The sequence below is a fragment of the Somniosus microcephalus genome, chromosome 16 (genome assembly GCF_052327205.1).
Source record: "Somniosus microcephalus isolate GS21.2 chromosome 16, FLI_Smic_1.0, whole genome shotgun sequence".
Classification (NCBI taxonomy): domain Eukaryota; kingdom Metazoa; phylum Chordata; class Chondrichthyes; order Squaliformes; family Somniosidae; genus Somniosus; species Somniosus microcephalus.
Genome location: NC_141002.1, coordinates 82,287,315 through 82,575,672, shown reverse-complemented (window position 1 = coordinate 82,575,672; position 288,358 = coordinate 82,287,315). Strand labels below are relative to the sequence as shown.

General features: G+C 43.9%; 3 protein-coding genes and 1 long non-coding RNA gene across 14 annotated transcripts in view; 2 read left to right on the top strand and 2 right to left on the bottom strand.

Annotated features, from left to right (window-relative positions):
• The first annotated feature begins 52,256 nt into the window (after positions 1-52,256).
• Positions 52,257-195,851, top strand: cnot2 (CCR4-NOT transcription complex, subunit 2). Of its 9 annotated transcripts, none has more exons than XM_086009344.1 (19): positions 52,329-52,362; positions 54,210-54,329; positions 55,097-55,255; positions 118,987-119,106; positions 139,225-139,294; positions 139,875-140,022; positions 142,204-142,386; positions 145,478-145,557; positions 146,724-146,849; positions 167,266-167,331; positions 171,431-171,547; positions 172,313-172,437; positions 174,199-174,319; positions 174,443-174,599; positions 179,274-179,335; positions 179,451-179,500; positions 188,766-188,866; positions 189,064-189,208; positions 194,706-195,851. In XM_086009344.1, exons 4-19 carry the CDS (start codon positions 118,999-119,001, stop codon positions 194,790-194,792), a joined length of 1,746 nt encoding a protein of 581 aa, XP_085865470.1. In that variant the 5' UTR covers positions 52,329-52,362; positions 54,210-54,329; positions 55,097-55,255; positions 118,987-118,998; the 3' UTR covers positions 194,793-195,851. The 9 variants fall into 9 exon arrangements, with proteins under 9 accessions (XP_085865473.1, XP_085865472.1, XP_085865478.1 ...); XM_086009345.1 differs by lacking the exon at positions 52,329-52,362 and adding an exon at positions 52,404-52,491; XM_086009346.1 differs by lacking the exon at positions 54,210-54,329 and having other exon boundaries at positions 52,270-52,362.
• LOC147106336 (uncharacterized) lies at positions 172,475-201,010 on the bottom strand. Its single transcript, XR_015081431.1, has 3 exons — positions 200,635-201,010; positions 179,966-180,650; positions 172,475-172,696 (listed from the first exon to the last, which is right to left on the bottom strand). It is a non-coding gene; the product is annotated as an uncharacterized LOC147106336 (long non-coding RNA).
• A 3,667-nt stretch (positions 201,011-204,677) lies between these two features.
• On the top strand, positions 204,678-225,066 carry LOC147106335 (calcium-activated potassium channel subunit beta-4-like). Its single transcript, XM_086009354.1, has 3 exons — positions 204,678-206,055; positions 222,189-222,316; positions 224,405-225,066. Exons 1-3 carry the CDS (start codon positions 205,720-205,722, stop codon positions 224,571-224,573), a joined length of 633 nt encoding a protein of 210 aa, XP_085865480.1. The 5' UTR covers positions 204,678-205,719; the 3' UTR covers positions 224,574-225,066.
• Positions 225,067-282,100: 57,034 nt separating this feature from the next.
• ptprb (protein tyrosine phosphatase receptor type b) overlaps positions 282,101-288,358 on the bottom strand; it is a 121,908-nt gene continuing 115,650 nt past the window's right edge. For all 3 annotated transcript variants that reach the window (XM_086009343.1, XM_086009341.1, XM_086009342.1), the window contains one exon: positions 282,101-283,916. In XM_086009343.1, coding sequence (XP_085865469.1) covers positions 283,894-283,916 — 23 coding nt within the window. In that variant the 3' untranslated portion in view covers positions 282,101-283,893. The remainder of the gene's footprint in view (positions 283,917-288,358) is intronic.

The window sequence follows — 288,358 nt, the reverse complement described above, 5'->3', positions numbered from 1 at the left end:
TGGGGTGGCTATGTTAATAAAGGAAGGAATCAGTGTAATATAGAGAAATGATATTGGGTCAAAAGATCAGGATAATGAAACAGTTTGGGTGGAGGTAAGGAATAATAAGGGGAAAAAAACACTAGTGGGCGTAGTCTATAGGCCTCCGAACAGTTGCAACTCTGTTGGATGGAGTATCAATCAGGAAATAGTTGAGGCTTGTAATAAGGGAACATCTATAATTATGGGGGATTTTAACTATCATATTAATTGGACAAATCAAATTGGGCACGGCTGCCTTGAGGATGAGTTCATTGAGTGTATTAGGGATGGGTTTCTTGAGCAGTATGTAACTGAACTGACCAGGGGGCAAGCAACCTTAGATCTGGTCCTGTGTAACGAGACAGGATTAATTAAAAATGTCCTAGTAAAGGATCCCCTTGGAATGAGTGACCATAACATGGTTGAATTCCATATTCAATTAGAGGGTGAGAAGGTTGGATCTCAAACAAGCGTGCTAAGCTTGAATAAAGGAGACTATGAAGGTATGAGAGCGGAATTGAGTAGAGTGGATTGGGAAAATAGATTAAAGGATCAGACGATACATGATCAGTGGTGTACATTTAAGGAGTTATTTTATAACTTGGAAAAAAAAAATATTCCACTGAGAAGAAAAGGGTGTAAAAGAAAAGACAGCCATCCGTGGCTAAGTAAAGAAATTAAGGATAGTATTCGACTAAAAACAAGGGCATATAAGATCGCCAAATCTAGTGGGAGGACAGAGGATTGGGAAAACTTTAAAAGACAGCAAAAAATAACAAAAAGATTGATTAAGAAAGGGAAGATAGATTATGAAAGTAAATTAGGAAAATAGTTACATAAAAAGAAAAAGGGTGGCTAAAGTAAATGTTGGTCCCTTAGAGGATGAGACCGGGAAATTAATGGTGGAAAATATGGAGATGGCAAAAACACTGAATGAATATTTTACATAGATACATAGATACATAGAAGATAGGAGCAGGAGTAGGCCATTCGGCCCTTCGTGCCTGCTCCGCCATTCGATGAGATCATGGCTGATCCTTTAATTCAGTATCCCGTCCCCGCCTTCTCTCCGTAACCCTTAACCCCTTTTGCCCGTAGAAATATATCTAATTCCCTCTTAAATATATTTAATGAGCTGGCGTACACTGCCCTCTGTGGCAATGAGTTCCACAGGTTCACCACTCTCTGAGTGAAGAAATTCCCCCTCATCTCTGTCCTAAATGGTTTAGCCCTTATCCTTAAATTATGTCCTCTAGTTCTGTTCTCACCCGCCAAGGGAAACATTCCTTCTGCATCCAGTCTGTCTAGACCTGTCAGAATTTTATACACTTCTATGAGGTCCCCTCTCAATCTTCTAAACTCCAGTGTGTACATCCCTAAACTACATAGTCTCTCCTCATAGGTCATTCCCGCCATTCCTGGTATCAGCCTGGTGAATCGCCGCTGCACCCCCTCCATGGCAAGAACATCCTTCCTCAGATGAGGCGACCAAAACTGTACACAGTACTCGAGGTGTGGTCTCACCAGTGCCCTGTACAGCTGCAGCAAGGTATCCCTGTTCCTGTATTCTAACCCTTTTGCTATGAAGGCCAGCATACCGTTTGCCTTCTTGACCGCCTGTTGCACCTGCATGCTCGCCTTCAGTGACTGGTGTACAAGAACACCCAGGTCTCTCTGTACTTCCCCCTCTCCCAATCTATTGCCATTTAAATAATAATTTGCCCTCCCGTTCCTGCACCCAAGGTGGATAACTTCGCACTTGTCCACATTATAGTGCATCTGCCATTTATCCGCCCAATCGCCCAGTCTGTCCAAATCGCTCTGGAGCTTCCTGGTCTCTTCCTCTGAGCCCACCCCCCCTCCTAGTTTAGTGTCGTCTGCAAATTTGGAAATGCTGCATCCGACTCCCTGATCCAGGTCATTAATGTAAATTGTGAACAGCTGGGGGCCCAGGACAGATCCCTGTGGTACCCCACTTGTTACTGCCTGCCATTCAGAAAATGAGCCGTTTATTCCAACTCTCTGTTTTCTATCTGACAGCCAGTTCCCTATCCACGCCAAAACTTTCCCCTTTATCCCATGAGCCTCAATTTTCCATGCTAATCTTTTATGTGGGACCTTATCGAAGGCCTTTTGGAAGTCCAGGTACACCACATCTACTGGCTCTCCCCCATCTATTCTACCAGTTACTCCCTCAAAAAATTCCAATAGATTAGTCAAGCACGATTTACCCTTTGTAAATCCATGTTGACTCTGTCCTATCCTGTCCCCATTTGCTAAGTGCTCCGCTATTTCATCCTTAATGATGGACTCCAGCATTTTGCCCACAACTGATGTAAGGCTTACAGGTCTGTAATTACCTGCTTTTTCCCTACCCCCCTTTTTGAATAGTGGGGTAACGTTAGCTACCCTCCAATCCATCGGCACTGTTCCCGAGTCTAATGAATTCTGAAAAATCATCCTTAGTGCATCCGCTATCTCTAGGGCCACCTCCTTCAGTACCCTAGGATGCATGTTATCAGGCCCTGGGGATTTGTCCACCTTCAATCCCTTTAGCTTCCTTAACACCATATCCTTAGAGATATTGATTTGCGTCAGTTCCTCCTTTGCCAATGTCCCTATTTTTCCCGATATCCCAGGGAGGTTTTTTGTGTCTTCCTTCGTAAAGACTGACCCAAAGTATGCATTTAGTTGATCTGCCATTTCCTTATTTCCCATTATATATTCCCCCGTATCTGACTGCAATGGACCAACTTTGGTTTTCACCAGTCTTTTCCTTTTGATATATTTATAAAAGCTTTTGGAGTTAGTTTTTATATTTTCCGCCAGCTTGTTTTCGTAAGCTATTTTGCCCCTCTTGATCATGCCCTTTGCCCTCCTTTGCTCTATCTTAAACTGTTCCCAATCTTCCGCTCTGGCGCTTTTTTTGGCTATTTTATACGCCCTATCTTTGGATTTTATGCTGTCTCTAATTTCCCCTGTTATCCACGGTTGAGTCACCTTTTTAGATTTCCTTTTATGCCAGATTGGTATAAACAATTTTTGCAATTTTGTCATTCTATCTTTAAATGTTTGCCATTGTTTATCTACCTCCAGTCCTCCCAGGAACGTTGTCCAATCAGACCTACTCAGTTCCCGTCTCATGGCATCATAATTCCCCTTGTTTAAATTCAGGACCTTAGTCTCTGAGTCAATTTCTTCGCTCTCCATTTCGAGTGAGAAATCGATCATGTTATGATCGCTCTGACCCAAGGGTCCCCGTACAACAAGATTACTGATTAGTCCCTTCTCATTGCACAGTACCCAGTCCAATATAGCCTGTTCCCGAGTTGGTTCCTCGACATATTGATCCAGATAACCATCCCTTAAACACTCATTTTGTATCAGTCTTTACAGTAGAGGACACTAAGAATATCCCAACACTGGACAAACAGGGGGCTATAGGGGGGAAGGAGCTAAACACGATCAAAGTCACTAAGGAAGTGGTACTTGGTAAAATAATGGGACTCAAGGCAGATAAATCACCTGGACCTGATGGCTTACATCCTAGGGTCTTGAGGGAAGTGGCGGTAGGGATTGTGGATGCATTGGTAATAATTTTCCAATACTTCCTGGAGTCAGCAAAGGTCCCGACAGACTGGAAAACTGCTAATGTAACACCCTTATTTAAAAAGGGAAGTAGACAGAAGGCTGGAAACTATAGACCGGTTAGCCTAACATCTGTGGTAGGTAAAATTTTGGAGTCCATTATTAAGGAGACAGTAACAGGACATTTGGATAATCATAATTTAATAGGACAAAGTCAGCATGGTTTTATGAAGGGGAAGTCATGTTTGACAAATTTGCTGGAGTTCTTTGAGGAAGTAACATATAGGGTGGATAAAGGGGAACCAGTGGACGTAGTGTATTTAGACTTCCAAAAGGCATTTGACAAGGTGCCACACAAAAGATTATTGCTTAAGATAAAAAATCACGGGATTGGGGGTAATATTCTGGCATGGATAGAGGATTGGCTATCTAACAGAAGGCAGAGAGTTGGGATAAATGGTTCATTCTCAGACTGGCAATCAGTAACTAGTGGTGTTCCGCAGGGGTCAGTGCTGGGTCCCCAACTCTTTACAATCTATATTAACGATTTGGAGGAGGGGACCGAGTGTAACATATCAAAGTTTGCAGATGATACTAAGATGGGAGGGAAAGTAGTGAGTGAGGAGGACATAAAAAACCTGCAAGGGGACATAGACAGGCTAAGTAAGTGGGCAGAGATTTGGCAGATGGAATACAATACTGGAAAGTGTGAGGTTATGCACTTTGGCAGGAAAAATCGTAGAGCAAGTTATTATCTTAATGGCAAGAAACTGGAAAGTACTGAAGTACAAAGGGATCTGGGGGTCCTGGTGCACGAAACTCAAAAGGTTAGTATGCAGGTGCAGCAAGTGATTAAGAAGGCCAATGGAATGTTGGCTTTCATTGCTAGGGGGATAGAATATAAAAATAGGGAGGTATTGCTTCAGTTGTACAAGGTATTGGTGAGACCGCACCTGGAATACTGCATACAGTTTTGGTGTCCATACTTAAGAAAAGACATACTTGCTCTCGAGTCAGTACAAAGAAGGTTCACTCGGTTAATCCCGGGGATGAGGGGATGGACATATGAAGAGAGGTTGAGTAGATTGGGACTCTACTCATTGGAGTTCAGAAGAATGAGAGGTGATCTTATTGAAACATATAAGATTGTGAAGGTGTTGGATCGGGTGGATGCGGGGAGGATGTTCCCGATGATGGGTGAAACTAGAACTAGGGGGCATAGTCTTCGAATAAGGGGCTGCTCTTTCAAAACTGAGATGAGGAGGAACTACTTCACTCAGAGGGTGGTAGGTCCATGGAATATGCTGCCCCAAAAAGCTGTAGAAGCTACATCATTACATAAATTTAAAACAGAAATAGACAGTTTCCTAGAAGTAAAGGGAATTAAGGGTTACAGGGAGCGGGCAGGAATTTGGACATGAGTCTAGGTTCGGATCGGACATGGCCCTGTGGGTAGCGGAGCGGGCCCAGGGGCGTGTAGCCTGATCCTGCTCCTATTTCGTGTGTCTAATTCTGTTCGATTCAGGAGATGGTTCTGTGATAGTAGATCACGGTGGCATAGTGGTTAGCACTGTTGCCTCACAGCTCCAGGGACCCGGGTTCGAATCCGGCCTCGGGTGACTGTCTGTGTGGAGTTTGCACATTCTCCCCGTGTTTGCGTGGGTTTCCTCCGGGTGCTCCGGTTTCCTCCCACAGTCCAAAGATGTGCAGGTTAGGTTGTATTGGCTATGATAAAATTGACCCTTAGTGTTAGGGGGATTAAATACGTGGGGTTACGGGGATAGGGTGGGATATGTGTTGGTGTAGGGGTTACGGGGATCGGGGGTGGGATATGTGTCGGTGCAGGCTCGATGGGCCGAAATGGCCTCTATCTGCACTGTGAGGTTTCTGTGATTTCTGTGATTTGCGGTTAGGATCAGATCAGTCATGATCTTATTGAATGGCGGAGCAGGCTCGAGGGGCCGATTGGCCTACTCCTCCTATTTCTTATGTTCTTATGTTACCTTTCAAAAATCTGTCTATCTCCACCTTAAATATATTCAATGACCCAGCCTCCACAGCTCTCTGGGGAAGAGAATTCCAAAGATTCACGACCCTCTGAGAGAAGAAATTCTTCCTCATTTCCCATTTAAAAGGGTGCCCCCTTAATCTGAAATTATGTCCCCTGGTTCTAGATTCCCCCACGAGGGGAAACATCCTCCCTGCATCTACCCTGTCAAGCCCCTTCAGAATCTTATATGTTTCAATAAGATCCCCTCTCATTCTTCTAAACTCCAATGAGTGTAGGCCCAAAATGCTCACGTTTTCTTCATAAGACAACCCCATCATCTCTGGAATCAACCTCGTGAACCTTCTCTGAACTGCCTCCAATGCAAGTATATCCTTCCTTAAATAAGGAGACCAAAACTGTATGCAGTACTCCAGGTGTGGTCTCACCAACGCCCTGTACAGTTGTAAGAGGACTTCCCTACTTTTATACTCCATTCCCTTTGCAAAAAAGGCCAACATTCCATTTGCCTTCCTAATTACTTGCTGTACCTGCATGCTAACTTTTTGTGATTCATATACAAGGACCCCCAGATCCCTCTGTACCTCAGCATTTTGTAATCTCTCCCCATTTAAATAATAATTTGCTTTTTTATTAATCCTACCACAGTGGATAACCTCGCATTTTCCCATATTAAACTCCATCTGCCAGATTTTTGCCCACTCTCTTAGCCTATCTATATCCCTTTGGAGATTCTTTGTGTCCTCCACACAATTTGATTTCCCACCTATCTTTGTATCATCAGCAAATTTGGCTACATTACACTCGGTCCCTTCATCCAAGTCATTAATATAGATTGTAAATAGTTGAAACCCCAGCACTGATCCCTGCGGCACCCTGCTAGTTATAGTTTGCCAACCTGAAAATCACCTAGTTATCCCGACTCTCTGTTTTCTGTTAGTTAGCCAATCCTCTATCCATGCTAATGTATTACTCCCAACCCCGTGAACTCTTATCTTGTTTAGTAACCTTTTATGTGGCACCTTATCGAATGCCTTCTGGAAATCCAAATACACGACATCTACTGGTTCCCCTTTATCCACCCTGCTCGTTACATCCTCAAAGAATTCCAGCAAATTTGTCAAACATGATTTCCCTTTCATAAAACCATGCTGACTCTGCTTGACTATATTATGATTTTCTAAATGTCCTGCTACCACATCCTTAATGATGGACTGCAGCATTTTCCCAATGATAGATGTTAGGATAACTAGTCGATAGTTGCCTGCTTTCTATCTCCCTCCTTTCTTAAATAGGGGCGTTACATTTGCGGTTTTCCAGTCCGCTGGGACCTCTCCAGAATCCAGGGAATTTTGGTAGATTACAACCAATGCATCCACTATCTCTGCAGCCACCTCTTTTAAGACTCTAGGATGCAGGTCATCGGGTCCAGGGGACTGGTCCACCTTTAGTCCCATTAGTTTGCCTTGTACTTTCTCTCTAGTGATAGTGATTGTTTTAAGTTCCCCCCCCCCCCGACCCCAATAGCCCCTTGATTATCCATTATTGGGATACTTTTAGTGTCTTCTACCGTGAAGACCGATACAAAATATTTGTTCAAAGTCTCTGCCATTTCCCTGTTTCCCATTATTAATTCCCCAGACTCCTCCTCTAGGGGACAAACATTTACTTTAGCTACTCTCGTCCTTGTTATATACCTGTAGAAGCTCTTACTGTCTGTTTTTATATTTCTTGCTAGCTTACTCTCATAAGCTATCTCCTCTCTCTTTATAATTTTTTTAGTCGTCCTTTGCTGGTTTTTAAAAATTTCCCAATCCTCTGGCCTTTCACTATTCTTCGCAACATTGTATGCTTTTGTTTTCAATTTGATACCATCCTTTACTTCCTTAGTTAGCCACGGATGGTTCATCCTTCTCATAGTCTTTCTTTCTCACTGGAATATATCTTTGCTGAGAGTTATGAAATATCTCCTTAAATGTTTGCCACTGCTTTTCTACAGTCTTACCCTGTAATATATTTTCCCAGTCCACTTTAACCAAGGCTGCCTTCATACCTTTGTAATGACCTTTGTTTAAATTCAGGACACGAGTTTGAGTCCTAGCTTTCTCACCGTCAAACTGAATTTGAAATTCTACCATGCTATGATCACTCTTCCCAAGAGGATCCTTCACTTCAAGATCATTAATTAATCCAGCATCATTACACATTACCAGATCTAAAATAGTCTTCTCCCTGGTTGGTTCCACAACATATTGTTCCAAGAAACCATCCCGTATACACTTTAAGAACTCTTCCTCAAGTCTACCTTTGCCAATTTGCTTTGTCTAATCAATATTAAGATTAAGCATGCAGGTGCAGCAGGCGGTTAAGAAGGCAAATGGTATGTTGGCCTTTGTAGCAAGAGGGTTCGAGTACAGGAACAAGAATGTCTTGCTACAGTTGTACAGGGCCTTGGTGAGACCACACCTTGAGTATTGTGTGCAGTTTTGGTCGCTTTACCTGAGGAAGGACGTTCTTGCCATGGAGGGAGTGCAGCGAAGATTCACCAGGCTGATACCTGGGATGGCAGGAATGATGTATGAGGAGAGATTGTGTCGATTGGGCTTATACTCACTGGAGTTTAGAAGATTGAGAGGGGATCTCATCGAAACCTATAAAATTCTGTCAGGCCTGGACAGACTAGATGCAGGAAGGATGTTTCTGATGGCCGGGGAGTCCAGAACCAGGGGTCATAGTCTAAGGATAAGGGGTAAGCCATTTAGGACTGAAATGAGGAGGAATTTCTTCACCCAGAGAGTGGTGAACCTGTGGAATTCTCTGCCACAGAGGGCGGTGGAGGCCAGTTCATTAAATATATTCAAGAAAGAGTTGGATATATTTCTTAAGGCTAAAGGGATCAAGGGATATGGGGAGAAGGCAGGGACAGGGTACTGAATTTGGATGATCAGCCATGATCTCATTGAATGGTGGAGCAGGCTCGAAGGGTCGAATGGCCTACTCCTGCTCCTATCTTCTATGTTTCTATGTAAAATCTCCCATGATTATAGTCGTACCTTTCTTACAAGCCTCTATTATTTCTTGATTTATACTCTGTCCTACAGTGTGGCTACTGTTTGGGGGCCTGTAGACCACTCCCACCAGTGACTTCTTACCCTTATTATTTCTTATCTCCACCCAAACTGATTCTACATCTTGATCTTCTAGGTCAATATCATTTCTCATTACTGCACTGATCTCATCCCTTCTTAACAGAGCTACACCACCTCCTTTTCCTTTCTGCCTATCCTTACGAAATGGCAAATACCCCTGAATATTCAGTTCCCAGCCTTGGTCACCTTGCAACCACATCTCTGTAATAGCTATCAGATGATACCCATTTATTTCTATTTGTGCTGTCAACTCATCTATCTTGTTACAAATGCTGTGTGCATTCAGATATAGAGCTTTTAATGTTTTTTTTACCATTTTTCCCTACTCTGACCCCTCTTTCTGATGCACTGTTATGTGTATATGCTCTGTCCCTTCCTGTCACACTCTGGTTATCATTACCCCTATCGCTACCCTGCACTTTTGCCTTCTCATTTTTCTTTGACTTTTTAAATTTCCGCTCAGCATATACCTCCCCCCCCACTATTTAGTTTAAAGCCCTATCTGCAGCCCTAGTTATTCGATTCGTCAGGACAATGGTCCCAGCCTGGTTCAAATGAAGCCCATCCCGCCGGAACAGCTCCCTCTTATCCCAGTACTAGTGCCACTGCCCCAGGAATCGAAACCCACTTCTCCCACTGCAATCTTTGAGCCACTCGTTCATCTCTCTGATCTTATTTACCCTATGCCAATTTTGCATGTGGCTCAGGTAGTAATCCAGAGATTATTACCTTTGTGGTTCTGCTTTTTAATTTAGCCCCTAGAATTGCAGCACAAAATCTGAATGCTGCAGTGGAAGCTCAGACTGAAGTCATGCAAGCTCAGCTTGCTGCCTTCGTGGCTGGGTTTACCAGTGTGGAAAGGAGCCTGCAGGGTGTCACGGCATTCCAGCAATCTGTTCTCCATCAGATGGCTTGGAAGGCTGAAGCGCCACGCCTGGGGAGTGGCAGTGGCTCCATGGAGGATGAACCTGCTGTCCTCTCTCAGGATGACAGCATTTGTCCTCCCACCACTGCCCTTACTGTTGCCTGTCAGCCAGCCAGCCCAGACTGCAGCTGCTCATGCTGAGGTGGTGCAGTACAAAGCCGGGCCTTCTAGGCCCAGAGCTGCTCGAGCTCGTTCTGCAAGGCCATCTGAAGTCTTCCCCACTCAGAGTCAGCAACCTTCCACCATCAATGCTGCAATCACTGGGGTAGCACTAGGACAGGCAAAGGCACACTGAAGACAGGCACTAAGGGAATGCACAAGGGTGATTAGTTGACTTTATTAGGTTATATTGGATGGATTGATGGATAAAGTTGGATTGGAATGTTTCTTTTGTGGCTTTTATTTCAGCATAGTGGCCAAGAGGACTCTGTGATGGTCAGTAACAGAGGGAAGGTAAGGTGTGGGACTATTGTTGATTGGGAGATTGGGGTTGCATTCACTCATACCGCAGTTGGGTGAGTCAATCACAGACAGCCCGGGCAGAAAGGGGCTGCCTGGGTTGCCTCCTCCCTTTTGCATCCTCCTCTTCAGCTGCCTCCTCCTCCTCCTTCTCCTCAGCTGGTCGCTATATGCCTGGTGGAAAGGGCTGTGCCCTCACGATGGCAAGGTTATGGAGCATGCAGCAGACCATGAAGAATCTTGAGATGTGTTCTGGTGAGTACTGCAGGGCTCCTCCTGAGCGGTCCAGGCAGCATAAGTGTTGTATAATGATGCCAATGGTCTGCTCGATCAGATTCCGTGTAGCAGCATGGCTCTCATTATATGCATGCTGCCCACGTGTGGTTGGGTTGCGGAGCGGAGTCACGAGCCAGGTGGTCAGTGGATAGCCCTTGTCGCCCAGTAGCCACCTTCTGGTTTGTCATGGTAGCTCAAAGACTGAGGGAAAAATGGACTGGCGCAGAATAAAAGCACCATGACTGCTGCCAGGGTAGCGGGCATTCACCATTATGATAGAAACATAGAAGATAGGAGCAGGAGTAGGCCATTCGGCCCCTCGAGCCTATTCCGCCATTTAATGAGATCATGGCTGATCATCCAAATTCAGTACCTTGTCCCTGCTTTCTCCCCATATCCCTTGATCCCTTTAGCCTTAAGAAATATATCTAACTCCTTCTTGAATATATTTAATGAATTGGCATCAACTGCCTTCTGTGGTAGAGAATTCCACAGCTTCACCACTCTCTGGGTGAAGAAATTCCTTCTCATCTCTGTCCTAAATGGCTTACCCCTTATCCTTAGACTGTGACCCCGGTTCTGGACTCCCCTGCCATCAGGAACATCCTTCCTGCATCTAGTCTGTCTAGTCCTGTTAGAATTTTATAAGTTTCAATGAGATCCCCTCTCATTCTTCTAAACTCCAGCGAGTATAAGCCCAATCAACCCAATCTCTCCTCATACGTCATTCCTGCCATCCCAGGTATCAGTCTGGTGAATCTTCGCTGCACTCCCTCCATGGCAAGAACATTCTTCCTCAGATAAGGCGACCAAAACTGTACACAATACTCAAGGTGTGGTCTCACCAAGGCCCTGTACAACTGCAGCAAGACATCCTTGCTCCTGTACTTGAATCCTCTCACTATGAATGCCAACATACCACATGCCTTCTTAACTGCCTGCTGCACCTGCATGCTTATCTTCAGCGACTGGTGCACAAGGACACCCAGGTCTCATTGCACTTCCCCTTTTCCCAATCTATTGCCGTTCAGATAATAATCTGTCTTCCTGTTTTTGCCACCGAAGTGGATAACCTCACATTTATCCACATTATACTGCATTTGCCATGCATTTGCCCAATCACCCAACCTGTCCAAATCATACTGGAGTTTCTCTGCATCCTCCTCACAGCACACACACCCACCCAGCTTTGTGTCATCTGCAAACTTGGAGATATTACATCTAGTTCCCTCGTCTAGATCATTTATATATATTGTGAATAGCTGGGGTCCTTGCACTGATCCCTGCGGTACCCCACTAGTCACTGCCTGCCACTCAGAAAAAGACCCGTTTATTCCAACTTTTTGCTTCCTGTCTGCCAACCAGTTCTCTATCCAAGACAATACCTTACCCAGAGTCCCGTGTGCTTTAACTTTGCACGCTAATCTATTATGCGGGACCTTATCGAAAGCCTTCTGAAAGTCTAAATACACCACATCCACTGGTTCTCCCTTATCTATTCTACCAGTTACATCCTCAAAAAATTCCAGTAGATTAGTCAAGCATGATTTACCTTTTGTAAATCCATGCTGACTTTGTCATATCCTGTCACTGTTTTGCAAGTGCTCTGCTATTACATCTTTTATAATGGACTCTAGCATTTTCCCCACTACCGATGTCAGGCTTACCGGTCTATAATTCCCCGTTTTCTCTCTACCACCCTTTTTAAATAGTGGGGTTACATTAGCTATCCTCCAATCCATGGGAACTGTTCCAGAGTCTATAGAATTTTGGAAGATGACCAGCAATGCATCTACTATTTCTAGGGCCAATTCCTTAAGTACCCTAGGATGTATATTATCAAGCCCTGGGGATTTATTGGCCTTCAATCCCGTCAATTTCCCTAACACCATTTCCCTACAAATACTGATTTCATTCAGTTCCTCCCTCTCATTAGACCCTATGTTCCCCGACATCTCTGGGAGATTATTTGTGTCCTCCTTTGTGAAGACCGAACCAAAGTATGTATTTAATTGGTCAGCCATTTCTTTGTTCCCCATTATAAATTCCCCTGATTCCGACAGCAAGGGACCAATCATTTTCTCTTCACATATCTATAGAAGCTTTTACAGTCAGTTTTTATGTTCCCTGCAAGCTTACTCTCATAATCTATTTTCCCCCTCTTAATTAATCCCTTTGTCCTCCTTTGCTGAATCCTAAACTGCTCCAAATCCTCAGGTTTGCTGCTTTTTCTGGCCAATTTATATGTCCTCTCCTTGGATCTTATGCTATCCCTAATTTCCATTGTTAGCCACAGTTGAGTCAGATTTTTTGTTTTATTTTTATGCCAAAAAGAGATGAACAAATTCTGTAGTTCATCCATGCGATCTTTAAATGTTTGCCATTGCCTATCCATTGTCAACCCTTTAAGTAACATTCACCAATCCATCCTAGCCAACTTGTGCCTCATACCATCATAGTTTCCTTTATTTAAATTCAGGACCCTAGTCTCTGAGTCAACTACTTCACTCTCCATTTTAATGAAGAATTCTATCATATTATGATCGCTCCTCCCCAAGGAGCCTTGCACAACAAGATTGCTAATTAATCCTTTCTCATTGCATAATACCCAGTCTGAGATGGCCTGATCTCTAGTTGGTTCCTCGACATATTGGTCCAGGAAACCATCCCGTATACACTCTAGGAATTCCTCCTCCACAGTATTGTTACTAATTTGGTTAACCCAATCTATATGTAGATTAAAGTCACCCATGATAACTGCTGTGCCCTGATTTCCCGTGCTGTGCTTGGTCGCACACTAACTGCACATTCAGCGAGTGGTAACCTTTGCAGTTGCGTTGCATCTCTTCATTTAGATGCGGTGCCTGCAAAGCCACGTGCGTGCAGTCAATGGCACCCTGCATCATCGGGAGCTTGCTATGCTTGCAAAGCCAATTGCGTGCTCCTCCTGCTTCTCTCTGATCAGAGACAAGACAATGAATTCCCCTCTCCTGGCATAAAGAGCGTCTGTCACCTCTGTTATGCAGCAGTGAACGACAAACTGGGAGATGTTACAGGTATCGCCTGCTCCAGCCTGGAAGGATCCTAATGCGAAGAAATTCAGGGCCGTGGTCACCTTCACAGCCACTGGCACCAGTGTCCTTGCCCTGGTGTGATGCTGCAGGTTGCAAGAGGTGGCAGAGTTCTGTGAGCACCTCCTTCATAAAGCACAGATGCCTCACACACTATTCCTGGTTCAGGTTATGGTAAGAGAATTGCTTACGGAAGACCCTAGGTGGGTAAAGCCTCCTGCTGAGAGCCCTTCTCCCCCTCCCCCTTCTTTGATTCCTCCTTCTCCCTCTTCTTCGCTGCCTCTGCTCCATCTCCCTGTCATTCTGAAGGCCAAGGGGGATGACAACTAGAGCACCCATGACTGGAAGCAAGTGGTCTGACCAGAACCTTTGAAGTCAGAAGCAAGGCTTTCTCCACTTGCAGCACCACTCCCCGTCACCTCACCAACTTTAAACAACTCTAGAAAGCTCTAAACACTTCTCCAAACTTACACAGAGCCGGTAGAAATGAATCAGCAAATGACCTGAGAGTGGTTGATGATCTCTTTAAGTATCGCTGGTAGGTGGTCCTTGTAGCTGCTGAACACGTGTTCAACTGTGCAAGGTTAACACAGGGCGTTATTTCCAGCGTTGAGGACAAAAATGGCAATGCTAACGTCAAATCAGCGTTGCACGCTGATTGATGTCACGATTTGCCTACTCTACGTACTTTTGGTGCACGCTCCCAGCGCCGTTGCTAACGCCCTCACCAATATGGTGTCCACCGTGGCTTGCACCAGAATTGTGCACACACAGATTGTACGCCATTTTTGACACAAAACGGCACTACGCAATCACATTTTTAGCCCATAATTTAAAAAAAATTGGAGTCTATTTGACAAGGATAATTTAAACCCAGTTACTATAAATATATTGAATATGCCTATATATTTGTTAAAACTGGAAGTAGTGAAAATATGGAATCTGTTTTACTGCTGAGCATTTCTTTTCAATTTTTACTCCCATGTGCTGGATCCTCTAGGACAAGACTACAAGCCCCAGCAAGCTTTAACTGATGCAAACTACAGCTCCCAGCATGGCTTGTACTGCAGGGTCCTCCATGTTAAATTCAAGATGTCTTGCACGTGATGAAGACTGAACAGCCCATTCACGCTGAAAAAAGATTTACGGTGATGAAGACTCAGTCAAGTGCCCATGGTTTAACACGTAGCAAATGTGCTGATGATTCACAGACTGTTTTAGACCACCAGAAGCTTTGGGTCATTATTAACCTTTTATTTATTCAGTTTGCTGCAAAATATACCAGTGATTAGATATTAAAAATTGCAGGGGGTTGTTTAGGAATTAGGAAGTCACCTCGAAATTAGGATGAGTTGGAAGATCTGATTATGTTTGGTGAAATAAAAATTACTTGTACATCCAATTATTAAGTAATAAATGTGAAAAGAAAATATATTAGAAAAGGATAAAGGTTTTTATATTTTTATTGTGTAAATCTTTTCAAAAATAAACATATTAAAAGGATGTATTGTTACCATATACAAGAGGTTTTGTTTTGGGCAGATTAAGTTCCTGGAACAACCACTGTAAAAAAAAAAAATCTAGTTCAAAGGCTACCATAGTGGCTGCTTGTACAAGTGCTGCAGCAGTGAATCCTACAGGACCAATATTGCTGTCCTCCCTCTGCTTGGGTGCAAGTTAGACAGAGTGCATCTGAGCTGTGCTCCTCCTGACTGGATTGAACCTGCCGGTATTTGTGGATTTAGGTCATTACCCTAAGCCTGACGTACCCAGGCGAAGGCCTGCCCCTTGCACTTGGAAAGGAGGAAGGAAATCCGACCAATGCTGCAGGCATTCTTGGAATTTCATTCTTCTATGCATATATAAAGTTGTAAATCAGTTTACCATGGAGTTTGCTGTCTGGACCTCATTAATTCCCCCAATTACAAGATGTTTTAGCATTTCATATCCTTATAACTACTGACTTTTTTCTAAAAATTGAAAGACTCGAGACAGTTTGCAAAGTTTCAGGCTGTTTTGCTTTTGCTCCCAGTTGTAGCATTACTGGTTTGCTGTTTTGTTACTTTCACCTGGACCATATATACCCACTTGCCAACTAACTTGCTAACATCTTGATAGTGAGTGTGCATTTACACTGCAAGTTGATGTTGGTACAATACAAAAATTGCAAAAGTGCTGTAATGTCCGTGTGTAATTGAGACACGGACTGCAGAAGTTGGTTATAACAGGTGTTTACTGAATGGAGACAAAACTGGAACTACTATACAAAGTTACTGCACAGGCTTATATACAGGGGTGGTCACTACTGGTACTGCAGTATATAGTTCCTTCTTCAAGGTACATACACTACAATTCCTCCCCTTTTAGCTAAACAGTACATAACATTCGATTAATAATTAAATAACATATTTACAATTACAGTTGCTATATACATTAGCTGAAGTTAATCAATTATAAATTCAGTCTTTGAGGAGGCTTCCTGATTCTGTCCGGATAACGCCTCTTTGGGGTATCAGGTTCTTCTGGCAAAGTTGATTCGGGATCAACGTCGTTGTTTGGTTCGTCTGCTTCCAATATCACCGATTCTGAGGTAGATGCAATTGGTACTTCGGTTTCATCACCAGGTGCATAGGATCGTGGTGTAGATTTGACGTTTTCCAGTGACTCTAGAATCTGGTCAGCATGGCGTCTTACAATGCTCTCTCCAATGTCCACGGTATACATTAGAGGTCCTTGCCGTGTGCAGATCGTTCCTGGCTGCCATTTCTCTGTGCGGTAGTCCCGGGCCAAAACTGGTTGACCTATCTTGAAACTCCTGGTTGGCCTTTCATTCATATTCTGAAGCTGCCTGTTCTTCACATCTCTTCTGATGTTTGGCTTAACCAAATCCAAGCAGCATCTTAGTCTTCGATTGAAGAACATCATGGCTGGAGTTTGGTTGGTAACCGCATGTGTCGCATTCCGGTAGGCAAACAAGAAGTTATCCACCTTGTGTTGTAGGGGTATGTCGTCATTACACATTGCCTTGATAGCCTTCTTGAATGTTTGAACGAACCTCTCAGCCAATCCATTGGTGGCTGGATGATATGGGGCGGATGTGTAATGCTTAACACCATTGTTCTTTAAGAACCTCCGGAACTCTTCAGACACAAACTGTGGTCCATTGTCGGAGCAAATCTGTTCAGGCAGCCCATTTCTGGCGAATATGTTTCGTAAGACTGAGATAGTTTTTTCTGTGGTGGTTGAGGACATTTTTATTACCTCTGGCCACTTTGTGCATCCACCGCAATTAAAAACATCGAGACCATAAATGGACCAGCAAAATCAATGTGTACCCGTTGCCATGGAGATGAGGGCCACTCCCATGGATGTAGAGGGGCTTGTGGTGGGGCGTTTTGAACCTCCTGGCATCCTGTACAGCTCTTGGTCATCTCTTCGATTTCTCTATCGATTCCCGGCCACCGCACAAATGCTCTGGCTAAGTTCTTCATTTTTACCCCTCCCAGATGACCCTCATGAAGCTCATTGAGCACTCTATCCTTCAATTTGGGTGGAATTACTATCCTTCAATTTGGGTGGAATTACTACTCTGGATCCAAACATCAAGGTTCCTCGGCACACTGACAGCTGTTCTCTTCTCAGTGAGAATGCTGGCAACAGTGGTTCGCCATGTGCTGGCCATCCCTTCACCGTTAAATCATAGACCCTGGAGAGTGTCGGGTCATTTCGTGTTTCCTTTTCTGTGTTTGCATTCGTCACAGGTAGACATTCGACTATGGTCGAGTGGAATATCTCCACAGGATCCACTGCAGGTGCTTCTTCCACCATCGGCAACGGTAGGCGCGACAATCCATCAGCATTCCCATGCTGTTTAGTTCCTTTGTACTCTATGTCATATTGGTGTGCCCTAGGAAAAGGGACCACCTCTGTAGCCGTTGTGCTGTCATTATCGGGACGCCCTTCTTAGGGTTGAAAATGGAGACAAGAGGTTGATGATCAGTTAGTAGAGTAAATTTCTGTCCGTGCAGGTAGTGATTGAACTTCTTCACCCCCCACACCAGGCTGAGGGCCTCTCTGTCAATCTGGGCGTAGTTACGCTCGGCTGAAGTTAACGAGCGTGACGCAAAAGCTATCGGCCTCTCTGAACCATCAAGGAATTTATGTGACAGTACCGTTCCAACGCCGTAGGGAGACGCATCACATGCCAGTTTTATCGGTAGTGATGGGTTGTAGTGAGCCAATACTTCTCTTGAAGTGATCAGGCCTTCACACTTCTGAAAGGCCCGCTTACATTCATCGCTCCATTTCCATGCTACTCCAGTTTGTAGCAGGGCGTTCAGTGGGTGTAGAATTGTGGACAAATTCGGCAAAAACTTATGGTAGTAATTCACCAATCCGAGGAATGACCTCAGTTGCGACACATTTTCAGGCGCTGGAGCCTTAACTACCGCTTCAATTTTGTCAGGGGACTTATGTAACCCCTCTTCATCAATCACGTGGCCACAATACGATATTTGTTTCTTAAAAAACTCGCACTTGGGGCGATTGGCTCGTAGCCCATGTTCTCTTAGTCTAATGAGCACCTGCTCTAGGTTGGCAAGGTGTTCACTGTTATTTTCACCTGTCACTAGGATGTCGTCCAAGTAACACTGAGTCCCCGGAATCCCTTGCAGGACTTGTTCCATCGCTCTTTGCCATATAGCCGGAGCTGATGCTACTCCGAATACCAGTCGATTATACTGGTAAAGACCTTTGTGAGTGTTTATCGTGAGATATTTCCTAGAGGATTCTTCAACCTCCATCTGCAAATATGCTTGCGCTAGGTCAATTTTTGTAAAACGTTTCCCTCCAGGTAGTGAGGCGAAAATATCTTCTACCCTCGGAAGAGGATACTGTACTGTGTGAAGGACTGGGTTCACAGTCACCTTGAAGTCCCCACAGATGCGAACCTTCCTTGGCTCCTCAGACTTATTGTTTAATGTTTTCTTCATGACAGGAACGATGGGTGTCGCCCACTCGCTCCAGTCTACCTTAGATAACACGCCTGCATTCTCCAGATTCTCCAGCTCTGCCTCGATGGCTGGGCGAATTGCATACGGTACCGGTCTTGCTTTGAAAAACTTGGGAATTGCATTCTCTTCTATTTTTATCGAGGCAGTTACGCCTTTAAGAGTTCCCAGTCCTTGTTGAAATACCTCTTTAGCGTTAGCTAAGATTTTTTGACAATCATCCAGGTGTGACGTCGTCATCCTTTTTACCAGCCACAGTCAGTGCCTGAATGGAGTGCCAGTCTAAACTTATCTTTCTGATCCATTCACGTCCCAATAACGGTGGTCCACCATCTTGAAGTATGTACAGATACAATTTCTGTATTTCCTTGCTGTTGTATTCGACAGACACCTTATTTTCCCTCTGGGGTATACTTTCTGCCCCATATATGTCTTCAAGACAATGGATGTGTCTTTCAAGGGTATGTGTGAGAATAGCCGCTCGTAGTCTCGTCGATTCATGACGGTCAGGGCTGATCCTGTATCCAATTCCATTTTGACTTGGGACCCTGCTATCGTGAGGGTGACCCAAATGGTTCGGTGATCCTCTTTTGCGATTACGTTGTGTAGTTTGAGACAGCTTAGTCTCTTGTTCCCGGATTCACTATCGCTCTTTTGGTCTTCGGAACTACTATCCGTCATCTTTTGTACTATCCGTCATCTTTTGTACTTTCCTGTACTTTTCCTTAGTAGTCTTTTTGTTGTCGTTAGTCTTCTTCCCGGACCTGCAAACTTGTGCAATGTGTCCCATCTTTCCGCATTGCCTGCATGTTTTGTCCTTGAACCAGCAGTCCTTCTGGCCATGGGTTGTTCTGCCGCAGCGATAACATTTTTCAAATCCCCATGTCATTTCATGGGTGCCGTATTCCTGTGGCTTTTGCTGTATTTCCGCAGCTCCCCTTGCTGCTGCTTCGTATGATACTGCCACGCTAAAAGCCTTATCTAGCGTCAGCTCTTTCTCTGAGGGTAACCTCTTCTGGGTTCCTTCACTCAGGAGTCCACAGACAAATTTGTCCCGTAGGGTATCTGCCAGTCCTGCTCCGAACTGGCAGTGCTTTGATAGCTTGCGTAGTTCCGTAAGGTAATCAGCATTGCTCTCATCTTTATGCTGATTTCTCTTGTGGAATTTAAATCTTTCTGCTATCAGCAGCGGTGTAGGATTTAGGTGTTCCTGTAGGATATCAACAATTTCGTTAAAACTCTTCTCCATCGGTTTGACTGGAGTGATCAGGTTCCGCAATAGGCCGTACATTCTTGCGCCCATTAAGTTTAGTAGTACCGATGCCTTTTTCTCATCGGCTACTTCATTTGCCTTGCAATATACTTCGACTCTTTCCACATGCGTGGTCCAGTCTTCTATTTCATTATCGAAGGCAGTGATATTGCCAGTCTTCGGCATCTTGGAGATCTAAGATGGCGCCTCCCGCGCTTTGCCTTCTTCCCCGATTGAACAAAATGGTGCCTCCCGCGCTTTGCCTTCTTCCCCGATTGAACAAAATGGCGCCTCCCGCGCTTTTCCTTCTTCCCCGCTGGATTAAGATGGCGCCTCTCGCGCTTTCTGTCTTTTCCGCTGCTGCCAATGCTGTTGCTGGCGTTTTTATGCCTTGATGGCGACGCCCTATGGTCTTCGCGCGCTTCCCCCCACGCTGCTGCCAACGCCACTCTCCGCGGTCCCCGTGGCAAACTGCAGCTCCTCGTGGCTTTCTGCGCTTCTAATTTCTTTTTCTTTTATTTTAATTACTGTTCCCGTCGTCAGAGCAGACCCTATGGGACACTTTCCTCCCTCTTCTCGGGTCTGTACGCTGCCCGGCTTCATAGCACCGGCCGCGCCCTGTGTGCTCCACCCTCTCTCTCCTCTTCCCGACAACGCTGCTCGGCCCCGTTGAAAAGCCACCCGATCGAGCTCTAGCCCGCCGCAGCCCAGGAAGGATCAGTGTACTACCTGCCACCAGCCCGATTAGCTGGAACACCATAGACTGGAGAACCAAGCCCAGCTCTCGACAGCCTCTCCTGCAAATCTTCGAATTCGATGAATCAGAGGGCGGTTGCCCACGGTCGACGCCCGTTTCTTCTGTTTTTTTTTGCTTTTTGGATTTCTTCCTTCTGGCTTCGACCTCTAATAACTTCGCTTCAGGGATGGATCCCCGTGAGGTGGTGCAGAACTGTAGGTAAGTTCGGATCTGTTCGTCGCCAATGTAATGTCCGTGTGTAATTGAGACACGGACTGCAGAAGTTGGTTATAACAGGTGTTTACTGAATGGAGACAAAACTGGAACTACTATACAAAGTTAGTACACAGGCTTATATACAGGGGTGGTCACTACTGGTACTGCAGTATACAGGGGCTGCAGAATATAGTTCCTTCTTCAAGGTACATACACTACAAGTGCGATTTGCGATGAGTCCAGGTCCGACCAGGAGCAGGGAGTCTCGCGAGATATGTTTGACACCGCACGGAGTGTGAATGCAGTGCAGGGTCAAACCTGGTAGGCCCCTCCTGGGCACTTTTTACATCTACTGTATTTGATCTTAATGTAAATGTTTAGAGAGCAGGGACTCGCCCTTCGACACTGTCCAAACACTTAGGCCACAAATTTGCCGGTGCTCAGAGGGCGAGTTTGGAGGCGGGTCAGAGGTTAAAGTGTTATGATTGACAGCGGGTAAGAAACCCGCTGTCAACCCGCCTCCACGCGAGTCTCCCAGGTGTCGAGTCTGTCAGCAAAGAACTGACCAGACACTAAGCAGCGGGGGAACAATTGAGCTCATTAAATGGCTTGTTAAGAGCCAATTTAATACTATTTGAGGCTTCCTTCCAATTTTACGTTCTCTCCCATGGGTTACCCGCTGCTTGGCGTGAGTTGAGTCTGCTCTGATGTATCTGATAAGCTGACAGCTGCAGAAGTGGTGTAAAGGATGCCATGTTGCAGATGGTCAGTTTCAGAGCGCAGAAACTTTTGGTTACTTCATTTGTAATACATATAGAGATTTCTTTAGCTTGCAAGTGTTTAGAGGCAACTATATGTCCCGTGCCACCTCATTGGAACAACCTCTCTCACCATTGATAGATCACTTCTGTCATCTCACCTGCAGCTGCCATTTATTGCGGCAACATCGGTGGCCTTGAAAAACATCTGACCTTAGAGCTCTAAATCCTTCCACGATCAGCCCCAACACCAGTATCACCAAGCACACCAACTTTCTCCCGCCATCACCTGATTCTGCACAGGACACAGGGCATCAGCCCCTGACAACATTGCTGCCTGGGAGGCCAGCAATGGCATCACCGTGGCCAGATTTACATCACTTGACGCTGTAAACCCTGGCTGCCACATGATGCGTCAGGTTGACACCATCCCACACCAGCACCGTAAAGCATTCCTTTAATGTCCAAGCCATTCCATGCACTCATCACTATAGTGGGGGGAGGGGGGGCAGGTGGGGGAGGGGGAGGCGGAGGCGGGGACAGTTATGTCTCAACATTCAAAGGAACTCAGTAAGACACTTCTCAAGGTGCACTCAGATCTGTCCAATAAGGGGCAGTGTTGGAAAAATAGATTTCACTGTAAGACAACACCTTACCAGAAACTTCACATGGGCATTGGCTAAACATCTCAAGTGCCTACCCTTGTGTGTTGTTAGTTGGTATGCTTGCAGTAGGATGAGGGTGAGTGTGAGGGGTGGCTAGTGAGATGGGGAAGTGATAAAGTAGATAGAGAGGGTTGGGTGGAGGTGCAAGGTAAGTTGGTGTGAGTAAGAATGTGCAGGAGTAGGGTAGGGAAGGCAGAGTGATGGGGATGTGATGAGTGGCACAGCAGGGTGAGTTTGTGGCTTTGCAGTAACGTTTCGTGATCCACTGAGATCATTCTAAAGTTGGTGCCACTGCAGCCAGGGACTCCTGACGACATCCCTGCTTTTGCCCTCCTGTGCAATGTGCAACCAGGCTGTGTTGGTGTCCTGGGGAAGTCTCTTACGCCCTTGAAAGGGAAGAGTGCTGTGACTCCCTCCATGAGCATACTGAGGGAGTCATTGGAGAGCCTGGGTGCAAGCATTCACCTCTGTGCACTGCTCGTCAGTGTTTGCAGCACCTCAATGCTGTCAAACACTGACAGAACAACTGTCAAACTCAATGTGACCATGGTCCCTTTAAGGAAACTGGCCGATGACGCGTCATCAAATGACGTCATCGGACCCGCTTCCCGTTAAGTGGCCAGGAAGCCCGCAGGGCGGGCTTAACAAGACCAATCAAGGGAAAATCCCTTTGACAGAGTGGCTGCAACCCGGAAACCAGCTCTCCCACCACCATTCCGCCTCCACTGGGGAATTTGCGGCCTTAAACTTTTCATTGTTGGGAGATAGCTCTACACATGCATGTATCTTTCCTGGAGAGGATGATTAGGAGCCAAGATATGTAAACATGGTACTGCCTGACTGGAACCACAAAAAGTGTACCCTTAGACACAAACAGAATGTACAATTAGACGCGAATGGACATAGAATGGGAAAGGCAGGTGAATTCCTAATCTCCAGGACCAGCAAATAGACATGTATATTGCATTTCTTTTTGGAAAAAAGGTCCCTAGAAAGACCTCCTCTGCTTTGAGATCTTAGACCATGTGTAGAGTAATTCCTATATAAATACAGCACTAACGTGTCAACTATGGAACAGCTTAGCTACAGTTATATGGCAATACTGATCTGAGAATACAGTGCTCAACACAGCTGGAAGACAGGGATTATGCCACGGATTGTGAATCACATGCTGTCCACCAAGACAAGAGTTCTGTTGTACGTGCTTAGACACATGCCCAGAACTTCACTCCACCTGTAGCTATAGTTTAATGTTAGGACAGTGTTGTGTATGTACCTTTAAGAGAATAACTGGTCTCAGACTGCAGTACCGGCAGTGACCACCCCTGTATAAAAGGCGCTAGTAAGCCTCTGTAGTTTCAGTTTCCCGATTGACTCCTTTCAGTAAAGGCTTGTTTTGTTCAACTCCTGCTGTCCGTGTCTCAATCATACACGGACATAATACTGGCGACGAGCAGATACGAACTTACCTACAGTCTGCACCACCTCCTGGGATCCATTCCTGAAGCGAAGTGAGCAGAGGTCGAGGCCAGAAGGAAGAAAGAAGCAGTAGAAACGGGCGTCGACCATGGGCATCCGCCCCTGAGTTAGTGGAGCTGAAGATTGCTGGAGAAGCTGTCAAAAGCGGGGCCTGGTTCCTGTCGACGGTGCTTCAGCTAATCGGGCTGGTGGCAGGTAGTACACTGATCCTTCCTGGGCTGCGGCGGTCGCGAACTCGAGCGGGTGGCTTGCAACGGGGCTGAGCAGCGTTGTCGGGAAGAGGAGAGAGAGAGGGTGGAGCACACAGGGCGCGGCCGGTGCTACGAAGCCGGGCTGCATACAGACCCGAGAAGAGGGAGGCAAGAGTCCCACAGGGTTGTTCCACGACGGGAAAATAATAAAAAAAGAAATATTAAACGCGCAGGAAACCGCGGAAAGCAGCGCTAGCAACAGCGGGGAAGAAGGCAAAGCGCGGGAGGCGCCATCTTAAATTGGGGAAGAAGGCAAAGCGCGGGAGGCGCCATTTTAGATTTTCAAGATGCCGAAGACTGGCTGTATCACTGCCTTTGATAATACAATAGAGGACTGGACCACGTATGTGGAAAGAGTCGAGGTATATTGCGAGGCAAACGAAATAGCCGATGAGAAAAAGGCATCGGTATTGCTAAACTTAATGGGCGCTAGAACGTACGGCCTATTGCGGGACCTGATTACTCCAGCCAAACCGAAGGCGAAGAGTTTTAACGAAATTGTTGCTGTCCTACAGGAACACCTAAACCCTGCACCGCTGTTGATAGCAGAAAGATTTAAATTCCACAGGAGAACTCAGCATAAAGATGAGAGCAATGCTGAGTACCTTACGGAACTACGCAAGCTATCAAAGCACTGCCAGTTCGGAGCAGGACTGGCAGATACCCTACGGGACAAATTTGTCTGTGGACTCCTGAGTGAAGGAACACAGAAGAAGTTACTCTCAGAGAAAGAGCTGACGCTAGATAAGGCTTTTAGCGTGGCAGTATCGTACGAAGCAGCAGCCAGGGGAGCTGCGGAAATACAACAAAAGCCACAGGAATACGGCACCCACAAAATGACACGGGGATTTGCAAAATGACCAGAAGGACTGCTGGTCCAAGGACAAAATATGCAGGCAATGCGGAAAGATGGGACACATTGCATGAGTTTGCAGGTCTGGGAAGAAGACCAGCGACAACAAAAAGGCTACTAAGGAACCATACAAGGAAGTACAAAAGATGACGGACAGTAGTTCCGAAGACCAGATGAGCGATAGTGAATCCAGGAACAGGAGACTAAGCTGTCTCAAACTTCACAATGTAATCGCAAAAGAGGATCACCGAACCATTTGGGTCACCCTCATGATAGCAGGGTCCCAAGTTAAAATGGAATTGGATACAGGATCAGCGCTAACCGTCATGAATCGACGAGACTACGAGCGGCTATTCTCACACATACCCTTGAGAGAGACATCCATCATCTTGACGACGTATACGGGGCAAAAAGTATACCCCAGAGGAAAAATAAGGGTGCCTGTCGAATACAACGGCAAGAAAATACGGAAATTGTATCTGTACATACTGCAAAATGGTGGACCACCGTTATTGGGATGTGAATGGATCAGGAAGATAAGCTTAAATTGGCACTCCATTCATGCAATGACGGTGGATGGTAAAAAAGATGAAGACGTCACTCCTGGACGATTGTCAACAATCTTAGCTAACGCCAAAGAGGTATTTCAACAAGAACTGGGCACTCTTAAAGGCGTAACCGCCTTGATAAAAATAGAAGAGAATGCAATTCCCAAGTTTTTCAAAGCAAGACCGGTACCATATGCAATTCGCCCAGCCGTCGAGGCAGAGCTGGAGAATCTGGAGAAGGCAGGCGTGTTGTCTAAGGTCGACTGGAGCGAGTGGGCGACACCCATCGTTCCTGTCATGAAGAAAACGTTAAGCAATAAGTCTGAGGAGCCAAGGAAGGTTCGCATCTGTGGGGATTTCAAGGTGACGGTGAACCCAGTCCTTCACACAGTACAATATCCTCTTCCAAGGATAGAAGACATCTTCGCCTCACTATCTGGAGGGAAGCGTTTTACAAAAATTGACCTAGCACAAGCATATTTGCAGATGGAGGTTGAAGAATCCTCTAGGAAGTATCTCACGATAAACACTCACAAAGGTCTTTACCAGTATCATCGATTGGTTTTCGGAGTAGCATCGGCTCCGGCGATATGGCAAAGAGCAATGGAAAAGTCCTGCAAGGGATTCCGGGGACTCAGTGTTACTTGGACGACATCCTTGTGACAGTTGAAGATGACAGTGAACACCTTAACAACCTAGAACAGGTGCTCACTAGACTACGGGAACATGGGCTACGAGCCAACCGCCCCAAGTGCGAGTTTTTTAAGAAACAGATATCGTATTGTGGCCACGTGATTGATGAAGAGGGGTTACATAAATCCCCTGACAAAATTGAAGCGGTTGTTAAGGCCCCAGTGCCTGAAAATGTGTCGCAACTGAGGTCATTCCTCGGATTGGTGAATTACTACCATAAGTTTTTGCCGAATTTGTCGACAATTCATGCGCTATCAATTACTCATAAAAGACTGAGAGTTAAGAGAGTAACTAAAGGCTTTTATTAACAAAAGAATGAAGGTCTGCCTCGAGTGGTCGACCGGTCCAGAATACAAAGGGCTGGGGAGCAGCCACCTTTATACTAGGACTTGTGGGAGGAGTCAGCCGAGGCATGTCCAGGCATGTACACAGTGGAATACAAACAGTGGTTTACCACATTCACCCCTTGTTTAAAATTGAGTCCGGCGGGGTGAAGTGTATTAAAAGTTAGTGTATTGGAGTCTCTCCGGAGGTCTTGTCTGCCGCTGTGATCGGCGCGGCGACGGCATGGGTAGTGGAGCTTCCGGCGTCGAGGCCTGCGTAGGCTGTGGCACAGGCGTGTCGTCCTCGTAGATGTCGAGCGGGTCGCGGGGCCCAGGCCTGCCATCTGCTGGGGCTGGATATCGGATCATGGGGGGGGGGGTGGTAGTGAGTAGTGGGTTACTGCGGCCCCCGAGGGTGCAAGGTCTCTTATGGAGACTGTGTCCTCCCGCCCGTCCGGGTATGCAATGTAAGCATACTGGGGGTTGGCGTGGAGGAGGTCGACCCTCTCGACCAGGGGGTCCGTTTTATGGGTCCTCACGTGTCTTCTCAGTAGGACCGGCCCTGGGGACGTCAGCCATGGCGGTAGCGATGTCCCCGATGTGGACTTCCTTGGGAAGACAAACATTTTCTCATGAGGGGTGGTGTTAGTGGCAGTGCAGAGCAGTGACCGAATAGAGTGGAGCACATCGGGGAGCACATCCTGCCAGCGGGAGGTTGGAAGGCCCCTAGACTTTAAGGCTAGCAGGGCGGCCTTCCAAACTGTCGCATTTTCTCTTTCCACCTGTCCGTTCCCCCGGGGGTTGTAACTGGTGGTCCTGCTTGTGGCAATACCCCTAGTTAGCAGGTACTGACGGAGTTCGTCGCTCATAAACGATGAGCCCCGGTCGCTATGGATATAGCTGGGGAAACCGAACAGGGTGAAGAGGTCGTTCAGACATTTAATGACCGTGGCACTGGTCATGTCCGGGCAGGGGATGGCGAACGGGAAACGGGAGTACTCATCAATAATATTGAGGAAGTACACATTGCGGTCGGAGGAGGGGAGAGGCCCTTTAAAATCAACGCTCAGGCGCTCGAAGGGGCGAGTGGCTTTTATCAGGTGGGCCCTGTCTGGTCTATAAAAGTGCGGTTTGCACTCAGCGCAGACTTGGCAGTTCCTGGTCATGGTCCTGACCTCCTCAATAGAGTAAGGCAGGTTGCGGGCCTTGATGAAGTGGAAGAACCTGGTGACCCCCGGGTGGCAGAGGTCATTGTGGAGGGCCCGCAGTCTATCGATCTGCGCGCTGGCGCAGGTGCCACGCGATAGCGCATCCGGGGGTTCATTGAGCTTCCCGGGCCGGTACAAGATCTCGTAATTGTAGGTGGAAAGTTCGATTCTCCACCTCAAGATCTTGTCATTTTTGATTTTGCCCCTCTGCTTGTTGTTAAACATGAAAGCAACTGAACGCTGGTCAGTGAGCAGGGTAAATCGTTTTCCGGCCAGGTAGTGCCTCCAATGACGCACAGCCTCCACAATCGCCTGGGCCGCCTTCTCAACAGCGGAGTGTCTGGTCTCCGGGCCTTGGAGGGTTCGTGAAAAGAAGGCCACGGGTCTCCCCGCCTGATTGAGGGTAGCGGCCAGGGCAAAGTCGGACGCGTCGCTTTCCACCTGGAAGGGGATGGATTCGTCCACTGCGTGCATGGTGGCTTTGGCAATGTCCTCCTTGATACGGTGGAAGGCTAAGCGGGCCTCTGCCGTCAAGGGAAAAGAGGTGGACTTGATCAGCGGATGGGCCTTGTCCGCATAGTAGGGGACCCACTGGGCGTAATAGGAGAAAAACCCTAGGCACCTCTTCAGGGCCTTGAGGCAGTGGGGCAGTGGGAGTTCCATAAGGGGACGCATCCGGTCGGGGTCGGGGCCGATGACTCTGTGTTCCACAACACAGCCAAGGATGGCGAGGCGGTTTGTGCGGAATATGCACTTCTCCTTGTTATATGTCAGGTTCAGGAGTTGGGCGGTGCGGAGGAATTTTTCGAGGTTTGCGTCATGGTCCTGCAAGTCACGGCCGCAGATGGTCACATTGTCCAGATATGGGAAAGTGGCCTGCAACGCATTTTGATCTACCATCCGGTCCATCTCCCTTTGGAAGACGGAGACCCCGTTGGTGACGCCAAAGGGAACCCTAAGGAAGTGATAGAGGCGGCCGTTTGCCTCAAAGGCAGTATACTGGCGGTCCTCAGGGCGGATAGGGAGCTGGTGGTACGCTGATTTCAGGTCAATGGTCGAGAAGACGCGGTACTGCGCGATCTGGTTGACCATATCAGCTATGCGGGGGAGTGGGTAGGCGTCCAGCGGGGTGTAGCGATTTATTGTCTGGCTGTAGTCGATGACCAGGCGCTGCTTCTCGCCGGTCTTAACGACCACAACCTGGGCTCGCCAGGGGCTGGTGCTGCCCTCAATAATCCCTTCCTTCAGGAGCCGCTCCACTTCGGTTTTAATGAAAACCCTGTCCCCGGCACTGTATCGCCTGCTCTTTGTGGCGATGGGCTTACAGTCGGGGGTGAGGTTAGCAAACAGTGGGGGGGGGTGACTCTGAGTGTGAAGAGGTTGCACCTGGTGCGCGGCGGGTAATTTGGAAGCTGCTGGCTGCGGACTGTGAGTGGGGGGAGGGGTCCACCGTACGCTATCGTAACACTTTTAAGGTGGCACTGAAAATCTAACCCCAGCAGGACGGCAGCGCAGAGGTCGGGCAGGACCAGAAGTTTAAAATGATCGTACACAGTCCCGTCTACTACGAGTGTCACCACGCAGTAGCCGCCGATGTCCGCCGACTGGGACTCGGAGGCCATAGAAATCCGCTGGTGCGCAGGCAGGACTGGGAGAGAGCAACGCCGCACCGTGTCGGGGTGGATGAAGCTCTCCGTGCTCCCAGAGTCAAAAAGGCAGATTGTATCGTGACCATTTACCTTAATGTCCATTGTGGAACTGGCCAGCTGGTGCGGTCTCGCTTGGTCCAGTGTAACGGATGCCAGCGTAGGGGTCGGTGTGTCGCTGCGGGTATCAGATGAGGCGGTGTTGGGGGCCTGCTGCGTTCCGGCTGTCGTCCAAGATGGCGGCGTCCATGATCCCCATGTGGCTGGAGGCGTCCAAAATGGCTGCTGTACCGGTGGTTCGCACATGGCCGGGGAGGCCCAAGATGGCGGCCCGCATGGCCCACACGCGGCGCTGCTGGGGTTCGGGGTGGCTTTGGCCCTGCAGACGCTAGCGTAGTGTCCCTTCTTCCCGCAGCCCGAGCAGATCGCGTTTTTCGCCGGGCAGCGCGCTCTGGGGTGTTTTGCCTGGCCACAGAAGTAGCATTTCTGGCCTTGGGGCACTGCTGTCTGGCCTTGGGACACTGCTGCGGTAGTTGGGCCGTTGCTGGGGTGTGGCTGGGGTGGCACGGCGCTATGAGGCGGTCCTACCGTGTCCCAGGCTGTCATTCCCCGCGGCGTCCACAGTGCAGAGGAGTAGGCATCCATGCCCCGGTAGGCTGCATCCAATGATAGTGCGAGTTCAGAGGCCTTGTTGAGGTCGAGGTCACTCTGCTCCAACAGTCGCTGTCAGGTGTAATTGGATCTGTGGCCCGCTACAAAAGCGTCCCGGATAAGTTCCTCTGTGTACACGGCGGCCTTTATATCCTTACAACCACAGGCCCGGCCAAGCACAGACAGTGCCTGAAGGTATTCCACGGTCGATTCCCCAGGTTGTTGTTTACGACTCCCCAGAAGGTGCCTGGCGTACACTTCGTTCACTGGGCGCATGTACTGGTCCTTGAGGAGCTTGATAGCGTCCACGTACGAGGTGGCGTCTTGGATGACCGAGTACACTCGGTGGTTCACTTTGGAGGTCAGGACATCCAGTTTGTCCTCGTCCGATTTGATTGCTGCGGAGGCGGTCAGGAATTTTTTGAAACACTTAAGCCAGTGAGTAAACTTGGTGGATGAGTCCGCCGCCCGATGATCTAAGTCCAGGCATGCTGGTGTGAGGATCTTCTCCATTATAAAATTTTGTTAATAAAATTGATGCACTATCAATTACTCATAAAAGACTGAGAGTTAAGAGAGTAACTAAAGGCTTTTATTAACAAAAGAATGAAGGTCTGCCTCGAGTGGTCGACCGGTCCAGAATACAAAGGGCTGGGGAGCAGTCACCTTTATACTAGGACTTGTGGGAGGAGTCAGCCGAGGCATGTCCAGGCATGTACACAGTGGAATACAAACAGTGGTTTACCACAATCATCGACTGGTTTTCGGAGTAGCATCGGCTCCGGCGATATGGCAAAGAGCGATGGAAAAGTCCTGCAAGGGATTCCGGGGACTCAGTGTTACTTGGACGACATCCTTGTGACAGTTGAAGATGACAGTGAGCACCTTAACAACCTAGAACAGGTGCTCACTAGACTACGGGAACATGGGCTACGAGCCAACCGCCCCAAGTGCGAGTTTTTTAAGAAACAGATATCGTATTGTGGCCACGTGATTGATGAAGAGGGGTTACATAAATCCCCTGACAAAATTGAAGCGGTTGTTAAGGCCCCAGCGCCTGAAAATGTGTCGCAACTGAGGTCATTCCTCGGATTGGTGAATTACTACCATAAGTTTTTGCCGAATTTGTCGACAATTCTGCACCCACTGAACGCCCTACTACGAACGGGAGTAGCATGGAAATGGAGCAATGACTGTAAGCGGGCCTTTCAGAAGAGTAAGGACTTAATCACTTCAAGAGAAGTATTGGCTCACTACAACCCAGCACTGCCGATCAGACTGGCGTGTGATGCGTCTCCCTACGGCATTGGGGCGGTACTGTCACATAAATTCCTTGATGGTTTAGAGAGGCCGATAGCTTTTGCGTCACGCTCGTTAACTTCTGCCGAGCGTAACTACGCCCAGATTGACAGAGAGGCCCTCAGCCTAGTGTGGGGGGTGAAGAAGTTCAATCACTATCTGCACGGTCAAAAATTTACTCTGCTAACCGATCATCAACCTCGTCTCCATTTTCAACCCTCAGAAGGGCGTACCGATAATGACAGCGCAACGGCTGCAGAGGTGGTCCCTTTTCCTAGGGGCACACCAATATGACATCGAGTACAAAGGAACTAAACAGCATGGGAATGCTGATGGATTGTCGCGCCTACCGTTGCCGACGGTGGAAGAAGAAGACCTTGCAGTGGATCCAATGGAGTTATTCCAGTCGACCATAGTCGAATGTCTTCCTGTGACGAATGCAAACATAGAAAAGGAAACACGGAATGACCCGACACTATCACGGGTCTATGATTTAACGGTGAAGGGATGGCCAGCACATGGCGAACCACTGCTGCCAGCATTCTCGCCGAGAACAGCTGTCAGTGTGCAGAGGAACCTTGATGTGTGGATCCAGAGTAGTAATTCCACCTAAGTTGACGGAGAGAGTGCTCAATGAGCTTCATGAGGGTCATCTGGGTGGGGTAAAAATGAAGAGCTTAGCCAGAGCGTTTGTGTGGTGGCCGGGAATCGATAGAGAAATCGAAGAGATGACCAAGAGCTGTGCAGGATGCCAGAAGGTCCAAAACGCCCCATCACAAGCTCCTCTACATCCATGGGAGTGGCCCTCATCTCCATGGCAAAGAGTGCACATTGATTTTGCTGGTCCCTTCATGGACTCGATGTTTTTAATTGCGGTGGATGCATATTCAAAGTGGCCAGAGGTAATAAAAATGCCCTCAACCACCACAGAAAAAACTATCACAGTTTTACGAACCATATTCGCCAGGAATGGGCTGCCTGAACAGATTTGCTCTGACAATGGACCACAGTTTGTGTCTGAAGAGTTCCGGAGGTTCTTAAAGAACAATGGTGTTAAGCATTACACATCTGCCCCATATCATCCAGCCACTAATGGATTGGCCGAGAGGTTTGTTCAAACATTCAAGAAGGCTATCAAGGCAATGTGTAATGAAGATATACCCCTACAACACAAGATGGACAACTTCTTGTTTGCCTACCGGAATGCGACACATGCGGTTACGAACCAAACTCCAGCCATGATGTTCTTCAATCGAAGACTACGATGCCGCTTGGATTTGGTTAAGCCTAACGTCCGAAGAGATGTGGAGAACAGGCAGTTTCAGAATATGAATGAAAGGCCGACCAGGAGTTTTAAGATAGGTCAACCAGTTTTGGCCCGGGACTACCGCACTGAGAAATGGCAGCCAGGAACGATTTGTACACGGCAAGGACCTCTCGTGTATACCGTGGACGTTGGAGAGAGCATTGTAAGACGCCATGCTGACCAGATTCTAGAGTCACTGGAAAACGTCAACTCCACACCACGATCTGATACACCTGGCAATGAAATCGACGTACCAATTGCAGCTACCGCAGAATCGGTGATATTGGAAGCAGATGAACCAAACAACGACATTGATCCCGACTCAACCTTGCCAGAAGAACCTGATACCCCAAAGAGGCGTTATCCAGACAGAATCAGGAAGCCTCCTCAAAGACTGAACTTATAATTGCTTAAACTCAACCAATGTATCTAGCAACCATAATTGTGATTGTAATTAGTTATCATTTAGTTGTTAAATGAATGTTATGCACTGTTTATCTAAAAGGGGAGGAATTGTTGTGTATGTACCTTTAAGAGAATAACTGGTCTCAGACTGCAGTACCGGCAGTGACCACCCCTGTATAAAAGGCGCTAGTAAGCCTCTGTAGTTTCAGTTTCCCGATTGACTCCTTTCAGTAAAGACTTGTTTTGTTCAACTCCTGCTGTCCGTGTCTCAATCATACACGGACATAATAGACAGCATGGTTAGGAGCATCTGTTTTCTCAGAATATCGAAAAGATTTAGTTCAACACCTGCTGAGTATTTTCGGCATTTTCTGTTTTTATTCTAAAAGGATTTAGTACTGCGTTTATAAAATGCTGAGAGATCCAACACATTGCCCCAGCCCTTTTAAACCTGTCGTCACGCTGGACTGGAATTATGCTCTACCTGTATGAAGGTCAAGTGGTGTGAAATGGCCTCTGGGAGGGGAAGTTAGCTTGGCTTTATTGCATTTCAGAATCAGAACAAAACAAGCCAGGATGGTCTTCAATACAGGTAATTGTGTTAATTAATGTCATACAGAGAAAGCTAATTTAATTTAATTTAATTCAATTATAGCATGAAGCTAATCTGTTGAAGTAGTACATTTTGTACTCTCAAGATCAATTTGCATTTTCCACATTAAGGATCTCAAGATTTATATCTTGATTTCAAAGTTGCATAATCACAATTTTAAATTTATTTCAAAAATATTGATTTCAAAAAAGTGAAGAGCTTGTTAATTTGAAGAAAAAAGTTTTTTAAAACTCATTTTATTTACGGATCAGTTAATTGTGGCTGTACATCAGGAACATGGATGAGGGATCTGATTAAGGAAAGGGAGTGTTTATGGGGGAAGATTTCTGTTGTTTGCTGTATACAGTGAAATTGTTACTGCATGAACATGTTCACAATTTTGTTAGAAGTAATGGACAGTGGAAAATTCCCCCCAATGTATCTAAGAAACAACCTTAATTTGTGCACAAGCACTTTTTTCCCTCAGTCAGTTACTAACCCAATGTAAAGTTCACAGTTTTTCCATTGGTATGAAATCTCCCATTAATAAAATATAAAAATTGCAATAAGAAAAGATTTAACTATTTGACTCAGGTAGAATTTCTTGGTTTTAACACCTTATGATTGAGGGTTTTTTGGATTAAATAGTTAGAAATACTTATTTACATTAATTATAAAAAGATTCGAAGAACAAGATTGGTCTGAATTTAGGTGTTAATGGGTATGCTTCTTGAAAAGCATGACAAGAGATTATCCATTCCAATATTCAACCTGTTCAATGTCAGACCTTGAGAGTTGAATTATAGGGGTTTAATGTAGAACAATAGCAGTTCTGCCACAAGATCATGATCATTCAAAGGAAACATGTATATAGTAAAAGGGTAGTCAAAGGAAAAGTGGGGCTGATTAGGGACCACAAAGGAGATTTTCTTGTGCAGGCAGAGGGCATGGCTGAGGTACTAAGTGAGTACTTTGCATCTGTCTTCAATAGAGAAGAGGATGCTGCTAATGTAGCAGTAAAGGAGGAGGTAGTAATGATATTGGATAGGATAATAATAGATAAAGAGGAGGTACTTAAAAGGTTGGCAATACTTAAAGTACTAATTCATTTTGTCCCAGATTTTTGTCTCTAAAAGTTCCTCCACCGCCAACGCTAGGCAGTACGAAAACAGCTACAAAAATCTATAAGAATAAAACCGGACGGGTCACCCGGCATCGACATAGTCACCAGATTTGGACATGACAAAGGAGCACCCTGCAAAGTCCTCCTCACTAACATCTGGCAAGTTGGGAGAGCTATCCCACAGACTAGTCAAGCAACAGCCTAACATAGTCATACTCTCAGAATCATATCTTTTAGCCAATGTCTCAGATTCTTCCATTACCATACCTGGGTATGTCCTGTCCCACCGGCAGAATAGACCCACCAGAAGTGGCAACATAGTGGTATGCAGGCGGGAGACAGTGGCCCTGAGAATCCTCAACATTGACTCTGGTCCCCATGAAGTCTCATAGCATCAGGTCAAACATGGGCAAGGAAACCTCTTGCTGATCACCACCTACCGCCCTCCCTCAGCTGAAGAATCAGTGCTCCTCCATGTTGACCGCTTGGAAGAAGCACTGAGGGTAAGAAGGGCACAGAATGTACTCTGGGTGGGGGACTTCAATGTCCATCACCAAGAGTGGCTTGATAGCACCACAACTGAATGAGCTGGCCGAGTCCTGAAGGACATAGCTGCCAGACTGGGCCTGCGACAGCTGGTGAGGGAACCAACATGAGGGAAAAACCTACCTGACCTCGTCCTCACCAATCTACTTGTCGCAGATGTATCTGTCCATGACAGTATTGGTATTAGTGACCACCACACAGTCCTTGTGGAGACAAAGTCCCGTCTTCACACTGAGGGCACCCTCCATCGTGTTGTGTGGTACTAACACCGTGCCAAATGGGATAGATTCAGAACAGACCTAGCAGCTCAAAACTGGGCATCCATGAGGTGCTGTGGGCCATCAGCACCAGCAGAATTGTATACCACCACAATCTGTAACCTCATGGCCCAGCATATTCCTCACTCTACCATTACCATTAAGCCAGGGAACCAACCCTGGTTCAATGAGGAGTGTAGAAGAGCATGCCAGGAGCAGCACCAGGTGTACCTACAAATGAGGGGCCAACCTGGTGAAACTACAACACAAGACTACATGCATGCTAAACAGTGGACGCAGCATGCTATAGACAGAGATAAGTGATCCCACAATCAATGGATTGGACCAAATCTCTGCAGTCCTGCCACATCCATGTGTGAATGGTGATGGACAATTAAATAACTAACGGGAGGAGGAGGCTCCATGAACATCCCCATCCTTAATGATGGTGGAGTCCAGCAAGTGAGTGCAAAAGACAAGGCTGAAGCGTTTGCAACAATCTTCAGCCAGACGTGCCGAGTGGATGATCCATATCGGCCTTCCACTGAGGTCTCCACCATTACAGAAGCCAGTCTTTAGTCAATTCGATTCACTCCATGTGATATCAAGAAACGGCTGAGCGTACTAGATACAGCAAAGACTATGGGCCCCAACAACATCCCAGCTGTAGTGCTGAAGACTTGTGCTCCAGAACTAACCACACCTCTAGCCAAGCTGTTCCAGTACAGCTACAACACTGGCATCAACCCAGAAAGTGGAAAATTGCCCAGGTATGTCCTGTCCAGAAAAAGGACAAATCCAATCCGGCCAATTACCGCCCCGTCAGTCTACTCTCAATTATCAGCAAAATGATGGAGGGTGTCATCGACAGTGCTATCAAATGGCACTTACTCACCAATAACTTGCTCATTGATGCTCAGTTTTGTAGTGTATGTACCTTTAAGAGGAACTATGTTTTTGAAGCCCCTGTATACTGTAGTACCAGTAGTGACCACTCGGGTATATAAGCCTGTGAAGCGTCTTGTGTTGTTAGTTCACCTCCAGACTTTGTTCAGTAAACACTTGTTAAATCAACTCCTGCATTCCGTGTCTCCATTAACACACGGATCTAACAAGTTTGGGTTCCACCAGGACCACTTGACTCAGGAACTCATTACAGCCTTGGTCCAAACATGGACAAAAGAGCTGAATTACAGAGGTGAGGTGAGAGTGACTGCCCTTGACATCAAGGCAGTATTTGGCTGAGCGTGGCCCAAAGGAGCTCTAGTAAAATTGAAGTCAATGGGAATCAGGGGGAAAACTCCACTGGCTGGAGTCATATCTAGCACAAAAGAAGATGGTTGTGGTGATGGGCCAGGGATTCCCAGGTGTCAGTGGGGATGTTGCACTTTTTCAAAGAGGCTTTGAGGGTGTCCTTGAAGCGTTTCCTCTGCCCACCTTGGGCTCTCTTGCCGTGTCAGAGCTCCGAGTAGAGCGCTTGTTTTGGGAGTCTCGTATTGGGCATGTGTCTGCTTTCCACACCAGCTATCTTCATGGTTTTTTTCACCATTGTGCCAAACTTGGGCAACTTGCACTTTGGACCCATGTTTACTAGGAATTGGGTTGAGATTGGCCAAACTACTCTCAAGTTGGACTTTTGCAGCCATAAGAGGGCAAATTTCATCATATCAGTCTGACTTGAATTCACATCCAGAAGTCAATGTTGAGAAAGAGCCAGCCCACGTAAACTTCAGGATCATTATCAAACACACTATAGGCATCTTGAAGCAACATTTCAGATATCTATACAGATTGGGGACATCTTACAACCTAGTCCCACCAGAGTCTCAAAGATTATCCTAGTCTACTGCAAACTTAATAAGTTTGCCACTCAGAGAGGCCTGCAAAGGGAAAAAATGGAAGAGGAAGAAGCCCATCTGCAGCCAATAGCAGAGTAAAACACTGACGCTCAGCCAAAAGATATCCCTTTTGAAGTACTGTTGCAGATAGCAAGAGCCTTATGCAGGCTCTCACAGAGTAGATCTTCAGCTAAGTGCCACCTGCCCAGTACACTAACTATCCTCTCTATATGTTCACACAATGCAGTGGCCCAAAACACCATCAACAACATTGATCTCTGTACTATGGATTCCAACCCTTTGATTTGCTAATATCTAATTCTACAATCTCTGAAGAAAGGGACACAGTTGAAATAAAATGCAACCAAATTTAATTCATCCTCTGCAAACTATCCAAATCCCTTAGGGTGAATCTCCTCGAAGAAGGCTCACCATGATGCAGGGCAACTAATGATGAGCAAGACATGTGGCCTACCAGTGTTGCTCACATCCCAAGAACAAATAAAATGTCAATGTGTCGGTGCCTGCTTCAGAAGCAGTGAGTAAAGTGGGGTGCTTTGAGGTACTGGATTCTTGGGCACTACGTCTTGGGTGGGATTTGAATGCAGAAACAGAAAAAGAACATATGTTAAAATGCTGGCTGCAAGGTATGTTTTCAAACAGAGGTTATATAGCAGATGATGTGTGCCATGAAAAAACAACAGAAAATGCTGGAAAAACTCAGCAGGTCAGGCAACATCCGTGGAGAGAAATTTGAGTTGACGTTTCGGGTCGAAACTCGGTTGATTCCGGAGATGAGGGGGTTGACGTATGAGGAAAGGTTGAGTAGGTTGGGGCTCTACTCATTGGAGTTCAGAAGAATGAGAGGCGATCTTATCGAAACATATAAGATTGTGAGGGGGCTTGATCGGGTGGATGCGGTGAGGATATTTCCACTGATGGGTGAGACTAGAACTAGGGGGCATAATCTAAGAATAAGGGGCTGCCCTTTCAAAACTGAGATGAGGAGAAACTTCTTCACTCAGAGGGTAGTAAATCTATGGAATTTGCTACCCCAGAGAGCTGTGGAAGCTGCAACATTAAATAAATTTAAAACGGAGATAGACAGTTTCCTAGCAGATAAGGGAATTAGGGGTTATGGGGAGAGGGCAGGGAAGTGGACGTGAGTCTAGATTCGGATCAGCCATGATCCTATTGAATGGCGGAGCAGGCCCGAGGGGCCGTATGGCCTACTCCTGCTCCTACTTCTTATGTTCTTATGTTCTGTTGTTATTTCGGAATTCCAGCATCCGCAGTATTTTGCTATCGTGCCAATATGTGTCATGGTGGTGTGCTGAAACGTATGTGGGAGGAAAAAGAATGGTAGCAGCCACAAGCTTCAGGAAAGCCTTCAGCTTTAACCTGGTCCGTTCCCTCTATATTCTCAAGCCATAGGAAGTTGAACATGGTGTGTACAAATTGACTCATGATCTAAAATTAGGGGGGGCCCTGCTCCTTTTTTTGCTTCCAATGGCTGAGTAAAACACTGATGATCAGCCAAAAGATATCCCTGTTGAAGTACTATTGCAGCTAGCAAGAACCCTAGGCAGGCTTGTTATGCACATCCTGGCCCTGCAACCAGAATAGTTTTGAGGAGTTAAAAGTTTAAAGAGTGCATAGAGTGAAACCCAAGTATGCATCTACATCCCACCTTCTGTGTTAGTAAATGAACATGCCTCACGTAGGCAGGTTGTTTTGGAGGTTGCTTCCTGGGCTCATCTTTCCAAATTTTAATGCAAGGAGTTCCAGTTTTAAGACTTTAATAGATTCCACTTTTTTCTCATCTGTGTGTCATGTACGTTGTCTGTTTGACACAGCACCTGCTCCTGCCAAGCAGACCATAAGCTGCTCCTGTGGGAGGGTGCACTGAGTCTCACTAGATGGCAACCCTCCTTTGCTGCACTTCCTGCAGAAAGATTTCCAAGGCAGCATCAGAAAATTCAAATGTGTTGTAGGCCAGCCATTTCCAGTTTCTGTAAAGCAACGATGCAGCTGCACCCTTTAAAAGCTGCAATTGTGAATTCTCACCTCTGCAGACAGTGGCAGGCTCCGTCCAGGTCAGACACTCACTGTGAATGCATAATGAGGCCAACTTTAGGAAACCCTGTGAGGTTGACCCATATCTGACATTGACGAGTGCTACTTTCGCTCCAGGACTGGAAAATTCAGACTGAGGCTTAAAAGCTGAAGTTTCTCCAATCTTTTCTTATTAAAGAATCTGTTGTGTATGTACCTTTAAGAGAATAACTGGTCTCAGACTGCAGTACCGGCAGTGACCACCCCTGTATAAAAGGCGCTAGAGAGCCTCTGTTGGTTAGATTCGTTTATGCCTTTCAACAGTAAAGACTTGTTTGTTTCTCTCCTGCTAGTCCGTGTCTCAATCATTCATGGACTTAACACTGGCGACGAGTTAGAAACAAACTTACCTGCAACTCAGCAGCAGCTCCGACGACGTGTTGAAGGTCGGAGCCAGAAAAAAAAAAATAGGCCATTGAAACTCGAGAAACGGGTGTCGACCGTCAATCATCGATTTCAAAACTCGCAGGAGAGACTGTCCAGAGCCAGGCTGCGTTCCTCGGTCCGTGGTTTCCCAGCTAATCGGGCTGGTGGCAGGTAGTGCTCTGATCCTTCCTGGGCTGCAACGGGGCCGGGCAGCGAGTCGGGAAGCAAGGAGAGAGAGGGTGGAGCATACAGGGCGCGGCCGGTGTTTCGAAGCTGGGCGGCGTTCGGACCTCAGAAGAGGGAGGGAAGTGTCCCAGAGGGTCCGCTCCACGACGGGAAAATAATAAAAGAAAAAGAATACGCGCAACAAACCGTGGAAAGCAGCGCTAACAACAGCGGGGAAGAAGGAAAAGTGCGGGAGGCGCCATTTTGTTAAATTGGAGAAGAAGGCAAAGCGCGGGAGGTGCCATTTTAGATTTGCAAGATGCCGAAGACTGGCTGTATCACTGCTTTTGATAATACATTAGAGGACTGGACCACGTATGTGGAAAGAGTCGAGGTATATTTCGAGGCAAATGAAATAGCGGAGGGGAAAAAGGCATCAATATTGCTAAACGTAATGGGCGCTAGAACGTACGGCCTATTGCGGGATCTGATTACTCCAGCCAAACCGAAGGCGAAGAGTTTTAACGAAATTGTTGCTGTTCTACAGGAGCACTTAAACCCTGCACCGCTGTTGATAGCAGAAAGATTTAAATTCCACAGGAGAACTCAGCACAAAGATGAGAGCAATGCGGAGTATCTTATGGAACTATGCAAGCTATCAAAGCACTGCCAGTTCGGAGCAGGACTGGCAGATACCCTACGGGACAAATTTGTCTGTGGACTCCTGAGTGAAGGAACACAGAAGAAGTTACTCGCAGAAAAAGAGCTGACGCTAGATAAGGCTTTCAGCGTGGCAGTATCGTATGAAGCAGCAGCCAGGGGAGCTGCAGAAATTCAACAAAAACCACAGGAATACGGCACCCACAAAATGACACGGGGATTTGCAAAATGTTATCGCTGCGGCAGAACTAACCATGACCAGAAGAACTGCTGGTCCAAAGACAAAATATGCAGACAATGCGGGAAGATTGGACACATTGCACGAGTTTGTAGGTCTGGGAAGAAGAACAGCGACAACAAAAAGGCTACTAAGGAACCGTACAAGAAAGTACAAAAGATGACGGACAGTAGTTCCGAAGACCAGATGAGCGATAGTGAATCCGAGAACAGGAGATTAAGCTGTCTCAAACTTCACAATGTAATCGCAAAAGAGGATCACCGAACCATTTGGGTCACCCTCATGATAGCAGGGTCCCAAGTTAAAATGGAATTGGATACAGGATCAGCGCTAACCGTCATGAATCGACGAGACTATGAGCGGCTGTTTTCACACATACCCTTGAGAGAGACATCCATCGTCTTGACGACGTATACGGGGCAAAAAGTATACCCCAAAGGAAAAATAAGGGTGCCTGTCGAATACAATGGCAAGAAAATACGGAAATTGTATCTCTACATACTGCCAAATGGTGGACCACCGTTATTGGGACGGGAATGGATCAGGAAGATAAATTTAGATTGGCATTCCATTCATGCAATGACGGTGGACGGTAAAAAAGATGAAGACGTCACTCCTGGACGATTGTCAACAATCTTAGCTAACGCCAAAGAGGTATCTCAACAAGAACTGGGCACGCTTAAAGGCGTAACCGCCTCGTTAAAAATTGAAGAGAATGCAGTTCCCAAGTTTTTCAAAGCGAGACCGGTACCATATGCAATTCGTCCAGGCGTCGAGGCAGAGCTGGAGAATCTGGAGAAGGTGGGCGTGTTGTCTAAGGTCGACTGGAGCGAGTGGGCGACACCCATCGTTCCTGTCATGAAGAAAACGTTAAGCAATAAGTCCGGAGAGCCAAGGAAGATTCGCATCTGTGGGGATTTCAAGGTGACGGTGAACCCTGTCCTTCACACAGTACAATATCCTCTTCCAAGGATAGAAGACATCTTCGCCTCACTGTCTGGAGGGAAGCGTTTTACAAAAATTGACCTAGCACAAGCATATTTGCAGATGGAGGTTGAAGAGCCCTCTAGGAAGTATCTCATGATAAACACTCACAAAGGTCTTTACCAGTATCATCGATTGGTATTCGGAGTAGCATCGGCTCCGGCGATATGGCAAAGAGCGATGGAACAAGTCCTGCAAGGGATTCCGGGGACGCAGTGTTACTTGGACGACATCCTTGTAACAGGTGAAGATGACAGTGAACACCTTAACAACCTAGAACAGGTGCTCACTAGACTATGGGAACATGGGCTGCGAGCCAACCGCCCCAAGTGCGAATTTTTTAAGAAACAGATATCGTATTGTGGCCACGTGATTGATGAAGAGGGGTTACATAAGTCCCCTGACAAAATTGAAGCGGTTGTTAAGGCCCCAGCGCCTGAAAATGTGTCGCAACTGAGGTCATTCCTCGGGTTGGTGAATTACTATCATAAGTTTTTGCCGAATTTGTCGACAATTCTGCATCCACTGAACGCCCTGCTACGAACAGGGGTAGCATGGAAATGGAGCGATGATTGTAAACGTGCTTTTCAGAAGATTAAGGACTTAATCACTTCGAAGGAAGTATTGGCTCACTACAACCCAGCACTGCCAATCAGGCTGGCGTGTGATGCATCTCCCTACGGCATTGGGGCGGTACTGTCACATAAATTCCTTGATGGTTTGGAGAGGCCGATAGCTTTTGCGTCACGCTCGTTAACTTCTGCCGAGCGTAACTACGCCCAGATTGACAGAGAGGTCCTCAGCCTAGTGTGGGGGGTGAAGAAGTTCAATCACTATCTGCACGGTCAAAAATTTACTCTACTAACCGATCATCAACCTCTTGTCTCCATTTTCAACCCTCAGAAGGGCGTACCGATAATGACAGCACAACGGCTGCAGAGATGGTCCCTTTTCCTAGGGGCACACCAATATGACATCGAGTACAGGGGAACTAAACAGCATGGAAATGCTGATGGATTGTCACGTCTACCGTTGCCGACGGTGGAAGAAGAAGACCTTGCAGTGGATCCAATGGAGTTATTCTACTCGACCATAGTCGAATGTCTCCCTGTGACGAATGCAAACATAGAAAAGGAAACACGGAATGACCCGACACTATCACAGGTCTATGATTTAACGGTGAAGGGATGGCCAGCACATGGCGAACCACTGCTGCCAGCATTTTCGCCAAGAAGAGAACAGCTGTCAGTGTGCAGAGGAACCTTGATGTGTGGATCCAGAGTAGTAATTCCACCTAAGTTGACGGATAGAGTGCTCAATGAGCTTCATGAGGGTCATCTGGGTGGGGTAAAAATGAAGACCTTAGCCAGATCGTTTGTGTGGTGGCCGGGAATCGATAGAGAAATTGAAGAGATGACCAAGAGCTGTGCAGGATGCCAGGAGGTCCAAAACGCCCCACCACAAGCTCCTCTGCATCCATGGGAGTGGCCCTCATCTCCATGGCAAAGGGTGCACATTTATTTTGCTGGTCCCTTCATGGACTCGATGTTTTTAATTGCGGTGGATGCACAAAGTGGCCAGAGGTAATAAAAATGTCCTCAACCACCACGGAAAAAACTATCACAGTTTTACGAACCATATTCACCAGGAATGGGCTGCCTGAACAGATTTGCTCTGACAATGGACCACAGTTTGTGTCTGAAGAGTTCCGGAGGTTCTTAAAGAACAATGGTGTTCAGCATTACACATCTGCCCCATATCATCCAGCCACTAATGGATTGGCCGAGAGGTTTGTCCAAACATTCAAGAAGGCTATCAAGGCAATGTGTAATGAAGATATACCCCTACAACACAAGGTGGACAACTTCTTGTTTGCCTACCGGAATGCGACACATGCGGTTACCAACCAAACTCCAGCCATGATGTTCTTCAATCGAAGACTACGATGCTGCTTGGATTTGGTTAAGCCAAACGTCCGAAGAGATGTGGAGAACAGGCAGTTTCAGAATATGAATGAAAGGCCAACCAGGAGTTTTAAGATAGGTCAACCAGTTTTGGCCCGGGACTACCGCACTGAGAAATGGCAGCCAGGAACGATTTGTACACGACAAGGACCTCTCATGTATACCGTGGACGTTGGGGAGAGCATTGTAAAACGCTATGCTGACCAGATTCTAGAGTCACTGGAAAACGTCAACTCCACACCACGATCTGATACACCTGGTAATGAAATCGACGTTCCAATTGCAGCTACCACAGAACCGGTAATATTGGAAGCAGATGAACCAAACGACATTGATTCCGACTCAACATTGCCAGAAGAACCTGATACTCCAAAGAGGCGTTATCCAGACAGAATCAGGAAGCCTCCTGAAAGACTGAACTTATAATTGCTTAAACTTAACCAATGTATCTAGCAACAGTAATTGTGATTGTAATTCGTTATCATTAGTTGTTAAATGAATGTTATGTACTGTTTATCTAAAAGGGGAGGAATTGTTGTGTATGTACCTTTAAGAGGATAACTGGTCTCAGACTGCAGTACCGGCAGTGACCACCCCTGTATAAAAGGCGCTAGAGAGCCTCTGTTGGTTAGATTCGTTTATGCCTTTCAACAGTAAAGACTTGTTTGTTTCTCTCCTGCTAGTCCATGTCTCAATCATTCACGGACTTAACAGAATCCTCAAGCACTGGGCCTCGGCCCCAGCCTGAATTGATGTTCATGTAGGGCGGGACTTCTGAAAACCATGGAGATGCCCTGCTGATCCCAGCTGTATTTCTGGCTCCAAGATCATCTATATGTGGGAAACAGGCTCCCCGGCCTCCACGAGGAAGTTGCAGCAGTCTGAGGGTGGAGACTTGCTGTGGCAGGCATTGGGGGGCTGCTGCAGCAAGAGAAATAGGCAGCAGTGAGTTGTCTATTAAAAAAGACAAACTTGTCTCCCAGTAAATTTTTCATTTGGATGGCCACCATCTGAGAGAATCTGCACGGACCGTTTCACTTTTTGCCTCGAGGCTTCTTCTGCTGACCTTTGAACACTGGGGCCTAACAGATAGGAAACATAGTGCAGGCCATGTTTCCTTCATTTGCATAGATACATAGAAGATAGGAGCAGGAGTAGGCCATTCGGCCCCTCCAGCCTGTTCTGCCATTTAATGAGATCATGGCTGATCATCCAAATTCAGTACCGTTCCTGCTTTCTCCCCATAACCTTTGCTCCCTTTAGCCTTAAGAAATATATCTAACTCCTTCTTGAATATATTTAATGAATTGGCCTCAACTGCCTTCTGTGGTAGAGAATTCCACAGGTTCACCACTCTCTGGGTGAAGAAATTCCTCCTCATCTCAGTCCTAAATGACTTACCCCTTATCCTTAGACTGTGACCCCTGGTTCTGGACTCCCCATCGGGAACATCCTTCCTGCATCTAGTCTGTCTAGTCCTGTTAGAATTTTATAAGTTTCAATGAGATCCCCTCTCATTCTTCTAAACTCTAGCGAATATAAGCCTAATCGACCCAATCTCTCCTCATACGTCATTCCTGCCATCCCAGGTATCAGTCTGGTGAATCTTCACTGCACTCTCTCCATGGCAAGAACATCCTTCCTCAGATAAGGTGACCAAAACTGCACACAATACTCAAGGTGTGGTCTCACCAAGGCCCTGTACAACTGCAGCAAGACATCCTTGCCCCTGTACTCGAATCCTCTTGCTATGAAGGCCAACATACCATTTGCCTTCTTAGCCGCCTGCTGCACCTGCATGCTTACCTTCAGTGACTGGTGCACAAGGTCACCCAGGTCTCGTTGCACTTCCCCTTTTCCCAATCTATTGCCGTTCAGATAATAATCTGTCTTCCTGTTTTTGCCACCGAAGTGGATAACCTCGCATTTATCCACATTATACTGCATTTGCCATGCATCTGCCCAATCACCCAACCTGTCCAAATCATACTGAACATCATGTAGTTACCATGCTTCCGCATACATGGATGGGAGTATTGTCCCCTGATGGGAATGGCTCCCTGAAATGTCGGGGAGGTAGAGGCATGGCAGAATGTCCCAAGTGGTTTTCCACATCTATGTGCCCCAGATCTGCAAAATAACTGGGGGGAAGGGGGAATACAGTAAGCCTTGGCTTAGGAATCTTCTCTTCGGCTTCTCTTCTCTTAGGCTCCAGGTCTTGCATGCCTTCCTCTTGCTCTTGGTGAACAGAACCCCCACCCCATCAGTCTTACACAGTTTCAGTTATTACTCTTGCAGAACACAATGCTAAAGTTATTTGGACAAGTGGGGGAGGGGACATTGTGTAGGGTTTTAGTAGAAATTTCAACTTTGGTCAGTTGTAGAGATTGATGGATCAGACCTTTAGGATTTAAAAAAAATTGGTAAGCTAAAAGGGTAAGGTTCTTGGCCTAGGTTGAAGTCTTCAGAAGTTAGCTTAACGTAGAAGTGAGGAAAAGTTTGAAGAAAATGAAAATCCGTAAATGAGTAGTGGATTGATTTCAAACTCCATTTATACAGGGTTTCAACAGTTGTGACAATTTGAAGATGTTATTTGTATAATAGTATAGGTAAGTGCAAGTTGTCAGATGAAGTTAGAAGACGATGAGCAGTAAAAAAAAGAGACTGAGACATTTACCAGCTAATTGCAAAAGAAGATAGAAATGTTTTGATATATCATTTAAAGTCCTACCAGATCAAAGAGGTTGTATGTTTTTATATTTATGCCATCCAAGATATAGAATTAAACAAGAAGAGAATGATTGATATCTGTTAATTCCCTATGTAAACTAAAACTGGCATAATTTTGCTAAGCTCAGAGCTGAATATTATTGATGTGCTATGTTAAATTGAACTCGGCTTAGGGTAGGATTCTGTAATTCTGTACTGAATTATGCTATTAAATTGAACAGTTAATGATGTGATATTGTAATTCCTAAACCAATTATGTAAACCACTCAGTGGTTCAAGAAGGCCCACCACCACCTTCTTAGGGCAATAAATGCGGCCTTGCCAGTGACGCATCCTGAGAATGAATTTTAAAAAACAGTATTCTAATAGTGGCCTAACCAATGACTTACAAAACATTATCATTATTTCTTTACTCTTGTATTCTGTGCCCATATTTATAAAACCTATTGAGCATTTTATGCCAAGGGGTACGATAGCATAATGATTTTGTTACTGGGCTAATAATCCAGAAAATGGGAGTTCAAATCTCATCACAGCAGTTTAAGAATTTGAACAGTTACAAAATGTTAAAATTAAAAAGCTGGTATTAATATAAAAGTGACCATGCAGCTATCGATTGTCATTAAAAACTCAACTGGTTCACTCATGTTCTGTCAGGGATGTCCTTACTTATATTTGTCTCCAGTACCAAACCAATGTGGTTGACTCTTAATTGCCCTCTGAGATGGCCTAGCAACTAGAGAGGGGCAATAAATGCCAGCCTTGCCAGCGATGCCCGCATTACTTACATTAAGTCTCAACTGTAAACTGCTCAGCTTTTGTTGTTTATGACTTCATTGGAAATATCTCAATGAATCTTGTAACACTGCAAGGATATTGAGATACAATCTACTTGTAGTTCGCTGCAGATTCTTTCTTTGAAAACATGCAGCAATTACTTTTTTTAAAATTCGTTTACGGGATCTGGGTGCACTGTCAAGGCTAGCATTTATTGCCCATCCTTAATTGCCCTCGAGAAGGTGGTGGTGAGCAACCTTCTTGAACTGCTCCATGTGGTGAAGGTATTTCCACAGTGCTGTTATACTTCTTTGTAGCGGTTTGGTACAACTGGCTTACTAGGCCACACAGGGCAGTTAAGAGTCAACCACATTGGTCTGGAGTCACATATAGGCCAGACCAGGTAAGGACGGCAGATTTCCTTCCCTAAAGGACATTAGTGAACCAGTAGTTTCATGGTCACCATTATTGACACTAGCTTTTTACTCCAGATTTATTTAATTAACTGAATTTAAATTCCCCTGCTGCCATGGTGGGATTTGAACTCACGTCTCTGGATCATTAGTCCAGGCCTCTGGATTACTAGCCCAGTGACATAACCACTATGCTACCGTACCCATAAGAACGAAGCAGTTCTTTTGTTTAAGCTTTGTATAGGTTCCTTTAATTCAGTCACTAGTTATAAGGGGTTTAATAAAAAGGAACCAGCAGTAATCAGAATCCTCTCCCAAGCTTAACTTGATACAAATGTTGCAAGTTTCAGTGGTTGTCTGTAACGCTAGAGGGAAACGCCAAGCTACTTTCGAACACAGACTGTGTGATTTGTTAATTCTGTATATGACAGTCAGTCAGTCATTTTGAATGTGGTTGGCAATTATTCTAATCCCGGAAGTCCTGGTAACTGTTTTCAGGGATATTTAAAGGAGCTCGAATTGCAGAGAGATAGGGCCAGATTTTGCTGTCAAGATAATGGTGAGGCTAATGCTGCTCGCCATTATTTATGTGCAAATGGCACAGCAACTTCAGGCGAGGGGCAGATGTGAGGTTAAACTCGGATATCTACAAGTTGCTGTCCGAGTTGCTGTCCGCTGTTAGCTTTGCGAAAACAGCATTTTACTATCTGCCTTATCATTGAAATGCATTAAATGCTGTGAAGTTGCTGTATTTGCGCAATAGATATGAACTAAACTCGCCACAGAAAGTCAAGTGTTCTGATTACAAGCGTAAGTACCCTTTTAATGATGTGATAATTGTTCATTACTGCCTATCAACGTTAATGGCACTGAAGATGAACTATTACAAGTTATTAATTGTTGCTGGAGATTTTAAAAATGTAAAATTTTTAAATAATTTTTTTTTTTTACTTTTCCTGTCTCGTTTTTCTCTCTCTTAATCCAATCTTTCTTTCCCTCTCTTTATTTCTCTTCCTGTGCCTGATTTGACATTGAATTCACTCATTCTAATTTACAATTCCTTCTCAGTCCTTGTGCTGTTAATTTCACAATTCTTCAATCTGATTGGTTAAGGAGATACGCAGTTGGTTGCCCGGTTTCCTTTGCTGCAACGTTATTAGCTTGCACTTTTGGCAACTTGGCATAAAAAAACTTTTAAAGCTTAAATGTGCAAGGGCAAGTCCAACTAATGGCGGACGCTGTTAGATGCCCTGCTACAACACAATTTGGCCCATAGTTGAGGCTAGCACAGCTCCTCCAGTGGTAAGAAATACAAGAAAAGAAACACTGTGCATATAAAAGTTACTAACAAAAGTATAGTTAAGCATTTAGGTCTGTTCCTATATTTTTCTTTTGAGAAGCTAGATAGCAGGATGTCTACTGTGAACACAAATTATTGTTATAGCTAATTTGGGAGTACTTGACGCTTACACTAAACACCCAAAATAGGAAAACGTTCCACTTCTCAATGTCAACATCCCTCACCTTGATGAGTGCAACAAAAATGAGCAAAAAAATGGAAAATAAAGCATGATTTAGAACCACAGAATCTTACAGCACAGGAGGCGACCATTCAGGCCACCGTGTCAATACCGGCTCTTTGAAAAAGATGTCCAATTTAGTCCCTAATCCCAACTTTGACCCCATAACCCTGAAAATGAGCCCTCTTCAAGTACATGTCCAATTGCCTTTTTAAAGTTCCTATGGAATCTGTTTCAACCACCCATTCAAGTAGTGTGTTCCAGATCTTAGCAACACTGAAAAAGTTTCTCCTCATTTCCCCTCTAGTTCTTTTGCCAATTATTTTATATCTATGACCTCTGGTTACTGACCCATTTGCCAGAGTAAACAGTTTCTCCCTACTTGCTCTGTCAACACCTCTCATAATTTTGAATACCTCGATTAGGTCTTCCCTTAATCTTAGCTGGTCTAAGGAGAACAATCCCAGTTTCTGCAATCTCTCCACATTACTGAAGTCCCTCATCCCTGGTATCATTCTGGTAAACCTCCTTTGTAGCCTCTCCGATGCCTTGACGTGATTCCTAAAGAGTGGTGCCCAAAATTGTACACAATAGTCCTGCTGAGGCTTAACCAATGATTTCTAAACATTTAGCATAACTTCCTTGTTTTTGTATTCAATACCTCTATTTAAAAAACCAGTGTAAAGTTACAAAAAGAAAGACTTGTATTTATCTAGCGCCTTTCACGACCACCGGACATCCCAAAGCGCTTTACAGCCAGTTAAGTACTTTTGGAGTGCAGTCACTGTTGTAATGTAGGAAACGCGGCAGCCAATTTGCACACAGCAAGCTCCCACAAACAGCAATGTGATAATGACCAGATAATCTGTTTTTGTTATGTTGGTTGAGGGATAAATATTGGCCAGGAGACCGGGGATTACGCCTCTGCTCTTCTTCGAAATAGTGTAATAGGATCTTTTACGTTCACCTGAGCGAGCAGACGGGGCCTCGGATTAACATCTCATCTGAAAGATGGCACCATCCAACAGTGCAGCACTCCCTCAGTATGCGTTGGAGTATTGGCCTAGATTTTTGTGCTCAAGTCTCTAGAGTGGGACGTGAACCCACAACCTTCTACACTCAGACGTGGGTGCTACCAACTGAGCCACTGGCTAACCAAGAGCAAATTTACAATGCACATCACAATATTAACAGATAGAAGGAACCAGATTTGAAAGTTGTAATCATATTGTTTTGTATTCAGATTTTGGAGTTGATAGTGTTCCTAAGCTACTGAACCTCTGTTCTTGTTTATGCTGTTATCTGAAACTTAAGATTCAATTACAGTTTTGTAATCATTGCCTCCATCTATAATTGTATATATATCTACCAGTACCTACAATTACTATTATTCGGATCTCATAAGAAATGGTATTGCAGTCAGAAGCTGCTTATCTGAACACCATTTATTGATGGTTTACCAAACTTTTTGACCTTTGCAGCATGCTGTGCATATGAAATTCTTTAATTGTACGAAGTAATAGTTTCTGAGTTCAATGAATATTATCAGATGAAGCTTATCCAAATTATTCATTTATTTGAATAGGGTATTTGCGTAAATGCAGTTTATTGTTACAGTATCAGTTACATTATGATGTGCATCTTCACAGCTGAAATCACTGTATTATCTTGACATCCATGTCATTTTCAAAATATATTTTAAAATTACTAAATAACAATGCTGCCAAAAAATGGTAAGCAATTGTCACCAAATTAAATAGCAATAGGTAAAGATACATTGCAGATATTTTAAAGAGTAAAAAACATAACTGGCAGTACAGTAATCGACTCTTTGGATTCTGATTATGTTGAAAACAATTCTTACAATTTATGACATCATCACAATTCCTCTATTACCAATTTGTACCTAGCTGTAGCTATCTGTTATATAATATTTATTACATCAAGAAGCAAAATAGAATTACAGTTAGACATTAAGATAAATTATCACACCAGCATCAATACATTTTAAAGACTAACACCAATATAAACCTGATAGATCCAACTAATAAATTCTACTATGAAACAAATAGCAAATCATTTCTTCAAAGATAAAATGTATATTATTTTGGAATTTTCAGTATCAAGTGTCAGCTGTGGCTCAGTTGGTAGCACACTTACCTTTGAGTCAGAAGGTTGTGGGTTCAAGTCCCACCCCAGGGACTTGAGCACATAATGCTAGGCTGACACTCCAGTGTGGTGCTGCCTTTCGGATGAGATGTCTACTCTCTCAAGTGGATGTAAAAGATCCCATAGCACTATTTCGAAGAGCAGGGGAATTATCCCAAGTGCCCTGGCCAATATTTATCGCTCAACATTGTTAGATCCATGATTCTGAGAGTATGATGTTTTTCAATAACCACACGGATGCTGTAACTGAACAATCAACAGGTATTTACTGGAGTAGGGTAATCTCAAGACTGGGGTACAGAGGCATGCTCAAGGCTTATATACAGGTGTGGTCACTGCCGGTACTATACAGTATACAGGAGCTGTAAAAGTAGTTCTCTCTTAAAGGTATATACACTACAAACATAACAAAAACAGATTTATCTGGTCATTATCACATTGCTGTTTGTGGGACCTTGCTGTGTGCAAATCAGCTGCCGCCTTTCCCACATTGTAACAGTGACTCCACTTGAAAAGTACTATTATTGGCTGTAAAGCACTTTGAGACGTCCGGTGGTTGTGAAAGGCGCTATATAAATGCAAGTCTTTCTTTCTATTATATACCCAAGCAACCAACGACAATCAATTTCATCAAAAATAAATAATAGATGGAAACAGATTTTCATACCAGTTAAAAGCTCTATGGTAATTACGTATATTTCGGTTGTGTGGGGTGGGGAAGAGTTTGAGGCAGAGATAGAGATATAATAATTATACACACGGTTGATTTATCAGTTACAGGCCACACATCCTCTCTTCTAAACAAGTGCAGTGTACCGGTATTAGGCTGTGTTGTCAAAGCCCTGAGAGGAGAGAAAGCCGCATAAAAACGAACGTTCCCCCCCGCCCCCCTCAAAAAAATGATAATTTAGAAACCAAACAAAACGTCCTCCTCGCTGCCAGCCGGCCTCTGAGCGTCGAGGGTTATTTTTTTTTCTGTTGTTGTGGTTTCTCGCCCGGTGCCGGTTTCCAGAGGAGGGAGGCCAAAGGTCATAGGGTAAAGGGCAGCACCCAGCATCCCCGGTGCAATACACAGCCATCTTGGAGTTATTTTAGGAGATAATTCATGCGGTAAGTTTTAACGTTTTCTTTCTCTGTTTCTCGCTCGGAGCGCCCCGAGCTCCGTCCCTTTGAGCGTCGGCGACAACTTTTTCGATGAAAGATGTCGGCGGGCGCGGCGGCGGGGAGTGCGGGGCGACGGTGTGTGGATGTTGGGCGGCTGCTGTGCTGTTTTTTTTTTGTCTGGGCTCTGACTGAGTCTCTCTCTCTCTCTCCCTCTCTCTCTCTCCTTCTCTCTCTCTCTCCCCCTCTGCTTTAATCGAGTAACGTAAAAAAAAGCGAACAGGCCCAAACTCAGCAGTGAGGAGCCAGGGAGCAGAGTAAGATCCCGACCCCGCACACGCACCGGGCCTGCACCGACTTTCGCCCTCCTCACACTTTAGATCATCTTCATCTTCGAGATACATTTTACACCACCACGAGAGCCGTGCTGTGTGGCTGGCGTTTCCGCAGTTCTAACTACAATTTCCCATTGGCTCTGTGCTGCAATTTCAGAAATTCTTCATTCCCCATGATTATGTCTGTTTCTGGTTCAGTGCATGCATTTCTTTTTTCCAAACAGTAAGATGTAATGTTTATTTATTTTTTGGATGCAACTTGTTTATTGTAAGTTGCTCGTGGAAGTTGGATTCATATTTTGTTTCAAACATAGTTTTGTTCCACGCTCACTGCATTGTTGTAGAAAGTTCTTCAGGTCCATACACAATGTGGGACATGGCGATCATCTCCGAATTGTGTTACACAGCCAAGGGCAAGTGACATATTCTACAAAATGTAGCTGGCGATTTGGGTTTTGTTTCAGTGGCTACTAATACTTACAATCGCACGTCACAAATCCTTTACTGCTAAACTACTTATGATGGAAAGAGCTGAACATCTGGGACTCTGTAATCAATTTTATTATTCCAAATAATATTTTGTTGCCAATAGATTTTACTGTATGGAATTTTAAAGTGTAAGACTTTATCACTTTTAGATTTTCAATTTATAAAGCTATCAAATTTCAGTATTATGCAAAAACTATTCATCTATGCATGCATAATTTTGTATTTAGGCAGAGATTTACTTTAAAATGAGTATACATTGTTGAAAATTATTTGAGGGATATGGATTGTCATGACATGGAATGTCAATCAATGTTGAACTACATTATGGTGTTTCTAGTATGGCATAAATGATTGGTTTAAAGAAAGAAAGAATAAATTAATCTTTTATGTAAACTATAAACAACTTAAAACAAAATTCAGATATGGCTGTGTAGCTTTTCAGAGTAATTGGATATGTGAACGGGTCCAGATCTTAATTGAAAATTGATATTAATGTGATCAAGGCAGTAGTTATGAGCAGAGTAGTGTATGGTAATTTGCTTTATAAATTGTACTTTCAACATCAGTAACACTACTGGTACAAGATGTAGGTTTCAAATCATACAAACCTGTGTTGCTAACTCCGCTAAACAAATAGAACTTGCGGCTTTTCTGTTTGATGGCTTTATGCTCAGGCATTTTGGTAGTGCTAGGTGAGGAGATATTTTATTAACCTGAAACAGTTTTCAGAGTTGTATGTGTATATATAGTCAAAAGTCTATAATGTTGGTATAGTAAGTGGGCATTCTCACATTTGAGATTGTAGTACTATAGTGCTGGTCATTTTTTGTGCTTGAAGGAGTTTTGCGACTGTCTTTCAGTTGTGCGAGAATGCCTGCTTACCAGTACAGTACTTCATATAGCCAATACAGTTTTGTTAGGGACACTGTTATAAAAATAATTGCATTTGCATGACTTAAGGTTTCTGATGCTGTCAAATGTTTTTCTTAATAGTGCTTTAATATTCTTAGTCTTGTTTTTTTTCCCCTCCAGAAAATGAAAGAGGTTGCTCAAAAGTAGTGTACTGTTGCTAATGGCTAATTGTATTGGCCGAAGAAATGCCGCTTAATTGAATTGTGGTTGTCACTAGGATTTCAGTAAAGCAGCATATGGGTTTGTGAACATTTTGGATTTTGTGCACGTGATTTGAAAAACACCCAGCACTACACTTAGATTCTGTCCTTTCAAGCTTGGGTTGCGTCTGGAGGGAACACTTTGAGATGGGCCATCCAGTGCTTGGATCTGCTCCACCCTTGAGTTTAGTACAGGTCCATTACTGGTGGTGGCAGTGCGAGGACCAATTTGAAGTGCTTGATTAATTAAGAATATTGCACAAAATTAAAACATATTGGCTTAAGAGTGTTTTTTTCCTAAAACATATTCCTGATGCGCTAAGTAATAAAGCCTAGGGGTTAATGGGAGCTTTACAGTAAAATGTTAGACACGTTAACCAACAGAGTATTCTGGGATCTCACATCAGGGGGGAAAAAATCATTTAGCCTTTAAATGAATGACCAGAGAGTGAAAATTCCTTGATTCTTCAAGCTTCCTAAGCACTTTATTAGAATCATTGAGATAATGATTAGGATTTTTTTTTAAAGAGGATGAGAAAAGGCTAGACCGGATCCCATTTATTCCTGTTTCATTGTTCACTAGCATTGAAGAATGGGGCACGTTCTCAATGACTTTGATTTTACATTAAAGAGTGTAATACTGGGCAAGACAAAAGTTTGTTAATGACTTAATGTTTGCTTTGCTTGATTTTTAATAATATATCAAAAGGTTTGATTGCCTCCGTAGTAGTAATTCTTTTGAAGATAATAACTGGTAAGATAACTATTTTGTTTTTTTCACTGTGACACTTTCTTCTTTTTTTAAAGTGAAGAATGGCATCTTCATCCTTATTCTTGCTCAAATATTGTAGACCAACCCACAGGCGTACCAGTCTTTCATGACTTCTTAAGACGTACTTTCATGGCAAGTGGTTGACTTGGAGTCACTAGAGTCTGAATTAACCAACTTCACCTCTCCTTGGAAAGGTTTGAATCAGAATTCATATGATGTTGCAGATGTAGTGACATATACATATTGTTGTACATTAAATTATGGGAAATGTATTTCTGCACTGCAGTTGGCTAAACGTGTTGTCAAACTGTTGGTATACTCACCTAAAAAGTTGAATTGGAATTGCTGATGGTGTCCTCCATTTTTTAGACCTTCATGCAGATGCTGATTCTGACAATAGACATCAAACTGAGCTCGTGTCGCATTAAGTAAAGATAGTCTTTCAGTAATGGTGTATTCAGTATTAAAAAAGACTTGGGCTTATGTCTGTGTTCCTGCCGGGTTGTAAAATCTCTTTGCTTGTACTATCGCAGGCGTCTGAGGCAAAATGTGACCCAGCTCCCATCTGCCAGCCCACAGACTGGTACAGTATGCTGCTTCATACAGCAATTTGTTCTCTTAACTTCGATTAGCTGCATTGTGGTGACCAGCTGAAGAATTCTTTTTTTTAAAACGTGGAAAAGTTATACTGCCAATGTGTAAGTGCCATATGCAGGGACAGTGTATTTTCAATTTATTTTTAACATTATAGAGTTATTTAGCCAGTTTCAGTGCAGCAACCAATGTAAGTAAGGAGGAAAGCTATTGTGCCAGTTGGTGGCATGGCAGAAGCCCTTGGGGGACATGTTGGCTATTTTGCTAGGAACACTGGATTCAGGAGCAAAGTCCATGTGTCAGTTTAGTGGCCAACACTGAGTTAGTTCCGGTGAGTTTGAGGTGGGCCTTGACCATTTCCAATTTTTGGTGGAGTTTGGAAGTTTAGTGAAATTCAGAATGTTTAGTATTCTGCAGAGATCTGAAGATTGGCAGAATCGGCATAGAAAATGTGACATCTGTTTTTAGAATCTTAAATTGGGATGTTATATTGGGTTAATTTGTTGGTAGGGTATTATTGCCCTTGCCTTATTTTATCATTAATTATGAACTTGAAGCCTTCATGCATTGGGCCACTCACTGCTTGGCTTCACCTTGTATTACTCTGTCTCACTTTAATTTTCCCCGCAAGTATAAAATAATGATCCCTACCTAACACCATTGTGGTAGCACCATCACCTCAAGAAATGCAGCAGTTCAAGGAGAAGGCCCATCACCACCTTCTAATGGAAGCTGGGGATGGGCACTAAATGCAGCCTTGCCAGCTTTGCCCACATCGAGAACACAAATTTTAAAAAAAACACTCGCTCCATGGCAAGAGTTTCAGTACAATAAAAGGTTAGGTATACAACTTTTAAAATTGCACCAAATGTGTGCCTATTGTTTTGGATTAGCAGACTACCATTCTAAGAGCAAAGCTTAGTAAATTCTGGGGCGACTTACATGTTGACCACACAATTCACAGGAAGTACTTCAACTGAAGTCTAAACAGAGAACAAAGGACTTCTGTGTGATTGAATAAAATTTACACGGTACTGACCATTTTCTTGATTGTTCTAAATAAATTAAACTGGCAAACTGTGCTTGTAATCCTTGCTTCAGTTTAGAGGTAGACTTATTGTATTCTGTAGTCAGTCAATGATAACCTAGAAAAAGTGAACTTTATTGTAGTAGAGCAGATAGGGGCTGCTATTTCATTGTCCTGCTGGAACAGATCAGAGAAAGCTTGTTTGTTGAAAGTAACCTGCAAAAACCAGCGTCCCTTTTGAGTCGAGTACAACTCAAAGGTTTCATCTGAACTTGATTACTAGTTTGAAAACATTTTTGAAAGACAGACCGTGCATTTATATAGTGCCTTATGTCTCCATGCACTTAACATACAATAAATTACTTTGAAGTGCACTTACTTTTAAGTAAGCAAATGCACCAGCCATTTTGCACACAGCTCCCATAAATCGCAATGGACAGGTAATCTGTCTTTCTTTGGTGGTGGATGTTGAGGGAGGAATGTTAGCCAGGGCAGCAGGATTATCCTTTTTCTTAAACCAAATCTTGCATCTTGGGCTTGGCCATGTTGTTGTTGTTGTTCTTCTTCTTCTGCATCTGAGAGAAGTACTTCCTACTTCTCCCAGAGGTCAGAAGAGTACAGAGGTCTTCGATTCTAGATTGTACCAAAAATTATAATTGCCGACATAGCTGCAATGCACAAGACTACTGATCCAAGCCACATTCAGAGAGAGCAAATTGAAAACTTCCTGTTTACTTGCATGAAGGTTTAGATGCTAAACTAAATTAAGTTTTTTGTACACTTGCCAAGCTCTGACTTGTGTAAGGTACAGTGTTAACTTGCTTTTATGAAATTGAGAACCGTCTGATTGCTTTAAACTTTAAGCCTAGGTTCAGTAACTTAAAGTAATCATGCAGTCACCATACAACCCACAATCATATTACCCATTTAGACACCTGTCTGGTTCATAAGAAAAACAGCCATTGGGTTTTGGGCCTGCTCTTTTCACACCACACGTACAATTTGTTTCACTGTGGCTTCTATCTATTTAATCTTATGAGGGAAAATGCTGAAAGTTTCTTCCTGCCCTTCTAAGGTAAATCAAGTAAAGTACCTTTTTATCCTTGTATCCCACATGATAGGTCTTTGGTTGCTTTCCTTAACATGACATTAGGACCCATCATGTTCCACACATCTCTGTCTGTACTTGTCTTTTATAACTCGCAATCTAAACAGGTGGTTCATCCAACTGTTTGTTAAAAGTCTGGACATGGCACAAGCTGCTGGCTCTAATGATTTATTGCACGCATGTTTACTACCTTGTGGAAGAAGAAAGTTCCTAATCTGAAGCATTGTTAGTGGCTTGTTAATTTTGTGCATGTGCCCTCTGGTTCTGCTTTCAGTTAGATATGCGCTTGTATTTGCATTATTTGACTTATTTTAAAAAAATACCTAGATCATGCCTTCTCAATATTTTCTCCAATGAAAACAAACATTTTCATAGAACATTTTATTTCTCCTGCTGCTTCACCCTTCAATGTATTTAGTTTTGGGCTAGTTTCATCTAAGGTAAAGTAAAGTTGGAGTTGTTTTATGTTTAATTCAAATCAACTACTAACTACATGAGAAACAATTAAAATACACTTGTGGCCCTCAATGGCTTTTTCCAGTTACTTTGTACCATTACTGATACCTAAATTAAATCTATAATTATTTCCTTGGGAATTGTTTTGACATTTAACATTCCCTTAGAAAAGATAAGACACAGTTGAATAAGGGGGCAATTTGATTTCTGGGATATTTGGATTGTGCAGAGTAGTGTCTTTAGTCACTGCTGCAATTCAGGGCTTAAGTTTGAAAGTTAACCGCTGGCAAGTGCTGAGCAGTTAGTCTAATTTGCCAACTATAATAAAGTTTGATGCCAGGAGCTTGGTAGTAGCACAGATAGAGTTTGTTCAACATTAAATTTAAATATTCTCAGTCCCTCATAGTTTAAAATCAAATCAACTATATGCACTTGCTATGTATGTTTGCACACCTGTCTAATATTGTGATCATTTCATCATCCGTCAACATAAAAATAGTTAATGATGTCTGATAAAGCAAGAATGTCAATCTCTAATTTCAAAAGGTTCAGAACCACTGCCAAAATAAATTGCGTTTCAGGTATTTGAATTTCTATACATTCATTCAGAAATACACTAGGTGTGCAATAAAATACTATGCTAGTTTTCATTTTAGTATTACATTTCTCTTGTTAATGTATTACGGGCAGTTGCGAAGGTCCAGAGACTAAAGGATAAATTTATGAATTCAAGCTCCTGGAGCTGAGCTTTGCCCACACGCAGCACCCATCAGGAATTTGGGTGCGAACAGCAGTGGGCATTACAGGATTTTGTATTTATTAATTCATAATTTGTCAAATTTACCCTTGAGGATTCCTGGAACCACTTTTACTAAAATTATGGCTTGGCCTCTCCTTTAACTATTTTTGCACTTAGCAAATTAATAATATATAATTTGTGTCTGGCGAGCTGGTGCATTTACTAATTATTATGGTTAAAAAAAAACTCAAATGTTCCGTCAGTGAAAATTGCAAAGGAAACTTCCAAAATGTAATTGTGTTTTTTCGTGCTAACTACATACATTGTTCTTCATTGTCTTCCAACATGTAACAAAAACCAATGCTGTTATGATAAAGGCAGAAGGTGTGTGTTTAGATAGATGAGTAAGTTTTCAGTGAAATCTACTGTTAAAATGTTAACGTGGGGACATAAACCTGTTATGACCACCATATGTGGTAAGTTTCAAATCCCGAGTGATTCCACAGCAGTCAAGAGTCTCAGATTCTTGCTATCCATCGTATTTTCTAGGAAGAGTAGCAAGGCTACTTATTGGAAGTGTGTGTTGGAATATATGATAGCCTGTTGCAATTCAGGTCAGTTTTAATCTTCTATTGAGACTCCCATTAAAATTCTAGTAGGCTAATGCTCAAAAACTTTTAGCGTCTGAGGTAAAACATTACATTGTTTCTGCAGTGTTCAATGTTTTGAAACTACCTTCAGGACAAATGTATCTTTTTTACTCCAGTATCAATGTTAGGTTCACATTGTACTGATTTCAGTTAGTTGCTGAATAGCTCATAAGACTTCCACAGATAACTCAGTCGAGTGTTTAGTATGCATGCAGGAAAAATGTAGACCATTAGAGACTGTGTCCAAAGTTTATAATTTTATGAAGATTAAGTAGAAAATAGTTTTGGATTGAAGGTATATTTCTTGAATTTAGTCATTTGTTTCCCCCTTCTCCTCCCCTCAGTCTTTTTATAAATTTGTTTTAATTTACATGTTTTGGTGCATCATAACATTTAGAATTTTTACAGCAAACCATTGCTGTCCTTGAATTTCCAGCAAGTGTCTACAGCAGCACTAAGTTTGGATCACATGGCAAGTAGGTCATGTCAAAGTAGTATGATACAGCACAGAAGGAGGCCGTTTAGCCCATCGTGCCTGTGTCGGCTCTTTGCTAGAGCTACCCAATTAGTCTTTGACTTTGATGGCGTCAAATCACTCTGATGTACTTGTCTTCACAAAGTTACAGGAAACTTTGTGATATCCAGCACCGATGGGACCGGCGTGTTGCCGATCTATCAAAACTGCCGGACATACAAAGTTAATGTTGAAGCATACGGAGGTTTTCATCTCCGTATCTGACAACAAACACTGTTGCTTAGCAACAGCTTCTAAAGAGTCGGCTGCAGCTGCAAGCGTCTCTAGCTGAAGTTGTTGCTATAGCTACAGATCTTGCAGTGCCTGACTGGGGGGGAAAAAAAGAACAAGATCTAAAAAAACTTACAGAAAACGGCTCCTGATTTTTGCTGTTCGATCGAGTATTCCGGACATACAACCTCCGGATAAACCAAAGTTTCCTGTACTTGAGTTTGATAGCCACTGAGTCTTCAAAGTCATTGCTATATGCATTGTTAGAATAGTAAGGTTTGTGGAGAGTAGATTATACTTTTTGGAAAAGATTAAAGTATATTGGGACGTAGTTGTTGTCTGCACTGTTCGCACAAGTATTGGGCAGGATTTTGCTCTCAACTGCGAATGAACGGCGCCAGCTGTTCATTACGCTTGCATTTGCCTACAGACCTATGGGCTTTTTGCACTGGAGCTTACTGTAATTGGAGAGCCATTTCAGCACAGCTCCCTCTACAGAGGATCTGGGACCTGTGTGAACAGGGAAAGCAACTGTGTATTTCCTTAACCAATCAGATTGAAGAATTGTTAAGGACAACTCAGAGTCTGACCCAGAAAATGAAACAGAGAGGGAGGGAACGATGGGATTAAGAGAGATGAAAGAGACAGTGTAAAAAAAAAAATCATTTTTAAAGTTTTATTTTGTTAAATCTCCAGCAGTAATTAAAATCTGAAGGAATGAGACTACACTTGTAAAAGTTAATTTTCAGTGTCAGAGAGGTGGTTTTGCTGTAATTAAGACTTTTCACAGCGTATAAAAATTTACTTAAACTGGGATGGACATGCCCTGACTCTTTCTGGTGAGTTTATTTATTTATTTTTTAATTCATTGATGGGATGTGGGCGTCGCTGGCTAGGCCTGCATTTAGTGCCCATCCCTAATTGCCCTTGAGAAGATGGTGGTGAGCCGCCTTCTCGAACCGCTGCAGTCCATATGGTGTAGGTACGCCCACAATGCTGTTAGGAAGGGAGTTCCAGGATTTTGGCCCAGCGACAGTGAAGGAACGGCGATACAGGTCCAAGTCAGGATGGTGTGTGGCTTGGAGGGGAACTTGTAGGTGGTGATGTTCCCATGCGTCTGCTGCCCTTGTCCTTCTAAGTGGTAGAGGTCGCGGGTTTGGAAGGTGCTGTTGAAGGAGCTTTGGCGAGTTGCTGCAGTGCATCTTGTAGATGGTACACACTGCAGCCACAGTGCGCCGGTGGTGGAGGGAGTGAATGTTGAAGGTGGTGGATGGAGTGCCAATCAAGCGGGCTGCTTTATCCTGAATGGTGTTGAGCTTCTTGAGTGTTGTTGGAGCTGCACTCATCCAGGCAAGTGGAGAGTATTCCATCACACTCCTGACTTGTGCCTTGTAGATGGTGGAAAGGCTTTGGGGAGTCAGGAGGTGAGACACTCGCTGCAGAATTGCCAGCCTCTGGCCTGCTCTTGTAGCCACAATATTTATATGGCTGGTCCAGTTCAGTTTCTGATCAATGGTAACCCCCAGGATGTTGATAGTGGGGGATTCAGCGATGGTAATGCCATTGAATGTCAAGGGGAGATGGTTAGAGTCTCGCTTGTTGGAGATGGTCATTGCCTGGCACTTGTGTGGTGCGACTGTTACTTGCCACTTGTCAGCCCAAGTCTGAATGTTGTCCAGGTCTTGCTGCATATGGACACGGACTGCGTCAGTATCTGACGAGTCTCGAATGGTGCTGAACAGTGTGCAATCATCAGCGAACATCCCCACTTCTGACCTTATGATGGAGGGAAGGTCATTGATGAAACAGCTGAAGATGGTTGGGCCTAGGACACTGCCCTGAGGAACTCCTGCAGTGATGTCATGTGATTGAGATGAATGACCTCCAACAACCACAGCCAACTTCCTTTGTGCTAGGTATGATTACAACCAATGGAGAGTTTTCCCCTTGATTCCCATTGACTTCAGTTTTGCTAGGGCTCCTTGATGCCACACTCGATCAAATGCTGCCTTGATGTCAAGGGCAGTCACTCTCACCTCACCTCTTGAGCTAAGTACAGCAACTTCACACCGTTCAATGTATTTCAGTGCCGGCGAGATACCTTTGTAGCGCAGCTTCTGGACGAGCAGGGTGTCTCAGACAGCAACTTCCTGATTTCCACGTTTAACCGCGTATGTGTGGTCACCGGAAGTTGCTGTTCGATTTACACTTTAATAACGGCGAGCTCTGTTAGCTTCGCCGTTATTTCTACAGCAAAATCCTGCCCATTATGTCTAGTGGTTGAACAAGTATTGTAGGTTACTTACATGAAGAAATATCTCTGTTGGAATACAAACATTGTAATCAAGTTACAATCAGTGTGTCAAGCATTGATTATAGTACAGGTAGACTACCCTTTATCCGGACTTCCGAAAACCGAAACCCTCTAAAAACCGAAGGTTTTTTCGTTCAGCGTAAGTCGTGCGTACGACTTACGCTGAACGAAAAAACCTTCGGTTTTTAGAGGGTTCCGGTTGCGGAAGTTCGGATAAAGGGTAAGTCGTGCGCACGACCCCCCGCCGACCCCGCCAGCCCCGACAACCGCCGACCCCCCCCCCCCCCCCCCCCCCGCGGACCCCGACAACCGCCGACCCCCCTGCCGGCCCCGACAACCGCCGACCCCGCCAGCCCTGACAACCGCCGACCCCCCCGCGGACCCCGCCGGCCCCGACAACCGCCGACCCCCCCGCGGACCCCGCCGGCCCCGACAACCGCCAGTCCCGACAACCGCCGACCCCCCCCCCCCCCCGCCGGCCCCGACAACCGCCGAGCCCGACTGACTTACGCTGAGCGTCAGCGTAAGTCGTGCGCACGACCCCCCGCCGACCCACCTTCCGAAATCCGAAATTCTCCTTTATCCGAAACTCGGCTGGTCCCGAGGTTTTCGGATAAAGGATAGTCTACCTGTATAGCATATAGTTTGGACACAAGAGTCTACTCTTAATTTGAAGTTACCGTTTGAATGATCTGATTCATATTTTTATGGACATATTTCCAGTTTGTTATGGGTTATTTGTTGCTTAATTTGAATGATTGAATTTTCGGGAGTAGTCTGTAATTGATCAAAAAATTGAATCCAGTTGTGTTTCCCTTTTCTCCCACCCTCTCAAATCAACGGATATTATGCCCTTTGTTACATAAACATGATTTTAAAATTTGCATTTGTACATGGACGGTTCTAAAATGTTGAATAAAAGTGTGTGCACCATTAAGCATAGGGAAGTTCATTAAGTACTGGACAGCCTGCTAAAGCATAGATTTTCAAATTGAAGCCCAGGAAGTTATCAGATTTCAGTTCATCAGTCATCAGGTTTATTTCTTTTTCTATATTTGCTAACATAACAGCTTGTTATTTCTGTTGCTGAATACTAATCAATATATTTTCTGTAACAATGGGACTGTTTTTCTATGGGCAGCTGACACTCGAGAGTCATTCAGAAGTTAGGATAGGGTCTCCCGGAGTGTGCCAGTTCTTGCAGCAGGTCCCCCCACACAGAGAAGTTTGAAAACAACTGCTCTAAAGAATGTACGGTCTACGTAAAGTAGATAATTATTGGAAATCACACACTACTAGTTGAAGTACAATTACATATTTCAACTGGCAAAATAACTTCAAATGGCATGTTTGATGTCTATGATGGTTAGCACAATCCTAGTTAACTTATTCCTTGTAGAGATAATGTCATGTGACAATTCCCCCCCTCTATTATTGCTGGTTATATCTCACTACCCAATTGGGCTTGATCAGTTTTCCTTACTGAAATTGCAGTTTAGGCCTAAATTATGGAGGGATAAGAATATGATCGTAAAGTGTATTTTTTTAAAATAAAAGACTTTAACGTCTGCTTGGAGCAAATGTATGCAATAAGTGTAAGGTTACATTTACACTACAGCTATAACATCAATGCAGAGAGTTTTTGCTCCACATCAGTGCCAAGTTGTACAAATCCAGAGTCCAATGGGATCTTAACTTTGGATTTACACCACAACTATAGCATTTGTGCGGAGCAAATCTGTTTCACGTCAATGCTACAGTTACAGGGTTCTTGCAGCCTACGTTGTGTTAAAATCCAACAAATACTCTGATAAAACAATACTGCAGCGCTATATGTATTCAGAAGGTTATATTTTCAGGGGAAATTAATTTCATATCAGTTGTGTGAATTTTTATTAATGAATACCATATGAATATTTTTTAATGCATGAGTTATCATCAACAATGACGAGTTGCATTTATATTGGGATTTAAATGTAGAAAAATGTCCCAAGCTAATTCACCAGAGGTGTAAGGGGAAGAATATTGAATGTGTACCAAAGAAGGAGATAGTAAGAGGTGGGTTTTAAAGGAGGAGAGGGATGTGCAGAGGTGGAGGGGTTTAGGCAGGGAGTTGGAGTGTAAGGTCTCGGCTGTTGAAGGCATAGTCACCAGTGATAGGGCTAAGGGAGAGGGGATGCACCAGAGGTTGGAGTCAGGAATGGAGAATTCTGAGGAAAGAGATTGTAGGGCTAGAGGAAGATAGAAATGAGAGGCAATGCCATGATGAACGTTTTAAAGTTGAGACATGCTGGCACCAGAAGCCAATGTAGATCACTGGGGACAGGGGGGATGGGAGGGTGGGATTTGATGAGGTGATAGGATACAGACAACAGAGCTTTGGATGAACTGCAGTTTACGGAGGGTGGAGGAGCATTGGATTAGTTGAGTCTGGAGGAACCCGAGGCGTTAGTTATTTTGGCGTCAGATGGCTGAGGCAGGAGCAGGGCCGGATGAAGTCATGGAGGTGGATGTGGCAGGGTTTGTGATGGAAAGGGTATTGGGCTGGAAGCTCAGCTTGGGGTCGACTAGGATTCCTAGATTGGGAATAGTCTAGTCAGTGGGTGGGGAGGGGCTTGGAGTCGTTGGCAAGGGTTCAGAAAAAGAGATAGTCAACAAACTGCAACTTTTTTCTTTGGGAGACCAGGGATGGTCTCTAATCAGTTATGAAGAGTCATTATTAACATTAACTTTTTAAGTTTTATTTCATTTTCTGTTCAAGCATGTAGTTGTGATATAATAAGGGGAATTAGGTTGGAGGCACTCCTATTTCTGACAGTGTTGGGCATCTAAATTAACTTACATGATGTTGAAATGCCCAAATTAAGGAAGTACCCTGGGTCAATCTGTGGTCCCATTGAGTGAGGCTCTGCACTGAGAACCTTGTCCTGTAGACTTTGCTCAAATATAGAAACATAGAAAAATAGGAGCAGGAGTAGGCCATTCGGCCCTTTGAACCTGCTCCGCCATTCAATACGATCATGGCTGATCCTCTATCTCAATACCATATTCCCGCTCTCTCACCATTTTCATCTCTTCATAGATTTTTTTTTCGTGGACTTTCAGAATGAGCAAATCATTAAAAACAGATTGAGAAGTACTGATCAGGAGCAGTGGGACAGCTATGGGGAAATAAAAATGCTAATTTCAAAGGGAGTAGTGCAAAATTTGAATAAGGATCCAATAGTGATTGAGTCAATGTTCACATTTTTTTGTGGTCCTTTTCTGTACTATTTTCCATGAAAGGTTAGGCACTAGGTTAACGTCATTCATCAAATGGTGCTTGACTAATTTAGAATGCAGAAGTCTATTCAATGGAATGTAGTCACTTTCTGCAGCTAGGTTCATTTCTGTTTGTGGAAAAATTACTCCCGTTCCAGGCATTGATTGAATTAAAGATTGGTTTGGCCCATTACATAAAATTCCTGCTACAGAATGATTTGAATTTTCCTTTTTCAAATGGTTTACTGATATTTCAGATATTTAGCTAATGTGTATGTATTTAAAAGCATTATACAGTAAACTCTTGTTTAAACGGCACTTAATCATCCGGAATACTTTAATAACCGGCAAAATAGATGACCGGTAATCTTGCCGAATCCATCCAGCACTCGTTTTGCTGAGTCCGAGTCTCCCGCGGTGGCCGAGTCAGTCAGTGGTTTTTATTTTTGTTTGTGTTAAAAATTGCCTTGGTAGGTATACCTCTCTGTTACCCAGAATTTTTCATCAACCGGCACCATCCTGGTCCCATAGGTGCCAGATACGAAAGAGTTTACTGTACATCACCTTGGTAGCATTGTTGCTTCTGAAGCAGAATGCTGTGGTTTCAAGTCTCACTCCAGGGCTGAGCTAACACTTCAACATGGGACTGAAGGAATGCTGCATTGTTGGAAGAGACATTAAACTGAGGACTTACCTAGACATTTGAAGATCGAGTGGTATTTTTTGAAGAAGAGTAGATTCTTCTCCAGTGTCCTGCCCAATGCAAAACACCACAAGAACAGATATTCGTACTCGTTACTGAGCAGCTTTTGCTTCCTTTTCTTTTGACCAAGTATAATAATGAGAAGAATTCAAAGGACCTGTTTCAGAAATAGTTTGCTGCTCTTGTTTTGCTTCAAGGAATTGTATATTTCTCCAACAGTAGTCCTGATCCATTGGAAGATCAATTAAGAATTTGTACAATCCACAATTAATACTGTTAATTTGCGTTTACGCAGTTGTGCAAAATGAATTTGAACGAGCAAAGGTCTCAGTATTTCAGTCATGGTGTCTGGTGTCAGTTATTGAGGATGAAGTTTATGAACAAGGAGGTCATTGTAGGAACCTGATGATGCTTAATGGCTGCATGTGATGCTGTTGGGTATTTTTTTTATATAACACTTAAAAATAATCCGTTGTGTTACTTGCGCCTCAGTACAGGTTGAGCGTCCTGAATCTGGCAACCTCGGGACTGAGGCCGAGCCGGTTTTCGTGTTTTTCTGGACTTCGGAACGTGTTTCTCATGTCCGAAGTCCGGAAATATCGCAACCTGGGCTCGGGCGTATCCGGACTTCGGACATCAGAAACACGTTCCGGGTCCGGAAATGCCTGGGCCGCTCCACGTAGTGCTGACTCGTTTCTCCGTCCCTCCCCTTCTGTTAGAGGGGAGGGACGCTGCGAGCTCTGCAGAGCATCCGATGGCCCACACTCGGCCACCAGGGCGGCATGGTGCCGTGGCCGCAGCCTGGCGGAAACACTTAGTGGAGCTGTGCAGATTAAGGAGGATAAAACACAACACTAACGTTTTATTGCATCACTCGCATTTTTCATAGGATTTTTCAAAAAAAAAGACAACAAAAGTTCATGGCTTTTTGAAGTACAGGCTGAGCGTCCAAAATCCGGAGTTCCGGATTCCAGAACATTTTACAGATTCCGGACGACCCTGCCACCAATTGTCCTGGATTCCGGAACTCTGGATTTTGGACGCTCAACCTGTAATGTCTTCCCTGCTATCAAAGTTGCAATAAGATTTTGTATAAGAAAATGTTTGGAGCCAAAATAGACAAAAATCCATTTAAGCCAGAAATATTTTGTCAGGTGTAAAACTGAATGGCCTTCCGTTACTTTAGACGTACCAAATTGAATCACAGTGTATTCATGCAACTCTTAGGCTATTCTGTGCGATTAATCAAAATAATCTTTTATTTACAATAATAGTGTCATAGCAACACCATAAGTATTGGGCAGCATCACAGTGGATGCTATAACAGATTGTGAATCTTTGATCAACGGACAAGAACGGACTGAAGCAAAAAGTGTCTGGACCTTTTGCTCCTGTCAGTGGTATTTCAAGATTGACTAATGACATTGTGAAGTTGGGTGATTACGCACTATTGATGTAATTGCAGTAGACTATTTTTGCACCAACTACTACTCAGATTTATGTTGTGCCTTCTACGTAGAAAATGCCAGAAGGTGCTTCATAGAGGAGAAACTGATGTCAAGTAATAAAAAAAATTGGAGTGTTGACCGAAAGCACAGCAGGCCAGCGTCAGAAGACTGTAGAGCATGGGCTGGAATGTAGGGTTGGTGGAGGGTGCAGAGGTTGAGCGAGTCTATGAAGGGATTGTGAATAGATGTTAGCAAGAATGAATGGGTAAGTGGGACGGGGCAGATCAGGATGTGGGTGGTGGAATTTGTATGGGATGGAGCTCCGGAGGCTGGCAGGGAGAGTGTTGTTATGCTCAGATCTTCAGGCAACACAATAATGGATAGGGGTTTCAGTAGCAGCGAAGTAAAGATGAAGGTGGGCACTATTGATGGAATAAGCAGTCTTCATGATGGATCGGGTATGGGACTTGAAACTGAGTTGAGGATTGAACAGGACAACACCGTAGTATGCCATCTGGTTCAGCCCGAGTGAGTGGGGGCTGGGTTCAACAGTAAAGGAATGGAGGTTTTGGTGAGCGCTGAAAGACATGACTTTTTGTTTACCCAGTGTTCAACTGGAGGAAGTTCTGGCTTATCCGTAACTTGATGTTGGACAAATAGTCTGACTAACAATAAACAACGATACCTCTTAAGTGGGTAGTTCAGCATGATTTAAAAAAAAAAGAAAATGTCGCTGCATCACCAGCACTATTGAGTAGGAAAAACATGTAGAAAGTAAGCAGCTGTAGTGATTCAATCAAGTAGGTAACTCAATAGTTACCTGAAGGAAAACCGTGACTAGTTTCTACTTTTCATGAGGTCTAGTTGTTTTCATTTTAAACTTCTACACCCTGCCCGCCCTCCACTCCCAATGTCCGCTGCACTGTGTTCCCCAGCTCGGTGTTGGACCGTGCTAAACATCACAACAGAGTGTCCGTGTCCATCGCCATGGGAGATCAGCTACTGTATTTAAAAGTTTATAAAACAAAAATACATTTTTGAATACTGTATATTTTCTGTTCTAGATCTTTACTCTTGTGTTACGGTATTCCTAATGTTAAACATTTCAGAAGAAAATGTGACTTATGGGTGAGAGTAAAGAAACTGGAGCTGCCTGTTTACAGATCTACTGAGCCTTCAAGTTTACTTGGAACATTTCAGAAAATAATTTTCCCTTCCTCTAACTTCTAAGAATTTGTGTACTTTTAAGAAGGAATGAGAGCAAATAAAAATATTTCCTCTCTTATTAACTTGATATGAATATTTCATTGTGGATCTTTTGGTTGGACAGAAAATGGCGAATTGAGAAAGTGAGCACTCGATGAGTACCCGTGCTGTACCAACCGGTTAACATTTTCTAGTTGACATTTAAAAAAAAAAATGAAATGCTGGAATCCAGAGTACAATAATAATTGATTTTAACAGTTAATTGCAAACGAATGGTATACCAAATCTAAGGTGATAACATTGAGAATTTGCAGCTGTTTGCTGATCGTATTCACATTGTGCCCATCTGTCTGTCATTTCATTTTTTAAATCATGTATTCTTGAGACTGAAAAAAATGATACCATTTCATATTGAATCCAGAACTTGTACTCCCAGTTGTACAGCATTTGACAGTTCAATACTTAGAAAACCAAGAAAAATACTATGTCATGTTCTATCGTGGTTTACCTGGAGTAGTGGAATGCTATGACAGTCTAGCTTTGAACAGCCTAAGGATTCTAATTTTACTAACCGTTGAAATCTTATTGTACCTATATCAGAGCCACAGAAGTTTATATAGCACTAAAGGAGCCCATTCAGCCCATTGTGTCTATGCCGGTTCTTGGCTAGAGCAATCCAAAACTAATCCTCTTGTCCTGTGCACTCTCAATAATCCTGTATCTTCCTCTGCTTGAAATATTCACCTTTCCTTTTAAAACTCTGTACCCCTGCTCCTGACTTTTTCCCCCTGTCCATATGGGCTAAACCAGAAGGTATACAACTGAGTTTCAACCCTGTGCCTCAGCTACTGCCTCTGGCAAAGCATTCCACACTCCAACAATTTGTTGTGTAAAGAAAGTTCTCCTAATCTTTCGGTAGTTATTTTAAATTCATGACCCCTTATACTGACTCCCATACCAGAGAAAATAGTTTTTCACTATACACTCTATCAAAACCCTTCATAATTAAAAAAAAAAACCTCTGTTATGTTTCCTCTTGGCTGTCTCTGCTCCAGTACAAATAGATATAATATCTCAAGTCTCTCCTCATAAATTTTGTTACATATCACTGGTGATTACTGTGTGCACTTTATAGTTTGAATGTGCTTTTTATAATGAGGCACCCAAAACTGAACACAGTATACTTTAGCTGTGGCTCTTTTATTCTATGCTCCATTTATAAAACCCAAAATGCAATAGGCTATTTTATAGCGCTACCTTCCTTAATTTGCACTTTCAAGGAATTATATATTTGCAGCCAACAGTCTCCCTCTTCCCCAACCCCTTCAGCACCTTTCCTTTCAGAGTATACTCCCATTCCTTGTTTTTCCTCCCAAAATGTATTAAGAACATAAGAAGTAGGAGCAGGAGTAGGCCATACGGCCCCTTGGGCCTGCTCCGCCATTCAATAGGATCATGGCTGATCCGAACTTAGACTCACGTCCACTTCCCTGCCCTCTCCCCGTAACCCCTAATTCCCTTATCTGCTAGGAAACTGTCTATCTCCATTTTACATTTATTTAATGTTGCAGCTTCCACCGCTCTCTGGGGTAGCAAATTCCATAGATTTACTACCCTCTGAATGAAGAAGTTTCTCCTCCTCTCAGTTTTGAAAGGGCAGCCCCTTATTCTTAGATTATGCCCCCTAGTTCTAGTCTCGCCCATCAGTGGAAACATCCTCACCGCATCCACCCGATCAAGCCCCCTCACAATCTTATATGTTTCGATAAGATCGCCTCTCATTCTTCTGAACTCCAATGAGTAGAGTCCCAACCTACTCAACCTTTCCTCATACGTCAACCCCCTCATCTCTGGAATCAACCGAGTGAACCTTCTCTGAACCGCCTCGAGAGCAAGTGTATCTTTTCTTAAATATGGAAACCAAAACTGCACACAGTATTCCAGGTATGGCCTCACCAATACCCTGTATAACTGCAGCAAGACTTCCCTGTTTTTATACTCCATCCCCCTTGCAATAAAAGCCAAGATTCCATTGGCCTTCCTGATCACCTGCTGCACCTGCATACTAACTTTTTGTGTTTCATGCCTTACACTTCTCTGCATTAAATTGCATCTGCCCCCTGTCTACCCATTAGGCTAACCTTCTGTCTATTTGAAGTCTTGTACGGTTCACCTTGCTGTTTGCCAAACCTACTTTTGTGACATGGGCAAATTTTGATATTGTCCTCCCCGCACCCTTGTCCAAATGATGAACCTTTAGTAAGGACAAAAATGGCCAAACACTCACCCCCTGGGTAAACCTCTTCCAATCCTTTTTGAATGCAAGCAACACCCATAACCCTAATTCTTTGTTTCTTGTCAATCAACTAACTTTCTATTCATGCTGCTATATGTCCTCTATACTGTACATTAGAATTTTTTTTAACAAGCCTTGTGTGAGACATTTTATCGAATGCCTTTTGAAAATGCATAGGGACTACATGTACTGTATTCCTTTTATCCAATCTTTTTCGGTGCCAAAAAACATGATCAAACATGACTTGCCTTAAAGAAATCCAGACTTGCTGTTCTTGATTGTCTGTCTCAACAATTTTAAAAGGTCACTGATTTTGACTTGAATTATGGATTCTAAAAATGTGCCTATAATTGATGTTCGAATAACTGGCCTGTAGTTACCCAGTATATCCTTTTATCCCCTCTTGAACAGAGGGATTACATTATACCTTCTAGTGCCCTGGCGCAATTTGTATATTTATGGAGGATTGAAAAGTTGTGGTCAGAGCCTCTGCTGCCTCTTCTCTGACTTCCTGCAACCGCCTTGGCTATACGCCATCAGGACCCAATAACTTACAAACCTTTACTTCTATTTTTGTCAGAACCAATTCCTTTTCTACAATTATCTCTAATAGTTGTTCCACATTATTCTCCAGTACATCCATATTTTCACATCCAGTATTTAAAAAAAATCAAATAATTGATCCAAACATTCATTTAATATCTTTGCCATATCTTCATCCACCCCAAGATTACCCCTTCATGCTTTAACAATTCTTTTACTTTTTATATGCTTGGCATCCAATAGGGCACTGAAGATGTGAACAGCCTGGTTGAGCCTGCAGTGGCTGGGGGAGGAGGGAGGGGCAGGGATTGAATTGGTGGCGAGGGTAAGGAGGTTATGGTGGGGACTGAAGATGGTGGCTTTGGCTTTTCCAGTGTTTTAACTGGGGGAAATTGCAGCTCATCCAAGACTGGATGTTGGACAAGCAGTCTGACAACACGGGTCGCGAGAGGTAGAGCTGGGTGTCACAGTTTACATGTGGAACCTGACCCCATGCCTGCAGATGTTGTCATGGGACAGCATGTGGATGAGGAAGAGAAGAGAATCAAGCATAGTTCCTTGGGGGACTCTGGAGGTAACAGCATAGGGTTGGGAAGAGAAGCAATTGCTGGGGATGCTCTGGCTGCGATTGGACAGGTAAATGGCCTGGAGTGGAACTGAGTAAGCACAGTCCCACTGAGCTGGACAACAGAGGAGTGTTGTTGGAAGAGGATGGTGTGGTTGATCGTGTCAAATTGCAGGTTTTGCTGGGGACAAAGGCATCAAAGGTGAAGTGAGGGAGGGGTTGAGTAAGTCGACATCTGCAAAACTATCTCGGCGAATGGCAGGACCAAAGCCTTGGCACTTGGGAGTTCGAAAGTAACTTGGAAGAGTTTTTCCAGGGATTGATGCAAAAGAAGTGGGGTTCAACGCAGGTAGGGGAAATGTGGTGGTGAGGGATACAATGTGGTGGTCAGAGATGGCCTTGTTAACGATCAAGAAGACCATGGGAGTAGAGAGGCCACGAGAGATGGTACGGACAAGGGGATGGTTGTGAATATGGATAAAATTGTTTAAATTGAACTCATCATTTGATGCACCTCTCTTTGTCTTTATAGGACAGATCTGGTTTGTAATGTTATATCCTGTATTTGAGGGTTTTAGCCATTGTCCTATTTGCTAACTGCTATCCATTTAATTTGGGCCAATTCAGTTATTTTACTGATGATTACCATTTTCTGGTGCAACATCCTTATTTTATGTATCCTTTTTAATTTCACATTGAACCTAACTATGTTGTGGCTGCTATTTCTCAATTCTTCTACTTTCACATAAATTGTTTGCCCAATTTTCCAGAACTAAAATCAGGAAGTGCTTCTTTCCATGGACTAGGAACAGACTGGTCTAGGAAGCCGTCTTGCTCCCCACTTCGACCGCTTATGTTACCTTTATCTCAGTCTACCTTGGAATAGTTAACATCACCCAATATTATTGCCCCCTTCTTGCTTATCTCTCTAAACTGCATGTAGATCTCCCCTTCTATTCCATCTCCATTGTTTTTTGGCTTTTAATCCACACTGTGAATTGTAATATTTTCCTTCCTTCCTTGCTCTTGCTCTTGTCCAACAGGTTTGAGGCTCTTACTTCCTGTGAGGATGAGAACGGGGACTGCGGGGAGGATGAGCAACCCGGCCACAGCACTGTGGAGCGGGGGGCCATTCAAGTGGGGGGAGATAAAAGAAATGTTGTAGTGGTAGGGGATAGTATCGTTAGGGGCATAGATAGAGTTCTTTGCAGCCGAGAGCGAGAGTCCTGAAGGCTGTGTTGCCTGCCCGGTGCCAGGGTTAAGGACATCTCCTCTGGGCTGGAGAGAAACTTGGAGTGGGAGGGGAAGGACCCAGTTGTCGTGGTCCATGTTGGTACCAACGACATAGATAGGACAAGGAAAGAGGTTCTGCTGAGGGAGTTTGAGCAGCTAGGGGCCAAATTAAAAAGCAGAACCACAAGGGTAATAATCTCTGGATTACTACCTGAGCCACGTGCAAATTTGGCTAGGGTAAATAAAATTAGAGAGTTAAATGCGTGGCTCAAAGACTGGTGTGGGAGAAATGGGTTTTGCTTCCTGGGACACTGGCATCAGTACTGGGACAGGAGAGAGCTGTTCCGTTGGGACGGACTTCACTTGGCCAGTGCTGGGACTAGAATCCTGGCGAATCGAATAACTAGGGCTGTAGAGAGGGCTTTAAACTAATTAGTGGGGGGGAGGTTTTAAGAGAGCAAACAATAAAAATGACAGCGGAGAAGGCAATAGAGCAAGGTAGCAGTGGGGGAATTAAAAACCAGAGCGTGTCAGGAAGGGACAGAATGTATATAATGATCAAGGTAAAGTAGTAAAAGGGGTAAAAGCAGGAATAAATTGTCAGAAAACATATTTGAAAGTTCTTTATCTGAATGCATGCAGCATTCGTAACAAAATAGACGAGTTGATGGTACAAATAACTACACATGGGTATGATCTGGTGGCCATTACAGAAACATGGCTGCAAGATAATCATGACTGGGAACTAAACATACAAGGGTATTTGACAATTAGGAAGGACAGACAGGAAGGAAAGGGAGGTGGGGTTGCTATGTTAATCAAGGATGGAATCACTACAATAGTCAGAAATGATATTGGGTCAAAGGATCAGGATAGTGAAACAGTTTGGGTGGAGATAAGGAATAATAAGGGGAAAAAGTCACTAGTGGGCGTAGTCTATAGGCCTCCTAACAGTTGCAACTCTGTTGGTCGGAGTATAAATCAGGAAATAGTTGGGGCTTGTAATAAGGGAACAGCTATAATCATGGGGGATTTTAACTTTCATATTGACTGGACTAATCAAATTGGGCATGGCAGCCTTGAAGAAGAGTTCATAGAGTGTATTAGGGACGGGTTCCTTGAGCAGTATGTAACTGAACCAACCAGGGGGCAGGCAATCTTAGATCTGGTCCTGTGTAATGAGACAGGATTAATAAAAAAATGTCCTAGTAAAGAATCCCCTTGGAATGAGTGACCATAATATGGTTGAATTCCAAATTCAGTTTGAGGATGAGAGTGTTGGATCTCAAACCAGCGTACTGAGCTTAAATAAAGGAGACTATGAAGGTATGAGAGTTGAATTGACTAAAGTGGACTGGGAAAACAGATTAAAGTGTAAGACGGTACAAGAGCAGTAGTCTACATTCAAGGAGATATTTCACATCTTTCAAGATAAATATATTCCACTGAGGAAAAAGGGGAATAAAAGAAAAGACAGCCATCCGTGGCTTAATAAAGTAATAAAGGATAGTATCCGACTGAAAACAAGGGCATATAAAGTAGCCAAATCTAGTGGGAGGATAGAAGATTGGGAAGCATTTAAAAGCCAGCAAACACTAACTAAAAGATTAATTAAGAAAGGGAAGATAGATTATGAAAGTAAACTAGCAAAAAATATAAAAACAGATACAGGTAGACTACCCTTTATCCGGACTTCTGAAAACCGAAACCCTCTAAAAACCGAAGGTTTTTTCGTTCAGCGTAAGTCGTGCGTATGACTTGCGCTGAACGAAAAAACCTTCGGTTTTTAGAGGGTTCCGGTTGCGGAAGTTCGGATAAAGGGTAAGTCGTGCGCACGACCCCCCGCCGACCCCGCCAGCCCCGACAACCGCGGACCCCCCCCCCCCCCCCCCCGCGGACCCCGCCAGCCCCGACAACCGTCGACCCCCCCGCCAGCCCCGACAACCGCCGACCCCGCCAGCCCCGACAACCGCCGACCCCCCCCCCCCCCCCCCCCGCGGACCCCGACAACCGCCGACCCCGACAACCGCCGCCAGCCCCGACAACCGCCAACCCCCCCCCCCCCCCCCGCGTACCCCGCCGGCCCCGACCCCCGCCGACCCCGACTGACTTACGCTGAGCGTCAGCGTATGTCGTGCGCACGACCCCCCCCGCGGACCCCCGCCGACCCACCTTCCGAAATCCGAAATTCCCCTTTATCCGAAACTCGGCTGGTCCCGAGGTTTTCGGATAAAGGATAGTCTACCTGTAGCAAGAGTTTCTACAGCTATATAAAAAGAAAAAGGGTGGCTAAAGTGAACGTTGGTCCCTTAGAGGATGGGACCGGGAAACTAGTGGTGGGGAACATGGAGATGGCAAAGACGCTGAACAAATATTTTGTATCAGTCTTTACAGTAGAGGACAATAAAAATATCCCAACACTGGACAAACAGGGGGCAATGGGGGGGGAGGAGCTAAACACGATTAAAATCACTAAGGAGATGGTACTCAGTAAAATAATGGGACTTAAGGCAGATAAATCCCCCGGACCTGATGGCCTACATCCTAGGGTCTTGAGAGAAGTGGCGGTAGGGATTGTGGATGCATTGGTGATTATTTTCCAGAACTCCCTGGACTCAGGAAAGGTCCCGGCAGATTGGAAAACTGCTAATGTAACACCCTTATTTAAGAAGGGAAGTAGACAAAAAGCTGGAAACTATAGACCAGTTAGCCTAACATCTGTGGTTGGCAAAATGTTGGAGTCCATTATTAAGGAAACAGTAACAGAGCATTTGGATAAACATAATTTAATAGGACAGAGTCAGTATGGTTTTATTAAGGGGAAGTCATGTTTGACAAATTTGCTCGAATTCTTTGAGGATGTAACATACAGGGTGGATAAAGGGGAACCAGTGGATGTAGTGTATTTGGACTTCCAAAAGGCATTTGACAAGGTTCCACACAAAATATTACTGCACAAGATAAGAAATCACGGGATTGGGGGTAATATACTGGCATGGGTGGAAGATTGGCTATCTAACAGAAAACAAAGAGTTGGGATAAATGGTTCATTCTCGGGCTGGCAGTCAGTAACTAGTGGTGTTCTGCAGGGGTCAGTGCTGGGACCCCAACTCTTTACAATCTATATTAACGATTTGGAGGAAGGGACCGAGTGCAACATATCCAAGTTTGCCGACGATACAAAGATGGGAGGGAAAGCAGTGAGTGAGGAGGACATAAAAAACCTGCAAAAGGACATAGACAGGCTAAGTGAGTGGGCAGAGATTTGGCAGATGCAATATAATGTTGGAAAGTGTGAGGTTATGCACTTTGGCAGAAAAAATCAAAGAGCAAGTTATTATCTAAAAGGAGAGAAACTGCAAAGTGCTACAGTACAAAGGGACCTGGGGGTTCCTGGTGCATGAAACACAAAAAGTTAGTATGCAGGTGCAGCAGGTGATCAGGAAGGCCAATGGAATCTTGGCTTTTATTGCGAGGGGGATGGAGTATAAAAACAGGGAAGTCTTGCTGCAGTTATACAGGGTATTGGTGAGGCCACACCTGGAATACTATGTGCAGTTTTGGTTTCCATATTTAAGAAAAGATATACTTGCTCTCGAGGCGGTTCAGAGAAGGTTCACTCGGTTGATTCCAGAGATGAGGGGGTTGACGTATGAGGAAAGGCTGAGTAGGTTGGGCCTCTACTCATTGGAGTTCAGAAGAATGAGAGGCGATCTTATCGAATCATATAAGATTGTGAGGGGGCTTGATCGGGTGGATGCGGTGAGGATGTTTCCACTGATGGGTGAGACTAGAACTAGGGGGCATAATCTAAGAATAAGGGGCTGCCCTTTCAAAACTGAGATGAGGAGAAACTTCTTCACTCAGAGGGTAGTAAATCTATGGAATTTGCTACCCCAGAGAGCTGCGGAAGCTGCAACATTAAATAAATTTAAAATGGAGATAGACAGTTTCCTAGCAGATAAGGGAATTAGGGGTTACGGGGAGAGGGCAGGGAAGTGGACGTGAGTCTAGATTCGGATCAACCATGATCCTATTGAATGGCAGAGCAGGCCCGAGGGGCCGTATGGCCTACTCCTGCTCCTACTTCTTATGTTCTTAACTCTCTCCATATTGATTTCTTGTTAGTGCAACTCCATAGAACTTCGTAATGTTATAGCACTGTGATGGAATCCCTTATTAATACTTTCTACTTCTTAAGTCCTTTCTTTACCCACTCTTTGTCTCTCCTGAAAATGTTATAACCTGGAATATTAAATTCCCATCCCTGTCCAAACTTAAACCTTCTCTCCATTATAGCTTCTGTGTAATACCCCTTCATAGTTATTAATACTTCTACTGCCCAGTTTTGTATTAAACACTTTATGAATTCACATACATACCACTCAACCTTGACCAATTTATTTTGGAAGAAGTAACCTATTTTTTTTCCTCTCGTAACCTGGCTTCTTCTACAACAGTATTCACCACCTCAGAGCCTTCCTGCCTTTTATATCTTCCTACCTTTTTACCTTTCTTAAGTAACTTTTTCTTACTATTTATTTCATAAACATTCTGCTTCTACTCCAACAGCTTAATTATTAATCCCGCTCTGTCTCACTAGTCTTGAGCACAGACTTTCCCCACCTGCTGAATATATTAATTTAAATCTTCCTCCACTGCTCTCTTTACCCTTTGCACAACAATATTAATGCTTTTTTGGTTCAGCTGAAGGGTGTCACGTTGGTATAATTTTCCCTTTTTCTGGAACTGGTTTCAATGCCACAAGAATGGAAACCCTTTCTGCAGCCACACGGTAACGTGCCTAATCCTCCTCTCTTGGACCTGTCCAACGCACAGCACAGGAAGCAACATGGAGATTGCAATCCATGAGGTCTTATTTTTCAATCTAGTGCCCAACTCCTTAAACTTCTTCTGCAAAATCAATGTCATTTGGTTCTTCAACCAAATTCAATTTTGACCTCAATGCTGTGGATATCATGAAGTGAAGAGATCTTCAATACAGGTGACTTTGTGTCTATGATTTACATAGCATGTCCCACATAAAAGTCTTGGTGCATTCAATGGTGGAAGAGTGGTTCTGAGACTTCTTTTTGTGATTAGGGAAAAGAGACCAAAGACAAGGTTGAAGAGCTAGAATTTTAGTGGACTCTTGAAGACTGGGAGAAGGGCAAGAAGACAGAGAGATTTAGAGAGAAAGTTTCAGAGCAGTGTCACTATAGCTGAAAGATTGATGGAACAGAGGTGTGAAGGAAAGTTAGTAATCTAGATTCAACAGAACAAGTTTTTGGGCTGGAACCTTATTATTGAAGAAGATTCCTGAAGAAATTGTGGCTCACATTCCCATCACCACCATGCTTCATCAGCAAAGGAGCTATTGGAGTGTGGCAGTGATGGGTATGTGGGCTGCGAAGCTCAGGATTAGCTGAGGTTTGTAAAGGATGGAACAGGAAGGCTGGTAAGAAGAGCATTAGCAAAATTGATCCTCAAGGTGATTAAGGAGTGGATGACGGTTTTAACAGCAGTGAGGATGAGGTAGAGGCATTGGTGAGCAGTCAGTGAGTAGAATTGACTGAATCAGCCAGAGATTTGCACTTGGCTGATCAGCTGTAAGAAATTTCAATCCTCAAGAATTTGATGTCAGATAGGCAGTCGGGATAGTACAGCAACACCTTGAGTTGTGGTGGCAGCAGAGAGGTAGGTGTCGTCGTCATAAGCGATTGTGTCTGCGTACTTTTCACGGAGAGAGATGGACTTTGAGCAGGAAGAGTGAATGTGGTGGGTGGGGAAATGTTTTTAAGTGACACTTGAAAACAAGGAGAGGTTGCAAGGGGGGGTAACACCAAAACATGTAGCTGGCAGGGTGATCTTCGTGAGAGGGGAGAAACACCGTTGGTGGGTGGGTTTCAGTAGGCCAAGGATGTCAACATGCTTGTCCACGATGACTTTGTGAATGGAAAGGGCCTTGTTGGGAGTTTTGCAGGGCAATATGGACAGAATACTGTCAGATACTGATTGTGAGCTTTCACATACTTCTGAGATCCCCAGAGAATATTGGGAGGTGCAGAGAGGGATGGAAAGGAGATTGATAAAGCTGACCCCACAAAAGCACAGCAGGCAGAGTAAGAATCGAGAAAGGACAATGATGCAGCTTGGAAGAGGTTGCTTGACGAGAGACAGTGGCATGTGTAGCGGAGGATGCCCAGTGCAGTTGAGCTAGGTACCTGGTGGTGGGAGGGGTCAAGAACTTTTAAATTTGGATAGCCAATTGTGCTCGGGCCCAGTTTAGCACAGTCAGCAGCTGTCCCCCATTAATGTGTTTTAAATGCAAACTTAAAAACACACCCACCAGTATGAAACTTTCCATTTCCTACATCATGCAACCTTGTGGTTTCTCAAAATGAGACTGCCAATTTGTGTTGAGCTTTATGCTGTGGGCTTACATCAACAAAGAACTGGGTTGAAGATGCCCAGGCTCATTACACTGAGGATTCTTGCAGCCAATAGAGCGAGGCGACTTTCATCATGCTTATCTGAGCTGGATTTCAACCAGGTTTCAGAAGGGAAAAGGACTATATGCAAGTCTATTGTGCTACCTGGTTTCTCCAATGAGTAAATTTAACCATAATTTTCTGGAAATTGTGGCAGGATTTTTTTTGTCACCAGTAATAATAACTAGTTAGTTTAAAATATAAGGCCAGAACATTATTTCTGTATTTGTTGCTTAATTGTAGACGAACTTGGAAAGAGTCACAGTACAAATGTTAAGCAGTTGACTTAACATACATTGTTTCTATGCTAAGGTTGATGAAACAAAATGATCACCAGTGATACTGATGCGATTCTTTTGCACACTATGGTTCGGTAATTCTGTGTGGTCATCAACATTCAATTTTTAAACAAAAATATTAAAACAATGTTGGTCTTTTAGTTTCTTTATGTTAGTAAGGGGTACTACTGATTGAAATTAGTTGGTAGGGTGGAATTCAGGTTGATGTTTGGAACAGGAATGTGGTTTCCTGTAGAATCAATATTAATCTATAATAACTGATTTTAGCTGGCTTGTAAGTCTTGCATGCTGCTACTGCTTTTTTCAGGGGTACTGTTTAACTTTATTCCAATTTAGTTGGCATGTTCCAATGAGAAATAGCTAAAAAGGGTGACTAAGACCTTGCATCATATTGCACTTAATTGCTTAAGTTCTTCTCTTTTGGGGGATGGGTGGTGGGGGAGGAGGAGAACAGGACGCATTACTAGTTTCATCCAAGTTAATCCCAGAATATAGATATTGTAGTTCCAGTTCGTTCCCTTCAAAATAAAACACATTTTTGGTTAATCTGGAAATTTTTGAGTAACATATTTTCTAAAACTATTGCTGTGCTACATCTCTAGATTGTTTGAGGGGAAAGGAAGTAACTGAAGCTCTAACCTGTAAGCCTTAGAATACCACCAAACTTCAGATTATTAGAGTATGTTTTGAGGGATGCCTTCAGATAATGTGGGGAAAAACAAGATTACCGATGCTTTTTTAGCAGTCCATGTGTGCATGCACTGTTTTTATTGGGAATCTCAATAATTGGACTACATTTGGCAAAGTGGGTATGAGGTGATGGGTACGCTTGAAGATAAACTGATGTCTTGCTGACTCCTGTGGAGAGAAGTTGTTTGTCTGTGTACTTGGTGCTGCACGTGTGGTCAAAGGTATGGCCGATACGCAGGGTACAATGTAGCAAGGTGCAGAATTAAGGCTGTAGGACAGTAGCTACCAAAGCCACTGGTCCTCGCACATACTCAAAATTAAAATATGCAATTGCTGTTCTTTTAGTTTTTCAGATTTGTTAAATCAAGACTGCGCATGAAGCTTCTCGCATGTAGGCGTTCAGTACATTGACCATGTGTTAGTGGAAGTCACTAGCCCTTCAGACCAGTTGTCCTCCCGCAGGTAAATTGGTCTACTGTACAGATAAAAAGAGAAAACAAATATAAATGCTGGTACATTGGTAAATTTGCAATGCATGTTGAAAAAGGGGTTCTTTACTGGCTGTACAGATCCTGCTAAGCTGTCCAAAATCAGGGTTGTGTATTAAAGTGAATTAATCCCAGTACAGTATTAGTTTAGAGAACCCTTGTTGGTATGTCCTGTTTTGCATATTCAACCAGTTGATCTCTGTTACTGTTGGTCATGGGCAGAAAAAGTTTTTGGGTCTCTCTTGCTGTTGCTTCTCTGTTTATGTCTCGCGCTCTAGTTCACTGTTGGTCTTCCACTCCGCTGTGTCTTTCTGGCTATGGCAAGCTAGCTATCTGCCTATGACTCCTTTTGTCATTCTTTCTGTTTACTTCTTTATGTAAAGACATTTTTACATTACAACATGCAGCAGACGACAAACACATGGCTCTTTCACCACTGGCTCCCTTTGGAAATGTACAACATCTAACCTACTTTCTTCTGACAGCAAGAGACCCCTTGATCTACAGTTGGAACAACCTCTTGTGCTGATCTGCTTAACACCCTGAGCTGGTACAGTGCATCTGTGAGTTTGCTTCATGACGCACAACAGTATTGTGATGTGAGCATGCTTATGGTTGGGGCCACTTCAGCATAATCTTGTCAGCATGGCAGAATAAAGGGATAATGACTAGTCCTAGCCCCTTTTAGGGTTACCCCGGATCAAGCGTATTCCTCAGACGTTCACTTTCAACTAAAGTTTGAGTTAGCCGAATCCTAAAGATGCTTAATTGGGTCTAAAGGTCCAGACTCTCTCTTCCTAAAGGAAAGGAACAACCTGAAAATGTTACCATCCTCCAGATAGCACTTTTAATAAGTTTAGCTAGACTGTAATGTTCCGGATATTATGAGGGTCCGGAAAATGCCCCCAGAATTCTGCAACTCCTCACCAAAGAGTGCTCAGAGATTGAGTTTGTGAGTTTGATACAGAAGTATTATGTGAGACAATTCTAAAAATATATAGATTTATTAAAGAACCAACATATAATTTACAGTTGGTGAGTCAATTGCAACATTAACAGTTCCAAAAAAAGAAAGCTTACAATTCTATTATCAGAGAACCTACTCTCAAATCTTAACTTTGCTACAGTTTTACAGTTCTTAGTTTTATTCAGGATATCCACCAAAATCAAATACAGTACCTTTGATCCCCGAGGTACAAAGAGTTGGAGACTTAAAGTGCTGGCTCTGAAGCCAAGAATCGCTTTGCTCCTTTAAGCGAGTCTACTATCCCATTTGAGAGTTCAATATTTATACCCTTTTCCAGTGGTATTTCCTTAAGGTTTTCTGCTGATGTAAACTAATTATCTCGTCATTTTTCTGCTGACCCCTGCAATTCTTAGTCACCTCAGCTGGTAGCACTACAGAACCATGTCTCTCTCCTAGGTGTTCTAAGTTTATCATAAAAAACAGTGTAACAGCAGGTGCACTTTACTTGGTATCATTTTTATGAAGGCAGATGTTTGTTACTTTTATGTGCTGCTTTACGAGGTGTAAATTGGAACACCTTATACAGGGTGAACTATTGTCTTCTTCCCAAAGGTTCAGACTGTCAGGAGCCTTTAACCTTCTGTTTCAAAAAGGTTATTGATTCAGTGTCAACAACTCATCTTATCTCAATAGCCAGAATGCTATCACAGCTTTTTCATAGTTAGGTTTCTAGATTTCCAGACCCAGTTTGTCATGTTTTAATAAGGCCAAAATTCTTTCATAGAATGGTGTAATTTTCTGAATAGGTTATATGGCTTATTCCTTCACAAGAAAACATGTCTAATTATCAAACTGCTTTCCACACTAAATGAATTTCACATACAGTGGAGCTTTCTGGGCTGTGTCATATCTGATGAAGTGACCAGCCTGGGGCTCTCTGACCAAGGCAAATGTATTTTTCCCACACTTTGTTTCTGCCACCTAAGATTAGCAGCTGTTGGAGATGAATGAAACGGCTGCAGACACACTATTGCAGGACATTAGTTTCTAGTTCACAGAAGCAGCACACAAATTATTCATCAGATTCACTTGCACAATGCTGTGTTCTATAGCATTTGTTTAATTTTCTATTATATCCATAAATAGTGAAGCCAGTGCCCAATGGACCTATATGGAAATGGGAATAAAGCTGCAAGAGAGAGTTGTACACTGAGTTAGTTTTTTTTCTTGGACTAGAGTGAAAAAAGGTCATCTAAAATGCCTTAAGTCACTCCTTTGTCTTTTCTGTATGCCTGTCAGAAATGTTTCTTTACTGATTTTGTTATTTTTTTTTTATATTTATGACCTTAAAAGTTCAGACCATGCAGTAAAATGGCAGTCACCATGTCCCAAGTGGGTACAGGGGCTACGGGGAGAGAGATAAGGATCCACCTGGGAAAGGAGAGACCTTGTGAGAGCTACTGTAATACATGAAACTGTGCAAGTTTTGTCTCACTCAGAAGAGCAAAAGATTGATGGAAAATGTGTATATTTGACCCAAAGTGCTCGAGGCCAATAAAGATTTTGGGCTACAATACTTTGATGTATGGACTTTTGTTCTGCCTTTCCTTTTTGCTAATCAGCTTCTAACAAATGGTAACTTGCTTTTAGGATAGGCAGTTTAAGCAACAGCAAAATAAAGCAAGTATACCAGTAGGCCATTAAAGGATCTGCTCATTTGGATCCCACAGAAGATGAGGTGATGGTATTTAAGCCTATGACAAGAAGTGGGATCGGAGTGGGTACTCAAGGAATGTGCTGATCAGCTGGCTGATGTCTTCACCGCCATCTTCAATCTGTCATTGGCCCAGGCAGTAGTCCCTACATGCTTCAAGACTGCTACCATTATTCCTGTGCCAAAACAAATAGCTGTGACGTGCCTGAACGACTATCGACCTGTCGCACTCACACCCATCGTAATGAAGTGTTTCGAGAGACTGGTCCTGGCTCACATCAAAGCCAGTGTTCCTGCCTCTCTTGACCAACACCAGTTTGCCTATCGTGCAAACAGATCAACGGAGGCTGCAATCACAACTGCTCTACACTCGGCACTGAATCACTTAGATGGTAAAGAGACCTACATCAGAATGCTGTTCATAGACTACAGCTCAGCATTCAACACTATCGTCCCCAACAAGCTGGCCACCAAACTCTTGGCCTGAACACTTCCCTCTGCAACTGGACCCTGGACTTCCTAACAAACAGACCCCAGTCTGTCAAATTAGGTAACCACACCTCCCCCCCCCCCCCCCCCCCCCCCCCCCCCAGCCCCTGACCCTGAACACGGGGGCCCCACAAGGATGTGTGCTGAGCCCCCTCTACTCCCTCTTCACCCACGACTGTGTGGCTGTTCATGGTTCCAACACCATCATCAAGTTTGCGGATGATACCACGGTAGTAGGCCAGATCACCAACAACGATGAGTCAGCCTACAGGGAGGAGGTCCAGCATCTCGTGAAGTGGTGCGCCGATAACAACCTGGCCCTGAACGTCAAGAAAACCAAAGAAATCATTGTGGACTTCAGGAAGTCTAAAGGCGGAAGTCACACCCCCATCCACATCAATGGGGCTGTGGTAGAAAGGGTGGACAGCTTTAAGTTCCTCGGAGTCCACATCACTGAAGACCTCTCCTGGTCCCTCAATACCTCCTCTCTGGTGAAGAAGGCCCAGCAGCGCCTATATTTCCTAAGGAGGCTGAAGGGATGTAACCTGTCACCCCTGATCCCCTCTAACTTTTACCACTGCACAATAGAGAGCATCCTGACGAACTGTATCACAGTATGGTATGGCAGCTGTAGCTACTATGACCGGAAAGCCCTGCAGCGGGTAGTCAAAACTGCCCAATGCATTACCGGCACCCGGCTACCGACCATAGAGCACATATACCAGAAACGCTGTTTACGAAGGTCACGGTCCATCATCAAAGACCCTACCCACCCCAGCCACAGTCTGTTCGCCCTCCTGCCATCTGGGAGACGCTACAGATGCATTCGCACCCGTACGACCAGATTTAGGAACAGCTTCTTTCCCAGGGCTGTCATCCTACTGAACTCCACAAATAAACTCTAAAGCCTGCACATCTGCCAATGCACTTTATTATGGTTATGCTTATGTTAATGTATTACAAGCCAAATGTATGTTGAATGTTTAAATGTCTTAATCTAAATGTACACTCTCGGGAGCCGCAAGCCTACATTTCGTTGTACTGCACTTGTGCACTAACAATGACAATAAAAGTTGATTTGATTTGAGATTGCGCAGCGGTGGTGATACTAATGGTTGATGACTCATTGGGACAGCGGTGGTGCCAGTAACTGTTAGAAGACATGAGCCCAAAGAGTGGTAATAGAAGTGAAAATAACTGCCTGAAATTTAGGGCTGAAACCAGAGATTGAACAGTGGCAGCAGGAGTTACTGACAAGTGATAACCTGTAGAGACAGAGTGGCAGTGCTAGTAACGGTGACGATTGGTTGAGACTCGCGGCTGGAGGAGGACACTAAGAAGCAGTTGTGGTGTTTGGTTACTGTGATAATCAGTAACCTACTGAGTTAGTGGGTCCCATGAGGGAGGCCTTGCTGCACAGCTTCAGTTTGAAGAGCTGCGAATCTGGTCAGTCCTATTCTGTCCCAGCCCAGCTCCCAAAAGTGCAGTACTCTCTATGTCGAGTGTGCTGCAAGGTCCCTTCTCTGTAGTTTGCTTTCTTTCTGTTCATTAATCTCCATCTCTAGTTCGATCTTGCTGATTATGTCATATGATAAGTAAAAGGTGGAAAAGCAGCTTCTGCTTCCACTCTGAGCAATAACCCTGCTACTTTTAGAGGTTGGTGTTTGTGATTGTATCGATACATTTTATCAATCAATGCATATAGATGAATCTGCTAATTCAATTTAGAGTTCACATTTTGTTTTATTATGAGAGTGAGCTCATATAGAAGAAGGCTGGCATCGAGGTTGTGCATGTGTAGGAATCTGATATGCAATAGACCTCGTCTGTTTTGTACATTGTTTGTAAGCAGGGACCTAAAAAAAATCAACATTCCAAGGTCCCGTTGAATTATGCAAGCTACACAAATGAATCCGGTGGCTGGCCACAAGGGTGGTTTATGGAGGCAAAAGTTGTTGGAGGTATTGGAAGACGGGATTGTTGAATGACCAATATGGCCACTCAAAGGACATAGATATCTATTTTCAGGAATTTGATTGGTTACTGGATGTTAATTGGTTGTTTTTTTTATTGAATGGAGCAATTATTTGTTTTCTCTCCATGGTTAATGACTTTTGATTGGTTGAATTCATCTGTTCGCCAAGACACAATTAGCCTGCTTTGCATCCTGTGGATTTTACCAAGCTCTCTGTGATATTCCACCCTGTGGACATGCATGATATGGTTAACTATTTTAATTACATAGATGTGTAATGTAGTTGGATATCAGGTGCCAAACCATAATTCAACCCTGGGTACTCTTATGTAACGTGGACCAAGGCAATCCACTAAGTAGTTTGTTAATCTGAATTGAATGTGAATGTATGCACCAAGCCTAAATTGGAATGATGCCATGAAAACACTTGCATGGCATTTTCCATGAGCTTTCTATTTGCAACCCTTTCTCATTGTATTTGTACCTCCTTGAAGTATATATGTGTCTAGTTTAAAAAAATCCTTCTTTAAGTTAATTTCTTTTAAAAGCGATTTATCATTAATGTTCATTCAAATTAAGGATGTCAGTTCTGAAGAATTCGAATGTTTTTGCACTCTTGCCACTCAAGACCAAGAGGCTACATATAGTATGGGCTAACTGCACAGCAGGTTAGTGACTGCTTTAAGCTGCTCAAGGATACTACGGCCTAGAAATTCAGCGCCCCGCTGGCCATATTTGGTTGCTGCCGCCTCCCCCGCGCCGGCCGCAAACAGCGACTGGTACACGGGGCCTACCTGTGCCGGTAGTGGGGCGAGTTAAGGTGGAGGTGCGGCCGGCCGCTTTTTCGGCGGCCGCCTGCCCGCACCTCCTTCCCCGGCCTCCTACACACCCCCGCGGCATTGCCGGCTGTTTCCAGAGAGCCCGGCACTTCTCCTTGGTGCCGGGCTCATTTGCCGGCACTCGCGAGCGGGGATCGCGCTGTTGCAGGCACCTCCCCCTTAAGAGTGAGAGGAAGGCCTGCAGTACCGCAGGCTGCCGTGCCGCAGCGGGTGGCGCTGCGGCACTTTACACGCCGATATTCAGTTTCAGTGCCCCAAGCGGGGCGCCGAAACCCTTGTTTAGCGGCCGGCTTCCACTTGGGGCGCTGAAACTGAATTTCCCGCTGGCGCAAGTGGCTCCGCGTGCAGCGGTAATTCCGGCGCCCAGGCGAGCTGGGCGCCCCTAACTGAATTTCTAGCCCTACATGTTTGACCCTAAATGCCAGCCAAGATAGAGCAGACTTTTATCCCACTTTTCTTATCTACATTTTAATTCTGATTCCAGAGATGAGATTATGCTAGCCAGCTGTGCGACCTGTGTTCTCTTCCCTCCCTCCCTCCCAACTCCTCTTTCATTTCCCTATATAGCGTGGTTTGTTGGAATGTCACTTAATGGTTTGTTAGATTTTAAAGCTGTGTGACCCAGCTGTTCTCTTTTTTCCAAAATGCCCAGTTGTAAACATTTATATTTTTTATTTGGATTGTGATTTCATAATTTAAAATGTACTATATTTGCTACTATAAAACTTAAATCATCTTTGTGGGCATAAAAAGGACCACTTGTTTCTGTCCAACTACAGCCTACAATCATTGCTTGAGAGGGAGAGTGTGCAGAAAAGAGTCACAAGACTGATCCCAAGTAATAGAAGTCTTTGAGTCAAGACTGAAAACATTTGGTCTCACAGACACCTCCCTTCAAAACTGAAAAAATGATCATCTAGAAATATATAAAATAGCAAATGGTATGCAAAAAGGTAAATTCGGAAACTTACATAAAATGAAATTGTGAGAGGAAGACAAGGTGCCATAATTAGTAAAAGGCAAATTTAGGACTAATGGGATATCTTCACACGTAGACAATCCACACATTGACTGGACTCCTGGTTGTAGTATAGGTGGTGAAAGCCCTGAAATCAATGAAGAACCAATTGGAAGCTGCAATGGGGGAATGGGTGGGGTTGGAGGAGACTTCAGGATGATTCTGGATGAATGAACTATGATGAGCCATCCTTAATCTTTTTAACTTTTGCAAATGGGCTTTGTGCCTGAAACCCTCATGCCACTTCAGTAATTGAAAAATGTTTCATTTTTTTACCAGACTTCAGTGGATAGCTAAGCTCCAGTTGTTAAGACACTGATTTATTAGTTTAAGAAAAATAGCATGGCTGGTATGTGTGTTACTGTGGTTTACAGCAGTAACCAGAGCATTGAACTGAATTTGCATTGTGACAGAGTTTAGAACCACTGTAGTAGAAAATGCACATCTAAAAATAGCACATATACGTTATACTGAAAGCACTAGTAAACCACGTTTGTGGTTTTTTTTAAAAGGGGAAAGAAAAGTAAAATGGCTAGTATTGTGGGTGGATTGTAATGACTTATAGGAAAAGTGCATTGCAGTAAAGTATGAAACTATTTGGCAGAAAAGCCTCTCGTATAATCTGCCTCTTTAAATTTGTGTAGTGCTCACATGTTCAAATGTGGTTAGGCCATGGCATTTGTTGCATTCATGGTTACTCCTAATTACAGGAAACTTTCTGGTATCCGGCACTGACTGGACCGAGCTGGTGCCGTTAGATCAAAACTGCCGTATAAACCAGCGCTAATGTTAAAACATACAGAGCTTTTCAGGTCCGTGTGAATCAACAAACCCTGTTGCTTAGCAACAGCTTCAAAACAGTCGGCTGCAACTGCAAGCGTCTCTAGCTGAAGCTGTTGCTTAGCTACAGACCTTGCAGAGCCTGACTGGGGAAAAAAAAAGCAATGAGAAGTAGAAAAACTTATAGAAAACGGCTCCTGAATTTTGCCGGTAGATAGAGCTTTCCGGACTTTTACCCTCTGGTTAAACGAAAGTTTCCTGTATCTATAGAAACATAGAAGATAGGAGCAGGAGTAGGCCATTCGGCCCTTCGAGCCTGCTCCGCCATTCAATGAGATCATGGCTATTTTTCCAACTGACATCTGTGTAGAATATGCAGGGTCTGGTGCTAGCACAAAATATTATAGATAAAAAGGATCCCAATACCAGTGTTATGGGGTAGGAACACTATAAAGGCTGATGTCATTCCAGTGTGTTCACTTTTTACACATAGGACTCTTTGGAATATTTTAAACGGCAATACTTCCAAAAAAAAACCAATCCCCTACAGAAGTAATAACACAAGTACTTGTCACAGATATTTGACCTGAAGCATGCTGCCTCTATAACCAGTTTGGACTTGTTGGGCTTGTGCAGATTTAAAACACTTATTATACCACCCAACAAACTTCATAATTAAATAATCTGTTGACTTTTTCTGACCAGAACTGAATATTAAACATTAAAATGACATGAAAAGTACCGTTTCCTGGTTAAATGTGTGCTCTGTTGTAATGTGCTAGTAGTAGTCATTCCTAGATTGCTTGGATTATTGTACTTTTTGCATTAATTACACATTACGTAAACCCTGAATGCACATTCAATTTTTAAAATATAATTGTCATCAAGTCTACTTTGCAGATGATTGGAGTATGACTGGGTTGATGAGATTTTGCATTAATTGACCATTTAGATTTTTGTTTGATCTGTTGCAACTCATTAGCAGGGCTGTAATTGCAAGTATATTGTGCTGTGCCACGAAATCGAGAAGCAAGTTATAGGCATTTCTATTAACACGTAAAGGGATGCTGTGTTCTACAAATTTGTTTGCTTCATTTCTGTTGAGATCAAAGTGATTAATACACCATTTCTCAGTGTTTATAAATGGTGCGTGGTGACCTTGTTTCGCTAAGATTTGAGATGGTGTATTAGGACTGTCCTTTCATCTCTGGGATCTTGGTTCTGACCCAACCTGATGAGTTAACTGAATTGTCCACTAGCTGAATGGTCTCACATTATAAAGCTCTTTTTGTATGATATGGAAATTATGTCCATAATGTAAAGTGCGACATGAAAACCAAAAAATAGAGCCACCGAATTTCAATGTGGTCTGTTTGAATATCCACTTGTGTAGCAATATGTCAGTGATTCATGAACATGGGTTCCAGTGTAACACCTGGACTTGGTGACTAGAATTGAGGCTTTAGACAAATGGCAACTGTGCTGTCGGGTAGATATGTATATATTGCTATGTTAGAGGGACTGCATACACACAACACTTAAGTTTTCCCTGGAACAGGTATGTGCACCATGTATAGTGCTGTATGTGTGTATCTATGTACATGGAATGATCTATGCTTTGCAGAAGATGAATCACCTGATATTAATTTGCAGTAGACCTGTGATGGCAGATTAGTTCAGCATAAATGTCATGCTGGAACATTAGTGGGGGATACTTTTCTGGACTGTTTTGGGGTCAGTATAGAAGAGGATCTTAATATTTCATCTGACCCATGCAACATCTGACATAAGCATGCTTGTTGCTGACACTAGGTAAAAATGTGTGTTTTTTGTTGCACGTTTTCAGTTGTTTATCCTTCCCTCTGTACTCAATCAAGCTTTACTTGTGGAGCTGGGCTGGGTGGTGTAGGCTCACTCCCTAAGTGACGTCAAAATGCTATTGGTTTGACAACTCGCTGCTAACATCGCATTTAATTGTACGTTTTTATCCTCGTGCCTTGGCCCTAACATCCACATAGATCTGTTGGTTCCACCAAAAGCAGCAGCTTGCTATTGGGGTAGAGGTGAAAGGCAGCAGAGGCTGATTACACTTAAATAATGGCACAGTGCGTTAATACACTGGGTGGTTTCTATAGGTTAGGTGTTTAAAATACTAAGAAACTGCAGCACATTCTCGCTTGTATTACAAAATGAAAGTTCTTTTGCAGTTTCTATAAAAGAAATCATAAGTTGCATTCATAATCAGCGATAGTCTCGTTATTGGAGCCGTTTTATTTGTTTTCAGAAAGTTAAGGATTGTATGAATGCAGAACTGATGCTCTCTCTGCTTGTTTAGTGTTTAAACTTCCCGGCCTAGAAATTCATCTCGGGCGGTGGCACAAAACAGGCGATATTGGATTGGCCGCTCGTTCTACACAGCGCCTGATATTCCGTTACATTGACCACAGTGGAACTGAATATCGGGTGCTGCGTATAACAGGCAACCGATCTGATACCGCCCGTTTCGTGCCGCCGCCCGAGACAAATTTTAGGACCTTGTCTTTGTGGAACACTTCGATGTAGATCGTAGAGCTTCGCAAACAGTATCAAAATAACTTGTATTCATCAACTGGCATTGGGCATCGCCATGGGGCGTTTGCTAGTACATCATCAACTGTTGTAGTTCTCTACGATGCACATGTGTCTATAGCTCTGTATTAATTATGAGCGTTCAATTCTGAGTGCCCTTTTTGACAAAAGTGTTTTGAGGGTATTGCAAAATATATAGGATTCAGGTAGGTGAAGTTTAACTTGTAATATTTTTTAATCAATATTTTCCTATCAATATTTTCATGAGTTGTAAAGCTCCGAATGATTGAAATCAAATTGTAGGCACTCACTGTTTAACCCCCCCCCCCCCATCAATTTGGGAGAATTGTATTTGGGTTCGAAGAAGGGATTTTGCCCATTTCATAAACTAATGTGTTGAATTTTTCAAAACATAACAAACTTCTTTCAACGAGTGTTTGTAGGTGTGTTTGGTGCAGAATATTCACAATATGGAAAGGAGAATGTGTAGCGAGTGCAATGTAAATTGTGTGTGCAGTAATGAATGCAACACATTTTTTAAATGTTTGTGAATTTATAATCATCAGGGTGAGGGATGCTGATGCTGTTATATTTTCCACTTGGTGTTAGGAGCAAGCGCTTCTAGGTCAAGCATAGTAAGGGTTAGATGTAAAGTAATTTTCTCTGCCCAATCCCAACAACATGCCTTTACCCAGTTTCTGAAGAGCATCCCTTGTTGCATCAATGTAATAGTTGCCTAACTTACAGTTACCAATCTTTCTTTCATAAAGCACTGCTAAAGTAAGGACCAGTGATAAAACCCTTAAGTCTTTCCCCTGCCCCAGAAAAAATTGTTCTGTAATCCCTGATTTTCCTAGTTCCTACCTGATCACTACATGCTTTGGGCAGAAGTTCCTGATCTTGTAATAGCTTTGACAGATCAGGAATTCCTGCATCAGTTGGAGCTCGAAGCAAACAGGAGGGAGAGAATCGGAAAGAGTGTTAGTATTTACTGTGGTAAGTGGAGAGTGTCAGCGTGTATGGATGGGGTACTTAAGTTAAAGAAGGGTGCATCTGTGAAATATGGAAAATCCTGTAATTTCTCCCAAGAAATTAGGGAAAATCTCTGCAGTTTTTGCCACAATCTGATAGTTTTCCAGTGGCTCTGCTTAAGGCCTGTCTGAAAGGGGCCTGCCACTTTACCAACATTAAATGCTGAATGGTCTGTTTCATGCTTTAGAATCATAAGAGAACTGGATCGAGACTGCCAAAACTAATTTTTTCACCATGGTCCTTTATTTGCAGTGAGGTGAGTTCCCCCGCAAAAAAGGAAAATGGGAAGGTGAATCAATCCAGGTTACTCTGGCGCAGTTCTTGGACATTTGTTGCTAAGTAACATTGGCAGACTTCTTGTTCTAGGCCTGGTCTACTCTCTGGGTGAAACGTGTTGAATACCACCGTTCTTGGGATTGCAGTCTCTGAACCAATGACTTGGAAATTGGGACCTGGATTTTGTTTTACCTATGGCAATTCTAGACCAGTAACTCCACCGTTTTAATAGTGCTCTTTCATTTCTGAATAAAAATCTTCTCCAACTAATTAATGCAGTCTATTTTATTGGACTGACTGAGAGAAATTAATCCAGCTAGGTTCGATGAATTTTGGAAATTGTGTGGAGAAGCCTCCTAAATTCTTAATATTTCATAAAGCACTTGTAACTTCTCTCTCTCGTAACCTCCCAATCCTATACAGTGATTTTTCGAGTAGGAGCAGCATAGCGATTTCTTCTGCAAAACAATTATTTGTTTTTAAATTTGAATTGCTGACGTGATAGCCAAGCTGCAACATCTGACCAAAATGGAATAGTTTTTAAAAAAATACTCATTTTAATGTCTATCGTCTTGTCGGGTTTATAATTAGCCCAGGTGTGCTACTAATCCAATCACATTTATTTTGAGTGCTAGCTATACCATTATTAAAATATTATACTTTACAAAAACGTCCTAACTTTGTATTTTTACTCTGCTGATATGATGAACTCCAGTGAATAGGGAATATAACCAGTCAACAGCATTCAAAGCCGTAGAGTGCAAACCTCTTTTTTTGTCCCTTGCTACTAAACCACATTATTGTTGCTTTTACATTGCAGGAGGTTACATGATGTTAGATGTCCCTATTTATTTCTCTCCAGGTTGTACCTCATTGTATAAATGACCCAAACTACCCACCAAGTTGGGTTAATGCCACCATTTTCTGTAAAGTAAATGTGGGAGGTGGTCTCCTGCATTTTCACACGAGTTACACTTGGGTCTCTGCATGCCAGCATGCCCTCAGTTGATAAGTTAAAAGCTAGAGGCTGGCGCATGGAGGTTGCTTTCCCTGAACAGTGAAAATAGGCAGTGAAGAATGCCTTATACTTGCTCACTTGTGATTTTTTCCTGCCTCTAGGCTGAGTATTTTCTTTCCACTGTATAACTGACTGCCATTATCTGTTATGAGCAACTTTGCATTCATAGCAGTTTCTGCAAACCTGTAATATTAAGGTATTCTGCTGCATCAATTTAAAACCTAGCACCTACCTGCATGCTAACTAATCCAAGCAAATCCTATTAAATAAGGATGAATAGAGCCATACAGGCCATCTAGTACAGTAATCTGTTTTGTATTTTAAATATGCAAACTGTCAGAGTAGTTATAATTGTTGTTGAAAAAAATGTTGTGGTATGTGGCAATTTCCTTACTAAGAGAAACTGCTTTTTTTTTAAGTAAACATCCTCCATCATTCATTTTTTTCCTTTACAATTTTTCTTTTACTTGCATTAAAAAGCAAAACATGTGGAACCTGGCCCCATGTCTTCGGACGATGTTGCCAAGGGGCATGTGATCACATGACCTAACAAGTAGTTCTACTGTGATTTAACTGAGTAGTACAAAAGAATATCATAGCTTCTATGTTTTTTTTTTAACGCTGTCGTGCTACACCATGTGAAGTGAAACTGCAGCTTAAGCAGCCACCCTAGGAACAGCTGTATGCAATTGGCAGTTTCTAGATGTACGGTGCTGCTTCTGCTCTGTTACAAATTGCATTGTAGAAGGAAAAGCTAAAAATGGAAATCTAATGGTATTATTTTAATGTGGGTTTCTAATTTCCTAATAGCTTATTTCCCTCCCCTCCACTTGGCTCAATCATGTTGCACTTTTCTTCACCCTTTGCACATCTTATGATTTGGTGACCAAAACTGAACACAGCTACAAAAATACATGCATTTAGTAGGGTGCAGAGCAGAGTTCCCATTCCATTAGTTTCTGTTTGAGAATTATTTAATTTAACTACCCTGATGCAACCACCTAGAGTCATAGTTATACAGCACAGAAAGAGGCCCATCGTGTCCGCGCCAGCTTGAATTTAAATTCCCCGGCTGCCTGTGGTGGGATTTGAACTCACGTCTCCAGATTATTAATCTAGGTCTCTGGATTACTAGTCCAGTAACATAACCTCTATGCTACCGTACCCGCTAACCATTTTTTTCAGGAGGTAGGGAAGAGAGGATGATCTTGTGAATGTTACATTGTTGTAGTGAGACCTGTCTCGCCTCCGCACCTTTTGATAGTCATGCAATACAGACTAAATCGCTGCTTGTAGCCAGCTGCAGTCTGCCCCAGTAACAGGTGATCAGTGTGTTCTATTGACCAGTTCTTTGTGTAACAGTACTGAAGCATAGCTGTTGCTGGGCATAGGTATTTGTTGGTGGATAAAATATCGACTCCATATTTGAACAAAATAATGGTTAACTACAGTACTGTTTGCAATGTTTTGTGCTTCATCTCTTAGTATTGGGGCAGAGATGTTTGAGATTGTGTGGAGTATCAGTGCTGTTTTGAACATTGCGGTTGTCATTGGGTTATGACCATATGTGGGCTACAGTAATTGTTGAATTTTTATGTTGGTGTTATTGCTTGACTGAATTGTAGCATCTGGAATGTTCTGTATGAAGCCTGCGCCAAATCATTATTTGGCCATTTAAAATGATGGGGCCTGTGGGAATGTAGAGTACTTTAAGTGAAATATTAAATATGTAGAATGTCAGTATAAAGTATTGGGATAACTTTTTAAGATACTTGTAGATTTTTTTTTTTTTAGTGAGTAATTGTGACACTGGAGCAAAGAGCATTGCGAACCTCCTGGCGGAGGTAGTCTCGCTCTGCCTCACTTGGGTCTCGACGCCTAGTTTATACTTCCAAGTTTAGCATCCATATAAAGTCGAAACCGCTTTACACCGATGCCAAACTAGTATGTGTGCACTGTTAAATCCTCTAGAATCTGTTGCCTTCCCAGTAGTGTGTAACTCACTGTGTGGGGAGTGCACCTGCCTTCTACTACCCTGTCCGACAACGTCTTGGTACAGCAATGTGCTGTGCTACTTGTTGTACGAAGCACTTTTTATTATCTGACTTTACAGGTAATTTTTCACCCACTGCTTGCTCTTTTCATTTTTTAAATTTGTCATTCATTCTCCTTTCAAAATCAGTCCGTCAATCCTACCTTTTCTCTGATTAGTTTGAATATAGAAATGCAGCAATAGTCGTTAACGAACCTCTCAACTGCTAATTCTTGAGTGAGGCTTTCACAGGCTAACCAGATTCTGTGCAGTCTTGCTGGCTGTGCAGTCCTGTTTTAAACAGTTTATGTAAAATTAGTGGAAACTTGCTGCTACGCTTTCGAGCAAAAAGTGTGCTCGAATCTGTAATAGCAGTGCTTAAACCCAAATGTGCCTACACATTCACAGATATAGACACATTTGGGTGCACACACTGGCTCAATGGACTCATTCATGTTTTCCATGAGGTGTTAAATTTCAGATTACATTTTTGTAGTTGGCAATGCTGCAATTTTCAGGCTCTTGTCAGATATTTCTCTCGGGCATAGTGTCGAGGGCCATTGTTCTCGGTTAGCCCTTGCTTCCTAAGAACTGAAGCGTGACCGTACGTGCACATACTATCTGATATTGTAGTATTGCCCAAGGTTGAATGGAACACCCTTGTTACTGTAATTTGCTTACTGGAAATCATAAGCACTTTTGTGTTTGGATGATGGAAGAATAATCACTATCTGACCGTGTGACTGGGGCTATAGTCTATGAATTTGGTTTATTAAAAGTTAAAATAATAGTGAAAGATCAACAGATTCCACTAGATTACAACATTTTAGCTTGAAGTTTCTTGGTTTGCAAATAATGAAAAAAGACAAACTTTTTACTAACTATCTTAATGACCATGAACCTAGATCAGTTTATGAAGCACCAGATTTCTTCTTCTTCTTAGGCAGTCCCTCGGAACCAAGGATGACTTGCTTCCACATTAAAAATGAGTTTGCAGGTGACTGATGAGTCCAATGCGGGACCTACAGTCTCTGTCACAGGTGGGGCAGACGGTGGTTGAGGGGACGGGTGGGTGGGGTGCTTGGGTTGACGTGCGCTCCTTGCGCTGCCTGCGCTTGGCTTCCGCTTGCTCCCGGCGAAGGTGTTCAGCGCCTTCCCGGATGCTTCTCCTCCACTTTGTGCGGTCTTGGGCCAGGGATTCCCAGGTGTCGGTGGGGATGTTACACTTTTTCAAGGAGGCTTTGAGGGTGTCCTTGAAGCGTTTCCTCTGCCCACCTGGGGCTCTCTTGCCGTGCCGGAGCTCCGAATACAGCGTTTGTTTTGGGAGTCTCTTATCGGGCATGCGGACAATATGACCCGTCCATCGGAGCTGATTGAGCGTGGTCAGAGCTTCGATTTATACTTCAGATTATGGCTTCACAGGCTTCCTTCTACATGGGCTGTAGATCAAGAACTGCTGAAATGGCAAAACAAAAGTGGCAAGGAGCTGTCCATCAGTTCATTCCCCCAGAGACAAACAATAACGGCTTGCGCCTTTAACGCAGTAAAATGTCTTAAGGCATTTAATCAACGGATATCAAAAGATATCTTTCACAATTAAATATAATTGTCAATGCAGTCGGGTTCAAATAAGGCAGGTCTCCGAATCTGTCTCCAACTATCCACCTCCTTTTCAAGATGAAGCCAAGCTGTCCGCGCCTGATGAGATTAGAAGGGTGAATACATTCACTGCTAAACAGCTACACAGGGTGACAAAATAACCTGACAGACTTAGTAGATGGATAACTATGCAGATTGTTGTCGGAAAGTGCTGTGGAGAAGCATTGGCATGAACAACTTTATAATGAAAATGCTAGTGTACTAATTTATACTTTTTGTCTCGATGCAACAGACAATAGTCAGGTTGACTTTAAGGGAAAATACATTGGCTTCAATGAGTTTGCAGGTTCAAGATGGAGTGTGCTTTTTTAAGAAACTATTTTAACTTGAAAACTGTGAAAAAGGAGGAAAAATAAACTACAGACAAAAAAACTCGATTTTTGCCACAGGCACTCTGTTGAAATTGTTACTTGCTTACCAAAACTTACCAGTTATAATCTGAGTAACTTTAAAATTTAGTGAAGCAGTAACCAAGGTTTTATCTCTTGAAATTATCGCGTTTTTGTAACTTTTAAAATTCAACTGTATTAAAATCGATACCATTTTTCTATTTGAAAAAAGTTAAGAACGCATTGCAAAGATTGGTGCAATATCCAAAGGCAGTGTTTAATGTTACTGTTTTAAAATGATTCTACTTGTCATGTAATGTGCCTTTTTGCATTTTACATGGTGAGCATGCTGCAGTTGACATCTCGTATCTCATATTAATGATCTAGACGAGGGAACTAGATGTAATATCTCCAAGTTTGCAGACGACACAAAGTGGGGTGGGCGTGTGTGCTGTGAGGAGGATACAGAGAAACTCCAGTATGATTTGGACAGGTTGGGTGATTGGGCAGATGCATGGCAGATGCAGTATAATGTGGATAAATGCGAGGTTATCCACTTCGGTGGCAAAAACAGGAAGGCAGATTATTATTTGAATGGCAATAGATTGGGAGAAGGGGAAGTGCAACGAGACCTGGGTGTCCTTGTGCACCAGTCGCTGAAGGTAAGCATGCAGGTGCAGCAGGCGGTTAAGAAGGCAAATGGTATGTTGGCCTTCATAGCGAGAGGATTCGAGTACAGGAGCAAGGATGTCTTGCTGCAGTTGGTGAGACCACACCGTGAGTATTGTGTGCAGTTTTGGTCGCCTTATCTGAGGAAGGATGTTCTTGCCATGGAGGGAGTGCAGCGAAGATTCACCAGACTGATACCTGGGATGGCAGGAATGACGTATGAAGAGAGATTGGGTCGATTGGGCTTATATTCGCTAGCGTTTAGAAGAATGAGAGGGGATCTCATTGAAACGTATAAAATTCTAACAGGACTAGACAGACTAGATGCAGGAAGGATGTTCCCGATGGCGGGGGAGTCCAGAACCAGGGGTCACACTCTGTGGATAAGGGGTAAGCCATTTAGGACTGAGATGAGGAGGAATTTCTTCACCCAGAGAGTGGTGAACCTGTGGAATTCTCTACCACAGAAGGCAGTTGAGGCCAACTTATTAAATATATTCAAGAAGGAGTTAGATATATTTCTTAAGGCTAAAGGGATCAAGGGATATATGGGGAGAAAGCAGGGACAGGGTACTGAATTTGGATAATCAGCCAGGATCTCATTAAATGGCGGAACAGCCTCGAGGGGCTGAATGGCCTATTCCTGCTCCTATCTTCTATGTTTCTATGTATCTGAAATAGGTAAACTCAGGTTTGCAAATACTGAGGAGTTGCAACAGAAGCAAATTAAAATGTTTAATTTTTGAACTGTTTAAGACTAAAATCAATAACAAAAGAGTGAAGGAATTAAATGTTTACCTTATTTATGGAAGCATTTATTCAGACCAACCGCCCACTCTGCAAGCTTGCTAGTCCAACATTACATTCCTTAGCAAGAGAGAAACTTGAACAGTGAAGTAATCCCAAATATTCGTATTTAGATGTGACGATCTATCTAAAGCTTATGCGTAGCACAAATAAAGGAAAAGGAATTCTGAATAACCCATGTCAATCATTTGTATTGAGATCACAGTGAGGGATTACTACATCTTACCAAGCCTAGAAGTAGATTCTATCAATTGGAAGACTGTTGGATAGTTTTGGAGACTGCGCTGAAGTCCTTTTTTCATTACCTGTAATGATGAGATATTTTGTTCATTGGTCAAGGCAGCGATGTGTCACGGAATACCTTGAGGAGGACCAGGAGTTTTTTTGCTGTCACTCTACCCTTGGAATCAGTGCATTATTAATCTGTCATCTTCAGATGACACATTTACACATTGAACTAAATAATTTTGTACCAAAAGCGATGCAATGATTATTTGAATCAAAGCAACTTTGAAGTTCGTGATCAGATATTTGACATGGCTGGTTGGGGGCACATCTGTGCAGATGAAATTGCGCACCTTTCAACAAATGAAGCTTTACACAAAATATGCTAATGTATGTGAAAACCTGAAGGGAATTTGTTTTTCTAGTCTGTGTACATTTTGTTCAAAACACATAATAATATCCAGAATTTTGTGGTCAGAGGCGAGCGGACGAACGGCGTTCGCTGTTCATTACGCTTACAGCTGCCACAGACTTTTCGTGGCCTTTTGAGCAGCAACTTGCGGTCATCGGGAGTCTGATACAGCGCGGTGTCCTCTACAGGGGACCTGGAACATGTTTGAATAGGGCAAGCAGCAGCGTGTCTCTTCAACCAATCAGATTAAAGAATCTTTGCTGAGGCACGCAGAGTCTGAGCCAGGAAGTGTAAGTTCGAGTAGTTAATTCAATGCCAAATCATGTACAGAAAGTGAAATAAAGAAAGATGGGGTTGAGAGAGCGATCAGAAACAGAAAGAAAAAGTTTTTTTTTAAGTTTTTTTTTCATTTAAAAAAAATCTCCTGCAATAATTAAAATCTGAAGGAATGAGACTCCACACTTGTAAAAGTAAATTTTCAGGGAGGTTGTTTGGCAGTAATTAAGACTCGTCACCAACGTTCCTGCTAAGCTGCGCGACCGCGTGCGTGGGACCAGCTTTTCAAATGTGAAATTACGCACATACGCAAAACTTTGGGCCACATAGCCCGTTCAATGGACCGCGCACCCAAAAAAAATTAGTGGGAACATTGCTTATCATGCCGTTAAAAATCTACTTGCACTTGAACGGACAAGCCCATACTTTTTCTGGCGTGTTTAGTAGGTATCTAGTGGGTAAGTACTGTAACTTCACACCCTTCATGTGTTTTAATGCTGAATCTCACAGCGAGATACCGGTATAGCGAAGCTTGTGCAGGAACAGGGCAAATCGGACAGCAACTTCCTGATTTCCACGTTTAACTGAGCCAGTGATAATTGTCTTGAGCTGTCTATCCATTGCAACTGCAAGCCAACCATCACTCGGAAGAAAATCCCCGAATTTATCACCTAGTGTAAGTTAGAGTAGTTAATTCAATGCCAAATCATGTACAGAAAGTGAAATAGAGAGGGAAAGAAAGATGGGATTGAGAGAGCGATCAGAAACTAGGCAGTTTTACTTCAGAGAACTTCTAATTCCTGAACGCTGCTCAGTAAGATTTGTTAAGTTTTAATGTAGTTGAGCTTATGCTGTACAGTTTTAAGTTTACAGTTAATCTAGTTCATATACTTTTAAATTGATTACTTTTGTATATAGTTGTAAATGGTCTTGATGTAATTTCTCCTGCGGTACTTTCAAGATGGAAATGCCTCTTGTCGAGCTTTTTTGTGAACTCTCACATAACGGATGAATTTTTATCCGAAATCCTGGAGGGGTGGGGTGAGGGCGGGGGAACGACAAGAACCAGCCCTGGTAAAGAGAAAGCGGACCCCTTCACATGCCAGCCCTGCCATTTTGGATTTTTGCCAGAATTGCTGCAGTATGTTCAGCAAGAATTCCCTCCTCCAGTCCTTCCTCTGCCAGCACATTTTGACCTAATTTTCTTGCCGATAACAGGTGCAATGTAAATTGCAAACTTGCTACAGCTTCGACATCTTCTGCACTTCACCATGGATGACCTTGGCTTGCGTGTAATGCCACCCTTAACTCTCATTTTTTCCCCTGCTTGAGTTCGAGATACTCTTCAGCGGTTGCCTTTATACCCCACAAGAAAATATTTGTATCAATGCTGCTCTTTTGAAAGATTACCATAGCGGTGTATTTATAGTGCACTGTCCACCTTGCTGCAGTTTTTTAACCTGTGGAGGATAATATGTCATTATTTGCTTTTTAAAAAAAAAAAATTCTCCATTTAAAAAAAAAAAAAATGGAATTCTGTCCATGAAGATCATGTGCCTGAGCCACTGTTTCATGCATACTGTGACATGGTGCAATTTTATGGCAATGGTGCAAGTGCACTGAACCGTGAACATATTTAGTGGGCCAAATGAGGATGGTGTACTTCTGTTGGCAGATCATTAAACCCAACAAACGGTAGGCCTCTGCCGTCAGTTTTGTGGAGGTCAGAAAGTATATATTTGCAATTGCCAACACCTGCAAAATACCAGCATATTGGGAGTTGCAAATATCTGAATAAAGTAAATGCACTGTTATTTCTTAGATTTTACATTAGCCAAAGGAAGAATGTCTTAATCAGTTAGATGTGACTGGTACCTTTTTGTTGTCTGCGGGCTCATCATGTCCTTTTATAGCTTGTGCCTCTATTTTCAAATTAATAGTGACATTTGGACATAAACTACCATTTAAAATTAAAACAAAGCATTGCCAATGTCACAGCTTCTCTTGTCATCATTTAAGAAGTACAAATTACAAGTCTTAGGCACAGAGTTAACAACATTAAAAATCCTCCAAAAAAGTATGGGCCAAGATTGTTAACTTTGTTCTTGGAAGAGTCCTTTAATCCTGATGCTGTTTGATGCTCTCCTATTGGAGTCTAGACAGAATGTCTATTTAGGTAGATCAGTAAAAGAACTGAAGACACCCTCTCACTTTTATATATTTTGACGGATGCTGCTACTTGGGTAATGTGGCGGCTTTTTGGTGCCCCAACTTGAGCTACACCAGAGAAGGCTCACAACTAATTGCTTCTGCATAGAGTAGACCACGAAGGGTGCATTTTATACTACAACTATAGAAATGGTTTTGCTCCACACCTATGCTGCAATTATAGTATAAGTGCCACCTGAATCTGAGGTTGGGTCCTGACCTGACACTGCAGCGAAGTGGAGGAGGGAGTCTCATTGCTTCACTTGGAATCGGTTTGTACCTTGACACCTGATTTACACTAAAGTTTGGCTTCAGTGAGAAAGGACATTCATGCCTTAGAGGCGGTGCAACGAAAGTTCACTAGATTGATGCCTGGGATGAGAGGGCTCTCTTATGAGGAGAGGTTGAGTAAGTAGATTGAGCCTATACTCTGGAGTTTAGAAGAATGAGGGGTGATCTCATTGAAACATATAAGACTCTGAGGGGAATTGACAGGGTAGATGCTGAAGAGTCTAGAGCTAGGGGCCATAGTCTCAGGATAAGGGGTCAAACATTTAAGACTGAGATGAGGAGGAATTTCTTCACTCAGAGGGTTGTGAATCTGTGGAATTCTCTATCCCAAAGGGCTGTGGATGCTGAATCGTTGAGTATATTCAAGGCTGAGATAGATAGATTTTTGGACTCTAGGGGAATTAAGGGATATGGGGTTCGGGCGGAAAGTGGAGTTGAGGTCGAAGATCAGCCATGATCTTATTGAATGGCGGAGCAGGCTCGAAGGGCCGTATGGCCTACTCTTGCTCCTAATTCTTTATGTTCATACCACTTTATACAGATGCTAAATTTGTAGTGTGAATCCACTCTAGGTATTGTTTGGCGGCTGTGCCTTCAGCCACCTAGGCCTAGGCTCCCTACACTCCTCTGCCTCGCCACCTTCCCTTTCCTCTTTTAAGACCCTCCTTATAACCCATCTCTTTTGCCAAGCCCACTTGGTCTCTCCTCCTTTGGCTCGGCATCCTTTTTTAATTACTGTGCTATAGGATGTTTTTTCTGTTAAAGGCACTACATAAATGCAAGTTTTTGTTTGTATTGAGTTTTGGACTTCTCGGTTGATTTAATTGAATATACCAAAATGAGGTTCCATTCATTGAATTCTCTTTCAAATCTAATCTGTGTATCTTCCTGTGATTTAAGATGGCACTGATTATATTTGATCTTTTTGTTTTTGTCGGTTATCTCGGTGATCTGCTTGGTTTGGTCATTGAGACTTCCCTTAAGTAGATACTGTTGGCTAAATTGACAGTTCCTCTGAAGGCACTGGCCTGGAATTTGTGGTTGTAATGACTGTGAAACTGTCAGAGTACGCTGTCATTACTGTGTAAAACTGATGGCAAGTTCTGGCATCTGCACGTGCGTAGTTAAACATGGAATTCCGGAAGTTGCTGACAGTGTTACCCAGCTCCTCTACAGGGTGCGCTGTTGCAGTCTTCACAGATGCAATCAACACAGAATCGGTGAATTGACGTGAACTTCAACTTTTTACACACTATTCTCGCTGTAAAAACCATTGAAAATGTTACGCCTTGTTGAATGAGGTGTAACTGAGTTTTTAATGGTGTACCACATCATAATTAATGCTGACAATCTCTCTGGCCCTGAAAATCTAATTTTACAAGTGTGGAATCTCATTCCCTCAGAAGAACATTTTAAAAATTCCATGATTTTTTAAATAATAAAAACTTTTTTAATTTTAAAGTTTGTTTGATATTTCAGCTTTTACCTTAATCCCATGTGTATGTCCCAATCTTTATTTCGCTTTCTGTACAATGATTAAAATGTGAATAATAATCCGTGCTTTTTACTTCCTGCTTTGCTGTCTGAGAATTCGTCAATCTGATAGGCTGATCAGCCTTCCTAATGACTTCACTGTTGCAGGACACCACAGATCCCCTATAGATGGCACCAGATTCAAAGTCCCATCGGAATAGAGGAAATCAATGCTCTCGAGCCCGCTAAATCTTGGTGGGCAGCTTTTTTCGAGGTCAGCGGCGAGTGTCATCCCTTCGCCGCTGACCGCAATATCCGGGCCATTGTGTAAAATTTGCATTCAGAATATGTCTCCGGATATATTATTAAAAGTTTCTGACCCTAGCTGATTTCAGTAGGTACATACCATTGTTGTATTATTTCATTCACCAAATTAAAAAGCCATGGTCAATTGGCCTTTTCACAGGTCTATTTGACACTGCAAAGCAGCTATTAAGCAAACCTCATGATAGATTACACAGGCTTCTGCTGTCCTGTGGTGTGGCTCTCCTAGCTTGGTTTAGTTTTTAAAGTGTATTCTGGACATCCACCAGGAATAATGTTCAGATACTACCAATTTTAGAAGAGTAGTGCAGTTATCAGCATTGCCATTATTAGCTCTACCGTTAAATAATTTGTCCTTTTCATATTCCTTTTTTTTTACCAGTTGATAATCATTCATTGTGATGAAACCTTCCCTGCATCTACTGTACACATTTCCCCTCTTGCACATTATTATTGACAAGTTGCTGAAATATTAAAGTGGGTTCAAATTTGGTTTGGGTTGGAGTTTGCTATTTATATACTGTATACCCAAAGAGTTAACATAGAATCAAATTAAATCAATATTTAAAGTTTTCCCATTTGGTCTATATGGAAGGAGCACTACTTCTCGATGAGAGACTTTGAGGTATGTTTTTGCACTAGTAGAAATGGCCTTGTTTCTGGGAAGATCTGTTAAAGACATTGGATTTTCAATTAAGAACTTGTTTTATAGTAATGTTTTGTATGGAGCCAGCAATGCACCAAGATGCACCTAGTGAAGTGTTCTAAGGATCCTCTGAAGGCACGGCAGTAGTAAATCTAAACCAGCACTACTGGCCACGACTTTGTTGTGACAGTGGTTTCACAATGCACGCATACTCTTGGTGTGCATTTCATCAGCAAGTGGGATTTAAAGCACTTAATTAAACCTTTTGTATTGTAGAACTGCTTCAAGTGGTCCAGGTGAACTCCTTAGCGTTGTCACTAGTATCTAGGTTTTTTTTAGCTTTTATACTGAATGCTTCAAGTGTGAATCCTTATTGGATTTTGTTCATGGGGTCTCCTGAGTTTGATTTTACTCCCCTTCAGTTGGTATTGCTTATTAATCCTTTTTTCTCTCCCATGCACAGTTGGTTCCTGGTTCAGTTTTATATCTGGTTTGACTACAAGAGAGGCATCTGGTGACCGATAGCTTCTTGCAAGGCCAGAGGAGAGCTTCCTCTTTTTATTTCACTGCTTCCCATCGGCTACAGATGACTATGTAGTCATGTCTGCTTCACAGCAGAGAACTGTTTCTAAAGATTATTTTAAATTTCCCTTTCTCTTCACTAGAAGGAGCTGACGTTTTGGGAAATAGTTCCACAGGCACTGACAGTGCTGTGGTACCTTGTCCAAATCCACATATGCGCCTAGATTGGGATTGTTGCCAGGCTATTCACCTTGAGGGGGCAGGGGGCATCTCAGCTGATCACGTTCACGCCCAGCATGCATGCGCACATGCACGCACACTTGTTTTTTTTTGTCCAACTATTACTAATTGAGCTATGTTTTGTCTGCCTTGCCTTACCTGCCGCATTCCTCTCTTGTGATGCGAATGGCGTTTGGAAGGTGGTTCAGTAATACTTTTTTTGTTAAAAAGAGAAATTTGTTGTTACAGTTTTTACTGCAGTTTACTAACAGTGACCTTCTAAAGTCTGTTCATTTTTTGCTGTATCAGCGATATGTGCCATTTTTGTAATAGATAATTGGTTAGATTTGAAGTACAAAATTACTTACAACTGAAATTTCATCTTGGATTTTCTATCTCAGTAAACTACTCACTAAATTTCTTCTTTATCAATTCATATTTCAGCCTTGTATACAGCACTTTTTGTAAAAACATTTGTCTTGGTAACAGTTTACATATTTAGTGCGAACTGCTTTTGTCTTTAAACATTTTGTCCTTTTTAAATGAAAGGAAGTTGTGTATGTCAGATAGTGTTAGATTTGCTATCTCGCATTATCTAAGCACTGAAGCAATCCAGTGTCTCCTTCTACATTGCACAATCATATAAAACAACAGTAATATCAGAAGTGGATCTGCCTGACCGGCAGAGTGGTCATGGTTAATGGTAATTAGGTCATGTTGTTCAATTTTCTATAATTATTTGTCCCGCATCAGAAAATTAATAAAATGATGGTACGGTATCTGAACGCAAATAGCAATCTGATGCAAATAAGTACATTAGGAACCTATGGCATATATCACATATTCTTCTCATAATTCCTGAGTGTCAATCTGCAACGAAGTTCTTCATTGCATGCTAATTCTGTAGCAGTTTATAAATGTATTGCAAAATTAATTTATTGTCAATACATAAGTACTGTACCAACAATTAATGAATTACAATCTTGCATGCATGCGAATGATCTGATGGCTGTGCTCGCATATTTACACTATAGATTTTTCAAAAATGGACTCCAACTAATGGAGATTTTTTTTGGTCTGTCCAAGATTATAACAGCCAAACTTTGTTCGAGATTTGTGTCACTCCTCAATGAAAATTACACGCATAAAGAAAAGCTGCAGTTTACCAGCTGGTCACACAGAGAACTGCTCCAACTTGAAAGAAATTCACTCCACTTTTATTTGTTTTTTTTAAATGAGCAATGGTATAGAATGTTGCATGCTAAAATAAAGCATGGTATTGTGAAAAATACTATTGCTGTCATTATGCTGTCCAACATCTTTAAGTTTAAATGTTGATTGGTATTCGGAGTTTAAAAAAAAGATATATATATATATATATATATATATATATATATATATACACTTCTGAAACTCTTCAGTTAATATGTAACAGGGTTGGTACTAGACCTGCTTCCACAGCTCAGGCAGCACAGCTCTGAATCAACCAATTGTAGATATGAAAGAGTGGTTCAGGTCAAAATGGCCTCGTTGTGTAAAAATCTTGTTCTCTATTTAAGAGGCAATTCCTTTTCCTGCCACCTCATCATGTCAAAAAGTGCTGTATGTATTCTCTGATTATAGTGCTGATACCCTTTTGAATGTTTCATTTCATATGTGAACTTGCTTATAAAATAAAACTGAGTGTTCTGTTGTCCTTGGTGCTTTCCAGTATCACAGCAACAAAAAGCACGGACAAGGGCAGCCTTTCTTGCACTTGGTTTTAGAACACGCCTTTTAGAACAGACCTCGAAGGAGATTGGAGCTGTACATGAAGGAACCGTAAATCAGACATTGCTGCTCCTTCTCCCACAAACCCGTTGATCATTAAAATGAACATTTAACAGATCTGCATTCTGGTGCGATGACTTTTAATTATTTTGTACTTTCCAGTTCACTGTAATAGCAGGAGAAGGTAACCTTTTTAGCGCTATATTCATAATGATGATTCTAAAACACCAGATGGGTCCTTTTAAAAGATTAGTTGGAAAGAACGATAATAGAGGATCAAGAAATAGGTGGGTTATTTAGTTGGGAAGAGAGATTATAGGGGATTAGGAAATGGCAGGTGGGTTTAGTAGATTTTGCACATCAGTTTTCACAAATGAAGGTTATAGTCAAATTTGAGACTCAAACCATTTTGGTTCAACAATCTACAAGGACAATTTGCACATATACAGTGCTGTTAATGTAAAGGTCCCAGAGCCATAGAAAATGGACACCCAGTAGTAGAAGAGTTACTGGAGGTAACTAAAGGCACGGTCAAAGGAGGTAGGTCTCAAGACGATTTTGAAGGTAGAAACAGAGGTAGCAAGGTGGAAGAGTATAGGGAGAAAGTTCATGTGTACTGCCTGAATGGTTCTAGGTTATGCTGTGGATTGTGGAACAAAGGCAGGGAGAGCATGCTAAGAAGGCCAGAGTTAGAAGAGCAGAACGTGCACTGTTGTGCATAGGGTTGTAGGGATAAGGTGGTCTTTGTGATGGAGACGTTTATGGGTTGGATGCTCAACTTGAGGCCAGATAGGACCATGGTGGCAAACACTCTGGTTCAACCTGAGAGTGGGTGGGGACTGGGATGGAATCAGTGGCAAGGGGGCCGAAGACAGTGGCTTTAGTCTTCCCAATGTTTAACTGGAAGAAATTGCCAAGATTGGATGTCAGATGTGCAGTGGAGGGGTTGAGAGAATTAGACATGTTAAGGCGAGCATGCAATGGGATATACATTGGAATTTTAAGGGAGTGACAGAGATGGGTGAGGTTCTGGTAAATCTTTTTAGAAGCTGCACCTGAAAATAGGAGGAAAGAAAATATTCATTCAAGGGGGGCAAAAAGGAGCAGGACGTGAAGCTGTGAAGTATAGAACAATTATCCCAACATGTGTAGTAGGGAAAATACTTAAGCATTGCACACCATGCACATCTAAAATGAGCAAAGGCCATACAAAATAGTCAGCATGGATTTAGAAGCACCAGCTCAGTACTCATTCATTTTGAATTCTTTCAGAAGGTAACTGAACCAGTGATTCAGTGGATATAGTTCACTTAGATTATAAAATTCTAACGGGACTAGACAGACTAGATGCAGTAAGAACATAAGTAGGAGGAGCAGGAGTAGGCCAATCGGCCCCTCGAGCCTGCTCCACCATTCAATAAGATCATGGCTGATCTGATCCTAACCTCAAATCTACTATCACTCTACAACCCACCCGAACCCATGTGACCTCCTGGGAGAGGCGAAAAACCAGATTAAAAAACCCAATGGCCAATTTGGGAGAAAAAATCTGGGAAATTCCTCTCCGACCCATCTAGGCGATCGAAACTTGTTCAGGAGATCACTCTGTCCCTATATTTTCTACAGTACTTACCTTCTGTAAAAGGTGATCTCCACCCCAGCCAGAAACAGGAATAGAACCAACTCCTGAAATCTAACACAGAATTAGAACACAAGAAATAGGAGCAGAACCAGGCTGCACGGCCCCTGGGCCCACTCCGCTACCCACGGGGCCATGACCGTTCCGAACCTAGACTCATGTCCAATTTCCTGCCCGCTCCCCGTAACCCTTAATTCCCTTTACTTCTAGGAAACTGTCTATTTCGGTTTTAAATTTATTTAATGATGTAGCTTCCACAGCTTTCTGGGGCAGCAAATTCCACAGACCTACCACCCTCTGAGTGAAGAAGTTTCTCCTCATCTCAGTTTTGAAAGAGCAGCCCCTTATTCTAAGATTATGCCCCCTAGTTCTAGTTTCACCCATCATTGGGAACATCCTCACCGCATCCACCCGATCAAGCCCCTTCACAATCTTATGTTTCAATAAGATCGCCTCTCATTCTTCTGAACTCCAATGAGTAGAGTCCCAATCTACTCAACCTCTCCTCATATGTCCACCCCCTCATCCCCGGGATTAACCGAGTGAACCTTCTTTGTACTGACTCGAGAGCAAGTATGTCTTTTCTTAAGTATGGACACCAAAACTGTATGCAGTATTCCAGGTGCAGTCTCACCAATACCTTGTACAACTGCAACAATACCTCCCTGTTTTTATATTCTATTCCCCTAGCAATAAAAGCCAACATTCCATTGACCTTCTTGATCACTTGCTGCACCTGCATACTAACTTTTTGAGTTTCGTGCACCAGGACCCCCAGATCCCTTTGTACTTCAGTACTTTCCAGTTTCTTGCCATTAAGATAATAACTTGCTCTACGATTTTTCCTGCCAAAGTGCATAACCTCACACTTTCCAGTATTGTATTCCATCTGCCAAATCTCTGCCCACTTACTTAGCCTGTCTATGTCCCTTTGCAGGTTTTTTATGTCCTCCTCACTCACTACTTTCCCTCCCATGATCCCGATGGTGGGAGAGTCCAGAACCAGGGGTCACAGTCTAAGGATAAGGGGTAAGCCATTTAGGACAGAGATGAGGAGGAATTTCTTCACCCAGAAAGTGGTGAACCTGTGGAATTCTCTACCACAGAAGGCAGTTGAGGGCAATTCATTAAATATATTCAAGAAGGAGTTAGATATATTTCTTAAGGCTAAAGGGATCAAGGGATATGGAGAGAAGGCAGGGACAGGGTACTGAGTTTGGACAATCAGCCATGATCTCATTGAATGGCGGAGCAGGCTCGAGGGGCCGAATGGCCTACTCCTGCTCCTATCTTCTATGTTTCTATATTTGTAAAAGCACCTGTTAAAAGTTTTTGCATTTGTGCTTGGCCCCAGTTGTTCACTAGTTATAGGTGATGTGGAGAATAGTACTACTTGTAATATAACATTAGCTGAGGCCAGGTGCCAAATTTAAGGGACGATAGCTTTCAAAAAATCTTGACCTATTGAGCAGATTAGCTAGAAATTGACAGATGGCTGTTAATGTGGATAGATGTAAGTTAATGCATGTTTGCAGAGGAAATGCCAAGCATGCATTTCTTCAGCCCACCAAGGCCACCATTTTAAATGTGATTGAGTCGAGCAGCCTCAGCTGTGCTTTCCTGTCCACCTGCATCCTGACCCAGTTTATTAAGCAGTGTGAAGCAGAGCCCTGTGCAATACTGTTATTGTTGAATCTGTTATTGTAGCAGTCAAGCGATGTGATGAAGGGAGCCAGGACCAATTGAATGAGGGAGTCAATTCTTAAAACAAAAATGTAAAAGTTGTTCATATTCCTTGGGTGCAACATACATTGTAATGAATACAATACACTAAGACAACATACAATTAATTTAAAAGATACATAGTGTATCAGTTTATTTTTAAACAAGCTCAGTTTCCGCTCTTAAAGTTTCACACTAAATGGATTAGTCTTAATGTTTCTATGTAATTGGTCTATTTTGTATTCAACCCTACCAGAAAGGAAGTCACTGTCCTTTTAATCGACTATGGATGGTAGTGACAGAAAAACCATTACTGTCCTTTTCTGTGAATTATTTTTGCTGCTTTATGATAAAGTACCCTCAGCAAATATTGAATGTTGCAGTGACCATTAGTTGGCTGCTGGGGCCAGGGAGTCGCCTGGCTGTCTTAAGATGTGGCTAAATTTTTGGTCTCTAATTTTCTTCTAAAATTTGAATCCGAGCAATCCTGCAATCTCATTTCTGAGAGCAGAAATTAATTGCCATGAAAATGTAGGAAGAATCCCAGGATGATAATGACAACAGGGTAAAATTGGATAGTGTGTAGCTGTGGATGTTGAGCTGTCCTTGTTATGATTAACCTGCCTTATTTTGCAATCTTCAGTATTTTTCTATCACTGGGATATGAACTAGTTTTTATTAGTAGGAGAATGGGAACCCCCCCAAAAAAAAAAGTACACATTTTTCTATTATAGCCACTGACGCCATCCCTCTCCCTAAAATCTGTCTGAGGCTGAACCACACTGTTTGCAACCTTGGTGTCATATTTGACCCTGAAATGAGCTTTCGACCACATATCCACAGCATAACAAAGACCTCCTATTTCCACCTCCGTAACATCGCTCATCTCTGCCCTTGCCTCAGCTCATCCGCTGCTGAAACCCTCATCCATGCCTTTGTTACCTCTAGACTTGACTATTCCAATGCACTCCTGGCTGGCCTCCCACATTCTACCCTACGTAAACTTGAGGTCCTCCAAAACTCAGCTGTCCGTGTCCTAACTCGTACCAAGTCCCCTTTGCCCATCACCCCTGTGCTCACTGACCTACATTGGCTCCCAGTTAAACATCGCCTCGATTTCAAAATTCTCATCCTTGTTTTCAAATCCCTCCGTGGCCTCGCCCCTCCCTATCTCTATAATCTCCTCCAGCCTCACAAACCGCCCCCCCCCCCCCCCCCCCCGAGATATCTGCGTTCCTCTAATTCCGCCCCCTTGAGCATCCCTGATTATAATCACTGAACCATTGGTGGCTGTGCCTTCTGTTGCCTAGGCCCTAAGCTCTGGAATTCCCTGCCTAAACCTCTCCGTCTCACTACCTCTCCTCCTTTAAGATGCTCCTTAAAACCTACCTCTTTGACCAAGCTTTTGATCACCTGCCCTAATTTCTCCTTATGTGGCTCGGTGTCATTTTTTTTTGTCTTGTAATACTCCTGTGCAGCACCTTGGGACGTTTTACTATGTTAAAGGCACTATATAAATACCAGTTGTTGTTGTTATAGTATACGTTAGCTGTGCAGAGTGTTACACCAGAATTATATCTGTTCCAGCTACCTTGAAAACAGTTAATGCTTTGGATGGCAGTGGTATTAGTGGTTGTCTCCAACAGAGATGACACCCAAGAGGTTTTGTAGTTCCACTGACTGTTACGTTGCTCATGTTTAATTGAAGACACTCCTTTTTCTTTGAATGCCAAGCTGTAGCACAAAAGGGAAAATGCATCTAGGGAGCCAGGCCACAGCTGAAGCATTGTGCCTGTGTCAAAAGACCTGCTTGAAGAGCTCTAGGATGACCAAAGAAAGCTGAGCCACTCTTCTTTGGAAAGCTGCTTTGTAATGTGCACTCATCTTACTCCTTGGTATAGCACAAAGAAATTCCATAAACTGAATTGTCCTATTGTTTTCCCACAAGTATTATCTGGTGAGAATTTAAGGGTTCTGAGCCTTGCTGAAGATTGGATGGTGTATCAACCAATTTGAGTTCAGAATATTTGGCTATCTCTTCAAACATAGTCACCTCTTTATCCTTGCTCCGCCAATCAATCTTCATTTTAATGCCCACAGCGGTGAGACATTGAATATGGTATTGGTACAAAACCCAGGATGCATTCGGTATAGTTCACGAAATGACCTGAAAAACGAATTATAGAATCATAGAATGGTTACAGCATGGAAGAAGGCCATTCGGCCCGTCGAGCCTGTGCTGACTCTCGGCTAGTCCCACTCCCCTGCCCTTACCCCGTAGCCCTGCAAATTTTTTTCCTTCAGATACTTATCCAACTCCCTTTTCAAAGATAAGATTGAGTCTGCCTCCGCCACCCTTTCAGGCAGTGCATTCCAGATCTTAACCGCTCGCTGCGTAAAAAAGTTTTTTCTTCCGTCGCCTTTGGTTCTTTTGCCAATCACCTTAAATCTATGTTCTCTGGTTCTCGACCCTTCTGCCAATGGGAACAGTTTCTCTCTATCTACTCTGTCCAGACTCCTCATGATTTTGAACACCTCTATCAAATCTCCCCTCAATCTTCTCTGCTCCAAGAAGAACAACCCCAGCTTCTCTAGTCTATCCACGTAACTGAAGTCCCTCGTTCCTGGAATCATTCTCGTAAATCTTTTCAGCACCTTCTCTTAAGGCCTTCATATCCTTCCTAAAGTGTTGTGCCCAGAATTGGACACAGTACTCCAGTTGGGGCCGAACCAGTGTTTTATACAGGTTCATCGTAATTTCAACGCTATTGTACTCTATACCTTTATTTATGAAGCCCAGGATCCCTTAAGCCTTTTTAACTGCTTTCTCAGCCTGTCCTGCCACCTTCAACCATTTGTGCACATATACCCCCAGATCTCGCTGTTTGTGCACCCCTTTTAGGATTGTACCATTTAGTTTTTATGTCCTCTCCTCACATTTTGGTAGAAAGAATATCACTTCACACTTTTCTGCGTTAAATTTCACTTGCCACGTGTCCGCCCATTTCACCAGTCTGTTTATGTCTTCCTGAAGTCTATCACTCTCCTCCTCACTGTTCACTATACAGGAAACTTGGTTATATCCGGCACCGACGGGACCGAGCTGTTGCCGATCTATCAAAACTGCCGGACATACAAAGTTAATGTTGAAGCATACGGAGGTTTTCATCTCCGTATCTGACAACAAACACTGTTGCTCAGCAACAGCTTGTAAACAGTCAGCCCGTACCTTGGAAGCGTCTCTGTAGTTTAGCAACAGCTTCAGAGAGACTTTCCAGAGCCCGACTGTTGAAAACAAGCCACGAGAAGAAAACCAAGCCACGAGAAGAAAAAAAAACTAATAAAACGGCTCCTGATTTCTGCCGGTAGATCGAGGTTTCTGGACATACAACCTCCGGATAAACCAAAGTTTCCTGTACTTTCAAGTTTTGTGTCCTCTGCAAATCTTGAAATTGTGTCCTGTACACCCAAGTCCAAGTCATTAATATGTATCAAGAAAAGCAGTGGTCCTAGAACCGACCCCTGGGGAACACCACTGTATACCTTCCTGCAGTCCGAAAAACAACCATTCACCACTACTCTCTGTTTCCTGTCACTTAGCCAATTTCATATCCATGCTGCCACTGTCCCTTTTATTCCATGGGCTTCAGCTTTGCTGGCGAGCCTAATATGTGGCACTTTGTCGAACGCCTTTTGGAAATCCATGTACACCACATCAACCACATTACCCTCATCAACCCTCTCTCTGTTACCTCATCAAAAAACTCGATCAAGTTGGTTAAACACAATTTGCTTTTAACAAATCTATGCTGGCTTTCCTTAATTAATCCACACCTATCCAAGTGACTGTTAATTTTGTCCCTGATTACTGTTCTTAAAAGCTTCCCCACTACCGAGGTTAAACTGACTGGCCTGTAGTTGCTGGGTTTATCTTTACACCCTTTTTTGAACAATGGTGTAACATTTGCAATTCTCCAGTCCTCTGGCACCACCCCAGTATCTATGAAGGATTGGAATATTATGGCCAGTACCTCCGCGATTTCCGCCCTCAATTCCCTCAGCATCCTAGAATGCATCCCATCCACTCCTGGTGACTTATCTGCTTTAAGTACAGCCAGCCTTTCTAATACCTCTTTATGAACATTTATACTATCAAGTGTCTCCAATACCTCCTCCTTCACAAATAACAACAGAAAATGCTGGAAATACTCAGCAGGCCAGGCAGCATCCGTGGAGAGAGAAAGAGTTAACGTTTCAGGCCTGGGACCCTTCATTGGACCTGAAACGTTAACTCTGTTTCTCTCTCCACGGATGCTGCCTGGCCTGCTGAGTATTTCCAGCATTTTCTGTTGTTATTTCAGATTTCCAGCATCTGCAGTATTTTGCTATTATACCTCCTCCTTCACTATGTCTATGGCAGCATCCTCTTCCTTGGTGAAGACAGATGCAAAGTACTCATTTAGTACCTCAGCCATTCCCTCTGCCTCCATGCATAGATCTCTTTTTTGGTCACTAATTGGCACCATCCTTCCTCTTACTAACCTTTTATTATTTATATGCTTATAGAAGACTTTTGGATTACCTTTTATGTTGGCTGCCACTCTATTCTCATACCCTCTCTTTGCCCCTCTTTTCCTTTTTCACTTCTCCTCTGACCTTTCCATATATAGCCTGATTCTCAGATATATTTGCAACCTGACATCTGTCATACGCACTCTTTTTCTGCTGCATCATATTGGCTATCTGTTTCATCATCCAGGGAGCTCTGACTTTAGTTGCCCTACCTTTCCCCCTCGTGGGAATGTACCATGACCGTACCTGAACTATTTCCTCTTTAAAGGCAGCCCATTGTTGCACTACAGTTTTGCCTGCCAATCTTTGATTCTAGTTTACCCGAGCCAGATCCGTTCTCATCCCACTGAAATTGGCCTTCCCCCAGTTAAACATTCTTAATCTAGATTGCTCCCTGTCCTTTTCCATAGCTAATCTAAACCTTATGATACTATGATCACTGTTCCCTAAATGTTCACCTACTGACACTTGTTCCACTTGACCTACCTCATTCCCCAGAACCAGATCCAGCAATGCCTCCTCCCTCGTCAGGCCGGAAACATACTGATCAAGAATTAAGTGGTCTTATTTTGCGGCAACGTGCTGAATGGTCTCTATTGGTGTAGCATCTCAAATTTCAAAGATGGAGACAGCCACTGATGCCTATTTTGAAGAGTATACAGTCTATAATTTTTAGTTTGAGGTACAGGCGTCTGCCGGTGCTATAGCCTTGGACGCTGTGCCTCAGAGCAATGCCATATGTTTATTCTCCTTTATATCGATCCCCCTCTCCCCTCATTGCCCACGGGTGCTCATAACGCGATGGAGTAGATAGCCGGTTAATTTTTATATCTCTAAGAACAAGAACTTTTGTTCTGTTAGTTGCCATTCGTGCTGTTTCTTGTGATGCATTTATTTAGTTCCAGGACAGGTAGGAGTTGCTTTTCCAATGCATGAAAATGTGGGTACTCTGTCCTGGTACACAGTACATTTGTGAATATTGATTGAAAAAACTGATTATTGAAAGCACAGTTAGCCAAGTAATTTAGTCTATGGATGGTGTTAACTCTAGTATTTCATGTATCCTATGATATTTTTAGCCCTTTGTGGACAGCGGTTCAAAGCATTGTGAAGGATAGATATATATAAACTGTTATTTTGCCTTTTAATCTCCTGTGGAGTCATGTGAGTAATGATTTTGATATGAGCTAAATGAAGAATGGCCAGATTTTCCTTCAAGACTGGAAAATGAACCTGGCTATTAATCAAATTTGTGCTCCTCATTCAGCTCATGAATTTCTGTACATTTAAGCTCCAGACTATAACCTTCCTTGTTGATGACCGTTATTGGACATTTTTTTTTGTAATTTTATACCGCAGTAAGAACCTGTGCACTAGTTAAGGACTCTTGTTTTTACAGCAATGCAAGTGGGGGAGTTGTGACTTTTACTGCCCACTTGTAGTGAAGTGGGCAAAGGTAAAGCTCCACTTTATGCATCTACAGGGCACTGCTCTATGGCCTCTTGAGTGCTTGTGTGACTTTCAATAATTGGAAATAACTAATAAACAATGAGGTCTTTTTAAACAAAAATATGGTTCCACACAAGTTGACATAATGCTTTCACTTTTTTTAAATGGTGGGTCTTTTTAATGGCTCCTTGATACTACAACCAGGAGATCTTGTACTATTGTTTCCCTGTTTTATAGTGGACTTTTCAGGTTGATGGTGCCCAAAAATCCTTTCCTTTCCCTTCTCGTTCTCTTCCTGAGGTTTTATTGGCTTAAATACCTTGGAATTACATGGAAGAGAACACGATTCCAAGTTTTTGCATTCCAGCAGATAATATACCTCTCTTAATATTTCACAGCTTTTGCACCATTAAGTGTCTGAAGTACTTTTTTAATTCAATAAATTTATCCATTCACAAGATTGTCATTTACCATGGCAGAAAACTATATACTCTGGTTAAAATCTAATTGATTAAATCTGAGCTCTTCAAATTCATTAAGAGGTGGCCATTTTCTGAAGATCAACATACTTGTATATGTCTCTGAACTTTTAATTACTGTTGTGTATTCCTGCATCTAATTTACCATGCAGTAATTCTGCTACTAGAAACAAAGACAAACCCAGACTTTCCCATTAGATTATTTGTACTCATGCTCTACCTTTTGCATGGATTTTTATTTATTACCACAGTGTTGTCATTAGAATTTCGCTCAAGTGTAGTGGTGAGTTTATGAAACTTTTAGGTGGCTTTGTTGTAGGCATATTTTTCATTGAATGTTCAGAAACCATAATCATTGTGTGAAACTTTTATACTACATACACTTGAACTGAAAATACCCTGCAGTGCAATATTTTTTTCCCTTCCATCTTGGGTTGTGTCTGGAGAGAGCTTTTTGGCCACAGAACACTAGGGTCCAATGATGGCTGTGGCAAAAGCACTTTCAGGTGACTAAGCATATCATTGGACAAGAAGCATATTGGTATAACATGAAAGCATTTTGGATGGAAATATAATATTTTCCCTGTAGCTTTTTTTGTATCAATACACTAAATGGTGACGAGAATGTCCGGGAAAAAAATACATCTTTTCCCCTTTGTTTTTGAAATAGGTGACAAACAGCATGTTTGGTGCTGCGAGAAAGAAGTTTGAGGGAGTGGAGAGTGATTACCATGATGAAAGTCTGTATTACAGCCAGTCTTCAATGTTCCCTCATCGAACAGAAAAAGATGTAAGTACTGTAAATGCTTTTATATCTAGCATTAAATGCTTGCATTGAGCGATTCAGACAACTTCAGCAAAGTTTAAGCATTATTTAAATATCCATTAAGCTCAGATTGCCTTGAGTGCACATTAAATTACCCCCACTCCATATGGTACCTAATTCTTTTTTTCTCCCATTTTAGATTCTGTCTTAAGCAGCTGAATGTTGCACAATGCATAACATGGTTATTAAGATCCCATGACTGAAAGGAGGGTGTTATAACTTACTTATATGATCTGTAAAGGATTACCAGTCAGGGTTATAAATGGACTACATATTTGCAATTTTAAATATATTAGATTTGCTGTATTCACTCGACTAATATCCCCGTAGTCATGAGTTAGAGTATACTTTGTTTGTCGTCCTTCTTGGAGTACTTTCTGTCAGGTGCTATTGAGTTTGAATATGCATTTATGATTCACCTAATCATCCAGTCTCACTCTCACTTTTAAGGTGTTCATTGTCTGCTATTCTCTTCACTGAAATATCTTCCCCATTTTCCTCACTCATTCTTCGCAGAGTGATAACTCATCTTCTGTGACTTCACCCTGCACCCAAGTTCCTACTGCCCCTGCTCCTTTGTCCTTGCTGCCCTACTGTTGTCACTTGATCTCACCTACATATTAACTCTCCCATTCCTATCCATGGCAAACTTTCAAGGTCTGACCATTTCCTTGTTTTCCTGAACGGCAGCATCCCCCTGTTCGCCTCTCCAAGCTCCTCTGCCATCACCTTTCACTCATTGGAAAAAAAGCTTACCCCCAACTCTTAATTCCCAACTCCCTCTCCCCTTGCCCGCCATTGATTTACTCAACGGCTCTCATTCCTTCTGTCCGTGTCCTCCTTCCCACCAGATCCTTTGTGGTACCCTGTCCCTGCTGCACCAATCTCATTCCACCTTGACAGCTACTATTGCTGAAACCCTTTTCCGTGTTATTGTCACTTCCCTCGTAGCTGACTTTCTGAGCTCCATCCAACATAATCTGAAGCTTTTCCAGATTGCTGCCTACAATCTATTCCACGCTAAGTTCCTGCTCAATTATCACCCCTGTACTTGCAGACTTCCAGTGCATCAATTTTGACATTCCCATTCTTGTGTACAAATTCCTCTATGGCCTCAATCCAGCTTACCTCAGCAACTTTCTCCATTCTTCTGTTCCTATCTATACTGCTCCAACACTGATCTGTCATCAGTGGCTCATCCTTCAGCCATTTTGCCCCCATATTCAGGAATTATCTACCTAAACACCCCTGCCTCTTTAATACCTGCCTTTTTGACCTAGCTACATTTCTTAGCTCCCTCCTTTGTCCTGCTCAAGTCCAATACTCAGCTATAAACTGTGGGAATTGTAAGCTTATATTTAAAGGTACTATATATGTGAGAGTTGTTGTATGATTGTGTGATATCTATGCAGCTGTGAAAAATTACAAAGGTGCTTGCTTCTTTGAGGGAAAAAAAGTGAAGAACTTGGGTAATTGTATTTCTCCTGCTATCAGTCTTTTCCCTTATCCGGTCCTAAGTGAGACTATCTCAGACTTATGATGCTCATTAGCCTATTGCAATTGAAGTACATTGAAAGCTCTATTGTAACTGAGATCCAGGTGATCAAGGAACTTGCAGTACATATCACTGACATTGTCCCTACTTTTTGTTGGTTTAGAATCATCTAATTGTGATCTAAATCATCATTGATCACAGAGCCTGTTCTGTAACTAGTCCGTCCATGAGATGGAATGGATGTATCTGAATGAAAGGATGAAGGGTGTGAAGCATTGGACTCCTATTAAGGACATTTTTAGAGGTCCTCATCTGGATTAAATCTTTTGAGTAAAATGGCAGTTACCTTTTTTCTAGAGATTGATATTCATGAGTCATGGGTGCGAATGGGTAGGGAGAGGGGCAGGCAAACCCTAATATTAGCCTGCCCCACAGTTCCTTCTGACGGAGATTTGTCTTGCTTGTTTGTGGGCCTAGTATCAAAATCGATTTGTTTTCTGAAGAAACTATGATCAATGGCTTTTGCAATAAATTAATTGTGCAATCACTGAAGATCACTTACAGTAGCTGTTTGCTATTTTCTCAGGTGAGTCCATAGTCTTGTACAAATTCAAATTTTCAGTTGATAATACAGCAAGGGCGCATCCTGAAATAGTCTGACAACACGAAGCATATATGATGAAGTTTATCTTCAGGGTGTGATACAGACTCTTATTGCCACTACCACATATATTGGTTAAACAATATGCTGATAGAGTATTGTGTATTCACTGTAGATTCTAGAAAATATAATTTCTTGCAAGGTAGCTGGACAGGCTGACAGGTCAGCACATGAGCAGAGAATTTTGTGGCTGGTCTCAGCAGGGTTATGATCCTGATCCACAAGAAGACACCTATATAAGAACCTAGTTTCCATGATTGTAAGGAATTGGGAACACTTGGAAGTGTATTTTTTGCTTTGGATGAGAATAGGCAACAGTCCTTTCTATTCCTGGACTTGAGTGTTTCAGTTGAAAAGTTTCTTGAAGAGCCTTGTGAAGTAGTGGAGAATATCAAAGGTCAATCTGATTGTTCAGCTCCTGATAACAACAACAGCAACTTGCATTTATATAGCGCCTTTAACGTAGTAAAACATCCCAAGGCGCTTCACAGGAACATTACCAAACTAAGTTTGACACCGAGCCACATTAGATATTCGAACAGAAGAGGTAGGTTTTAAGGAGCGTTTTAAAGGAAGAAAGAGAGGTAGAGAGGCAGAGAGGTTTATTGAGGGAATTCCAGAGCTTAGGGCCTCAGCAGCTGAAGGCACAGCTGCCAGTAGTGGAGCAATTAAAATCAGGAATGCAGAATTGGAGGAGCGCAGATATCTCGGAGGTTTGTAGAGCCGGAGCAAGTTACAGAGATAGGGAGGGCGAGGCCATGGAGGGATTTGTAAACCAGGATGAGAATTTTAAAATCGAGGCATTGCTTAAATGGGAGCCAGTGTAGGTCAGCGAGCACGAGTGATGGGTGAACGGGACTTGGTGCAAGTTAGTCATCCAAAACTTTGCTGCTTGTACCCTAAGTTTATGGAGGATGAAGATGGGAGGCTGGCCAGGAGTGCATTGGAATAGTCAAGTCTAGAGGCAACAAAGGCATGGATGAGCTTTTCAGCAGCAGTTGAGTTGAGGCAGGGGTGGAGTTGGGTGATGTCCTGGAGGTGGAAGTAGGCGGTCTTAGTGATGGCGCGGATATGCGGTCGGAAGCTCATCTCGGGGTCAAATACTGTTGCGAACGGTCTGTTTCAGCCGCAGGCAGTTGCCAGGGAGAAGGATGGCTAGGGAACGGAGTTTGTGGTGGGGACCGAAGACAATGGCTTTGGTCTTACCAATATTTAGTTGGAGGAAATTTCTGCTCACCCAGTACTGGAGCAGTCTAACAGTTCAGAGGCAGTGGAGGGGTTGAGAGAGGTGGTGGTGAGGTAGATCTGGGTGTCGTCAGCGTACAGGTAGAACCTGACGTCGTATTTTCAGATGATGTCGCCGAGGGGCATAGCAAACTCTTGACTGCCTGTGTTAACCTGGATTTTGCACAACCTGTCTTGTACATGGTATTTGCAACATTAACTTTAAAGAATGGCCTACTTCATCTATAGGTGAGAAATTAACTTATTCTGTCAAAGCATTTCTTCTTTGGCATAATTTGCACTTTTGTATCAGTCTTGCTGCTTTTCTCATTTTAGAATTTGTAGCGATCCACTACCAACAACCTTAGTTTTGATGATATACTGCTTCTGAATTTGTGATATATACATACATCACTGCACATTCCTTGTCTTCTATTGTCTTCCCAATTAGGACCCTTCATCATCCAAGAGGATTTGATGCTTTTTCCCTCTTGAGACTTTTTTTTTAAAGTTGAGAATGCTGTGTTATAGTATGGGCACCACCAAGGTTGAAAAGAACAGCAGATGGGTAAATCAAGAGGTAGTGGCTAAATTTGGACTTTAAAAGTGTCTAGATTGTAAGAGGAAGAGTAGACTGAGGGAGATGAGGAGTTCCATAGTTTTGAGATACTGGAAAAGAATGAATTTAAGTAGAAAACTGTATAGTGAGTTTTGATTGCAAAAGAACAAGGTTGCAGGGAGGAGAATGATGATTTTGGAGGATATAGCTGGAGCTCGGGATGAATGAGAGGAAAGTTCGAAAGTCAGTCATCTTGAATTTTTTTTTAAGTTAAGAGCTGGGAGAAGGCTCACCTGCCTGTACAGTTAAACATTCTTGGCTGCTGATGTGAATCCAAACATCCAGGAAACTTCACTAAATATTTTTGTTTGTGACCGTCAAAGAAAGCTCGTTAAAATGTTCTGCACATGCTTACTGTAAAATGTATTTGTGAGAATGTGCAGAAGCAATTGTGTCTGCAGAAAGAGTTGTACCTACAGAAGAGTGTACCAATCAATAATACCTCTAACACCTTCAAGCTTTTGATTTTAAACTATTAATTTTAAAATAGTAATGGAGAAAATAATAGGACTTGAGAGACACATTTCCAGAACCTGATGGTTTCCACCACAAAGTATTAAAATAAATAGGTGAAGGAATTGCAGATGTGTTGGTCACAATTTTTCAAAGCTGTCTAGATTCAGAAATTGTGCCTTTGGATTGCAAATATTACTCCTATTATTTAAGAAGTGAGGGAGGGAGAAACCAGACAATTACAGACCCATCCATTTAACACTAGTTGTGGAGAAGTTACTGGAATTTTATCATCAGAGACAGTGTGACTGAGCAACTGAACAAGTGTGAGTCAGTATGGATTTGTAAATGGTAGGTCATGTTTGACTAATCTAGTTGAATTTTTTGAGGAGGTCACTAGCATGGTGGATAGGGAGCATCTATAGATGTTGTCTGTATGGACTTCCATAAGGCACTTGATAAGGTTCTGCATGAGAAATTATCAAAAAATAAAGTGCATGGAATTGGAGGTAACCTCGGTTTGGGAGGTAGGAGACAGAGTAGGAATAAAGGGAACATCTTTGATTGTTAAGATGTGACGAGTGCTATTCCCCGGGGATCCTGTACTGGGGCCTCAGCTTTTAACTGTATATATTAATGTCTTGGATGAAGGAACAGAGTTGTATATCCAAGTTTGCAGATGACACTAAGGAGGCACAGTAAGTGGTGTAGATGGAACCAGGAAGTTACAAAGTGACGTAGTCAAACTAAGTGAATGGGGAAATCTGCGGCAGATGAAGTTCAATGTGGGGAAAGTGAGAGTTCAGCCAATTTGGATCTGACAGAAACAAAACATTTTTTTCTTGATGGTGGTGGGCTAGGAGCTGTGGAGGAGCAAAGGGATTTGGGTCTCCTGTTCTGTAACCAGTCCCTCCATGAGAAGGAATGGCTGCATCTCTGGTAGATCTGAATGAAAGGATGAAGGGTGTGAATCATTGGCCTCCCATTAAGGATATTTTGTGAGGTCACAGATCTGTAAAAGCTAGTGTACAGGTACAGAAAGTAATGCTAACGGAATGTTGGCCTTTATCTCAAAAGTGAGGAAATGCTGCTTCAGTTGTACAGAGCCATGGTCAGACCCCATCTGGAGCACTGTTCGGTTTTGGGCACCAAGGGCTGAATTTTGCCGGCGCTCTCAGGGCGGGTATGGAGGTGGGTCCACTGTCAAAATCAAAAAGATTGACCGGGCCGGTATCCCGCTCTGAACCCGCCTCCTTGTCAGTTTCCCAAGTGCCGTTTCTGCCTGCACTTTGCAGACACGGCAATACGCGGCGGGTCATTCAATTGTGCTTGTTAGGAGGGTGTTTAAAGTAATTAAATCCCCATTTTCCCAGCTTCAAAGCATTTTGCCAAGTTTTCCCATGCGGTTCCTGTCGCTCGGGGATCACGCCAGGTAAGTATATCGGGTTCTGAACAACTCTCCATTTCTTTCAATAGGTGACAGCTGCAAAAGTGGTTTAAAACCTGCTATTTTAGAGCTGCTCAGTTTCCAATCGCAAAAGCTTCAGCCTTCAGTATTTGGTGACATTAAGAATTTCAATGCTTGTAAACTTTCTGTTAATGTGTTGTCATGACCATTGGCTAAAACATCCAAGTGCCTACCCTTGTGTGTTAGTTGTTATGATTGGACTAGGATGAGGGTGAGTGTGAGGGGTGGCTACTGAGATGGGGAAGTGATAATGTAGATAGAGAGGGATGGATGAAGGTGCAAGGTAAGTTGGTGTGAGTAAGGATGTGCAGGAGTAGAGTAGGGAAGGCAGAGTGATGGGGATGTGATGAGGGGCACAGGAGGATGAAGTTGAGTGTGGCTTTGCAGTAACGTTTCGTGATCTACTGTGATCATTGAAAGGTTTGCGCCACTGCAGCCTGGTCCTCCTGACCACATCCCTGCATTTGTCTCCCTGTGCAATGTGCAACCAGGCTGCGTTGATCTCCTGGGGAGGTCTCTTCTGCCCATGGGAAGGGAAGAGGACCCTCCCTGTGTGCTGTGGCTCCCTCCATAAGCATATGGAGGGAGTCATGGGAGAGCCTGTGTGCAGCCATGCACCTCTCTGCAGTGTTTGCAGCACCTCAATGTTGTAGAACACTGACCGCACAACTGTCAAAATGAATTTGAACGTGGTCTCTTTAAGGAAACCGGCTGATGACGTGTCATCAGATGACATCATCAGACCTGCTTCCTTTTAATTGGCTGGGAACCTCGCAGGGCGGGCTTAATAAGTCTAATCAGGGGAAAATCACTAGGAGGAGGCAGGATGAAGACGGGTGTGGAGTTTGCAGCCGCTGTCTGCTCGGCTGTACCGAACTCTCCACAGCTTGCAAAATCGCGGCCCAAATCGCAAGAAAGATAGATTGGCCTTGGAGGTGGTACAGCACAGATTCACCAGAATGATACTGGGGATTAATTGAGGTATTTCAAATGATAAAGGAATTCAACAGGGTAGATTTTTTTTTTAAAACTCTTTCCTCTAGTAGGGGAATCCAGAACCAGGGGACATAATCTTAAATAACAACAGAAAATGCTGGAAAAACTCAGCAGGCCAGGCAACATCCATGGAGAGAAAATAGAGTCAACGTTTTGGGTAAACCCTTTGTCAAGACTGAAGAAGCACAGGAAATGAAATAGATTAGAAGGCCAGTATGGGGGCTGGGAGAGAACAAAAGAGAAGTGAAGAGACATTAAGAGGTATTCAAAACGAGACGAGATGGTGATAGGACTAGTGGAGACAAAAGACAGCTCTAGATTAGGTGTGAAATGCGCTGGCAGAATGGGAGACAGCTGCCATGTGGGAGAAGAAAAAAAGGTGGGGGGGAAAGGGCCAAAACAAAGGTGTGGATAAAAAATATAAGTAAAAATGTAATTGGGGCAGAGGTTATGATCTGAAATTGTTGAACTCGATATTGAGTCCGGAAGGCTGTAAAGTGCCTAATCGGAAGATGAGGTGCTGTTCCTCGAGCTTACGCTGAGCTTCCGTGGAACAATGCAAGAGGATGAGGATGGTGAGGTCTGAGTGGGAATGGGGTGTTGAATTAAAATGACAGGCGACCGGAAGCTCGGGGCCACCCTTACGGACTGAACGGAGGTGTTCCGCAAAGCGGTCACCCAATCTGCGTTTGGTCTCCTCAATGTAGAGGAGACCACATCGTGAGCAGCGAATACAGTATACTAGATTGCAAGAAGTACAAGTAATTCGCTGTTTCACCTGGAAGGGGTGTTTGGGGCCCTGGACAGCGGGAAGGGGGGAGGTATAAGGGCAGGTGTTGCATCTCCTGCGCTTGCACGGGAAGGTGCCAGGCGAAGGGGAAGGGGTGCTGGGGGCTTAGAGTTAGGCCATTCAGGAATGAAATCAGGAAGCACTTTTTCATACAAAGGGTAGTGGAAATCTGAAACACTCTCCCCAAAAGGCTGTGGATGCTGGGCAAATTGAAATGTTCAAGTTGATGATCGTTAGATTTTTGCTATGTCAGGGTATCGAGAGATATGGAGCAAAGATGGGTAAATAGAGTTGAGGTACTGATCAATCATGATCTAATAGAATAATGGAACAGGCTCAAGGAGCTGAATGGCCTTACTTCTGTTCCTATGATCCATGGTAATGTATGACAATTCTCTGCTTAAAAATTATGATTGGTTTTTCACATGGAATTGGATTTTGATGCTTCAGTCGCCATTTCAGATAGATTTAGCTAGCCTGTGTTTTCAAGGTAACCTTGGAGGCACTTCTCTAGAGCAGTTCCAGTTCATGTCATAAATCTGAGTGGTATGCCAGTTTTTAAGCATCCTAAATAATATCCAAGTATAGTTGGAACATAAGAACATAAGTAATTGGAGCAGGAGTAGGCCATTTGGCCCCTCGAGTCTACTCTGCCATTCAATAAGATCATGGCTGATCTTCTACCTCAACTCCACTTTACTGCACTATCCCCATATCCCTTGATTCCCTTAATATTCAAAAATCTATCGATCTCTGTCTTGAATATACTCAACGACTGAGCCTCCACAGCCCTCTGGGGTAGAGAATTCCAAAGATTCACCACCCTCTGAATGAAGAAATTTCTCATTTCAATCCAAAATGGCCGACCACTTATTCTGAGACTGTGACCCCTGGTTCTAGACTCCCCAGCCAGGGGAAACATCCTTCCTGCAGCTACCCTGTCAAGCCCTGTAAGAATTTTGTGTGTTTCAATGAGATCACCCCTCATTCTTCTAAACTCCAGAGAATATAGGCTTAGTCTACTCAATCTCTCCTCATAGGACATTCCCCCCATCCCAGGAACCAGTCTGGTGAACCTTTGTTGCACTCCCTCTATGGCAAGTATATCCTTCCTTAGGTAAGGAGACCAAAACTGTACACAATACTCCAGGTATGGTCTCACCAGGGCCCTATATAATTGCAGTAAGACATCTTTACTCTTATACTCAAATCCTCTTGTAATAAAGGCCAACATACCATTTGCTTCCTTTAATTGCTTGCTGTACTGGCATGTTAACTTTGTGATTCGTGTACAAGGACACCCAGGTCCCTCTGAACACCAACATTTCCCAATCCCTCACCATTTAAAAAATACTCTGCTTTTCTATTTATCCTACCAAAGTGGATAACTTCACATTTCTCCACATTATATTCCATTTGCCATGTTCTTGCCCACTCACTTAGCCTGTCTATATCCCCTTGAAGCCTCTTTGCATCCTCCTCACAACTTACATTCCCACCTAACTTTGTATCATCAGCAAACTTGGATACAGTAAACTGTTTCGTATCCGGCACCTATGAGACTGGGAAAGTGCCGGTTGATTAAAAATTCCGGATAATGGAGAGGTATACCTACTGAGGCAATTTATATATCGGCCGACCTCAGACCAGAAGAAGGGGCATGGAGTGACAATGGCCCAAGGTACGAGAGTCACGTTACACAGCCACAAGTACTGGAACCCCAGTTACATGGCCACAGTTACAGGAGCCCCGCTCACGCGGCCACGAGCGCAGGAGCCCCGCTCACGCGGCCACGAGCGCAGGAGCCCCGCTCACGCGGCCACGAGCGCTGGAGCCCCGCTCACGCGGCCACGAGCGCTGGAGCCCCGCTCCCGCGGCCACGAGCGCTGGAGCCCCGCTCACGCGGCCACGAGCGCTGGAGCCCCGCTCCCGCGGCCACGAGCGCTGGAGCCCCGCTCCCGCGGCCACGAGCGCTGGAGCCCCGCTCCCGCGGCCACGAGCGCTGGAGCCCCGCTCCCGCGGCCACGAGCGCTGGAGCCCCGCTCCCGCGGCCACGAGCGCTGGAGCCCCGCTCCCGCGGCCACGAGCGCTGGAGCCCCGCTCCCGCGGCCACGAGCGCTGGAGCCCCGATCTCGCGGCCCACAACCACAGGTACAGGGGACCCGGTTACATAGCCACAAATATACAATATACGGAAGCCTCAAAACCTGCTCCTGAATTTTGCCAGTTATTAGAGAATTCCGGATAATTAGGTGCCATTTAAACGAGAGTTTCCTGTATATTACATTTGGTCCCCTCATCCAAATCATTGATATAGATTGTGAATAGCTGCGGCCCAAGCACTGATCCTTGTGGTACCCCACCAGTTACAGCCTGCCAACCCGAAAATGACCCCTTTATTCCTACTCTGTTTTCTATTCATTAACCAATCCTCAATCCATGCTAGTACATTACCCCCAATCCCATGAGCCCTAATTTTGTTTAATAACATCTTGTTTAGCACCTTATTGAATGCCTTCTGAAAATCCAAATACACCACATCCACTGGTTCCCCCTTATCTATTCTGCTAGTTACCTATTCTGCTAGTTACCTCCGATTCATCAAACATGATTTCCCTTTCATAAATCCGTGTCAACTGCCCAATCCTATTATTATTTTGTAAGTGTCCTGTTACCACGTCCTTAATAATAGATTCTAGCATTTTCCCTACAACTGATGTCAGGCTAACTGGTCTGTAGTTCCCCATTTTCTCTCTTCCCTCCTTTCTTAAATAGTTACATTTGCTAACTTCCAATCCTTGGGAACTATTCTAGAATCTATGGAATTTTGGAAAATGACAACCAATGCATCCACTTTGATACAACTGAGTGACTTGCTGGGCCATTCCAGAGGGCAGTTAAGAGTCAACCACATTGCTTTGGGTGTGGTGTCACTTATGGGCCAGACCGGGTAAGGACAGCAGATTTCCTTCCCTAAAGGACTTTAGTGACTTTTGTTTTTATGACAGTCCGATTGTTTCATGGTCACCATTACCCGATACTAGCCTTTTATTCCAAATTTATTTAATGCCGTGGTGGGATTTGAACTTCCTTAGTTCATTAGTCCAGGTTTCTGGATTACTAGTCCAGTACCATAACCACTATGCTACCATACCCGATTCAAGCTGTGCATTTTCACGTGTATATGTGGGTCTGACTTGCAAGCCAGTTTATTTCCACAATGACTGCACCCCAATATGTGGTGTATTATTATATTTATACCATAGTTTGATGTAAAATGGGCATTAGTTCCATAAGTAATAAATACTAGCCGATCTTCTGCAGCATTGCTCATGGTGAATCGGAAAACACGGCTGATTTATAGTGACCGGCAATGTTCCCTCTAATTTTTTTCTTGTACTGAGCGGGTGCTGAGCGGGTAATGAGCGGGCCACAAACCCATTTGGGGGCGACCTTTTTATCCCTGGGCAAATTTTACAACAACAAAACAACTTTTACACCAACAATGCCAGCAACAGCAATCACTTAAAAGCATAGATACAGTAATGCCATATTGCCAGCCCACCATCTCACATCATGAGACAATCAGACAAGGTTCTATACAAGTCTAACATAACTTCTCTGCCTTTGAATTCTATTCCTGTAGAAATGAACCCCAGTGCTTTGTTTGTACTTTTATGGCTTTTTTTTAACCTGCATTGCCACTTTTAATGATTTGTGAATCTATACCCCTAGATCCCTTTGCACCTCAAATCCATTTAATCTCTTATTTTCCAAGCGGTAGGTAGCCTCCTTATTCCTCTTGCCAAAATGCACCACCCCACACTTAGCTATATGGAAATTCATTTGTCATTTACATGCCCATTCTGCAAGCTTGTTTACGGTAAAATTAACGTCACTTTCCCATATTTTTTTCCGGCTTTAAACAATTTTCTGAAATTAAAAGAAAAAAAAATTCTCATTTTTTGTTTCTGTCAAAGGCAACCTTTGTTGCCCCCACACCGTTTAAATTCTTCAGCAGACAGATGTGCTAATTGGGTTGGCCTCTACAAAGTGAGGTGCCTCAACATTTCTAAAGATAGAAACCCTGACGCCAGAATTCTGATTTTCAAAAGTAAGCTCCAACTTTCCCCACTTTTTATGTTGTTAAGGTTTTTATTAACTTTCATCAGCTACAAGACTAAAACCATAAATCCACCCCAGGTGCAATATTGGATTTATTAAAAAGTAGCAAATAAAAATAAGTTAAACTTGTGTTAATCACTCTTCCTTCTGCTAAAATGCTTCCTTGCTTCACCTAATGATTGAAAGCCTGATTTACAAACCCATCTGCAGTAGGATCATTTTATTTTAAAAAGCAGATTCACGTACAGCTCAAAATTCGCACAAACTAATTTCTCATTTCCTCTCCTAAAAAATGTCACTGCCATCTTACTCACCTGCTGCAGGAATAACTGGGTGACTCACTCAACTGTAACAGGTTTAATAAGATGAGGTACACATGGTTACCCACCGATCTCTCCCACCGATTTTTAAAGCTTCGTCCAGCCCCATAGCAGTGGTTGGTTGCACTGAGCTGGCCCCGCGAGGACAGTGGAGTTTGTGTAACACAGGTCCCCGGAACCGTGGTGCCAAAAGAGACGGAGGGAGATGCTGCCCTCATCACCATGGCAACCGGCTGAGCGCGGTTCCTCTACAACTTCTGCCTGCAGTACGTGGAACTTCCCAGAGACCGACACAACCAACTCCTCACCCACTCCCTTCTCATTTGGCCGCTGCCCCAGCTCTTTTTTGTTACTTTCCAATGTGGATCGGCTCTGAAGTCGCAAGACTCGCAAACGACTCTGTTTGCATTCCGGGCCATGGTGTATTGGGCCCCTTCCCCGCTCCAGCTGTCCGGCAGTCCAGTTCTCTGCGCGGCATTTAATTTGAAGTGTGCGCGAGCTCTGGAACGTGTGCGCAGCCGCGCATCTTAAAGGGAATAGTGGTGACCAGAGTATTGATTAATGTCTTCCCAATGAAGACCCTTCATCATCCAAGAGGATTTGATGCTTTTTCCCTCTCCAAAGACTTTTTAAAGTTGAGAATGCCTCCTTTTGGTGTAGGCACCACCAAGATTGAAAAGAACAGCGAATGGGTAAATCAAGAGATAATGGCTAAATTTGGACATAGAAACATAGACGATAGGAGCAGGAGTAGGCCATTCGGCCCCTCGAGCTTGCTCCGCCATTCAATGCGATCATGGCTGATCATCCAAATTCAGTACCCTGTCCCTGCTTTCTCCCCATATCCCTTGATCCCTTTAGCCTTAAGAAATATATCCAACTCCTTCTTGAATATATTTAATGAATTGGCCTCCACTGCCTTCTGTGGTAGAGAATGCCACTCTCTGGGTGAAGAAATTCCTCCTCATCTCTGTCCTAAATGGCTTACCCCTTATCCTTAGACTGTGACCCCTGGTTCTGGACTCCCCGACCATCGGGAACATCCTTCATGCATCTAGTCTGTCTAGTCCTGTTAGAATTTTATAAGTTTCAATGAGATCCCCTCTCATTCTTCTAAACTCCAGCGAGTACAAGCCCAATCGACCCAGTCTCTCCTCATACGTCATTCCTGCCATCCCAGGTATCAGCCTGGTGAATCTTTGCTGCACTCCTTCCATGGCAAGAACATCCTTCCTCAGATAAGGCGACCAAAACTGCACACAATACTCAAGATGTGGTCTCACCAAGGCCCTGTACAACTGCAGCAAGACATCCCTGTTCCTGTACTCAAACCCTCTCGCTACGAAGGCCAACATACCATTTGCCTTCTTAACTGCCTGTTGCACCTGCATGCTTACCTTCAGCGACTGGTGCACAAGGACGCCCAGGTCTCGTTGCACTTCCCCTTCTCCCAATCTATTGCCATTCAGATAATAATCTGCCGCCTTGTTTTTGACACCAAAGTGGATAACCTCGCATTTATCCATGTTATATTGCATCTGCCATGCTTCTGCCCAATCACCCAACCTGTCCAAATCATACTGGAGTTTCTTGGCATCCTCCTCACAGCACACACACCCACCCAGCTTTGTGTCGTCTGCAAACTTGGAGATATTACATCTAGTTCCCTTGTCCAGGTCATTAATATATATTGTGAATAGCTGGGGTCCAAGGACCGATCCTTGCAGTACCCCACTAGTCACTGCCTGCCACTCGGAAAAAGAGTCGTTTATTCCAACTCTTTGCTTTCTGTCTGCCAACCAGTTCTCTATCCAAGTCAATACCTTGCCCCCACTCCCATTTGCCTTAACTTTACACGCTAATCTCTTATGCGGGACCTTATCGAAAGCTTTTTGAAAGTCCAAATACACCACATCCACTGGTTCTCCCTTATCTATTTTACCAGTTACATCCTCAAAAAATTCCAGTAGATTAGTCGAGCACGATTTACTTTTTGTAAATCCATGTTGACTTTGTCCGATCCGGTCACTATTTTCCAAGCGTCTCGATTGTAAGAGTAAGAGAAGATTGAGGGAGGTGAGGAGTTCCATAGTTTTTAGATACTGGAAAAGAATAAATTTAAGTAGAAAACTGTATAGTGAGTTTTGATGTTGTTCGCCGTCATTACCTCTCTGAAACTGACCTTAACTTCAGGATTTAGCGCATATGCAGCTAAAGGCAGAAATCCTGAAGTTGGGGACAGTCATCCCTGCTCCGCCACAGGCTGCGCTATGGAACTACCCAGAGCCAGCAATCGGTGAAATCAGTTGAACTGATGAAAACTTAAGCTTTTCCACTGTAATATCGCTGTTAAGCACCCATTAAAAGTTAAGCCTTGCTGGAATAGGTGTAACTGGGGTTTTAATGGCGTATTGACTGCCAAACAACCGTTCTGGCCCTGAAAAACAAATTTTATATTTGTGGAATGTCAAATTTCTCCATTATGATTAAGAAAAAATTACTAGATTTTTAAAATAATATATTAAAAAAACATTTAAGTTTGTTTCTGATATTTCAGCTTCTACCTTAACCCCATGTGTATGTCTCAATCTTTATTTTGCTCTCTAAATTTTTTAAAAGGTGAATGATGATCAGTGCTTTTTATTTCCTGATTTGCTGTCTGAGAATTCTTCAATGTGACTAGCTGCATAGACAGCTTGATGACATCACTGCTGCTCTCTGCTGGGACCCCCTTTTGACAGCGCTACAATCAATTTAACGTCAAGAAAGTTTTCATCACAGCGATCATGAGATCTTTGTGGGCAGCTTTCTTCGAGACCAGTGACGATCGCTGTCACTTCAGCACTGACCGCAAATTCCGGGCCATTGAATATAAAATAGAAGTAGTTATTTTGTGTTGTGTTGTCTTACTTTGCTGTTTACCGTCATTTGATGGGAACAGACGGTATTCCTATTTTTTGAGTGCTGACATTCCTTATATTGGACAGTGTTTAAAGCTTGTTAATTTTGGAATGCATTGGATTGTCTGGATTTTACAGAATTATTTCAGGTGGTTACTAGTAGAATTTTACAGCACAGAAAGAGGCCATTCAGCCCAGCAGGTCCATGCCGGTGTTTATGCTCCACACCAGCCTCCTCCCACCTTACTTCATTTCGCCTATCAACGTATCCTTCTAGTCTTTCCACCCTCATGTACTTTTCAAGCTTTCCTTTCAATGCATCCATGCTTTTCACCTCAATCATTCCATGTGTTAAGTGAGTTCCACATTCTCTCACCACTCTCTGAGTAAAGAAGTTTCTCCTGAATTCTTTATTGGATTTATTAGTGACTATCTCATATTTATGTCCCCTAGTTTTGGACTGCTCCACAAGTGGAAACATCTTTTCTACGTCTACCCTATTGAACCCCATCAAAATTAAAAAGGCCTCTATCAGATCACCTATCGGTCTTTTTTCTAGAGAAAAGAGCCCCAGCCGGTTCAGTCTTCCTCGATAGTTGTACCCTCTCAGTTCTGGTATCAGCCTTGTAAATATTTTTTGCCCTTTCCCCGGTGCTTCTATATCCTTTTTGTAATGTGGTTAGTGTATAGCAAGAATAGTATTTTGTGTAAAGGAGCGGTAGTGCCTACACAACAGTAGTAAGAAAAGGCCGATTATACGCAGAAATTAAACCATTAGTTATAAACCCACATTTTAATTATACTGTTTGATCTGTAGTAATTTGTTGCAAATGTTACATTGCTGATCTTTATTTTAATTTTATTTCTAAAAATAGCTTGGCCTAATGGGACAAGCAGATTAATGCACTGTGTAAGTAGTAGGATACTGGTTCTTTACGGAATGAATTCCTGATCTTAGTGAGCTAAGATGAGGTGCATTCCCAAAGGAATGGAAGGGAAAAACATGAGTCACCTGGACCCCTGCAGTTTCATACCTCTGGAAGCCTGTTCTGTAGCAGCACAAAGGAAGGCCTTGAATGGCTTCCCTACCTACCTTGATAGGAATAATGCATTGCACAGGAAACCCAAAAATGTTGTGGGGAAGTTACCTGTGTGGCTTTGTTGTCAGTTGGTGGTTGCATATGGAAGACTCTCTTTTATTTAAAAAAAAAAAAAAATTGAATTGCATGAATTTTATTGAATGTTCGTTTTTAGGTATGCCCAATATTTTTAGGGCTTCTGTGGGGTTTATGTAATGTATAGTGCACTCATTACACATGCTGCGTTAATATATGTGCAGTTTCTCTTTAATCACTTAGCTGTATTCAAGCTGCCACATTGTCACGAGTAAATGGCATCATGTGACCTATTCTAAGGTTTTACATTTTTAAAATATTTTAATAAAAACCTTGAAATAGCATTGATGATGAACTATTCAAGTTACTTTTATTTTGTCTTTGTACAGTGGTGAGTTTCTTCTCTGACATTCTTTGTGAATACCGTGCTTGTGTTAAGGGTGAGAAGAGTTGGAATTTTGAATTTTTTTTATTACATTATGGATATTCCTGAAAATAAAATAACTGTGTTTGTGTCTTTGTGCTACTTGGGCTCTCCACACCCAGCATGCATTTAGTTGTTCCCTATCTCTATTCCTGTTTCCTAGTGGAGATATCCATAGTGTATCTCATTTACAGGACTTCGAGAGCATATGGAAGCTGTTAAAACAGGGGCATTAATAAAATACGGAAGAGTGTGCAAATGATCGTAACGCTTGTTTTGCTGCAAGAAAAATAGCTGCTTATTTAAGGTCCAGAGCAATGTTGCTTTGAGTGAAAAAATGAACAGCTAATGCTTAGAGAAGGCAGGGCAGTGAGAGAAGGAAAGAGGTAAGATAGAACAACAAAAGAAAGCAAATCCAACACCAGAAGAAGCAGAAGAAAAGGTTTCCAAAAAAAAGCAACAAACTGTGAAGGGAGAAGCAAAAGGAGGTGGAACAGTAAGTTCATTTTTTTATTATTCGTTCATGGGATGTGTGCGTCGCTGGCGAGGCCAGCATTTATTGCCCATCCTTAATTGCCCTCGAGAAGGTGGTGGTGAGCCACCGATTTGAACAGCTGCAGTCTGTGTGGTGAAGGTACCCCCACCGTGCTGTTAGGAAGGGAATTCCAGGATTTTGACCTAGTGATGAGGAAGGAACGGCAATATATTTCCAAGTAAGGATAGTGTGTGACTTGGAGAGGAACTTGCAGCTGGTGGTGTTCCCATGCGCCTGCTGCCCTTGTCCTTCTAGGTGGTAGAGGTTGCAGGTTTGAGAGGTGATGTCGAAGAAGCCTTGGCGAGTTGCTGCAGTGCATCTTGTAGATGGTACACACTGCAGCCACGGTGCGCTGGTGGTGGAGGGAGTGAATGTTTAAGGTGGTGGATGGGGTGCCTATCAAGCGGGCTGCTTTGTCCTGGATGGTGTTGAGCTTCTTGTGTTGTTGGAGCTGCACTCATCCAGGCAAGTGCAGAGTATTCCATCACACTCTTGACTTGAGCCTTGCAGATGGTGGAAAGGCTTTGGGGGGGTCAGGATGTGAGTCACTTGCCGCAGAATACCCAGCGCTTGACCTGCTCTTGTAGCCACAGTATTTATGTGGCTGGTCCAGTTAAGTTTCTGGTCATTGGTGACTCCCAGGATGTTGATGGTGGGGGATTCAGTATTTACAGTATAACCATGGAATAATAAAACTCCTATAAGCACATAAGAGAAAAGTATGGAAATGCTATTATTTCTATAGTATTCATGTATGTTAGAGAGTACACTTGGAGGAGGAGGAGGAGGAGGAGGAGACAGAAAAGCTGGAGCAGGGTACCATTGTACCTCATTTTACAGAAATAATCTGAACTGGGACCCATTCAGTCGGGTGAAAATTTGATAGCTTTGGAGTTCAAGGTAGAAATTCACTATACAACATTCTGACTTGCAGAAAATCTAGATTTGCCTAAGGCCTCACGCATCTCGTGACTTTGGCCTGCTGCAGTCAATCCTCTGTTTCTATTTAATGATCTGTTTGTTGTGCCAGTAATGCAACTGGGTTCAACTGTTTGAATTTTAGAAGCCTGTTGGGTCTGCTCTCTGCAATACTTACTAGTGGAGGAACGAGCCATAATAAATAAAAGGAGTAAAAAAGTAGCTTAACCTTCCTGGACTCCCTGATTGAAAATCTACATCGTTGCTTTTCTCATTTTTTTGTGTTAACTACCAGTAAGGAAGAAATTACACCACTGTTTTGAAGGTAGGCATCCGTATCAGATTTAGCAGTAAGGGAGATGGTCCCAAAGCATTCATAGTTCAAAGCATGTGTTTTCTTGGATCATTGAGAGAGTCAAGACAAGCTACTTGTGGGAATTGTCCCATTACGCCATCAAATCAGAGAACAGTTTTTATCAGGCCAAGAAAAGTTCAAAAGTTTTCTTGCAATGTTTTGTACGTTGCAAAATGACTGCCAACTAATATTGGATGGTGGCCTTTGTATCTCCAAGGCTCTGTGCTGGTGCCTGTTTATTACTTGCCTCTAGCTAGGACATCAGTGGAAAACCACCCCATAGTTTTCCAGTTTTGGAAGCAGCCATCTTTCCTTCCCAAGGTGATTAATATGGAACTCCTATTTGGTTCTGAGCAAGTTAAAGACAGAACTTTGCAAATCATGGGGATTCTGTGAGTTTATGTTTCTATAATGTCAATGCTGTTAGCTTATTGGTCTCCATCTCCGCACAGAGGACTAATGAATTGCAGGAGTCCCACCATAACTTGTTTGACACATATAGAGCAGTCCTGAAGTCCCCTTTTGCTAAACATTGTCTTAAGTTTCACTTGGCTCAGTTGACATCACTTGATCATGGGGTTGAGGGTTTGTCTGCCACCTCACGTTACTTGTTTAGAAAGCCTTCTTCAGGGTAACCCTTTACAAAGATGCCTTTAGCATAATAAGTTTCAAATGATGAATGTAAAACTTTGGAATTAAGTTTATTCAATCCAGCATAGCCTTAAAAAAACAAAAACAGTAATGCGGTTCACAGGTCTCAACTTAGATCAAGGTCTTCCTGTAGGGGCTCATCCTTCTTTTTGAACTTAAAATAATTCTAAAGGAGAAGAACAGCAGTTCAAACACAGTTCTGATTCTTTCACATTGATAAAAGAGCCAGGGCAGTGCAACAGCATTTAATGGCAAACCTTGAATCCAGAACAAAATATATAAGAATAATTGGAAAAGATTCTTGAACTATGGAAATTCAGGTTGGTATCATTGAGGAATAAAAGAACTTGCATTTATATTATAGTACATATATCTCAGAATGCCCCAAAGCACTCTGCATATAATGGATTACTTTGAAATGCAGGCAGTATTCTTTTGTCGGCAAATTTTGCATGTGAATGACAAAGTATTTTTTTTGTAATGTTGGTTGACTGAGGAAAGTTGATCTGAATACCAGGGCACCTGCCTGCTCTTCTTCGAATGGAATCACTGGAACAGGCAGATGAGGCATTAGTTTAATGTCCCGCCTGAATGATTGCTCCTCCAACAATGTGGTACCACCCCACACCCAATACTGCACCAAAGTGTTAGATTATGTGGGCAAGTCCTTTGATGTGGTTTGAATGCACAATCATCTGACCCAAGCTGATACTTGAAATAGTTAATGGTTAAAATCTCAGCTCACAAATTTGCTTTATACATTTTTTTAAATATAAAAGTAGGTTTGTGAAGTATTTTTGATCTCCATGGGACAACAAATCCATTTGACGCTTGACATTTATGATTACACACCTATGCAGTTCCATCTTTCGTCTCAGTAATTCTTGAATCTAGAATTGTCCTTGTGGCTCAAGAATGGGTTTATAAGGTTGTACTGTGGATCTGTATATGTTGGATGTATATTTTTGATCCACCAATAGGAACTTTGAACATCTTGCAATTTTGTTACTGACTGCAGATATTTTTTCCCTAGATGCTGGCATCTCCATCGCCATCAACATCAGGGCAGCTATCTCAGTTTGGTGCAAGTTTATATGGGCAAAGTAAGTCTTTTCTGTTGTTAAGATTCTTAGATTTACAGGGGGAAGCCACTAAATGGACACCTAATTAGTGTAAAAACTTAATGGACAACAGAGCTTGCTCTGCAATTATTTACTGCCTTGTATGTTACAATCAAAGTGTATTGGTTTAAAAATACAAAAAAAATGGAAATGCTGATTTCATAAGTTTTATAAGCAGAATGTTCAGACATCACTGGAACTAATCCATTGTCCAATGTGCACATGCAAGTGTAGCACTTTAAATCTAATAAAGTATAGCTATTGATATAACAACCTGATGCTGCTTTTCCAAAGCCCCAGTCCTAAAGAGCTTGCTGAAATAGTTTTACAGCTATTGCAGATCTTTTGCTGGGAATAGGTTTTCAGCATTCGTTTGAAAGAGAAAATATTTTTACTGGTAATTTAATGTAAGCTTGATAAAGTTAGCATGCTACTTAATACCTAGATGATAATCCGTATCAAATAGTACTATTTACGAACAAAAGTACTCCTTCAATATTAGACAACATACTTCGGGCAATCTAAACCACAATTGAAAGAGACTATATTCATGTTTTCACAGGTGCATTAGGCCTTCCGATGAGGGGAATGGGCAACAATAACCCTCAGTTAAATCGCAGCTTATCACAAGGTACTCAGTTACCTAATCACGTAACGCCAACAACAGGAGTGCCCACAATGTCACTTCATACTCCTTCTTCACCAAGCAGGTAATGGGGATAAAAGGAGTTTTAATTACCTTCTGCTGCATCCATGCTCAACAATGTTGCTGTGGAACTTTATAGGGCTAAATTGTGGGAAAAGCTTTTTCTGTAGATGAAATGCAGTATTTGCATACCGCGTGTGAGGAAGTTTACAAACCGAGGGTTATGCTGTTATATTGCTGTGTATACATCCAGCATTTAATTATTGGTGTGGCATTTCTTGTGGATTTGTGTCCAGAGTCAAAGGTCCAAAGAATATACGAAGATAACAGTAAGAAAAGTAATCGGGGCGTAAAACAAATACCCGGCTAAAAACATCGAGGGAATTCAGGTGCAAGTTTGTTACGCACTTAATTACGCCATGCCCAAGTTTTTTCGTTCTTTTCCGCCTGTCTCTTGATCCCTGTGCCCGAATGCATCTCGGATCCTTTATAATGGCTCCGCCCCCAGGCTAAAGAGCCATACATGCAAATTTCCTGTAATTACGCTGGTTTAGAATAGGTGCAAAGTTAAGCCCAGAATTTTGCATACAGCCATAAATGGTCATTTTTCTGTTGTTTTATTGTGATTTTTGAGTCGTGCATATTGAAACTCTATTTTTCATGCTTAACGATGGAATATATGGTTAAAGTTCGGTGCTTTCCCTGGGCCCAGATTTCCACTTTGTTTGTGCCCATTTTTATGTTTTGGTATATACTGATGAGATTGGCAGGAAATTTGGGTGTAACTAGACATTGGCAAAATGGGCACACAAATAGACATAATTTCAGGTGTAACTTCCACAGGAAATTCCACTCCATTGTGCTTTCTTTGTCTGTCTAAATAGCTGTATTTCTTTCTTTTAATGGAATAAATACTTATGTTAAAACCTAATTTAAGGTCAGGAAGTGCAGCTAGATATGCAATTCCTTTTAATCTCTGTGATATATGTTCAAGTTTGATCCAGACGGTTCGGGGAAGATGAAAGTCAGTTCCCTGACAGCTATATGAGAATAGTTTGCTAGGCTCAATATAAACCCTATTATGCATAAATTCACAACATAAAATTATGTATAAATTGGCAGTCTTGCTCAGAGAGGCCACAGAGATCCTTAATGCAGCAAATGAAAATAATTTACTTGCGTTTATTTTTAAAGTTCTTCTTAGTTGTGTGGGGCACTCAAAATATGTTTACCAGTATTTTTAATTTGATTTCTTTCACAAAGATAAGTACAAATTAGGGAGATTATTCAACCCTGTAGCTCATCCTTCCATTGAAAGGTATGGTTTTACTATCTAGCTGTCCTTTGAATGTTCCACAGTTTTTTGGCTCCACAATTCTACCTGAAAGATCATTACAGGTGTTAATGACTGCCAAACAGTGCTTCCTGGCATCAGTCCTGAATTTGCCTCTTACTAGTTAGTACATATGTCCTCTTGACTTATAATTGTGGTTTAATTTGAAATAATAATGTCAAGGACTAGTACACCTATATGATTTCTATTAGGGATGGCTTATTGGAAAAGTATGAGAAATTACATAATTGTTTTATATTTGTTCATTCTGCTGGGTTTGTGTTCTGAGCGATGAGAGTCCATGGGGGGAGCTTGCAGACAGACGAAAGGGATTTGAGTTGGACTCTTCTATGTTGGAGCTAAAAGGGCAGAGATGGTGTACGGTGTACAAAAAAGCAAGATAATTTCTAGGATATGGAAATGCTCAGGACAGATTTTCTCTCGTGAATACAGTACAGTCTGAAATTAAGTGTTTTTTTTTAAGGTTTCAAAGGTGCATTATTGCTGTTGTCCTGAAAGCAGCTTATGTTAAAGAACACACCAGCTATGATTCCGTGCATAATTTTAAATTGTTTGTAATAAATGTGGACCTGGTAAACATTCTAGGAGAGTCAACAGAAATTGTATGGCATGCTTTATTTTCCACTTGGTGTATTTTCCCCTTTTATTGGCTACCTCTACAGTCTGTTCCAAGTGCATTTAATAATATGTAGTAATTTATGTTCTATTAATATGCATAAAGTTGGAAGAGTATCATCTTTCACATTGATAGACACGGGGGTAAAAACAGCCTTGCTTGGGCATCACCTGTTTCATGTGCCTGTGCTAGAGATGGCAGTCTTACTCCAATACTTGCCCTTTTCATTTGTATGACATACATTGTTGCTATTTAATAGTTGTTGTTTTTAACAGGAGCATTTTGCCTATGAATCCCAGGAATATGATGAATCATTCCCAGGTTGGGCAAGGGATTGGGATTCCAGGGAGGACAAATAGTATGAGCAGCTCTGGTTTAGGCAGTCCAAACAGAAGCTCACCCAGCATAATATGTATGCCAAAGCAGCAGCCGTCTCGGCAGCCTTTTACAGTGAGCAGGTAAGCTCAGTATTTCACCTTGGAGTATGATGGAAAAGTCAGTAATAGTCAAATGTCCTTTTATTATCTTAAACTAAAATGCTAAATGGGTTTGAATTTCGCCTTTGGTTGCTAATGCATACAGGCAATAGCCTTCTGGAAGGACTCACAGTTGATCAAAGACCCACTAACATCACAAAGTACAGCTATATTATATATACTATATTCTGCTTTAAAATAACAGTATAACAACAGTGACTGGAACTTTTGAACTTGACCAAAATGTACAAAGTAAACAAATAAAACCAACAATCTCTCACTTCTGTAGCATTCTGGTCAGTAGCTTACCAACGTTGCTGTCATTTGCAGCCAATATTTGTACAATATATACATGGCATTTTGTTTCTCTGTAACATGCACTGAGCAAAACTTGATGTAGTTGCAGTTCAAATCATAATTTGATCCCAGAAGCCCACTGAAAGCTACTGTCCACCATACCACTTCCTCTTGGTTTTTTGGGGAAAAGCACTTAATGAAAAAGAAGTAGACCCACACTTCCCGAACTGCAACGGATGCATTATTACAGTAACAAATATATAAGTTGATGTTTCAAAGACTTAATGCCTCTTTTAGAAGTAATAATCATACTTTTCAAAATAATAAACTCATTTTAAGTATATTTCAAAGTACAGTTCTTGCAATTATGGCAGATTGGACTAAATACATTATTCCATATAACATACAGAACCAGATAAATTAAAATGACAGCATCTGGTAAATATTTAGAACATGGTTTTTTTTATAATCGTCATATTTCTATACAGCACCTGGATGTACATGGAAATTATGTAGCTTTTTTCAAGCTATGAATGTGTTAAATATCCCTGGTATTTCTGCCTTGAGTTTGCTGTGAAGCTAAGAGGAACCACTGATTTGATTTTGAAAAGTTTTACTTTGTTTTTAAAACATTCAATGTGTAACCTGAAGAAAACAAAAAAAGAATATACATCAGTTTAAAAAAAAAAAAAAAAAAATTGACAAAACTATTCAGCAAAGTTAATCTTTTGAGATTGAGAGCTGTTCCTGGGGGAAATCTAATAAGAACAATTTTCTACTCCCATCTATTATTTGAACATCCATGTTCTGTTTTACTTCAGAGTCCTGACCTGAGCCTGCAAATCTTTTTACAGATAAGTGCATAGCAGAATCCCATTGACATAATAGGCAGATTTGCATAAATGACATAACTACTATCATGCATGCTAACTATTCAAATTGACAAAGATAGATCAACAACCAACAAAATCGAATACGAGTAGTGTCAACAAACTAATTTACTTGATTAAAGCTTCACCTCGTGAAAAGGAACTTGTTCATAACAGCAGTTTATTTTCTTTCCCCTCCCCCACCTCCAGCAAAAGGGGTGCAAATCAAAATGAGATGTTGTTTGTGTTTAGAGGATATTTAAGGACACTAATTGGAAGTGAGATTGAATTTCTTTCTCTTAAAATTTGAGACCCACTCCTGGCTGCAGTGTGTGCTTCGCCCGAATCCCGCTGTTAAATGCAGACATTCTAATAGTAATACATTGTTTATTGCTTCCCTTTTGTCTCTGGAGCAAAACTGATAAAATGTTAAGATTTATTTCAAAGGGAGCAAAAGACGTAATGAGTCTTCTCTTTGCCCTCCTTTACAATTACAAATTAATATTCAATTGTAGTTTGCAAACTTCTGCTCTAGACATTTCTAACCAGAGACTAGTGTTGGTGCCTGAGAGTGTCAGTTTTACACAATGAACTTTATAGCTGGATTTTTGACTGACATCTGGGGCTGGATTTTGTGAATGGAGACATGCTGGAGGCGGGACTGCTGCTTGTCGGGTCTCAGTCCTGCCTCCATCAGCCTCTGGCCAACCAGCGGGATTTTCCCCTGATTGACCTTGTTAAGCCCGCCCTGCGGGCTCAGCAGGCCAATTAGGGGGAAGTCAGTGACGTCAGTGTCTGACGTGCCATCTGTCGAGACTTCTTGGAAAGAAGAAATGTCAGTGTTTGACAGCTCTGTGTAGTTTGATGAGCCCTTGTGTTCAGGACTCATCAAACCTTTCTAGTTTGTAGAAATCAGATGACTGTTGGTTTGGAGGATCCAACAGCCAGTCTGTGAAATCTACAACAAAGATGTCGGGACTCCTGAACCACCGCGGCTGTAGGCAGAAACAAAGGTAAGTGAACATTTTATAACACTTTACACTCACCTCACATACTTGCCACTCCACACTTGCACCCATCACTCACCTCTACGTTGCACTTTCAGACCCCTCCGACCCCCGCAGACCACCTACTCGACTCCTCCACCCCGGCGATGTTCTCCGAGGTCGGGAAGCCTGCACTTGAAAAGGTAAAATGGGACTATACCTTTTTTCTTCCTGTTAACTACCTGTTAACAGGCAGTTAAAAGGATTTAACCCCTTTCCCGCCTCGAGGAGACGGGACCCGGGGCAGGACGGCTTCCCGCCTCCTGGCAAAAGGGCACGGAGGCGGGATGGGGGCGGGTTTGCCATTCGCCCCCACTTTCTGCAATTTTACTGGCAGTCCCACCTCCTCGGGGCTGACAAAATCCAGCCCCTGATCTTTGAAAACAAATGATGTTCAAATAGTTGCTGAAGTGAAAATATCTGAATTGCATTGCTGTGAAAGTGGTCTTATGTGATCTCGAAAAAAGCTGCGCAGGTGTTGCCTTACATGGCGTACCAGGATTGATCTCCATTTCCAGTAGATTGAACCAGTGAAGGGTGATGGGTACAATAACATTGGAGTAAGATGCGTTGCATTATTTTTGTTATGTTAACGGCACTTGTGTACTAGTTGTTAGTAGACTGAACATTTAGCACTAATTTAACAAAGATTTATATATTTGTATGACTTCAATTAGGGGTTATGAAAATGTTCACTAAGTTTTTATCTTTTTAGTGTAATTTCTTGATATCTCTCGTGTTCAGAAATTGTATACTTAATATTGATTTCTGTATCCAACCGAATAGAAGACTGCATTTTACTGATAAAATGTTACCGACTGTAAAGCATTTTTAATTTAATGGTTGTCTCTTGTTTTATAGTATGTCTGGATTTGGGATGAACAGGAATCAGGCTTTTGGGATTAACAATTCACTCTCAAGTAACATTTTCAATGGCACAGGTAAATCTCTTTTTTGGCTGAGTGCTATCATCGCTATTTCCTGTTTGGTTTGACCGACAAAATTCATCTATTAGCATTATGCCATATTTTAGACTTCCATGTATGCACAGGTTTAATTGAATTGCACCTTTTTAATTCCATGGCTCAGGACATAAATGACTATTTGTGGTGCTTATCAATAGGATATGTAGACGTTACGCCATTTCATGTCCTGAACTACCCATTGCAAACTTGTTCCAAAATTTCCTGGTAAAGTAATGTGAACACGCCGCTGTGAGCACAATGACGAATCATTCTTGGTTGCAGATATGTTTTTTGCCACTTATTTAGAAGTTGACAATAATTTAAGTTACCTAAAATGTCAAGATTAAACTAACTGCCGTGAAATGGATCCATGTATATCACGTGCGAAACTGCGGCAAAAAAGTACAATTTTGAGGTGGTTATGTCCCACGCCCCAAGGGCGTATGGTGGCATATTAATCCATCCCTGGCAGCTGCCTTAAATGGGCATTAAGCCCCTTGCATATGCTGGTGAGTGATCTAATGCCTGTTTAAGTACCCACTCTCCGAAATTGGTCAGCAACTGAGCAGAGCACGCACCGGGCGTGCTCCATTCAGTTTTTCTGGTTCTTTCTGCAGCTGAACCAACTGTCCTTCTGCCAACAGGAAGTTGCGTTTTTTCTTTTTAACTTACATTAATGTGGATTTTTTCCAGTGTTTGATGATTGCATACCACAATTAATGAGCTTTTATAATTAAGGACACTGGTTTATGGTGAAGGAATAAGTTAAATTCCATTTGCATTATGTGAATTTGTTGGATTTTTTGGGAGATTGGAATCCACAAATCTGTCCATTTCTCTCTGAAAACTGCAAGTCAGTGGCCTTGATAATTACTGTTCTATGAATCTTCACCGATAAACTGTCATTCTCTATTTGTGTTGCAGACATGTGACTGTATAAATCAGATCAGTTTTAATGTAGTTTTAAAATACGAATGGTGCAGTGATAGCAAAAAATTCTACATTGTATGTAGAGCATGTTGTATCCAGCTAAGTGTAAATAGGCATATTTAAAAACACTTTATAAAATCTTTTAGTTAACTTGTTTTAATATGAATGCTTTTAAGTCAACACTGTTGGTTCAATTTGTTTTGTGTTTTTAGATGGAAGTGAAAATGTTACAGGGTTAGACCTCTCAGAATTTCCAGTACTAGCAGATAGAACCAGAAGGGAAGGAAGTGGCAATCCTACTCCACTAATAAATCCATTGGCGGGAAGGACTCCTTATGGTAAGAAACCTTTCTTAACTCTGTTTTAGTTGTATTTTTTCCTGCTTTAAAGAGGGAGTCTTGCATATAATACCCCATTGAAAGTGAACTTTTGAACTACTGGTAAATGCACTTCATGGTGTCACACTGAGTTATACAAAGAAGAAATGTCCCAGATTCAGTCCCTGGTCTGTGATGAGTTGGTACATTTTGGATAGACAGGAAGCGGTGGTGGTACAATTATCCTCCATAAGCCAGGACTAAGAAAGGGAATCTTGGCAGGATTCTTGCTCCTGAGTGGTATCCAGCTGGAAATGCATCTATATGGATGTACTCTGAGGATTCCTATGGTTGAGTTGTGAACTGTGGTGCAATACTGATCCGTGTAGGTAGACCAAGAAGATTGATCCATGGTTGATGCTAAGTTGGTTGATTTCAACCAGCTAGTAGAGGAGGTACTAAAAGTGGCCTTGAGCTAGGGAGGGGAAAGCATAAGTTGAGGCTTTCACTCCTGATCATTGTCCAGTGTTTGCTGCTTGAAAGTGTGGACATAGTGTGAGCCAGAAAGGGATTCTGCCGTGATGCTTCTATAGTTAAATGAATCTACAGTAAGCATAAGCAAGCTCCACATGAAGAATGGCTCAGCAAGGTACCAGAAGGTTGCCAGTATCTATGGAATCGTACCTCTGCGGAGCCGTAGCCTTTGGGAGAAAAGAAGTAAGGGAAGAAAATTACTGTTAGTTCTTCCCTGACCAAGAACTTGGGCAGTGAAATTGCTCTCCAGCTGTTACCATTGGCACTATTGAACTAGCTGCTTTTGGACACCACTAAACAGTCCAGGGTCATTCATTTTCCTCCCCATCTATGGAAAAAATGCCTTGGCTCTGTTGCTCCTCAATTTGCAAAGCCAAAGTAAGGAACTTGAAACCTGGTGAATTACAGGTGCAGACCTGTGTCCTATTTGTTAGTTGGAGAAAAAAATATATTCTGGTGCCCCAAAGAATTATGATTTAACTTTACATTCTTTTTGTTTTTGTTCATTACCTAAATTCTGAATATTGTTTTAAAGATAAGTTTTGAAGAATTCATTGAGGAAACAATGCACTTGAAAATGAGGTGCCAATCTGGTGAAGCAACAGCACAGGATCACATGCATGCTAACAGCAAAAGCAGCATGCTATAGACAGAGCTAAGTGATCCTACAACCAACGGATCTCATCGAAACCTATAAAATTCTGTCAGGCCTGGACAGACTAGATGCAGGAAGGATGTTTCTGATGGCCGGGGAGTCCAGAACCAGGGGTCATAGTCTAAGGATAAGGGGTAAGCCATTTAGGACTGAAATGAGGAATTTCTTCACCCAGAGAGTGGTGAACCTGTGGAATTCTCTGCCACAGAGGGTGGTGGAGGCCAGTTCATTAAATATATTCAAGAAAGAGTTGGATATATTTCTTAAGGCTAAAGGGATCAAGAGATATGGGGAGAAGGCAGGGACAGGGTACTAAATTTGGATGATCAGCCATGATCTCATTGAATGGCGGAGCAGGCTCAAAGGGCCGAATGGCCTACTCCTGCTCCTATCTTCTATGTTTCTAGGTCAAAACTCTGCAGCTTTGCCAAACTTAAGTCGTGAATAGTGGTGAACAATTAAACAAATGGGAGGAGACTATGTGGATGGCAGAGCCCAGCATGTGAGTGCAAAAGACGAGGCTGAAGCATTTGCAACCATCTTCAGGCAGAAGTGCCGAGTGGATGATCCTTCTCCGCCTCCTCCTGAGGTCCCCACCATCACAGATGCCAGTCTTCAGCCAATCGATTCACTCCATGTGACATCAAGAAATGACAGAGTGCACTGGACACAGTAAAGGCTACAGACCCTGACAACCTTTCAGCTGTAGTGCTGAAGACCTTTGGTCCAGAACTAGCTGCACTCCTAGTTAAGCTGTTCCAGTACAGCTACAACACTGGCATTACCTGACAATGTGGAAAATTGCCTAGGTATGTCCTGTCCACAAAAAGCAGGACAAATCCAACTTGGTCAATTACCACCCTATGAGCCTACTCCCAATTGTAGCAAAGTAATGGAAGGAGTGGCAAATAGTGCTGTTAAGTGGCACTTGCTCACCAATAACCTGCTCACCGATGCTCAGTTTGGGTTTTGCCCGAACCACCCAGCCCCAGACCGCATTTCAGCCTGGGCTCAAACATGGAGGCAAGAGCTGAATTCCAGAGGTGAGAGTGACTGCCCTTAACATCAAAGTAGCATTCGGCCAAGTGTGGCACCAAAGGGGCCCCAGTAAAACTGAAAGTCAATAGGGATAAGAGGGACATCTCCAGTGGCTGGAGTTATACCTGGCACAAAGGATTGGTTGTAGTTGTTGGAGACCAGTCACCTCAGCTCCAGGACATCATTGCAGGAGTTCCTCTGGGCGGTGTCCTCGACCCAACTGTCTTCATCAATGACTTTCCCTCCATTATAAGGTCAGAAAGTGGGGCTGTTTGCTGATGTTTGCAGTGTTTGGCTCCATTCGCAATTCCCCAGATAATGAAGCCGTCCGTGCCCGCGTGCAGAAATGCCTCGACAACATCCAGGCTTGGTTTGATAAGTGACGAGTAATAATTCATGCCACCCAAGTGCCAGGCAATGACCATCTCCAACAAGAGTGAGTCTAACCACCTCCCCATGACATTCAATAGTATTGCTATTGCCAAGTCCCCCACTATCAACATCCTGGGGATCACCATTGTCCGCAAACTCAACTGGACCAGTTACCTAAATGCCATGGCTACTAGAGCAGGTCAGAGGCTAGATATTCTGCAAAGGCTCACCTCATGACTCCCCAAAGCTTCCACCACCTAGAAGGCACAAATCAGGAATATGATTAAATGCTCTCCACTAGACAAGGTAGGTGCAGCTGCAACAACACTCCAGAAGCTTGATGTCATTCGGGGCACATCAGTTCACTAGATTGGCACTTCATCCACTAACCCAAATATCCAATCACACCACCATCGGTGTACCGTGGGTGCAGTGTATACTATCTACAGGATGAACTGGAGCCACTCACTGAGGCTTCTTTGGCAGGACCTCCCAAATGTGAGACCTCCACCACCTAGAAGGACAAGGGCAGCAGGTGCATGGGAACACATCACTTCCCAAGTCGCACACATCTCGACTTAGACGTGTATCGCCACTGGATCAAAATGCTGGAACTCCCTACCTAACAGCATTGTGGGAGCGCCTTCACAACATGGACTGCAGCGATTCAAGAAGGCCCACCACCACCTTTTCTGAGCAAATAGGAATGGGTAATAAATGCCAGCCTTGCTAGTGAGGTCCACTTCCCAAGAATGAATAATAGTTTAAAAAAATTGTGGAGTTACTAAGCCCATATGTGTGATCTAACTGAACCCTACAGTACCTTGAAGTAACATGATTGCTGAAGCACCTTAGGTAGTGTTGCTTTTTGCTGATTATTTAGTTTGTTTACACTATCAGGCTCACAGTCATTTTGCCTCCATAATATCACTGGCATTCACTAGTCAAACAAAATTATTCAAATAATTTAAACTTGGTTAAAATTTAGATTTTTTTTGGTAGAGATGCTGATAACAAGACTCCCTGTTTAAAGAGTGCCATTAATGAAAATGTAACTGGTTTTATTTTTGAATATTTTAAGTATTAAGGATTTTAGGAGTAAAATTGCAACATAGAAATTGTTTATTTACTCCATCGTGAGCACATTGCTTTTCCAAAGAGGGAAAAATCATAGTGAATTGAGGAGACTTTTGAGGTGGTGGCACATGCTCTTCCCCAATCTATACTATGACAGTTATTTTGTTATCTTTTGTTACTACAGGTAGACTACCCTTTATCCGGACTTCCGAAAACCGAAACCCTCTAAAAACCGAAGGTTTTTTCGTTCAGCGTAAGTCGTGCGTACGACTTACGCTGAACGAAAAAACCTTCGGTTTTTAGAGGGTTCCGGTTGCGGAAGTTTGGATAAAGGGTAAGTCGTGCGCACGACCCCCCGCCGACCCCGACAACCGCCGACCCCGACAACCGCCGACCCCCCCGCGGACCCCGCCGGCCCCGACAACCGCCGACCCCGCCAGCGCCGACGACCCCGCCAGCCCCGACAACCGCCGGCCCCGACAACCGCCGACCCCGACAGCCGCCGACCCCCCCCGCCGGCCCCGACAACCGCCGACCCCGCCAGCCCCGACAACCGCCGACCCCCCCGCGGACCCCGCCAGCCCCGACAACCGCCGACCCCGCCAGCCCCGACAACCGCCGACCCCCCCGCGGACCCCGCCAGCCCCGACAACCGCCGACCCCCCCTCGCGTACCCCGCCGGCCCTGACCCCCGCCGACCCCGACTGACTTACGCTGAGCGTCAGCGTAAGTCGTGCGCACGACCCCCCGCCGACCCACCTTCCGAAATCCGAAATTCTCCTTTATCCGAAACTCGGCTGGTCCCGAGGTTTTCGGATAAAGGATAGTCTACCTGTACCACAGTTCCCTGACAAATTGTTTCTGATCCATATTAAGAGAAACAGATGACCCATTAAGGGACAGGTTTACACCATTCTCCTTGCAGATAGCAAAAACTGACTGATCAAGACAGCCATTGTTAAGGGTGATTCCCCTTTTAAAGGTGTATAACACTGATTGAAAGCGACTGAATTACTGGCCATGTTCTGTCAGTCACCATCTGAGACATGGCAAATTAATAGGAGAGGTGAATAATCTAGTGCTTCAAATCTAGGCGAGATGTGGATTTTATTTTTATTCCATAGTTGGGGAAAAAGCTGAATTTAAATCCATCCGTAGACTTAAGAAACACAATAAATTTCTTGAGAAAGAAACATTCAAAATGGCCATTCTGTCAGTCGTCCTATAGCATTATAAGCATTATTATGTCCAAGGGGCTGACGAGCATTCCTCATCTCCAGTATGTGTACTTTCATATTGCCACTTGGGAAGTGCTACTGGGGACTGGCTTTGGTTTTGTACTGGAGACAAATGGTATAATTACAGGGTATTACCTTTGCATTCTTCTTCCTGAGACCAGGGCTTTTACAAAGACCCCGCCAGCAATAACTTCACATATCTGGCTCCGGGGTTTACATATGTATCCTTTTCTACTCAATTGGCTCACCTGAGGTTGTTCAAAGTTAACCCATTAGAGTATCTGATAGCTCAAACATTCACTTACTTGGGAACTGGGGTAAGGCATAGTTGTATAGCTTTCAAGGTAACCATGCACATTGTAGTCAGGCTTCTATACAGAACAAGTAAGAATGAACTAGAAGATTGATTCCAGGCTCCTGCACTTTCAGCCTTGACTCCGTGGTAGTACTCTCGCTTCTCACTTAGACGGTTATGGAGACTTGAGCACCAAATCTAAGCTGACGCGTCATTGGCCCGGATTTTGCGGTGGGTAATGACTGGGAACTGTTGGCGTTCGCCATCATTACATTCTGAAACTGACTGCAACTTCAGAATTTAGCGCATGCGTATCTAAACGCGGAAATCCTGAAGTTGCAGTCAGTCATTCACTGCTCCAACACAGGCTGCGCTGTGGACCCCCCACCCCCGATAGCCAGAAATCAGTGGAACTGACACAAACTTGGGCTTTTCCATGCTAGTATTACTGTTAAATACCCCATTAAATGTTAAGCCTTGTTGGAATAGGTGTAACTGGGGGTTTACCAACCTATTGACTGCTAAACAAATGTTCTGGCCCTGAAAAACTAATTTTTATATTTGTAGGGTATCATTTCTCCATTATGATAAAAATTAAAATTTTTATCAAAGCTTTTAATGTTTTTTCATGATACTTCAGCTTCTATCTTATCCCCATGTGAAAGTCCAAATCTTTATTTTGCTCTCTAATGTTTTTTTTAAAAGTGCAGATAAAAGCTGCTTTTCATTCCCTGATTTGCTGTCTGAGAATTCTTCAATGTGATTGGCTGCTTAGACTGCTTGTTGACATCACTGCAGCTCTTCGCTGGGCATTCCCATTACACTGTGCTACAATCAGTTGCACATTGAGAAAGGCAAACTTGCAGCTTTCTTTGAGGTTTGCGGTGAGCACCTTAGTTTCGCCGCTGACGGCAAATTACAGGCCAATGTATTACTGAGGAGGTGCTGCATTGTCGGAGATGCTATCTTTCGGAAGATGTATTAAACTGCCCTCTCACATTGATGTAAAAGAGACCATGGCACAATTCAAAGAAGAGCAAGGGAGTTCTCCCTGTGTCCTGGCAACAGACTTCAAGGGTTAAATTACGAGGAGAGATTACACAAATTAGGGTTGTATTCCCTAAAATTTAGACGGTGAAGGGGTGATCTGATTGACGTTTTCAAGATATTAAGGGGAACAGATAGGGTAGATAGAGAGAAACTATTTCCGCTAGTTGGGGAGTCTAGGACAAGGGTACATATAAGTCTAAAACTTAGAGCCAGCCCTTCCAGGAGTGAAATTAGGAAACACTTCTACACACAAAGGGTGGCGGAAGTTTGGAATTCTCTTCCGCAAACGACAATTGTTAATTTTAAATCTGAGATTGCTAGATTTTTGTTAACCAAAGATATTAAGAGAGATGGGCCAAAGGCAGGTATATAGAGTTAGGTTGCAGATCAGCCATGATCTCGATGAATGGCGGAACAGGCTCGAGGTGCTAAATGGCCTACTCCTGTTTGTTTGTCCCTCAAACAATTTCTGTATAACAGATTAATTGGTCATTTATCTTGCTGCTGTTTGTGGGACCTCGTGCGCAGAATGGCTGCTGCATTTCCCTACATTACAACAGTGACTACGCTGCAAAAGTACTTAATTGGCTGTGAAGAGCTGTGAAACGTCCTGAGGTTGTGAAAGGCAGCTAATTAAATCCAAGTGCATTCTTTCTTCTTGAAAATCAGTTTCATACCTTTACACCATGTAACTCATTGCATTACAATTCTACCTAAGAATACTGAAATTTATCATTGTCATTATCTTTGTTGTATCTGAGATTGTCCATGTGACTTATGCACCTGAACCCTGGTGGCACAATTATCTCAAACACTTACATTTTCACGTGGCAGAAACCTCCCCCAATGGTGGAGCAGCAGACTGTCTAATGGTGGATGTGCCATTACATCTAATTTTTTCCCCAGTTTTGGTTTAGAATTATATATTAACTTCAATGGCACTTCCGCTTACCAGACAATAATTTTGTATTGCAAGTGATCTGTCAAAGCATATTTTCTAGCTCCAGTTCAAGGATCAGGCTATTTGGATAGCCAGTGCCACAGTAGACAAGTATAGCAACAAATAGAGAGACAGAAAACTTAAGTGTTCTGTGAAAAGATGAATCAGAGCTGCAAATCTAAAGCAAGAGATCAAGAACCACATTGTGCTGAGGTGTTCAGAAGCTAGTGAAGAAAACCAGATGGTGAGCCTGCTCAGCAGGAGTATTGTCATAACTCACAGATAACCACCACATAAAGTTGTGACCTTGGATTTTTAGCATTTATCAATTCTGTGCCAAATAAGAATGGGGGAGGTGAGGAATGGCTAGGATTTTTTTTTAATGATTTTTCTTTTCCCTAGCAAGAGAAACTTTCTGCCTTTCTTTCCACTCCCCACTCTCAACCACAATTGCACATGCATTTCTTCTCTCCTGCGACTACCCCTCCCCCCCCCCCCCCCCCCCCCCCCACTTCCTGACTCCAGCAAATTTCTGTCACATTCCCTGTTTACAAAAGGGGTGAATGTAGTCTAATTGTGCTTTAAAAAGTACTTCATAGGAACATTACGCTGCATGCAGGGTTAAGACATTTAAATTTTCTGTTTTAAGTTTTAGGTGTATTGTATTAAAACCATAGTTGTTGGTTTCAGGCAAGTAGCTACATAGTTGGGAACACTTTTCAAAAACATTGCCCATTAGTGTCTTGTGAGCCCCACCTCTCTGACAAGATAGGAGATCCCTCATTGGTCATTTGCTGATCTCCTGGTAACATTTTCAGGTAGCATTTTCAGTATTCAGACAACACTATGTGAACCTCCATTTTAACATAACGAGAAGGAAAGTCACACAGTTCACCCTCAAAAGTCTCTCTGAAGGACAAATGTCCCTGTGTTGTTTTGAGTTAAATACCCCTTTCATGTAGGGTGAACCTATGGTTGAAAAAGTTGACTATAGCCAAAGTTACCTTTTTAGCCTTTTGAAATGCTGTGCAATATTTTTACTTATAACTTACAACACAGCTAAGTGAGCACAACTTGGATGATTACAGTGGTGTCCATGTTAATAGTGAAGATGAAAATTCCAAGATTGCAATTAAAGCAGCTGTTTTATACACCGAATACTGGCATTTTGCCCATTAGTGTCTAAAACAAAGAATCTCGGCACTTTTGATTTGTGAAGCTATTGAATGTCGGATTAGACCAATAAAGTATTGCATACTTTGTAATGAACATTCTTTTGATCTCTGCGAAAATGTATTCCACAGGATATGTTGTTGAGCAGAAGATGAAGGATTCATACTCTGATCTCTTTACATGCTCCTTTTCCAATAAGAGTTGATGAGTAGTGATTCAGAATGGGACACTGGGTATAGTTTTTCCCACACCTTCTCCCAAGCCCATTACATTAGCCAGTTATGTTGCCTCATTGCCACCTCAAACCAAGCTCGGCTAAATTAGCATGGCCAAGGGGTTGGCCCTCAAACATTTCTGGTCTATGTAGCTCATTATCATATGATGTGGTGCATTTATTCATAGCCACAAATGAAGCCCTGCATACTGTATATGCATTATGATGACAGAAAGAAAAATATTTTAGTATGCAAAATCCATGTTTGTGCAACTTTCTACCAGTTATCTTCATTCTGTTTTTCGCCCTCAGGAGTTTTGCGATTTCATGTTTTTGACAAAAGAAATAGCTTTCAATTATGAAAGTGTCAAAACTAGATACAAGCTTTATTTGACAAAGCTGTTTAAATCATTAACTCTTGCAAATTAAGTTGTGCTAAATAATCCTTTTTTTTGTCATGTTGGTGTAGGGGTTACGGGGATCGGGTGGGATATGTGCCGGTGCAGGCTCGATGGGCCGAAATGGCCTCTATCTGCACTGTGAGGTTTCTGTGATTTCTGTGAAAACCGTACATTTTGATGCCTTTTTAAGGTCACAATAGCCAATCAGTTTTATCTTTCTGTGCGTGTAGCTTTTATTCATATAGATGCTACAGCATGATTTACTGCATAAGTACCACATTTAATTGCCTATTCTTAACTTTAACATAATTTGCAGAATTTATTTGAATGTCAATCAAATCAATGTCTTAGCTAAAGATTATACACACAGACCTAATGTGGCATTGTTTGTTCCCTGTTTTAAACTGGTAAAAGAAACTATACATAAGTACTGCCTATGCAATAATTAAGAATCTCCCTATGTAAATACTCATTGCAGAATAGCTCATTGGAACACCCTGATTTGTACTTTTCTTATACCTGTTGTTAAATAATCTCCTTTTTATGTTATCTATGTAAATCCTCACAATTATGTGATGCTAGTTTTTAGTTGTCACTGTTTCTGCCATTGAGATCACACTCTTGGCAAGATAAGTCATTGGCGCTCCAAGGGTTTAAAAATGAGTGAGAATGTAAATCATTGAGTTTGCAGATTTTTATTTGCCTGCCAGTTGAAAACCATTAGTGTATAATCAGTATACTTGTCAGGGCATATTTCAAATTCAAGTGTGTAGCAAAACATAATGGTGGTAATAGATGAGGAGCCGCTGGCTTGTATTCAGTTGATGACACAACCAGGTTTTATGGCACACTTTTGCTATCTGTCTTAAGGAATATTGCTCACTTTGGCTTATTTTTGAAAGTGAAAACTGTACCAGATGGAAACCTTTTGGTAAAGTCAATTTTTTGCTAGAGTCCTGGCAAATCAAATAACTAGGGCTGTAGAGAGGGCTTTAAACTAAATCGTGGGGGGGAGGATCCAGTTCAGCGGGAAAATAAAAAGTCAATGAGAAAGCAATAGAGCAGGCAAGAGATGGGGGAAATAATAACCAGAGTGTGACAGGAAGGGACAGAATGTTTAAAAATAAGAGTGTAACAGGAAAAAAAAGGGCAAAACAAAGAAAAATGGTAAAAAGACAAAGTTAAAAGCTCTATATCTGAATGCACGCAGCATTCGTAACAAGATAGATGAGTTGACGGCACAAATAGATACAAATGGGTATGATCTGATCGCCATTACAGAGACGTGGTTGCAAGGCGACCAGGGCTGGGAACTGAATATTCCAGGGTATTTGATAATTCGGAAGGATAGAAAGAAAGGAAAGGGAGGTGGGGTGGCTTTGTTGGTAAAAGATGGGATCAGTGCAGTGGTGAGAAGTGATATTGGCTCAGAAGATCAAGATGCAGAATCGGTTTGGGTGGAGATAAAAAATAATAGTGAAAAAGTCTCTGGTGGGCGTAGTCTACAGGCCCCCAAACAGCAGCAATGCTGTTGGACAGAGTATAAATCAACAAATAATGAAGGCCTGTAAAAAGGGTACGGTAATAATCATGGGTGATTTTAATCTCCATATTGATTGGACAAATCAAATTGGCCATGGTAGCCTTGAGGAGGAGTTCATCGAGTGAATCCGGGATGTTTTCCTAGAACAGTATGTAATGGAACCAACCAGGGAGCAGGCTATCTTGGATCGGGTACTTTGTAATGAGACAGAATTAATAAATGATCTCGTAGTAAAGGATCTTCTAGGAAAGAGTGATCATAGCATGGTTGAATTTCAAATTCAGTTGGAGAGTGAGAAAGTTGTATCCCAAACCAGTGTCCTAATCTTAAACAAAGGCAATTATAATGGCATGAGGGCAGAACTGGCTAAAGTGGACTGGAAAAACAAATTAAAGGGCAAGAAAGTTGAAATGCATTTAAGGAGATATTTCATAACTCTCAACAAAAATATATTCCAGTGAGAAAGAAAGATTTTAAGAGAAGGGAGCACCATCTGTGGCTAACTAAGGAAGTAAAGGATGGTATCAAATTGAAAGCGGAGGCATACAATGTTGCCAAGATTGTTGGGAGACCAGAGGATTGGGAAATTTTAAAAAACCAGCAAAGGATGACTAAAAAAATAATGGAGAGATGATGAATTATGAGAGTAATGGCAAGAAACATTAAAACAGATAGTAAGAGCTTCTACAGGTATATAAAAAGGAAGAGGGTAGCTAAAGTAAGCGTTGGTCCTTTAGAGGATGAGACTGGGGAATTAATAATGGGGAACGGGGAAATGGCAGAGACTCTGAACAAATATTTTGCATCTGTCTTCACGGTAGAAGACACTAACAACATCCCAATAATGGATAATCAAGGGGCCACGGGGAGTGGGGAACTAAAGACAATCACCATCACTAAGGAAATAGTACTCGGTAAAATAATGGGACTAAAAGACAAGTCCCCTGGACCAGATGGCCTGCATCTTAAAAGAAGTGGCTGCAGAGATAGTGGATGCATTGGTTGCAATATACCAAAATTCCCTGGACTCTGGAGAGGTCCCAGTGGATTGGAAAACCGCTAATGTAACACCCCTATTTAAGAAAGGAGGGAGACAGAAAGCAGGAAACTATAGACCAGTTAGCCTAACATCTGTCGTTGGGAAAATGCTGGAGTCCTTCGTTAAAGAAGCAGTAGCAGGGCATTTAGAAAAACACACTGCAGTCAAACAGAGTCAGCATGGTTTTAGGAAAGGGAAATCATGTTTAACAAATTTGCTGGAGTTCTTTGAGGATGTAACAAGCAGGGTGGACAAGGGTCAGCCAGTGGATGTGGTGTATTTGGATTTCCAGAAGGCATTTGATAAAGTGCCACATAAAAGGTTACTGCATAAGATAAGAGCTCACGGAGTTGGGCGTAATATGTTAGCATGGATAGAGAATTGGCTAACTAACAGAAAGCAGAGAGTCGGGATAAATGGGTCATTTTCTGGTTGGCAAACGGTAGCTAGTGGGGTGCCACAAGGATCGGTGCTGGGGCCCCAACTATTTACAATCTACATTAATGACTTGGATGAAGGGATCGAGTGTAATGTAGCCAAGTTTGCGGATGATACAAAGATGGGTGGGAAAGCAAGTTGTGCAGAGGACTCAAAGAATCTGCAAAGGGATATAGACAGGCTAGGTGAGTGGGCAGACATTTGGCAGATGGAGTATAATGTGGGAAAGTGCGAGGTTATCCACTTTGGCAGGAAAAATAAAAAAGCAAACAATTATTTAAATGGGGTTAGATTACAAAATGCTACAGTTCAGAGGGACCTGGGCATCCTTGTGCATGAAACACAAAGTTAGCATGCAGGTACAACAAGTAATCAAAAAGGCAAATGGAATGTTGGCCTTTATTTCAAGGGGGTTGGAGTATAAAAGCAGGGAAGTCCTGCTACAACTGTACAAGGTATTGGTGAGATCACACCTTGAGTACTGCGTACAGTTTTGGTCTCCTTATTTAAGGAAGGATATACTTGCATTGGAGGCAGTTCAGAGACGATTCACTAGGTTAATTCCAGAGATGAGGGGTTTGATTTATGAGGAAAGGTTGAGCAGGCTGGGCCTATACTCATTGGAATTTAGAAGAATGAGGGGTGATCTTATCGAAACATATACAGGAAACTTTGTGCTATCCCGCACCGACGGGACCGAGCTGTTGCTGTCCCATCAAAACTGCCGGACAAACCAGCGCTAATGTTGAAACATACGGAGATTTTGAGCTCCGTATCTGGCAACAAACCCTGTTGCTTAGCAACAGCTTCTAAACAGTCGGCCGTACCTTGCAAGCGTCTCTGTAGCTTAGCAACAGCTTCAGTGAGACCTTGCAGAGCCTGACTGGTGGAAAAAAAAGCAACGAAAAGAAAAAAAACCTAACTAAACGGCTCCTGATTTTTGCCAGTGGATCGAGCATTCCGGACAGTTAACCTCCGGATAAACCAAAGTTTCCTGTAAGATACTGAGGGGGCTCGACAGGGTAGATGCAGAGAGGATGTTTCCCCTCGTGCGGAAATCTAGAACTCGGGGGCACAGTCTCAGAATAAAGTGTTGCCCTTTTAGAACTAAGATGAGGAGGAACTTCTTCTCTGAGGGTTGTAAATTTGTGGAATTCTCTGCCTCAGAGTGCTGTGGAGGCTGGGTCATTAAATACATTTAAGGTGGAGATAGACAAATTTTTGCAAGATAAGGGAGTGAAGGGTTATGGGGAGCGGGCAGGGAAGTGGCTTCGAGCCCTAGATCAGCCATGATCTTATTGAATGGCGGAGCCGGCTCGAGGGTCCAAGTGGCCTATTTCTTATGTTTGCTGGGAAAGTAATTTTTTCCCTAGAGATGTGTCAAGGCTTTGAGGATTATACTTCCATTTTATTTCACAATTAACCTAATAAACATCCTTGAAAGAGTTCTCATAATATGTACGTATATGTGTTTGTGTCGCAAATTTAGTTAGTCTATCATTTGAGCATGAGACAATTTTTTTTCCAGATAAGATTTTAAAACATTTTTGAGCCATTTTGATATACAAGATATCTGATGTAAATCAATTGACAAAGCTCTACACTTTTCTGGCAACGATGGCCTTTGTTATGTGGGGAGACTGGAGAAGAGCTGAGAAGGTTATGGGGATATTTAATAGAAGTGTTCAAAATTATGAAGCGTTTTGACAGAGTAGGTGGGGAGAAACTGTCTCCAGTGGCAGGCGGGTCAGTAACCAGAGGACACAAATTTAAGATAATTGGCAAAAGAACCAAGGGGGCTATAAGGAGAATGTTTTTAAACAGTGAGTTGTTGTGATCTGGAATGCAGTGCCTGAAAGGGTAGTGGAAGCAGATTCAGTAGTAACTTTCAAAAGGGAATTGGATATATACTTGAAGGCGAGAAAATTGCAGGGCTATGAGGAAAGGGCAGGAGAGTGGGACTAACTGCATAGCGTAAGGGTGTAAGGGTGACCCCGAGCTTCCGGTCGCCTGTCATTTTAATTCACCGCTCCATTCCCACTCGGACCTCACCGTCCTTGGCCTCTTGTATTGTTCCACGGAAGCTCAACGTAAACTCGAGGAACAGCACCTCATCTTCCGATTAGGCAGTCTGCAGCCTTCCGGACTCAATATCGAGTTCAACAATTTCAGATCATAAGCTCGGCCCCCATTTCATTTTCTCTTGTAATTGTTCCACTCCTTTCCCCCCCCCCTTTCCTTTTGTTTCTCTCTCACACCTGGCAGCTATCTTTTGCCCTGCCAGTACACTTTACACCTAATCCCAGCCTATTACTATCTCGTCTAGCTTCTAATCTCTTTTACTTCTTTTGTTTCTTTTATTCTTTTGTCCGATCGCAGCTCTGCCTCCGATCTAGTTTCTTTTCTTTCCAGTTTTGAAGAAGGGTCCAACCCGAAACGTCAACTCAAATTTCTCTCCACGGATGTTGCCTGACCTGCTGAGTTTTTCCAGCATTTTCTGTTGTTATTTCTAACTGCATAGCTCTTGGGTCCGAATGGCCTCCTTATGTGCTGTAAGATTCTATGAATCTAGTACAGTAGACAGTTGCTGTAGAACAGGGTGTTGTTTCACACACCTGCCCTTGTTCTTCTGTTAGAAGCCAGTTTTACTTGTTGTGAATTCTTGTCTGATTATAGCCTTCAAATTACTATAGCACAGCAGACATCACTACACCACAGACACATTACTGAGGGAGTGCTGCACTAGTCGAAGATGCAGTCTTTCGGATGAGGTGTTAATCCGAGGCCCTGTCTGCTCTCTCAGGTGGAGGTAAAAGATCCTATGGCACTATTTCAAAGAAGAGCAGGGGAACTATCCCCGGTGTCCTGGCCAATATTTATCCCTCAATCAACATAACAAAAAAACTGATTATCTGGTCATTATCACATTGCTGTTTGTGGGAGCTTGCTGTGGGCAAATTGGCTGCCATGTTTCCTACATTACAACAATGACTACACTTCAAAAAGTACTTAATTGGCTGTAAAGCGCTTTGGAGCGCCTGGTGGTCATGAAAGGCACTATATAAACACAAGTCTTTATGCTAGGGAAATACTCCAGTGATAACTTCTTTTTCCCACTGGAAAAATAAAAATGTTAATTTTGTAATGTTTTCTTCTGTGTTCATTTGAAGCAAAGGGATTGGCTTACGTTTTTCTGTACAGATAGTGTAATTTAAAAGTGTACTGCAAGTAACTTTCAAAAATGAGCATATCTAGATTGTGGGCTGTGACAATAATAGCCAGTGAAGAATAGGTCTGTTTGTCCTATCTGGTAATTTTAGATGAGTCAGCATTTTGATTAGTGTCCTATACTTATTGGGAAAACTAGGGTATACTAATTGAGTCTAAAAGGAAATTTTGGGAACAGGTGTGCCCCTTGTTTGACCAATTTTAGCCCATCTTTCAGTGTTCTCACCCTATCCATTTATTCTCCCTTTCCTCAGTTGTTTCTTGAACTCACCTATACTGCTTGCTTTAGTGATCTTTAAGATTAAGTGTCAGATAGCTAAAATATTGTACTTTTATTTCCCTTTCTTTAATCTTCCAGTGTTAGACACCTTCAGCCAGACTGGAGGCCTGCCCCCAGATCACTTTCAAAGGCACTGTATGGCTGGTTGTTAGAATTTGCACAAGAGTGACTTAGACTGGCTCTCCAATTTCTCATCAGGGGGGAAAGTAGTTGGGCTTTGCTGAGTGCCTCCTCGAGAAATCAGGACTTCAAGATTTTGGATCTTGGGGCACAAACCTATAATTTTTTTTTCAATTTAATTTTGTCCCAATGATATAATCTTGTCAACTTTTTACTATATCACTGCTTGTTATAAGCCGATAGGATCTTAAACTTTGTATAACTGCAATTAATTCCCAATTGTCACATATATGTTGCCTAACTACCTCCCTCCAACTTATCTGAACATTTCTACTCCAATGGCTTTATATTTGTGCACATCAAAAACATCTTATTGTTAAATATGCCACACCTTATACTAATCAGATTTCTTATGTAAGCAAGTACTTATTTTACTTGTTTACAATATTTTTCTAATTTTGTTGCAATTCTTCCTACTGTGGTTACCTATTCATTAAAATGTCTGAGGCGTGTATTGAGTAGCTCTTTTTTAAATGATCTGCTCTGATATGAACTGCGAAATTTGTTGTGATTACCTTGTAATAACCTTAAGCAGTAATGCTAGTGATTCCTGGACTGTTGCTGTTAGCTAGCTTATAGATAGGAGCAGGAGTTAGCCATTCAATCGATACCTCCAATCCATTTACCCGTCTTTGATCCATATCCCAACATAGCCTTACCTAACAAAAATCTATCGCTCTCAGTCTTGAAACTTTCAATTGATCCAGCATACACAGCCTTTTTGGGGCGAGATTTCCACTCCCCTTTGTGTGCTGAAGTGCTCCCTGATTTCACTCCTGCCGTTACAGAAATAGTGAGTGCTGCAGCGCCACCAATGGAGAAAGTATATATTTCAAGCATTACCTCAGCCAAGCAACCATAGCAGTTACAGCTAACATCCTCTGCGTGCCCCCCCAATAATCTTTTTGTGCCCCCCCCCCCCCAGGGTGTAAACTGGTTAAGGGATTCTTGCCAAGCATGCCGGCTATTTCTGCACGGCATGCTATATAAGCAAAATGCGTCTCCGGGTTGGACAGCAAGTACACCAGGTATGGTGGTCAGTGCGATGCAGTGAGGACACTCCATGATTGCCCCTTTGCAGGACATCAGCAAAGTATGTCTGTACACGCAAGAGTCTATCCATAAATCATTCCTTTTAATGGGTACAACTCTAGCTTTTAAAACTAATTCCAGATGAGGCATGGTTTTTGCAATGAAATTATGCTTCTATGTTCCTTTTCGGTTGTCTGTTAAAGCGCTATTTCTGATTCAGATTAGATTTATTTGCCATATGTAACAATTACAATGGAATGCTTGTTCCCCGTAGGGACGCGTCAGCTATACATACAGCGCCGCGTTCAGAGTCAATACAATGGCTTCCCGTGGCAGTGGGAGCACGATGTCCCTCAGCCGCTCCGTCCTCCTCTTCACCGCGGCCTCCTCCTCACTGTTGCCGGCTCCACGTGTGGTGGCCTGCTTCTCCCGCTCTGGCCGCCATGCCCGGCTCCCCTCCTCCCAGCCGGACTGCGAGTTACCCGAAATGGAGCTGCTGGCCGACGTGCTGCAGCGTGTCGTGAGTCTGCTGCTGCTGCTCGTTGCGCTGCGCTCCTCTGCCCGACTCGCCGAACACATCGTCGGGATGTTAATGCTCCAATGCGGCCTCCTCTTCACTGTCGCTGGCTCCACGGCCCGGGGCCTACTTCTCTCTCTTTACGGGTCGGCCTCTGGCCGCCATGCTCGGCTCCCCTCCTCCCAGTCGGAATTCCTTCCCGCCGAGGAGCTGCCGGCCGATGTGCTCCAGCTGGTCGGCTTGGCTGCTGCTGCTGCTCATCGCGCTGCGCTGCCTCTGCCCGACTCGCCGAGCACCTCGCTCCGGTTGCGGGAGCGAGCGGCGAGAGCTGGCCCCCCGAAACAGGGAGAGCGATCTCAGCACTGGACCGTCACAGCCGCCATCTTGATATTGCTGGCAGTCAATGTAAATGACATACCGCTGTAATTAAATTGGAAAGTGCTTCGAGTTTATGTAATTACATATATAAGCAAAGAATGATGAAATCACAACAGTTGAGATCCCAAATCAGGTCATAAACTTCAAGCCCCATTTTACCCCTATTTTCATGACTTAAGTTAATTGAAATTCTAGTATTTGGGTCGTGATGTTATTTTACCAGGTGCTTGCTGTACAGCAATAAAGCAAGAAGCTGCTAAAATGTGTGAAACATTGTTGAAGCCTCTTAATGGGCCACCTTTGTGGCAAGCAAATAGTTTTTACCTGAACAACCTGAGTGAGGCATAGCTTTATTGTATTTGTGCACTACATATTTAAATAAGTTTTAACACTTTCTTTTATGCTGTCTTCCTTTTTCCCTCCATTCTTGACCTTTCTGTCTTTTATTTAGAATTCTCTTCTATTTCTAAATGTATATTGTATTTTTCCTTATTGATGTTTAACTATATTTTCCAATACCACCCTCCTCCCCCACTTAGTACCACTGTCCATTCTGGAGGTGGGACCGACATTATCAAAAGTTAGCTGAAAGGGGCTGGGACAACTGCCAATTGAGGCTAAGTACATTAAAGATTAACCCGGTTGTTTAATTAAAATGATTGCAATTAGCTTTTGATGTCTCAGCATGGTATCTGGCATTCGCTCGTTGAAATGACTTAACAGCCCAGTGTTGTGAGTCACTGTCAATGTCTTGTAAGTGGCATCCAAGGGTTAAAAGTAAGCCCCAATATTGATGGACAATTGTAGAACAAGTTAAAATGGAAGTCATTAAACTATCTCCAGCAGTAAGATTACATTTAAACGTTAAAGGTATAAAACGTGCCTCTTGAGCCCCTTTGGTCAGTGATTACCATCGCAGTGGCAGTAGGTTCAGAATCAAACTGTGTACTGCACCTCTTTAAAGTAATGAACTGGTTTCGGTGTTACCTTTGAATCCTACTTATTAAGAATGTGTTTCTATCAACTAACAGTTTTTTTCAATTGAATTGATGTGTGTCTGAATGTTGGCTTTCAGAGAATGTTACCATTAACTGTATTGTACTGTACTTTGGACTTGGTGATCTATAAAATGCACTGATTTTTTTCTCTCCTGTTTTTTAAAAAGATACCGCAACTGGCTTGACACCATTCTTATACAGTTTAATCACGATGGTAGTGAATATTTTCAGTCAAGTGGCAGCTTCTAAAATCAAAATCATTTTTTGTCCCCTATCTGAGTTGCAGGGTTATTCACTGTATTTTATATATTGTGTAAGCTCATGATACTAGGCAGTGATGTTGCATCACAATTGACCGACTAGATTCCTAAAGTTTAAATAATTTATGATTAGATAGTTTTCCAATATATTGAGAATGAGAGAGGCAGTGATGATGAGGAATCTTAATGCAAAAACATTCCCACCTTTGAATTTCCTAAATTTCTCTCTCTATTCAGCCGTAACACCTGTAGAAGGTGTGGGGGTGGGTGGGAGAACAACACTACTGGTGGGTTATGGAACGGCAGAGGCCTGGAAGTGGGTGACTTTAATACAAAAAGAAAATACTGCAGATGCTGGAAATCTGAAATAAAAACAGAAAATGCTGGAGATACTCAGCAGGTCAGGCAGCATCTGTGGAGAGAGAAACAGAGTTAACGTTTCAGGTCGATGACCTTTCGTCAGAACTGGAAAAAAGCAGGAAATGGAACAGATTTTTAAGCAAGCCCCTACACTTGCTTAAAAATCTGTTCCATTTCCTGCTTTTTTCCAGTTCTGACGAAAGGTCATCGACCTGAAACGTTAACTCTGTTTCTCTCTTCACAGATATTGCCTGACCTGCTGAGTATCTCCAGCATTTTCTGTTTTTATTGGTGACTTAATATCCTGCACCACTACCCAGCTGAAAGGTTTTGGAGGGTAACCAACTTTAATGATATGAGTTGGAGGGTGGATTTTTATTAATGTCTGGAGTGGGGGAAAGAAAGAATTGACAGATCAGTTAGCAATCTGTTTAAATTGCTAAGTAGCACTAAATATGAATTGGCATGAGTGTTTTGAACTTTTTTCTAGGCCCCCGCCCACGACTATTCAAACTTGATCTCAAAGTTTGGAATGTCTGAAAATATTTTAAATGCCCTAACTTTCTCTTTAGTACATTGCACATCGATAATTTATTCTGCAATAGTTATGTACATTTTTACCATTTGAATTTAATTGAAATGCTGTTAAATATCTGTTGTGGTCAGCATTGTATGTGAAGTATGGTAGTAAAAACTTGTTCAAAATTTTTGAAATCCTCCCACGTCACTGCACGCCAGAGCTTTGTTGCACCACAGTATGTCTGTTTATCCTAGTACAAGCTTATCACTTTCAGAAACCCTCTATTTTTGCTCAAATCTGGTCTCCTTTTGAAAATAGGCACATCAGAAGCCATTTGTATATGCCCTTTGTGTCTAAACACTGTTGAATCACCCCAATTTAACACGCCTTATTGGATTGTCACTAGGTTTTTTGTCAATCTTTTTACAATAAGTGTGCTGGAAACAGCTGCTGTAATACACTATCTGCATAAATGTTAAACATTAATTTTGCCACCTCAATAAATTGTGTTTTCACTCAACTTGAATTAGGGACTTTGTCTTATCTGGCCCTTGGTTCCTTTTGATAATAGATATGCTGAAGAGCTAGCGTACATATGCTGTAGGAGTTATCACCTCTAAGTTTAAAAAACGCTTTTAGATTTTAACCAAACTTCATAAGTGACTTCCTCTCATCAGACACTGGGTTCCTTTCGAAAATGGGCATGCTGGGAACTGTCCGTGTGTCCCGCCTTCAGAAATCAGGTAGGGACCTTCATTGTCAAACGGCACCAACATTCATTTAAAAAATGTCTTGACCTATGTGATTTTAGTTGAAGCACGTTCAAAAATTAAGTATTTTACCATGTTCTGATACTGATTTGACACACAAGGAAAGCATCCATGACTTGATAGAGTTCTGCAGCAGCTTCTTAAAGTAACTGCACCAGACTAAACGATTGAAAATCAAAAAATTTAGAAAATGTTGTGTGCAATACTTAAAATTTTTGTTCTATGCTGTCAACTATTGATGAGAATGGTTAAGCTAACATTTGTGATTATTTTGTACTGTGTTTTATGTTTAATCATTTGCATCCTTTATGAATTGGCTGTATGTTAAAGGCATTGTCTTAAAACTGCCTGTTGCATCACAAGACAGTTGCCTGTTCCCTGAAAAATGTGAAAGTTTTAAAAACAGGAATTTAGATGAAGTTGATGTACTTTCATCGCCACAGGAGCAGTTGCTTTTCCAAGCATGATCTATCTATTGAAATTCAATATGGCTGTTCCTACCATATTGTATTTTGGTTACTCCAATGACATTAAAAAATTTTAACGGCACCAAATTTAGTGCCTTAAAAAGGAACATAAACTCGTGATTATGTTCTTCCTTTCATGGAATATTTTCCTTTATTTTAAGTGTAATTGTGATGATGCTTTAGCTGTTACTGTAGCTAGAACATAGTGTGCTCATTGATTTGAGCCTGCTGAGTTATGTTCAAATATATATTGCTTTGTAGGAATTACTAACATATATCATTGATTCAGGCTTTCATTTACACTTCGTGTGACGTTCTCAAATACCACTTGGATCAGGAGAGATGAACTTTATATGTGGAGTACTCTGTTATAACCTTTTACCTGTGACTGTTGTTGGAGAAAAGATGTGGCAACTTGAATGCCCTAAATAAATGAGCGCAAGATACTTAGATAGAGGAATGAGAAAAACTGAGGTGGGGAGGGTGAGATTGAGTAAAGAAATCACTGACTTTGCCTTTGGGAGTTTAATTTCCCTTTAACTTATTATGCCGATTACTTTGGGAAAGAGATTACAGTGGTGAAATATAAAATACCTAGTCACCTGCGTTGGCCTTTTTGTCATCTCACTACTGCGATAAATGTTTTTTTTTGTACCATTTTTTCTTACAAAGCACATCATATATTAAAAAAAATTGGATTGCTGTCATGAAAATCAAGTTGGCTACCCTTTATTAATGTAGTTTCAATAATGGCGGTCCAATTTTGCATCAGATTTCATGCATAGATGCATTTCACTTTAATTAAGTTCTTAAAAACTGGTTGCAGTGCTGAAGCTCAGCTTGGCTGTACCTGCCATTTTTTTTGTAATGACTTCGCAATACCTTGTCAAGTTTCATAGACGTGCACTAAATTAATTTAGGATGTGCGTGCTGATGTGTTGTGTTGCATTCTTCTGTTGGCACAAATGATTCTCTTAACTTGTCTTGCTGAACAAACAATTTATTATTCTTGCATGTATTAAACTTTTAATGTTAATTTAGATATATGACCATCAACTTAATACAATCCATTAAGGCAACATTTCAGTTCATAATATTCTCAAAATTTCTATGACATAGTAGCGCAACAAATCACTAAACTGCAATAGAAACTCAGCCAATCATTAATTCTCCAAATTTCAGTCACCTTGCTTTGCAACTATACACTTTCTGGCAACAAATCTTGCTTTGCAACTACGCAACATCTGGTAACAAAACTTTCTGATGTGGGAGGATTTTCTTAGTTTGCCCAAAATTATTTTGATTATGGCTTGAATGCCCAACAGACCTTTTCCACCTCCCGATTAATCATTCTGGAAATAGTCATGTTCTGAATACTGTTTGTATTAATTTAGAATTGCAACTTACAGTATCTGTTGCATGTTTTGTGTACATTTCACTATGCTTAAGCCACAGTGCAATAATTCCATAGCTTCCTCTTTCAGTAAGTTTTATGCCTGGGCGATGATAGTGCCAGGATATAGAAACCCCCCACCGCACTGTTTCTCCCCCCCACCCCCCCCAGCCTAGAATTTAATCTTTTAATTGCAAAGCAGGAGAACAGACAGAGTCTCATTGTAATGGAGATTTAGAAGAAATGTGTTTGCAGAGGGTATCCTCCATTGTAATAAGAGTTGAGAATATGGACTTAAATAGCAAATGGCTGCACTAATTGTTTGAAGTTGGATCTATACTCAGCAACAGGAAACTTTAGCAGATACATGGATGAAAGTGAAATGCTTTAAAACCTAAGACAAATTATTAATCTATCTGGCTTTGTTTCAAATGTTGCACTTCTAGTGAAGATAGCTTCTGGGTTTGAAGCTACTAAAGGTTATACTGTGTTTGCTGATTACAATCTGCATTCATTGGTAGGTCAAGAAATGCCTAGTTTTCCAAATATATCAGCAAGTAGGTCTGAACTCTTCTAAATAGAATTCTGGTGGTGCATTATTGACTCAAACTGAGAGTTTTCATGTTAAGTTGCAGTAAGTCACCTACACTTGCAATTGTTTTTCTCAACAATAAATCAAATAATGATTTATATACATGCAAAAAGGTGTTGCATTCTTAATATTTTTGGGGGGGGGGGGGCGTGTTTTGAACCTGTGCATACTCTCTAAAAAGGATTATGTTGCTGAGGTTTTTCCTGTTGCTGGACTAGACTGAACAGCCTAGTACCAGGAAGTACAGATCTAAATTTTTGTGTGTCGGGTACAATCTCTGGGAAGGAGAAAGTAAATCCATTTTAGCCGCAGATGATTAGCAGTCACTACAAATTGAGTGTTTTATAATGGGAGCACTGGTTTCCATTAATTTGAGGTGATCCTTATGGGTCAAACATAACATTAGTGTTTGCATTTTTTTAAAACAATACTTGGATAGTTTCACTACATCAGGAGTTGCATTCCATTCACTCACTAATGTGAATTTGAATGAAGTATTTTTGCACTCTATATATGTGTTTGTTCACTATCATTAGATTCTACTGTATTCTGAAAACATTGTACATTTATATTTCTGACGCTGAATGTAATATATAAAAAAACACATCCAAGTGTATCTGCTTTTTAAAAAAAAAAAGAAATGTTGGGCGTTTGTGTGTTATGTTCACCACCTTAAATTTCAGCTCTTTGTTATTGGTGTATGTGATTTTTGTCTGTTAAAGTTGAATTTGGCCAAATTCTTAATTTTAATGATTGAAACTCGGCTTTTAAAATGTGAATACTATATTAAAAGTTTTGCATATAGCATGCACTTCCTGTAAGCATCACACTGACCTCTCGTCACACGTTAGTGGATCCTCTGACTTGCTGCAGGCAGCGGCAGGAGAGATCTATTGGTATATACTGAATTGATTGTTAGGAATTGTAGGTGCTGAGAATTTGAAAACAAGTTTTGTATATTGTAACATAGTTAATTTAAATGAAAGAGAGATAGCTATTAAAATATGAGCATGTGTTTGTAACTGAAGGGGGAGATGGTAGATGAAGGTAGACTAATGTAAATAAGTGAGCTGTAGATGTAAATAGTGCAGTGCAGTTGTTAAAATGGCCTTCCTGCTATGGTAGCTTCATTTATATTTTGGTGCAAGTGGGAAGCTGTAGTTCGCATTGCTATATGGGAGCTTTTAGCCAAGTTCCACTCACGCAGAGTGAGGGTATCAAAGAAAGTCTTTTGATTGAAGAGGGTCACTAGGGCATCTTTTTCAGGTAAGAAGTTTGAATGGGAATATATGCAACATGTATTTCCGTTTCACATTTTTAAATTAAATTACTAGCCTAAGACACTAAGTCAGATGCCATCTGTTTTATTAGGATGAGAACATTATACCATGTAGCATTCTATTGCAAAGATGCAACTACTTCTCTTCAAGGCCACAAGTCCAACTGCTGTTAAGTAAACACAGGGTAAAGTCAATCTGAGTTTAATTGTAGATTGAAAGGTGCAATGACTGGTTTTCTCTTTTTTTTTTCCAAAATTGTTTTGCATCTGGAACGAAGTGTGATGTCTGCTGTGTGATGGATATGTGCTAGATGCAATACTTTTATTTCTTTATTTACTAGTGGATCTCCCATGGCACTGTCAGGTTGGCACTGGCAGCCTTGCACTGGACTTTTGGAGCTGGCCTGAAGAAAATCATATGGTATCCGCTTCAAAAGTGCAACCTAACAGGATTATAGGTGATTCTTAACAATGAAGCAGGGTTTTGAGTATTTTGACTTGCTGTGATATTTAAAGGTGAATCAGTGGCTGCTTGGGAGGGAAAGTTGCAAGGCTCTAATTCAATAGAGGTTCTGATGACCAGAAGACTGAAGTTGCAGTAGCAGCAGAATCCTGAAATGAATGAAGTCTTTGTACATTCCCTAGTTAGTTGCTTTTATTTAACATGCAACTGTCATTTTTTGTTAAAATTTTAAATGGCTGGTGTTACAGTTTATTTGCTTTGGGGCTATAAAGTGATTAAGTGATCTGATGAATCAACATGATAATCCATTCTAATCTAACTGAATGGATACTGTTGAGTGGCCAAAAAAAGTCAGATTTCTTGCAGTCAACCTTTTTAAAGGCTGTCCATTTCTCTTTCATTGGTACGGGGCCAGTTGTGTGGAATTCCTGCAGGCACAGACCAGTTTTATGCACTGATGACTTCACATCAATGCTGGAACCAATTTAGCTGCTGGGTAGGTTGAGCCTGGTTGAGATAAGTCCCTTGCTCAAGGGGATTACTCATGTTGAAATGTTTTGGAAGTGAGGGGATTTGGACTGGGGAGTCCCCGGTTGAAAAACTAACATTTAAAAACAGGACCATATGAGCCTCAAGTGATTAGTACAATGGTATAAAAAGGTTGATCGTAGTTAATAGTAGGACACTACACATTCAGTACATATTACAAATGTACTATAGTGAAATTTGAAGCTAACTTGGCTTTGTTTGCGTGATGTAGTTGGGATGGTGACAAAGCCAGCAAATGAACAGTCCCAGGACTTCTCAATCCATAATGAGGATTTCCCTGCACTTCCTGGCTCCAACTATAAGGATCCAACTTCAAGTAATGATGACAGCAAATCTGTAAGTATCTGTGAAAAATTTTAACACTAATGATCTGTTTAAAACTTTGAAAGCTGCATCATGTTTAATAATTGCCACTTAAGTTCAAAGCTGTAAAGAAAGCCATTCACAATAAAACCATACTCTTTTTTTTAAATGTTGAATTGCAAAAATACAAATTCTTAGAAAACACAATTTGTACATTGAGGCCCTCTTGTCATTTTTATAGGAGACTAGTTTATTTCAGCAATGTACAGAATTGCCAGTTGAAGTTTGTGTTCTGGAAAAAGAACAAATAATAGGTTAGGAGGGCAGACAAAGAATACCTAAGACTTTGCAGTCACTTGTTGAATTATTCTAACTACAAAATTACATGCAATTATATAGAATTTACAGCACAGAAACCGACCATTCAGCCCAACTGGTCTATGACGGTGTTTATGCTCCACAAGAGCTGCCTCCCACTCTACTTCATCTCACCCTATCAACATATACTTCTATTCCTCATGTATTTACTGAGCTTCCCATTAAATACATCTCTGCTATTCACCTCAACCACTCCCATGTGGCATTGAGTTCCACATTCTCATCACTCTCTGAGTAAAGAAGTTTTTCCAGAATTCCTTATTGGATTTATTAGTAACTGTCTTGTATTTATGGCCCCTAGCTTCGGACTCCACAAGTAGAAATAGCTTCTCTTCATCTACCCTATCGAAAATATTAGGAAAATAAACAAGTGGGAATGTATTTCAAGGCAATTAACACATTCATGGGTTCCATTGTGCTAAACAACAAAAACAAAGTGGCAGAGCTTATCAACATTGCCTAAACACCTTTATACTGCATTAAGACATACTCATGGGTGCCTTATTACCCCAGTTTATATCATTTGCAATTACTCAGCTAATGAAACAATCCATGTCTGCATGCAGCAAGACCTGGACATCTTGGGCTGATAAGTGGCAAGTGAAATTCGTGCCATACAAGTGCCAGGCAATGATCATCTCCAACAAGAGAGAGTCTATCCACCGCCCCTTGATATTTAATGGCACAACCATCGCTGAATCCCCCACCAGCAACATCTTGGTTGTCACCATAGGCCAGAAACTCAACTGGACCAGCCACATAAATGCTATGGCTACTAGAGCAGGTCAGAGACTGGGTATTCGACAACCCATCCACCACCTTAAACATCCACTCCATCTACCACTGGCACATCGTGGCTGCAGTGTGTACCCTCTACAGGATGCACTGCAGCAACTCGCCACGGCTCCTTCGACAGCACCTTCCAAATCCGCAACCTCTACCACCTAGAAGGACAAGGGCAGTAGGCGCAATTGAACACCGTCACCTCGTCCCCCACAAGTCATGCACTATCCTGATTTGGGCACCTAGCGCCGTTCCTTCATTGTCGCTGGGTCAAAATCTTAGAACTCCCTCCCTAACAGCACTGTGGGAGCACCTTCACCACATGGACCGCAGGGGTTCAAGAAGGTGGCTCACCACCACCTTCTCGAGGACAGCTAGGGATGGGTAATAAATGCTGGCCTTGCTAGTGATACCCATATCCCAGGAATGAATTTTTAAAAACCACTTTACTGGGGAGATTACATTTAGAAATGTAGGAGCTGTTTCATATAAAGTAACACGGTTTTATTCAACAGTTTGCACTGGGATACGATAACTTGTATATAAATATAATAATTTCACATTATTTGAAGTTTGCAGACTTTCTTCATTGCTGCTTATTCATTGCATTTTATTTGTATATTTCAATTACAGAATCTGAATACACCGGGAAAAAATGTATCCAGTACAGACGGGCCCAAATTTCCTGGCGATAAGAGCTCGACGACGCAAAACAACAATCTTCAGAAAAAAGGGATCCAAGTGTTATCTGATGGTGGGTGGTTCTGTTTATTGTCAAAATCCTCACTTATTTGGAAAATATCGTGGAATGCGTTGAAGAATAATATATGTTGGAAGATCACTTGTTAGTGTTTTTTTTTCCCTCCCTCTTATTCAGGGCGAGTCACTAATATTCCTACAGGAATGGTAACAGATCAGTTTGGAATGATTGGACTGTTAACATTCATTCGAGCGGCAGAGACGGATCCTGGCATGGTACATCTCGCATTAGGCAGTGACTTAACAACACTAGGCCTCAACCTAAACTCTCCAGAGTAAGCAGCATTCCTTAATTTGCAGCTATCGTCTTCCTGCTATTTCTTATGCTAAGATCAGTCGCATTAATGTGGAAAGAGGACCGCACGTCATTTTTCCATAAAGCCACACTTCTGTTTAAATTTGCTTGCTGAAGTGCCAGGTGAGGATGCAGCTTATTCAGTTGAGAAAAGTTGATCATATTTCAAGCAAACCAGTAAATTGATGCTGGTGGGGAAAAAAATGTCATAGAATGGAAGAACGCAAAAGTATGCTGTAGCACATGATCTTACAATTGCCAGTAGTGTCCTCAGTTCTATGTCCTGCCACATTAAATTTACAAAATTCCAGTCAGTGCACTTGCTGTACAATGGCTAGAAAATTTTCCTTTTAATAAAATTAATTAATTTGATATAGATAGTAACCAGTACCCCAGAGCAAGTTATAGATTCAAATCTAAAAGCATTATATAATGCTTTTAAGCTGCTCAAATGTCATTCTTGCAGTTTAATGTACCTTCTGAACCTCTGCACTGAAATATAGCCTCGTAACTTCTTGGATAGGCTGTGCTTTTTTCCCAAAAACTATACATAAGGATATACTTTGCAAAACAGTGTATTAGGTGTTTGAGATATAGATTATGCTATTAGCTCTTCTTTGAACTATTTTAGATTGGAGGTTTCTCTTCTGTGTATCCTGCTTGTTCATTTGTGCCATTTTGCAAAGTTGATGGCCTGAAGGATTTCATCTTGTTTAACCATAGTTCTTTTGTTGTTTTTGACTGGAATGTGCACTCTAATGTTATAGAAAACATAGAAGATAGGAACAGGAGTAGGCCATTCGGCCCCTCGAGCCTGCTCCGCCATTCAATGTGATCATGGCTGATCATCCAAATTCAGTACCCGGTCCCTGCTTTCTCCCCATACCCCTTGATCCCTTTAGCCTTAAGAAATATATCCAACTCCTTCTTGAATATATTTAATGAATTGGCCTCTACTGCTTTCTGTGGTAGAGAATTCCACAGGTTCACCACTCTCTGGGTGAAGAAATTCCTCCTCATTTCTGTCCTAAATGGCATACCCTTTATCCTTAGACTGTGACCCCTGGTTCTGGACTCCCCGACCATCGGGAATATCCTTCCTGCATCTAGTCTGTCCAGTCCTGTCAGAATTTTATAAGTTTCAATGAGATCCCCTCTCATCTAAACTCCAGCGAGTACAAGCCCAATCGACCCAATCTCTCCTCATACGTCATTCCTGCCATCCCAGGTATCAGCCTGGTGAATCTTCGCTGAACTCCTTCCATGGCAAGAACATCCTTCCTCAGGATGACCAAACTGCACACAATACTCAAGATGTGGTCTCACCAAGGCCCTGTACAACTGCAGCAAGACATCCTTGTTCCTGTACTCAAAGCCTCTCGCTACGAAGCCCAACATACCATTTGCCTTCATAACCGCCTGCTGACCTGCATGCTTACCTTCAGCGACTGGTGCAGAAGGACACCCAGGTCTCGTTGCACTTCCCCTTCTCCCAATCTATTGCCATTCAGATAATCTGCCTTCCTGTTTTTGCCACCAAAGTGGATAACCTCACATTTATCCACGTTATATTGCATCTGCCATGTTTCTGCCCAATCACCCAACCAGTCCAAATCATCCTGGAGTTTCTCGGCATCCTCCTCACAGCACACACGCCCACCTCGCTTATTGTCGTCTGCAAATTTGGAGATATTACATCTAGTTCCCTCGTCTAGATCATTAATATATATTGTGAATAGCTGGGGTCCAAGGACCGATCCCTGCAGTACCCCACTAGTCACTGCCTGCCACTCGGAAAAAGACCCGTTTATTCCAACTCTTTGCTTTCTGTCTGCCAACCAGTTTTCTATCCTTGCCCCCAATCCCATGTGCCTTAACTTTACACGCTAACCTCTTATGCGGGACCTTATCGAAAGCCTTCTGAAAGTCCAAATATACCACATCTACTGGTTCTCCCTTATCTATTTTACCAGTTACATCCTCAAAGAATTCCAGTAGATTAGTCGAGCACGATTTACCTTTTGTAAATCCATGTTGACTTTGTCCGATCCTGTCACTGTTTTCCAAGTGCTCAGCTATTACATCCTTTATAATGGACTCTAGCATTTTCCCCACTACCGATGTCAGGCTTACCGGTCTGTAATTCCCCGTTTTCTCCCTACCATCTTTTTTGAATAGTGGGGTAACATTAGCTACCCTCCAATCCATGGGTACTGTTCCAGATTCCATCGAATGTTGGAAGATGATCAGCAATGCATCTACTATTTCTAAGGCCACTTCCTTAAGTACCCTAGGATGTAGATTATCAGGCCCTGGGGATTTATCGGCCTTCAGTCCCATCAATTTCCTTAACACCATTTCCTTACAAATACTGATTTCTTTCAGTTCCTCCCCTTCATCAGACCCTATGTTCCCTGACTTCTCTGGGAGGTTATTTGTGTCCTCTTTTGTGAAGACAGAACCAAAATATGTATTTATAATAATTGGTCTGCCATTTCTTTGTTCCCCATTATAAATTCCCCTGATTCTGACTGCAAGGGACCTACGTTTGACTTCACCAATCTTTTTCTCTTCACATCACATATCTATAAAAGCTTTTACAGTCAGTTTTTATGTTCCCTGCAAGCTTACTCTCATATTCTATTTTCCCCTTCTTAATTAATCCCTTTGTCCTCCTTTGTTGAATCCTAAACTGCTCCCAATCCTTAGGTTTACTGCTTTTTCTGGCCATTTTATATGTCCTCTCCTTGGATGTTATGCTATCCCTAATTTCCATTGTTAGCCACAGTTGAGTCACCTTTTTTGTTTTATTTTTATGCCATACTGGGATGAACAATTTCTGTAGTTCATCCATGCAGTCTTTGAATGCTTGCTATTGCCTATCCACCGTCAACCCTTTGAGTGACATTCCCCAATCAATCCTACCCAACTTGCGCCTCAGACCATCATAGTTTCCTTTATTTAAATTCAGGACCCTAGTCTCTGAGTCAGCTACTTCATTCTCCATCTTAATGAAGAATTCTATCATATTATGATCGCTCTGACCCAAGGGGCCTCGTACAACAAGATTGCTAATTAATTCTTTCTCATTACATAATACCCAGTCTAAGATGGCCTGATCTCTGGTTGGTTCTTCGACATATTGGTCCAGGAAACCATCCCGTAAACACTCCAGGAATTCCTCCTCCACAGTATTGTTACTAATTTGGTTAGCCCAATCTATATGTAGATTAAAGTCACCCATGATGACTGCTGTGCCCTTATTGCATGCTTCTCTAATTTCCCTTTTAATGCCATCCCCAACCTCCGCATTACTGTTTGGAGGTCTATATACCACTCCCACTAACGTTTTCTGCCCCTTGGTATTTCTCAGTTCTACCCATACAGATTCCACATCATCAGAGCTAATATCCTTCCTTACAATTGTGTTAATCCCTTCTTTAACCAGCAATGCTACCCCACCTCCCTTTCCTTTTTGCCTATCTTTCCTGAATATTGAATACTCCTGGATGTTGAGTTCCCAGCCTTGACCACCCTGGAGCCATGTTTCCGTAATCCCAATCAGATCATATTCGTTCACCTCTATTTGTGCAGCTAATTCATCCACCTTATTCCGAATGCTCCTTGCATTAAGATACAAAGTCTTCAGGCTTGTTTTTTTAATGCTCTTAGACCTATTAGAATTATTATTTACTGTGGCCATGTTTGACTTAAACCGTTGATTTCTCTGACTGCCACTTTTGTTTTTCTCCTTCCTATCTTTTTCTTCTATCCTTGTTTCCTTTTCCTCTGTCCCCCTGTTCATGTTCCCAACCCCCTGCCATTTTAGTTTAAATCCTCCCCCAGAGCACTAGCAAACACTCCCCCTAGGACATCGGTCCCGGCCCTGCCCAGGTGCAAACCGTCCGGTTTGAACTGGTCCCACCTCCCCCAGTACCGGTTCCAATGTCCCAGGAATTTGAATCCCCCTCCCCTGCACCATTCCTCTAGCCACGTATTCATCTGAAATATCCTTCTATTTCTACTCTGACTAGCACGTGGCACTGGTAGCAATCCTGAGATTACTACCTTTGAGGTCCTATTTTTTAATTTACCTCCTAACTCCCTATATTCAGCTTTTAGGACCTCATCCTATTTTTTACCTATATCGTTAGTGCTTGTATGCACCACGACAACTGGCTGTTCACCCTCCCCTTCCAAAATGTTCTGCAGCCGCTCTGAGACATCCTTGACCCTTGCACGAGGGTCAAATGACAAATGGGTTCCATTTTTGCTAAAAGCATTGTCCTGGTTCTGGCCTGTACGCTTCCTTGTGTCAGACTTGACCATGCTGCAGTGGGGAATTATATGAAGTATTAATACAGATCTGACCATTGATACTGTTGGGAATTGCTTCAGTATTAGCTTCTTACTTTGCTTTTTAACAGCTGAGAAGAGCTCCCTTTTATTAAAAAAGAATGTTGAGCCACACTGCTAGAGTAGCTTCTGATTCTTCAGTTAAGAAATTCTTAGGTCGTTGGAATTTATCAATATTTAAAGAAATGTTGAAATACACTTTCTGTAACATGGGTACATAGGGTCACATTTAGTGACTCAGCATTTGGCTGTTTTGTTAGATCAAGAATCTGTATGATTAATTGTCAGTATTTTACAGAAATCTCTATCCCAAATTTGCATCTCCTTGGGCATCAGCACCCTGCCGACCTCAAGATATTGGTGAGAATAGCTATTTTATCATGATTGAAAAAGACAGTGGATCTCTAATCTGTTTATTCCTTCAAAAACCTACGCTACTTTTAAATAACTGAGCACCAATCATCTTCTTTCACAGATTTTCATGTTCCATCGGAGTACCTAACAAACATACACATTAGGGACAAGGTGAGTGTAGATGTTAAATACTAGAAAAAGTGACCTTAAATAATGTAGATAATGCAATAGTTTTTATCCATCTCCGAAAGCTGAGGTGATAAAGCTGCTTAAATGCCAAGTTGTGTGCGTTTCTGAATTTATTTGCTCTTTGTTGAAAACTCTCCTGAGAGACGGATATTATTGCCAATTGCTCCCCAGTGGCTCGGTTGGCAAATGGACTGCCCAGCGTGCAACTAAGTCACGCAAGCAGTCCCTTTATTGAATCCCCAGTATGTGCTGCATTAGTTAATCTCAGATAGGGACAGAAGGAGGAACACTACAATTGATATCTGTGCCTGAGCTAGGAATAGGAAAAATTAGGCAGTGTTCCAGCCCAATTTGGAAATTACATACGGATACATGTTGGGTGAGAATAGTATTAGATTTGGCTGTGATGTACCTCACAGCCTGCTAACAGTCACTATCTAAGCCCACCTAAGAAGAATGACCTCCATGGCAAGGTACCACAGGGAACCCAGCATCCATGGACCAGATTTGGGTTTGAGTTGTGTGTTCAGGAGTACAGTTGTGAAGCTGGAGAGGCAGTACAGTTGCTGTTTTGTTCTGTTTCTGCTCAGGATGTGGGCAACACTGGCAAAGCTGCACTCATTGCCCATCCTTCATTTCCCTGAGAAGATGGTTGTGAGCCTTGTACCGCTGCAGTCCCCGTAGTGGTGGTGCTCTAGTGATGATATGCAAGCAATTGCAAGATGTTGACCCGGTGATGATGAAGCAATGACGATACATCTCCAAGGCAGGATGCCAGAAAGGGAACTTTGAGATGGTGCTGTTCTTATGACACTGCTGCTGTCGTCCTGGATTGTAGAAGTCACGAGATTTGGGGGTGCTGTTGAAGTAAGTTTCGCAAATTGCTGCTGTGCATCCAGTGGGTGGCACATACTGCAACCACAGGGCGGAGGGGACAGAGGGGAGTAGTTTAAGGAGATGGAGAAAAGAAGCCGGGAAGATCCTGAAGTTGTAAGCAAAGGGTTGATGTTAAATGGCAGAGTAGCTGATCAGGAGTTTCTTGATTGTTGCGGCTGCATCCATCCGGGTGAGTGATGAGTGTTACATCACACTCCTGATGTGAGCCCAGTAATTGAAGATTCTGCTGTATAGTCTGTAATTTAAAATTGAAATGTGCTGATTAGGATGTGTTTCTTCCATGTGGGATAATGTAGTGAAGTACATTGTTCCAGAGGTTGAAACAGTAATGGAACCAGTCATGTTATATCATCATCATCTTAACCCTGAGCATACTGTGAAGTGGTATTTTTGCTAAAAGATAGAGAGCTAGAGATTTATTCTTTTGGTGCCAACATTATTCTGGCAGACACCAATCAGAATTTGCTTTTTTCTTTAATACCAGGTTATGATGTCAGAATTGATGCTGAGAATTATTGTACTGATGGATGCATGGAATAGCTTAGTTTTAGATTGTATGCAGAACAATATGTAGCCAGAAGTGATCACAGGTCTTACTGCATGTTCCACGCATTGTGAGAAGACTGAGCAGTAAACCCATAAGCATTGTAATAAATATTGATCAAAGAGCACCAGCTGAATCTGTAACCTTTTCACCTTAATCCCTCACCAAATAACCGGCTGTGGATTTACCATCCACGTTTAGGGTTTATGAGATGCCTAAAATTTAGCTTGCTTGTACCATCTTACAGTTGCACAAGTCAGCCACCCATTAAGGGACATTCAGTATGCTACTGAGCAAGTGAGTTATGCTGCCAAATTCATTTAAGGAGACATCAGATAGAAAAATTGTGAACAAATATTTTTTATTAACACACTTATGATAACAGAATTACCATTATGTAAAAGCTAAACATTAAAGAGAGCGCTACGTACTTGAGCATGTGTAGTTAACTAACAGACTTCGTAACCCTACTGGTACAAAGGCAACTAACTCGGCATTGGCTGGGCTCTACTTAGTACAAAATAACCTTACTCATAATGTCCAAGATTGGCATGAAGTTGGCATGGTTAATTTATGTTCAGATTCCTTGTCTAGCTGACAAATTAAAAGCATCAAACAACAGGTCTGCCAGCTATGTTTAAAGTCTGCTCAGTGTATTACTGCTAAGCTTGCAGCTTGATCTCCTACAACCTCTCCTTCCAGTCAACGTAGTAGAGTTGGCAGTTTCGTCTCCCTCTGATTACTTGAGTTCACCCCTGGGGATGTCAGCGTAACGAATCTCCATCCGTAGATGAGCTATCAATTTCCTTCTGGTCGTCTGCCTATCATCTGGGTAGATTCGGCCTTGCACATCTGTTATACCTGGACTAGAGCTCGTTCAAATTTGTTTCTTTGTTCTCTGGGAGTCTGAACTCTTGCATACAAGTGACATATCTAAATATATACCTATCTCTGGCTAGACTTCTTAGACCTTAAGTCTCACTTTTAACACTCTTGGAGATCTTGCTTCATAAGCTATTCTTTTCTGGGCCAACTGAACTTTCTCCAGATTTAGCCAAGCCTCTCTGAATTCTTGTAACTTTTCTTTCTCATAACATCAGTCTGAAACATATGAACTACCAACTGCCGAGCCTTTGGTCCTCCATTCTCCACAATACTTCTGCAGCTGGTGATTTGCTCAACCACTCCCTCTACTTTGATGTCCTTGTCCCCAGTAACACCCTTACTCCTATTCTGGTTGTTCCCCCGGTATCGCCCCCATCTTTGATCCCTCAAGTCTAAAGGGCACAGAGTTGAGCATATCTGGTGCACAACTGGTTTAACCATCCATGACGAGGTCTGGCTGGACCACAGCAAGCTCTATCGGGTCACGCGTTCCTCTTCCAAAACTGCTTGCTACTTCAGGATCATCCCGGCTTCTTTACTCCACGACCAACTGTCTCCTTAAACCCCTCTCCTCCGACTTCAGTGCGCGGTGCTCATGAACTTCTCGTCACTATTTTGAGCACATCTGTTCAGCTGCCTCTGCCGCATTACCCCCCCCCCCCCTTCCTTTAGACCTGAGCCTGTGTCTTTCTCTAGTTTCCCTCCTATTTCTCCTAATGTCCTCTCTGAGCACATCTTGTCTATGAGCCCCACCTTCCCTTCCCTGGATCCTGTTTCACTAGGCTGCTAACCACCCAACTTCCCTTTCTGGCCCCTATGCTAGGTGACATTGTAAATGGGTCCCTCTCCTCAGTTACTGGTTCCTCCTTTTCAAAATCACTGTCGTTAACCTGTCCTCAAAAAAAAAAAAAAAAAAAAAAAAAAAAAAAAAAAAAACCCACACTCAACACTTCTATCCTTGCAAATTACCACCCCATCCCCAATCTCCCTTTTCTCTCCAACGTTCTTGAACATGTTGTCACCTTTCAAATCTGTGTCCATCTCTCCAATCAGGTTTCTGCCCCACTGAAATTACCTGGAGAAAAGTTACAAATGAGATCTTCTGTGACTGTAACCATGGTGCACTATCCCATCTTGTTCTTCTCCACAGCTCTGCAGCCTTTGACATGGTCAACCACACTATCCTCCTCCAATGCCCCTCGTCTGTTGGCCAGCTGAATGGAACTGCCCTTGCTTGGTTACACTCTTACCTGTCCAATCATAGCTAGAACATCACCAGCAGTGACTTCTTCCAGACCCAGACAGATACTACTGGAGTCCCCCAAGGATCTATCCTTGACCCCCTCCTCTACCTCATCTGCAATCTTCCTCTTGGCGATATCATCCGAAAAATTGGGTCAGCTTCCGCATGTAAGCTAACGACACCCACCACCTGTGTCGACCCCTCCACTGCCTCTGATGTCAGACTTCTTGCCCAACACCCAGTCTTGGATGAACCGCATTTTTCTCCAGTTAGAAATTGGGAAGACCAAGCCATTATCTTCAGCACTTGTCACAAATTTGGTAGACTCACCACCAATTCCATCTCCCTCCCCAGCTTCAACCCATCTGCTGCTGCTGCTGAAACCCTCCTCCATGCCACTGTCTCCTCCAGACTAGACTATTCCTCTCCTGACCGGCCACCTATCCTCCCATCTACATAAACTGCTGTCTATATCCCATCTTGCACCCAGTCCCGCTTATGCATCACCCCTGTCTTCAATAATCTACATCAGTTCCCGGCCCCCATAAACCTCAAATTTAAAATTCTGATGCTCATGTTTAAATCTTCATGGCTCTCCCTATCTCTAACCTCCTCCAATCCTACAAGTTCCCACTCCCCCAAGAACTCTGCATTCTTCCTACTCTGACCTCTTGTGCATCAACCTCTCCCTTTGCCCCACTATTGGTGACTGCGCCGTAGCACTTTAGGCGCTCTGCTTCAGAATTCCCTCCCTAAACTTTTCTGCCGGTCTACCTCCCTCTCCTCCTTTAAGACCTTCCTTAAAACCCATCTCTTTGACCAAGCATTTAGGAACATGGGAACAGGAGTAAGTCGTTTAGCCCCTCGAGCCTGTTCCACCATTGAATTAGACTATGGCTGACCTGTATCTTAAAAAAGACAGACTTGCATTTATATAGCGCCTTTCATGACCACCGGACATCTCAAAGCGCTTTACAGCCAGTGAAGTACTTTTGAAGTGGAGTCACTGTTGTAATGTAGGAAACGCGACAGCCAATTTGCACACAGCAAGGTCCCACAAACAGCAATGTGATAATGACCAGATAATCTGTTGTTGTTATGTTGGTTGAGGGATAACTATTGGCCAGGACACCGGGGATAACTCCTCTGCTCTTCTTCAAAATAGTGCCATCGGATCTTTTACGTCCACCTGAGAGAGCAGACGGGGCCTCGGTTTAACGTCTCATCTGAAAGACGGCACCTCTGACAATGCAGCACTCCATTTACCTGCCTTGGTTCTGTATTCCTTACCAAACAAAAAATCTATCAATCTCAGTTTTGAAATTTTCAATTGAGCTAGCGTCAACAGTTTTTTGCACAAGAGTTCCTGATTTCCACTACCCTTTCTCTGAAGAAGTGCTCCCAGACATCACCCCTGAACAGCCTAGCTCTAATTTTAAGGTTGTAGCTGCTTGTTCTGGACTCCTCACCAGAGGAAAAACCTACCCTATGAAATCCTTTAATTATCTTAAACATGTGAATTAGATCACCTCTTAATCTTCTATACTTAAGGGAATGCAAGCCCAGCCTATGCAACCTATCCTCATAATTTAACTCTCCTTAGCCCCAGCATCATCCTGGTGAGTCTGCACTGCACCTGCTCCAAGGCCAACATATCGTTCCTGATGTGCAGTGCCAGAACTGATTGCAGTACTCCAGATGTGGTCTAGCCAGAACATAATGCAATTGTAGCATACTTCCACCCCTTGGTATTCCAGCCCCCTTGAGTTATAAAGGCCAACATTCCATTAGCCTTTTTCATTATATTTTGTACCTGTCCATTAGCTTTGTGATTTCTGTACATGGGCCTTTAAATCTCTCTGCTCCTCGACAGTTACTAGCTTCTCACCATTTAGAAAATACTCTAATCTATCCTCCTTGGGTTCAGAGTGGATAACCTTACACTTCCCCACATTGAACTCCATCTGCTACAGTTTTGCCCACCTAATGGCCCTTGCAACTTTCTGCTCCCATCTGCACTATTGTGCCACCTAACTTAGTGTCATCAGCAAACTTGGATATACGCCTCTCTATTTCTTCATCTAAGTTATTGATAAATATAGTGAAAAGCTGAGGCCTCAGTACAGATCCCTGGCGGACACCACTAGTCACATCCTGCCAATTAGAGTACATTAGTCTCCTACCTCCCAACTAATTCTCTTCCCATGTCACATAAATACTGTGGCAACGAGAGCAGGTCAGAGGCTAGGTATTCTGCAGCAAGTGTCTCACCTCCTGACTCCCCAAAGCCTTTCCACCATCTACATGGCACAAGTCAGGAGTGTGATGGAATACTCTCCACTTGCCTGGATGAGTGCAGCTCCAACAACACTCGAGAAGCTCGACACCATCCAGGACAAAGCAATCTCGCTTGATTGGCACCCCATCCACCACCTTAAACATTCACTCCCTCCACCACCAGCGTACAGTGGCTGCAGTGTGTACCATCTACAAGATGCACTGCAGCACCTCCCAAACCTGCGACCTCTTCCACCTAGAAGGATAAGGGCAGCAGGCGCATGGGAACACCACCACCTCCAAGTATATCGCCGATCCTTCATCGTCGCTGGGTCAAAATCCTGGAACTCCCTACCTAACAGCACTGTGGGAGTTCCTTCACCACACGGACTGCAGCGGTTCAAGAAGGCAGCTCACCACCACCTTCTCGAGGGCAATTAGGGATGGGCAATTAATGCTGGCCTTGCCAGAAATGCCCACATCCCATAAACGAATATTTTTTAAAAATAGCTTGTCTCCAATTCCATGCGCTTCCACTTTTGCTAACGGTCTCTTATATCGGATATTATCAGATGCTTTTTGATCACCTCTCCTTTGGCTGGGCATCCATTTTCTTCTGTGAAATGCCTTGAGTGCTTTTCTACGTTAAAGCCACTATATAAATACAAATTCCTGTTTAGTGTGAGAAACACAATGGCCTGGAATTTGCGGTTGTAATGACGGCAAAACTGTGTGAAACTGACAGCGACTCCTAGCTTCCACACATGTGCAGGTAAACGCGGAAATCAAGAAGTTACTGTCAGTGTTACCCTGCTCCTCCACGGGGTGCGCTGTTGCAGCCTTTGCAGTTTCAATCAACACAGAATCAGTGATTTGACATGAATTTCAACTTTTTACGCACTATTCTTACTGGAAATGTTGAATGAGGTATAACTGTTTTTAATGGCGTACTAAGTCATAATTACTGTTAAACAACCTCTCTAGCCCTGAGAAATTAACTTTAGAAATATGGAGTTTCATTCCCTCCATTCCATAATAAATTCCATAGATTTTTTAAATAAAAATTTTATTATTTTAATGTTTGTTTATGATACTTCAGCTTCTACCTTAATCCCATGTGTATGTCCCAAATTTTATTTCGCGCTCTCAAATGATTATAAAGTGAATGATAATCAGTTCTTTTTTCTTCCTGGTTTGCTGTCTGAGAATTCTTCAATCTGATTGGCTGCTCAGCCTGCTTGATGATTTCACTGTGCCTGGATGCCATAGATCCCCTATACATGATGCCAAATTGAAACCGACGAAGGAATAGGGAAAATCGACAGCGCAGAGCCTGCTAAATCTTTGTGGGCAGCTTTCTTCGAGGTCAGCGGTGAGGGCCGTCCCTTCGCTGCTGACTGCAAAATCCAGGCCAATCTTTTATACATTTAAGTTGTGGATTTAAACCCCATTGCAGAGACTTGACTTGAGCACATAATCTAGGCTTTAATGCAGTACTGAGGGAGTGCTGCACTGTCCAAGTTGTGATGTCTTTCGAATGAGACTTCAAAATTGAGGCCCTTTCTGTCCTCTGAGGTGGGCATAAAAAGATTCCATGGCACTATTTGAAGAGTGGGGGAGTTTTCCTGATTTCTGACCAACATTTATCCCTCCGTTGAAACTACCAAAAACAGTAACTGGTCATTTATCTTGCTGTTTTTTGAGATCTTGCTGTATGTATAATTGGCTTCCATGTTTGCCTACATTACAACAGTGATTACAGTTCATAAGTATTCATTGGCTCTGAAATGCTTTGGGACAACCTGAGGTTGTGAAAGCCGCTATATAAATGCAAGTTCATTGTATTCAACTCCACAAGGTAAAACCAATTTTTCCACCTGTTCAGATAATTGAGAAATCGGAGTGATACATTTTAGGGCAAGAGTCACTTTTAGGTGCTGTTGATTGCATGCTAATAACGTACAATTTTAATTTTAAGACAAAAATCAGACTTGCTTGTAGCTGGTAATTCCTTTTACTTTCCCAGTCTTAAGTAATAGAAAATCTGGAGAAGGCAAGATAAAAATGGCATTTTTTTGACTCCCTCCTGGCCACGCTTATCTTGTCCAGACAGTGTAACCTATATGTTATCTCTGGGCTTGTGACCTTGACGGCCTAGGTCTACCAGCACAGGTTGTGAAAGATCCTTTGTCCTCAGACTGCTCTCTGACGTACCCATGATTCTTAGCATTAACTCTGTTTTCCAATTTTCAGAAAGATTGTTGCAAATGCCAATTTTAGTCTGTTTCTCCTACATTGTCATTTTTGCCATTGTGGTTTGTACATATTATCTGAAACAAGAAAAGATCACTGCATTGAAATCATTTCCACAAATCTTATTTTTGTAACTAGTCCACGTCCCATGGTGTTGCACACGGGGAGTCAAAACCAAGTCTTCTGGTGGTGAAGTTAGAGCGCAGGGGATAATTGAATGCGAGGATTTAGGCATAATTCAGTCCATATTTTAAAGCCGTACGTACTCTTCTTATATCAATTCCAAGTATTCTACTATTAAATACAAAAACTTGCAGCCATTTGGCAAACGGAGAACTCGAGTTGTTTGGAGTGTCGGAGTTTCTTTGCAGTACAGACGGAGGAACTGGGAGATGTAAAACTGATGTGCTATAGTGCCACCATTGGTGGAATGGTGTAACTACAGCACAACAGGTTTACATAGGCAATAAGAAATAACAACAGAAAATGCTCAGCAGGCCAGGCAGCACTTGCATTGATATAGTGCTATTAGCATAGAAAAATGTCCCAAGGCATTTCATAGGAGCATAATCAGGCGTAAATTGATAACCAAGCTAAAGAAGGATCTATTAGGAGGGTTGACTAAAAGCTTGGCCAAAGAGGTAGGTTTTAAGGCGGTGGGTGGAGAAGTGGACAAGTTTAGTGAGGGAAATCTGGACATGAATATTTTTATCATAGGAAAAGTTGTCACAAAAGTGTGACAAACATGAAGACAGGAACTAACGTTTTGTAAACAGGAAGTGTGTGTTTCAATATGATTTTTATTATATGGATATGTACTCTTGCATTGGCAGCTATATTTCATTTTTGCTCTTGATTTTGATTTGCTGGCAGTGGCCAGAGCTTTCTATGCAGATTATACATGATGACATCCACGTTGAAGTATTAACAATTGTGGCATGATCAGAGTGTGAATATTTAATGACATAATTTGTATACTTTTGGTGGTAATCAATTGAACATTTACAGGCACATTATAGAATTTATTGTGTTGATTATACCGTGTCACTTACCCTTGTACATAAAATATAGTTGATGTCATAATTTAAGGTTTCTAAGCATTATATTTAAAATGCAAGATAAAACTAACTAATGTAATCTCTTTACAGCTTGCTGCAATAAAACTTGCCCGCTATGGAGAGGACCTCCTTTTCTATCTGTACTACATGAATGGAGGAGATGTCTTACAGTTACTTGCAGCAGTAGAGCTGTATGTCCTTTTAAATGTATAACACATTTAGTTTGAACTAAATTTCTTTTTGGCATAACTGACGTTAAAATCTAATGATTCTGATTCATGATTTTATCAGTCTTTTAAAAATAATTTACCATTTGTTAGTCTATTTATTGGATATGTTTAATTTAATTAATATTCATACATGTCTTTTATCATATTATAAATGTTAGATTTAACCGAGACTGGAGGTACCACAAAGAAGAGCGAGTCTGGATCACCAGGGCCCCAGGAATGGAGCCAACAGTAAAGACCAACACCTATGAAAGGGGGACATACTATTTCTTTGACTGTCTTAACTGGAGAAAGGTTGCTAAAGTAAGAGCTGATGTGCTAATTGATTTTATATAATGCAGAAATTGCTGGCCTTCTATTGTAAAGGAGTCAGCTGAATTACTAACTTGATGTTTCTTTACGAGAGATTAAGCATCATCTGTTTGCTGGAAACAACCAATAAGTTTTTGTATGCAACGTTGTGTATCTTTTTTTTCTGCCCAGCAAATCTGAGCTGTGATTCTCTATAATAAAGACAGCTGAAATAGCCTAGATTTGTGTGCTGTTGTTTTAACCCTCGAAACTGCTGGATGCTCTTGCAAGTTCTGTGATCTCTAGGCTATCAATTTTTTGAAGATTTCAACTCATGCACTGAAGACTCATAGAATGTACAGCATAAAAGGAAGCGATTTGGCCCATCATGCCTGTGCTATTGCTAACTTTTAAAGTGAAGTGGTTTTATCCCATTTCCCTGCTCTTTCTCTATCCTTTTGCATTCCAGGTTGCAGTAATAATACTGTCAAGTAGATTTATTACTGTAGTATAACTGTCAGGCTACTGAAATGTTATTTTTACAATGTTAAATAAGATGGGTTTTTTAAAAAAGCTTTTGATCCGCCTGTTTTCATCCCCCTCCCATTTTATCTGCTTCCTTGTGCTCAGTCTTGTGTAATTATGTAAAATTTCATTTGATAATGATTACTTGGATTCTGTCTTTTTACTTTTTTGTTTTAAGCTTTAATGATGTTTCTATCTTATTTTCTGTGGTTCCTCCATCCACCTGTTTCAGATTGAGCCTAGGTACATTTAAAGCTTCCTGTTAATCGGGAGTGAGCAATTCGGAGGTATTAGTTTTTTTGCCACTGGCCATGTGCAGAGTCTTTTCTGATCCTGTACTTTCCGAGGGTCTTAAATCTGATGCTGATTTGCTAAAGGAAAGCCTTTGGAGCCTATTTTAGCCAATCTGGAGCCTGAACAATGTAACTTTATCTGGTTGTGTGATTGGAGGGAGTAGGCCATTTATGATATGATAAATTGGGCTGACATTCAGCAGCCTTATCAACCCGGGTGCCTAAAGAGAACTCATCAGCAGCGCTTGAAGAGGTAATTAGAAAAGCATTTACTTATGCGGAATGTGTGAGGGCACATTTTGAAGCCTGTTAAATGACACTGCACTTCATATTTGACAGGTGCAGATCATCATTTACTTAACCAGTGATGATATTAACCAAAAAAAGTCTTAACTAACTCTTAGCCAAAACCATTCGTTTTGATTTTGATTTAAAAAGAAAATAGATGGAATCACAGAATCAAATCCCCAACATATTGTTAAAAATCCAGGAGCCCCATGTATTCAAAGCAGAATTTGCTTTTTCGGTCACCGTAAACAAGCTCGTACCCTCTTTACGTGATAGTCCCTGATTCCAGTTTGTATCCGACCAATGGAAACTGAACCATTTTGCTACTAATTTCACCAAGTTTCAATGTAGAAAGCTGACATTTTTTTGCTAGCGATGAAGAAAAGCATTCTAATTCATTTATGTCACCCATCCAGCATCTGTGCAGTTCAAGAAGTGTAATACAACTGCAGTTACCCATAAACAAACTGGGAGCAAATCAGATTTCTTTTGGAGGAGATAATCTCGCACTGCTTCAGTTTTAGACAAGTTGCGACTGGTGTAAAACTGCATTTTGCAACTCTCCAGTGGTCAGCTGACTGGTCTCCAAGTTCAATGTTGAAGTTTTAATATTATAAAAGAGCTAACAGGATAGTAAAAAGTTCCGTGGCAGTTGGAGGCTGGTAAATAGATCGCTTGTCAATACATTGGAGTATACTAAGATGGGGGGGAAAGTAGTGAGTGAGGAGGACATAAAAAACCTGCAAGGGGACATAGACAGGCTAAGTAAGTGGGCAGAGATTTGGCAGATGGAATACAATACTGGAAAGTGTGAGGTTATGCACTTTGGCAGGAAAAATCGTAGAGCAAGTTATTATCTTAATGGCAAGAAACTGGAAAGTACTGAAGTACAAAGGGATCTGGGGGTCCTGGTGCACAAAACTCAAAAGGTTAGTATGCAGGTGCAGCAAGTGATTAAGAAGGCCAATGGAATGTTGGCTTTCATTGCTAGGGGGATAGAATATAAAAATAGGGAGGTATTGCTTCAGTTGTACAAGGTATTGGTGAGACCGCACCTGGAATACTGCATACAGTTTTGGTGTCCATACTTAAGAAAAGACATACTTGCTCTCGAGTCAGTACAAAGAAGGTTCACTCGGTTAATCCCGGGGATGAGGGGATGGACATATGAGGAGAGGTTGAGTAGATTGGGACTCTACTCATTGGAGTTCAGAAGAATGAGAGGCGATCTTATTGAAACATATAAGATTGTGAAGGGGTTGGATCGGGTGGATGCGGGGAGAATGTTCCCGATGATGGGTGAAACTAGAACTAGGGGGCACAGTCTTAGAATAAGGGGCTGCTCTTTCAAAACTGAGATGAGGAGGAACTACTTCACTCAGAGGGTGGTAGGTCCATGGAATATGCTGCCCCAAAAAGCTGTAGAAGCTACATCATTACATAAATTTAAAACAGAAATAGACAGTTTCCTAGAAGTAAAGGGAATTGAGGGATACGGGGAGCGGGCAGGAATTTGGACATGAGTCTAGGTTCGGATCGGTCATGGCCCGTGTAGCCTGATCCTGCTCCTATTTCGTGTGTCTAATTCTGTTAGATTCAGGAGATGGTTCTGTGATAGTAGATTGGCGGTTAGGATCAGATCAGCCGTGATCTTATTGAATGGCGGAGCAGGCTCGAGGGGCCGATTGGCCTGCTCCTATTTCTTATGTTCTTATCATACAAAGCTTTTCTTCCCCTGATCAAACAGCAGTGCAAGCATCTAGTATAACTCTGCACTGTTCATCCATATTTCCGTATACACTAAAGGTGTGTGCATGAATGCAGTGAAGGGATGTTTTGTTGAATTTGTTTTCTTTAGCAATAAACCATTTAAAAATAATATCTGATTAAAATCTATTTAGATTTTTTTGTTGCAAATTAAACTCTAAGATCACTTAAAATAAAATCTATTTCATTGACAAAATGCTGACAAGAAAGGTGCTTTTCCTTTAATCTGACTGTTCTGTGAATTAAATCTGTAATCCTTGAGGTGGGTAACTTTTTGTAGGGTTTGCAAAGGCCTGGCTAATTTCTGACCGTTGCTGCAGTATATAATCGGGTAGCGAATTTTTAATCAGTGAAGGTGTGTGTAGTTGACAAAACAGTGAAGTTACTGAAATCGCAGGTTTTTCCTTTTAGATGACGTTCTGATCGCGAAGGAGTTCCGGGTTCCCACGAAGTAGCTTCACTTCAGATATTACTGAAGGCATTGTTTAGTAATATTTTTGTGGAACTGACCCGATTGAAGAGACAGTGTAAACCATTCTTAAAGTCCGTCACTGATTGACAGGTGCCATTCTGTTTCATTAAGTTTTGACCATATCAGAAAACCCTTCCTATATTTAATGGTCTCCCCAAAAAAAATTCAAAACATTTTTTGGTGATTATAAGTAACTGTGCTTTCAAAGATATTTTATTTATCATTATATAGTGCTATGCATTTTTTTTAAATGCCAGTGCTTACATTTTAACTCAAAGAATAATATCTACTTGTTATGTAATCTGTTTGTAGTAGTTGCAGTAAGTAGGGCACAAAAGACTACCACCAATTAAAACAAAAGAAACTGCCAATTAAATAGCAGCTATTTTGTTGCATAGAGTATGCTGACCTAAGTCACATTACTTCAGAGATATTTAATGTATGTGGTATGTCTGAGATACTTGATAAGGTGCTATACAAATGCAAGCCATTTTCTTAAGCTGGTTGAAATATTGTGAATGACATCCTCTATAATTACTGCATTACCCCTCCTCCACCATTAAATATGGTGGACCATGCCATCTTCCTCTAATCCAGCACCATGAAACTACCCTTGTATGGCTACATTCCTACCTATTTGAATAATGGCTTCTCTTCCCTCCCCTCAGTCATATTCAGGGTCCCTCCTCTTTATCTACATGCTGCACCTAAGTGACCTCATTCACAGACCTGGGTGTTTACAGAACTTGCATTTATATAGTGCCTTTCACTATCTCAGGGTGTCCCAAACACCTTGCAACCAATTAAGTGCTTTTGAAAAGTAGTCACTGTTGTAACCAATTTTGCAAACATCATGGTTCCTCAAACAACAAATGACCAGATAATCTGTTTTTGGCGGTCTTGGTTGGGATCTTCTACATCCATCTGAGAGGGGAGACTGGTTTCACATCTCATCCGAAAAACAGCACTTCCAACAGTGCAGCACTACCTCAGTACTGCAATGAAGATTATCTGCTCAAGTCTCTGGCTTCAACCCACACCTTTAGAGTGCTTTCACTGAGCCAAGTCAGAAACTTCACGTATGCTGATGATCTCCAGTTCTATCTCCACGCCTTGACTACTTCCATACTGTCAGACTGCTTGTCCAACAGCAACTACCTCCAGCTTAAGATTGGCGAGTCTGAAGCAATCATCTTTGGTTCCCGTCCAAAACTCTGCCCCCTTACTATTTATTCCATCTCCCTTCATGATCATTCTCTCAGGTTGAACCAGACAGTTTGTAGTGATGCCATCCTGTTCTACCTTGAACCGTGTTTTAAACCGAACATCTAGCTATAGTACCATCAACAATATTGCTCACTTCCGCCCTTGCTTCGGCCCCATCATTGCTGAAACCCTTGTACGTGCCTTTGTGAGCTCCAGTCTTGACTACTCTTAACACTGTGCTGCTGGCCTCCCACCATCCAAAAACTACAATTTGTCAAACTCTCTCACGTATCCTGTCCTTCGTGTCTGAATCACCCTTCACCCCACATCTTTGCTTACTTTTACTGGCTCCATCTTCCCTAACACATTACATTCAAAATCCTTGTCCTTGTGTAGAAGTTCCTCTCTGGCCTTGCCCCACCCTATGTCTGCCATCTCCCCCAGCCCTGTATACCCTCCCAAATCATTTGTTCTTCTGTACCTACCTCCCTCCCCCTTCACCCCACTACTGGTGGCAGGGATTTCAGCTGCCTCAGTCCTTCTCTTTGGAACTCTCTTCCTAAACCTCGCTGCCTTTCCACCATTAAGAACTTTCTCAAGACACATCTCTTTGACCAGACATTCATTCATCTCACCTAATAAAAGAAAAAGACTTGTATTTATATAGTGCCTTTCACGACCTCAGGACATCCCAAAGTACTTTACAGCCAATGAAGTACTTTAGAAGTGTAGCCACTGTTGTAATCTAATCTTTCTCTTCTTCACTTTGTCTGCATTTTTCTTACACCTATTTGTGAAGCACCTTGGGAAGCCACTTTCATTAAAGGTGCTATATAAATGCAAGCTGTGTGGTGTTTAATCTGTGAATATACTTTCTTGGATGTCACCAAGTGTCTTGTATTGCTTTCAAATGGAAGTTTGTTGTCGCATGGCTGATCGTTTCTTTTTGGGATTTCAGGAGTTCCACCTGGAGTATGATAAACTAGAGGAAAGACCTCATCTGCCGTCATCTTTGAACTACAACCCTGCTCAGCAAGCCTTCTAAAGACTTAACTGTTCATGGGGTATGGCTGTCTCAGCACAATACTCAAACTGCGGAAACCGAAGTGGCTCAGGCATCCTGGTTTTTATTCTTTGAGGATCTGGCAATTGGCTCATGTGGATGGATTGACATTTTGAAGTCCTGCCTTAGTAATTATGTGCTGCCCAACACAACTGAATTTGTATTTTTTTTTCTGGTTTTTTTTTTATTATTTTGAGCAGGGTATGTTTAAAAAACACAAAACACAAAACAAATTAATTTTTCAGCCTACAGGCAGACTTTGTTCTGCTAAAGGGCAAGTGGACCGACAAAATTTTCATTGCTAAATTTCCAAAGTGTAAAAATTTAAAAAGTTTGCATTGTTCATTGTAGCATTACTGGTAATAAAAAAAAATGTTTAGTGCATTTTTATGTGAAGATCCTCCTTGTATTTCATTTGGAAAGATAAGCAGCCTGCATTTGATTTGTTCATTTTACTTCCCCTAATGTTTTTGAATGGCATTTCCGCCAAGTTAAATGCAAGAACATTTGACTGTTTAAGTGAACGTTATTGCCACGACCTCTGGACATTTTCCACGGTTGTGTATCACTGGGCTTCATCTTTCCAGAATGAGCAAAACACTGTCCAGTCTTTGTTACAATTTTGTAATAAAAGTGTACATTTTTTTAATTTTTGGACATCACATGAATAAAGATATGTATGTACGAATGTGTATATATTATATATATGACATCTATTTTGGAAAATATTTGCCCTGCTGTACCTCATTTTTCGGAGGTGTGCATGGATGCAATACATGAAAACAGGACATTTCGGGAACTGCTGAGCAGGGGACCGCTGTGTCGCCCTGTGCACTTAAGGGCCAGATTTTCAGCAGCCAAGGACACCCATACCCAATTGAACATGATGGGACTTCAGGAAGTGAACTGAGACAATTCACAATGGCTGGTTGAACAGCAGCATTTCATAGGAAAAAAAGAATTAAAAAAAAAATCAATCTTGTATTTTCTGACCACATTAAAGCTTCTTCTCTTTGTAATAAAGTAGAAAAGCTGTCCTAACTGCAGTGTTGCCTTTAATTTGAAATTGCTACACAATAGTGTCTTTTTAATTGATGGTGTTGAATACAATGAAAGAAGTTTTGAAGTATTTGTTGGAATTTCCACTTGAAGACTGGTGTCTTAAACATTCTGCTCACCAGATTTTACTACAACAGGTAAGTGATTTGATTTTGTTCTGAATTCTGTCATCCATGTGCTTCATTTATAAATTTAAAAGGGGAGAGCCCATTAGGTCTTATTTAAATCAGGAAATGCAATCATCAATCATTGTACCCAAATAATCATTTTAAACAGTACAGCTCTATTAGCTCAGAAGTACAGTATCTAATATTTGTGCGTGTGAAATCCTTTGGGATAAAGAACACTAAATTAAGAGTTTTACATCTCTAAATAATGTATGTGCTTGATTATTAAATATGCCTGTACTGCAAAAATCATGCTCAATGTGTAATCCTTCATCCTAAAGGGTCAGAATTGATACTTGACGAGTCTCAGGACTACAAAAGGCATTACAGAATCCCATCAACTTGCAGTCGTTTAATAGCAGTTAAAGCAGGCTTTTAACATTTTTCTCATGGGGGAGCTCAGCACATTTACTGCATATGTTTAAAACTGTAGCCCAATCTGTGTTCAGTATTTGTAAACTACCTTAGCTTTGATCTGTATTTGTACCCTCCATACTAATTGATCTGCATGAGATCTTGTGTAGTACACACACTGCTGTTAACCCTTCACACCCATGGATTTTGTGCCAGGTAACTAGCTAGTTCAAAATTGTCCTATTTCCACCTTGCAAAAACCTGTTAGACTGCAGCTTACGTTTACCGAAAGTCATACTTGTGTAGTGATAGAATAATACACCAATATTCACTATTTAAATATTTGAAATTACTAAAGCATATCCAAATCAAATTTTCTCCCGTAGAAACTTTTCCTGTACGCTCTTGTTTGTGATTAAAACAAAATATTTTAATTGTGTGCAAGGAAAAAAAGTCTACCGTATAAATTCAGTATTCCCAAATGTTTTTTTCCTGCAGATTTTGCACATTTTCCCCTTCATTTCTCTCAGTTTTCCTGTATATACACAGTAATGTATATTTCTATACATTTGCCTTGTTTGGTTTCTCCCAGCCATTCTAATTTTTCTTCCTGTAAAATGCGAGAATTCTGGCAAACCTGGGATCATTAAGCAGAAATCGAAAATAAACTTAAAGTTTATCAGGCAGTGAAAACTTTGTCCCACTTCTGTGGTGGCGTTTTTCATGTTAATGTAAAATAGGTTAAAATCTTAAATGAAGATAAATTATTTGTACTCCTGGGTACAACGTTTATAGACATTGGATTAAAGTTTGAGAATGCTTTTAAGAAAATGCACCGGTTATTAATCTTACCCAATTTTTAGTAAGTCTCTGCTGGGGTGCTGAAAAATGAGAAATTCAACATCTGAAATACTGGTTTAATAAAATCATTGCAAAGGCAGTTGATTAAACTTTTAACATTTGGCGTTGTTTGTCAGTCAGATTTTATAGCGTTTTGGATACTTCTACTAATCATCCCCAGATGATTTTGCTGTTACTTCAATAATAGTGATAGCAATATTATTCATTTCAGTAATGCACATAACTTGGGAACTATCTGTTGACCATCTTAAACAAAAACTGGTCCTGCAACTCAACAAGAGTTGATTAGTGCTAACTGAGTTTTGCACCTGTAACTGAGGAACATTGAGAATGTATTTAGTGATGAAGTAATGGATGTTTTCAACGTTATTGCTTGGTGTGTACTTATGCATAATGATCTAGAACTGGAGATATTACACAATATATATTAAATGTAATCCCCTGAAGTGAAACTTTCATTAAATGCTTTTCTTGTCTCTGGAGACACAACTATGATTAATGCATAGATTAAGTGGAAGGATTTTATTCAGTCTCCAGTTTACCCCCCAGTCAAGTACAACGTTGCTACTGCCACAACTATTGATTAGCAATAGATAATGCCAGAGCTAAACGGTTCTACACTATCCATAGTCATTTTCATAAGGCATTTTACTTGCATCTCCCCAACTTTTTTTTTTAAAGTGTAATTTACTTACCTAAGTTATATTTTAAAAGTTGACAATTACATAATATTCCTAAATGATTTTCTTTTAGTCTTAATTTCAAGCTCATTCAAATTTAGAACTTGTTGCTATAGTAGCACATTATAGAGAAATTTCTAAAGTGATACAGATCCCATTTTCACAATGTTTAGTGACACTTAATTTTGGAATAAACTGAAAGAGAAAAAAAATCCAATGGGGGTGGTGGGGAAGAGATGTCATTTTAAGAAACTGATGGGCTGCCTGCATCAATTTGCAGTAACAAGTTACCATAGCTGTTGGCGATCCATCCACTTTTTACTCTATGCTTTTCAACAGGACTGCATGTCTCTTCTGTTGATATTCCAAATCGAAATGCAAAAGTATGTTGACTGCATAATTGTTATTATTTCCCCCGCTATTTTAAGATGCTGGTTGAACATTGCAACATACAAGGTAAGTCTAACTGAAACTCATTAAATTGTAAACATTTTTTGCCATCACAATGGGTTTTTCTCCCCGTTGGTAAATACACCTGTGGTATAAACTACATTCACCAATAATAGCATCTCTGAATGCAGTTCTAACACAGTAAAAGACGGTCAGTGAGTAGTCTGCTGCTTGTCAACTGGTTACTACAATTAATATGGCATTAAGTAAAGACTTGCATTTATACAGTGCCTTTCACGATCTCAGGATGTCCCAAAGCGCTTTACAGCCAATGAAGTATTTTTGAAGTGCAGTCACTGTTGTAATGTAGGGAACAGCAGTTAATTTGTGTGCAGCAAGGTCCCACAAACAGCACTGTGATAATGACCAGATAATCTGTGATGTTGGTTCAAGGATAAATATTGGCCAGAATAGCAGGGAGAACTCTCCTCTTCAACTAATGCCATGTGATTTTTTTACATCCATCTGAAATAGCAGGTGGGGCCTCGATTTAACGTCTAATCAGAAAGACGGGTAATTATGTTTAACCCCTACTGCATCACAGAGCAATTCTCTCATCTAGTGCAATCATATTGGCAATTTGTAGGTATGCTAACTTGTTATAGTCTTAATTTGACACGTAAAATTCACATCAAAAGTTGACCTGTTCGGGACTTGGGTGAAGGACCATTATCTAACTCATTGCACCAAGTTTAAATTCACTCTAGAACAACAAAATGAAAATCTCTGGTTGTAAGGATCTGATGAGATATGGAATTGGGCAATCTCAATCTAATTTCTGCTCAAAACTGTCCCTAATTTGGCATTCATTGACAGTCTCACTCAAGAGAGACCATAAGGTGGAAAGGGTCACTGGTGCGAGGAGTTGCTCTTTAGTTGATGTTGAACCATGAATATTGCTGTGCTTGCACAGGCTTGGGAGTACCTGAGATTGAGCTCCACCAGCACTAACATGACGGTTTAGATTCAGATTACTTAAATATATGATTGTTATGTAATATAACTAGTTTTAAATTTACGTTGGTAAAGTAAAAGACGTCATTTTCTGGAATGAATTATGTTTAAACTTTGTAATTAAAATGTTGCATCTATGTAGTGATAGCATTCTGAAAAAAATGTTCCAGCAACTATTCCTCGATGCCTCTGATTGATTTACAGATCGTTGTTTTGTTTGTGATCTTTTGATTCCTTCCTTCTACAGGTGTTGGTATCCCGCCAGTGCCTCGCCCAACAGTAATTATTGTAGGCTATTTGACTGTGGGGGCATCACAGACGAGCTCGATCCTGTGCTCACCTTTTGCAGAAAGGGTCACTGAATTGCAGTTACTTCTCCCTCCAACCTTGGTACTGAGGCCACTAGTCGCACCCCAACTGCTGCCGGAGCTACAATTAACTAACACCAATCTAGAACCTTCTGGTCTGAATGGTTTAGTGCTGCACGAGGTGGTGTCTCGCTCGCTGGTTCATTAAGAGCCATAAGTAATTTTTTTTAAGTCCCATTTCACTCATATGACATGCTCTATATTTAGTTCTGCTTGATCATTTACAATCTGTGCCTTGATGTGTACTGAAAATAAATCTAGGTCACCCAGATTTCCACACCAACTTAAATAAAATCAAAGGTTACATCATTTGAAGATCGTATACATAAAAATGGAAAAAGAAAGTTGTACTGGGTGCAGTGCACAAAAATACCTTCCTTTACCTGAAGTTAGGATTGGAAAGTATAGATTCAAATGAAGTGCAACTGTGGGGTGGGATACAGGAGGAAGAGGGCACTGGTGTCACGCCACAGTGTCATTCCCGCATATTCTAACATTCTCCTCCTGCTTTAATTTACAAATTGTTTTTTCTACAACACCCCACCCCACCCAATCTAGTGATTATAAACATTGGAACTTTAATTTGTCAGTTTCATAGGCGACTTACTCATTTGTTATGTTTCCAACTATTGGGGCGTCAGCGATGAGGGGTTAACAATTTAAAATTACAGAAGTTTATTGAACTATGCAAAGCAATTACCAGGGCATCATTGAGACACCAAAACATCTTTCAAGGGGAAAAAGTAGGTAAACATTTGAAAACGCGAAAGCTGGGGACTATGGAAAGACAGCAGGGCAGTGGGGTTCGTTTGGGATTGCAATAGTCTTGAGAGACATGGTCTCCTGTCTTGATCATTTCTGTAGTTATAGCTTGGGGGTATTGACTTCTTGCTGGAAGACTGTTTTACTCATTCACCGTCGAGTACCTCACCTGATTGACCATTCTTCACACGTGAATCTTGCAACAGGCATCACGGCCCAGCCTGATGCCCTTTGCATCAACCTCCAGCAGGAGTTGCTGGCTAGTGACCGGGAGTAGATGCCCTAGTCAGTTGTTTTCTCCCTCCTTAGGCTGGGGTAACTGAAGCGAACTGTCGTACGTGCTCTAGCTAAGATTGGCAAACTTGGCACAGGCAAGATGGACCTGGGGCTATTTTTGGTCTGTATGGCTCAGCTACTCGTTGACTTAATTACCGGAGCTATGACAGGAGTTTAATTGAAAATGGACACTGCTACCTGCATATCTTTATAAAGGTCAATTCCTCACCACTAACTTTAAAATGTTGCCTTGGCTTTATGTTTCTGTTTTAAAAAAATACACGTGAACTAGACAATGGTGCATTCAACAGCCTTGTGATTTGGAGCTGTTTAACGAGTCTTGAGATTAGCTTCCCTGCGCATCAGATTCTTAATTGTTCTAAAACCACAAACCAGCCTGCCCTCATTATAGATTAAGATGTATAACCTGTGTCAGCTGAAAGCAAATTTGGAAGTCAGCGAACTGGCAGTTGCATCTTCGTTCCTTCATTTCGAATAATTAACTGGTCACAAATGTGGCTGGCAATGATGACCAGGCTCTACTGTTGTTCAGCCGAGATTGAGTAACATTTCTGCGTGAAATGTTTGCAGGAATTGAGGTATCAGTATTTGTTGACTGAGGAGGCTTTATGGGTATATTCCAAAAGAGGACAGTGCCTATTTTCGGCTCCTGGCATAATACGAGTGACCGCACATCACCCTGCTCTGAGTAGAGGCTAATTCTTCCAAGAATGGGGCTATAATGGTCTTAAGTAATAAGTTTTTTTAAATCAATGGTTGCACTTCAAGTTGAGATACTTTTTGAATGCTGTCCAAGACTATTTATAAAATAAAATAAAAATGATTTTGACATCTTCCCTTAATAGTTAACGGGCCCAGTAAACCAAACGAGCTCCTGTCTGAAAACCACGTTCCAATGTTTACTATCGGTGTTATGGAATCTGTAATCAAGTCCGGAATTAGTTTTGATTTTAATGTATTTGTATATGTTGCTCATCAACGCCTGATTAAATATCTTTAAATGTATTCATTTTATACTTCGTGGTGCGTTTATAGAAACTGTTTGTTTTCAATTAAACCGCATTCAAAATCGAACCAACTCGACTGAGGAATCCACCGATCAGAATGAGTCTATTCTGTCTGTCAGCACTCTCCCGTGTGGAGAATAGGAGTCGGAATGCAGTCCGTCCAACACTCCGCCCCCTCAAAAAAAACACACCCTGCTGTAGTAGAGTACCAGGAGTGTTTAGAAAATTAATGACCACCTTAACTGACGATTGATTGTGTGGTATTTAAAGTAATTTAAGCTCGTATCTTTCTAGTGTCCTATCAGGATGCCATTCTTTCTCTCTCCTCAACTTGTAGCCTGACCCCATTTCCTAAGCAGTGTGCAGTACGATGATGGATGTGACGAGCTTGTATTATTCCTTCCAGCCTTCTGGTTAAATGTGAACAAACAAAATGAACGGAAGGGTCAGAAAATAGCGCGTCATCTCCGTGCTGTAGGTAATTTGAAGAGTTGGTGAGCTTCACAAGCCCGAACTTGTGATGTTAATGCTCCAGTTTGAATAGTGATGTAAGGAGAGAGCTGCGATTATATCCTGTAACCTCCTCCAGCCCTATAACCCTCCGAGATACCTGCTCTCCTCCACTGCTGGCCACTTGCCCATCCACCAGGCCCGAAACTCTGGAATTCCTCCCTAAACCTCTCTGCCTTTCTACCTCTCCTTTTAAGATGCTCCTTAAAACCTACTTCTTTCACCAAGCTGCCTACATTACAACAGTGACTGCACTTCAAAAAGTACTTCATTGGTTGTCAAGTACTTTGGGACTTCCGGTGGTTGTGAAAGGTGCATTTGTCCTAATATCCCTAATATGTAGCTCAGTGTCAAATGTTGTTTGATAACACTCTTCTGAAGTGCCTTGGGAGGTTTCACTAGGTTAAAGGTGCTATATAAATGCAAGTTGTTGTTGGTATCACTATTGATCCAGGGAAAACGTTCACTGTGCATCACTGCACCTGGTGGACACCACCAGCGGTGCAAGACCACATTGAGGTGGTCTTGGCACTAACATCAAACTTGAATTTCATTAAATCAGCAGTGTTATGGTGCTGCACTGATCCCAGGTGGCAGTATAACTGAATATTAAATCATGGCATTAATAGACCACAAATGTATTGTTTTGAATGTCATCATACAATTTTATGTGCTGCTTCCTGTCAAATTTAGTTTAAAACGTATTGGCCCGGATTTTGCGGTGGTAATGACGGCAAAACTGTGGCATTTGCCATCATTACTCCTCAAAGTGACAGCAACTTCTGGAATCAGTGCACACACAGATAAACGTGGAAATCCAGAAGTTACTGTCAGTCATTCCCTGCTTCGCCACGGAGCCAGCAATCAATTCAAATCACAGTTCCTGATGATAAACTTCCCCTATTACGCTGGAATATTGCTGTTAACCCCCTGAAAAAGTTAAGCCTTGTTGAAAGAGGTGTAACTGTTTTTAATGGTATATTGACTGCTGAACAACCATTCTAGTCCTGAAAAACTTTTTATATTTGTGGAATGCCAATTTTTTTCCATTTAATATAAGAATTACATGACTTTTAATACATTTTTTGAAGTTTGTTTATGGTATTTTCAGCTTCTACATTTAATCCTATGTGTCTGTCTCAGTCTTTATTTTGCTCTGTAAAATTTATAAAAACATAAATTATAATCTGTGCATTTTACTTCCTGGTTTGCTGTCTCGGAATTCTTCAATGTGATTGGCTGCTTAGTCTGCTCGATGACATCACTGTTGCTGGACGCTAGAGATTGGCTTGATTCCGTGCCAGATTCAGACAAAGGTCGGAAGAGCTGAAATTCACACCAGAGATTGCTAGATCTTTGTGGATAGCTTTCTTCGAGGTCAGTGGCGAGTGCTGTTGTTTCGCCGCTAATGACAAATTCCAGGCCTTTTTTTTTTACCCAATTACTTACAGGAAGTATGTAGTAGTCTGTTGGTAATATAGATATTAGAAACACACCTGTCAAATATTCGAGCTGATTACATACATAAATCTATAATCAAATATGTCACACAGTATAATAGATCTGTGGTTCTGGTAAGGGTTTAGATTCAGTGAACTGGACCGTAACCGGATACATAGACCATTAACACTTTAGTTTCTGACTGAACAATTTAAAATGCCTGGCTTAAGTTTAAAAATGTGTCTTGTTCCCTCATTGGAAGTGCGTACTGGTAGTTTTATGTTGTAACCTGCAAGAATTTCCGCTAGGCGCTATCGGCAAAATGCGCCAGTTTTGCCGAGGCGAAGTTAGGCTGAAGTTTCTGTTTAAACTCGTTAGCTTAAACCCAGCCGTAAAATCTCCCACAAATCCGTGCAATCGAGCAGCGTAATAATAAGTCTGCCTGACTAAAACAGGGCCAGCGAGGTCTCAAGGGGCTGGTGGGGTTCTAGAAAAGACAAGGAAAGAAACTCCCCTTCAGAGTGAAGCTGGAGATCACCAAAGCGTTTACACAATTCAAGGATTTAAATCACTAAAGCTAAGTGATTACTTGAAGTCACTCTGGCCAGTGTGCTGTGTCCTGCCAACTCTTAAAGCGCTCACAGTAGTGTACCAGAAGGGCGGATCAATTGACTGGATTTAAACTGATTGCTGCAGCAGAAAAGACGTGGGCGCAAGTTGCTTGCACTTAAAATTCCGCGATCTTTTGCGCTATTTGATTCCACCCAGATTAAGCTGTTCCCTGGGCAGAAATCATGGCCACGGCAGTTTTAGGATTTTAACAGTCAACATTGTTGTAGCAGAACGATTTTGGCTTATACCTGGGAGGTTGGCTGATCTTGTGCAGCACTTTTAGTGGACTGACTCAATTCATTCCGGGACTGTGGCATGAATTGATTCTAGTCTCTCTCCGCCAACGGTTCACTTCTTCGCAATAATCTGTCTACTGATTTAAAAAAAAATTAATCCGATTAGTTGCTGTGATTTCTGTGTACTCCGGTATGGGAAAGGGAGTTGGGTAAATCTGGCGAAAAGTTATAGATGGAGGTAAATGCCAAGCAGAGTTCATCAGGACCAGAATCAGCTTTCGGAATGACTATCTCTATTTAACTGTTCAGGAATTCTTTTAAGGGTCTTATATTTGACACAATCCTTTGACGCTAACGGTAGGATTCTTATTTAAAAATACATAGTTAAACGGATCAATGTATCATTTCCAATAACCTCATTGTATATTCAAACTGTTTCTCGGTCAATTGATTATTAGAATGTAACTATATGCAAAGTAGATTTCTTCCTCTACCATTTAATGGATTACAAGTGCTTCGTCCTTAACTGTGGTGGACAACGAGGCATTTTTAATACGAATTCCAAATCGACGGCTGATGGAAGGATGAGTTGAAATATCGTGTTCTTGGGGGCACAAGGTGCGGTTTGAGAAGCCTTCGCAAGCTGGAGTCCGCAGGGAATGCTTCAGTAATACGGCTTTGTAATGGAGTTCCGCTGCCAAACGAAGGCGAATCCATAAATGCCATCTGCCTCCTTCCTAAGGGGGAAACATTACTCCACACAGACACTCCCACCGCCCGGCAGCCCAATCTGGGTGAGTGACGGGTACAGATATGGTACTTACCAGACCAGTTAGTAAACAGCACTCACTCGGAGCTGTGTGCTATTTTTATATAAGCTTACCTAATCCAGATGTAGCTTCCAGCCGCTCCAGATCACCGGGATTGGGAGACCGAAAGCCGCGCATAGAGGCTGCAATTTATATTTAAAGGGGTTTAAAAAAAAACCACACAATTCCGTCTGCAGGGCAAGTAAGTTACTTTTATCCGCCGGTTATCAAGGCTGCATTGTGTGGCTCTCTCTCAGAAGTTTTTTGAACCCGTTGCCGAGAGCGAAAGGGCTGCAATCCGTCTGGATGTATTGAGAAGCTCCTCGCACCGAGCAGGTATCTCATGGCGAAGATCAGAGTCGTTTATGAGTATTCCGAAGCCGAGGATAAAAGCATAAGACTCGGGTTCTTTCTCATCGTCTCCGGAATCCTTTCCTTGTTCATCCTTGGATTTTGCTGGTTGAACCCCACGCTGAACAACATGCAGTGCAAGGCTGCCAACTGCACTGTGGTGTCGTTGCGGCAGATCGGGGAGATGTCTGAGTGCACTTTCACATGTGGGGCAGATTGCAAAGGGACGTCGCTCTACCCCTGCCTCCAGATCTTCGTCAATAATTCCCAGTCTAACAGCAAAGCGCTGCTCCATTACGACGAACAGCAACTCATTCTAAACCCCAAGGTAACGTGAGCTGTTGCTGTGACATAGATAAAGAGATTTGAAACAAACCTAGAGACATTTAAGGGCAGTATATTTTGACCATGTTTTATACATTGTTCTGAAGTGGGCTGCAAGTTACATTTTATTTTATTCAGTAAGAGTGCAGTTTCTTGTCTTTTAAATTATACTTTCAGAAAAATGGTACACTAGCCTTTAGGTAATTCAGGCGTTTTAAAAATTATAAAGCTTATTTGGAATTAATATTTACATATGGAATCTGTAATTACTAACAAACTTATGACACACAATTGTACAATATATATGTACCACAGTGTCAGCCCTGGCTTGGTGGTAGCACTCTGACCTGAGTCGGAAAGCTATGGGTTCAAGTCCCACTCTGGAGACTTGAACACATAATCCCGCCTGACACTTCAATACGTACTGAGGGAGTGCTGCACTGTTGGAGGTGCTGTCTTTCAGATGAGATGTTAAATTGAGGCCCCGTCTGTTCCCTCAGGTGGATGTAAAAGATCCCACAGCACTATTCGAAGAAGAGTGAGGTTTCCCCATGTCCTCACCCAACATCACTAAAACAGATAATCCGGTCAAAAGTTGGCTGCCGCATTTCCTACATTACAACAGTATTTCATTGGCTGTAACGTGCTTTGGAATGTCCTGAGGTCCTGAAAGGCACTATATAAATGCAAATCTTTTTATTTTATAAAAGTTTGGTCTTCCATGAACAGCAGCTATTATAACAATGCATAATACGACCTGACGACACTTCCTGTTTTTATTGAATCGATAACTTGGCTTTAGAAAAATTAAGAGATGTAACATTTAAGCCTGTAAAACCTAATAAAAACAGAAAATGCTGGAAATACTCAGCAGGTCAGGCAGCATCTGTAGAGAGCGAAACAGTTAACATTTCGGGTCGATGACCCTTCATCAGAACTGGAAAAAGTTAGAGATGTAACAGATTTTTAAGCAGGGAAAGGGAGGAGGGAGGAAAGAACAAAAGGGAAGGTCTTTGATAGGATGGAGGGCAGGAGAGATTAAAAGACAAAAGGGATGATGGTGCGAGGCAAAAGAAGATGGTAATGGGACAAGTTAAGAGGGTCTAGATGAGGTGTAAACGGCAATGGCAGAATCATCAACCACTGCCATGTGAGAGAAAAAAAATTGGGATCGAGGTGATTGTTGAACTCGATGTTGAGCCCAGAAGGCTGCAAATTGCCTAATCGAAAGATGAGGTGCTGTTCCTCGAGCTTACGTTGAGCTTTGTTGGAACAGTGTAAGTGACCGAGGATGGAGAGGTCAGAGTGGGAGTGGAGAATTAAAGTGACAGGCGACAGGAAGCTCGGGATCATGCTTACGGACTGAATGGAGGTGTTCTGCAAAGCGCTCACCCAATCTGCTTTTGGTCTCCCCAATGTAGAGGAGACCACATCACGAGCAGCGACTGCAGTATAATACATTGCAAGACATACAAGTGAATCGCTGTTTTGCCTGCCTTGCACCATCATCCCTTTTGTCTTTTAATCTCTACTGCCTTCCACCCTATCACAGACCTTCCCTTTTGTTCTTTCCTCCCCTCCCCCCTTTCCCTGCCCCTGCACTTGCTTAAAATCTGTTACATCTCAAACTTTTTCCAGTTCTGACGAAGGGTCATCGACCTGAAATGTTAACTTTGTTTCTCTCTCTACAGATGTTGCCTGACCTGCTGAGTGTTTCCAGCATTTTCTGTTTTTATTTCAGATTTTCAGCAATTGCAGCATTTTGCTTCTGTAAAATCTGTGTCTGGTTTGGATTACATAGATAGGCATTGTTTGAGAAATCCAGCCATGGGCTCAACAGTCTGTTTTATTGACTGGGTAGTTAATGCATTAATCAAGTGGAATGTAAATATTCCATACATACAAAGCCTCTTCATTAAAAGGAGTTAATCATCAACCCTGCTGCTGTTTCTGAACTTAATCACAAATGCTGAAAAGTGCCACAGGACACTTCATTTAGTAAATTGGAGGTAAACACATCAATACAATCGATTTTCTTGTGGGTCATTTGCTTTTATGCACCCTACTGGTATTCAAAGAGTTGTACTCTATTGGTGCATGAGCAGGCTATGTTTCTTGAAATGCCGCCAGTCACTCTAACAAAAAGAAATGTACAAAAGTTCCATTAGTATCGGAACAGGTTTAACTTGAATTCATTGGATGGTCACTTTCCATTTTGGGGAGAGTGCAGAATATACAGGCATGCATAATCAATATGTTATATGTTTAGATTTAGTCAGTCAAAATTATGACACGTCGCATGAAATTTGGCATCTACCAGCCTTGCCCCCACCCCATTGTTTAGTTGATAAAGAATTTGCCCAAATGTGAAATACCATACAGACTAGGAACCTGGAATAATAGGAGCCTTACAATTAGCCTTCCTTTTAGTGTGCTACGGAGGGTCAGAATTGCCAGGGTTCGCACTCCTATTCGATATCCAGTGTCCTATGCTGGAAAGTGTGGCATGTGTGGTTGCCAGGTGAAGACAAGATTGAAGTTTATTGTGATACTCTTGAGGTATCACAATATCTTGTTGTCACTCACCCCGTAGATTCACATCATGAAGAATGGGCATTTGAGTGAGATACTGGAAGGTAGATGATGCCAATAGAACTGTACTCCTGCATGAGTCAGTGTCTTTGAAGGGATAGAGGAAATCTTGCATCTACCAATGAAAGGTAAGACAAGAGTGTTAAAAGGACTGACTCTTTGTAGAACAGTATGGTGTAATAAAGTAATTCTCTCTTATGCTGAAATGGGGAGAGCATTTATCCTATGCCACTTGGCAGTCTGACAACAGGGAAATGGTTGTGATCATCTTGATACACAGGACAACCATTTCCAGAATGCAAAGTTAAATATGCGCAGTTAAATTTAAACTTAAATTTTCTCCCATCAGAAATACCATCTGAGTGAGCCTTGAGCATGTTCAAAGGTGTTGTCCTTCAGATGAGATGTTAATCCAAGGTCCCCTCTGCCAGTTCCTGTGGTTCAGTTGGGTGCTGATGCCCAAGGTCACTATCCAAAGAGGAAAGGGTTCTCCTGGTGATCTGACCAATGTCACCAAAAAAAGCCAACTGGTCAGTCATCCAATTGCTGTTTGTACAATCTTACTATGAACAAATTGACTCCCATGTTTACATAACAGCAGTCACTCCACTTCAAAATAATTAATTGTGTGTGAAGCACTTTGGAACATTTGAGATCTGATAAAAGTGTGTGTGTATATATATATATATTTGACAAAAGCTAATGCCATTAAATTATTAAGGCAGTGCTTTTGTAGTTTTACAGATTTTCAATAAAATGTCTTTGAAAGCTACATGTTTAATAAAAGTTTACTACATTTACATTCAATTCACCAAATGTTGAATTTTCGTATGTAAAGCTTTTTTTGGAGGGAGGCAGTAGCTAGACAGCATTTAAGGTTACATTTTACAATTTATGGTGATTTAATTATGCCTGTCTTATGCTAAATTATTTTCTTGTTCCATAACATTGTCTTAGTAATTTACTCCTCAGAATATGAATTTAACACAATGCATAGCAAAGCGAAAAAGCCCAAGTAATATTTTTTGTAGTTACTGGAAGACTGACTGACTTGATTTTAATTCTGACTGATTAAATGAGCAATTTGCATTAACATATTGTAAAGCATCTTATCTGACTACCACACAGATGTGTTAGCAGCATCACTACAATCAGAAATGGCATTATCCTGTGATTCAAAATCTTTCACATTTGATATTTTACTGGCACATGAAAAGTTTGACAACAGTGGAGTCTGCCAATAGATATTTCTTATGTGACATTTGAAATTCCATTAAAAGGCTTCACCAGGCCAGTCGTTCTTTGTTTTTTTTGTGAAGAGAGGGAGAGGAAATGTTTTATCTGTGAATACTGATTTGGTTAAGTAGAAAGTAGGCAGTGGAGGACAACACAGCCGAGCATTATTTCATTCTCGCTCCGCTCACACGGGCCCTCCCACTGGCACCCTCACTCTGGTGCCCCCCACCTCTCTGCTCTCTTTCTCTTCTCCCCCCCCCCCCCCACCTCTCTGCCCTCTCTCTTTCCTCTGACCCCTCTTCACTCTGCCCCCTCAAGTAGGGAGAATTTCATTTGGCACAAAAGCAATGCAATCCAACATCGCCAGTTGTGCTGAGCTTCAGACAGTCTCAACTGGCCAGCAAGAAAGTAATCAGCTGCTCTATGTTCTACCGGTCTCCAGCTCTTGCCCTAAAGCCTTGGTGTTGGTATTAGTGCTTCCCCAACACATGCCAACACATCATCTTCTAATTCATGCAGGCCAGAAAGTTATTCCACTAATTAAGTTACCTTGAGCAGAAAGCAATAGATACACTTGGAAAAACATAAGTGGAGGTAAAACCCCACAGTGTAGGATACCACCAAGTTTAAAAAGAATAAAATAGAAGATAAGATGAGATAAAGTAGTAAGTAATAATTAGGGGACGTCAGATATATCTACAGTAATTGTGTGATCCTGAATCATCATCTGGATATTTTTCTGTTGAAGTACTAGTTGACACCAAAGCTGCTTAGCAATGCAGAGCTAGAATCCATTGTGTAAAGTTCTTTGAAGATGTTTCTCCCTTTGTTTAAATTCTTCATTACAGGAAACACTTTTTTATCTGAAACCGGCACCACGCCGGTCCATCAAAAAGTCCGGATTACAGAGAGTTATAGTAAAAAGTACGAGAGCTCCGTACACAGCAACAAATCCAGGCTTCCCTGTTGCTTAGCAACAGGTGCAGGAACCCCGGCCACAGACCAAGCATCCCTGTTGCTTAGCAACAAGTGCAGGAGCCCTGGTTTCACAGCCACAGATCCAGGAATGGCCACTAATATGAAGTAAAACTTACCTGAACCTACTCCTGAATTTTGCCGGTTAACAGAGATTTCCGGTTATTTAGGTGCCAGTAAATCGAGAGTTTCCTGTATAGAGTTCCTTGAGGACATAATGGAATGTATCGAGGCAGGCAGGCCATCAGTAAGATGAGAACTGATCGGGGGGGGGAAGAGGCAACTTTTGGGCGGGGTGGGTGGGTGTGGGAAGAGATGATCATGTGGAGCCGGTGTATGACTTCTGTCGTGGAGCAGGAGTGATCTCCCAGCTCCACTTTCATTAAGTATTTTTTAACCAACTTGCCTTTTTTGGTGGTGGCTTCTAGCAGTCCTTTGAAAGCAGCCAGTCCTTTGATTTCAGAACAGACCAATTTTGCAAAGGGTGCCTCAAACAGAGGTTAGGCCTCTCATTTGTAAATGCAAAGGGCCTAATATCTGTATTGTGCACGGGTCCTGGAAGCCTCTTTTTCGGCTTTTACCAATATGACGGGCTATGGGCACGCGCACACCGCCTGCCATATTGGATGCTTTAGTGCCCATCATACACGTGTAAAATGGGTGCAGCGCCAATCAATTTCTAGGCCATGGTATCCATTTCAGCCTGCCATACCTGTATGAACGGGAAAGCACCCTATAGTATCATAATTCATGAGAGGTTTGGAATATTGGGATTTTTTCTCATTCCAAGATGTAACTTTTCAGGATAAATTTACTACAGATGGAATGAACATGCTAAATATTACCAGATGCCAGCATTATGTAATGGGCAGAGTCCTTCAGTTAGAGTAAACCTTATGGGCTAATGATTATTCTTTGTGACAAATATGTAATAAACTGCCAGCACTTGTGCTAGGTGGACCTTTACAATTATTGATTGGAAGACAGGTTTCGCTATTGGTATTCTGTGTGAAACAGCTGTCACCACTTTGTATAAAAATTGTAGAGACTTAATGAACTGCTTTTCATATCAACCAGTTTTTCTTCAGTTCGCAATATCCTTGCTCAGCCCAATGTGCTCTGACATCATCAATGGCTCCCTATCTTTAGACTCTGACTCTTACCATTCAAGATGACTGTCGTGCCCTTCTCCTCAAAAACACCACCTATTCTTCTATCCTCTCCAACTGCAGTCCTATCTCCAACCTTCCCTTACACTCTAATGTCCTTGAACATAGCTTTGCCAAGCTTTATTACATTAAAGGTATAAGGGCAAATTGTTTTTGTGATGGGGACATTTTAAGATTTTTTTCTTCTCTGCTGAATGACCTTGCTCAGCATCATTTATCTTGTGATTGGAGAAAATTGTGCAGGTTGATGTGATAGGATTTTGTCCTGCGTTGTAAAGTTCTACAGCTGTGGAAAAGCTGCCTTGTACCTGAGCTCGCTGTCCTTTCATCTCCCGGACTGAATCTGATTCCATTCCAATCGAAGAGGATGACGTCTTGACTCTGTGATAGCTGTAGGAGTCCTGCATGAAATGAATTTGGACGTCCTCTGCCAAAAGCCTAGGTGGATGAAAGTCCACAGCATTAATGTACCCACAATTTAGCACCATCGAGAGGGTTATCCAGGTTGGTTGGTGTGGGAAATATAAAATCTACACCAGTGTAGCATGAGTGCTCTTCCTGGGTTTGGGGTAATAGTGTTTGTTTGCTTTGTTCCTAACCTATGCTATACTTAACCTGTGAGTAGTTAATGCTAGCGTTGGATATAACAAGTGAAAAGGCATCCCTTTCTCCAACACTGACATCCCTCACCTTGATGCATATAAACCTGTCTGTCCCTTCCTTTTGGGTAGTGGCTCATTCAATTTCATAAGTGTTTTCATCCATTACATTATGAAAACAACAGTTCTAACAGTCCTACATTTTACAATGTGCATAACCACATGAATGTACCTTTTCAGCTGGAAGCTGCAGGCAGTTTTTTTTGTGAAGCAAGCCAATAAAATCAGCTGCCTTTGTTTCTTGTGTTTTCTATTCAGTAATAGTTGAACTTCCCTAGAATGTGCATTTCTTTTAAGATTATGTTTCCTTCTTCAATATTCACTGTTACCTCCATCTGTTATTGCAGAGGGCTAGGGATTTACACTTAAAAACATATCTTTGTTGGTTAAAATCATTATCTCGCAAATTCAATTTTCAGCTGTCGGCCACTGAGATTAGCAGTTGTTGATTGTATCACACTGGTGTGTGACAAGTTCCCTGACGCTTTTCAGCAATGTTACATGAGAAAGATGTGCTTGGGGTTTGACAGCCAGAAGTTCTGACCATAGTGAGTTATTTTATCAATGATGCTATAAGTGTTAATGTGCCTGATCGCTGATATCTGGATTCAGTAGAGTGAAACTAATGCTTCAGGTGATATTACAAACCTGGTGGCTGATTTTTTTTATTCGTTCCTGGGATGTGGGCATCGCTGGCAAGGCCAGCATTTATTGCTCTTGAGAAGGTGGTGGTGAGCTGCCGCCTTGAACGCTGCAGTCCGTGTGGTGAAGGTACTCCCACAGTGCTGTTGGGGAGGGAGTTCCAGGATTTTGACCCAGTGACGATGCAGGAACGGCGATGCATTTCCAAGTCAGGATGGTGTGTGACTTGGAGGGGAACTTAGAGGTGGTGGTGTTCCCATGCGCCTGCTACTCTTGTCCTTCTAGGCGGTAGAGGTCGTGGGTTTGGGAGGTGCTGCCGAAGAAGCATTGACGAGTTGCTGCAGTGCATTTTGTAGATGGTACACACTGCAGCCACGGTGCGCCGGTGGTGCAGGGAGTGAATGTTTAAGGTGGTGGATGGGGTGCCAATCAAGTGGACTGATTTGTCCTGGATGGTGTCGAGCTTCTTGTGTTGTTGGAGCTGCACTCATCCAGGCAAGTGGAGAGTATTCCATCACACTCCTTACTTGTGCCTTGTAGATGGTGGAAAGTCTTTGGGGGAGTCAGGAGGTGAGACACTTGCCACAGCATACCCAGCCTCTGACCTGCTCTTGTTGCCACAGTATTTATGTGGCTGGTCCAATTAAGTTCCTGATCAATGGTGACCCCAGGATGTTGATGGTGGGTGATTCGGCGATGGTAATGCCATTGAATGTCATTGGTGGGGGTGGTGGTTAGACTCTTGTTGGAGATGGTCATTGCCTGGCACTTGTGTGACGCAAATGTTACTCGCCATTTATCAGCCCAAGCCTGAATGTCATCCAGGTCTTGCTGCATGCAGGCATGGACTGCTTCATTATCTGAGGAGTTGCGAATGGAACTCAACACTGTGCAATCATCAGCGAACATCCTCACTTCTGACATTATGATGGAGGGAAAGTCATTGATGAAGCAGCTGAAGATGGTTGGGCCTAGGACACTGCCCTGAGGAACTCCTGCAGCGACGTCCTGGGGCTGTGATGATTAACCTCCAACCACCACAGCCATCTTCTTTTGTGCTAGGTATGACTCCAGCCAGTGGAGAGTTTTCCCCCAATTCCCATTGACTTCAATTTTACTAGGGCTCCTTGATGCCACACTTAGTCAAATGCTGCCTTGATGTCAAGGGCAGCCACTCTCACCTCACCTCTGGAATTCAGCTCCTTTGTCCATGTTTGGACCAAGGCTGTAATGAGGTCGGGAGCCGAGTGGTCCTGGTGGATCCCGAACTGAGCGTCATTGAGCAGGTTATTGGTGAGTAAGTGCCACTTGATAGCACTGTTGACGACACCTTCCATCACTTTGCTGCTGATTGAGAGTAGACTGATGGGGCGGTAATTGGCCGGATTGGATTTGTCCTGCTTTTTGTGGACAGGACATACCTGGATAGTTTTCCACATCGTCGGGTAGATGCCAGTGTTGTAGCTGTACTGGAACAGCTTGGCTAGAGGCACGGCTAGTTCTGGAGCACAAGTCTTCAGCGGGATGTTGTCAGGGCCCATAGCCTTTGCTTTATCCAGTACACTCAGCCATTTCTTGATATCATGTGGAGTGAATTGAATTGGCTGAAGTCTGGCTTCTGTGATGGTGGGGACCTCAGGAGGAGGCCGATATGGATCATCCACTCAGCACTTCTGGCTGAAGATGGTTGCAAACGTTTCAAACTTGTCTTTTGCTCTGCCATCATTGAGGATGGGGATATTCATGGAGCTGCCTCCTCCATCTGTTCAATTGTCCACCACCATTCATAACTGGATGTGGCAGGACTGCAGAGCTTTGATCTGATCTGTTGATTGTGGGATCGTTTAGCTCTGTCTATAGCATGGTGCTACTGTTGTTTAGCATGCATGTAGTCCTGTGTTGCAGCTTCCCTAGGTTGGCACCTCCGTTTTAGGTACGCCTGGTGCTGCTCCTGGCTTGCTCTTCTGCATTCCTCATTGAACCAGGGTTGATCCCCTGGCTCGATGGTAATAGTAGAGTGAGGGATATGCCAGGCCAAGAGGTTACAGATTGTGGTGGAATACAATTCTGCTGCTGCTGATGGCCCACAGCACCTCATGGATGCCTAGTTTTGAGCTGCTGGATCTGTTCTGAATCTATCCCATTTAGCAGGGTGATAGTGCCACACAACACGATGGAGGGTGTTCTCAGTGTGAAGAAAAGATTTCATCTCCACAATGACTGTGCAGTGATCACTGCTACCAATGCTGTCAAGGACCGGTGCATCTGTGACAGGTAGATTGTTAAGGACAAGGTCAAGCAGGTTTTTCTCCTTGTGTTGGTTCTCTCACCACCTCCCACAGTCCCAGTCTGGCAGCTATGTCCTTCAGGACTTGGCCAGCTCGGCCAGTAGTGGTGCTACGAGCCACTCTTGGTGATGGACATTGAAGTCCTCCACCCAGAGTGCATTCAGTGCCCTTGCTACCCTCAGTGCTTCTTCCAATTGCTGTCCAGCATGGAGGAATACTGATTCATCAGCTGAGGGAGGGCGGTAGGCGGTAATCTGCAGGAGGTTTCCTTGCCCGTGCTTGAACTGAAGCCATGAGACTTCATGGGGTTCGCAGTCAATGTTGAGGACTACCAGGGCCACTCCCTCCCGACTGTATACCATTATGCCGCCACCCTGGCGGGTCTGTCCTGCCGGTGGGACAGGACGTACCCAAGGATGGTGATGGAGAAGTTCGGGACATTGGCTGAAAGGTATGATTCTGTGAGTATGACTATGTCAGGCTGTTGCTTGACTAGTCTGTGGGACAGCTCTCCCAATTTTGGCACAGGTCCCCAGATGTTAGTGAGGAGGACTTTGCAGGGTCGACTGAGCTGGGTGTGCCATTGTCATGTCCGTAGCCGGTGCTGCGATCGATGCCGGGTGGTCTGTCCGGTTTTATTATTCTTGTTTTTCATAGCGGTTGTGTGCAACTGAGTGGCTTGATGGGCCATTTTAGAGGGCAATTAAAAGTCAACCACGTTGCTGTGGGTCTGGAGTCACCTATCGGCCAGACCAGGTAAAGACGGCAGATTTCCTTCCCTAAAGGACATCAGTGAACCTGATGGGTTTTTACAACAATCCAATAGTTTCATGGTCACTATTACTGATGCTAGTTTTTTGTTCCAATTTAAATTGAACTCGCGTCTCTGGATCATTAGTCCAGGCCTCTGGATTCTTAGGCAGTCCCTCGGAACCGAGGATGACTTGCTTCCACGTTAAAAATGAGTTCTCGGGTGACTGATGAGTCCAATGCGGGACCTACAGTCTCTGTCACAGGTGGGGCAGACGGTGATTGAAGGGGTGGGTGGGTGGGGTGCTTGGGTTGCTGTGCGCTGCTTGTGCTTGGCTTCTGCTTGCTCCTGGCGAAGAGACGCGAGGTGTTCGGCGCCTTCTCAGATGCTTCTTCTCCACTTTGTGCGGTCTTGGGCCAGGAATTCCCAGGTGTCAGTGGGGATGTTGCACTTTTTCAAGGAGGCTTTGAGGGTGTCCTTGAAGCGTTTCTTCTGCCCACCTGGGGCTCTCTTGTCGTGTTGGAGCTCCGAGTAGAGCACTTGTTTTGGGAGTCTCGTATCGGGCATGCAGACGATGTGACCGTCCATCGGAGCTGATCGAGCGTGGTCAAAGCTTCGATGCTGGGGATGTTGGCCTAAGCGAGAACACTATCGTTGGTGCGCCTATGCTGCCAATGAATTTGCAGGATATTGAGGAGGCAGCATTGGTGGTACTTCTCCAGTGCTTTGAGGTGCCTGCTGTACATGGTCCATGTCTCTGAGGCATACAGGAGGGCAGGTATCACTGCTGCTCTGTAGACCATGAGCTTAGTGCCGGGTTTGAGGTCCTGGTCTTCAAACGCTCTCTACCCCGGGCGACTGAAGTTGGTGTTGGACTTCGTCATCGATGTCTGCCCTTGTTGACCGTGGGCTCCCGATGTATGGAAAGTGGTCCACGTTGTCCAAGGCCTTGTCGTGGATTTTGATAATCGGGGGGCAGCAATGTGTGGCGGGGGCAGGTTGGTAGAGGACCTTTGTCTTACGGATGTTTAGTGTAAGGCCCATGCTCTCATATGCTTCGGTGAAGGTGTTGACGATGGTTTGGAGTTTGACCTCCGAGTGAGCGCAGACGCAAGCGTCGTCTGCGTACTGTAATTCGACGACAGAGGATGGGACGACCTTGGATCTGGACTGGAGGCGACGAAGGTTGAACAGTTTCCCATTTGTTCTGTAAATTAACTCCACTCCAGTGGGGAACTTACTGAGGGTGAGATGGAGCATTGCAGCAAGAAAGATTGAGAAGAGCGTTGGTGCGATGACACAGCCTTGCTTGACCCCGGTTCATACGTGAATTGGGTCTGTGGTGGAACCGTTGGTCAGGATCACGGCTTGCATGTCGTCGTGAAGCAGGCGGAGGATGGTGACAAACTTTTGAGGGCAACCGAATTTGAGGAAGACACTCCATAATCCCTCACGGTTGACAGTGTCAAAGGCCTTTGTGAGATCAAAGAAGGCCATGTACAGCAGTTGGTACTGTTCCCTGCATTTCTCTTGTAATTGACGTGCAGTGAAGATCATGTCCATTGTGACCCTTGGGCAGAATCTGCATTGCGACTCTGGGAGGAACTGTTCGGCCACTGGGGAGAAGGCGATTGAGGAGGATTCTTGCGATGACTTTCCCTGTGGCAGACAGCAGGGAAACTCCTCTAATTACCGCAATCGGACTTGTCACCTTTCTTGAAGATGGTCACAATTATGGCATCTCTGAGATCCCCTGGCATGCTCTCCTCCTTCCAGATAAGAGAAATGAGTTCATGAATTCGCGCCAGTAATGCTTCTCCGCCATGCTTTAGTGCCTCGGCGGGGATTCCATCTGCTCCTGAGGCCTTGTTGTTCTTCAGTTGTTGGATGGCCTTTTCAACCTCATTCCGGGCTGGGGTTGTGCTGAGATGGTGGCGGGTAGCATGCTGCGGGATGGAGTTGAGGACACTCGCATCGAAGACAGAGTCTCAGTTAAGGAGATCTTCAAAGTGCTTCTTCCAGCAAGCACTGACTGCCTTTCTGTCCTTGATAAGTACCTCTCCATTCTTGGGATAGGACCTCAGGTGCTTGGGCCGTAGATGGTCTTGACTGCGCTAAGGAATCCATGCACGTCGCGGTTGTCGGCTAGCTGCTGGATCTCCTGCGCTTTCTCCACCCACCATCTGTTCTTCAGGTCGCGAGTTTTTTGTTGGACCTCAGCCTTCAGGCATCTGTAGAGCTGCTTTCTTGCTCTCGAGTTCTGTTGCTGTTTCCAGATCAGGAATGCCTTGCGCTTGCGGCTTATAAGCTCCTGGATCTCCTGGTCGTTCTCGTCGAACCAGTCTTGGTGTTTCCTGGTCGAGTGACTGAGCGTCTCTTCACAGGTGCTGATTATGGAGGCCTTGAGTGCAGACCAGGCACTGTGGGCACTCTGTGTCTCTGCATCACTGGGAGTTGTCAGGTTATTTGTGAGGCGTAGGCTGAATAGGGTCTTCCTAGCAGGGTCTTTGACTGCTCCAGCATTGATTTTCCTGCGGCATTGTTTCTGTTGCCGCCACTGTTTTGGAGCTATATTGATGGGGATGACAGAGCGGATTAGGCGGTGGTCGGTCCAGCAGTCGTCGGCTCCTGTCATGCCGCGGGTGATGTGGGCGTCCTTGCGGTCCCTCGCTCGGACGATGACATAGTTCAGCAGATGCCAGTGCTTGGAGTGAGGGTGCTGCCATGAAGCCTTGTACTTGTACTTCTGTTGAACAAGATGACTCCTGGGCTGGCAGCTCCCTAGGGAGCTCCTTTGCCATTCTTGGCCATCCGTTGCCATCCTTTGCTCTTTTTCCCTCCCCCAGTCTCCTTTCTTCTGCTGTTTAAGTTCCCCTGGCTTTAATAGTGGGTGCATTTTATCCCTAACTGCAAGGCCTCTGGATTACTAGTCCAGTAACATAACCACTATGCTACCTTCCCGATAGATGCTTAAAATTATGGTTTATATTTTTTTTTAAAGTTTACTAATAACATTTATCAAATTGTTTTAAATGTGTTTCTTTTTATTTCATTTTTGTGAGGGTTTATATAACTTGATAAGCCCACATTGTTCACAAGTAGTGATGCGTTTTATTCATGAGCTTTGTGATTCACAGAACCTGTAATACAGAAAAATCTTTCCCTACAAGAATGAAACAGATTACATTTGAAGCATTTTTTTTATTAGTAAGCAGCGTATTTTAATCCTTTAATACAAAACATGCAGTTGGGATTTCGTTAACATTTTCTGAAAATACAAAATTGAGAAAAATGACCTACATTGTCTGCAATTCCCCATAGATGCTTGGGGAAGAAACGCAGTTACAAAGGAATTCTATTCAATTCAAAGGGCCTCTCTCCATTTACAGAAGCATTATGGAAAGGATATAATTTTTTCCCAGGTAGTCCACAATATAAGTACAGTACTTTCCTGATTGCATCAATTCGTTTTTTTTTTCTCTTAATTTTGCCCTTCCAGTCCTGAAAGTGTTGATTCATTCTAGGATTTCCATGGACACACACAATCCTGCCTAATTGCAGCCTTAATTTGTGATTGTAGGCAAGCCTGTCCATACTCGATGCCCACCGTGATAACCAGATAGCAATCAAATAGGAAATTGACTTTTAAAAATCTCTCTCCACCTTGCGTCCCAGACAAGGTTAACTCTGCACAGACCAAGGATCAATCCCTTGGATCTTTCTGATTATTCGTTCACGGGATGTGGGTGTCGCTGTCAAGGCCGTCATTTATTGCTTGAGAAGGTGGTGGTCAGCTACCAATTCAGAGGGCAGTTAAGAGTCAACCACATTGCTGTGGGTTACATATAGGCCAGACATAAAGAACATTAGTGAACCAGATTTATTTAATTTACAGACTTTAAATTCCCCAGCTGCTGTGGTGGGATTTGAACTTGTGTCTCGAGGATCATTAGTCCAGACTTCTGGATTACTAATCCAGTAACATAACCACTATGCTACCGTACCCCCTATATGGCCAAGTACCATGAGCAAGCCTGCACCAAGATCCAAAAATGGAAGTAGCTCCAGTAACAACAGATATTATGTTGGCTCAGGAGAAAAGGATGATGCACTCAAAGGAAAAGGCTATATCCACGGGAAAATGAGTGTCATGAATTCATTTCCTTGCTGTATTTTTTGTTCAGTGCATTTATAAATTTAAGCTCTGTAGATTGGAAATATTGAAATTGTCCAAAATATTACTTCTCAATGTCTCCAACTGCTCTGGCCATGCCTGTACATGCCACAGTAGTCGACCATTTTTAATGCACAAATTTATTCAGGTACCATTCAAAATATTTACGAGCGAGACAACCAAAGAAAGCACAACTGCAGGCCATCTAACTTCTATTGTTGGCCCTCAGATAGCGCTCTTCATGGTCCCTTCTGATAATTCACTTGGTCTGCTCTGCATCTGCTGGAATATGAAACATGGTCAAAATAAATGTTAAGAAATACAACTGTTTGATATGCAATGAGTATCTGTGTTTCAGTAAAGTTTAAGTTCTTGTTCTGGATCACAAATTTGCATTCTAGCTGCTCTTGGTACTGTGCCCACCTGCCTACGGGAGGTGATGGATCCACTGTTCTAGAAGGCTGGCAACGTCATGTGCTTTTCCAAGAGATGAATGAAACAGTCCGTTGCACAGCAGAAAGCTCTGCTTACTGTTGGGCTTCCCCAAAGTGCTGGGTGGTGTGGTGGACTGAACCATGTGGTGACATGGGTGCCACCAGGCCACCTGATGGATGTATCAACAAGGGAGATGTACAGGCACTGGTAGCAGTGCAAAGAAGAGCCACAAGGCTGATCCCTGGTGCCAAGGTTCTGAGATATGAGGAAAGGCTGGAGAAACTTGGGCTTCTCAGCTTGGAAAGCAGATACCTGAGAGGTGATCTTGTAGATCTGTATAAGTTAAAGGAATGGAAAAGGTAAATCTGAAATATTACTTTAAAGTAAATTATGGAAGTAAGACAAGGGGGCACAGATTCAAAGTAGTAAAGAAACGATTAGGACTGGTATTAAGAATTTGTGCACACAAAGATTGATCAACACATGGAATGAGCTTCCAGATAGAGTAATGAAGGTGAAAACCTTGGAATCACTTGAGAAACAATTTGGAAACAATTAACTGTTGCAATGGGGGGAACTGTAAGCTTTTTCTAGATGAATGAATTAAGGTGGGCTGATGACCTTCCTCATTCATAAGTATCTTGTAATCAACCATTAAAGTTTCTATTCCTTCAATATGCAGGCAGTGTTCAATGGCTGGATAATGATTCTTCTGGTGACTGCCAAATTCCACAGTCCACAAACATCTGTAAAGAGAAAAGACAAAACAAGTCATGTTTTGGGTGTGCACCCTTCATCTGAACTGAAAACCCAAAGATAAGGAGCCCCCCCTCTCTGTGATTGACTTACCTGTTGATACTTTAGCTCTCCTTTTTTCTAACCTGCTGAGTTCTGATGCAGGGAACTGACACAAACTTGTCTTGTGTCTTTACAGATGCTGACTGACCTGTAATTTTATTTTTGCATCCTACATTTCTATTGGTTGCAGGGTGGATGGTTTGGGCCACATACTGAGCAGTCATGCATGTGAGGTAAAGTCACTGGAGAAGTGCCTGAATAACAGGATTACATTTCAATGTTAGAGTATGGTCAATTAAAAAAATAGCAACTAGTTGAATGTACTGCTACTTGTTATGTTTTACTTATAAAACCTTATTCATTTCATGCGATTCTCAGTACAAGCTCAACGTGATAACATATTTCTCATTTTATACAGTGTTCCTATATTCCTCCTTGTGAAAGAGACAATCAGAAAAACTCAGAAAATGTTATGAGTTGGCATGATTATTGGAAGGAAGAAATAGGCGCTCAGACTTTTATATGCTACATTAATCGGCAACGAAGGTAAGACAATATAAGAAAATTCACTGAGCACATCTACGTACAAAGTACCTTGTATTAAATAAAACGTGATAAATCTCCCTACAGCACATTAGTTGAATGCGACTTCTAACCGTGTTTTGACATGAACATACAAATGCAGTGGGGTAGATTTTCATCTTTACTGCTTGGGTGTTCTGCCTGGTTTCCATGGGTGGAGGGAGTTATCATCCCCACCCCCCCCCCCTTTGAAGGTCTTAAAGTTCATTGTATAAAAATAATAGAATGAACCCACTGCCTCTAACTGGAACTTTGGAAAAACATCTTTAATATTAATAGCCTATAGCTATATTTTTATCACTACTAACATTAGTAATGGAAATAATTATACGTTGTCTTTTATTTAGAAGGTTCATTTTCCCCCCCCCTCAAAGATAGGATAAAATGTTCAGGATTATTTGATGATTGTCACAATCAAAATTCTATTAGTTGGATTCTCAATTGATCGTTGATCTGGTAAATCAGAAGGGCCAACTGCAGTACCTCTGCTGTTCTCAAAACACTGCTGCTATATTTGATAAAATTACTTAACAGTTTGAAAAATATGGGCCCAGTAGTTAATAAAACTGTGGACAGAGTTTATAAGACATTTTGGGAAAATAGCCTATATCTTTAATTGAGACAGCTTACACTCTGAATTGCAGAATATGAATGGGCACAGTTGGCTTCTTATGTATAAAAGATTAGGGTCACACAGGACAAGTACTGTCTTATTGTGATTCATGGAGAAAATATCTTTTGTGTTTAATGAATCATAATTGAATTGAATTGTTTCTAACACATTCACCACAGATGTCCCAATCGGGAATCCCACCTTCACAGTGTTTCTGAGGATGGTCACTGTAAATGTAATGGTTCCATGACTGGCTTTGACTCCTGGAATTCATTATTTTAGAAACTTTGGAAGGATGGCAGGCCTGATCAGGAGATGAGGCGCTGTTAGTGTATTACTGTAACTAAAAAAGAAAGTTTGGCTAGACATATAAAAAGGGATGTTTTCGCTATGAATAATTGAATATAGAAACATAGAAGATAGGAGCAGGAGTAGACCATTCGGCCCCTCGAGCCTGCTCCGCCATTCAATGCGATCATGGCTGATCATCCAAATTTCTCCCCATACCCCTTGATCCCCTTAGCCTTAAGAAATATATCCAACTCCTTCTTGAATATATTTAATGAATTGGCCTCAACTGTCTTCTGTGGTAGAGAATTCCACAGGTTCACCACTCTCTGGGTGAAGAAATTCCTCCTCATCTCTGTCCTAAATGGCTTACCCCTTATCCTTAGACTGTGACCCCTGGTTCTGGACTCCCCCGCCATTGGGAACCGCCTTCCTGCATCTAGTCTGTCTAGTCCTGTTAGAATTTTCTAAGTTTCAATGAAATCCCCTCTCATTCTTCTAAACTCTAGCGAATATAAGCCTAATCGACCCAATCTCTCTTCATACGTCATTCCTGCCATCCTAGGTATCAGTCTGGTGAATCTTCGCTGCACTCCCTCCATGGCAAGAATATCCTTCCTCAGATAAGGCGACCAAAACTGCACACAATACTCAAGGTGTGGTCTCACCAAGGCCCTGTACAACTGCAGCAAGACATCCTTGCTTCTGTACTCAAATCCTCTCGCTATGAAGGCCAGCATACCATTTGCCTTCTTAACCGCCTGCTGCACCTGCATGCTTACCTTCAGCGACTGGTGCACAAGGACACCCAGGTCTCGTTGCACTTCCCCTTTTCCCAATCTATTGCCGTTCAGATAATAATCTGCCTTCCTGTTTTTGCCACCAAAGTGGACAACCTCGCATTTATCCACAATATAATGCATCTGCCCAATTGCCCAACCTGTCCAACTGGAGTTTCTCTGCATCCTCCTCCTCAGCACACACGCCCACCCAGCTTTGTGTCGAACCTCATCAAACCGTATTCCTTGATTTACAAACTATTACCAAGCTATCATATATGCAGCCGTTTGCTTCCCTAATGGTTAAAGTGTTGAAATGTTAATTTGTATATTCTTTATTTGACTAAGGCTGTGTTTTGGATCTTTTTATAGACCTGATGATGTGCTTTTGAAGCGTGCCCATGATGAAAATGTTCTTTTGCACTGTATACTCTGGCCTCTCCTTACTCTCCTGGTGGGTGTCCTCATTGTGCTTCTGACCATTTGTGGTAAGAGTCTTGCTGTCCGAGCAGAAGCATTGCAGAAAATGAAGTACTCCTAGTGAGACGACTGATGAGAAGTGGCCATCAGGCAGCATTCCAGTAGTAACATAATCAACTGTATATTCAAAGGCAAATCCTTGATGACAATGACCTGAAATTATTTTACTCGCAAATGTAAATTTACAAAGTTTAGTATGATTTAAGCTGCTGTGAAGACTAAAGGCTTGATGATTGTAAATGCTTGCAAATTGGCATGAAGATTTCACTGCATTATTGCTGAGAAAAAAGCCAGCAGATCTAATGTACCTTAACTGTTTCCCTTCAATTAGTTTTCAGTATGGTTATCCTGGTTCCCAGAATATATTGTGAGCTAACTGCAACCCCACTTCTTTGTCAACCTTAATTGAACGAAGGCTCTCCGAATCTTTGCTATTGATAACTTTTTTTTTAAGTCTGTACTTTGTAATGATGTAAAGATGAAATTGTTATTGAATGGGATTAAAAATAAAATTTTATGAGAGTACTGGAAGCTTTCTCCAGTCACTTTGGGAAGTTGTGTAAGAACTGTTTTTGTTCTGAGCAATAAAGGGTAAACAGGACACGTATAATAACCTTTTACATTTGAAACTCTTCATAGAATCGTAGAATGATACAGCACAGAAGGAGGCCATTCGGCCCATCGTGCCTGTGCTGGCTCTGGGGTAGAGCTCTCCAATGAGTCCCACTCCCCTACTCTTTCCCCATAGCCCTGCAAATGTTTCCACTTCAAATATTTATCCAATTCCCTTTTGAAAGTTATTATTAAATCTACTTCCACCACCCTTTCAGGCTGTGCATTCCAGATTATATCCACTCGCTGCGTACAGTCTTTCCCACTCATGCCGTCTCTCTTTTTTTGGCAATTACCTTATCGCCAGTTGTAGCTGTAGAAAGTGTTTGGGGACCTGCCTAAATAGGGGCTTCAGTAGATTTTTGTGCATTTCAATTAACATACAGGTGTGATTGAGTATGAATTCTGATCATATTTTACATGAAATGCCATTAGTTATAATGTTCTTCAAAAACCACATTGCCTTTTTCCTGTGTCCTGTCAATGTGCATTTGAATACGAAGCAAGGAAGAATAAGACCCATTTGTTTTGCAAAGTCTGACTAGTTAGTACTATAATGTCACAGTACAGAGTCAGTAGATCTTGCAGTAGAACCCTTGGCTCCAATTCAAAAGGTTGATATTTAAATCAATGATATGACTGATATTTGAAACTAGCTACCTTTACCAGGTGGGTTTCACTAGTTTTTTGAGACAAACTGCTAAATCAAATATTTTGTTATGATGGAATATTTCCTTGCACTTCAAGGGCGAACCAGACCAAATACAGTAAGTTGAGAGGGGAAGTGAAGATGAAAATAAGAATGGCAAAGAGAGAATATGAGAGTAGAATGGTGGCTAACATAAAAGGGAACCCAAAAATCTTCTACTGGCATGTAAATAGTAAGAGGCAGGGTGGGGCCTATTAGAAACAAAGAAGGCGATATATGCTTAGAGGCACAGGGCAAGACGAGAATACTCTGAGTACTTTGTTTCAGTGTTTACTCAGGTTGTGGATGCTGACAAAATATCGGTAGAAGTGGAAAAGGTAGAAGCAATGGAAGGGGTGAAAATTGATAGACAGGATGTACTAGAAAGGCTGGGTATGCTTAGAGTGGATAAGTCGCCTGGTCCAGATGACTTATATCCAAGGTTGCTAAGGGAATTGGGGGAGGAGGTAGCGGGGGAGGTGCATGAGGATTGGAAAGTGGCAAATGTGACACCATTGTTCAAGAAAGGGTGCAAGGACAAGCTTAGTAACTACAGGCTGGTCAGTTTAACATCTGGTGGGTAAAGTTTTAGAAACAATCAAGGAAAAAATTAACGGGCACTTGGAGAGGTTTAAGCTAATTAAGGAGAGCCAACACTGATTTGTGAAAGGCAGATCGTGTTTGACTAATCTAATTGAATTTTTTGATGAAGGGCATGCAATAGATGTTGTCTACATGGATTTTCGGAAGGCGTTTGACAAAGTACCACATAGAAGGCTGGTTAGCAAAATTGAGGCTCATGGAATAGGTGGGTCAGTGGCAGCTTGGATAAGGAATTGGCTTTAGGACAGTAAACAGTGAGTTGTGGTAAATGGCTGTTTTTCAGACTGGAGGATGGTAGACAGTGGTGTTCCCCAAGTGTCAGTACTGGGGCCACTTTTTAAAAAATATATATAACCTGGATATTGGAATACAGAGTAGAATTTCTAAATTTGCCAATGACACCAAACTTGGGAGTGTGGCAAACAGTGATGATACCAATTGACTGCAACAGGATGTAGAAAGGCTAGCAGAATGGGCAGACAAGTGGCAGATAGAATTTAATACAGAGAAGTGCGAGTTGATGCATTTTGGCAGAAGAAACAGGGAGAGGCAATATACACTTAATGGCACAGTTTTAAAGAGCATGCAGGGACAGAGGGACCTGGGAGTTAATGTGCATAGGTCCCTGAAGGTGACAGGACACATTGAGAGATGGTTAGCAAAGCATATGGGATCCTGGGTTTCATAAATAGAGATATTGAATACAAAAGTAGAGAAATTATGCTGAACCTTTATAAAGCGCTGGTTGGACCACAACTGGAGTATTGCATCCAGTTCTGGTCACCACACTTTAGGAAGGATGTGAAGGCCTTTGAGAGGGTGCAGAGGAGATTTACCAGAATGGTTCTGGGGATGGGGATCTTAGCTGCAAGGACAGGTTGGAGAAGCTGGATTTATTTTCATTAGAGCAAAGGAGGTTGAAGGGTGATTTGATAGAGGTGAACAAGATTATGACGGGTTTGGATAGGCTAGACGGGGAAAGGACGACCCACTAGTTGATGGTGTAAGGACTTGGGGACACAGATTTAAGGTATTGGCCAAGAGATACAGGAGGGACGTGAGGAAAAACTTTTTAACACAGCAAGCGGTGAGGACCTGGAATTCACTGCCAACGAAAGTGGTGGAAGCGGAGACACTCAATGATTTCAAGGGGAGACTGGATAGGCACTTGCAGGGCTACGGGGATAGAGCGGGCGAATGGGACTGACTGGATTGCTCTACAGAGAGCCGACATGGACTCGATGGGCCGAATGACCTCCTTCTGTGCCGTATGACTCTCTGACATCTGGGGTCAGTAGCACCTCAGTCAGTTTGCCCTGATGATCTGATCCGTGTTTAATGAAAAATCAACAGCTCTGAAACAACAAAATACCAAAGCTAAATGTAATTTTTTGAAAGGGTCATTATCAATCCTCAAATTGTGAACGAAACTTTATTTTTTAAACTCGTATAACTCATTTGGGTTTTATAGTGTGAGGGCTAAAAGTGTTACTAAAGGAAGAGAGCTGGGTTTAAAATTTTGTATTCAATCTTTTGTTTTAGCATTTTCATAGTAAAAATTCTCATTTCAGAAAAAGTCTTGTGCATAAAATATCTACGTTTAACAACACAAGAGCAGGTAAGCTTTTGCAAAAGGAAAATAATTGGATAGGACCTGTTTGAGGCCGTGGAAGGAATTGATTGTTCAAGAATTAGAGTTACTTCAGATTTGATTTACATGTTCACATTCTGCAATTTTACAGTATTTTTATGTTGAAACTTAAAGTTCAAAACTTTAGTTTATTTACAAATTTATTTAATCTTTACACAAATGCAAACACATATGCAAACACATGCATTTATTTCCAACTGTAATGTGTTGAGATTAAAATACTGATAAAACCTATCCTATGCATCATGGAGGTAATTTTTACTTTGCGTGATGGTATAAAAAAAAGAAAGACTTGCATTTATATCACGACCACTGGACGTCTCAGCGCTTTACAGCTAATGAAGTACTTTTTGAAGCGTAGTTACTATTGTAATGTGGGAAATGCGGCAGCCAATTTGTACTCGGCAAGTTCCCACAAACAGTAATGTGATAATGACCAGATAATCAGTTTTTTGTTATGTTGATTGAGGGATAAATATTGGCCAGGACACCAGGGATAACTCCCCTGCTCTTCTTTGAAATATGCCATGGGATTTTTTACATCTACCTGAGAGAGCAGACAGGGCCTCGGTTTAACGTCTCATTCGAAAGACAGCACCTCAGACAGTGCAGCACTCCCTCAGTACTACACTGGCGCGTCAGCCTAGATTTTATGCTCAAGTCTCTGAAGTGGGACTTGAGCCACAACTTTCTGACTCAAAGGCAAGGGTGCTACCAACTGAGCCACTGGATGATAGCGGAATCAGCAGCCCGTTTTACATCGCTCCCGGTTTTTATTTCCATTGATTTCAAAATTAGACGAGCTACCGATTCGCTATCTCCTATTTTACGTTATCATACAAAGTCATAATTACCCCTATTAGTCTTAGTGCAGTTAATATTCTGGGTTATTTTTGTTAATTATGAGGATTCGCAGGTTGTTCTTTTACTTCTTGACATTGCATTCTGTATTATTAAAAAGAGAATGCAGATTCTTATCTCTCTCTTGTCCCCTTTTATGCTTTTTCTCTTTTGTAGCCTCCCATCTCTACAAAACTAGCTGAGTGATTGGAACGGAGGCACCATTTCTGCGAGATTCCAGCCAAATCAACATAAGAGTAGGTTTGCCTTCCTCTGGATGATGGATGGCCCACTGGTATCTTTGGCATATCTATTGGGCAACGTGCAAAAAGGAGACAATTCTAGCTACCAGATGGACTGGGAGGCAAAGTGAACAATTGCTTTGGGGAGGAAGAAGTCATTCATGGAAGCTCATTAATCATCATTGGTTTATTGCTGGAGTCTATTACACTTTAAAGGCTAGATGAGAAACACCGCCACACATAACATATCGCTGATATTTTGTTCTGTAATATATTGATGTTTTGTAACTTTAGAGATGGGGGTGGACAGGATTATCTCCATGAATTGGCAATTAGGTAATTAAAGCAGAATTGATATCAGGGTCTTCAATGAAGATTCATTATTGATTCAGTGTAAAACTATATTTATTGTAAAATTTGACAGACACGGTCTTTACTAGAGAATTAGCTGTACTGCTATATCGACAGAAAAAGGCTTATATTTATTGTTTGCAAGAAAGATAATCAATAACATAGGTTTATGTACTGGGCTCTTTAGAAACGTAAATTTTCTAGAATAGGGATGTGAAGCAATTATTTTATTGCTGTTTCATCAACATGCCAAAAAATAAAACTTAATTTATTCTTAAGTAATTATCTGGACATTTTATCACAACCAGTTGTTAGCATTCAACCTCCTTTCTCCTCAGTTTCACAACATGTTTTGAGTAAGCACGAGACACTTGATGGTGGAATATATGGAACAGACTTTATTGATGTCTAGCATGAGTGATCGGCCCACCTAGACACAGAGAGCAACTTTTTGGTTTCTCTATCTTTCAAGCTCTCTGAAGACCTGTTGAAAACCATGCTTCTTTATACATCATATTTTGCCTATATCAAAGGTACATGTCACAGATAAGACTCATGATGTATCTATTTCTGAATCCTTTGAAAACTGTCTATTCATGTAAACAGCTGTAGCTGTTTATTCCAAAGCTACTTCCCTTAAACAAGGCTTCCCAACGTAACTTCTTAACCTTTTTGAAGAACAGGCTTTATTAACAGTTATCATTCTATACTATAGCTAATGGATCCCTTTACCTATGTTTATTACCGTAGCCACCAAAGTTACACTTTAATCACTCATGGCTGACTTCATTACTGTCACTTATTTCCTTGCACAGCACTTTTGTCTATTACGCTCAGATACTTAAAGCAGAAGACAAGCTATGCTTTCTTCTCATGACACTTCAAAGCCATCCTGTTTATCTTTGAAAGCCAGTTGCTCTAAGATACAAGGAAGTTCGATTATTAACCCTTAACTCCAACATACAACTCTCCAGGATGCCCAACGCCATTCATCTTCATGCTGCCTACTCCATTTGATGAGATATGAATGAGTCACACATCATTATATATCAGTGCTGAATTGACCTAGCAGGTTTTAAGAACCAATTTGCACTAAATATACTTAAAACAATTCTCAGGCGAAAACAATCAAAAATTTCACCCTATCCTTTAATAGATGTATTTACAAGAACATTGCAAAGCATGGGACAAGAAAAGAATGTTTAATTCCTCACGGTAATTCCATCAATGGACCATGTAGAACTTGTTCAATCTTCTGAACGAAGGTAATGTGAACGTTCCCTCTGACCCCAATGATAAGTGAGCAAAGCCCCAGTTTATTTGACCATAAGTTATTAATCACGATCCAGTTGATTTTTATGTCATGACATGTTCACAATTTCATCAACTTCAATTTCATAGTATTCCATAGAGTATTTCATCAGCTTTGTTTTTACTTATCAATGTAAATCTCAATTCCACTCCTAATGATATATTATCCAACACTTGTGAGTGTTGATTGACACAAAGCTAATTGCCTTTGCTTGGAGACTGTTTTTCATATCCACTACTCACTTGAGAAAAATAAAATGTTTTTAAATCTCTGGTCTTATTCGAGACGCATTACTTTTGTACTTGTATCTTCCAGTTCTGTGCTTATAGTCCAAATTAAATTGCCTGTTTAATTATAAGCATAATATGAGTAGTAAAGTTCCTAAACTTTCAGGTCTTGCACGTCTCAAAGGGACCTGCACACATTTCTGTGGCTACCTAAATTTCCGTTACACTTCGCACGTATCACTGTATATGCTTTCTGTGCCAGTTTATTGGGATAAGTTGCATGTGTGTTCACCTAAAAAGTTGTTGTATGCATAAATAAATTGTGAAGCTGTTGTCAATTCATTTGAACAGTTATAGGTTCATACAGCAGGGAGCCATTCTGCCCATCATACCTATGCTGGCTCTCTGAAAAAGCTATCAATTAGTCCCATTCCCTTGCTCTTGCCCCATAACCTTGCAATTTTATCCTTTTTAAGTATATATCCAATATATAGCAATTAGTTTTATGTCAATGCAGTTATAAAGCTGCACCATCTATAAAAATAAAAAAAGTAATTTGATCTCTGGATGTAGGTAAATCTGGATTTACTGCCCTGAGAAGGTGATGGTGGGTCTTCTCCTTGAGCCACTGAAGTACTTGTGATGATGGTGCTCCGATAATGGTGTGATGGTGGGGAATTCCAGGGTATTGATCCAGCGGCATGGAAGGAATAGCAATATATATCCAAGTCAGAAATGTGTGAGACTTGGAAGTGAACTTTGAGATGATGCCATGTTCCCATGACAGTGTTGCTCATTCTTCTTGGTGGTAGAGGTTGCAGCAGAGGGAGGGACTGTTGAACTTCGGTAAGTTGCTGTAGTGCATCCTACAGATTGTAAAGCAGCCGTATGCTAGTGATGGTGAAGGTGAACATTAAGCTCGGTGACAAGGGGCACTAATCAATCAAGCCGCTTTGTCCTGGATAGTGTCAAACACCTTGAGTATTCATGGTGTGGAGATGCTGGTGTTGGACTGGGGTGGACAAATGTAAGAAATCACACAACACCAGATTATAGTCCAACAGCTTTATTTGAAATCACAAGCTCTCAGAGCGCTGCTCCTTCATCAGGTGAAGTGGAGAGATGCATAAAGACACAGCTTATATAGTCAGAGAATAATGTCAGATGTTTACAGGTAATCTTTGTAACTGCCATTTATCACACCTCGGCAGAGAGATAATCACAGCACTCAAAGGTGTAAATGGTGTCCAAACAGGTCAGTCAGGAAAACATTACATCAAAGAACAATGAGGTGCGGTCACAAGGGGTCAAATGTTGCAGATGCTGGGGTCTGTATGAAAAACAAAAAACCAGACAAAAAACATTTTTTTTGCTGGAAATCACAGCAGGTCCGGCCGCATTTCCAGCAAAAAAAAATGTTTTTGTCTTTTTTTGTTTTTCATACAGACCCCAGCATCTGCAACATTTGACCCCTTGTGACCCCACCTCATTGACTAATGGGGATAAGCTCTCCCGTTTCTGCTGGCTGGAAGGGTTCTACGTGACATAGTTTCAGCCAGTCTCACTCCACCTCCTAGTGGACACAGGCCCACAACACAAAATTAGTCATAATTCGTCACTATATTGCACCAGATAGGTTGCCTCACAACCCTGTAATGGTAGATTCATGAAACTGCAGTTACATTACCACCTGCCTTAATGCAGCAACTGAAGTTCAGTAAAGCTCTCTCCCGTTCTTTTCCTTTGGTCGGTATGTAATAAGACCTCCCGAGTGGTGATTTCTTTGCTGGTGCAACATAACATTCTTTTATGGTCAACAAAACCTGTTTTCATTGAGTATGCAGCACATGTAATTTTGGGAGTCCAAAAGGTATTGGATTCAGAAATAATCCACCATTAATAAATCAGATATCTTTACTTCTAGATGCTATTCTGCAAGACCAGAAGCACATATTAGTTCTAACTGCATGTTTGTAGATCATTTGTTATCAAATGCATATATCTTATTTTAAACTTCATCTTTTTAAAAATAGAGACAGTAAAGTGTCTGTCCCTCAAGCAACATCACTAAAACAGATTGTCTGGCCAATTATCTCATTGCTGTTTGTGGGACCTTACTGTACGCAGATTGGCTGCCGTGTTTCCCTACATTATAACATTATGGCTATGAAGCACTTCTGGACGTCCTGAGGTCATGAAGGGGGCTCCATGAATGCAAGATTCTTCCTCTTCTCGTAAATAGATTGCATAGGTGAGAAGACAACTTGCAATTAAAGAAAGTGACTCTGTGAGCTGAAATATACAACTTTACAGGGGAATTACAGGATACCTTCTGACATCAGAATACCAAATAATTTCTTGGGAAACACTGGAGTCATCAGCGCACTGCACAGGCAATGTTGCAATGCAATCAGTGGCATAAGGTGAGTAGGTGGAGTACAAGGAATTGACAGATTGATTTTCCTTACAATTTTGCAAGGAAATAGTGATTAAATGCTCTCCCAAATGAGAGCTGAAAGCATCATGATGTGTTTCCTATAGTTCATTACAGCTTTAACCCTAAGGGATTATAATGGCAGGCTGGTAATGAAAACAAAAACTCACTAATCTTATTAGATTGCTGTATAAATACAGAAATGGTTCCATATATGGCTTTTTCCAAAAATGCTCATGTTAGAAAGAGCAGTGATGAAATTAATAACTAGTGAACAAATTTAAGTTAACTGCACTTTTTTAGTTATAAATCTCATGAGAAGAATGGTAAATTATAAAAGATATTAATAGGAGTTTTTGAAGGAGCTTGTATTTTTGTGGAACGCCCACTAAGGAAAAAGGGTTATAAATCTTTTAAAAAATGAGTTGCTTTCATCAACTTTTTGCATAGTACAGTTACAAGTTGATTTTATAGGGTTAAATCAACAACTAAAGAATATTCATAACAAAAAGAGGTGGCAAAGCAATAGACAGGCTGACTTTCAATAGTTCCTGTTGAAGTATTAAATGTGCTACTAAATGTAAAACCATGAATAGGCACGTGAGGGAAGCCACAAACCCGTCTGGCTAAAATTAGACTCTGAATTTCTGTCAAGGATATGGCCATGATACCTCTAGAGACTGAGTACTGGCATATGATGAATTCTAACATTGCAGTCAAATGAATATCCCTTAAATAGTGCAGTCGAAGAGAAGAGAATATCGGTGGCAAATATTTTTGGTGCCTTAACTATGTCCAGACTACCTAATCATCCTTTTATTGCTTTAAATATAAATAACAATGTCCTAAATTTACTGCATAACTTGTCCTTAAATAAAAGAACTCCAGCTGTTTAAATAACCAGGTGGTGTGCAGGCCGAACCTTGTGTAAAATGAATTTGAGCAAGTTTGTTACAAGGTAAGTAATCCAGTGGGGAAAGTAGTTTTTTTTTCCATTTTCTTAACATTAATGTTGGTTTGCTGCCATTAAATTGATCCTTCAAAAATGAATTTCTTCAGGCAGTCTCAATTGGTTCCCTTCTGTGCTGAACCTGCTTCACTGATAAATATTTAGCTGAGGTGAAGAATGCTATAAAACGCCTCAAGCCCATACAAGTGACATGCACAATACCAAAACATGCTCTGGAGGCAAACTTTCAACTCCAAGTTAGCCTGTGAGAGAAATAACAACAACAGCAACTTGCATTTAGATAGCTCCTTTGATGTAGTAAAACATCCCAAGGCTCTTCAAAGGAGCAGTGCAGGGTGTCAGCCAGTGGCTCAGTTGGTAGCATCCTCGCTTCTGAGGCAGTAGGTTGTGAGTTCATAGTCCTACTCCAGAGACTTGAGCACAAAAAATCTACGCTCACACTCCAATGCAGTACTGAGGGAGTGCTGCACTGTCGGAGGTGCTGTCTTTTGGATGAGACGTTAAACTGAGGCCCTGTCTGCTCTCTCAGGTGGATGTAAAAGATCTCATAGCACTATTTCAAAGAAGAGCAGGGGAGTTATCCCTGGTGTCCTGGTCAATATTTAACCCTCAAATCAGCATCACTAAAAAACAGATTATCTGGTCGTTATCACATTGCTGTTTGTGGGAGCTTGCTGCATGCAAATTGGCTGCTGCGTTTCCTACATTACAACAGTGGCTACACTTCAAAAAATACTTCATTGGCTGTAAAGTGCTTAGGGACATCGGTGGTCGTGAAAGGTGCGATATAAATGCAAGTCTTTCTTTTTCGTTCATTACCAGACAAAATTTGGCAGCGATTCACATAAAGAGATATTAGGACAGGTGAAGAGTTAGACTGATACCTGGGATGGCAGGAATGACGTATGATGAGAGATTGGATCAATTGGGCTTATATTCGCTGGAGTTTAGAAGAATGAGAGGGGATCTCATTGAAACTTATAAAATTCTAACAGGACTAGACAGACTAGATGCAGGAAGGATGTTCCCGATGGCAGGGGAGTCCAGAACCAGGGGTCACAGTCTAAGGATAAGGGGTAAGCCATTTAGGACAGCGATGAGGAGGAATTTCTTCACCCAGAGAGTGGTGAACCTGTGGAATTCTCTACCACAGAAGGCAGTGGAGGCCAATTCATTAAATATATTCAAGAAGGAGTTAGTTATATTTCTTAAAGCTAAAGGGATCAAGGGATATGGGGGGAAAGCAGGGACAGGGTACTGAATTTGGATGATCAGCCATGATCTCATTGAATGGTGGAGCAGGCTCGAGGGGCCAAATGGCCTACTCCTGCTCCTATCTTCTATGTTTCTATGTCAGGTTTTAAGGAATGACTTAAAGGAGGATAGAGAGGCAGAGAGGTTTAGGCTTAGGGCCTAGGCAGCTGAATGAACTGCCGCCAATGGTGGAGTGATGGAAATTGGGGACGCACAAACGGACAGAATTGGAGGAGCACAGAGATCTCAGAGGGTTATAGGGATGGAGGAGGTTACAGAGATAGGGAGGGGTGAGACCATGGAGGGACTTGAACACAAGGATGAGAATTTTAAAATCGAGGTGTTGCTGGACCAGGAGCGAATGTCGGTCAGCAAGCACAGAGGTGATGGGACTTGGACGGGACTTGGTCGAGTTCGGATACGGGCAGCAGAGTTTTGGATGAGCACAAGTTTACGGAGGGTGGTAGGTGCGAGGCCGGCCAGGAGAGCATTGGAATAAGTGAATATGTAAAGATGGCCTTGTTCAAACGGACAACTAAACCAAGGCATGAGAAACTAAAAAAATAAGGTACATTAGCCATTGTTTATATTGCAGTTAGAGATCTGACAATTTAAGCTGAGAATGAAGCCTAGAACTAAATATTGAAGCTAATCTCTGTGGTAACGTTGTAGGGTGGAATAGCATATTGGATATTAACTTTTACAATATGTCTGGGAATTAAGATTTTTCGAATCAGACAGGCAACTTACTCCCACAACTTTATGATTTTTGAGCACAGCAGTGAGGGTTGCAAGCCAACATCTCACAAGGTAGTCCTCTTGCTGTACTCGGGGGACTACTTTCTCCAGGACTTTCATGATGCCTCTTCGTAAGGCTAAGTTGTACAGCCTGCACCAGCCCACCGTGATCCTTGAAAACTTAGCCGAGTTGCATTGCAAGACACCCCAAATCTATCCAGTCAACTAAAATGCTGCTTTATCTTTAAATTGGACCATAATTTGCTGTGGCAAGGCATCTAACAGCGTTTGCCATTAGTTAGATTTGCCCTTGGATGTTTAGGTTTTGAAAATTTTTGTGGCAAGTTGCTGAAAGTGCCGGCTGAAAACGGCACCGTGAGGGAAACCGGGCATCTGAGACATGAGCAAACAGGACTGTGCATCTCCTTAAACAATTAGACTGAAGGGTTGTGAAATTAACAGCGCAAGGGCCTCCCCGCCATCATCATCATTACCGCCCGATCATCAACGTTACCCCCCATCATCATCGTTACCCCCCCGATTATCATCGTTACCCCCGATCATCATCGTTACCCCCCCGATCATCATCGTTACCCCCGATCATCAATGTTACCCCCCAATCATCATCATTACCCCCGATAATCATCGTTACCCCCCGATCATCATTGTTACCCCCGATCATCATCATTACCCCCCGATCATCATCGTTACCCCCGATCATCATCATTACTCCCACCGATCATCATCGTTACCCCCAATCATCTTCGTTACATCCCCGATCATCATCGTTACCACCCCGATCATCATTGTTACCCCCCGATAATCATCATTACCCCCCCGATCATCATCGTTACCCCCGATCATCATCGTTACCCCCCGATCATCATCGTTACCCCCCGATCATCATCGTTACCGCCCAATCATCATCATTAACCCCCGATCATCATCGTTACCCCCCCGATCATCATCGTTACCCCCGATCATCATCGTTACCCCCCGATCATCATCGTTACCGCCCGATCATCATCATTAACCCCCGATCATCATCGTTACCCCCGATCATCATCGTTACCCCGATCATCATCGTTACCCCCGATCATCATTAACCCCCAATCATCATCATTACCTCCGATCATCATCGTTACCCCCCGATCATCATCGTTACCTCCCCGATCATCATCGTTACCCCCGATCATCATCGTTACACCCCGATTATTATCGTTACACCCGATCATCATCGTTACTCACCCGATCATCATCGGTACCCCCCGATCATCATCATTACCCCCCGATCATCATCGTTACCCCCGCTAATTATCGTTACCCCCCGATCACCATCGTTACCCCTCCGATCATCATCGTTACCCCCGATCATCATCATTACCCCCCACAATCATCATCGTTACCCACGATCATCATCATTACCCCCCCCCCCGATCATCGGCGGGAGTTTCAGCGGCAGAGCGGGGCTACAAAAGGCTCCCGAGACCCAGGTAAGGCCTCAGAGCGTCGGCGGGTGTTTCAGCGGCAGAGCGGGGCTACAAAAGGCTCCCGAGACCCAGGTAAGGCCTCAGAGCGTCGGCGGGTGTTTCAGCGGCAGAGCGGGGCTACAAAAGGCTCCCGAGACCTGGGTAAGGCCTCAGAGCGTCGGCGGGTGTTTCAGCGGCAGAGCGGGGCTACAAAAGGCTCCCGAGACCCAGGTAAGGCCTCAGAGCGTCGGCGGGTGTTTCAGCGGCAGAGCAGGGCTAAGAAAGGCTCTCAAGACCCAGGTAAGGCCTCAGAGCATCAGCGGGTGTTTCAGCGGCAGAGCGGGGCTACAAAAGGCTCCCGAGACCCAGGTAAGGCCTCAGAGCGTCGGCGGGTGTTTCAGCGGCAGAGCAGGGCTATAAAAGGCTCCCGAGACCAGGTAAGGCGTACCAGTCTCCGAACCCGGAACACAGAGGGAAGGAGAGAGGTAAAAAGAAATTGAAGTGTGACGTCACCAGAAAGCAGGTAAGTGATTGGTTGGTGAGTATTTGTCTCTTTTTAAGCTTAAACGCTGGTTTATAGTTTCTAAGGTGCGATATTCACCATCTAGACTCGGGGCAGTGGGTATTTAAAAATAACATTAATAAATTTAATTAATTACATAGAATGGGAGAGCAGGTGATGTGTTGCTGCTGCAATATGTGGGAGCTGGTGGACACAATTGATGATCACGGTGATCACATTTGCAGTAAGTGTTGGCTGCTCGAGGAATTCCCGCTCTGTATTGATGAGCTGGAGTCTGAGCTTCAAACACTGAGACACATCAGGGAGGGGGAGAGTTACCTGGACTCTGTGTTCCAGGAAGTAGTCACACCAATTAGATTAATTAATTCAGATGTAGTCCGTGGCCAGGGTTAGGATGGTGTGACTAGAAGTGAGGCAGGTACGGGGATCCAGGAGGTAGTGTTGGAGGAGCCGCAGCCCTTGCTCTTGTCCAACAGGTTTGAGGCTCTTACTCCCTGTGAGGATGGAAATGGGGACTGCGGGGAGGGTGAGCAACCTGGCCACAGCACCGTGGAGCGGGGGGCCATTCAAGTGGGGGGAGTTAAAAGAAATGTTGTAGTGGTAGGGGATAGTATCGTTAGGGGGATAGATAGGGTTCTTTGCAGCCGAGAGCGAGAGTCCCGAAGGCTGTGTTGCCTGCCCGGTGCCAGGGTTAAGGACATCTCCTCTGGGCTGGAGAGAAACTTGGAGTGGGAGGGGGAGGATCCAGTTGTCGTGGTCCATGTTGGTACCAACGACATAGATAGGACAAGGAAGGAGGTTCTGCTGAGGGAGTTTGAGCAGCTAGGGGCCAAATTAAAAAGCAGAACCACAAGGGTAATAATCTCTGGATTACTATCTGAGCCACGTGCAAATTTGGCTAGGGTTAATAAAATTAGAGAGTTAAATGCGTGGATCAAAGACTGGTGTGGGAGAAATGGGTTTTGCTTCTTGGGACACTGGCATCAGTACTGGGACAGGAGAGAGCTGTTCTGTTGGGACGGACTTCACTTGGCCAGTGCTGGGACTAGAGTCCTGGCGAATCGAATAACTAGGGCTGTAGAGAGGGCTTTAAACTAATTAGTGGGGGGGAGGTTTTAAGAGAGCGAAAAATAAAAATGACAGCGGAGAAGGCAATGGAGCAAGGTAGCAGTGGGGGAGTTAAAAACCAGAGCGTGTCAGGAAGGGACAGAATGTATAATGGTAAAGTAGTAAAGGGGGTAAAAGCAGGAATAAATTGTCAGAAAACATATTTGAAAGTTCTTTATCTGAATGCACGCAGCATTCGTAACAAAATAGACGAGTTGACGGTACAAATAACTACACATGGGTATGATCTGGTGGCCATTATGGAAACATTGCTGCAAGATGATCATGACTGGGAACTAAACATACAAGGGTATTTGACAATTAGGAAGGACAGACAGGAAGGAAAGGGAGGTGGGGTTGCTATGTTAATCAAGGATGGAATCACTGCAATAGCCAGAAATGATATTGGGTCAAAGGATCAGGATAGTGAAATAGTTTGGGTGGAGATAAGGAATAATAAGGGGAAAAAGTCACTAGTGGGTGTAATCTATAGGCCTCCTAACAGTTGCAACTCTGTTGGTCGGTGTATAAATCAGGAAGTAGTTGGGGCTTGTAATAAGGGAACAGCTATAATCATGGGGGATTTTAACTTTCATATTGACTAGACTAATCAAATTGGGCATGGCAGCCTTGAGGAAGAGTTCATAGAGTGTATTAGGGATGGGTTCCTTGAGCAGTATGTAACTGAACCAACCAGGGGGCAGGCAGTCCTGTGTAATGAGACAGGATTAATAAAAAAATGTCCTAGTAAAGGATCCCCTTGGAATGAGTGACCATAATTTGACCATGAGTTGAATTCCAAATTCAGTTTGAGGGTGAGAGAGTTGGATCTCAAACCAGCGTACTGAGCTTAAATAAAGGAGACTATGAAGGTATGAGAGTAGAATTGACTAAAGTGGACTGGAAAAACAGATTAAAGTGTAAGACGGTACAAGAGCAGTGGTCTACATTCAAGGAGATATTTCACATCTTTCAAGATAAATATATTCCACTGAGGAAAAAGGGGAGTAAAAGAAAAGACAGCCATCCGTGGCTAAGTAAAGTAATAAAGGATAGTATTCAACTGAAAACAAGGGCATATAAAGTAGCCAAATCTAGTGGGAGGATAGAAGATTGGGAAGCATTTAAAAGCCAGCAAACAATAACTAAAAGATTAATTAAGAAAGGGAAGATAGATTATGAAAGTAAACTAGCAAAAAATATAATAACAGATAGCAAGAGTTTCTACAGCTATATAAAAAGAAAAAGGGTGGCTAAAGTGAACGTTGGTCCCTTAGAGGATGGGACCGGGAAACTAGTGCTGGGGAACATGGAGATGGCAAAGATACTGAACAAATATTTTGTATCAGTCTTTACAGTAGAGGCCACTAAAAATATCCCAACACTGGACAAACAGGGGGCAATGGGGGGGGGGAGGAGCTAAACACGATTAAAATCACAAAGGAGATGGTACTCAGTAAAATAATGGGACTTAAGGCAGATAAATCCCCCGGACCTGATGGCCTACATCCTAGGGTCTTGAGAGAAGTGGCGGTAGGGATTGTGGATGCATTGGTGATTATTTTCCAAAACTCCCTGGACTCAGGAAACGTCCCGGCAGATTGGAAAACTGCTAATGTAACACCCTTATTTAAGAAGGGAAGTAGACAAAAGGCCGGAAACTATAGACCAGTTAGCCTAACATCTGTGGTTGGCAAAATGTTGGAGTCCATTATTAAGGAAACAGTAACAGAGCATTTGGATAAACATAATTTAATATGACAGAGTCAGCATGGTTTTATGACGGGGAAGTCATGTTTGACAAATTTGCTCGAATTCTTTGAGGACGTAACATACAGGGTGGATAAAGGGGAACCAGTGGATGTAGTGTATTTGGACTTCCAAAAGGCATTTGACAAGGTTCCACACAAAAGATTACTGATCAAGATAAAAAATCACGGGATTGGGGGTAATATACTGGCATGGGTGGAAGATTGGCTATCTAACAGAAAACAAAGAGTTGGGATAAATGGTTCGTTTTCGGGCTGGCAATCAGTAACCAGTGGTGTTCCGCAGGGGTCAGTGCTGGGACCCCAACTCTTTACAATCTATATTAACAATTTGGAGGAAGGGATCGAGTGCAACATATCCAAGTTTGCCGCCGATACAAAGATGGGAGGGAAAGCAATGCGTGAGGAAGACATAAAAAACCTACAAAAGGACATAGACAGGCTAAATGAGTGGGCAGAGATTTGGCAGATACAATATAATGTTGGAAAGTGTGAGGTTATGCACTTTGGCAGAAAAAATCAAAGAGCAAGTTATTATCTACAGTACAAAGGGATCTAGGGGTCCTGGTGCATGAAACACAAAAAGTTAGTATGCAGGTGATCAGGAAGGCCAATGGAATCTTGGCTTTTATTGCAAGGGGGATGGAGTATAAAAACAGGGAAGTCTTGCTTCAGTTATACAGGGTATTGGTGAGGCCACACCTGGAATACTGTGTGCAGTTTTGGTTTCCATATTTAAGAAAAGATATACTTGCTCTCGAGGTGGTTCAGAGAAGGTTCACTTGGTTGATTCCGGAGATGAGGGGGTTGACGTATGAGGAAAGGTTGAGTAGGTTGGGACTCTACTCATTGAAGTTCAGAAGAATGAGAGGCGATCTTATCGAAACATATAAGATTGTGAGGGGGCTTGATCGGGTGGATGCGGTGAGGATGTTTCCACTGATGGGTGAGACTAGAACGAGGGGGCATAATCTTAGAATAAGGGGCTGCCCTTTCAAAGCTGAGATGAGGATAAACTTCTTCACTCAGAGGGTAGTAAATCTATGGAATTTGCTACCCCAGAGAGCTGTGGAAGCTGCAACATTAAATAAATTAAAAATGGAGATAGACAGTTTCCTAGCAGATAAGGGAATTAGGGGTTACGGGGAGAGGGCAGGGAAGGGGACGTGAGTCTCGATTCGGATCAGCCATGATCCTATTGAATGGCAGAGCAGGCCCGAGGGGCCGTATGGCCTACTCCTGCTCCTACTTCTTATGTTCTTATGATCATCATCTTTACCCCCCCCGATCATCATCGTTACCCCCCGATCATCATCGTTACACCGCCGATCTTCATCATTACCCCCGATCATCATCGTTACCCTACGATTATCATCGTTACCCCCGATCATCATCGTTAGCCCCCGATCATCATCGTTAGCCCCCGATCATCATCGTTACCCCCTGATCATCATCGTTAGCCCCGATCATCATCATTACCCCGATCATCATCGTTACCCCCGATCATCATCGTTACCCCCCGATGATCATCGTTACTCCCGATGATCATCGTTACCCCCGATCATCATCGTTACCCCCGATCATCATCGTTACCCCCGATCATCATCGTTACGCCGATCATCGTTACCCCCAATCATCATCGTTACCCCCCGATCATCATCGTTACCCCCCGCTCATCATCGATACCCCCGATCATCATCACCCCCGATAATCATCGTTACCCCCGATCATCATCCTTACCCCCCGATCATCATGGTTACCCCCGATCATCATCGTTACCCCCGATCATTATCCTTACCCCCCGATCATCATCGTTACCCCCCGATCATCATCATTACTCCCCGGGCATCATCTTTACCCCCGATCATCATCGTTACCCCCCGATCATCATCGTTACCCCCGATCATCATCGTTACCCCACGGTCATCATCATTACCCCGATCGTCATCGTTACCCCCCCATCATCATCGTTACCCCCCGATCATCATCGTTACCCTCGATCATCATCGTTACCCCCCGATCATCATCGTTACCCCCCGATCATCATCCTTACCCCCGATCATCATCGTTACCCCCGATCATCATCATTACCCCCGATCATCATCGTTACCTCGATCATCATCGTTAACCCCGATCATCATCATTACCCCTGAACATCATCTTTACCCCCCAATCATCATCGTTACCCCGATCATCTTCGTTACCCCATATCATCATCGCTCCCCCGATCATCATCGTTACCCCCCCGATCATCATCATTACCCCCGATCAACATCATTACCCCCCAATCATCATCGTTACCCCCGATCATCATCGTTAACCCCCATCATCATCGTTACCCCCCGATCATCATCATTACCCCCGATCACCATCATTACCCCTCCGATCATCAACGTTACCGCCGATCATCACCGTTACCCCCGATCATCATCATTACCCCGATTATCATTACCCCCGATCATCATCGTTACCCCCGATCGTCATCGTAACCCCACGATCATCATTACCCCCGATCACCATCCTTACCCCTCCGATCATCAACGTTACCCCCGATCATCGTCGTTACCCCCGATCATCATCGTTACCCCCGATCATCAGCGTTACCCCGATCATCATCGTTACCCCCGATCATCATCATTACCCCCGCTCATCATCGTTACCCCCCAATCATCATCGTTACCACCCCAATCATCATCGTTACCCCCGAACATCATCGTTACCCGCCAATCATCATCGTTACCCACCGATCATCATTGTTACACCCCGATCATCATCGTTACCTCGGTCATCATCGTTAACCCCGATCATCATTGTTACCCCCCGATCATCATCGTTACCCCCAATCGTCACCATTACCCCCGATCATCATTACCCCCGATCATCATTGTTACCCCCGATCATCATCATTACCCCCGATCATCAGTGTTACCCCCGATCATCATCGTTACCCCAGATCATCATCGATAACCCCGATCATCATCGTTACCCCCTGATCATCATCATTACCCCCCGGTCATCATCGTTACCCCCGATCATCATCGTTACCCCAGATCATCATCATTAACCCCCGATCATCATCATTACCCCTGATGATCATCGTTACCTCGATCATCATCGTTACCACGGAACCTCATCGTAACCCCCGAATCATCATCGTTACCCCGATCATCTTCGTTACCCCATATCATCATCGTTACCCCCGATCATCATCGTTACCCCCCGATCATCATCATTACCCCCGATCATCATTGTTACCCCCCGATCATCATTGTTAACCCCCCGATCATCATCATTACCACCGATCAACATCGTTACCCCCCGATCATCATCGTTACCCCCCGATCATCATCGTTACCCCCTGATCATCATCATTACCACCGATCATCATCGTTACCCCTGATCATCATCGTTACCCCCCGATGATCATCGTTACTCCCGATGATCATCGTAATCCCCGATCATCATCGTTACCCCCCCGATCATCATCGTTACCCCCGATCATCATCGTTACCCCCCAATCATGATCATTACCCCCTGATCACCATCGTTACCCCCGATCATCATCGTTACCCCCGATCATCATCGTTACCCCCGATCATCATCATTACCCCCCGATCATCATTATTACCCCCGATCATCATCGTTATCCCCCGATCATCATCGTTATCCCCCAATCATCATCGTTACCCCCGATCATCATTACCCCCGATCATCATCGTTACCCCCTGATCATCATCATTACCCCCGATCATCATCATTACCCCCGAACATCATCGTTACCCCCCGATCATCATCGTTACCCCCGATCATCATCGTTACCCCCAATCATGATCATTACCCCCTGATCACCATCGTTACCCCCCGATCATCATCGTTACCCCGATCATCATCGTTACCCCCGATCATCATCATTACCTCCCGATCATCATCATTACCCCCCGATCATCATCGTTATCCCCCGATCATCATCGTTATCCCCCGATCATCATCGTTACCCCCAATCATCATCATTACCCCCGATCATCATCATTACCCCCCGATCATCATCGTTATCCCCCGATCATCATCGTTACCCCCAATCATCATCATTACCCCCGATCATCATCATTACCCCCGATCATCATCATTACCCCCCGATCATCATCGTTATCCCCCGATCATCATCGTTACCTCCCGATCATCATCGTTACCCCCGATCATCATCTTTACCACCGATCATCATTACCCCCCATCATCATCATTACCCCCTGATCATCATCGTTGCCCCCGATCATCATCGTTACCCCCCCGATCATTACCCCCTGATCATCATCGTTACCCCCGATTATCATCATTAACCGCCCGATCATCATCATTACCCCCCCGATCATCATCGTTACCCCCCCGATCATCATTACCCCCCCGATCAGCATCGTTAACCCCCCGATCATCATCGTTACCCCCCGATCATCATCGTTACCCCCGATCATCATTATTACCCCCTGATCATCATCGTTACCCCCGATCATCATCATTACCCCCGATCATCATCATTACCCCCGATCATCGTCGTTACCCCCGATCATCATCGTTACCCCCCGATCATCATCGTTACCCCCCGATCATCATCGTTACCCCCCCGATCATCATCGTTACCCCCCGATCATCGTCGTTACCCCCAATCACCATCGTTACCCCCGATCATCATCGTTACCCCCCGATGATCATCGTTACTCCCGATGATCATCGTTACCCCCGATCATCATCGTTACCCCCCGATCATCATTGTTACCCCCGATCATCATCGTTACCCCGATCATCGTTACCCCCCAATCATCATCCTTACCCCCCGATCATCATCATTACCCCCCGGGCATCATCTTTACCCCCGATCATCATCGTTACCCCCCGATCATCATCGTTACCCCCGATCATCATCGTTACCCCACGGTCATCATCATTACCCCGATCATCATCGTTACCCCCCCATCATCATCGTTACCCCCCGATCATCATCGTTACCCTCGATCATCATCATTACCCCCCGATCATCATCGTTCCCCCCCGATCATCATCCTTACCCCCGATCATCATCGTTACCCCCGATCATCATCATTACCCCCCGATCATCATCCTTACCCCCGATCATCATCGTTACCCCCGATCATCATCATTACCCCCGATCATCATCGTTACCTCGATTATCATCGTTAACCCCGATCATCATCATTACCCCTGAACATCATCTTTACCCCCCAATCATCATCGTTACCGCGATCATCTTCGTTACCCCATATCATCATTGTTACCCCCGATCATCATCGTTACCCCCGATCATCATCGTTACCCCCCGATCATCATCGTTACCCCGATCATCATTGTTACCCCCCGATCATCATTGTTACCCCCCCGATCATCATCATTACCAGTGATCAACATCATTACCCCCCGATCATCATCGTTACCCCCGATCATCATCGTTAACCCCCATCATCATCGTTACCCCCCGATCATCATCATTACCCCCGATCACCATCATTACCCCTCCGATCATCAACGTTACCGCCGATCATCATCGTTACCCCCGATCATCATCATTACCCCGATTATCATCGTTACCCCCCGATCATCATCGTTACCCCCGATCATCATCGTAACCCCACGATCATCATCATTACCCCGATCACCATCCTTACCCCTCCGATCATCGTTACCCCCGATCATCGTCGTTACCCCCGATCATCAGCGTTACCCCCCGATCATCATCGTTACCCCCCGATCATCATCGTTACCCCCGATCATCATTGTTACCCCCCGATCATCATTGTTACCCCCCCGATCATCATCGTTACCCCCTGATCATCATTACCACCGATCATCATCGTTACCCCCGATCATCATCGTTACCCCCGATGGCCATCGTTACTCCCGATTATCATCGTAATCCCCGATCATCATCGTTACCCCCCGATCATGATCATTACCCCCCTGATCACCATCGTTACCCCCCGATCATCATCGTTACCCCCGATCATCATCGTTACCCCCGATCATCATCATTACCCCCCGATCATCATCGTTACCCCCCGATCATCATCGTTACCCCCGATGGCCATCGTTACTCCCGATTATCATCGTAATCCCCGATCATCATCGTTACCCCCCGATCATGATCATTACCCCCCTGATCACCATCGTTACCCCCCGATCATCATCGTTACCCCCGATCATCATCGTTACCCCCGATCATCATCATTACCCCCGATCATCATCATTACCCCCCGATCATCATCGTTACCCCCCGATCATCATCGTTACCCCCCGATCATCATCGTTATCCCCCGATTATCATCGTTACCCCCTGATCATCATCATTACCCCCGATCATCATCGTTACCCCCCGATCACCATCGTTACCCCGATCACCATCATTACCCCCGATCATCATCATTACCCCCGAACATCATCGTTACCCCCCGATCATCATCGTTACCCCCGATCATCATCGTTACCCCCAATCATGATCATTACCCCCTGATCACCATCGTTACCCCCCGATCATCATCGTTGCCCCCGATCATCATCATTACCCCCGATCATCATCATTACCTCCCGATCATCATCGTTACCCCCGATCATCATCGTTACCCCCGATGATCATCGTTACCCCCGATGATCATCGTAATCCCCGATCATCGTTACCCCCCGATCATCATCGTTACCCCCCAATCATGATCATTACCCCCTGATCACCATCTTTACCCCCCGATCATCATCGTTACCCCCGATCATCATCGTTACCCCCGATCATCATCGTTAACCCCCGATCATCATCATTACCCCCCGATCATCATCATTACCCCCGATCACCATCATTACCCCTCCGATCATCAACGTTACCGCCGATCATCACCGTTACCCCCGATCATCATCATTACCCCGATTATCATCATTACGCCCGATCATCGTTACCCCCGATCGTCATCGTAACCCCACGATCATCATTACCCCCGATCACCATCCTTACCCCTCCGATCATCAACGTTACCCCCGATCATCGTCGTTACCCCCGATCATCGTCGTTACCCCCGATCATCATCGTTACCCCCGATCATCAGCGTTACCCCGATCATCATCGTTACCCCCGATCATCATCATTACCCCCGCTCATCATCGTTACCCCCCAATCATCATCGTTACCACCCCAATCATCATCGTTACCCCCGAACATCATCGTTACCCCCCAATCATCATCGTTACCCACCGATCATCATTGTTACACCCCGATCATCATCGTTACCTCGGTCATCATCGTTAACCCCGATCATCATTGTTACCCCCCGATCATCATCGTTACCCCCAATCGTTACCATTACCCCCGATCATCAGTGTTACCCCCGATCATCATCGTTACCCCAGATCATCACCGATAACCCCGATCATCATCGTTACCCCCTGATCATCATCATTACCCCCCCGGTCATCATCGTTACCCCCGATCATCATCGTTACCCCAGATCATCATCATTAACCCCCGATCATCATCATTACCCCTGATGATCATCGTTACCTCGATCATCATCGTTACCACGGAACCTCATCGTAACCCCCGAATCATCATCGTTACCCCGATCATCTTCGTTACCCCATATCATCATCGTTACCCCCGATCATCATCGTTACCCCCCGATCATCATCATTACCCCCGATCATCATTGTTAACCCCCGATCATCATTGTTAACCCCCCGATCATCATCATTACCACCGATCAACATCGTTACCCCCCGATCATCATCGTTACCCCCCGATCATCATCGTTACCCCGATCATCATTACCACCGATCATCATCGTTACCCCTGATCATCATCGTTACCCCCGATCATCATCGTTACTCCCGATGATCATCGTTACTCCCGATGATCATCGTAATCCCCGATCATCATCGTTACCCCCCGATCATCATCGTTATCCCCCGATCATCATCGTTATCCCCCGATCATCATCGTTATCCCCCAATCATCATTATTACCCCCGATCATCATCGTTATCCCCCAATCATCATCGTTACCCCCAATCATCATTACCCCCGATCATCATCGTTACCCCCTGATCATCATCATTACCCCCGATCATCATCATTACCCCCGAACATCATCGTTACCCCCCGATCATCATCGTTACCCCCGATCATCATCGTTACCCCCCAATCATGATCATTACCCCCTGATCACCATCGTTACCCCCCGATCATCATCGTTACCCCGATCATCATCGTTACCCCCGATCATCATCATTACCTCCCGATCATCATCATTACCCCCCAATCATCATCGTTATCCCCCGATCATCATCGTTACCCCCGATCATCATCATTACCCCCGATCATCATCATTACCCCCGATCATCATCATTACCCCCCGATCATCATCGTTATCCCCCGATCATCATCGTTACCCCCCGATCATCATCGTTACCACCGATCATCATTACCCCCCATCATCATCGTTACCCCCTGATCATCATCGTTGCCCCCGATCATCATCGTTACCCCCCCGATCATTACCCCCTGATCATCATCGTTACCCCCGATTATCATCCTTACCCCCCCGGTCATCATCGTTACCCTCCCGATCATCATTAACCGCCCGATCATCATCATTACCCCCCCGATCATCATCGTTACCCCCCCGATCATCATTACCCCCCCGATCAGCATCGTTAACCCCCCGATCATCATCGTTACCCCCCGATCATCATCGTTACCCCCGATCATCATTATTACCCCCTGATCATCATCGTTACCCCCGATCATCATCATTACCCCGATCATCGTTATTGCCCCCGATCATCATCATTACCCCCCGATCATCGTCGTTACCCCCGATCATCGTCGTTACACCCCGATCATCATCGTTACCCCCCGATCATCATCGTTACCCCCCGATCATCATCGTTACCCCCCGATCATCGTCGTTACCCCCGATCACCATCGTTACCCCCGATCATCATCGTTACCCCCCGATGATCATCGTTACTCCCGATGATCATCATTACCCCCGATCATCATCGTTACCCCCGATCATCATCATTACCCCGATCATCGTTACCCCCCAATCATCATCCTTACCCCCCGATCATCATCATTACCCCCCGGGCATCATCTTTACCCCCGATCATCATCGTTACCCCCCGATCATCATCGTTACCCCCGATCATCATCGTTACCCCACGGTCATCATCATTACCCCGATCATCATCGTTACCCCCCCATCATCATCGTTACCCCCCGATCATCATCGTTACCCTCGATCATCATCATTACCCCCCGATCATCATCGTTACCCCCCGATCATCATCCTTACCCCCGATCATCATCGTTACCCCCGATCATCATCATTACCCCCCGATCATCATCCTTACCCCCGATCATCATCGTTACCCCCGATCATCATCATTACCCCCGATCATCATCGTTACCTCGATCATCATCGTTAACCCCGATCATCATCATTACCCCTGAACATCATCTTTACCCCCCAATCATCATCGTTACCGCGATCATCTTCGTTACCCCATATCATCATCGTTACCCCCGATCATCATCGTTACCCCCGATCATCATCGTTACCCCCCGATCCTCATCGTTCCCCCGATCATCATTGTTACCTCCCGATCATCATTGTTACCCCCCCGATCATCATCATTACCAGTGATCAACATCATTACCCCCCGATCATCATCGTTACCCCCGATCATCATCGTTAACCCCCATCATCATCGTTACCCCCCGATCATCATCATTACCCCCGATCACCATCATTACCCCTCCGATCATCAACGTTACCGCCGATCATCATCGTTACCCCCGATCATCATCATTACCCCGATTATCATCGTTACCCCCCGATCATCATCGTTACCCCCGATCATCATCGTAACCCCACGATCATCATCATTACACCCGATCACCATCCTTACCCCTCCGATCATCAAAGTTACCCCCGATCATCGTCGTTACCCCCGATCATCGTCGTTACCCCCGATCATCAGCGTTACCCCGATCATCATCGTTACCCCCGATCATCATCGTTACCCCCAATCATCATCGTTACCACCCCAATCATCATCGTTACCCCCGAACATCATCGTTACCCCCCAATCATCATCGTTACCCACCGATCATCATTGTTACACCCCGATCATCATCGTTACCTCGATCATCATTGTTAACCCCGATCATCATCGTTACCCCCCGATCATCATCGTTACCCCCCGATCAGTATCGTTACCCCCGATCATCATTGTTACCCCCCCGATCATCATCGTTATCCCCAATCATCATCATTACCCCCCGATCATCATTACCCCTGATCATCATTGTTACCCCCGATCATCATCATTACCCCCGATCATCAGTGTTACCCCCGATCATCATCGTTACCCCAGATCATCATCGATAACCCCGCTCATCATCGTTACCCCCTGATCATCATCATTACCCCCCGGTCATCATCGTTACCACCGATCATCATCGTTACCCCAGATCATCATTAACCCCCGATCATCATCATTACCCCCGATGATCATCGTTACCTCGATCATCATCGTTACCTCGATCATCATCATTACCCCGGAACATCATCGTTATCCCCCAATTATCATCGTTACCCCGATCATCTTCGTTACCCCATATCATCATCGTTACCCCCGATCATCATCGTTACCCCCCGATCATCATCGTTACCCCCGATCATCATTGTTACCCCCCGATCATCATTGTTACTCCCCCGATCATCATCATTACCACCGATCAACATCGTTACCCCCCGATCATCATCGTTACCCCCCCGATCATCATCGTTACCCCCTGATCATCATTACCACCGATCATCATCGTTACCCCCGATCATCATCGTTACCCCCGATGGCCATCGTTACTCCCGATGATCATCGTAATCCCCGATCATCATCGTTACCCCCCGATCATGATCATTACCCCCCTGATCACCATCGTTACCCCCCGATCATCATCATTACCCCCGATCATCATCGTTACCCCCGATCATCATTACCCCCGATCATCATCATTACCCCCCGATCATCATCATTACCCCCCGATCATCATCGTTACCCCCCGATCATCATCGTTATCCCCCGATCATCATCGTTACCCCCTGATCATCATCATTACCCCCGATCATCATCGTTACCCCCGATCACCATCGTTACCCTGATCACCATCATTACCCCCGATCATCATCATTACCCCCGAACATCATCGTTACCCCCCGATCATCATCGTTACCCCCGATCATCATCGTTACCCCCAATCATGATCATTACCCCCTGATCACCATCGTTACCCCCCGATCATCATCGTTGCCCCCGATCATCATCATTACCCCCGATCATCATCATTACCTCCCGATCATCATCGTTACCCCCGATCATCATCGTTACCCCCGATGATCATCGTTACTCCCGATGATCATCGTAATCCCCGATCATCATCGTTACCCCCCGATCATCATCGTTACCCCCCAATCATGATCATTACCCCCTGATCACCATCGTTACCCCCCGATCATCATCGTTACCCCCGATCATCATCGTTACCCCCGATCATCATTACCCCCGATCATCATCGTTACCCCCCGATCATCATCGTTATCCCCCGATCATCATCGTTACCCCCTGATCATCATCATTACCCCCGATCATCATCGTTACCCCCCGATCACCATCGTTACCCCGATCACCATCATTACCCCCGATCATCATCATTACCCCCGAACATCATCGTTACCCCCGATCATCATCGTTACCCCCGATCATCATCGTTACCCCCCGATCATCATCATTACCCCCAATCATCATCGTTACCCCCCGATCATCATCGTTATCCCCCGATCATCATCATTATCCCCCGATCATCATCGTTACCCCCTGATCATCATCATTACCCCCGATCATCATCGTTACCCCCCGATCACCATCGTTACCCCGATCACCATCATTACCCCCGATCATCATCATTACCCCCGAACATCATCGTTACCCCCGATCATCATCGTTACCCCCGATCATCATCGTTACCCCCAATCATGATCATTACCCCCTGATCACCATCGTTACCCCCCGATCATCATCGTTGCCCCCGATCATCATCATTACCCCCGATCATCATCATTACCTCCCGATCATCATCATTACCCCCCGATCATCATCGTTATCTCCCGATCATCATCGTTACCCCCGATCATCATCATTACCCCCGATCATCATCTTTACCACCGATCATCATCATTACCCCCCATCATCATCGTTACCCCCATCATCATCGTTACCCCCGATCATCAACTTTACCCCCACGATCATTACCCCCTGATCATCATCGTTACCCCCAATCATGATCATTACCCCCTGATCACCATCGTTACCCCCGATCATCATCGTTGCCCCCGATCATCATCATTACCCCCGATCATCATCATTACCTCCCGATCATCATCGTTACCCCCGATCATCATCGTTACTCCCGATGATCATCGTAATCCCCGATGATCATCGTTACCCCCCGATCATCATCGTTACCCCCAATCATGATCATTACCCCCTGATCACCATCGTTACCCCCCCGATCATCATCGTTACCCCCGATCATCATCATTACCCTCCGATCATCATCATTACCCCCCGATCATCATCATTACCCCCCGATCATCATCATTACCCCCCGATCATCATCATTACCCCCCGATCATCATCGTTATCCCCCGATCATCATCGTTACCCCCTGATCATCATCATTACCCCCGATCATCATCGTTACCCCCCGATCACCATCGTTACCCCGATCACCATCATTACCCCCGATCATCATCATTACCCCCGAACATCATCGTTACCCCCGATCATCATCGTTACCCCCGATCATCATCGTTACCCCCCGATCATCATCATTACCCCCCGATCATCATCATTACCCCCCGATCATCATTATTACCCCCCGATCATCATCGTTATCCCCGATCATCATCGTTATCCCCCGATCATCATCGTTACCCCCTGATCATCATCATTACCCCCGATCATCATCGTTACCCCCCGATCACCATCGTTACCCCGATCACCATCATTACCCCCGATCATCATCATTACCCCCGAACATCATTGTTACCCCCGATCATCATCGTTACCCCCGATCATCATCGTTACCCCCCGATCATCATCATTACCCCCCGATCATCATCATTACCCCCCGATCATCATCATTACCCCCCGATCATCATCGTTATCCCCCGATCATCATCGTTACCCCCTGATCATCATCATTACCCCCGATCATCATCGTTACCCCGATCACCATCATTACCCCCGATCATCATCATTACCCCCGAACATCATCGTTACCCCCCGATCATCATCGTTACCCCCGATCATCATCGTTACCCCCAATCATGATCATTACCCCCCGATCATCATCGTTGCCCCCGATCATCATCATTACCCCCGATCATCATCATTACCTCCCGATCATCATCATTACCCCCCGATCATCATCGTTACCCCCGATCATCATTATTACCCCCTGATCATCATCGTTACCCCCGATCATCATCATTACCCCCGATCATCGTCATTGCCCCCGATCATCATCATTACCCCCCGATCATCGTCGTTACCCCCGATCATCGTCGTTACACCCCGATCATCATCGTTACCCCCCGATCATCATCGTTACCCCCCGATCATCATCGTTACCCCCCGATCATCGTCGTTACCCCCGATCACCATCGTTACCCCCGATCATCATCGTTACCCCCCGATGATCATCGTTACTCCCGATGATCATCATTACCCCCGATCATCATCGTTACCCCCGATCATCATCATTACCCCGATCATCGTTACCCCCCAATCATCATCCTTACCCCCCGATCATCATCATTACCCCCCGGGCATCATCTTTACCCCCGATCATCATCGTTACCCCCCGATCATCATCGTTACCCCCGATCATCATCGTTACCCCACGGTCATCATTACCCCGATCATCATCGTTACCCCCCATCATCATCGTTACCCCCCGATCATCATCGTTACGCTCGATCATCATCATTACCCCCCGATCATCATCGTTACCCCCCGATCATCATCCTTACCCCCGATCATCATCGTTACCCCCGATCATCATCATTACCCCCCGATCATCATCCTTACCCCCGATCATCATCGTTACCCCCGATCATCATCATTACCCCCGATCATCATCGTTACCTCGATCATCATCGTTAACCCCGATCATCATCATTACCCCTGAACATCATCTTTACCCCCCAATCATCATCGTTACCGCGATCATCTTCGTTACCCCATATCATCATCGTTACCCCCGATCATCATCGTTACCCCCGATCATCATCGTTACCCCCCGATCCTCATCGTTCCCCCGATCATCATTGTTACCCCCCGATCATCATTGTTACCCCCCCGATCATCATCATTACCAGTGATCAACATCATTACCCCCCGATCATCATCGTTACCCCCGATCATCATCGTTAACCCCCATCATCATCGTTACCCCCCGATCATCATCATTACCCCCGATCACCATCATTACCCCTCCGATCATCAACGTTACCGCCGATCATCATCGTTACCCCCGATCATCATCATTACCCCGATTATCATCGTTACCCCCCGATCATCATCGTTACCCCCGATCATCATCGTAACCCCACGATCATCATCATTACACCCGATCACCATCCTTACCCCTCCGATCATCAAAGTTACCCCCGATCATCGTCGTTACCCCCGATCATCGTCGTTACCCCCGATCATCAGCGTTACGCCGATCATCATCGTTACCCCCGATCATCATCGTTACCCCCAATCATCATCGTTACCACCCCAATCATCATCGTTACCCCCGAACATCATCGTTACCCCCCAATCATCATCGTTACCCACCGATCATCATTGTTACACCCCGATCATCATCGTTACCTCGATCATCATCGTTAACCCCGATCATCATCGTTACCCCCCGATCATCATCGTTACCCCCCGATCAGTATCGTTACCCCCGATCATCATTGTTACCCCCCCGATCATCATCGTTATCCCCAATCATCATCATTACCCCCCGATCATCATTACCCCTGATCATCATTGTTACCCCCGATCATCATCATTACCCCCGATCATCAGTGTTACCCCCGATCATCATCGTTACCCCAGATCATCATCGATAACCCCGCTCATCATCGTTACCCCCTGATCATCATCATTACCCCCCGGTCATCATCGTTACCACCGATCATCATCGTTACCCCAGATCATCATTAACCCCCGATCATCATCATTACCCCCGATGATCATCGTTACCTCGATCATCATCGTTACCTCGATCATCATCATTACCCCGGAACATCATCGTTATCCCCCAATTATCATCGTTACCCCGATCATCTTCGTTAACCCATATCATCATCGTTACCCCCGATCATCATCGTTACCCCCCGATCATCATCGTTACCCCCGATCATCATTGTTACCCCCCGATCATCATTGTTACTCCCCCGATCATCATCATTACCACCGATCAACATCGTTACCCCCCGATCATCATCGTTACCCCCCCGATCATCATCGTTACCCCCTGATCATCATTACCACCGATCATCATCGTTACCCCCGATCATCATCGTTACCCCCGATGGCCATCGTTACTCCCGATGATCATCGTAATCCCCGATCATCATCGTTACCCCCCGATCATGATCATTACCCCCCTGATCACCATCGTTACCCCCCGATCATCATCGTTACCCCCGATCATCATCGTTACCCCCGATCATCATTACCCCCGATCATCATCATTACCCCCCGATCATCATCATTACCCCCCGATCATCATCGTTACCCCCCGATCATCATCGTTATCCCCCGATCATCATCGTTACCCCCTGATCATCATCATTACCCCCGATCATCATCATTACCCCCGAACATCATCGTTACCCCCCGATCATCATCGTTACCCCCGATCATCATCGTTACCCCCAATCATGATCATTACCCCCTGATCACCATCGTTACCCCCCGATCATCATCGTTGCCCCCGATCATCATCATTACCCCCGATCATCATCATTACCTCCCGATCATCATCGTTACCCCCGATCATCATCGTTACCCCCGATGATCATCGTTACTCCCGATGATCATCGTAATCCCCGATCATCATCGTTACCCCCCGATCATCATCGTTACCCCCCAATCATGATCATTACCCCCTGATCACCATCGTTACCCCCCGATCATCATCGTTACCCCCGATCATCATCATTACCCCCCGATCATCATCGTTACCCCCCGATCATCATCGTTACCCCCCGATCATCATCGTTATCCCCCGATCATCATCGTTACCCCCTGATCATCATCATTACCCCCGATCATCATCGTTACCCCCCGATCACCATCGTTACCCCGATCACCATCATTACCCCCGATCATCATCATTACCCCCGAACATCATCGTTACCCCCGATCATCATCGTTACCCCCGATCATCATCGTTACCCCCCGATCATCATCATTACCCCCCGATCATCATCATTACCCCCCGATCATCATCGTTATCCCCCGATCATCATCGTTATCCCCCGATCATCATCGTTACCCCCTGATCATCATCATTACCCCCGATCATCATCGTTACCCCCCGATCACCATCGTTACCCCGATCACCATCATTACCCCCGATCATCATCATTACCCCCGAACATCATCGTTACCCCCCGATCATCATCGTTACCCCCGATCATCATCGTTACCCCCGATCATCATCGTTACCCCCCGATCATCATCATTACCCCCCGATCATCATCATTACCCCCCGATCATCATCATTACCCCCCGATCATCATCGTTATCCCCCGATCATCATCGTTACCCCCTGATCATCATCATTACCCCCGATCATCATCGTTACCCCGATCACCATCATTACCCCCGATCATCATCATTACCCCCGAACATCATCGTTACCCCCCGATCATCATCGTTACCCCCGATCATCATCGTTACCCCCAATCATGATCATTACCCCCCGATCATCATCGTTGCCCCCGATCATCATCAATACCCCCGATCATCATCATTACCTCCCGATCATCATCATTACCCCCCGATCATCATCGTTATCCCCAATCATCATCGTTACCCCCGATCATCATCGTTACCCCCGATCATCATCTTTACCACCGATCATCATTACCCCCCATCATCATCATTACCCCCTGATCATCATCGTTGCCCCCGATCATCATCGTTACCCCCCCGATCATCATCTTTACCACCGATCATCATTACCCCCCATCATCATCATTACCCCCTGATCATCATCATTACCCCCTGATCATCATCGTTACCCCCGATTATCATCCTTACCCCCCGATCATCATCGTTACACCCGATTATCATCCTTACCCCCCGATCATCATCGTTACCCTCCCGATCATCATCATTAACCGCCCGATCATCATCATTACCCCCCCGATCATCATCGTTACCCCCCCGATCATCGTTACCCCCCGATCAGCATCGTTAACCCCCCGATCATCATCGTTACCCCCCGATCATCATCGTTACCCCCGATCATCATTATTACCCCCTGATCATCATCGTTACCCCCGATCATCATCATTACCCCCGATCATCATCGTTACGCCCGATCATCACCGTTACGCCCGATCATCGTTACCTCCCCGATCATTATCGTTACCCCTGATCATCATCGTTACCCCTGATCATCATCGTTACCCCCGATCATCATTGTTGCCCCCGATCATCATCGTTACCCCCCGATCATCATCGTTACCCCCCAATCATCATCATTGCTGCCCCCGATCATCATCGTTATCCCCGATCATCATCGTTAGCCCCCGATCATCTTCGTTACCCCCAATCATCATCGTTACTCCACGATCATCATCATTACCCCCGATCATCATCGTTACCCCCGATCACCATCGTTACCCTGATCACCATCATTACCCCCGATCATCATCATTACCCCCGAACATCATCGTTACCCCCCGATCATCATCGTTACCCCCGATCATCATCGTTACCCCCAATCATGATCATTACCCCCTGATCACCATCGTTACCCCCCGATCATCATCGTTGCCCCCGATCATCATCATTACCCCCGATCATCATCATTACCTCCCGATCATCATCGTTACCCCCGATCATCATCGTTACCCCCGATGATCATCGTTACTCCCGATGATCATCGTAATCCCCGATCATCATCGTTACCCCCCGATCATCATCGTTACCCCCAATCATGATCATTACCCCCTGATCACCATCGTTACCCCCCGATCATCATCGTTACCCCCGATCATCATCGTTACCCCCGATCATCATCGTTACCCCCGATCATCATCATTAACCCCCGATCATCATCATTACCCCCCGATCATCATCGTTACCCCCCGATCATCATCGTTACCCCCCGATCATCATCGTTACCCCCGATCATCATCGTTACCCCCGATCATCATCGTTACCCCCGATCATCATCATTACCCCCCGATCACCATCGTTACCCCGATCACCATCATTACCCCCGATCATCATCATTACCCCCGAACATCATCGTTACCCCCGATCATCATCATTACCCCCGATCATCATCGTTACCCCCGATCATCATCATTACCCCCGATCATCATCGTTACCCCCCGATCACCATCGTTACCCCGATCACCATCATTACCCCCGATCATCATCATTACCCCCGAACATCATCGTTACCCCCGATCATCATCGTTACCCCCGATCATCATCGTTACCCCCCGATCATCATCATTACCCCCCGATCATCATCATTACCCCCCGATCATCATCGTTATCCCCCGATCATCATCGTTACCCCCTGATCATCATCATTACCCCCGATCATCATCGTTACCCCCCGATCACCATCGTTACCCCGATCACCATCATTACCCCCGATCATCATCATTACCCCCGAACATCATCGTTACCCCCCGATCATCATCGTTACCCCCGATCATCATCGTTACCCCCAATCATGATCATTACCCCCTGATCACCATCGTTACCCCCCGATCATCATCGTTGCCCCCGATCATCATCATTACCCCCGATCATCATCATTACCTCCCGATCATCATCATTACCCCCCGATCATCATCGTTATCCCCCGATCATCATCGTTACCCCCGATCATCATCATTACCCCCGATCATCATCTTTACCACCGATCATCATCATTACCCCCCATCATCATCGTTACCCCCATCATCATCGTTACCCCCGATCATCAACTTTACCCCCCCGATCATTACCCCCTGATCATCATCGTTACCCCCAATCATGATCATTACCCCCTGATCACCATCGTTACCCCCGATCATCATCGTTGCCGCCGATCATCATCATTACCCCCGATCATCATCATTACCTCCCGATCATCATCGTTACCCCCGATCATCATCGTTACTCCCGATGATCATCGTAATCCCCGATGATCATCGTTACCCCCCGATCATCATCGTTACCCCCAATCATGATCATTACCCCCTGATCACCATCGTTACCCCCCGATCATCATCGTTACCCCCGATCATCATCGTTACCCCCGATCATCATCATTACCCCCCGATCATCATCATTACCCCCCGATCATCATCATTACCCCCCGATCATCATCGTTACCCCCCGATCACCATCGTTACCCCGATCACCATCATTACCCCCGATCATCATCATTACCCCCGAACATCATCGTTACCCCGATCATCATCGTTACCCCCGATCATCATCGTTACCCCCCGATCATCATCATTACCCCCCGATCATCATCATTACCCCCCGATCATCATCGTTATCCCCCGATCATCATCGTTATCCCCCGATCATCATCGTTACCCCCTGATCATCATCATTACCCCCGATCATCATCGTTACCCCCCGATCACCATCGTTACCCCGATCACCATCATTACCCCCGATCATCATCATTACCCCCGAACATCATCGTTACCCCCGATCATCATAATTACCCCCGATCATCATCATTACCCCCCGATCATCATCGTTACCCCCCGATCATCATCGTTACCCCCCGATCATCATCGTTACCCCCAATCATGATCATTACCCCCTGATCACCATCGTTACCCCCCGATCATCATCGTTACCCCCGATCATCATCGTTACCCCCGATCATCATCATTACCCCCCGATCATCATCATTACCCCCCGATCATCATCATTACCCCCCGATCATCATCGTTATCCCCCGATCATCATCGTTACCCCCTGATCATCATCATTACCCCCGATCATCATCGTTACCCCCCGATCACCATCGTTACCCCGATCACCATCATTACCCCCGATCATCATCATTACCCCCGAACATCATCGTTACCCCCGATCATCATCGTTACCCCCGATCATCATCGTTACCCCCCGATCATCATCATTACCCCCCGATCATCATCATTACCCCCCGATCATCATCATTACCCCCCGATCATCATCGTTATCCCCCGATCATCATCGTTACCCCCTGATCATCATCATTACCCCCGATCATCATCGTTACCCCCCGATCACCATCGTTACCCCGATCACCATCATTACCCCCGATCATCATCATTACCCCCGAACATCATCGTTACCCCCGATCATCATCGTTACCCCCGATCATCATCGTTACCCCCCGATCATCATCATTACCCCCCGATCATCATCATTACCCCCCGATCATCATCGTTATCCCCCGATCATCATCGTTACCCCCTGATCATCATCATTACCCCCGATCATCATCGTTACCCCGATCACCATCATTACCCCCGATCATCATCATTACCCCCGAACATCATCGTTACCCCCCGATCATCATCGTTACCCCCGATCATCATCGTTACCCCCAATCATGATCATTACCCCCCGATCATCATCGTTGCCCCCGATCATCATCATTACCCCCGATCATCATCATTACCTCCCGATCATCATCATTACCCCCCGATCATCATCGTTACCTCCCGATCATCATCATTACCCCCCGATCATCATCGTTATCCCCAATCATCATCGTTACCCCCGATCATCATCGTTACCCCCGATCATCATCTTTACCACCGATCATCATTACCCCCCATCATCATCATTACCCCCTGATCATCATCGTTGCCCCGATCATCATCGTTACCCCCCCGATCATCATCTTTACCACCGATCATCATTACCCCCCATCATCATCATTACCCCCTGATCATCATCATTACCCCCTGATCATCATCGTTACCCCCGATTATCATCCTTACCCCCCGATCATCATCGTTACACCCGATTATCATCCTTACCCCCCGATCATCATCGTTACCCTCCCGATCATCATCATTAACCGCCCGATCATCATCATTACCCCCCCGATCATCATCGTTACCCCCCCGATCATCGTTACCCCCCGATCAGCATCGTTAACCCCCCGATCATCATCGTTACCCCCCGATCATCATCGTTACCCCCGATCATCATTATTACCCCCTGATCATCATCGTTACCCCCGATCATCATCATTACCCCCGATCATCATCGTTACGCCCGATCATCACCGTTACGCCCGATCATCATCGTTACCTCCCCGATCATTATCGTTACCCCTGATCATCATCGTTACCCCTGATCATCATCGTTACCCCCGATCATCATTGTTGCCCCCGATCATCATCGTTACCCCCCGATCATCATCGTTACCCCCCAATCATCATCATTGCTGCCCCCGATCATCATCGTTATCCCCGATCATCATCGTTAGCCCCCGATCATCTTCGTTACCCCCAATCATCATCGTTACTCCACGATCATCATCATTACCACCGATCATCATCATTGTCACCCCTCGATCATCATCATTACCCCCTGATCATCATCATTACCCCCCGATCATCATCGTTACCCCCGTTCATCATCATTACCCCCCGATCATCATTGTTACCCCCCCGATCATCATCATTACCCCCCGATCATCATCATTACCCCCCGATCATCATCGTTACCCCCGGTCATCATCATTACCCCCCGATCATCATCGTTACCCCCCGATCATCATCATTACCCCCCGATCATCATCGTTACCCCCAGTCATCATCATTACCCCCCGATCATCATCGTTACCCCCCGATCATCGTCATTACCCCCGATCATCATCGTTACCCCCTGATCATTATCAGTACCCCCGATCATCATCGTTACCCCCCGATCATCGTTACCCCCTGATCATCATCGTTACCTCTGATCATCATCGTTACCCCTGATCATCATCGTTACCCCCCGATGATCATCGTTACTCCCGATGATCATCGTTATCCCCGATCATCATCGTTACCCCCAATCATCATCGTTACCCCCCGATCATCATCGTTACCCCCCGCTCATCATCGATACCCCCGATCATCATTACCCCCCGATCATCATTGTTACCCCCGATCATCATTACCCCCCGATCATCATCGTTACCCCCGATCATCATCATTACCCCCCGATCATCATCGTTACCCCCTGATCATCGTCATTACCCCCCGATCATCATCGTTACCCCCCCGATCATTATCAGTACCCCCCGATCATCATCGTTACCCCCCGATCATCATCATTACCCCCTGATCATCATCATTACCCCCGATCATCATCGTTACCCCCCGATGATCATCGTTACTCCCGATGATCATCGTTACCCCCCGATCATCATCGTCACCCCCCGATCATCATCGTTACCCTCGATCATCATCGTTACCCCCCGATCATCATCCTTACCCCCCGATCATCATCGTTACCCCCCGATCATCATCGTTACCCCCGATCATCATCGTTACCACCCGATCATCATCGTTACCCCCCGATCATCATCGTTACCCCCCAATCATCATTACCCCCCGGGCATCATCTTTACCCCCGGGCATCATCTTTACCCCCGATCATCATCGTTCCCCCCCCGATCATCATTTTCACCCCCGATCACCATCGTTACCTCCCCAATCATCATCGTTACCCCCCGATCATCATCATTACCCCCGATCATCATCATTACCCCCCGATCATCATCGTTACCCCCGATCATCATTGTTTCCCCCTGATCGTCATCGTTACCCCCGATATCTATATTACCCCCCCGATCATCATCATTACCCTCCGATCATCATCGTTACCGCCGATCATCATCATTGCCCCCGATCATCATCATTACCCCCGATCACCCTCGTTACCCCCCCGATCATCATCGCTACCCCCCGATCATCATCATTACCCCGAGCACCATCGTTACCCCCCTGATCGTCATCATTACCCCCAATCATCATCTTTACACCCCGATCATCATCGTTACCCCCCCGATCGTCATCGTTACCCCCAATCATCATCGTTACCCCTGATCATCATCGTTACCCCCGATCACCATCATTACCTCCCCGATCATCATCGTTACCCCCGATCATCATCGTTACCCCCGATCATCATCATTACCCCCCGATCATCATCATTACCCCCGATCATCATTGTTACCCCCCGATCATCATTACCCCCGATCATCATCGTTACCCCCAATCATCATCATTACCCCCGATCATCATCATTACCTCCCCGATCATCATCGTTACCCCCGATCATCATCATTACCCCCGATCATCATCATTACCCCCGATCATCATCATTACCCCTGATCATCATCGTTACCCCCCGATCATCATCGTTACATCCGATCATCATCTTTACCCCCAATCATCATCATTACCCCCTATCATCATTGTTTCCCCCGATCATCATCGTTACCCCGATCATCATCGTTGCCCCCCAATCATCATCGTTACCCCCGATAATCATCGTTACCCCCCGATCATCATCGTTACCCCGATCATCATCGTTACCCCCGATCATCATCGTTACCCCCGATCATCATCATTACCCCCCGATCATCATCGTTATCCGCCGATCATCGTTATCCCCCGATCACCATCGTTACCCCGATCACCATCATTACCCCCGATCATCATCATTACCCCCGAACATCATCATTACCCCCAATCATCATCGTTACCCCCATCATGATCATTACCCCCTGATCACCATCGTTACCCCCCGATCATCATCGTTGCCCCCGATCATCATCATTACCCCCCAATCATCATCGTTACCCCCGATCATCATCAATTACCCCCGATCATCATCATTACCCCCGATAATCATCTTTACCACCGATCATCATCGTTACCCCCATCATCATCGTTACCCCCGATCATCATCGTTACCCCCGATCATCAACGTTACCCCCCCGATCATTACCCACTGATCATCATCGTTACCCCCGATTATCATCCTTACCCCCCGATCATCATCGTTACACCCGATTATCATCGTTACCCCCCGATCATCATCGTTACCCTCCCGATCATCATCATTAACCGCCCGATCATCATCATTACCCCCCCCGATCATCATCGTTACCCCCCCGATCATCGTTACCCCCCGATCAGCATCGTTACCCCCGATCATCATCGTTACCCCCGATCATCATCGTTACCCCCCGCTCATCATCGATACCCCCGATCATCATTACCCCCCGATCATCATTGTTACCCCCCCCGATCATCATCATTACCCCCCGATCATCATCGTTACCCCGATCATCATCATTACCCCCCGATCATCATCGTTACCCCCCGATCATCGTCGTTACCCCCCGATGATCATCGTTACTCCCAATGATCATCGTTATCCCCGATCATCATCGTTACCCCCCGATCATCATCGATACCCCCGATCATCATCACCCCCGATCATCATCGTTACCCCCGATCATCATCATTACCCCCCCGATCATCATCTTTACCCCCGATCACCATCGTTACCTCCCCAATCATCATCGTTACCCCCCGATCATCATTACCCCCGATCATCATCATTACCCCCCGATCATCATCGTTACCCCCGATCATCATTGTTTCCCCCTGATCGTCATCGTTACCCCCGATATCTATATTACCCCCCCGATCATCATCATTACCCTCCGATCATCATCGTTACCGCCGATCATCATTGCCCCCGATCACCCTCGTTACCCCCCCGATCATCATCGCTACCCCCCCGATCATCATCATTACCCCGAGCACCATCGTTACCCCCCTGATCGTCATCATTACCCCCAATCATCATCTTTACACCCCGATCATCATCGTTACCCCCCCGATCGTCATCGTTACCCCCAATCATCATCGTTACCCCTGATCATCATCGTTACCCCCGATCACCATCATTACCTCCCCGATCATCATCGTTACCCCCGATCATCATCGTTACCCCCGATCATCATCATTACCCCCCGATCATCATTACCCCCGATCATCATCGTTACCCCCCGATCATCATCGTTACATCCGATCATCATCTTTACCCCCAATCATCATCGTTACCCCCTATCATCATTGTTTCCCCCGATCATCATCTTTACCCCCGATCATCATCATTACCCCCGATCATCATCGTTACCCCGATCATCATCGTTGCCCCCCAATCATCATCGTTACCCCCGATAATCATCGTTACCCCCGATCATCATCGTTACCCCGATCATCATCATTACCCCCCCGATCATCATCGTTACCTCCGATCATCATCTTTACCCCCGATCATCATCGTTACCCCCCGATCATCATCGTTACCCCCGATCATCATTACCCCCCGATCATCATCGTTATCCGCCGATCATCGTTATCCCCCGATCACCATCGTTACCCCGATCACCATCATTACCCCCGATCATCATCATTACCCCCGAACATCATCATTACCCCCCGATCATCATCGTTACCCCCGATCATCATCGTTACCCCCCAATCATGATCATTACCCCCTGATCACCATCGTTACCCCCGATCATCATCGTTGCCCCCGATCATCATCATTACCCCCAATCATCATCGTTACCCCCGATCATCATCATTACCCCCGATCATCATCATTACCCCCGATCATCATCTTTACCACCGATCATCATCGTTACCCCCCATCATCATCGTTACCCCCGATCATCATCGTTACCCCCGATCATCAACGTTACCCCCCCGATCATTACCCACTGATCATCATCGTTACCCCCGATTATCATCGTTACCCCCCGATCATCATCGTTACCCTCCCGATCATCATCATTAACCGCCCGATCATCATCATTACCCCCCCCGATCATCATCGTTACCCCCCGATCATCGTTACCCCCCGATCAGCATCGTTAACCCCCCGATCATCATCGTTACCCCCGATCATCATCGTTACCCCCGATCATCATCGTTACCCCCCGATCATCATCGTTACCCCCCGCTCATCATCGATACCCCCGATCATCATTACCCCCCGATCATCATTGTTACCCCCCCGATCATCATCATTACCCCCCGATCATCATCGTTACCCCGATCATCATCATTACCCCCCGATCATCATCGTTACCCCCCGATCATCATCGTTACCCCCCGATGATCATCGTTACTCCCGATGATCATCGTTATCCCCGATCATCATCGTTACCCCCCGATCATCATCGTTACCCCCCGCTCATCATCGATACCCCCGATCATCATCACCCCCGATCATCATCGTTACCCCCGATCATCATCCTTTACCCCCCGATCATCATCGTTACCCCCGATCATCATCGTTACCCCCGATCATCATCGTTACCCCCCGATCATCATCGTTACCCCCCGATCATCATCTTTACCCCCGATCACCATCGTTACCTCCCCAATTATCATCGTTACCCCCGATCATCATCATTACCCCTGATCATCATCATTACCCCCCGATCATCATCGTTACCCCCGATCATCATTGTTTCCCCCTGATCGTCATCGTTACCCCAGATATCTATATTACCCCCCCGATCATCATCATTACCCTCCGATCATCATCGTTACCGCCGATCATCATCATTGCCCCCGATCATCATTACCCCCCGATCACCCTCATTACCCCCCCCGATCATCATCGCTACCCCCCCGATCATCATCATTACCCCGAGCACCATCGTTACCCCCTGATCGTCATCATTACCCCCAATCATCTTTACACCCCGATCATCATCGTTACCCCCCCGATCGTCATCGTTACCCCCAATCATCATCGTTACCCCTGATCATCATCGTTACCCCCGATCACCATCATTACCTCCCCGATCATCATCGTTACCCCCGATCATCATCGTTACCCCCGATCATCATCATTACCCCCCGATCATCATCGTTACATCCGATCATCTTTACCCCCAATCATCATCGTTACCCCCTATCATCATTGTTTCCCCCGATCATCTTTACCCCCGATCATCATCATTACCCCCGATCATCATCGTTACCCTGATCCTCATCGTTGCCCCCCGATCATCATCGTTACCCCCGATAATCATCGTTACCCCCCCGATCATCATCGTTACCCCCGATCATCATCGTTACCCCCGATCATCATCGTTACCCCCGATCATCATCATTACCCCCGATCATCATCGTTACCCCATCATCATCGTTACCCCGATCATCATCGTTACCCCGATAATCATCTTTACCCCCCGATCATCATCGTTACCCCGATCATCATGATTACCCCCCCGATCATCATGATTACCCCCCCGATCATCATCGTTACCTCCGATCATCATCGTTACCCCCCGATCATCATCGTTACCCCCGATCATCATCACTACCCCCTATCATCATCGTTTCCCCCTGATCGTCATCTTTACCCCCTGATCATCATCATTACCCCCCGATCATCATCGTTACCCCCAATCATCATCATTACCCCCCGATCATCATTGTTACCCCCGATCATCATCGTTACCCCCGATCATCATCGTTACCCCCAATCATCATTACCCCCCGATCATCATTGTTACCCCGATCATCATCGTTACCCCCGATCATCATCATTACCCCCGATCATCATCGTTACCCCCGATCATCATTGTTTCCCCCTGATCGTCATCGTTACCCCCGATATCTATATTACCCCCCCGATCATCATCATTACCCTCCGATCATCATCGTTACCGCCGATCATCATCATTGCCCCCGATCATCATTACCCCCCATCACCCTCATTACCCCCCCCGATCATCATCGCTACCCCCCCGATCATCATCATTACCCCGAGCACCATCGTTACCCCCTGATTGTCATCATTACCCCCAATCATCATCTTTACACCCCGATCATCATCGTTACCCCCCCGATCGTCATCGTTACCCCCAATCATCATCGTTACCCCTGATCATCATCGTTACCCCCGATCACCATCATTACCTCCCCGATCATCATCGTTACCCCCCGATCATCATCGTTACCCCCGATCATCATCGTTACCCCCCGATCATCATCGTTACATCCGATCATCATCTTTACCCCCAATCATCATCGTTACCCCCTATCATCATTGTTTCCCCCGATCATCTTTACCCCCGATCATCATCATTACCCTGATCATCATCGTTGCCCCCCAATCATCATCGTTACCCCCGATCATCATCGTTACCCTGATCATCATCGTTGCCCCCCAATCATCATCGTTACCCCCGATAATCATCGTTACCCCCCGATCATCATCGTTACCCCCGATCATCATCGTTACCCCCCGATCATCATCGTTACCCCCGATCCTCATCATTACCCCCAATCATCATCGTTACCCCCAATCATCATCGTTACCCCCAATCATCATCGTTACCCCCTATCATCATCGTTACCCCGATCATCATCGTTGCCCCCCAATCATCATCGTTACCCCCGATAATCATCTTTACCCCCCGATCATCATCGTTACCCCGATCATCATGATTACCCCCCCGATCATCATCGTTACCTCCGATCATCATCGTTACCCCCGATCATCATCGTTACCCCCGATCATCATCACTACCCCCTATCATCATCGTTTCCCCCTGATCGTCATCTTTACCCCCTGATCATCATCATTACCCCCCGATCATCATCGTTACCCCCAATCATCATCATTACCCCCCGATCATCATTGTTACCCCCGATCATCATCGTTACCCCCGATCATCATCGTTACCCCCAATCATCATTACCCCCCGATCATCATCGTTACCCCCGATCATCATCATTACCCCCCGATCATCATCATTACCCCCCGATCATCATCGTTACCCCCCGATCATCATCGTTACATCCGATCATCATCTTTACCCCCAATCATCATCGTTACCCCCTATCATCATTGTTTCCCCCGATCATCATCTTTACCCCCGATCATCATCATTACGCCCGATCATCATCGTTACCCCGATCATCATCGTTGCCCCCCAATCATCATCGTTACCCCCGATAATCATCGTTACCCCCCGATCATCATCGTTACCCCGATCATCATCATTACCCCCCGATCATCATCGTTACCTCCGATCATCATCTTTACCCCCGATCATCATCATTACCCCCGATCATCATCGTTTCCCCGATCGTCATCTTTACCCCCTGATCATCATCATTACCCCCCGATCATCATCGTTACCCCCTATCATCATCGTTTCCCCCGATCATCATCTTTACCCCCCGATCATCATCATTACCCCCCGATCATCATCGTTACCCCCGATCATCATCGTTACCCCCCGATCATCATCGTTACCCCCGATCATCATCATTACCCCCCGATCATCATCATTACCCCCCGGTCATCATTGTTACCCCCCGGTCATCATCGTTACCCCCCCCCGATCATCATCATTACCCCCTGATCATCATCGTTACCCCCGATGATGATCGTTACCCCCGATCATCATCTTTACCCCCCGATGATCATCGTTACCCCCGATGATCATCGTTACCCCCCGATCATCATCGTTACCCCGATCATCATCCTTAACCCCCGATCATCGTTACCCCAATCATCATCGTTACCCCCCGATCATCATCGTTACCCCCCGCTCATCATCGTTACCCCCCGATCATCATCCTTAACCCCCGATCAACATCGTTACCCCCCAATCATCATCGTTACCCCCCGATCATCATCGTTACCCCGATCATCATCACTACCCCCCAATCATCATCGTTACCCCCGATCATCATCAATACTCCCCCCTCCCCCCTGATCATCATCATTAACCCCCCTCCCCCTTGCCATTGCTACCTCCCCCAGCCAACTGCTTGCTTCCAGATCGATCGCTTTTCTTCCCACTCGCCTCCTCTTCATCACTTGCCTGTGGGCCAGTGCTGGTGTCGCAGAGTCCCGCTCTTCAATCTTGCTTCACTGGCGAGCTGTCTGTTACTCTCCGCAGCTCGATGGTAGTGATGCCCAAGGCTCAATATTGGCTGTGCCTCAGGCTCCACCATTCAGGCGCTGAGATAAATGTTCACACCACTCCACCCCGTCCAAAAATGAGTACCTGGGGGATAGACTTTAAAGAGTACTCTGTTCCAGCCTTCAGACACATGGGGCTGTGTTATAATAGACCCTTCTAGGGCTTTCAGAATCTGTGGGGATCAATAGGTCTGGTCTTGCACCAACAGTGTCTACCCTGAACCTGGGCAGATGTGCTCCAATATGATGCTCTCTCTCAGGGTAACAGTACAATCCAGGCCTCTTTAGAGGTCTGCGTAGAGCAATTAGGAGCCAGGCTTCTCAGGCTGTTGCACAAGAGATGTAGCCTACAGCAGATTCTTCCCCCACTCTGTTGTCATAAGTCAAGGGCCACCTCAGTTCCAAGAGAACGTTGGTTCACACATGCAACCTATCTCCTCCTGCAACACTAGCCCTCAGGATGCGCCTGGAAGAAACGCTTGGATAGAAAGAAAGACTTACATTTCTATAGCGCCTTTCACCACCTCAGGATGTCTCAAAGCGCTTTACAGCCAATGAAGTACTTGTGAAACGTAGTCACTGTTGTAATGTAGGAAACGCAGCAATCAATTTGCGCACAGCAAGCTCCCACAAACAGCAATGTGATAATGACCAGATAATCTGTTTTTGTTATGTTGATTGAGGGATAAATATTGGCCAGGACACCAGGGATAACTCTCCTACTCTTCTTCGAAATACTGCCATGGGATCTGTTACGTCCACCTGAGAGAGCAGACGGGGCCTCGGTTTTAACGTCTCATCCAAAAGACAGCACCTATGTCAGCATAACACTCTCTCAGTCTAGACACAAAAGGCATCAAGGGGTATGGGGAGAGAGCGGGAATACGGTATTGAGATAGAGGATCAGCTATGATCATATTGAATGGTGGAGCAGACTCGAAGGGGCGAATGGCCCACTCCTGCTATGTTTCAGTACTGCACCGGAGTGGCACCCTAGATTTTTGTGCTCCAGTCTCTGGAGTGGGACTTGAACCCACAACCTTCTAACTCAGCTGACACTGCAGGTCATAGGTAACAACACCTAGACACTGGGAAGCACAGTCATAAGTAGAGACATTACTAGAGCCTGTCCTAAAGAATAATTATTAAATAAATATTAATGTTTGCAATGGTTCTGTTGTACAATGAGCTCATGAGGTTTCATGAAGTAGGTTGTGATGCTTTCATATGAAGGGTATTGAGTAGCCATATTGCTGGGGTGATGATGTGATGGTTTTGTAGTCAGGGGCGCCATCTTAATCCTATTCGAATATCTGTCTAATAACCTGCTTACATATTTCCCCGCTAGCTGGGATGGTAGTCTCCTTCTGTTGCTAGGTTTCAGGTACCTCCATTTCCACAGCTTCCTTCCCTGGAGATTCCAGGCCTAATACTTTGTGAATAGCTAAGTTGTGTAGGGTAATGCACGGAGCCATGTTGTGTGAGACCCCTCTGGGGAGCTAAGGATATGTTTGATCGTAGCTGCACATAAGGGGCTGTTTAATCTCAAATTACAGGAAAGAGATGTTTACTAGCTTGGAGACTCCAGGGACAAGAAATTCCAATTGAGTGAATGGAATTTGGGGAGGAGCTAAGAGCTAAGTTCTATTTGAAGAGAGTCTGGCAGTTGAAGAGGCTCTCCGACACGGTGGGGTGGGGGGGGAGGGGTGATTTCTTCGGGCTTCTTTTCCGAGGTCTCCTTGGCTCTTCTGCCAAAGCTAAGGCAGTACCGTGAGCAACTCTGTGAAAATTCACCCCTGTGGTATCAGCAGATTGTTTAACAACAGTGATAGACAGGAATTTCTACGCTTCTGTGAAGCGCCTTAGGACATTTTGCAATGTTAAAGATGCTATATGAATGTAAGTTGTTATTGTTGTTGTTCTTGAATGTCTCCGTGATGACTTCAGGGAGTTGGATCCTATCAGTATCAACTGGGTCAGGCTGAAAAGAACCATGGGGGTGAATTTCTTCAGAGCTTTAACCACTGGCTGCCACAACATTGGTGGAAGTTTGGCAGGAATCCCATTCTCGCTCTGTCGGAATTTTAATGCTGCTGTTTTTTGTCGGTGGATGAGGTACCCGCCTGAATCGGAGGCATCATATGTATATCATCCTATTACATCAATACGAACTGATGGCCTGCCACGGCTGCCCCACTCAGTGAAAACTGCTCTGAAGGCTGAAGAGGCCACAATAGATAAGTGTTAAACTTTCCTTTGTGGGGGCAGAAGGAGCAGGCGTGCTCTGCCGGACCCCACAAGGAACGTCTCGGCTTATGCTGCCCCAAGCTGCCCGGCTCCCCCCACACCTGCCTTAATATTCCCACCTGTGAGACCATTCCGAAACCCCCTTCCCACCACTTACCTTCCAGCTGATGGGCACCCTCTGGACCAGCCAGGCGTGGATTTTAACCAGCCAGCTGCCTCTCTATCTGCTCACTGCGAGTGGGCAGCTAGATGCAAATCAGACCCGATAAAATAGCCCAGGCCTCAAATTGATGCTGCCGAGGGGGGTTTGACATTCGCCTCGCCCCGCCCGCCAGAAACCCACTCCCAGCTATAGACCCCCCGCCCGCCAGAAACCCACTCCCAGTTATAGACCCCCCACCCCCCCGCCAGAAACCCATTCCCAGTTATAGAACCCCCGCCCGCCAGAAACCCGCTCCCAGTTATAGACCCCCGCCCCCCCGCCAGAAACCCACTCCCAGTTATAGACCCCCCACCCCCCCGCCAGAAACCCACTCCCAGTTATAGACCCCCGCCCCCCTGCCAGAAACCCACTCCCAGTTATAGACCCCCCACCCCCCCGCCAGAAACCCACTCCCAGTTATAGACCCCCGCCCCCCCGCCAGAAACCCACTCCCAGTTATAGACCCCCGCCCCCCCGCCAGAAACCCACTCCCAGTTATAGACCCCCCCGCCAGAAACCCACTCCCAGTTATAGACCCCCCCCACCAGAAACCCACTCCCAGTTATAGACCCCCGCCCCCCCGCCAGAAACCCACTCCCAGTTATAGACCCCCGCCCCCCCCGCCAGAAACCCACTCCCAGTTATAGACCCCCCACCCCCCCGCCAGAAACCCACTCCCAGTTATAGACCCCCCCCACCAGAAACCCACTCCCAGTTATAGACCCCCGCCCCCCCCGCCAGAAACCCACTCCCAGTTATAGACCCCCGCCCCCCCGCCAGAAACCCACTCCCAGTTATAGACCCCCGCCCCCCCGCCAGAAACCCACTCCCAGTTATAGACCCCCGCCCCCCCGCCAGAAACCCACTCCGTTATAGAGCCCCGCCCCCCCCGCCAGAAACCCACTCCCAGTTATAGACCCCCCACCCCCGCCAGAAACCCACTCCCAGTTATAGACCCCCGCCCCCCCCGCCAGAAACCCACTCCCAGTTATAGACCCCCGCCCCCCCGCCAGAACCCACTCCCAGTTATAGACCCCCCGCCCCCCCGCCAGAAACCCACTCCCAGTTATAGACCCCCGCCCGCCAGAAACCCACTCCCAGTTATAGACCCCCCGCCCCCCCGCCAGAAACCCACTCCGTTATAGAGCCCCTGCCCCCCCGCCAGAAACCCACTCCCAGTTATAGACCCCCCCGCCAGAAAACCCACTCCCAGTTATAGACCCCCGCCCCCCCGCCAGAAACCCACTCCCAGTTATAGACCCCCCGCCCCCCCGCCAGAAACCCACTCCCAGTTATCGACCCCCCACCCCCCCGCCAGAAACCCACTCCGTTATAGAGCCCCGCCCGCCAGAAACCCACTCCCAGTTATAGACCCCCCCACCCCCCGCCAGAAACCCACTCCCAGTTATAGACCCCCCCCCACCAGAAACCCACTCCCAGTTATAGACCCCCGCCCCCCCCGCCAGAAACCCACTCCCAGTTATAGACCCCCGCCCCCCCCCGCCAGAAACCCACTCCCAGTTATAGACCCCCGCCCCCCGCCAGAAACCCACTCCGTTATAGAGCCCCGCCCCCCCGCCAGAAACCCACTCCCAGTTATAGACCCCCCACCCCCGCCAGAAACCCACTCCAGTTATAGACCCCCGCCCCCCGCCAGAAACCCACTCCCAGTTATAGACCCCCCACCCCCCCCCGCCAGAAACCCACTCCCAGTTATAGACCCCCGCCCCCCCGCCAGAAACCCACTCCCAGTTATAGACCCCCCGCCCCCCCCCGCCAGAAACCCACTCCCAGTTATAGACCCCCGCCCCCCCCGCCAGAAACCCACTCCCAGTTATAGACCCCCGCCCCCCCCGCCAGAAACCCACTCCCAGTTATAGACCCCCGCCCCCCCGCCAGAAACCCACTCCCAGTTATAGACCCCCGCCCCCCCCGCCAGAAACCCACTCCCAGTTATAGACCCCCCACCCCCCCGCCAGAAACCCACTCCGTTATAGACCCCCGCCCGCCAGAAACCCACTCCCAGTTATAGACCCCCGCCCCCCCACCAGAAACCCACTCCCAGTTATAGACCCCCCACCCCCCCGCCAGAAACCCACTCCGTTATAGAGCCCCTGCCCCCCCGCCAGAAACCCACTCCCAGTTATAGACCCCCGCCCCCCCGCCAGAAACCCACTCCCAGTTATAGACCCCCCCGCCAGAAACCCACTCCCAGTTATAGACCCCCGCCCCCCCGCCAGAAACCCACTCCCAGTTATAGACCCCCGCCCCCCCGCCAGAAACCCACTCCCAGTTATAGACCCCCCCGCCAGAAACCCACTCCCAGTTATAGACCCCCCCGCCAGAAACCCACTCCCAGTTATAGACCCCCCCACCAGAAACCCACTCCCAGTTATAGACCCCCGCCCCCCCCGCCAGAAACCCACTCCCAGTTATAGACCCCCGCCCCCCCCGCCAGAAACCCACTCCCAGTTATAGACCCACCACCCCCCCGCCAGAAACCCACTCCCAGTTATAGAGCCCCCCCCGCCAGAAACCCGCTCCCAGTTATAGACCCCCCACCCCCCCGCCAGAAACCCACTCCCTGTTATAGAGCCCCCCCCGCCAGAAACCCGCTCCCAGTTATAGACCCCCCACCCCCCCGCCAGAAACCCACTCCCAGTTATAGACCCCCGCCCCCCCGCCAGAAACCCACTCCCAGTTATAGACCCCCGCCCCCCCGCCAGAAACCCGCTCCCAGTTATCGACCCCCCACCCCCCCGCCAGAAACCCACTCCCAGTTATAGACCCCCGCCCCCCCGCCAGAAACCCACTCCGTTATAGAGCCCCGCCCCCCCCGCCAGAAACCCACTCCCAGTTATAGACCCCCGCCCCCCCCGCCAGAAACCCACTCCCAGTTATAGACCCCCGCCCCCCCGCCAGAAACCCACTCCCAGTTATAGACCCCCCGCACCCCCCCGCCAGAAACCCACTCCCAGTTATAGACCCCCGCCCGCCAGAAACCCACTCCCAGTTATAGACCCCCCGCCCCCCCGCCAGAAACCCACTCCGTTATAGAGCCCCTGCCCCCCCGCCAGAAACCCACTCCCAGTTATAGACCCCCCGCCCCCCCGCCAGAAACCCACTCCGTTATAGAGCCCCGCCCCCCCGCCAGAAACCCACTCCCAGTTATAGACCCCCCCGCCAGAAACCCACTCCCAGTTATAGACCCCCGCCCCCCCCCGCCAGAAACCCACTCCCAGTTATAGACCCCCCCGCCAGAAACCCACTCCCAGTTATAGACCCCCCCCACCAGAAACCCACTCCCAGTTATAGACCCCCGCCCCCCCGCCAGAAACCCACTCCCAGTTATAGACCCCCGCCCCCCCCGCCAGAAACCCACTCCCAGTTATAGACCGCCCCCCCGCCAGAAACCCACTCCCTGTTATAGAGCCCCCCCCCCGCCAGAAACCCGCTCCCAGTTATAGACCCCCCACCCCCCCGCCAGAAACCCACTCCCAGTTATAGACCCCCGCCCCCCCCGCCAGAAACCCACTCCCAGTTATAGACCCCCGCCCCCCCGCCAGAAACCCGCTCCCAGTTATCGACCCCCCACCCCCCCGCCAGAAACCCACTCCCAGTTATAGAGCCCCCGCCCCCCCACTCCCCCATGTTTGAAGTCTGGGTGGGGGGGGGGTCAAGAGGTGGGATCAGAGCTGAGGTTGGGCAAGGTTGGAAGTGAGACCTAAGCTGAGAGCAAGATTGGTATTGAGGGCAGGACTGGAAGTGGGCCCAGCAAAGAAGATTCTAGGCATCGTTGTCCTTTGCTCCAGTTTTCTTTTTTTTAAATTTGTTTATGGGATGTGGGCATCACTGACAAAGCCAGCATTTATTGTCCATCCCTAGTTGCCCTTGAGAAGGTGGTGGTGAGCTGCCTTCTTGAACCGCTGCAGTCCATGTGGTGATGGTACTCCCACAGTGCTGTTAGGGAGGGAGTTCCAGGTTTTTGACCCAGCAACGATGAAGATTCGGCGATGTACTTCTAAGTCAGGATGGTGTGTGACTTGGAGGGGAACTTGGAGGTGGTGCTATTCCCAGGCACCTGCTGCCCTTGTCCTTCTAGGTGGAAGAGGTCGTGGGTTTGGGAGGTGCAGAGGTCGCGGGTTTGGGAGGTGCAGGGGTCGCGGGTTTGGGAGGTACAGGGGTCGCGGGTTTGGGAGGTGCAGGGGTCGCGGGTTTGGGAGGTGCAGAGATCGCGGGTTTGGGAGGTGCAGAAGTCGCGGGTTTGGGAGGTGCAGAGGTCGCGGGTTTGGGAGGTGCAGAGGTCGCGGGTTTGGGAGGTGGAAGAGGTCGCGGGTTTGGGAGGTGGAAGAGGTCGCGGGTTTGGGAGGTGGAAGAGGTCGCGGGTTTGGGAGGTGGAAGAGGTCGCGGGTTTGGGAGGTGGAAGAGGTCGCGGGTTTGGGAGGTGGAAGAGGTCGCGGGTTTGGGAGGTGCTGCCGAAGAAGCCTTGGCGACGATCAATGCTTTTCTTTTTGGTTTCAGAGATGCTAGAAGTGAGTGAATATGTATGTTGTGTAACTGCGTTAATTGAGTAAAAACAGAGGTAGGCTAACCCAGAGTGAATCGATATAAGACAGCACACTATTTCTATTTTAAAACTTTAATATTATTCCTCCAAATCGCACACTTTTTCCTCTGCACACCAACATTGAGAAGAAGTGTGACACATTCATGCATGGACAAACAGAAGCAACCCGTGAATTTTACTTTCAGGTAAATCCTACTAGGGACAAGCAGTACTGTTATCCTGGCGGCTAAATTACACACCAGCTGTTTAAAAAAACGTTTACTTAATAACCTTATTGCCATTTACACATTCTAGACAATGGCTGGAGTTTTCTGCTTCTGTGCTTACCAGCCCGCAATTTTACTCTCCAGTAAAATGAATGGGGTGGAGGGGGTGGGATATCATGAGCTGGTATAAGCAGAAAACCCCAAGTGCAACTTGAATTGTGCTGGGCCGTGGGCCCCCCACCACAAATGCAAACTTTACAGCAAAAAAATTCCAGCAGATTATGTCCATATTATTTACTTGACATTTTAGTTGATATGCTTATGTGCTGTGTTAATTTTTGCTAATATACAGCATTATTCTCAAAATACATACAATTACAGTATCTGTACTGATGACCAATGAACTGACCAAGAATAACCTGGACACTCTGTACTCAAGGCCCAGGCTGGTGCCCCACGTCCCCATTCCAGCCCTATATTGCATCAGCTCCTACACCCCATCGCCCCCTCACTATTCACAGCCCCCATTGCCCCTTTAATATCCCAATCCCAGGCAATTCATTCAGTGGCTAGTGCTCCCAAATCCCATCCATCTTTCAGCATTCTCGCACCTCAACCCCGCAGTCCTCCCACACCTCAGTGTCCCATGCCCTCAAACTCCTCAAGTGCTTCCACACCCGAGATGCTCCCTCTTCCCACCATCCTCCCCAGTTCTACTAAACCCCCAATCTGATGAGCGCACCCTCATCCCTTTTCTCAACTACTCCCGGATTTCAGGCTCTTTCTCCCCTTCCGAGTGTTCCCAGGCCTCACTCTTTTCTACACAAATACTCTCAATGCCCCTGATCTCCCCCAGCTCAAACACTCCAGCCACATTTTGGGCTTGATGGCTCATTTACGTTGACGTCAGCGGCCTAATGAGCCTTACGCACAGCTTGTGCACAGGCTCCCAGACCCCTTTGTGCCTGTTGAGTACATTAGGGATGCACCAAGAGCCTCGGATGCATTGTAGGCCATAGGCCTCTGTGCCCATTATTTCAGGGCCACCTGCCATCGCATTATGTGTCCCACTGTGTAATATATCATGTGAAGTAGTATACATGATATAATGCATCAATCATTATAAAACAGCATATCCTCTGACTCATTGGGTTAGATTTTGTCTTTGTGTGAGTATAAAACAGGTAATAGCGAATCGGCTATTAAATAAAAATCAGGAAAGATGTAAAACGGGCCGTTGACTCACTATTACCTGTTTTACACTATCACACAAAGTCAAAATCTACCCTGCTGTGAGTGGTGCCACAGGGCGATCACTAGTTCATTATGATCATCAGTACCTGCTACTGACATAACTGCAGATGAAGTGAAATAGAATTGTCTAAAAAAAATCTAAAGTTTGCAAATCTCAGTGATAGTTGACACAGGCTTCTAACTGTGTAGCCATCATTTTATGAATTAAGTGCACTGGTTATGCTACAGGTACCAGATTGAGACCAGTACCTGCTTAAAGTGTCTTGAGGCTGCCAGACACAGGTTATATAGTTGGTCCCAGATCAGGTTATGCCAGTTAGGTGGGTGGAGGGGCATAGGGCAGGGGTAAGTAGCTTGGGGGCAAAGGTGCCAGGTTGCTCACATTCTCTTTGGTAAATGGGATGACAGCCTCTTCTTCAGTGCCCATTCCAAGAAAAGACGACTTACATTTATATAGCGCCTTTCACAACCACCTGACGTCCCAAAGCGCTTTACAGCCAATGAAGTATCTTTTGAAGTGTAGTCACTGTTGTAATGTGGGAAACACGGCAGCCAATTTGCGCACAGCAAGCTCCCACAAACAGCAATGTGATAATGACCAGATAATCTGTTTTTGTTATGTTGATTGAGGTATAAATATTGGGCAGGACATCAGGGATAACTCCCCTGCTCTTCTTCAAAATAGAGCCATGGGATCTTTTACGTCCACCTGAGAGAGCAGACAGGATCTCAGTTTAACGTCTCATCCAAAAGACGGCACCTCCGACAGTGCAGCACTCCTTCAGCACTGCACTGGAGTGTCAGCCTAGCTTTATGTGCTCAAGTCTCTGGATTGGGACTTAGAACCCACAACCTTCTGACTCAGAGGCGAGATTGCGACCCACTGAGCCACTGGCTGACACGGCCACGGTGAGGCTAACAGACAACTGACTAACATCAAAAAGATTCAAAATAAAGTTTAAAAAAGTTATAGTGCGCTGGTGGACATCCACAAGCTTTCAAAATTTGCTGCCTGGAGTTATATAGAGGGGTATGGTTACCTCCTGGACCTCATCTCATATTCCTCCCTAAATTAGATTTGAGTTGCCCTTTTGAGTTAAAATTGGGCTGAGCGTGCACTGTGTATGTTCCACCCATTTGTACTGGCGGTGAGTGGCCTAACTAAAGGTCCTTAAAGAGACTGTCGCACGCCAGTCAAAAAAACAAGCCAAAGAACTTTTATTTTTTGTGGGAGTAGGAGAAGCATTCTCTGGCCCACTGCTAGCCCACGTGGAGGTTACACACCTCCCCACCAGAATTGCTTCCCACCCCCCTCCCTCCTGCCAGGCTCCGACTGCTGCCAGCCTGGCATAGAAACCACCTGATTTCTTGTTCTCAACCGGTGAGCTGCCTCAAAAATGGGCTTGGGCCTCATGACAGTTACAATGGGTGGGCAGCGGGCACTTTCTGCCCATCAACCGCCCATCATTGAGTGCCAAAAGTTAAAATGAGCCCCCCTATAAGTCAGGAGTTCCCATGCCTGAATGTTAGGCCGGCATAAGTATGCCTAATTTCACAACATGGGTGGATGTGGGGACCAGTTGAAAGGCCCTGAAATACCAGCTGTGACTGACACGGAAACTCAGTTATCCTCTGATGGGCTTTGTTGGGACATTAGGCCTGATGGAAGGTTCTTCCCCCCCTGGGGATGGGTGGGGGCCTAGCATACTTTTCAAAGTGCCTCTCACATCAGCCTAATGATATACCCCTCACAATATAGAATACCATTGATGGGAGCTATAGAGAATTCAATAACACAGCCTATCCCAACCTACTGCCTGATAGAGAACCAAATGGGTGCAGAGGAATGTAGGAAATGGGTAAAGTAGAAAGAAAAGTGGGGGTCAAATAAATTCTAACAAACTGTTTTAAGCTTGCATTTTAATTGTCCATAATATAAAAACTGATTGCAGATTTCATTGAATTAGGTCAATATAAATTAAAGATAAATTAATATGTAATTGAGAAGACCACAGCTTTGCTTGCCCATCTCTTGGCTGAAGGCAGATACAGGAACATGACAGCTAACATGTAACACTGGTTCATACTGTGCCAATCTTTGCTCTTAACTGCATTATTCAAAGTACAATGTAATCTTTGATCTAACCCAGCCTTTCATTTAAAGGCAAGTTTGGTTCATTTCAAATAGATGTAGGTAACAGAGATAATAGTTGTATTTAAAAAGGGGAATTTTTCCAAGTGGGTTTGTAATGTTACATTGTCTGTATGTCAATAGAGCTTTTAAGAAAAACGACATAGACTAGTTTACAGCGGGAAATATCCATGTGCAGTTAGTTTGCCAGCATTGGTGGTTTTGTGTAAAACAGTAAATGACATTTTGGTTAAAAAAAAATCAGCAATTATGGTTCTTTTAAAACTAATCCAATTACGTGTTGCACTATAAATGGTTCTTCAATATAAGTGCTGGAAAAGGTTCTCATATTTAGGTATCTTGCTACAGCCAAGAAGTGAATGATGAAACCTGTGACTCCCCCATTAGTCAATGGCTGCCCATGCTCTACTGACAGGGTGCTTGTGGTGGAATGGGACACTCCACAGTGTTCATTGTCTCTCTCTCTCTCTCTCAATTTAGACAGTCAGTGCTGTGAGGTTTCCATTTCCACATGCTTGAGAACTGATGTAACTGATCACACATGTGGCTGGCGGATTTGAGTGCCAGAGAGTGCTGAGGCTTGAACACGCAAAACATGATGCGACTGTTTTAATGACTATGATACTGGGAAGACCACAGACCTGATGTTATAGAACACCAAATCACAGCCTTTAAAGCCTGATCAAAAGCCATTATGTTTATTTCTCAAATTGCTCAAATAAAATTCTAACAGGACTAGACAGACTAGAGGCAGGAAGGATGTTCCCGATGGCGGGGGAGTCCAGAACCAGGGGTCACAGTCTAAGGATAAGGGGTAAGCCATTTAGGACAGAGATGAGGAGGAATTTCTTCACCCAGAACCTGTGGAATTCTCTACCACAGAAGGCAGTTGAGGCCAATTCATTAAATATATTCAAGAAGGCGTTAGATATATTTCTTAAGACTAAAGGGATCAAGGGATATGGGGAGAAGGCAGGGACAGGGTACTGAGTTTGGATGATCAGCCATGATCTCATTGAATGGTGGAGCAGGCTCGAGGGGCCGAATGGCCTACTCCTGCTCCTATCTTCTATGTTTCTATGTAGCAGTGGAAACACCCCATGTGTCAGCATATTACCTTTCAAGTACATCCAGTTACAATTTTCCTTCCAAATATCGAATTTCCTCATATAAAACAATTTGGATAGCACAGAATATTAAATTGTGAATATTATTCTCTTTAAAAATCAAACAAAATTAATAATAAAACAGAATTATATACAGATTACTTTTTTTGTACTTACAATAGATACATTTTATAATAGGTAATATAAAATACAGTATCCCAGTTTTAAAAATATACATAATATAAGAAATATTTATTTGAAATATATAAGTATATACAATAATCTCTAATACAATTAAATTACAATATTACCCAAAAGGAATACCAGGCAAATAAATTATACACACCGTGAAATGCCAGACCTGGTATTTATTTAGTGCATGTTTAGCAGTATTGCAGATGAGGTTCATTACATCAGATGACGATTTCTCCACATTCTTCAGTGTCGCCCGAAGAGGAAGTCTACAGAATCAGCAAATGGAAAGGACTATTACTCAACATTCTCTTCACATTTTGAAATAAAATTCTGCATCTTCTCACAGCTGTGCCATGGCTTAATGGGTAGCACCCTCGCCTCTGAGTCAGAAGGTTATGGTTTCAAGTCCCACTCCAGGGACTTGAGCACAAAACTCTATGCTGACACTCCAGGGTAGTACTGAGGGAGTGCTGTCGGAGATGCTGTCTTTCGGATGAGACGTTAAACCGAGGTCCCATCTGCTCTCTCAGGTGGATATAAAAGATTCCATGGAGTCCCTACTATAGTCTCCAACCTATCCCCTATTACTACCAGGAAATATGTATCCCAATATTTGCTACATAACCAGGCCTATGTAACTTGAGTTTTTCTGTGTCCATTCGCGAGCGCATTTTGGCTGCTGCTCCGGTCCCGAGCTGTTCACTTCTATTTCCACTTTTCTCCCCCTTTTTCTTTTCTCTCTATCCCTCCCTGACCGCGCTCTCCTGTCGCCATGCTGGGTATCCGCTTTGCCCTCCCAAATCCCTACCCAAACCCTTCATTACTCTTTGACCTTCCTACTTTCCTGCTGCCGTCCCAGGCTTGGCTTCCTCTTAGATAAGCCTACAGCTTCCCTCGGTGTACTTTTGGCATCCTCCGAATGGCCCACCGTGGCACTCGCTGCTACCTCCTCACGAGCAGCAACCCCAACTGTCCCATCCTACTCTCTTGCTGACCTTCCCGCCCAGCGCGCCCGCTGGGGGCTAATCTTGTCAATCTCCTCCCCGTCCAACTCACCCCTCCCAGCGCAGACCCTGTGCATGCTGGCAGTGGATCAGCCATCACCGACCCTCTCCGCATCTCCCTGCAGAATGTCCGTTCACTTGTGAACAAGGCCCTTGCCATCCATGAGCTTATCATGGATGATTGCATCGACACCATGGCCCTGACGGAAACTTGGCTTAAGTGAAGCCTCCCTGCCTGGCTATACCATGGTGGCGGTGTGGCTCTCATCACCAAATCACACCTTGGTCTGTCCCCCTACTCCTCTGGCACTTCCTCCTCCTTTGAGCATCTCACCTTGTTCCACCCCTCTCATCTCTCATTTAAAATTCTCATTCTCTTCTGCCCACCCAAGTAACAAAAAAATTTTATCACTGAGATATCTTCACTACTCTCCTCCCTGCACTGAATGACTTCTCATCCTCGGTGATTTCAACCTCCATCTCAATTCATCATACTCTCTCTCCTCTGAGTTCACTACCCTCCTATCCTCCCTTCATCTCTCCCTCCATGTAAACTCCCCAACCCCCAACTATTCACGGCCACCTCGACCTTGCCATCTCTCGTGGCCTCGCTACTCCCATCGTGTCAATCGCAGATAAGGCCATCTCTGACCACATCCTTGTATCGCTCTCCACCCACATGCCCCTTCGCCTCCCCCACATCCCCCAACCGTGCTTCCTTTTGTGTCCGCCCCTGGAAAACACTCTCTCCCAGCTCTCTTACAATTGCATTTAAAAATCCCAACTGTTCCGCCTTTGGCCCTCCATTCAGCACATTTCTGGAGCTACCAATCAGCTCAACCACACCCTCACCACCACCTTTGATGCCCTAGTCCCTATTAAAACCATTACATTCTCTCACCCTGGCCGCTCCCCCCAGTATAACCCTCAGCTTCGCTCACTTAAGTCCAAGGGACGCAGACTTGAACGGATATGGCGGACAACTGGTTTAGCCATTCACTGCCAGATCTGGCTGGACCAAATAAAGCACTATTGGATTCTACTCTTGTCTGCCAAAACTGCTCACTATTCCAGGATCATTCTGGAATGCAAAGATAACCCCGGCTTCTATTCGCTACTGCTAACCGTCTTCTTAAACCACTCTCCTCTGTCTCCCCCACCCTCATCTCCAACAACAAGTGGGGAATTATAGACCGGTAAGCCTGACATCGGTAGTGGGGAAAATGCTAGAGTCCATTATAAAAGATGTAGTAGCAGAGCACTTGGAAAATAGTGGCAGGATCAGACAAAGTCAACATGGATTTACAAAAGTTAAATCGTGCTTGACTAATCTACTGGAATTTTTTGAGGATGTAACTAGTAGAATAAATAAGGGAGAACCAGTGGATGTGGTGTATTTGGACTTTCAGAAGGCTTTTGATAAGGTCCCACATAAGAGATTAGCGTGCAAAGTTAAAGCACACGGGATTGAGTACTGTCTTGGATAGAGAACTGGTTGGCAGACAGGAAGCAAAGAGTTGGAATAAACGGGTCTTTTTCCGAGTGGCGGGCAGTGACTAATAGGGTACCGCAGGGATCGGTGCAAGGACCCCAGCTATTCACAATATATATTAATGATCTAGACGAGGGAACTAGATGTAATATCTCCAAGTTTGCAGATGACACAAAGCTGGGTGGGCGTGTGTGCTGTGAGGAGGATGCAGAGAAACTCCAGTATGATTTGGACAGGTTGGGTGATTGGGCAGATGCATGGCAAATGCAGTATAATGTAGATAAATGCGAGGTTATCCACTTTGGTGGCAAAAACAGGAAGACAGATTATTATCTGAACGGCAATAGATTGGGAAAAGGGGAAGTGCAATGAGACCTGGGTGTCCTTGTGCATCAGTCACTGAAGGGAAGCATGCAGGCGCAGCAGGCGGTTAAGAAGGCAAATGGTATGTTGGCCTTCATAGCGAGAGGATTAGAGTACAGGAGCAAGGATGTCTTGCTGCAGTTGTACAGGGCCTTGGTGAGACCACACCTTGAGTATTGTGTGCAGTTTTGGTCACCTTATCTGAGGAAGGATGTTCTTGTCATGGAGAGAGTGCAGCAAAGATTCACCAGACTGATACCTGGGATGGCAGGAATGACATATGAGGAGAGATTGGGTCGATTGGGCTTATATTTGCTAGAGTTCAGAAGAATGAGAGGGGATCTCATTGCAACTTATAAAATTCTAACAGGACTAGACAGACTAGATGCAGGAAGGATGTTCCCGATGGCGGGGGGGTTCAGAACCAGGGGTCACAGTCTAAGGATAAGGGGTAAGCCATTTAGGACTGAGATGAGGAGGAATTTCTTCACCCAGAGAGTGGTGAACCTGTGGAATTCTCTACCACACAAGGCAGTTGAGGCCAATTCATTAAATATATTCAAGAAGGAGTTAGATATATTTCTTAAGGCTAAAGGGATCAAGGGATATGGGGAGAAAGCAGGGACCGGGTACTGAATTTGGATGATCAGCCATGATCTCATTAAATGGCGGAACAGGCTCGAGGGGCCAAATGGCCTACTCCTGCTCCTATCTTCTATGTTTCAATGTGAGGAGCTCATGGACTTCTTTGTCTCTAAGATTGAGACCATCCGATCAGCTGCCTCTGCCACTTCTGTTCCTTCCCCTAGCCCACTGGGCCAAACATCCTCTAAGGTTTCCCCCCTGCCCGAGCCCTGAACTCGCATCTTTCTCCAGTTTCTCTCCGGTCTCCCCTCATGACCTCTCCGCACTCATCTTGTCCATGAGACGCACTTCCTGCTCCCTCGACCCTATTCCCACTAAACTGCTGACCACCCAACTTTCTTTTCTGGCTCCCATGTTAACTGACATTGTTACCAATTGTCTCTCCTCAGGCACTGTCCCCCCCTTTCCTTCAAATCTGCCGTCATCACCCCTCGCCTCAAAAAACCAACTCTTGAACGCTCCGTCTTTGCAAACTATCGCCCCATCTCCAACCACCCTTTCCTCTTCAAAGTCCTGGAATGTGTTGTTGCCTCCCAAATCAGTGCCCATCTTTCCCGGAACTCCATGTTTGATTCCTTCCAATCTGGTTTCCGCCTCTGCCACAGTACCGAAACAGCTCTCAAAGTTACAAATGACATCCTTTGTGACTGTGACAAAGGTAAACTATCCCTCCTCCTCCTTCTCGACATGTCTGCAGCCTTTGACACGGTTGACTACTCCATCCTCCTCCAACGCCTCTCCACCATCGTCCAGCTGGGTGGTACTGCACTTGCCTGGTTCCATTCTTATCTATCTAATCATAGCCAGAGCATCACCTGTAATGGCTACTCTTCCTGCTCCCGCATCGTTACCTCTGGAGTCCCCCAAGGATCTATCCTTGGCCCCCTCCTATTTCTCATCTACATGCTGCGCCTTGGTGACATCCGAAAACACAGCTTCAGTTTCCACATGCACGCTGACAACACCCAGCTCTACCTCACTACCTCTTCTCTTGACCGCTCCACGGTCCCTAAATTGTCAAACTGCTTGTCTGACATCCAGTACTGGATGAGCAGAAATTTTCTCCAATTAAATATTGGGAAAACCAAAGCCATCGTCTTCAGTCCCCGCCACAAACTCCGTTCCCCAGCCACATCCCTCTACTAACATCTGTCTGAGGCTGAACCGCACTGTTCGGAACCTTGGTGTCATATCTGACCCCGAA

Bases quoted from the DNA above. Each gene is read 5' to 3' on its own strand.
- LOC147106335 (XM_086009354.1), top strand. From the start codon at position 205,720: ATGGCGAAGATCAGAGTCGTTTATGAGTATTCCGAAGCCGAGGATAAA. The intron at 206,056-222,188 runs GTAACGTGAGCT...CATTTTATACAG, and splicing joins AACTCATTCTAAACCCCAAG to TGTTCCTATATTCCTCCTTG. The intron at 222,317-224,404 runs GTAAGACAATAT...ATCTTTTTATAG, and splicing joins TACATTAATCGGCAACGAAG to ACCTGATGATGTGCTTTTGA.
- cnot2 (XM_086009347.1), top strand. From the start codon at position 118,999: ATGTTTGGTGCTGCGAGAAAGAAGTTTGAGGGAGTGGAGAGTGATTAC. The intron at 171,548-172,312 runs GTGATTCTTAAC...TGCGTGATGTAG, and splicing joins GCAACCTAACAGGATTATAG to TTGGGATGGTGACAAAGCCA. The intron at 172,438-174,198 runs GTAAGTATCTGT...TTTCAATTACAG, and splicing joins GTAATGATGACAGCAAATCT to AATCTGAATACACCGGGAAA.